The sequence below is a fragment of the Schistocerca americana genome, chromosome 4 (genome assembly GCF_021461395.2).
Source record: "Schistocerca americana isolate TAMUIC-IGC-003095 chromosome 4, iqSchAmer2.1, whole genome shotgun sequence".
In the NCBI taxonomy this organism is placed as follows: domain Eukaryota; kingdom Metazoa; phylum Arthropoda; class Insecta; order Orthoptera; family Acrididae; genus Schistocerca; species Schistocerca americana.
Genome location: NC_060122.1, coordinates 486,674,057 through 486,894,894, shown reverse-complemented (window position 1 = coordinate 486,894,894; position 220,838 = coordinate 486,674,057). Strand labels below are relative to the sequence as shown.

General features: G+C 41.4%; 1 protein-coding gene across 1 annotated transcript; it reads left to right on the top strand.

Moving 5' to 3' along the window:
• Positions 1-89,145: 89,145 nt before the first annotated feature.
• LOC124613900 (uncharacterized protein C1orf112-like) lies at positions 89,146-220,627 on the top strand. The gene is made up of 13 exons (XM_047142648.1): positions 89,146-89,411; positions 89,707-89,853; positions 91,829-91,909; positions 127,224-127,366; positions 132,732-132,889; positions 132,989-133,188; positions 147,844-147,986; positions 150,354-150,480; positions 155,371-155,548; positions 173,993-174,221; positions 195,981-196,302; positions 204,862-205,089; positions 219,810-220,627. The coding sequence occupies exons 1-13, from the start codon at positions 89,310-89,312 to the stop codon at positions 220,416-220,418; spliced, it is 2,667 nt and encodes an 888-aa protein (XP_046998604.1). The 5' UTR covers positions 89,146-89,309; the 3' UTR covers positions 220,419-220,627.
• The last annotated feature ends 211 nt before the right edge of the window (positions 220,628-220,838 follow it).

Here is a 220,838-nt window from a genome sequence, read left to right as displayed (position 1 = left end):
GGACATCATCATTTGTTGCAGGTCGTGGTTGACGTTTCACATGTGGCTGAACGCTTCCTGTTTCATTAAATAATGTAACTATCCGGCGAACGGTCCAGACACTTGGATGATGTCGTCCAGGATACCGAGAAGCATACATAGCACACGTCCGTTGTGCATTTTGATCAAAACTGCCATACATCAACACGATAGCGACCATTTCCGCAATTCGTAAACGGTCCATTTTAACACGGGTAATGTATCACGAAGCAAGTACCGTCCGCACTGGCGGAATGTTACGCGATACCACGTACTTATACGTTTGTGACTATTACAGCGCCATCTATCACAAAGCGTAAAAGTGGTCCAACTAAAACATTCATATTTCTTTACGTACTGAAAGAATAGGCAATAAAAATGGGGTTTCCTATTTAAATAAAAAAAAACGCAGTTGTAGTCCGTTTGACCTATGGCAGCGCCATATAGCGGGCCAACCATAGGGCCATCTGGTTTCCCCCTTCAAGCTAGACGAGTTTCGTTCTTTGTAGTTTTTTCGTTTGATGCTTATTCCGTGAGATATTATCCCCAGTCACTATCAATGGACCACCCTCTATAATATAAGTTTGTAACGCTGTAATTCACCAAATCCCATGTATTTATCCTTATCCGCCTGTATTTAATGTCCTACATTTAATGTAAACACTTTTCAGTTTAACACAACAGTAATTTACGCTTCCTTTCCCAAAAATGCAATATCTTTGTATCATTATATCGCAGCATCTTTGACATTCACTTTCTTTGTAAATTCTGTATTTATTTTCGAATGTTACGAAACAAAATACGTGGTGGAGATAGAAAATTCGTTTTGTGACAAAACGACAGTGTTTTACAATGCAAATCAACGTGTGTGATTGTGAAAATAAAAACACCCTTGAGAATACATTTCATTGGAAGAAAACTGCAAGAACAAATACGCCAGATCGACATTTGATGTAAGTTGAATTCTAATACAAATCTGTACCGCGCCCATTTTTGTTACACGCTTCTAATGGTGAATTATTGTTTATGCTAGGGCAACTCACAGGAAACCAATGTTTCGTTCATTTTGATGAAAGGACGAAAAACTGTCTGTTGACGAACTTTGAAAAATTCGAAGTCGGTAACGATACTTTTTGAGTAAAGTAACCTAAAATAAATTTTCGGCTGATTGTGTACACCATCAACAATTTATTTCACGTAACAGCCACGGTCTTTATTTGAGAAAATTGCATGTACGGTGAAGCCATTTCTTCAATTTCCTGAGGTTAGCACAATACACCTCTGAATTCATCGTTGCACCATGAGGGAGGACATTCCCCCTTCAGAGTCCGAGGAGAGCGTCACCATGACTTTATCAGCTGAGGGCACGGCTTTGAGCGTTCTCTTTGGAGGATTGCCGTTTTTTTCCGGTTCAAAGTGATGAACGTATGTTCCATCGCTTGTGACAATATTCGACAAAAAATTGTCACGTTTCGCGCCATGAAGCGCAAGCACTTCCGCACAGATGGTCCTTTGTTGCTCCTTATGGTCTTTTGTGACACAGCGAGTAACCCAGCGGGAACACGCCTTTGAGTACCGCAACTGGTGGACGAGTGTGTCAGCACTAACAAGAGGTTCATCCAGTTGTGGAGCGAGGTGTTTGGTTGTGAACCATCGATCATCTCCAGTGAGAGTCTCCATACGCTCCGAATTGCAGAAGTCACAGCTGTGTGAGGCTGGCCTGCGCGCGGGAGATAGGACAGGTTTGCGCGGCCTGGTTGCGATGATGACAAACGAACCGCCCAACGACTCACCGTGCCTTTGTTCAGTGCCAGGTCTCTGTAGACATTCTGCAAGCGTCTATGGATATCTCCGATGCTCCAGTTTTCCACCAAAAGAAACTAAATGGCAGCTCTCTGTTTCGAACGCACCTCTGTTACAGAAGCCATTTTGGAGGCTATGTACAGCGCCACCACCTACCAGAACTACCTGAAGCTATGGGAGCTCACATAAAACTGCACATTTTTCAATGGAAAAAAATATGTTGCATTACTTACTGAACACCCCTCATACTATCTTCCATGTTAGAATTGTTATTTCTTAGGTAATTGAGATGTAAGAAAGGTACTGCATACGCGAAACCCTTGTCCGATGTAAGACAGAGCCCGATGGCCCTGATCAGATCTGGTTAAATAAATAAATGAAGAAGAAGGCAGAAAACAAAACACAAGTATCTCCCTAGGCTTCGCTGCTTCAGAAAGACGCGGAAGAAGAGGAAGAAAATGTTATTTTTAGATAATATATTTTTAGATAATATTTGTCAGGAGATTCACACATAACTCCCAAGGCGCACATGTTCTTTCTTTTACATTTTTAATATCATAATAGCTACGTCCACTACTTTACTTGTCCCCCCACCTCTCTTCTGTTTTATGAGATTTGCTTCTAGAGTGGGTTGTCGGGCCTCTTTTGCTGCTTGATCTCTTGTTTATTCGGCTATCCCTTGTTCGCATTCTAGTGAGGAACTACTGACTTTTAACATCTATATTTGCCGAATTATTGTTCATACTAACATAACTTGTTAATACGATCGTTTAGAGACTCGATAGCTGTGCCTTAAAAATTACGTGAGGCACACTTCGCTGCACAGGCTTCAGCTGCCGAACTGCACCTTCCCTATTGCTCCTCGGTCGTTCACGACAGAGCGTTGCTCCTCCCTCTCCTAGCGTTTGCGCCATTATGGGTCAAGTTATTTTGTGCGTACTCTAACTGACCTTTTCCTGTTTTTCGGATTTCGGTCATTTGGTATATTTACGCAGTGTACCTACGGCTACCTCGGGAATGTCGAATTTCCAATAATTCAGTATCAAAATGAAGCTGAAAAAATACCGTGTAAAGTCAAACAATGTAAAAAAGTGCGTTAATTCACTTAACTTCAAAAGAATGAAATATCGTGTTACTACAGCATCGAAACGTGTGTGAGCTATTCGCAAACGATGCTGTTGTCTTATAGGTACCTAGCAGCGGCAGAAAACTGTAGCGAAATGCAGGAAGAGCTGCAGAGGGTCGAAGATTGGTACAGTGGCTGTCTGAAAACAGATCATCACTTACGTACGCTATTTTCAAGTGAGAGACGATTTATTTCCCTATGAAGAGATCGTCTTCTGAAACACTCTCCATTTCTTTCAGCTGAGGTCTTGATTCAAGAACTTTTTTCAGCACATAGAACTACATAACAAAAATAACAAAGTGCTGTAGCTGCGCCCGGTTATGCGTGTACGAGGCAGATAGACACGGCGTCAGTTACACACTATGCTGTCGTGGTGTGTACATAAGACACTTAAGAGCCAAAGAAATTGGCATACCTGCCTAATACGGTGTAGAGTCCCCGCGAGCACGGAGAAGTGCCACAACACGATGTGGCATGGACTCGACTAAAGTCTGACAGATGCCTACGTACGTGTGGAAACGTCCCCTTAGAAAAAATGATGAATTACTGTGCTGATAAACCCCTTACATTGTTTGATTTTCAAACAGCTGAGCAGAACTGAACGTACTCAGACATTTCGCTCTTTACCTATTCTGATCAACACTAAACTGACACACAATATTTTTAGCGCAACGCAATCTGACTTTGAAAAATCCCTACAAAAGAATGTCCCTGATGACAATTAGCTATACCTGTCATGAATCACTTACCTCACAAAAATCTTCGTTACTCAAACTACTGCAATACAGCGAGCGCCAATACTGCTAGCTAAATAAAAGATTCTAACTACTGAAGGCACTAACTACTGATAGGCATAGTTAGCAAATGAAAGATTTTGATAGAGAACAAACAATGTATTTACCTTAATAGTGTTCAAAAGTCATAATACGTATATATCAGTTCATAACATCCAGTCTTACAAATTTACTCTCTCTGATGGACACACGTCCAGATCATCTGCTCTCAAAACTCCGTCATCTCTCTCCCCACATCCACCACTGCTGGCGGCTCACCTCCAACTGGGCAACGCTAGGCACAGTTAACATCCAGCTGCCCAACACTACAATAGCAAACAACAATGCAAACCAGCCACAGACTGCACACAGCGCAGCCAGTGATTTTCATACAGAGCGCTACGTGGCGTTACCAGTAAAAAACAACCTAAACAGCCTACTTACAGTGTCACTTGTCAGAGTCGTATCTAGACGTATCAGTGGTCCCATATCACTCCAACTGCAGACGTCCCACAACATTACAGAGCCTCCACCAATTTAAATTGTCCCCTGCTGACATGCTGGGTCCATTGAATCATGAGATTGTCTCCATACGCGTACAAGTTCATCCACTCGACACAATTTGAAACGAGACTCGTCCGACCAGGCATCATGTTTCCAGTCATCAACAGTCCAATATCGCCGTTGACGGGCCCAGGCGAGGCGTAAAGCTTTGTGTCGTGCAGTCTTCAAGGGTACACGAGTGGGCCTTTGGTTCCGAAGGCCCATATCGATGATATTTCGTCGAATGATTCACACGCTGACACTTGTTAATTGCCCAGCATTGAAACTGCGGAAGGGTTACACGTCTGTCACGCTGAACGAGTCTCTTCAGTCATCGTTGGTCCAGTTCTTGCAGGATGTTTTTCCGGACACAGCGATGTCGGAGATCTGACATTTTACCGGATTCCAAGTATTCACGGTACCCTTGTCCCATCGTTCGTGTGTCGACTGTAACACCACGTTCAATCTCACTTAAATCTTTTATAATCTGTCACTGTAGTAGCAGTAAGCGATCTAATAACTGCGCCAGACGCTTGTCTTATACAGGCGTTGCTGACCGCAGGTCCTATCCTGCCTGTTTACATATTTCTGTAATTGATTCTTTGCCGCTTCAGGGGAAGACGGGTGGTGCAGCAATGCGGGGGGCAAAGGGCAGTGTACCACATGACACTCCAGCTAACCGCGTCGTTCTGCTGCGTCTGTCTGTAGCGTGCGCCTAAAACATTTAGCGTTTATTTTCATGTTTGATTATACAGGGCGTCCCATAAATGGTGTGCAGTCTTCGAGGGGATATAAAGAGTGTCTTCAGGAAAAAATCGGGGATTGGAACTCTTGTCCAGAAACCTCATCCATCGACACTACAGAGCGTTGAAATTACAGGCACCGGCATCTGCCACAAGGCCCTCTCTTCGTCAGCAAAGGTGACTTTGTGCGATGACGGACGATAGGTGGGACGTCTCGCAATATTACTTGTTGTTCATTGGTCGCAACTGACTGCTACGATTGCCGGTAGAGAAAATGCACCTAGCTGCTACGTAGAGAGAACCTGTCTCATTTGAATGAGATGCTCTATTACGTCGGAGAATGACAGTTTTGGACATTGGTTTCATCAACAGCTTATTTTTATCTAGTTTACTGAAAAACATTGGAGATTTGAGAAGGTTCCATAAGGAAAATAAACTGTGGTTGGAAACATGGGTCAAAAACTGTCATCCACTGATACAACAGAGCATCTCATTCACAGGAGATTGGATTGGATTGGATTGGATTGTTTGGGGGAAGAGACCAAACAGCGAGATCATCGGTCTCATCGGATTAAGGAAGGACGGGGAAGGAAGTCGGCCTAGCCCTTTCAAAGGAACCATCCCGGCATTTGCCTGGAGTGATTTAGGGAAATCACGGAAAACCTAAATCAGGATGGCCGGACGTGGGATTGCACTCATTCACAGGAGACAAAGCCTTTCTACGCAGCAGCTAGCTCCATCTTCTTCATTGGCGATAGTGGCAATCAGTCGCGATCACTGAATAACAAGTAACATTGCGAGACGTTCCACCTATGGTCCGTCAGCGTACAAAGTTACGTTTGCTGCCGAGGGGGTGGTGTAATAGCAGGCGATAGCGCCTATCACTTCGACGGTCCATAGTGCCGTTGGGTTTCGTTTTTGGGCACAGCTTCCTCAAGACACCCTCTACAACACCTCGAAGTTTATCGCAACATTTCTGGGGCAACCTGTATATGATGAAGCTACGTAGCCACTGTATTGTTCATTATGGGTGGCATAAAAGAAATAAGAACCAAGAGGAAAATATGTGAACAGAAGACCAAGAACGAAGTACAAGGACTATAAAGGATATAAGAAAAACGTACAGTATGTCTCTCCTACTACTCAAGGTGTCTATCGAGGAATCAATGATGGAAACAATGAAATGTTTCAGGAGTGGAATCAAAATTCAGGGTGAAAGTGTATCAATGATAAACATCACTGGCTACATTGCTATCCTCAGTTAAAGAGAGGAAAAATTACAGGATCTGTTGGATGGAATGAGCTGTTGAATAAGCACAGAAAATGGATTGAGAGTAAAGTAGTGAAGAACATCAGAATGAGATTGGTGATAAGCTTCACATAAAATTTGTGTAGCATTAAATAGAAGAAGTAAAGGAATTCTACTACCTTTGTAGCAAACTAACATATGACAGTTGCGACAGAAAGTACATAAAAATTAGGATAGTACACGCAAAGAGGGCATTCCTGACCAAAAGAAATTTACTCATACCAGACATTGAGCATCATCGGAGAAATATATTTCTGAGAGTAATTATTTGGAGAATAACTATGTTTGGAATTGAATAACAGACAGTGAGAAAGCCTGAAAAGAAAAGGATAGAAGCGTTTGTTGTGCTTTACTGCAGAAGAACGTTGAAAATTACATGGACAGAATCGGCGAGGAAAACACTGACTAGAGAAAGGGACGGATAGTAGGAAATGAGGTAAGAGTCAGGGAGTAATTTCTCTGGTACTAGATGGTGATGTGAAAGGTAAAAACTGAAAGGAAAGACAGAAATATCTCCAACAAATAAATGAAGACACTTGGTGTAAGTGGCTGACTGGCATAGGATGGGAAGTTGTAGTGGGTTGTATCAAATTAGTGAGAAGACTGATAAGCTCCGGCCCCTAAAAAAAAAATTGTTACTCAATGTGGCACATACCCCAGAGATGCCAGATACGATTGAGGGCAATGGCTGGAGTGTATGTCGTGGGACAAACACAGACTGCACACTGGCGACACCAAGGGAATTCTCCCTTTCAATCTGCGCATAACGCATCACACACCAGCTTTTCTACTTGCACATATACTGTTTGGATAAGGAATGTACTAAACGCCAAGTTGGCGTCGGTGTGGTCTCAGTTACGTACGTACAACACAGTTCGTCATTCCCTGTCCGTTGCAGATGTTGCACTCATTTGCTGAAAGCAACATATTTTGTATGTTATTGTCTATATGACTTGTGTGTTGTGGCACACCCGTCTTTAATACTCGAAGTAGCCAAATGTAGTATCTTCCTGAAGTGATCAACTTGATCAAAATTCTCATTACTTTGCCGACGTCTATCATCACTACAGATACGTGTGTTAGGCATAAAGCACAGGTGATGTGTCATAATTCCGAAGTTCTTATTTTCTATCAAAAATACCAACCATCCTAGCGCATACAGTATCAGAGCCAAATGACAAGTTCATCATATGTGACACGTAATGTGCCCAGACTAAATCCGAGTCAAGACTGACTTTTTAGCATGCTTCATTTCAGTATTAAAATTTTTCACAGCCTGCATGTCACCTTCGGCTGTTTTCAGCTCTGCAGCACGCCGACACATGTTTTACAAAATATTACTTTTCACGTAATTATAAACAGAATAAATACAGTAAATTTATTAGAAAATTTATGCCTTAGTCAATATCAGTGGCCATTACCTGCTATGTTTAACATTTGTTATCTAAGTATTTCGTTCCGGCACTCAAACTGCTGGCAGATTCCACCTCTAATCAATGCTCCTACGAGGACCGCCGTCCCTCAATCTACTGGCGTGACATCTGCTGCTATTGATGACGCCTTTGCTTGACTGCCTTTGAGAATGGTCACTCACTGCCTCGCAATTGCAACCCACGCAACTAAGACATTATTACGCGAGTCCATATTTAATACTATTTGCAATAAAATGGCGCCGGCCGGAGTGGCCGAGCGGTTCTAGTCTGGAACCGCGCGACCGCTACGGTCGCAAGTTAGAATCCTGCCTCGGGCATGGATGTGTGTGAAGTCCTTAGGTTAGTTAGGTTTAACTAGTTCTAAGTTCTAGGGGACTGATGACCACAGCAGTTAAGTCCCATAGTGCTCAGAGCCAAGAAAATGGCAAAAATATACAGAATTAATGGCACGTTGTGACTGGTACCGTCAGGTCGTGCTTTCTGATATTGTATAGCGCATCTTGGGAAGTGGCAGAACGTCATAGCAAACTAACCTATGCAACAGAAATAAAGGATAACTTTCTGGAAACCCCGCTATCGTCTTCCATTTGATATTTTGGCTCTCCCTCTGTAACGGTGCAAAAGCGTGGCGTCCTGTGACGTCTTCCGCGGGCTCGACGGCTCTTGAAATAGCAAGGTGTCCAAACGTGCGCAAAAAATGCCATGAGTCAGAAGTTCATGTGACGTGTCACCTGTGTTAATGACGTCACATTGGCACCAAATTTCAACACAACTCCACCATTGACGTGTCAAGCGATGGGTAGGTTGTCACAGTCCCTGTTACTCACACTTTAGCCGTTATTTTGAGGCCTCTGGAATGGAGATCAGAACCGCGACTCCCAGCGCTGAAATAACTCGGTTTTTTCATAAGTGGCCGAGGAAAAGATTTCAGACACAACACCACTCCGAATCGACATGAAAAGGTTTCAGGGAGTGGCATAAAGGACTTCAACGGAACCAGCCGTTTCTTTTGGACGTTGATTGCTGCATATTTCGTTTTCGAAAACCACAGTTTGCACCGCAATGACCAACAAGAAAACATTCTTGACAATCTTCGATACTGCTGATATCTCGCGGAAGCTTCAACCCTTCTCTGAGGGCATCATGGACTAGGAACTCCGTTGAATGTGATCTCATCCGTCCGAAGTGCAGTGCGACCGCAATTTTTCCTACAGCGTACAGGATGAAACCACTAGGAACCGTTCAAAATCATTCGACGAAATTAGAAAATGGTCCAAAGCAGCATAGGCTCTCATGCTTTTTCAGTGCTCCTGGTTCAAGCCCTCCTGTGGAGTGATTGCGGAAGGGTGGGTCATTGAAACACGCGGCAGTAAAACGGAAAATGATCCATCTCCAGTTCGGCAAAATTCTCGGTGGTACCCACCCACATTTACTGAGAATTTTAAAAATGTACCTTTACAGAAAAAACTTGTGCAGCAGTATTAGTTGACTGCAGGCAGGCAACTGGTCTCAGAGGTGTGTCAAATGGTTCTCTACCTGCAGGCACATAGGGCTGCTTCACGGGTGTCTTTTGCAAAGGTGCAGTTTTAAAGTTCTCAATAAATCTGGATGGATGCTACCGATAATTTTGCCGAACTGGGTGGTCTTAGACGGGCCCAATGACGTTTTGTATTCGTATGTGTGAATGTCACACCCTTTCGTGATCACGTCACAGGAGGGTGTGAAACAGAGGCACTGAAAAAGCACAAGGGCCCTTTGCTACTTCAGTTCACATTCAAATTTCGTCGAATGGTTTTAAAAGGTCACTAGTGGTTCCATCCTGTACATCATAGCAAAAAATGCGATCGCTCTGCAATCCCAAGAGGTCACATCACGTTCATTGGGGTTGCTAGTTCACAACCTCCTTATAAAAGGGTTGATGCGTCAATGCGTTGTCAGTAATATTAAAGACTGTCAAGAACGTCTTCCTGTAGTTCATCGCATAGCAATGTGTGGTAATCGACGTCCCAAGGAATGGGGTGGTTACAGCGACGCCCTTTATGCGACCCCAAAGGCCTTTTCGTTTCTGTTCTGAGAGGCTGTGTGTCTGAAACGTTTTCCTGGGCCAGTCATAAGAAAACCGAGTGATTTGAAAGCTGGTTCTGACCTCCATCGCAGAGGCGTCAAAGGAGGGTATAAGGTGGGTAAGAGGGTCAGTGACGACATTCACGACATTCCCATTGTGTGACACGTCCACGTTGGCGGTGGGCAGAATTGTGTTCAAATTTGGCGCCAATATGACGTCATTAACCCAGTTCACACATCACATGAACTTCTGAACATTTTTGCATGTGTCGATACCTTGTTGTCTGAAGCGTCGTCGAGTCCGAGGGTGACGTCGCAAGGCGTCACGCTTTTGCATCATTACAGACGATGGCCGTAAGCACCTTTGACCTAAATTTCAAACTTATGCGTCAGAATGGGAGACAATTACAAAAAAATCAAACACCGTCCGAACAGACGTTGGAGGCCAACAGGACCGACCGGCCACCGTGTCAACCGCAGCCCTTAGCCGTCACTGGATGCAGATATGGAGGCGCAAATGGCCAGCCAGCACACCGCTCTCCCGGCCATTGTGAATTTTCGTGACCGGTTCCTCTATTCCTCAGCCAAGTAGTGGCTTAATTGGCCTCACAAGGGCTGAGTGCACCCCGCTTCCCAACAGCACTCGGCAGACCCGCACAGTGACCCATTCAGATAATTACGAGGTTTCGAAAACCGCCCATCGGCGTGCACTGAGCCGAACAGTAATCTCACCTACATTGCCACCCACTGGTACCATGATTGCTGAAGATCCAAGCTAAGAGAGAGTGCGTCCTGTTTAATGACACCTATACACTAATGAGCGAAAACGTTGCGACAGCCAGCCCACCGCGTTAGTGAATGCGAATGCTGCCTGGTGGGGCTGCGGGAACATGGTGCAGTAAGGAAGGTATACACTGAGCAAGAGTAATGGGACACCTATTAGTCGACATCTATATGGAGTGTATACACCCTTCACCTTTATGACGGCTTCAACTCTGCTGGGGGAACTTTCAGTGGGGTGTCTTAATGTCTGTAGAGGAATTGCAGCCTATTCTTAATCACAAACCGAAACCAGAGAAGGTTGTGATGTTGGACGCTGAGATGCGGAGCCAAATAGAAGTTCTAACTTATCCCAAAGGAGTCCAGGTGGCTTCAGGTCGGGACGCTAGGCAAGGCAATCTTTTTCAGTTCCATTCTTTGCGCAAAAACTATTGTGTTCACAGATACTGCTTCATGACTGGGTGCATTATCATGCTGATACAATAATCGTCTCCGTACTGTTCCTCTACTGTATGCAGTACACAATGCTACATAATGTATTCATATCCTTCCACAATTGGCGTTTTCTTAATTGCAATATGATGACCACACCGTACATCATTATTAGCACTATACTTGATGGCAGGTAACGTTCTCCAGGCATTTGCGAAATCCAGACTCAACCTTGCCGCAGGTTATAACGTGATCCATCACTCCAAATCATTTTACTCCAGCCATCTACTGCCCAGTGGCGTCCCTCTATACGCCGCCTAAAGCGACGCTAAACATTAGCTACAGAAATGTGTGGCTTATGAGGAGCTACTCTACTACTCTATCCCACTCTTTTTAACTTCCTGCGTACAGTCATTGTGCTAGCTGGGCTGGTGGTAGCACGTTGATACACACTAGAGATTCCTTCCGCCGATTTCAATAGCCGCGCGCAGTAGCCGCGCGACTAATGACCATAGATGTAAAGTCCCATAGTGCTCCGAGCCATTCAGTAGCCGCACGGTCTAGGCCCCGCCTTGCCACGGTTCGCGCGGCTCCCCCCGTCGGAGGTTCGAGTCCTCCCTCGGGCATGGGTGTGTGTGTGTGTTGTCTCTAGCGTAAGTTAGTTAATGTTAGATTGTGTTGTGTGTAAGCCTAGGGACCAACGACTCAGCTGTTTGATCCCATAGGAACTTACAACCACCACCCGCTGATTTCATGCGACTTCTTACAACTGCCGGCCGGAGTGGCCGTACGGTTCTATGCGCTACAGTCTGGAACCGCGAGACCGCTACGGTCGCAGGTTCGAATCTTGCCTCGGGCGTGGATGTGTGTGATGTCCTTAGGTTAGTTAGCTTTAAGTAGTTCTAAGTTCTAGGGGAGTGATGACCTCAGAAGTTGAGTCCCATAGTGCTCAGAGCCATTTGAACCATTTTTTTTCTTACAACCGCCCTCCGCAAAGCTGACGATCTCTGTCCGTCAGAACACGAGTTCTGCCTGGTCTTGGTTTACAGTGTTTGTGCCTTAGCATTTCTACTGCGTACTCACTTCAGCAACAAGCGACTGCCGGCCGCTGTGGCCGTGCGGTTCTAGGCGCTACAGTCTGGAACCGCGCTGCTGCTACGGTCGCAGGTTCGAATCCTGCCTCGGGCATGGATGTGTGTGATGTCCTTGGGTTAGTTAGGTTTAAGTAGTTCTAAGTTCTAGGTGACTGATGACCTCAGAAGTTAAGTCCCATAGTGCTCAGAGCCATTTGAACCATTTGAACCATAGTGCTTAGAGCTATTTGAATCATTTGAATAATCGACTTGGGCAGCTTTAGAAGGGTTGAAATGTCCCGATTGATCTGATACCCCGGTGACATCCAGTGACTAAAATATCCACAAGCTATACAGGTAGGGTGAAAAAATCTTTTTGAGCAGTTTATATCACGAACCATGACTCACTGAGTTCATTCTCGCGTGGAAAATGATGCCTCATTTGGAAACTACAATACCTTGATTTGTTAACCTTCTACCCCGTGAGGCTACAATATTCGACTAAAATCAAAATTTATTCAGGTTTTTTTTTTTTTTTTTTTTTTTTTTTTTTTTTTTTTTTTTTTTTTTACTGCTGACAGAGTTTTTTCGTACCCAGTTTTCTGAAAGTCTGCCAGGAAGGAAGGACACTACGGCATACTGTCTTCTCGGTTACGTTAATGACTGTGTATCCCAGCACAGTGAACGCAGAAGTACGCCGAGTCGTCCGCTGAACGCATCACAAACTGCATCCACTACCACATTGTTTGGGAGAGCAAACCGATTTCAAATGGTTCAAATAGCTCTGAGCACCATGGGACTTAACATCTATGGTAATCAGTCCCCTAGAACTTACAACTACTTAAACCTAACTAACCTAAGGACATCGCACAACACCCAGTCATCACGAGGCAGAGAAAATCCCTGACCCCGCCGGGAATCGAACCCGGGAACCCGGGTGTGGGAAGTGAGAACGCTACCGCACGAGCACGAGCTGCGGACAGCAAACCGATTTCCTGTACAGATACGTAAGAAGGGCATAACATCCCGCCAAGGACAAGGTCATTACAGACGAAGAACAGGCTAGAACTGGGAAAGGAGGGAAAGGGAAGATTGCTACCTCAATTTTCTTGAACTAAAAATTGAAAGAGAAGTGTCTAAGTTTCCCGTACACATTTTTCGCAAACCTATAATTAGTGACATCATCACTGGTGATGAATCAAGTCACCCACTTGCACATAGGCGTGTCTACTTCCCTTCTATGTTTAACAGCCTGGCTACGTTAGATCTTAGTACTGAGAACACGAACAAAAAACTGGTACATTCGGGCAGGTTGGATTGGCTAACGGTTAGATTGAAAAATTTTTTCGTGATATTGGGGAGAATGCGTTTGGAAAGATAAAACTTCGGCCCGTGGTAGCGAAAGAAAAGGCCAAATATGCCTCCATTTCATTCTCCGGATCGCGTTGCGGAAAAGTCCCACATGCCTTTAAAAAGGCAAGGGTCCATGTCGCCTCCCGCACCAGTAAAAGGCTGTGGATGGGGAAGTAGACAAGTTCCATAAGTTGGGGGTATAATGTGGTTGTTGTCTGATGTTACAATAAGTAATTCCTGATCAGACAATTTTTATCCAGAAAACAGAATAAAAACCAACAATTCAAGAAATTCTTTTAGCTTTTCGTCGGATAAAACCTTTTTTCAACGAGATAAATTTTGTTACTTATTCTCCTAGACCTACAAGCAAATTTTGGCATATCACAATTCATCTCAAAGACCAACAAATAGAAAAAAATAAGATTTACAGTGCTGTTTCTATTCAGCCTTTTTTCGGGTTGAACAGTAACACCAAGTTATCATTTTTTTTATATTATTAAGTCATGAGCTACATCCCAAAACTAATAATAAGTTTAAGGTTACGCACAAGGCCCATAATCCCATGTAAATGTGGTTTTAATTTTTCCTTATAAAATTAACATTCTTTTTTAAAAAAGTTGCAAACTGTGTCTATTCACACCATTTGACGGCACTGATGTACTGATTAACCAGAGAGAATTTGTTATTCACAATAACAAAATTCTCTATATTAGAGATAATTTCACAAAATATTCCTGACAGAGTTGTAGAAAGGTTAAGTTTGTGGATGGAAACATACTTAAAACTCCTTGAGTTTATTTATTATGAGAATCATCAGGTTATATTCAAAGTCTTACAGCAACCGCAACGTTCAACGGCCTTAATAGCAAGTAGGAAGACCTGCGTCATTGGAATTCCATGGCGGTTTCCAAACTTTTTTAATTTGAGAAATGTTCGTAAGGTAATACGTCCCATGCTACAATTTTTCATACGCTCTCAAAATTTTGCGTAAATTTTCATTTACTTGTTGGTTGCTGTATTTCGTTAAGAAATTTATTCACCAACCACAGAGTAAGAGCGCCAGTATCGTGGATAAACTCCATTTAATTACTTGAAAGAAGCTTAATTTGTTCACGACAGTGAATCCACACCAAAAGCAGCTTTGAAATGATACCGTTACGCGTCTTACGTACGTTTGGCTGAAGTGTTGCAGCCAGCTATTTAACTGCTCCGACCCGATGTAAAGAGAGAATGACGTCTCTGTACCCAGTGCTGGTAATGCGTAAGTGAATTAAAATTTTTACATACAAACTATTCTGAAATGACCCCTTTTATTTATGCAGTGGAACTCTGTGAACACTCTTGTATCCAGTTATACTTTCATATGAAATAAATATACCTTTTCTTCATTTATGCAAGGCTTTCAGAGACTGTGGGAGTCCATTCAGCTGTGTCTGCACTGCCTGTTTGATGGTTCATGTCCGCACAAGCAAAAGTAAGTCAGCGAAGATTCCACAACTGAATTATAAGTAATAGGGATTGGTCGGAAAATCAGTCTCATCAGCAACATTTCCGTGTCTCTCGTTTATATCGCTTGCTTACAATCTACAACACAATAAATAACAAGAATCGCAAAACAGATCTGAAACTTTAATCGAATTAGAACTCACTTTCTTACTGCGATTAAAGTTTAAATTTAGCATATCTCGTGCCACGCTTGGCGCAGTCAGAAGCAGGCAGTATCAGTATGTCCAACTCGTAGGCAGGTACGATTAGTCTACTTCTGTCGGCAGTGATGTCTTTACTGATGAACTGCCAGTTTCATGCAGACACCGACCAGCGAAGTAGTTTGCTGAACCCTATCACGAGGAGGTAGTCGAGCATTCGGTAGGATGGTTTTGTATAATCACGAGAATCTCATTTCGGTATTGAGCCACGATTCTGCAAAGTACTAATAAGCATTTCGCTGCGGCAGCGATTTACGACCACAAACACATGTTGAGTATCCCGCTTGTGAGGGACAAATTTCTGCCACAACTTGAACCAACCAGCTGACCGATAATGAAGCCTAAAAACTGGTATCAAATTTTAAAAATACCTTTCGCTCTGTTTCAACTTTTTACAGGCAGGAAGTCAATACTGCTTTGGTATGACCCAGCCTTTCTTATTGCTGTATAAATTTAGTTTATTTAATATGAGTATCTTTTATGGTTCTTACAAGGAGACTACATGGCAATCGAATAATTCTCGAAACAACTGACTCTGAGGTTCTCCGACGACTTCAATTCCGATGGCGCCAGAGCGTTGTAACTGCTGAGTCAATGGTTCGTGTCTCACTTCGGTCATTATTTTTTTCGTTTTTTTTTTCGTTCAATTCGAATCTCTACGCCACTGAAATATAAAATTCATCAAATACTTGATAATTAACACATATTTAACTATCATTTTCGAGAAAATTTTATGTGAGCTGAGAGGAAACGTGATACCAGAGAGCACCTCTTTATGGAGAGAGTTAACACTGCTTGTTATCTGCGAGTGTTTACAAACTTTGCAGTACGCGCGCTGCTATTGGTGGACAACAGTTGCCCAAACCGAGATATCATGCCACTGGTCCGAAGCTTTCTCTGGTACAATTTAACTGTAGAGCGGGCCACAGATGCTTTCAGCGTATTCCACAACGGATGGAATTGACACATCTTTTGCGAGGGACAGCTGTGGCCTTAGTAGTATTCCAGCGTTCGTTGTCGAAGCAGCAGATATTTTTCAGCGGAGTTTTGCTCGAAAATCTTCTAATACGACAAAAAAGAGTGCAATATCGATTGTGGACAACAACAATTTAGCTGGTCCTCCGACGGAAGAAGAAAGGTGATGTTGAAGACACCACATGCAGTGAAGTATCAGGATTAAGCATGATATATGCCTTTGTATATTGCGAGCAAATCCTCACAGAAAATAATCTCCTCGAATCAACCACATCGGTAATAATTCCTGAAGATGCAAAGCTAATAGCAGATGTTCCAATATACACTACAAGCTTTACACGGAAAAAGGTTATAGGAAATGAACAAATTATAATTTTTTATAAAAGTAATAGTTTATAAAAAATATAATCAAATACGTGTTAATCAGTATATATTTGATGAATATTGCTCATTTGAATGATTTAGTTATTCAAAGGGAACAAAAAAAGAAAAATATCATTACCGTAGCGACACTCGAATCAGTGATCCAGCGATGACCAGTTTCGACTGCGGCCAATAGAGCCACGCGGCATGCCGAAAACTGCCCTGTCTTAGTGAATTAAAGTAGTTCGGATTACTTCAAAGAGGATTTTCTCGAGTATTTTTGAGACTTGTATCGAACTGCTTATAATAATTGAAATTTGAGTTCTGAACTTCATGTAAAAAATTACAAAAATCTGATTGCCATATGGTCTCCTCTTTAGCGGATAAGGAAAAATGAAACACACATTTCATTTCCAATATTATTTGATTTTCAAGAAAGAGTTCTCAGTGAATTCAGAAAGTTATTATAGTAATACTGCAGTACGTGACTGATTTTTGGAAATTCTTGTATTGCGCAAAACATTTTCAATACTGGATGGTCAGGACCAGTCTGAAAAGCCTGTAAGTGTGTTTGAGGGGAGACTGTTTTGACAAATAATTGTCAAGGAAAAAATGGGATGCGCTGCATTGTTTCCGATTTCATTAGCATTGAAGTTAGCTAAACAGGTCGTCATGATTGCAAATTCATGCAGCCTGCCACAGGGGGTGTCCCCAAACGTGTTCTTCGTTTGGTTTGCTCAGACCGAACAAACGTAGCTTTTGCTCACCTAGCTTCAGTTTATCAGTTCCGAAAACGGCACATTTTAACTACGAGTAGTAGTGAGCATTTCAGAAAATGGTAACTCATGGACCCACAAATGTCTGTCCATTACCGCTGTTTAGTGTATGTAGGTGCTTGAATTTGCAAGCGCAATGACCTGGTTGTTAAATTCAATGCTAAATAATTCGTTGATGAGCCGGCCGCTGTGGACGAGTGGTTCTGGGCGCTTCAGTCTGGAACCGCGCTGCTTCTACGGTCGCAGATTCGAATTCTGCCTCGGGCATGGATGTGTGTGATATCCTTCGTTAGGTTTAAGTAGTTCTAAGTTCTAGGGGACTGATGACCTCCGATGTTAAGTCCCATAGTGCTTAAAGCCATTTCATTTCAATTCGTAAATGGCGCAACATATAGAATTTTTTCTTAACAATTATTTGTCAGCACAACTTCTCCTGAAACATCGTTACAAGCTTTTCATACTGTTTCTGACTGCCCTGCATACTGTTGACATACATAACAAGTGTTCCAAATGTCCAGTTTCTGCATACGCCAACTGATATACACTGGAGGAGCAAACAATTACTTCACGATTAGTGCGTCACATATTTTCTACATGATGTTGACTTACATATGTACTAACTTCATATTTTCTGACCCTTGTCTTCAAAGCACATGTCCTTGCCGACTTGATAAAACCTAAGGAACTGCTAACTGCTTCATGCGCCACATGAATTTGCTCTTGTTTAAGCGCAAAACATTTATCTGACATATGGCTGAATACGTACGAACCAAAACACAATCAGCTCCTTGTTGATCACAAATATATCTGTTGTGATAATTTTTCTGCTTCAGGTAACACACTGATCGTCTCTGGACATGTCCGATGCCAAAATTTTTATCAAACACTTGTAAAGTCCGCACAAAAATGTCATAGTCCCTATAACTAGTAGTTTTCTTTCCAGTACCTGTCACACGTGCTACAGAGACAACACTGTTACATCTTTGAATTCCAACACCGCCTATTATGGATGAAGACACGCAACGCCATGGACGTTGCGAGTATAAAGATGCCATAACAGCAGCACCAGAGGATGTATTTTGTCACCAGAAGTAACTAACCGGCTAACGGTCCGGACACTTGGATGATGTCGTCCAGGATACCGAGCAGCATACATGGCACACGTCCGTTGGGCATTTTGATCACAATAGCCATACATCAACACGATATCGACCTTTTCCGCAGTTGGTAAACGGTCCATTTTAACACGGGTAATGTATCACGAAGCAAATCCGTCTTCACTGGCCGAATGTTACGTGATACCACGTAGTTATACGTTTGTGACTATTACAGCGCCATCTATCACAAAGTGAAAAAGTGGTCCAACTAAAACATTCATATTTCTTTACGTACTACACGAATATGTAATAAAAAATGGGGGTTCCTATTTTTAAAAAAAAACGCAATTGATATCCGTTTGACCTATGGCAGCGCTATCTAGCGGGCCAACCATAGCGCCATCTGGTTTTCCCAATCAAGCTAGACAAGTTTCGTTCTTTGTAGTTTTTTCGTTTGATGCTTATTTCGTGAGATATTTGGCCCGATCACTATCAATGGACCACCCCGTACAAGACAAGAGTCTGGTGCAGTTGTTAGATCGCTTACTGCTGCTACAGTGGCAGATTATCAAGATTTAAGTGAGTTTGAACGTGGTGTTGTAGTCGGCACACTAGCGATGGGGCACAGCATCTCCAAGATAGCGATGAAGTGTGGATTTTCCTGTACGACCATTTCACCAGTGTACCGTGAATATCAGGAAACCGGTAAATCATCAAATCTCCGACATCGTTCTGGCCGAAAAAGATCCTGCAAGAACGGGACCAACGATGGCTGAAGAGAATCGGTCAACATGACAGAAGTTTAACCCTTCCGCAAATGCTACAAATTTCAATTGGTGGACCATCAAAAAGTGTCAGCGTGCATGCGAACCATTCAAAGAAACAATATCGATATGGACTTTCGGAGCCGAAGGCCCACTTGTGTACCCTTGAAGACTGCACGACACAGAGCTTTACGCCTCGCCTGGGCCCGTCAACACCGACATTGGTTTGTTGATGACTCGAAAAATGTTGCCTGATCGGACGAATCTCGTTTCAAATCGTATCTAGGTGATGGACGTGTGCGGGTATGGAGACAACCTCATGAATCCACGAACCCTGCATGTCAGCAGGGCACTGTTCAAGCAGGTGGACGTTCTGTAATGGTGTGGGGCGTGTGCAGTTGGAGTCTTATACTTCTAGATACGACTCTGATAAGTGACACGTACATAAGCATCCTATCTGATCACCTGCATCCATTCATGTCCATTGTGCATTCCGTCGGACTTGCCCAATTCCAGCAGTAAAATGCGACACCCCACACATCCAGAATTGCTAGAGAGTGGCTCCAGGAACACTCTTCCGAGATTGAACACTTCCGCTGGCCGCCATACTCCCCAGACATGAACATTATTGAACATATCTGGGATGTCCACCTCCGTAGCGCAATGGTAGCGTTACCGCCAACCACGCAATGGGGCCCGGGTTCGATTCCCGGCAGGGGACTGGGTGTTGTGACATGCCCTTCATCATCATTGACATTCAAGTCGCCGAAGTGCCGTCAACTAAAAACACTTGCAATACGGCGGCCGAACCCCGAAGGGGATATCCCAGCCAATAAATGCCATACGATAATTTCCTTTCATATCTGCGATGCCTTGCAACGTGAAGAGATCTTCACCTCCTCGTACTCTTACGGATTTATGGACAGCCCGGCAGGATTCATGCTGTCAATTTTTTGCAGCACTACTTCAGACATTAGTCGAGTCCATGCCACGTCGTGTTGCGGCACTTCTACGTGTTCGCGGGGGCCCTTCACGAGACGAGATTTTTTGACTCTTCAGTGTACATATAAGAGTGCTCTCCCTCAGAAATGAGTTTGTTCATTAATATGGACTTGCCGGGAATATAGGTGAACAAACTGTAAGAATGTACTTGACAACCACATCCACATTAACTGCGAAAATTGCAGTGTTAACGTGATATGAATGTTTACATGATTTGACATAAATAGTTTCATATATTCAGTAGCAAATAGAAATAAAGTATTAGATTAGTATGACAACTTTCTTTTTTTAATCACACTTTGTGTCTTTTTCTGCCAAAGCCATTATACGTGCATCTGGGTTCTACGTAAACTGTCTCTCGAGTAAAGAAATGAAGTTATTTATCCGAAGATTGTTTTAAACACTACAGTTCTTTGCCGCGCATGGTTCTGTTGGAGGTGGTATGTCGTTATCTTCTTCCGACTTTTGAACTGACTTACCCAGCCCGTTGTAAAGGACCTACAGTTTAACGTAGATTCCGTACCACAGAGCAACTTCTTTTCATATCAAGAAACTTTGCCAGAGGTCAAATAACAGGTAAGTAACAGATAAATGTTTTTGGATGTGTCAGAGATCGACCTCGAGGCATTTTGATTGGTTATTTAGCACTAGCAGTAAGCTACCGAGCCACTTTAAGTGTAGTACTGTATTTCATTACTCAGATATTGAGGGCACGTAATATTCTGTAAATACACTGCTCGAAAAAAATAGTACACCTGGAAAGACGAAGACGATTTTGATCTGATACCGGCATATGCCACCTGGGGGATAGTAGATGTACTGAAATGGTTTCAAACGTCATCCGCCCAAAGGCAGCATAGTGACGTTGCTACCAGAGCAACGATCTGTGTCTACTATTTAATAGGGAATGCTCACAGGCAGAAGGCTCAGTGTAGTGCAAACACGTGGAGCAAGCAGGTAACCATCCACGGAGACGCTACAGCCAAGTGAGCGAGTTTGAAAGGGATCAAATTTGGGCCTTCCGAGTGGTGGGATGGTCGTTTCGGAGAATTGCCACACAAGTCGGACGTCCTGCGTCAGTTGCTCAACGATGCTGATATCAGCAGTCACGTAAACGTTCTCACATACGTAGTTGTGGCTCTGGAAGTCCACGCAGCACAGACGCCCGCCAGGATCGTCATATTGTAAGGACAGCAGTGGTGGGTCGTACAGCCATCACAGCAGAAATAAGAGTGCTTGTGAGCACAGAAGTGTCAACACAATCTGTTGTGAACCGTTAATAACACTGCGACTACGGGCAAATATCAGAATTCTGGAGCAGTTTTCGTTTACGAAAAATGATAAAACAAGCATCGCACTAGACTAATCTGAGACCGCTCTACCGAATTGGCACGTAAAATTACGTCTTAAAAGCATTGTGTTTGTAACGGGAAACAAACCAACGCTTTCCATTGACACTGTGCGTCGCGTGAAAGACGTGATGAACAGTGGTTGTTTGGGCCGACTCCAGCTACACACTGAAAAAACTAAGTTGTACATCTGCCGAAACACCAGAGAAAACGCGCCTGGCGACTCTTATGAGAGATACGTGGGTGTAGTGACATTGTCAGTCAAGCAATTTTTACTGAAACCGAGTACTGCACAAAACATAGAAGTCTTTGACACAGTGGGCATACAATGAACAGTACCCTCCGTATAGCTGCATCATCCAAGCATGAAGCTTTTACAATATTGAAATATGGCTCTGAGCACTATGCGACTTAACTTCTGAGGTCATCAGTCGCCTAGAACTTAGAACTAATTAAACCTAACTAACCTAAGGACATCACACACATCCATGCCCGAGGCAGGATTCGAACCTGCGACCGTAGCGGTCACGCGGTTCCAAACTGAAGCGCCTTTAACCGCACGGCCACACCGGCCGGCCAATATTGAAATATGTCAATAGAAAATCAAACAGGCCATGAAAAATATTTGTAAGCTAAGAAATATGTAAATAATAATTACAGCGTGTAAGAAAAATGTTTTGTAAAATGTATTCAAGTTCTTTGCATATCGATGGTGACAGTGAAGTATCCACACCAAGCTCTTTGTTGGCGGGAGAGCCTGCGCTTTCATACTCAGGGAGCGTGGCGAGAAGCGCGCAGCATTGTCGGTAGAACACTATTGAGTCAACCTTTGTGCAGTGAAGTTGTGTGTAGAGACAGAGCGGTGTGCCTGTTCGCCACCAGCTATATATTACTTGAAGAATACTTAATTATATAATGGGTAATTATTTATGAACTATTAAAAATTGACGTCACGAAGACATCAAAGGTATATAAGCGCTAACTGCATGCTGTAAGTTCGTTGTTAATTTTTTAATCTGTTTTATGTAAACGATCCTCAAACTAAAGTTTTATAAATTGAATGATTATAAAGAGTTAAAAATGTATATTTAGTCATTTTCAGAATAGATTAGTTTATCTCAGTCAATATCGTATTATTTTTCATTGAACACAGTAACCACAAGATTTAACTTTTGTTGAGTTTTCTCAATTTTTTTTAATAATTACGTCGAATTTTTCACTAGTAACTTCAATCAAAAAAGCAAATGAATAATAAGTACAGTTTTAGCTCACAATTTGCAGTCCCAGTAAATGAATGCCAATCCAAATAATTATCAACGATAGATCAGAGTTAGTATATTCAGACATGCAGTCAGATGACGTTATCCAGAGGCGTCCCAGTAAAATAAAAGGTAAGGAAAATATATATGTATGTTTTCGGGTTCACTGCATAGACAATCAGTACTAAGGGCCACGGCGTAAGCTTAGTTGTTCACGTCGAAATAATCTTCTTTTGATCAGTCGCATTAATATTGTTAAGAATAAAGGCACAAGGCGTACTCAATTGTGTACGCCAAAGACTATCAAATCAGACACGTTGTCAAAAGCAAGTTCAGGCAGGAAAGCTGCAAGGCACAAAAAGTTCAACTCTCTTTCTTTCTTTAGACAGAAAGTAAGTTAATTATTTCTTCCTTTTATTTATTCGACGGGAAGGTTTCAATATTCCTGTTTGATAGCTAAGAGCGCGCACAGTAAAATGATACTGCAGTAAAATAATACGTAAGACATGTACAATCACTCACTGTACTTAAGATCTGAATTTTCTGTGAAAATATGCAAGAAACAGTGTTTGACGCATATGTAGTTGATGAAAAGTTCTCGGGTTTCCAGATGGGTAGCAGTATTATCAAACCGCGACGTTTCGACCTGTGACATACTCATATCTTCACATATGCACATGTAGCACCTAATATTTACGTTTAAAATTGCTTCGTCTATCATAGAAACATCAGTAAAATGGCAAGAAGGAAAATCGTCTTTAATGTTCCAATAACACTCCAGTCTTTTTTTGTTTTTCTTGCTTTCTTTTACATAACTGTTTACTTAACAATTCACTAAGCGCAAGCAAACGAATGATAAAAGCGTGCAGCATAAACCGAAAAATGAAATAAATTCAGTAATCACATGAGTTAGCTCAATTATACATCTTTACTTGAGTGTTTCAACCATCTGCAGACAAGTTAAAAGCACTGACACTCACACGTCAAGAATTTACATCATTACACCGCATCTTTGATCACGAATTTGTTGAAACATATTACATGATGTACAGGTTTTCGCAGACAGTATTAAATCTTAAGATGATTTATGTTAATGCATACAAAGAGGAATCTTCTCTTCGCAAGGGATTCTGTAACGTTTTCCACCTCCTGACCTGAAAATGAATAGCCGTAAGTAAAGCACAGTTGCACTATCTTAATGTAAACTGCCGTAAGTGCAACAAATATCCTACGCTATATGACGTCAAAACGACGTGTCCTCTGATACTCTATGCGACCACCAGTTTGATACGCTTCCCAGAAAGCTTCGAGTGAATCCAGCTTCTCCTTGTGCTACAAATGTAGCACGAATGACCAATACGGCCGGAAGTATTGTCACGTGGCGCAGCCTCAACCAATCACAAACTGCAGACGGTGGCAAGTAGAGGGAAAATGGATATTCTACTTCTGCTATACACAGGTTTAGTCCCATCTGCACCTCACATACTATGCGGCCTTAGAAGAATGATATGCGCGCTACAATAAACTGTAACGAACCGTGCCACTGACCTAGAGGTACGCTTTCGACAGAAGACGAAAGTCTAATGTACAAAAGTTTATCGTGTAACTTTGAGAGACTAAATTAAAATTTATCAATAACGCGCCCACCGATCTGAATTACTAATGTTGTTTACGTTGCTCGTTACAAATTACACTTGTAACGTAGATCTCTGAATTAAAATGAGGTTCAAAATGGCTCTGAGTACTACGGGACTTAACATCCGAGGTCATCAGTCCCCTAGAACTTAGAACTACTTAAACCTAACTAACCTAAGAACATCACACACATCCATGCCCGAGGCAGGATTCGAACCTGCGACCGTAGCGGTCGCGCGGTTCCAGACTGAAGCGCCTTGAACCGCACGGCCACACCGGCCGACGAATTAAAATGAGGACGTACCTGACTGTGTGTGCTAACACAAATATTTTAAACAATACCTACACAGGCAGGGTTGATAGTTTTTACAAGTATCCTAATGGAAATCCTTTTTAACATCTATAAGAACGGCTAGCGACATCCATAGAACACCAGGAGTTTTCTTTATGCAGATTATATGGCTTTATTAACTCGCGCTAAGTGTCATGGTACAAAAATATTTTTATTACACTTTTGCACCATCGCTGCGCAAATACATGTTTAGGTCGTTCCAAAAGTCGATTTTAAGTGAGTGAGGCATGCGTAATGAAATAAAAATTAAAACTTTATTACTTGTTTATTGCTATAATAAAATTCGCCATGTACGAGCAGGACTCCCTCACTGATGGTTCCATACTAACTTAAGTATGTATACAGACAGTTCGTCCCTGCCGGGCATCGAGAATCTCGACGGTTTTTGCCTATTATCGATATCGATACTGGCAAGATATCACTCCCGGGAATTCCAAAACCGTATGAAAATCTCTACAGTAGTTCCTGAGACTAGATCGAACATATAAAGCGAGCAGTTTATATATCTAGAGAGAGAAGAGTTAATAAAACATTTTTATTTACTTACTAAAGCTGACTACAACTTACATTTAAGTCAATAATCTTCACCGACAGCTGTATACTTTAAGGTATTTTATTTTATTCTGAAAGCAACCAGTTTCGGCATTTCATTTTGCTATCTTCAGGCCCCATACGCCCCATACGGATTTTACGTAGAGTGCCGTAAATCACTGGATATCGTGAATTCCAATCATTATACAATTGCTTCACACGAAGACATCACAGCAACTGACTTGCATTGTATGTTAGCATGCAGTAATAATTTTCTGTTATGCTTTTGACGAATGATAAATACAATGGAAGTTATAATGGCAAAAAGATTTCTTTCGTCTGATGTAATTACAAATTAACGATTTTCGAATTTTTTTCCTCAACTTGTACTTTGAAAGCTTGCTTCTTGCCAAATTTCATGATTCTAGGTCATGAAATGGTTACTTGATGTGAAAAGATTTTTTAGGTGATTATTGTTCAGAACATTGGTCCGAATACATCTGTTAAAACAACTAAATGATGAATAAATGAGACTGGTTTTCACAAAAATACTTCATTTTACGTAGTTCTGAAGAACGTCCAAATATTTTCTTCATAAAAATAGAAATGATAAACTAGTAACATGTAGAGAACAGTAGTAAAAGTAATTAGAAGAATTGGACGCTCACCTCACAGACATTTTGAAGAAGATGGGTATTTATTGCCATAAGAGTCTGCTTCATCCATACCCAGCTAAATGGCAAAAGAGAGTTTTCCCTCTTAAATAAGTATAGGCACATCGCAAACGTAATGTCTCATTCTAAGGACTACAAGTGGAGCCTCCACCATCAGGCGTGACATTTCATCGCATCAAGCAGCATTATCGTAATCCAAAAATGAAAGCAGAAGCCAGAAATAATATCCTTTGGAATATAATTTTTAGTAGGTAGCGCACATAGTTACTAATTTTAAGAAGAACAAAATTATCAATGTGCTACTCCGTGGCAGAATACGCTCATCCCATTTACGACTTTGTCTACGCCAAAGAAGTAAAAATGAGACGTACAGCCATCTTACTGGATATTTGCGGCCTATGTTACTTAGCAAGGTATAACTACTGGCAGGTATAGCTTCCCCAGACATCCGCCGTGAAGATGCTACCAATATGAAAAAAATAATTGACTTGGTCGCTGAGTCTAGTCATCGATTGCATGACCGCTTTCCAACCCACAAAAGACTGCGGTGCACGAAAAGCTTCATGAAAATCTACATTTTGCAAACGACCCCAACCAACGCAAGAAATGAAATATGGAAAGTCCGAGCTCTAAAAGATTGTCATTGGCCAAACCATCCAAAACTCTCGCTGGTGCGCATCAAGAAAAGTGAAGTAACTGGAGTGCTCTGAATAGCCTTCATTCTGGAGTCTGAAGATCAAGATCTTGTCCCCAAAAACGGCTATTTACAGTCATCACTAGCAACTACGACCGCAGAAGCGCAAACAATGTACCATTTTTTCTGCTATAGACTCTCTCCTACGTCTTGCTCCGAGGAAGATCTACTTCAAGCACTACAAGTGCTCTTCAGGTTGGCCGCTTTCGATCATCCATGTTGTATTCTTCCGTGCCCTTACGTGGAACATTACTGTAACTAATTCGTTTTATGTATCACGTAATTTTTATAACAATCTTTGTATCGATGCTTCTACTACAAATTTTTATAACAATCTTTGTATCGATGCTTCTACTACAAATAAAATGCAATGGAAATATTATTGTCACGCGAGAAATGTGGTGTCACCGCCAGACACCACACTTGCTAAATCGGCCGCGGTCCGTTAGTATACGTCGGATCCGCGTGTCGCCACTGTCAGTGATTGCAGACCGAGTCCCGCCACACGGCAGGTTTAGTCTAGAGAGACTCCCTAGCACTCGCCCCAGTTGTACAGCCGACTTTGCTAGCGGTGGTTGACTGTCTACATACGCTCTCATTTGCCGAGACGACAGTTTAGCATAGCCTTCAGCTACGTCATTTGCTACGACCTAGCAAGGCGCCATATTGAGTTACTGAATGTATTCTGAACAGATAATATTGTGAATCATGTACCGTCAAGAGCGACGTTCGTCATTAATGGATTAAAGTTAAGTATCAAACTAATTACGTCCGCTTTCTGAATTCTAATTCCTTGTCATGTTCCAGACCTCACGTCAGTATAGTTCTTCCCTCCTCACGCCAGCCTGCGTGAGCTAAATCGCGTGCCTTTCGGCCTCCACTAGTAACACGGTGTTGGCTCTTCTGCCAACACAACAAGAAAAATGCCGTAGTTTTCCAACACAGAATTCCGGATTTAGCTGTATTTTCGACGAACTTCTTGAGACTTGTACATTCCATAATACATACATTTGCTGAACATATACACTGTCCAGTCACATCAAAGTTACCACCTGGAAAAGACTGAATAACCACCCTTGCAGCACGGACTATTGCAAGTCGTGCAGGAAGAGAGTCATTGAGGTTCCGGAAGATACCGACAATTATTTGGAGCCAGGCCGACTCCAGTGCCGTGGTCAACAGCGCTAGATTTCTCAATTGAGGACCCATTGCGCGAACACCCCGATCGAGGTGGTTCTACAGATTCTCATCTACATCTACATCTACATTCATACTCCGCAAGCCACCCAACGGTGTGTAGCGGAGGGCACTTTACGTGCCACTGTCATTACCTCCCTTTTCTGTTCCAGTCGCGTATGGTTCGCGGGAAGAACGACTGTCGGAAAGCCTCCGTGCGCGCTCGAATCTCTCTAATTTTACATTCGTGATCTCCTCAGGAGGTATAAGTAGGGGGAAGCAATATATTCGATACCTCATGCAGAAACGCACCCTCTTGAAACCTGGCGAGCAAGCTACGCCGCGATGCAGAGCGCCTCTCTTGCAGAGTCTGCCACTTGAGTCTGCTAAACATCTCCGTAACGCTATCACGGTTACCAGATAACCCTGTGACGAAACGCGCCGCTCTTCTTTGGATCTTCTCTATCTCCTCCGTCAACCCGATCTGGTACGGATCCCACACTGATGAGCAATACTCAAGTATAGGTCGAACGAGTGTTTTGTAAGCCGCCTCCTTTGTTGATGGACTACATTTTCTAAGGACTCTCCCAATGAATCTCAACCTGGTACCCGCCTTACCAACAATTAATTTTATATGATCATTCCACTTCAAACCGTTCCGCACGCATACTCCCAGATATTTTACAGAAATAACTGCTACCAGTGTTTGTTCCGCTATCATATAATCATACAATAAAGGGTCCTTCTTTCTATGTATTCGCAATACATTACATTTGTCTATGTTAAGGGTCAAATGCGGAGTTTTGGCGAACTCTCCCTAGTGCTCTTCGAACCATGCACTTGCACTGTCAGCTGTGTGACATGTCGCATTGTCCTGCTAGTACACGCCACCGTGACGAGGAAGAACAAATTCCACGTTGGGATGGACATTGTCCCCAAGGATAGATGCATAATTGTGTTGATCCGTTGTGACTTCCAGTATGATGAGATCATCCAACGAATGATACGAAAACATTCCCAGGCCATAACACTCCCTCTTCCAGCCTGGACACACCAAAAGCCATGTGTCCGATGAAGCATAAAAAGTGACTCATGGGAGGAGGCCACCCATTGCCACTCATTGGACGTCCAGTTACGGTATTGTCGTGCAAATTCCAGCCTTCTTCGCCGATGAACAGCAGTCAGCATGAACCAGGCGCCTGCTGCGGAGGCCCATATGCACAAACGTTCGCTGAACGGTCGTTGAGGAGACACTGTTGGTAGCCCCTTGGTTCATCTGGGTGGTCAGTTGCTCAACAGTTGCACGTCTACTCGCATGTACACATCTCCGCAGCCGTCGTTTACCCCAGTCATCTACGGCCCGCGGTGCATCACAGTTGCCTCATCGCCGGTACTGGATAGCGTCATTTTGCCACACACAGTATACTTTAACCACGGTGGCACGCGATCAGTTTATAAGCTTAGCTGTTTCGGAAATGCTTCCACCCTTGACCCAAAAGCCACTGATCATGCCCTTTTGGGAGTCAGTTAAATCGCACCGTTTCCACGTAACAACGACTGCACTACCTTCCGCGTCTCTGTCGAACACAGGCGGTGGTCACATTAATGTGGTCGCGCCGTGTAACTGAACGAAATTTGGATGAACCGCATGTCACCCTTCCGTCTGCAGAAAGTATTCCAACGAAGAGCACGCTAGGACTTCGACACGTATCAGTACTGCCTTACATTACTCTGACAATACTCGTGCATATTCAATATAAACAGGTTAAATTCCTTCGCACAAGCAAGGAATGCAGAAGGTCGTCGAAGTCTTGCCGATACCAGTCCCCGTAATTTCCGCAGATGAAACCGTTTTCTGGAGTGATCGTATCAGCAACACCCGTAGCTCCAGGTACGACTGTGGATAAGTATTTTCAACTCTATGTCATATAAATATGCAGTGCGGTGTTGTCTCTCCGAATCGTCGTCAGAGCACACGTAGAGGCACAGACAAAATTGGAGATGATCTTTCGGCTTAATGGATTCCCTGTCCACTCCATCCGTCCATCCATCTATCACAAACATTCCACGATTGTGCGTTCATTTGCCATCAAGATAGGTGGACCTAATTCGATTAGAATTTAGGCTACAGCCATGGATGAAAAAAACTAAACCCTTAGAGACAAGAGAAGCGAGAAACGAATTAAATTCGTATAAAGATCAACAGTAAAAATTTTGTCTGAAAATGGCCTATCAAGACAAGAACAGATCCTTTTGATAAATTAATACGGTAGAAGATCCTGATGGCCTCGTAAGCCAGGTTACTGTAGGGCATCCACCGTTTGTGTTTTTCATTTGAAAATCTGGAATTGTTTTACCAAACAGCGGCGGATGAATCCATTAACGTGTGTCGTTTTAAATCGTTGAAGGTCCTACCATCAACTGATGAAATATTTAAAATTCGTAACAACCAGTTATAGTTCGAAATTGTAATTTTCGGCTTCATGAAATCTGTAACGACAGACACAGCTTTGCGAACAAAAAGATGGGAAATTAGCAGCCGAATCTGTACGACCGGCTACTCGCGATTGTTTGGCTTCCTCTGAAACTTTCTTTGATTACTTCCTTCTCAAGCGGAAGCAACAAATTTCCTGCCTGCTTCAACCTGAAATCTGGAAACACGAACAGGCTAAGGTACTTGATACAGTTCGGTCAAGTAATTTACCTGGAGAAAGCGGTCTATCGTGATCATGGATACTTACTTACACGGACCTAAAACATTATGACCAACCGTTTAATAAAGCTTGGGCCCACCTTTGGAACGCAATACAGCAGCGTCTCTATGTGGTAGGGATTCTACACGTCCTTAATAGACTTCCGGAGTTATGTGGCACCAGATGTATATGCACAGGTCACGAAATTCCTGTTAATTACGAATGGTTCAAATGGCTCTGAACTCTATGGGACTTAACATCTGAGGTCATCACTCCCCTAGAACTTAGAACTACTTAAACCTGACTAACCTAAGGACATCACACACATCCATGGCCGAGGCAGGATTCGAACCTGCGACCGTAGCGGTCGCGCGGTTCCAGACTGAAGCGCCTAGAACCGCTCGGCCACCTCGGCCGACTGTTAATTACAGACCGGTCGCTTCTGGGCGCTGAGCTGGTGCCCGACAGCATGCCAAAGATGTTCCCTCGGATTCAGATTAAGCGAATTTGGTGGGCAAGACATCAACGTGAGTTCACTCTTAGGCTAGTCTGACCTTGTTGCATGAACAGTTAACCAGCTTGAAGATGCCGTCGCCATCGGGAAATGCAACAGATATGAAAGGATGCAACAGTCCCCAACAAAGTTCACGTAACCCACATTCATTGTGAATTTGATTATTAACACTGCCCCCATGGAATCCCATGTGAATGTCCTCCATGGAATAACACTGCCCATCACCAGCCTGAATCCGTGGCCAATGGCATGTTTCGAGCAGCCATTCTGTTGGATGTCGGTTTATCCGAACATGACCACCGACTTCGCGTAGCAAGAACCGTGATTCATCCGACCGAGTGCTCACTGCAGTAATGCCATTGGGTCAGCCTGGTAGCATATAGAAATTGTCTGCTAAGCTACATTGAACGTGTGCTCCCTAAAACTTGTACTTGTTCTTGCATTGTACTCCGGTGTCAGATCTGCCTCACTTTGCCACCTGTTCTACTTTGCAGAGGGAGCAAGCCTCAGGCCTACACCTTCTGTGATGAGGCGTGAGTGTCCAAAACCTTGTTGCCTATTCAAGGTTTCACCATTCATGAAATACTTTCTACTGTGTTCATGACAGTAGCACACGAACAGTCGACCAGCTTCGCCATATCCGAGTTGCTTCGTTCCCAGAGCCCGACTTTAATCATTTGCCCTTTGTCACAGCCACTTATGTCAGTGGACTTTCCTTTTGCAATCGGTATCGTTCCCCCACTTGTATACTTTACTCACAGCGTCATCTGCTCACAATCCACTAAATGGCAGCCAAATGGTTCAAATGGCTCTGAGCACTATGGGACTTAACATCTACTTAAACCTAACTAACCTAAGGACATGACACACATCCTTGCCCGAGGCAGGATTCGAACCTGTGGCCGTAGCGGTCGCGCGGTTCCAGACTGAAGCGCCTAGAACCGCTCGTCTACACCGGCCGGCCAAGTGGCAGTCAGTACTGACGTTTTGGTTCATCACTGGATTTACTGATCAGCATGTCGGGTACATTGAAAATGCAGATGATGTCGTTCTCACCAGGAGGTGGTTAAAGAGCGTTATTAGCAATGTACATAAATCCTGAGAAACGGCTTTGCGGAGGTCAGCAAGGATCGTTGATATTGGCAGAAACGATATTACAGGCCTGTCTGTGTATTAGTTACCTTCATCTACGAGAAATTCAACTGTAACAGATGGGCATTGTCGTTCATGAAGAAAAGGTTCCAACCCGCTGCACCCATGGAAAGTTGCACATAAGGTTAGAGTACCTCTTGTCTGTACGTTTTTTTCGTTCCAGTGATCCTGGGTTCGGTTCTGGGGGGTCACACTTTGTTATTGTCTCCCCTCTGCCCAGAAACCAAACAGAACTTGCTATCACGTCCGCTACCCTACTATTAAGATGGTACAGATGCCTGCAATTTTAAGAATATAACAATAAAAATATAGAATGTTTCAATATGTTCATCGTCATTGACCAGTGACCATCACTGAACAATGAGCATCATTGATATATTATCATCTACATTGACCATAGATCATCATTGTCATCAACCACTTGCCATCATTGATTAATCCAGTGGTCATCAGTCACCACTGATCATCTTCATTGATCTTCACTCTCTCCATCTACTATTATGCAGGGTAATTCTCCATAAGCCACCATTCTCCATTGAACATCTTCCTCAATTGGCCTTCATTCACCACCTAATAGTATCCAGGACAATGATGGTCAAGTACTTCCACATCTGTCTCATCTATTGTACTGCCTCATCATTAATTTTCACCACACATGTGTGCACACGACATCAAAAAATTAATACAATATTTCCACATCTGCCTCATCAACATGTCTCTGATTTGTATAGCACAGTAAATTTCTTTAATGAAGCAACAAAGTTACAATATAGGCTTATAATATAGATTACAGAGGGAATACCGTTTTTCACTGTGTAACAGTGGAAGATGACAATTCTTTTTACTGTGTTAGTGGCACGTATTCTGATCATATTTACTACGCTAAATACATTCCAATATGTATGGTGAACTGCTTTTTGTTATGCTGGCATTGTTTACTTTGCTAATTCTCAGTATATTCTAGACTGTAAGTGAGATTTTCAATAGTGCTGTCAATGAATTTAATGTCCATAAGTGATCTGCGTGTATTTCAGTTAGTTATACGGATAATTTAGGCGTGGAAATATCTAATTTGAAAGTCCATTGTGGCTCCAAAATGTGGTGGGAATATCGATCTTTCGCTTTTAGAGACGAGTTTTAGACGTGAGAGTAACATTGGTAATTCTTGCTGCATCTTAAGCTGTAAGGCCTGCAGTAATGCTCTTGTGTGTGATTTTGGACCAAAACTTGATGTATTTAGATGAATTTAATGGGAGCTACACAACTGAGCTTTACACGTCTACTAACCAATATTTTATTTAAGTAGTACCAATAAACGAGCTGTGTGTATTTAATTAAATAATACAGACAGTTCAGATGAGGAAATATTTAATATGAGGGTCCATAGAACTTGCAAAGTGTGCAAAGTCTTATGTATTTCGAGAAATTATACAACTTTATTTTGCAAAACGTTTTGTAGAGGTCTGTAATTATACTTGTATATTACGAGAGGCATACAAGATTATTGTGTGTGTGTGTGTGTGTGTGTGTGTGTGTGTGTGTGTGTGTGTGTGTGTGTGTGCGTGGTTCTGGTTTTAATAATTTTATCAAAGAGTTTACTGCCGCGCGCTATTAGCCGAGCGGTCTACGGTGCTGCAGTCATGGACTGTGCGGCTGGTCCCGGAGGAGGTTCGAGTCCTCCCTCGGGCATGGGTGTGTGTGTTTGTCCTTAGGATGATTTAGGTTAAGTAGTGTGTAGCTTAGGGACTGATAACCTTAGCAGTTAAGCCCCATAAGATTTCATACACATTTGAACATTTGAAAGAGTTTACTTTTGAGATATCGACCCTATTTTGTTGCACCATCTTCTTTGGAGATGTTTCAGCTCTGTCATCCTCTTTGCTTGTGATAAGTGCCTGAACATAAGAGAAATTCTCTTTGTGCATTACGAAAACATGTACAGTTTAAGTGCTACATCAGAATAAAATCGTCGAAACACTTCTTCCTTCTTTCCTTCTTAATAAGTTATTTGCTCAGTTTGTTTGCTTTTTGGCTATGTTGTGTATGTGCGAGAGTTTTTCATATCACGTATTTTTATTAGACTTTGGTGTTATTTAACAGCAGATTGTAGGAAATACAGTGTATAAATGTTTAGACAACCTTGGCACCATAATACCGACTGCTAAATATTGCAACCTTCGCCAAAAGTTGTCATTTTACATAATCTCTAGTAAGCCTGAATTATCTGTAATAAAAGCTGTCATTCCTAATCAATATCATCGACTATAATTTTCTAGTGTGGCGCTCCTAAATTGATACTTGATAGCAATTTATAAGTGGAAATATTTAAATTGAAATTGTATTGTGACTTACACCGAGAGTTGGTCTAATTAATTACATTCTTCCAGTAAATTAGAATGCTTGTTTACTTCTGTGTGCTTGCCTGCATTTTCTGCAGTTAAAAACGTGGTCATGTTAGTTTTACGACATAGATCTTTTGAACCCAACCTGTAATGTCAATTGTTGGTCTATCAGCTTATTTGTAACTATTTAGGCATGTAAATAGGATTGGCATACTTACCTTAGAATTCACAGCCAAGTGCCTGGCACTAATCTGGCGGATATGCGCGTATGTGGAAAATAAAATTGTGATGGTTGATATAAACATTGCACTTTTTGCGTTGCTGGCGTATTTCTGCAAACGTTCTCGACTTGGAAAGAACATTATCACACTTAACTAACATCACAGACGTTGAAAATATTTAATTTGAATCTTCGTTGTCTTAATCCAAGCGTGGTTCTCAGATCGAACAACACTTTACAAAGTTGCGTTTATTTTGTTACAAAACAGTATAAACAAATGATTGTGAAGTAGAAACAATGTAAAGAATACAGAACGTAAACATCTGCAACATTCACAACGGTAGACAAATATGTTCTTCGTTTTTTTCCATATTCACGGATTTAGACACATATTCCGACAACTACTTAACGTGCTCGGTGTATGGTGTGACCACCTCTGGCTGCAGTACAGGCCTGACAACGATGGGGCATGCTGTAAATGATGTCATCAATCTCATGTTGAGGCAATAACGCGCATTCTTCCTGCGGAGCTGCTCGCAGGTCTTGGAGAGTTATTCGTGGATGCTGACGTGATGCAACCCGTGTCCCTACTACATCCCAAGCTTGCTCTATGGGTTTCGAATTGGGAGAGCGAGCAGCCCACCCCATAGGCCAAATTCTTCCGTTTCCATGAACGTATCAGTCACCTATGCTCTATGAAGTCCAGCACTATCGTCCATCAATAGGAAGTCTGAATCCTAGGAAGTCTGGACCCACAGTACCTAGCGGCAACCCCACATGAGGTTTCAAGATATCGTCATGATACCTGACAGTAGTTAAACCTTGCCAATTCAACTGTACAAGTCCATGAAGAGGTGTTCGAGGGGTCAACATAGTGCCTGCTCACTCCATTAGGGACCCTTCTCGATATCAGTGTCTTTCCAGTGTTTGGGTCCCGAAATCGTCTTCCGCATTCTCTCCAGATGCGAATCCGTCGAGAATCACTTTCCAAACCAAATCGTGACTAATCCGTGAAAAGAACGTTACCCCGCTGTTCGACCATCCAGGTCGACTTGGAAAGAACATTGTGACACTTGACAAACATCATAGATACTGAAAATATTTAATTTGAATCTACGTTGTCTTAATCCAACCGCGGTACTCAGATCGAACAACACTGGTGTCCAAAATCAAAACAAGAAACAGAAACTTTACAAAGTTGCATTCTGGCGGTTTCACTCTAGACATTCCCTTTTCTGAAGACGCGTCAGAGGTACACATACAGCAGGTCTCTGAAAGTAAAAACCTCCCTGCACAAGTCTTTTGTACACCGTTTGGCTCGATACAAAACGTCCACTGAGTGCTGCGATGTCAGATGCCAGTTGCCGTGCAGTACTAAGGCGGTACTGTCATCCCCTTAAAGCCAAAAAACAGTCCTCTCTCTCTTTCTGATGTCATTCATGGTCAGCCCTGCTCTGGTCTTCGGGATACCGTTCCGGTCTCTGTGAACTGTCGCCACATCCGAAAAACAACAGAACGATTCACATTAAGCCATCAGGCCTCGCCAGTTTGCGACTGTCCTGCTTCCATTCTTCCTATATCCTTCCAGAGAGTCTGATAGGCGTCTTCACTGTGGCAACAGCACGTCTATGACTGTGTACACAGCGATTGTGGATCTGGACTACCCGGCAAACAGTACCTCGTTTGATAGATGCCCTGACGTCATCGTTAGCGTGGTTGTTCGTTGAACAGAACGCCATGTTCCGTGCAGAACACGATCGTATGGACATCTGTTGACAGCTTATATGATTACATCGTGGATTAGACACAGGACACGGAAACAGCGATTTGTTGCTTTAATTTTTGCCACCACTGTATAAAGGCGACCACCCGCTGGTGAATAAAATCAACAGGAGCTTAAACCAGTGGTATATTTTATTTCGCGTTTTTTAACTTTCGTGGAATAGTATTTAAAGTAAAACTCATGTTCGACAACTAATTACACTGGCTAAGTAAATACTGGTTTTTAACTATTTACAGAGAGTATATTATACAATCATGTGTGTTTGTAGGCTTTCCGGAGAATATGCTGCTTAACAGTCTCTCGGCCATGCAGCCGAATTGATTGATCGTTGTAGAACGGATTTTCGATGGCGTAACGTGCTAGTATCGTCAGGTTATTCCTGCTGACAGACATCCTGGATCAGTGGGTGCGATACACAGCGAAGTGACATAAGTCATGGGATAACGATATGCACATTTACAGGTGGCGGTAGTATCGCGTACACAGGATATAAAAGGCAGAACGTTGGCGAAGCTGTCACTTGTACTCAGGTGATTCATGGGAAAAGCTATCCGACACGATTATGGCCGCACGGCGGGAATTAACAGACTCTGAACGTGGAGCTATACGCATGGCTCATTCCATTTCGGAAATCGTTAGGGAATTTAATATTCCGCTATCCACAGCATGCCGAGAATATCAAATTTCAGGCGTTATCTCTCACCATAGGCAACGAAGTGACATACAGCACCGGCGTTTGCGTAGAGTTGTCAGTGCCAACAGACAAGTAACACAGCGTGAAATAACTGCAGAAATCAATGTGAGGCTTACGATGAAGGTACACATTAGCGCAGTGTAGCAAGCGATATTTGGTGTTAATCGGCTATGCCAGCAGACGGCCGATGCGAGTACCTTTGCTAACAGCGCGACATCGCCTGCAGCGCCTCTCCTGGGCTCGTGACCATCAGTTGGACCGTAGATGACTGGAAAACCATGACCTGGTCAGATGAGTCTTGATTTCGGTTGGTAAGGGCTTATGGTAGGGTCCTGGCGTGGCGCATATCTACAAAGCCATGGACCCGAGTTGTCAACAACTCACTGTGCAAGCTGGTAGTGGCTCCATAGCGGTGTAGGCTGTGTTTATATGGAATGGAGTGGGCCCTCTAGTCCAGCTGAACCGATCGTTGACTGGGAATGGTTATGATCGGCTACTTGGAAACCATTTGCAGCTATTCATACACTTCGTTTTTATGGATGACAATGGGCATGTCACCGGGTCACAATTTTTCGCGATTGGTTTGAAGAACATTCTGCTCAATTATTTATTCAATTATTTGACCATGAAAGGCTTAAGGAGGTCCGACACGATTTTAGAAGGTATCCCATAACTTCTGTCAACTCAGTGTATATACTTTTATTATAAATGAAACTCCTCCAGCTGTACTTAAGATTTCATATTTATTTGGCTACTAGTTTCGACGTTGTGTCAACGCCATCTTTAGGCCCGCACACTTTGATGATAACAATTTTGTGTGGCTGAGTACTAGAAGACCGCGATGAGACTAATACGTGCTCCACATGGATGGCGGGCAGTAACTAGTGACACTAGTCGAAACTAGTAGCCAAATAAATATGAAATCTTAAGTACAGCTGGAGGAGTTTCATTTTTAATAAAAATTATACCAGCTGATGTCCCACCATCATCCAATTTAAATATGGATGTAAGAAGATGTATTGGCCGCGGTGGTGGGGGTAACTCGTGCTCGGCAATTGATTGGTGGTACTCATAATCCACTCTGCCTTTGTCATGCTCGGTGTTTCATTTCTGCTGAGTTTAGTGATGCCAGAGCCCACGTTTGATTATCTGGAAACCCATTGTCCTTGTTGATGAGATACAGCTGTAGCCGGATCTAGTCAGTGTGGGAATCACTTGAAATCCACATCCAGACTGGATGGCTCTCATCATGAACCTACAGAAAAGATTTGATCCATGTCCGGCACACCTCCGAAAATCTAGGAAGTGGTGTGCTAATGGCGCGGCTATGCAGGCGGATCAGAATTTTTAATATAATAATAAATTGTTTAACAGCAATAAAACATACAACATATTTAATTTTAAGATGATAATAATTTGTTTACATCAGAACTTTATACATCACTTTAGCGTAAATTCCAAGAAACTGTAATTCGGAGAAATGCAATTTTTGGAAAGGAATTTCCCACGAATTTGAGAAGTACATGCGTCATGCAATTGATTTAAGAATTATAATAGCAACAAACTCTCAAACATTGTACAACGTCATAAATCACACTATATAAAATCGAAGCAAGCATCCACTGTTATCAGCATTTCACTTAGCACTACGATTCTAAACACAAGTCTGCAGACTATGGCTACACAACCGTGTGAATGAGAGGCATAATATTTCTTTCAGTCACTACTGCCAACGTTCAGGAAGTCAGCCGTTGCGGTTCGTTTTCTCCTTCTTAGTGAATAAATGTTCCTTTTCAGCCTTGCCTACAGTTTCCCGTTTCTACCTGTGAACTCGTGTCGGATTTGTTATTAACAAATGTTTCCCTTCACCTGGCTAAAATGTTCTCCCCAGGATGTCAGCGCGTAATCCCAGGTCAGATCCTCACGCAAACATGTTAAAAGTGTCCTGTGTTGAACACAGCCTGTAATTTCAGAGGCCCTCACCATTTTCGAGGCACTTCAGTCTCTATTCCAATTTAGTCTCCATAAGTTAATGGAGAAATTTGGAAGTTTACATACGTAAAAATGAAAACGTTTTTACTAAAGTATTTTTTGGATGTGATTGTCCCTCTACCCTGGATTCCCTGCCCGAAACAGGTAACACAGCCGGCATGTGGCGCTTGAAATAAAACTGTGATTGGTTGTCGTCTGATCCCTACCTCTTGATTCGTTGAAATATCAAAGACTTTTTTTAATGAGGCGTGGCAGCGATCTAACCGTGGCGTCTATAATCCCAAGGCAACGACTCTCTTTCAAGTGAAAAAGTCACACTTACATGCTCCAAAAACTTCTGGCCTCTTATCCCTTTGACCCATCGTTGCATACATAAAATGTGGACTGCCCTTTTCGTTTTGCTCTGTGTGTCAGGAATCTGTGTGAGCTACAATAATACTATTTTGGTTGTAACAATCTCTTTTCTTGGATCCAACACCTAGGAATAACTGCACTGTCCAGCCACATTAATGTGACCATCTGCCAAGAGGCTGAATAACCACTTTTTGCCGTGTGGACCACTGCGAGACATGTGGGAAGCGAATCAGTGAGGTTCTGGAAGGTACCGACAGGGACGTGGAGCCATGCCGACTCTAGTGCCGTGGCCCGCAGCGCCAGATTTCTCGGCCGCGGATCCATGACGCGAACAGCCCGATCGAGGTGATCCTATAGACTCTCGCATCGATTTAAGTCCAGGGAGTTTGATGGCCAGAGGAACGTGGTACACTCATCCTGGTGATCTTCGAACCACGCAAGTACACCGTGAGCTGTGTGACACATTGCGTTGCCCTGCTGGTAGATAATATCGTGCCAAGGAAAAACAAACTGCACGTAGAGGAGGAGGGGGAGGAGATTATTGTTTGAGCCCCATTCACAACGAGGTCATTAGAGACAGACCTCAAGCTCGGATTAGGGTAGGATGGAGAAGGAAAGCGACTGTACCCTTTTGGAGGTACCATCCCCCATTTGTCTTAAGTGACTTAGGGAAAAGACAGAAAACCTAAATCGGGATGACCGGACGCGGGTTTGAACCGTCGTCCTCTCGAATCTCGAATGCGTGTCCAATGTGCTAACCACTGCACTACCCTGCTCAGTTATAGGGGTGGAGGTGGGGGTGGGGACATCGTTCCCGAGGATAGATGCATATTTTTTTGATTCATTGTGCCTTCTAGAATGACGAAATCATCCAGGGAATGTCACGAAAACATTTCCCAGATCATAACGCTCCCTCCTCTGGCCTGGACCCTTCTGACAATTATTTCAGAGTTGTACATGCTGTGAGAGTACTGGTGTGTAGTATCTGTGAGTGGTTGTTCTTTGGAGGGCGACAATGCCCAGTGGCGCAGAGAGTCACAAGTAGAGGCAGTTGTTGAGAGGCTGTGGAAGGTGTAGGCTGCGTGAGCCAAAGGCGGTTGCGTAGCGAAGGATTTATCTCTATGTTTAATAGTAGTGGCACACAGTTTGAATAATAGTGTGTTTATGTTTTATATGCTTCGAGACAAGGTTAATTAACATTAGTTATATTTTGAAAGTCATTTGTTCTCAGGGTCAGATACTTATTGCAACTACTTTGACATGAAATACTAATTAGTGTAATTTTCAAATTTTGATTTTTTTATTGTATAACTTTCGCTATGACTTCTGAGTCCTCTCAAAAGGTAACCTAGCTCTAGTTTTGTTTTGGTGGGGATGTGAGGGTACTGGTGTGTAGTATCTGTAAGTGGTTGTTATTTGGAGGGTGACAATGCCCAGTGGCGCAGAGAGTCGCAAGTAGAGGCAGTTGTTGAGAGGCTGTGGAAGGTGTAGGCTGCGTGAGCCAAAGGCGGTTGCGTAGCGAAGGATTTATCTCTATGTTTAATAGTAGTGGCACACAGTTTGAATAATAGTGTGTTTATGTTTGTGCAGTGTGATAAAGGAAATAAATTTTACCAGTTCTTAATGTGTCTCCATCAGTTAGTACCACACCATTGCATTCAACAATGAACGAAGTCTCAATATACACGGCCAACTACAACAAGAGGATTGTAACATAATAATCATTAATTAACCCATATAATCTCCAAGGAGACGGGAGCTTATAATGCCAATGGCCATCCATCCGATGGAGCCCAAAAAGCGATCATCTAAAAAGAACGCCTGTCGCCACTCCTTGGTCGTCCAGTTCAGGTTTTGGCGTGCAAACTCCTTCGTCTCCGATGTACAGCAGTTAGCTTGTGTGCATGGACCAGGTGCCTGCTGCGGAGGCCTATACCCAGAAATGTTAGCTTAATGATCATTGAGGAGACACTGTGAGTAGCCCCTTGGTTCATATGCACACTGGACTCGCATTCGGGAGGACGACGGTTCAATCCCGTCTCCGGCCATCCTGATTTAGGTTTTCTGTGATTTCCCTAAATCGCTTCAGGCAAATGCCGGGATGATTCATTTGAAAGGGCACGGCCGATTTCCTTCCCCATCCTTCCCTCGCTCGAGCTTGCGCTCCGTCTCTAATGACCTCGTTGTCGACGGGACGTTAAACACTAATCTCCTCCTCCTCCTTGGTTCATATAGGTGGTCAGTTGCTGAACACTTTCACGTCTATTCGCCTGTACACATCTCTGCAGCCGTCATTCATCCACTGTCATTTGTGGCCCGTGGTGCACCACGGTTGCCTCTGTTTTGAATAGTTCCATTCTTCCATGCATGTTATACTTTAACACGGCGGCACACTGAACAGTTCACATAGTTAATCGTTTCTATAATATTTCCACCCCTGGCCCAAAAAACAATGGGCATGCCCTTTTGGACGTCAAAAAATGGTTCAAATGGCTCTGAGTACTATGGGGCTTAACATCTCGGGTCATCAGTCCCCTAGAACCTAGAGCTACTTAAACCTAACTAACCTAAGGACATCAAACACATCCATACCCGAGGCAGGATTCGAACCTGCGACCGTAGTGGTCGCGCGGTTTCCAGACTGAAGCGCCTAGAACCGCTCGCCCACCAGCGGCCGGCTTCGGACGTCAGATAAAACGTTCTGCTTCCACATTACGACAGTTTTTCCACTGTTTTCCGCATCCTGCCGACACGCTATATATGCCCTCTACTTCCGGTGTTGCCACCTGCTGTCTGTGAGTGGTTACTGAACGTTGACGTCGAACACAGGCAGTGCTCACATTAATGTGACCGGACGTGTAGACGGACAGAATGTTCTGACGGATGCATTCTCGAAACATGGTAGTGTTATTCAGAATGAAATTTCCAGTCTCCACCGGATTGTGCGCTGCTATGAAACTTCCTGACAGGTTAAAACTGTGTGTCGGACCGAGACGCGAACTCGGAAACTTTGCAGGCAAGTGTTCCACCGACTGAGCTACCCAAGCACGACTCGCGAGGCGTTCTTACAGCTTTACTTCCGCCAATATCTCGACTCCTACCTTCCAATCTTCACAGAAACTGCCCTGCGAAATCTGCAGAACTAGATTGTGGCCAAGCCATGTCTCTGCAGCATCCTTCCTGACTTATTGGAGAGTAAATGTTCGTGTCTTCACATCGAATGGAATTATTTGGCATATCATGTGGCTGCGATGTCGTCGGACGGGCACGATGTCAATGTATTTAATCACAGTCAGACAGTAAGCGTCCGACCCATAAGATACTCCATCTTCAAGGCTATAAAAGCACTGGGCTGATCTCAAGTCATGTAAAAAATCATTCGAGGAAACCTTTAACAAAATCGTACACTGATGAGCCAAAAAGCTATGACCCCTGCCCATCGCTAGACTGAATGTCACCTAGTGGCGTTGCGGCCACGGGACGTGGTAAGAAAAGTATGTAAGAGGGACAGAAGTGAATGGACAGTTCATCTTATCGCAGGTATGCCTCAAGTCTCTGTCCTGTCCCTCCTCCTTTACATCCTATAGACTGCAGAGATGCCCAAACCACCAGCCCCCATCTACATCCTGCAATATGCTGATGACACCACCTACCTACCTCCGCACTACCACGCCATTCAACTATCCCTTGCCTCCCTACAAATCCGCTTGAATTTCTTGCTCGAGTGCTGCAATACGTGGAAATTTCAAATAATGCTACAGAAAAATCAAGCAGTCATCTTTGGTCACTACACTCGGCATTTCCGTGATATAGATTTCCATATCTCCATCTGCAGATTAAAACTGAAGAAATTGCAAAAAGGTGGGAATTTAAGGAGATGGGACCTGGATAAACTGAAAGAACCAGAGGTTGTACAGAGTTTCAGGGACAGTATAAGGGAACAATTGACAGGAATGGGGGAAAGAAATACAGTAGAAGACTAATGGGTAGCTCTGAGGGATGAAGTAGTGAAGGCAGCAGAGGATCAAGTAGGTAAAAAGACGAGGGCTAGTAGAAATCCTTGGCTAACTGAAGAAATATTGAATTTAATTGATGAAAGGACAAAATATAAAAATGCAGTAAATCAAGCAGGCAAAAAGGAATACAAACGTCTCAAAAATGAGATCGACAGGAAGTGCAAAATGGCTAAGCAGGCATGGCTAGAAGACAAATGTAAGGATGTAGAGGCTTATCTCACTAAGGGTAAGATAAATACTGCCTACAGGAAAATTAAAGAGACCTTTGGAGAAAAGAGAGCCACTTGTATGAATATCAAGAGCTCAGATGGAAACCCAGTTCTAAGCAAAGAGGGGAAAGCAGAAAGGTGGAAGGAGTATATAGAGGGTCTATACAAAGGCGTTGTACTTCAGGACAATATTATGGAAATGGAACAGGATGTAGATGAAGATGAAATGGGAGATATGATACTGCGTGAAGAGTTTGACAGAGCACTGGAAGACCTGAGTCGAAAAAAGGTCCGGTGCACATGTCCAGATTTACAGTCGGTAGTGGGACAAAAAGAGAACTAGCCCACTTTTGATATCAAATTGATATCAAACTGATTATGAAAATTAATTAATTGAACAATTAATTACTCCACCCCCTGATGATGACATGGTTTTTCCTCACCTGGAACATGATTCCCTTCCCCCTTCTGCCCCCACCTCTGGAAATGGTGGGAAGTTAAAAAATGCAGAATTAAAAAATGTGGGAAATTCAAATTTATCGGTGGGAATATTAAATTTTGTGTGTTCACCTCAATGTTTAGGGACCAACTGGCCTAGATCACAACACGACCACCACCAGAGGACGCTCTTGGCCCTCCCCACCCCCATCACCACCACATCTCCTATCCTCTCCCTTCCACCATCTGGAAATTGGTGGGAAAAGGACTTAGACTGTGCTGGGCTGCCTGATAATAAGTCTTTATTATTTTTTATACAGAGAGGAATTTTTTTTATTTAAGCAATTTGAGTTGCCATTGATCGAGCACTTGCCAATAGCTCCACTCAGTTTCGACAATAACTGCTAGATGTCTAGTCCAGCGCGATCTGCTGAGTGTAACATGTAACTGATGAGCTGGCTGGCTGAGAAACTGTGACTCTAGACAGCCTTCTTAAGCCTCTACTTCCAGTTGCCCGAACACTCCCGCCACCAGCAGTGGCACTATGCGGCACCACTCGGACTGACTGCAACCCCAGCCCGGACATAACGTTCTCCAATTAAAAATTCTGAAACGGGGATGTTGTTTTGTCACTACACATAGAATTTCTCACGTGAAATGCATCTCCCGTTGGTACCAGCTATTTTCGAAGGTAGAACAAATTGGACCGTACAAGCGTCTTCACATCGCTAAAGTATCGTTACTTGTTGCGAAAATCCTGTACGACACTATGGCATATGCTATATTTCCTCTAAGTATTCTCCCATCAGGCAGAAAATTCTGTTCTTATCTCCCATGTCCTGCATTACGAGACTAGAATATTAAACTCATTTTTGGCTCATGACAGAGTGCTAACAGCATGCTCTATCTCTGTCACAGGATACCTCCTCACTTTCCCACTCTCTTCAAGTAAACAAATGTCTTACAACATACCAAGTCTCTCAGGGTAACAACACAGAGAATATTGCTGATTTTATTGCGATGACCATCTCTCCCTGTATAGGTGGGAGACTGAAATTCCGTTAAAAGATCTCACCGCAACGAAAAACAGTCTGATTACCGCTCCAACTCTTGAATGATATCCGTGGTACTCTCGCTCTCGCTTTCACTTGTCTGCTGGCACGTTATTAATATTGAATTTATAGGCTAATTAAACCCCCACCCTTAAGTAACTTGGTGTCACCCTCGACCGTCGCCTCTCCTGGACCCCCCTTATCCGGACGATCCAAGCCAAGGCACACTCCTGACTCTGTCTCCTCAAGCTCCTTTCCAGCCGTACATGGGGTCTGGACCCCTCCACCATCCTCCATACCTATAAATCCCTCAATCGTCCTATCCTATGCTGCACCCACCCTGCCTGGATTTCCGCTCCCGCTACCTTTTACAAATCCCTTCAGATCCTAGAACGCCATGCTCTTCGCCTCGCCTATCGCATCCATCTCCACTCCCCCATGCGGATCCTGTACAACCTTTTCCTCGAACGTATATGGATCCTCTACATCTCCCGTAAACTCGATCCTTCTCACCCGCTGGTCTCTCCCATCCTCTCACGCCCCCATCTGCTGCCACACCTGTATTCCATGTCCCACCTGCTCTCCGTCTCTCCACTCTCCATACCCTCTCCCAAGGTGGCTTCCGCCAGCTCCCCCTCCCTGATGATGCCCTCCTCTCCTCCATCTACCCCTCCTATCAACTTTGATCCTCCCCTCCCATTTCCTGTGTCCTTTCCTTAGGGCACCCTCTCTCCCTTCTCTCTCCTTCCCTCCATCCTGCCTTCCTCCCCCCTCCACCCCCAGGCTTCCCCACCCCCACCTACCTTCATTCCTCCCCCCCCCCAACTCCCCTGCCTTTGGAATCTCTGCTCTCCTCTCTCCCTCCTCCACCCCCTTCCTCCCCTCTTGGCATGTCCCCGGACTCGCACACGCTAAGTGGACATTCGCGTGCCGGAGATCATCGCCATCAGTTTAGTGTCTGTGCTGTCGTGACTGTGATTTAGTGTTTTTCGCCGCCACGCTCCTCGTTCACTTGTACCGTCTCGTTTGTCAGTGTTTGTGTGCAGTGCCAACAGTGTTTTTGTGTGTTTTCGTCGAGTGTCAACGGCTTCATGTTTTTTATTTATTGTATCTCCTGTTTTTTAACCTCCGATTTGTTACTTTTCTCTCTCTTTTTTTTTTCAATTAATGTATTCTTGTGGCTGAAGAGGGGAGTAGATGCAATCCACTGCCAGCCCGCCTTTGTATAAGGTGTACAAATCACAATAAAAGAAAAAAAGCTAATTAATGAAATTGATTACGAGGGTCAGTTTGCATGCTGAGTAACTTTTTTCTTCAGTCGGATTACATTCGTCATGTAACCGTAATAGACGCTTCCACGACGTCTCTGTAGGCTTCCCAAAGCCTGGTTAGTCACTTTCTCTGATACCAAAATAGGTGGTAAGCATCGTCAAATAGTTGAAGACATCTAACGCTAACTGGATTCTGTCTTTCGGTTGGCTTGTCATGCTGGTGGAAGTAAGTCACTTGGAGTTCTGGTATACTGCTCCCGAACTAATCCTGCTGAGACCTGTTAGTCTAAGGGGTAGGGGGGTGGGGGGGGAAGGGGGTGTTGAAGGATGTTTCTTTCGTGTCTCCATCTCCACGACACCTCCGCCACCAGGCTGCATGTCAACAACTGCCACTGCGTCACGAGCATCCACCACCCGTGCGTCAGGGTTGTAGTGATCCCAGATGAAGACGCACTGCTCCCTGTACTGGACAGCTGTTAATGACTCCAGACTCGTAAAAGGTGTCCTATCCTTCTCAGAAGAACTGGATGCATAATGTCGTTGGGTAAATACCACGGTGTGGAACAATAAGCTACCCCTTATCCTTCCTGCCAAACAAAACATTCTGAGATGTGTTTTCGAAAATCATGGAAAAGCTGATGACATGAACAATATCAAAATACATGTCTACTGATCGCCACATCCCAAATGCATACGAGTCTGCAGACACAGATTTTCTTCACAAACAGGACTATCGAAGCGTTCCTCTTGCCTCCCACCAAATTAGGTGGCGGATCATTTGAGAACTCAAATGGTAAGCCCGGGAGGGAAGACAATGTTCTTTTGGAGGACCACTATTGAGAACCGGAATTTGAAGCTGACCAAAGAAGGACTCTACTGCCGCCTAAGTACATTTCGCATAAACACATGAAGATGTTCAAAAATATTCAAATATGTGTGAAATCTTACGGGACTTAACTGCTAAGGTCATCAGTCCCTAAGCTTACACACTGCTTAACCTAAATTATCCTAAGGACAAACACTCACACCCATGCCCGAGGGAGGACTCGAACCTCTGCCGGGATCAGTGGCTCAGTCCATAACTGCAGCGCCTGAGACTGCTCGGCTAATCCCGCGCGGCCACATGAAGATGAGATACGAGAAATTAGTGTTCATGGGTAGGCATATGCTCTATTTTATATATGTCTCTGTCACAGACAGTCCTCCCACTGGTGGATCCACCTTCGGGCTTGGAACACATCTCCAGACGTGTGATGGAACCATCATCGAACTCTATCCCGGATGTAATGCATTATGAGTCCATCTCTAGACATGGTTTCGTATATAATGCATGGTGGGTCCGCCTTCAAACCCTATCCCGGATATAGCGTGTTGTGACTCTGTCTCCAAACATCGCTCTGGATATAACATGCAGTGGATCCATCTTCGAACCCTGTCCCGGGTATAGCGTATTGTGGATCCGTCTCTGAACATCTCTCCACATATAATTCATTACGTATGCATGCTCAAACACTAACTCGAGTCTACTCTGGGTCCTGGGAGCCATCATCGTCACAGGCATACAGAAAATAGAGCAAATGCAATGCAACGTCATAAACAGCAGGTGTTATACACCTCCAGAAAAGGTGTTGGACAGTGGTTTGTACAGAGGCAGAACGACAAGTCTCTCCATTGTTTAAAAAAAATGGCTTCCGTTGGAAAAAGTTCTCAGGACGAAAGGTATTAATGGAGCGCGGAGATATTGTAGCACGGAGATGTCGTTTCTTGCGCGAGTTGCTAGCAGTGAACCAGGAAAATGTAATATGCATTGACGAAACATGGGTCAACGTGCGTCATGCACGTTCCGTCGCATGGACAGACGGAACCATGAGTGTGCCAACTGGTAAAGGAGGGCGACTAATTATAGATCATGCTGGCTCTATAAACGGTTTTGTCCCGGTGCTATGATGATGTTCTAGAAAAAAAAAACTGTCGACTACCAGGAGGAGATGAATTCAGATACATTCAAAGACTGGTTCGTTACTCGTCTGCTACCAAACGTAAGTTCTGGTAGTGTTTTTGTAATGGATAATGCGCAGTACCATTCTGTACAATTAAATAAGGCACTAACGCCTGCTACAAGGAGAGACGAAACAGTCAGCTGGCTCGAAGATAATAAAATAGACTTTGAACAGAATATGTGGAAATCCGGAGTTCTGGAATTAGTGAAACGATACAAGCCACAGAAGACGCATTATGTGATTGATACATTAACAGAGAATCACGGCCACAAAGTTATACGTCACCTACCGTACCACTGTCATTACAACGCAATTGAACTCATCTGGACTCAAATAAAGCAGATGTTGCGGAGTGAAACAAAACCTTTACGTTGTGAGACACAGAGAGGCTGGTAAATGAGGCTGTCATACGAATAACATCAGAAAATTGGAAGAACGTCGTGAACCACGAGTAGAAAGAGATTACAAGGTCAAACATAGAAGAAGGTGTAAAAGAAGAATCCATTCATAATATTGTAATTACTTTATCAGACGATGAGGACAGCAGCAGTGAAGATACCGAAGACTATGCGGTCGTGACGAGAGATGACCAATCAAATGATGATGATGATCTTATTGGCATTTCTGTTCTTGCGCTCGAAAAATAGAGGTAATGTCCTTATTCGATATTTTACATGTAACATTTGTGGAGTTTGCTTTACCTTGTAAATGTTGAAAATCTGACTGTGTGTAATTTTTTATTTTTGCTGGAACCATAATCATGGTATTTTTTTTTTAATGATGTTACCGCCGTTTGAAGGTAATAATTTTATTTTATTGTTATACGACCCAGAGTTCGGCCATAGGCCATTTTCAAGAACGGTAACTTATTTATGTCAAAAGATATCAGACTGGTATGAAATAAAGCGATATCTGAACCACATAACAATAAAATAAAAATTGTTCCAGTCAAATGGCTGCTACATCATTAAAGAAAATATTTATGTGTGTGTTTGTGTAAGGTGAGAAACACTGGTAGCACATGTGAAAAAATATTCTATCACGGAACACGTTGGTCAGCAGAATGCTGCCCCTACAGGAATGCTGCAATGAATGACGTGGCATTGTTAGGTTCTGAAGGAGCCGAGTGTTACCGTGGGCCGAAGGGTGTGGCGCGAAGGTCTGTCACCCCGCTCCCCCCCTTCGCTGGCTTGCTGCACGTCCGTGTAAAATACTGGAAACTGTGCTGCCATCTTTCAGAGCTCTTCTCTTGACGTAAGAAGCATAGCCATTCTCTTTCCTATTTCACTTGCAAATAGAGCGAGCGAAAAAAAAATAACTACCTATATGCTTCTCCATGAATGCTAATTTCTCGTATCTTGTCTTCGTGACCGTCATGGGAAATGTACTTTGGTGCCAGTAAAATCCTTTAGCGGTCAGATTCAAATGCTGGTTCTCAATACTCAAAAATAACATTGTCTTCCCTCCAGCGATTCCCATTTGAGTTCTCGAAGCATCCGCCCACTAATTTGGTGGGGACCAATAGCAATGCTTCAATAGGACTTTAATATGAGGAAAACCTAGGTCTGCAACCTCACATGCATTTGGGGTGCGGCAGTCAGTAGAGCGTATTTTCTTATTGTTCACTGCCTCAACCTTTCTGGGATGTTTGAAAACACATCTGAGAAAATTTCAGTTTGCAGGAGGGATGAGGGAGAGCATATTGTTCAACATCCTGGTATTGACCCCAGCAAAATTTAAGTGTTCAGTCCTTCTGAGAAAGACAGATGGTCCTTGCGAGTCTGGAGTCATTAACAGCTGTCCAGCACGGCGAGCAGTGCGTCTGGGATTGGTACAGCCCTGACGTGAAGGTGAATGTTCGTGACCCAGTGGTAGCTCTTGACATGCAATGTGGAAGTAGAGGCGTTGTGGGGACGGAGACGAGAAAGAAACATCCTAGAACCCCCCATAGACCGACAGATCTCAGCAGGATTAGTTCTGCGTTCGAAGTGACTTACTTCTGCCAGCATGATAAGCCAACTGAGAGACAGAACCCAATTAGCGTTGGATGCCTTAATCTATTTGACGACGGTTACCAGCCATTTTCGTATCAGAGGAAGTCGCTACCTAATCTGTGGGGGACAAACAGAGATATCATGGAAGCAGCTGTACGGTTACGTGACGAATGTAATCCGACTGCAGGAAAAAAGTTACTCAGCATGCAAATTGACTCTCGCAATCAATTTCATTAATTAGCCTATCAATTCTATATCAGTAACGTGCCAGAGGACACGTGAAATCGAGAGCGAGAGTACCACGGATATTATTCAAGAGTTGGAGCGGTAATCAGACAGTGTTTCGTTGCGGCGAGATCTTTTAACGGAATTTCAGTCTCCCACCTATACAGGGAGAGATGGTCATCGTAATAAAATCAGCATTATTATCCGTGTTGTTACCTTGAGAGACTTCGTATGTGGTTTAAGAGAGTACGAAAGTGAGGAGGCGTCCTGTCACAGAGATAGTGCGTGCTGTTAGCATTCTGTCATGAGCCAAAAATGAGTTTAATATTCTAGTCTTGTAATGCAGGACATGGCAGATAAGAACAGTATTTTCTGCCTGATGGGAGAATACTTAGAGGAAATATAGCATATGCCATAGTGTCGGCGAGGATTTTCGCAACAAGTAACGATACTTTAGCGATGTGAAACGCATGTACGGTAAAATTTGTTCTATCTTCGAAAATAGCTGGTACAAACGGGAGATACATTTCTCGTAAGAAATTCTATGTGTAGTGACAAAACAACATCCCCGTTTCAGAATTTTTAAGTGGAGAACGTTATGTCCGGGCTGGGGTTGCCGTCAGTCCGAGTGGCGCCGTATTGTGCCGCGGCTGGCGGCGGAAGCGGTCGGGCAGCTGGAAGTAGAGGCTTAAGAAGGCTGGCGAGAGCCACAGTTTCTCAGCCAGCCAGTTCTTCAGTTACACATTACACTCAGTAGGGGGCGCTGGACTAGAATGGAGGTGACTGGAGGTGACTGGTCAGTTTTCATTTTTGTCTTGAGATACCGTCTTCAGGTAAGTTAATGAGCGCTCCCTTCATAAAAAATATTGTACGATATATATTTCCAATGTTTCTGTTGGCTAGTATGCACCGAGCGACTCGTAAGTAGGTACAAGTGTGGTTCATTCACAAATGATTTTGTTACAGGAGACCAGTATATAGGGGTAGGATGCTACAGACACACATCTCCGGCGGTAATCCGCAAGGATACCGCCCTTCGATTGGCCTTTCGGTCCTAATCGAAGTGTTAGGTATATTGCGGGTGCCAGCACCCTACAGCGGTCCAGCCAGTAGCGGTCCCTGCCAGCGGCGGTCCCAGCCAGCAGCCAGCAGCAGTTCCTGCCAGCAGCCAGCAGCCGTTCCTGCCAGCAGCCAGCAGCCAGTAGCCTGCGCGGTTCCTGCCAGCAGCCAGCAGCCTGCAGCCAGCGTCCAACGTCCAGAAGCGGTCCCAGCCAGCGTCCACCAGCCTGCAGCGGTCCAGCCAGCCAGCAGCCAGCAGCGGTCCCAGCCAGCCTCCAGCAGCAGCAGCAGCAGCAGCAGCGCCCCCACCGGCCAGCCAGCGAGGCCGCCTCCCCCGCCAGCAGCAGCAGAGTGGGGCTTTGGCCCCAGTCTCCTTCATCATTCTCCGTCCCTTTTTCTCTGTGTCTCTCGTCGCCTTGCCCATCCCTCGTTTTCTTCTTTGTCCTGTCCTGTGTCTTTCCCCTTCTCGTAATGTCGACCCCCACCACCACCACTACTGCCACCACCACTGCCATCATATACACATCCCCCTCTGCCACCGCCACCACTATCACGTGGTGTGCTGCATCACTCCCTCCTCAGTCCATCCCCCCACTCCTCACTCTCCCATCTCCCTCACTATTTGTCACCCCATCCCTGGCTCCTCCCTCCCACGCCTCCTCTGATCCCTTCCCTCCACTTCGTCCCTCTGCTCCTTCTGTTTCTGCGGCCCCCGCTAGGGTGGTCGCCCGGAGGGCTACGGCCCACGATCAACTCTCCCCTTCGCCTTCATCATCATCGTCTTCACCGGCGCCTTCGCCATCGCCCTCACCATCTCCGGCGCCGACTCCAGCACCGGGACCTGCCACTCTCCGCCACATTCCAGTTGCTCCCATCCCCCACACATCCTCCGCCGCTGTCAAGTGCCCCAGTGGCACCCCTGCCTCCTCTACTCCCAAAAATGCTCCACCTCGTCCCCCTTCCCCAGCCCATGATGCCATGGATGTCTCCCTGCCTGTCCCTGCCCCCTCCTCCTCCTCCTCCTCCTCCACCCCCTCCTCCAACCACTACCTCCTCTCCCGTCCTGATCCCTCCTTTCTTGAGGCCCAGAACCTCACCCTCTTCCTTTGCCAGAATTTTCCTGGTGCCCCATCTCCCTCCTCACTCCTCACCATGATTCGGTGCTCATCTCCTCCCCCAGCCCTACCCTCCACACAGATCTCCTTTCCCGCATCCCTGTCATCCGCTTTGGCCCTAATGCCTCCCTCACTCCTGCTTCTTCCCCACCTCCCTCCCGCCAACCCCAACACCCGCGTCGCCCGCCGACCCTCATCGCCATGATCACCCGGCTTAGTCGGCGATCACGGAGGAGGAGGTGTTGGCAGAGCTCAAGGCGCATCCCCATCTGGAGGTGGGTGCGGTTTGCTGCATCCACAACACAGCCGGCCCTACCCGCCTTATGCGGGTCTTTTCCGAACACGCCCCCTCCATAGACCGTCTCCTGAAGGAGGGTGCCCTTCTTCTTCACCAACGCCACCCTGTTGACCCTTCCTGTTCCCCTCCCCAATCCCTCCACTGCCAGAGGTGCTTGCGGTATAATGCACACACAACATCTGAGTGCCCCAAGGCCCCCACCTGCCCGACTGTAGACACGCCCATTTCTTACGGCAATGCCCCAATCTCCAGTCCCCCCTCCCCTCCTGTAATACCTGTAACCTCCCTCATCCTACTTACTCCCAGAAATGTAAGGCCCGACCCCCTCCTACCACTCCTGAACTCACCATTCCTGTCCGCCCTATGGATGCCCCCACCCCTCCTGGCAATTCCCTTCGCCCACCCCCTACCGCTGAGGACATCATCTGATTCCTCACCATCGTCCTTCAGAATGTTCATCCTTTTCACCGCCCCCACACCCTCCAACAGATATCCCTCGACGCCCATTCCGTTTTTCACCTAAAAATTTACGCCAACTACTCCAACAACCAGGCCCATTTCACCTTCTCCCATCTTGACACCCTCGTCTAAACCCCTGTCATGGCGCGACAGCACCGTATCCTTTTCAACAACATCTGCTCCCTTCCCACCAACAAGAACCTCTTCCTGCACACCCTTGCCACCCACTGCGTGGATGCCTTCCTCCTCAATGAAACCTTCCTCCAACCCCACCACACTGTCCCCACTTCACCTTACCTCCTTCACCGCTCCGATAATCCCCTCCCGATTGCGCATGGTGGAGTGGCCATTGGTCACCACCGTCAGATCCCCGTTCGGCTCCTACCTCTCCTTCCTGACCCCACCGTACACCTGATCCTTAGTCTCTTCTTCCCCAGCCTTACCGTCACCTGCGCCACCATCTATGTCCACCCTAACGCTCCTCTTCCCTTCGATTTCCTCTCCCACATTGACCGTACCTTCTCCTCCTACGTGATCGCCGCCGACCTCAACATCTATAGTCGTTCCACTGCCCAGTTATGGCGGTGGCATCAGTTCCTCTCCTCCCTTCAAGGCGACCTCATCCCCATCCCCCAGCACACCCGTCCCGAATCCAACTCCACTCCCGATGTTATCCTTTCCTCCCCCAATCTCCTTGGCCGCATAATGGTGGATGTCCTGGGGCCTATTGGTAGCGACCATCTCCCTGTCCTCCTCACCGTTTCAGATGATCATCGCCCCCACCCCAACCCTCATAATGACCCTCCCCCCAAGTACGTCCATGACTATTCCCATGCCAACTGGAATGCCTACCGGGATACCCTCTCCACCCAGGTCGACAGCCACCCCTTCACCTACCACCACCCTAACGATGTAACCCATGCTGCCTCCTTTCTCCAGCAGACCTTGTCTGAGGCCGTTGAGGCCCACGTCCCTAATGTCGCCATCCACCCCCACCATCCTACCCTACCCCCACAGGCCGTCCTCCTCCTCCGTGAATCCCGTCATCTCTACCGTGCCTTTCTTCACACGCGTGGCCCGGACACACTATGACGCCACCGGCAACTACAGTGACTACTCGGGACTAAAAAACGCCAGGACTGCCGACAGACATGCACCCGTTTAGATGCTACCCTACCTATGAACTTGTCCAAGTTCTGGTCAGCCTTCTGTCGCCTTACTGGAACTAAACCCTCCCCCTACTATCCTCTCCTCCATGATGATCACCCCTTCCCTGACACCCTTAGTAAGGCCAATCACTTTGCCTCCTACCTCTCCGATGTGTTTTCCATCCCCGATGATTCACAGTTCGATTACTCCCTCTTCCCGGATGTCTGCGATCGAACTGACACCTCTGTCCCTCCCCTCTCACCTGGTTTCCAGTACTTGTACAACATTGCACACACGGAACTCAATGCCCCTATCACTACACAGGATCTCATTGCTACACTCCGCACAAAATGCAACACCGCTCCTGGTCACGATTGTGTCACCTACCGTCACCTTCGTGAAGCTCCTGTCTCTTTCCTCTCCACCCTCGCCAGGCTCTACAATGTAGTCCTGTCCACCGGTTACTACCCCAACCTGTGGAAAACCTCCCGTATCCTGATGTTCCTTAAACTGGCAAACCGCCGTCCGCCGTCTCCTCCTACTGTCCCATCAGCCTTACCTCGGTCTTCAGCAAGGTCCTGGAATCCATCCTCACCCACTGCATCCACCAGCATCTCCGGCCAGCACCGCCTCCTACCCGTTGCCCAGTGTGGCTTTCGGCCGTCCTTCTCTTCCGACGACCTCACTCATCTCCTTTCCGACCAGCTTAATTCCCGTCGCTCCGCAATCTTCCTCTCCCTGGACCTCGAACGTGCTTATGACCGCATATGGCATTCCGGTCTCCTCTTCAAGCTCCAAACCTTCGTCCTTCCCATTAACTACGTCCGTCTGATCGGCTCCTTTCTCTCCCACCATCCTTCCTATGTCACCATCCATAACACGGATTCCTACACCTTTTTTCCCTCCACCGGTGTGCCCCAAGGCTCCGTCCTCTCCCCCCTTCTGTACCTTTTGTATACGGCGGACATGCCGCCGTCGTCACCCCCCGTCCACCTTCTCCAGTTTGCCGATGACACCGCCTTCCTTGCCCTTGCCCCCACCCTGCGACGCTCCCAACACCTTCTCCAATCCCATCTTGACTGGTTCACCACTTGGTGCACCCAGTGGTTGCTCAAGGTCAATCCCTCCAAAACCCAGGCGATCATTGTAGGCAAAACCACCCCTTCCTTCCGCCTCCTTGATTTCTATCTCACCGCCTATGGCCGTCCTATCGCCCTCACCCCCACCCTCAAGTACCTTGGCGTTACCCTCGACCGTCGCCTCTCCTGGACCCCCCATCTCTGGACAATCCAAGCCAAGGCACACTCCCGACTCCGTCTCCTCAAGCTCCTTTCCGGCCATATGTGGTGTCTGGACCCCTCCACCATCCTCCACACCTATAAATCCCTCATCCGCCCTATCCTTTGTTACACCAATCTGGCCTGGATCTCCACCCCCCCTCCCTTTTATAAATCGCTTCAAATCCTTGAACGCCATACTCTCCGCCTCACCTATCGCAACGGTCTCCCCTCCCCCACGCAGATCCTGTGTGATCTCATTCCGTTCCCCCACCTCCTCCTTTTCCTTGAATGGATACATATCCTGTACACCTCCCACAAACTCGATCCTCCTCACCCGCTTGTCTCGCCCATCCTCTCCCACCCCCGCCCACTGCCGCGCCTGTCTCCATCCCGGTCTCCATCTCTCCACCCTCCTTACCCTCTCCCAAGGTGGCTTCCGCCAGCTCCCCCACCCTGATGATGTCCTCCTTCCCTCCATCTACCCCTCCTATCAACTTTGATCCTCCCTGCCCCCACTTCCTGTGTCCTTTCCTTTAGGCACCCTCCCTCCCTTCTCTTTCCTTTTCCCCCGTCCCCTTCCTCCACCCCTCTTCCCCCGGGATTCCCCTCCCCCTTCCTCCCTTCCCCCTATCTCCCCTGCCCATGGCATTTGCTCTCCCTTCTCCCTCTCCCACTCCCCCTCCTCCTCTCTTGGCAGGTCTCTGGACTCGTACACGGTTAGTGAACATTTGCGCGCCGGAGATCAACACCTCGTGTTTCTGTGCGTGCCATCGTTTTGTACTTGAGTGGTTCTGTGTTATTCGTTTTGTGCACCTACGTTCAAGTGTGACAATTTTCGTCTATGTATGTGTCCAAGTGTCTCAACAAATTTTATCTTGGACTCTACGCCCGTGAACGGCTCCATGTATTTTAAAAAGTGTTTGTTTCTGTTTCTATGTCGACCATATTTTTTTCTCTCTAATTGTCTTCATTTATATCTTTTGTGCTTCTCTGCGGCCAAAGAGCGGCGTAGAATGTGCTGCTGGCCTGCCTGTAAACAGGATTAAAAATAACAATAAAGGAAAAAAAATACAGGCACAGTGGACCTCCATGCCTCCATTCCTCCTACCATCTCCTCTGCCATTGGCATTTTTGCTCTCCCCTCTCCCTCCTCCACCCGCCTCTTCCCCTCTTGACAGGTCCCTGGACTCGCACACGTTACGTGGACATTCGCGCGCCGGAGATCATCGCCATCGGTTTCTCGTGTGTGTGCCATCGTGTTTGTGTTTAGTGTTCTTCGCCGTCATGCTCCTCCGTTCACCTGTGCCATCGAAGACATCCGTGTTTGTGCGCCGTGCCAACAGTTTTTAGTGTGTTTTTCGTCGACTGTGAATGGCTTCGTGTTTTTTATATTCTGTGTCCACTGTTTTTTGCCCGCCAATTTGTTCAGTCTCTTATGTGTCTTCTTTATATTTTTTCATTGTCAAACCTCAGGCTGAAGAGCAGCGTAGGATGCTGCTGCCAGCCCACCTCCTGTACAGGTGTTAAAATAACAATAAAGGGGAAAAAAAGGCACAGTGGAACAGTGAACTGCTGTTCTATTATTAGCTATCCTTATGTTCCCGCTAGCCGCAGCTATTCACTTGTAGACGGGCAGGAGGCTACTCCCATGTACTTCAGTAATAACTTGGTCCTATTGTTATTACCACCCATACTTCCCATACAGGTCTATCGGCTACACTGGCTGGAGCAACTCTCCAGTGCTAGACTAATAGCGAAAATATCCACTCCACATCTGGCAGTTATTGTCGAAACTGAATGGAGCTTGCCGGCCAGGGTGGTCGAGCGGTTCTAGGCGCTTCAGTGTGGAACCGCGCGACCGCTATGGTCGCAGGTTCGAATCCTGCCTCGGGCATTGGATTTGTGTGATATCCTTATGTTAGTTAGGTTTAAGTAGTTCTAAGTTCTAGGGGACTGATGACCTCAGAAGTTAAGTCCCATAGTGCTCAGAGCCATTTTTTTTAATGGAGCTATTGTTTGGTGCTTGATCAATGGCAACTCAAATTGCTTAAATAAACAAAATACCGCTCTGTGTAAAAAATATTAAAGACTTACATTCACCCTATTAGGCAGCCCAGCACATTCGAAGTCCTTTTCCCACCAACTTCCATACGGGGAAGGGGAGAGGACAGGAGATGTGGTGCTGATTGGGGTGGGGAGGGCCAAGAGCGTCCTCTGGTGGTGGTCGTGTTGTGATCTAGGTCAGCTGGTCCCTGAACCTTGAGGTGAACACACAAAAGTTAATATTCCCGCCAATAAAGTTCAATTTCCCGCATTTTTTAATTCCGCCATTTTTTAATTTCCCGCCATTTCCAGAGGTGGGAGGGAGGCCATATATCACAAAGCGAAAAAAAGTGGTCCAACTAAAACATTCATACTTCTTTACGTTCTACACGAATATGTAATAAAAAATGGGGTTCCTATTTTTAAAAAACGCACTTGATATTCGTTTGACCTATGGCAGCGCCATCTAGTGGGCCAACCATAGCGCCATTTGGTTTCCCCCTTCAAGCTAGACAAGTTTCGTCTTTGTAGTTTTTTCGTTTGACGCTTATTTCGTGAGATATTTGGCCCGGTCACGATCAATGGACCACCCTGTAGATTGGATCGAACATGATGGATAATTGCAGGCATTTTTGTGAAAGCATACTGACATTAGCATAGCGCGATGGCACTGTATTGCATTTACACATGTAATGTTTACCTGGTTGTAGCTTTAGAACACTATGTTAAAACATCAAAAACTGATATCATGGCCATGTGACCAGCTTATAAGCTCTTAACAGATAATGCATTAAGTCGGTTCGACACATTGACTCCTTTAGGTATCTACATCTTTGCCATCAAGACACTGAGGTCTTTAGATACCCACAGCTATTCTTTCCGCGCCTCTTACTGGGTTCTGTCCTTATTCTTAACATTAGTAACCGTAAATAATAAAATATGTTGCCCAGGATAAGTGACGTTGGAAGTAGTGTCAAGCGTAACCAGGCGTAAAAAGTGGTGGAACAGACCAAAAAGCAAGTGTAAAAAACATTGCTAGAATTAGCTACTTGATACATGTCCTTTTGAGTAAATGCACGGCTGCCTTTAAAACGATTAGGGACACTGCCTCCACTAGAAAGAAATACAAACTTTTCTACACTCCAAAAATCTGATGCATTTAGAAGTAAAAAAAGGGTCAGGAGATTTACTATGACGCCGCAGTGTGTAGGTCTGTGACGTTACAGCATTTTACGCAATGTGGTGGTAATTATTAACGTAAGGTACTTTGACGTTGCAGTTGTGCGTTCAACTGTGTGTGTGTGGGGGGGGGGGGGGGGGGGGTGTTAATTCTACAATAAATGTTAGTCCTCTAGGCGAACTGTGTGCGCAACTGAAATATAATGGTATCCTATATTAACTTCATTAACGTCTTTTGTATTAAACAGCGAAGTACTGGATATTTTGTGTAAGCACTCCACAAACATCGGTATAACATATTTACATTAAATATTTGACTACTGTGAATATAGTTTAGCGATCATGTATACAGGGTGTTACAAAAAGGTACGGCCAAACTTTCAGGAAACATTCCTCAGACACAAAGAAAGAAAATATGTTATGTGGACATGCGTCCGGAAACGCTTACTTTCCATGTTAGAGCTCATTTTATTACTTCTCTTCAAATCACATTAATCATGGAATGGAAACACACACCAACAGAACGTACCAGCGTGACTTCAAACACTTTGTTACAGGAAATGTTCAAAATGTCCTCCGTTAGCGAGGATACATGCATCCACCCTCCGTCGCATGGAATCCCTGATGCGCTGATGCAGCCCTGGAGAATGGCGTATTGTATCACAGCCGTCCACAATACGAGCACGAAGAGTCTCTACATTTGGTACCGGGGTTGCGAAGACAAGAGCTTTCAAATGCCCCCATAAATGAAAGTCAAGAGGGTTGAGGTCAGGAGAGCGTGGAGGCCATGGAATTGGTCCGCCTCTACCAGTCCATCGGTCACCGAATCTGTTGTTGAGAAGCGTACGAACACTTCGACTGAAATGTGCAGCAGCTCCATCGTGCATGAACCACATGTTGTGTCGTACTTGTAAAGGCACATGTTCTAGCAGCACAGGTAGAGTATCCCGTATGAAATCTAGATAACGTGCTCCATTGAGCGTAGGTGGAAGAACATGGGGCCCAATCAAGACATCACCAACAATGCCTGCCCAAACGTTCACAGAAAATCTGGGTTGATGACGTGATTGCACAACTGCGTGTGGATTCTCGTCAGCTCACACATGTTGATTGTGAAAATTTACAATTTGATCACGTTGGAATGAAGACTCATCCGTAAAGAGAACATTTGCACTGAAATGAGGATTGACATATTGTTGGATGAACCATTCGCAGAAGTGTACCCGTGGTGGCCAATCAGCTGCTGATAGTGCCTGCACACGCTGTACATGGTCGGAAACAACTGGTTCTGCCGTAGCACTCTCCATACAGTGACGTGGTCAACGTTACCTTCTACAGAAGCAATTCTGACGCTGACATTAGGGTTATCGTCAACTGCACGAAGAATTGCCTCGTCCGTTGCAGGTGTCCTCGTCGTTCAGTCGCGAGTCATAGACTGGAATGTTCTGTGCTCCCTAAGACGCCGATCAATTGCTTCGAACGTCTTCCTTTCGGGACACCTTCGTTCTGTAAATCTGTCTCGATACAAACGTACCGCGCCACGGCTATTGCCCCGTGCTAATCCATACATCAAATGGGCATCTGCCAACTCCGCATTTGTAAACATTGCACTGACTGCAAAACCACGTTCGTGATGAACACTAACCTGTTGATGCTACGTACTGATGTGCTTGATGCTAGTACAGTAGAGCAATGAGTCGCATGTCAACACAAGCACCGAAGTCAATATTACCTTCCTTCAATTGTGCCAACTGGCGGTGAATCGAGGAAGTACAGTACATACTGACGAAACTAAAATGAGCTCTAACATGGAAATTAAGCGTTTCCGGACACATGTCCACATAACATCTTTTCTTTATTTGTGTGTGAGGAATGTTTCCTGAAAGTTTGGCTGTACCTTTTTGTAACATCCTGTATAGGATTATTTGTTCGACGTCATATATCTATTAGGCAGCTCACATTTTTTGCTATCACTATATACATGCATTTCTATTAAGTCGGAGTTTGCTAAATAGGATGTCGTGTGTAAAATAACACCATTGCCACTACGCAAGTTCTATTTTAAAGCAGCAGGAGTAACTCAGTACCGTCAAGAAATTTTATTTCGTAGGTCTTAAGCAAAAAAAGAACCATTATACCAAATACAAACTATTAGCTACCTGTCTACAGTTTTAATCATTCAATCCAGGCTCGGTAGTATTACGTCTCGCAGCACGTGATTGATCTGTTTCGTATGCTAAGCTTCCTTCGTTAAAATGCGGTAGTACAGTAACAAATATGTTAGATAAGGCCACGCGCAGAACCGCGATTTGGTGGGGTCTTGGTACTTGGTTCTTGACAGAGCTGAGAACATGGGATATAAAGGTTTTCGTTCAGCCTGGACCAACGTCCATTCATATCACAATTCGGACATCTGTCTTACTGTTGCTATGTTATGGTATATTAAGCAGGGTTTGAACAATGAGCCACAGATGGCGCCCAGGCAAACTGTGCGACTCGATTAATTCCTTTTGCAAAAGATGTTAGCTGAGATGAAATTAATGCTCAGCTAATGCTATAGTTTGTACGTGCACTGTTCCCATTTTACGTGTAAATAGTGCAAAAAACAAGCTTTTCTGGGAAGTTTTAAAAGCGTGCCCATTCCTACACCTTAAACTTGTACGAATCGGTTCAAACTTCTGCACTAAGGTAGATAAATGGATAAAGTCGAAACGAAATTTTATATCCGATAATCTTTATCCATTGTCGAGATACGATTGTTTAAAGTACAGTTGAATGCAGCACGTAAAAGTCACTTTTACGTGAACTGAATGTGCGGAAATGGTTTAATAAGTCAAATAAATAAAAGTAAATTCTTATGATGAAACTGAAACCTCTTTTTCAAACTCTAGCTTCATTTATGTGCAAAATACAAAAAAAGTTTTTTGTAATTATTTTTATGCGCGCCACTTCTATGTTTCAAACTTGTGTGAATCGCTCAACACATACATGTAATTAATGGTCGTTCTGCTGCTTTGTGAAAACTATGTTCGTTGCCACGATATAAGCCACATGGATATAAAAAAACCTGTACTACATCTGTCGTCACTTAAATTAACAAAAATCTACGCCAGTTGCCAAGATATGATGGTCTAATATCGAAATTGTTTTAGAGTATAAGCTGGGAATCATAAAGAAAAATGCTCCTGTCATAGCACAAAAAAGACGAAAACGTCCTGGGCAGAGTTAGGAATGTAAAAGAAGGGAAATAACTTTTAGACGTATCTGGCAGTGTCAAAGACATTTAAATCAAAACATCTTGACATATTCGCATTTTTTATGAGTTAATCCTACTTCCCAGCACTGTAACCTCTCTTAGCTGCAAGGTGCTGGCACTCAGTCAGCTTACAATTTATCTACATCTACATCTACATCTACATTGATACTCCGCAAGCCACCCAACGGTGTGTGGCGGAGGGCACTTTACGTGCCACTGTCATTACCTCCCTTTCCTGTTCCAGTCGCGTATGGTTCGCGGGAAGAACGACTGTCTGAAAGCCTCCGTGCGCGCTCTAATCTCTCTAATTTTACATTCGTGATCTCCTCGGGAGGTATAAGTAGGGGGAAGCAATATATTCGATACCTCATCCAGAAACGCACCCTCTCGAAACCTGGACAGCAAGCTACACCGCGATGCAGAGCGCCTCTCTTGCAGAGTCTGCCACTTGAGTTTATTAAACATCTCCGTAACGCTATCACGGTTACCAAATAACCCGGTGACGAAACGCGCAGCTCTTCTTTGGATCTTTTCTATCTCCTCCGTCAACCCAACCTGGTACGGATCCCACACTGATGAGCAATACTCAAGTATAGGTCGAACGAGTGTTTTGTAAGCCACCTCCTTTGTTGATGGACTACATTTTCTAAGCACTCTCCCAATGAATCTCAACCTGGTACCCGCCTTACCAACAATTAGTTTTATATGATCATTCCACTTCAAATCGTTCCGTACGCATACTCCCAGATATTTTACAGAAGTAACTGCTACCAGTGTTTGTTCCGCTATCATATAATCATACAATAAAGGATCCTTCTTCCTATGTATTCGCAATACATTACATTTGTCTATGTTAAGGGTCAGTTGCCACTCCCTGCACCAAGTGCCTATCCGCTGCAGATCTTCCTGCATTTCGCTACAATTTTCTAATGCTGCAACTTCTCTGTATACTACAGCATCATCCGCGAAAAGCCGCATGGAACTTCCGACACTATCTACTAAGTCATTTATATATATTGTGAAAAGCAATGGTCCCATAACACTCCCCTGTGGCACGCCAGAGGTTACTTTAACGTCTGTAGACGTCTCTCCATTGATAACAACATGCTGTGTTCTGTTAGCTAAAAACTCTTCAATCCAGCCACACAGCTGGTCTGATATTCCGTAGGCTCTTACTTTGTTTATCAGGCGACAGTGGGGAACTGTATCGAACGCCTTCCGGAAGTCAAGAAAAATAGCATCTACCTGGGAGCCTGTATCTAATATTTTCTGGGTCTCATGAACAAATAAAGCGAGTTGGGTCTCACACGATCGCTGTTTCCGGAATCCATGTTGATTCCTACATAGTAGATTCTGGGTTTCCAGAAATGACATGATACGCGAGCAAAAAACATGTTCTAAAATTCTACAAGAGATCGACGTAAGAGATATAGGTCTATAGTTTTGCGCATCTGCTCGACGACCCTTCTTGAAGACTGGGACTATCTGTGCTCTTTTCCAATCATTTGGAACCCTCCGTTCCTCTAGAGACTTGCGGTACACGGCTGTTAGAAGGGGGGCAAGTTCTTTCGCGTACTCTCTGTAGAATCGAATTGGTATCCCGTCAGGTCCAGTGGACTTTCCTCTATTGAGTGATTCCAGTTGCTTTTCTATTCCTTGGACACTTATTTCGATGTCAGCCATTTTTTCGTTTGTGCGAGGATTTAGAGAAGGAACTGCAGTGCGGTCTTCCTCTGTGAAACAGCTTTGGAAAAAGGTGTTTAGTATTTCAGCTTTACGCGAGTCATCCTCTGTTTCAATGCCATCATCATCCCGTAGTGTCTGGATATGGTGTTTCGAGCCACTTACTGATTTAACGTAAGACCAGAACTTCCTAGGATTTTCTGTCAAGTCGGTACATAGAATTTTACTTTCGAATTCAATGAACGCTTCACGCATAGCCCTCCTTACGCTAACTTTGACATCGTTTAGCTTCTGTTTGTCTGAGAGGTTTTGGCTGCGTTTAAACTTGGAGTGGAGCTCTCTTTGCTTTCGCAGTAGTTTCCTAACTTTGTTGTTGTACCACGGTGGGTTTTTCCCGTCCCTCACAGTTTTACTCGGCACGTACCTGTCTAAAATGCATTTTACGATTGCCTTGAACTTTTTCCATAAACACTCAACATTGTCAGTGTCGGAACAGAAATTTTCGTTTTGATCTGTTAGGTAGTCTGAAATCTGCCTTCTATTACTCTTGCTAAACAGATAAACCTTCCTCCCTTTTTTTATATTCCTATTAACTTCCATATTCAGGGATGCTGCAACGGCCTTATGATCACTGATTCCCTGCTCTGTACATACAGATTCGAAAAGTTCGGGTCTGTTTGTTATCAGTAGGCCCAAGTCTCTGGTCCTGTGCCCAAAATCCAGAACATTTGCCAGCCATAGTAAATAATACACACTGCAGAGCCAAAGAAACTAGTATAGACATGCGTATTCAAATACAAATATACACTCCTGGAAATTGAAATAAGAACACCGTGAACTCATTGTCCCAGGAAGGGGAAACTTTATTGACACATTCCTGGGGTCAGATACATCACATGATCACACTGACAGAACCACAGGCACATAGACACAGGCAACAGAGCATGCACAATGTCGGCACTCGTTCAGTGTATATCCACCTTTCTTAGCAATGCAGGCTGCTATTCTCCCATGGAGACGATCGTAGAGATGCTGGATGTAGTCCTGTGGAACGGCTTGCTATGCCATTTCCACCTGGCGCCTCAGTTGGACCAGCGTTCGTGCTGGACGTGCAGACCGCGTGAGACGACGCTTCATCCAGTCCCAAACATGCTCAGTGGGGAACAGATCCGGAGATCTTGCTGGCCAGGGTAGTTGACTTACACCTTCTAGAGCACGTTGGGTGGCACGGGATACATGCGGACGTGCATTGTCCTGTTGGAACAGCAAGTTCCCTTGCCGCTCTAGGAATGGTAGAACGATGGGTTCGATGACGGTTTGGATGTACCGTGCACTATTCAGTGTCCCCTCGACGATCACCAGTGGTGTACGGCCAGTGTAGGAGATCGCTCCCCACACCATGATGCCGGGTGTTGGCCCTGTGTGCCTCGGTCGTATGCAGTCCTGATTGTGGCGCTCACCTGCACGGCGCCAAACACGCATACGACCATCATTGGCACCAAGGCAGAAGCGACTCTCATCGCTGAAGACGACACGTCTCCATTCGTCCCTCCATTCACGCCTGTCGCGACACCACTGGAGGCGGGCTGCACGATGTTGGGGCGTGAGCGGAAGACGGCCTAACGGTGTGCGGGACCGTAGCCCAGCTTCATGGAGACGGTTGCGAATGGTCCTGGCCGATACCCCAGGAGCAACAGTGTCCCTAATTTGCTGGGAAGTGGCGGTGCGGTCCCCTACGGCACTGCGTAGGATCCTACGGTCTTGGCGTGCATCCGTGCGTCGCTGCGGTCCGGTCCCAGGTCGACGGGCACGTGCACCTTCCGCCGACCACTGGCGACAACATCGATGTACTGTGGAGACCTCACGCCCCACGTGTTGAGCAATTCGGCGGTACGTCCACCCGGCCTCCCGCATGCCCACTATACGCCCTCGCTCAAAGTCCGTCAACTGCACATACGGTTCACGTCCACGCTGTCGCGGCATGCTACCAGTGTTAAAGACTGCGATGGAGCTCCGTATGCCACGGCAAACTGGCTGACACTGACGGCGGCGGTGCACAAATGCTGCGCAGCTAGCGCCATTCGACGGCCAACGCCGCGGTTCCTGGTGTGTCCGCTGTGCCGTGCGTGTGATCATTGCTTGTACAGCCCTCTCGCAGTGTCCGGAGCAAGTATGGTGGGTCTGACACAGCGGTGTCAATGTGTTCTTTTTTCCATTTCCAGTAGTGTATGTAAACAGGCAGAATACGGCGCTGGGGTCGGCGACACCTGTATAAGACAACAGGTGTCTGGCACAGTTGTTAGATCGGTTACTGCTGCTGCAATGGCAGGTTATCAAGATTTAAGTGAGTTTGAACGATGGGACACAGTATCTCCGAGGTAGCGATGAAGTGGGTATTTTCCCGTACGCCCATTTCACGAGTGTACCGTTAATATCAGAAATGCAGTAAAACATCAAATCTGCGACATCGCTGCGGCCCGAAAAGATCCTGCAAGAACGGGACCAACAACGACTGAAGAGAATCGTTCAACGTGACAGAAGTCAAATTGGTGCAGATTTCAATGCTGAGCCATCAACAAGTTTAAGCCTGCGAACCATTCAACGAAACATCGCAAATTTTGGCTTTCGGAGCCGAAGGCCCACTCGTGTACCCTTGATTATTGCACAACACAAAGCTTTACGCCTCGCCTGGCCCCGTCAACACCGACATTTGTCTGCTGATGACTGAAAACATGTTGCCTGGTCAAATGAGTCTCGTTACAAATTGTATAAAGCGGATGTACGTGAACGGGTATGGAGACAACCTCATGAATCCATGGACCCTGCACGTCGGCAGGGGGCAGTTCAAGCTGGTGGAGGCTCTGCAGTGGGGTGGGTCATGTGCAGTTGGAGTGATCACCTGCATCCATTCATGTCCAGTATGCATTCTGACGGACTTAGGCAATTCCAGCAGGACAGTGCGACACCCTACACGTCCAAACAGGCCGTCAAACTCCCCAGACATGAATATTATTAAGCATATATGGGATGCCTTGCAAGTGCTGTTCAGAAGAGAACTCCACCGCCTCGTACTCTTACCGATTTATGGACAGCCCTGCAGAATTCAGGGCGTCAGTTGCCTCCAGCGCTACTTCAGACATTAGTCGAGTCTATGCCACGTCATGTTGCGGCACTTCTGCGTGCTTGGGGGGGGGGGGGGGGGGCGGCTACATGATATTAGGCAGATGTACGAGTTTCTTTGGCTCTTCAGTGTGTATGATCAAATGTCTGAAGAGCATACATGTAATAGCTGAAAAAAGTTTTATCTGAGGGGATAACATTTCTGGGGGAAAAATTTGTTACTGGGGTGAAGACATCAGATGGCTTCAGATGGCTCTAAGCACTATGGGACGTAACATCTGAGGTCATCAGTCCCCTAGACTTAGAACTACCTAAACCTAACTAACCTAAGGACATCACACACATCCATGCCCGAAGCAGGATTCGAATCTGCGACCGTAGCAGCAGCGCGGTTCCGGAATGAACTACCTAGAACCGCTCGGCCACATCGGCCGGTAGTGATGACATCATGTATCATGTTACTTTACTTGATACGATTCATAATATTAGAAGTCGCAATGTGTTAAGCGCGAATGCTGAGGGTTGACTGGGTTTCAGGCCCCTGCTCCCGCGTGCAATACTGCTTACAGTTACGAGAACGCAGCTGCGATCTCTCAATAGTGCCTGACGTGATCGTATTCCCATAATCGCGCATATGCGTCTCGGTGAGTCTTGCAAAAAAAAAAAAAAAGTACAACTGCATGATGGCTGGAAGCAACCAACCGTCACTCCAGCGGTTTTAAACTCTGCAAAAACAGTATATATATTGCTAGGTATGTACAATATGGTCCGCCACATTTAGATGCAACGTAACCATGTTCCTTCAAGCAGACCCAAACGTGACTGGAGCTTTACAAAATAGATGTTTGCAGTAAACGGTCTCGAGTCCAGTGTTTCCACCAGTACTTCTGTGTATGGCTATTTGTAGTTACTACGGTGGGCAAAAGCACCACCTTCCTAGCTGTTTTCTTTGCTAGTGATAAGAATGAAGGAGAAGTCTAGTACGAGAAATGCAAAGAAAAGCTGTATATCTCTAGAGACCTTACTGTCTCGCTGGCAGAGGTATAGACACCTGAAGGAGTCAGTGTGTCAAGCAGAATTAAGGCATTACCTGTTAAGAGTTTATAAGACAGTCGCGTGACATCATTTTTCGATGTTTTGACTTAGTGCTCCAACTTTACAAGAGTTAGCATTATCTGCGTAAATGTGTTACACCAAGCTACGCTAATTTCAGTATGCATTCGTAAAAATACCCACGATTACCCATCATGTTCGATAAAATCTATAATTATTTATCTCATGCGTAATATGTTTCAGACTTTCGTGGGGTGTTATGTCCAAAAAATACGAGATTTGTTCGTCAGCCTGGGACACTTATCAAATTGGATTGACAGACGTGGGTTATAACTATATTCTACTATTGTACTCTCTAACAGCACGCGAAGAAAAAACGAACACCTATATCTTTCTGTGCGAACTCTGATTACCCTTATTTTATTATGATAATCGCTCCTCTTTATGTAGGTAGGCGTCAATAAAATATTTTTGCATTTGGAGGAATGCTGGTGATCGAAATTTCATGACAAGGTCCCCCCGCAACGAGAAACGCCTTTGTTTTAATGATGTCCACCCAAAATTCTGTATCTCCATTTCTCTGTAATACAAAACGTGCTGCCCTTCTCTGAACTTTCTCAATGTACTCTTTTAATCCTATCTTGTAAGGATCCCACAACATGCAGCAGTACTACAAAAGAGGATGGGCAAGCACATTGTAAGCAGTCTCTTTAGCAGATCTGCTGCATCTTCTAAGCCTTCTTCCAATGAAACGGAGTCTTTGGTTCGTCTTCCCCACAAAATTTGCTATGTGTTCTTTCCAGTATTCGTAACTCTAATTCCTAGGTATTTAGTTGAATTTATGGCCTTTACATTTGACTGATTTATTATGCAATCGAAGTTTAACGGATTCCTTTTAGCATTCACGTAGATGACCTCACTCCGTTCATTATTTAGGGTCAATTACCAGTTTTGGTGCTATACAGATATCTTTTCTAAATTGTTTTTGCAACTCCCTCGGAGCCCGAAATTTGAGCGTGATTTGAAGCAGAAAGGGTACTTATGCTTTTACAGCCCTCCTGCTTTCCGCCCTCCTGTGGTGCGATAGCGCAGCAGGGCAACATTGACATATAGGTGAATAAAGCAGCATATGGTCCCTCTGCAAAATACTAACGCGAATTCTTTACACACGAATGGGTAAACTGGTAGAAGCCAACCTCGGGGAAGATCAGTTTGGATTCCGTAGAAAAGTTGGAACACGTCGGGCAATACTGACAAAATGGTTCAAATGGCTCTGAGCACTATGGGACTTAACATCTGAGGTCATCAGTCCCCTAGAACTTAGAACTACTTAAACCTAACTAACCTAAGGACATCACACACATCCATGCCCGAGGCAGGATTCGAACCTGCGACCGTAGCAGTCGCGCGGTATCGGACTGCGCGCCTTGAACCGCTAGACCACCACGGCCGGCGGCAACACTGACCCTACGACTTATCTTGGGAAATAGATTAAGGAAAGGCAAACCTACGTTTCTAGCACTTGAAGAGAAAGCTTTTGACAATGTTGACAGGAATACTCTCTTTCAAATTCTGAAGGTGACACGGGTAAAATACAGGGAGAGAAAGGCTATTTACGGTTTGTACAGAAACCAGGTGGCAGTTATAAGAGTCGAGGGGCAAGAAAGGGAAGCAGCGGTTGGGAAGGGAGTGAGACAGGGTTGTAGCCTCTCCCCGATGTTATTCAATCTGTATATTGAGCAAGCAGTAAAGGAAACCAAAGAAAAATTCGGAGTACGAATTAAAATCCATGGAGAAGAAATAAAAACATTCAGGTTCGCCGATGACATTGTAATTCTGTCAGAGACAGCAAAGGACTTGGAAGAGCAGTTGAACGGAATGGACAGTGTCTTGAAAGGAGGATATAAGATGAACATCAACAATAGCAAAACGAGGATAATGGAATGTAGTCAAATTAAGTCGGGTGATGCTGAGGGAATTAGATTAGGAAATGAGACACTTAAAGTAGTAAAGGAGTTTTGCTATTTGGGGAGCAAAATAACTGATGATGGTCGAAGTAGAGAGGATATAAAATGTAGACTGGCAATGGCAAGGAAAGCGTTTCTGAAGAAGAGAAATTTGTTAACATCGAGTATAGATTGAAGTGTCAGGAAGTCGTTTCTCAAAGTATCTGTATGGAGTGTAGCCATGTATGGAAGTGAAACATGGACAATAAATAGTTTGGACAAGAAGAGAATAGAAGCTTTCGAAATGTGGTGCTACAGAAGAATGCTGAAGATTAGATGGCTAGATCACATAACTAATGAGGAGGTATTGAATAGGATTGGGGAGAAGAGGAGTTTGTGGCACAACTTGACAAGAAGAAGGGACCGGTCGGTAGGACATGTTCTGAGGCATCAAGGGATCACAAATTTAGCATTGGAGGGCAGCGTGGAGGGTAAAAATCATAGAGGGCGACCAACAGATGAATACACTAAACAGATTCAGAAGTATGTAGGTTGCAGTAAGTACTGGGAGATGAAGAAGCTTGCACAGGATAGAGTAGCATGGAGAGCTGCATCAGACCAGTCTCAGGACTGAAGACCACAACAACAACAACAACATGGTCCCTCTAAGACCCCTGAGTTTGGCAACATCATCGGTGCCATCCACGCACGTTTTTCATTATGTTACAAATGTATCTTCAGATATTACGACACCAAATTAGCCTGGCTGCCACTCAAGCACCTGAGAGCTAGATCACCCCTCCGAAACCCTTTGGGTGCGGTTTGCCTACCTCCAGATGTTGGGGCAGCCGCCAGGCTAAATTGGTGTCAAAGTTTTTCACAGCTACATTTGTCTAATTAAATCAGGTGATGCTGAGTAAATTGGATGAGGAAATGAGACGCTTAAAGTAATGGACGACTTTCCCTATTTGAGCAGCAAAATAACTGATGATGGTCGAAGTAGAGAGGATATAAAACGTAGACTGGCGATGGCAAGGAAAGCATTTCTGAAGAAGAGAAATTTATAACATCGAATATAGTTCCAGGAAGTGCCTCTTCTGGAAGTATTTGTATGGAGTGTAGCCAGGTATGGAAGTGAAACACGGACGATAAACAGTGTACACAAGAAGAGAATAGAAGCTTTTGAAATGTGGTGCTACAGAAGAATGCTGAATACTAGATGTGTAGCTTACGTAACTAACGAGGAAGTACTGAATAGAATTGGGGAGAAGAGGATTTTGTGTCACAACTCGACTAGAAGAAGGGATCTGTTGATAGGACACGATCTGAGACATCAAGGGATCACCAATTTAGTATTGGAGGGAAGCGTGGAGTGTAAAAATCGTAGACGGAGACCATGAGATGAATACACTAAGCAGATTCAGAAGGATGTAGATTGCATTAGTTACTCGGAGATGGAGAGACTTGCACAGGATAGAGTAGCATGGAGAGGTGCATAAAACCAGTCTTTGGGCTGAAGACCACAACAACAAAAACATTAGCAATGTGCTCAACAAGATTTCATGGGTAGCACCGAGGATGTTGCCGACCTGGTGGGTCTTACACGGACCCTTCGCTGTTGTATTCATGCACATGTTAATGCTATACTCCTGCGTGAAGGGCGGAAAACAGGGGGGCTGAAAAAGCATAAGTACTCTCTGCTGCTTCAGAACTCGTTGAAATTCCCTCGAATGGTTTTGAACAGCCCCTAGTGGTTCCAACCTCTACACAAGAGCAAACTTAGCGATTGCTCTGCATTCCAAATGGGTGCGATCGCGTTCAATGGGGATGCAACCCTACAATGTGCTTAGAGAAGGGATGAAACGTACGAGGGTATCAATAGTGTTAACCCCCATTACTCGCGCGAAAATTCATGACAGGTGTCATCCACAAAGCAAGCGGTCTATTTGTATTCTTTGAACGGTCTTTATTACTGATTTTATGAATTTTATTAAATCTAAATATAATACATTTAATATTTGTACACAGTATAATATATTCGAAGAACAATATCTTTAGCTGAATTACTGGCATTACATGGTCCCTCAGGTTGCTTACCGACGTACGGTTCTAAATTCAAAGTGTAAGCTGTTTTTACATCAACCAAAGCAAACACCTTTAACTCATACTTTGTTGGTTTGCTAGGGATATATTGCTGAATGGAATGGACAGTTTCCTCTAAATGCCAAAAACTGTTCGTCAACAGCAAGATATTGACTAGGTGAAAAATATTTTTGGCAACTGTTCGTGAATAGTTCAAGTACCTCTCTGATAGGAGCCAACTTGTCAGTCTCTCTGCGAACACCTCTATGACGGATATTATCAAACCTAAGACATCTCAAGAGAAACCTGAATCGGTTTTCACTTATGCATAAATAACGTGATTCAAGTCCGTTTCCCTTTGAGTTATCCCACAATTTCGATATACTATCCCAGAACATCTCAAAGATCCACACAAATATAACAAACCAATGAAAGCTCTGATCTTATCGCATGTGTTTCTTTAGCATCCCTTTCAAATAATGGTTCAAACGGCTCTGAGCACTATGCGACTTAACTACTGAGGTCATCAGTCCCCTAGAACTTAGAACTAATTAAACCTAACTAACCTAAGGACATCACACGCATCCATGCCCGAGGCAGGATTCTAACCTGCAACTGTAGCGGTTGCTCGTTTCCAGACTGTAGCGCCTAGAACCGCACGGCCACTCCGGCCGGCAGCATCCCTTTCCCTAGAGAAGTTACCATGAACTTCACTGATGGATATATTAGTGCATGTTGCGATAATGCTTATTATGCTTTCATCCAAGAACAAATTCAGAATTTCTATTTTTGTCTTTTTTATACGAGCTTGATTTTTTGGTCCTGGCAAATGCGTAATAATATTACAAGATCTGCTTCTAAGAATGGTAGGATATTTATTTTTCCTCCGTTTATTTATTCTATCTTTCCGTAAAAGAAATGCATCCTCTTAAGTTACTTCTTCCTGTAACTCACATTCATCATTCTCTGGCACTTCTTGTTCTGTTCCTGAATTATGACCGCTTTCATGAACACAGTCCTCAATCTCTGAGTCAGCGCTATCACTGTGAGCATCTTCATCACTCAGCTCATTAAACCATTACAACCATACATTAGGATCTCTACTAAACTCTGTCTGAGGTTTTTTTTTCTTTTGACATTTCTTCCACAATCTAAAAATAAAGAGAATACTAGGTAACACGGAAGGTAGCTGCAGTCAGTTTCAATAAGCCCAAATTTACGCACATGAAAGATCGATTGAATCTAGGAAAGCGACAAAGTAATACAGACTTACTTTGTTTCAGTTTGTGGTAGCAGAGCTCGCGTGAATGACAGGTGTCCTCCAGACTATAATAATGTGTAATAAACAATGAATCTTTCGTAACTGAAAGCAAACAATGATTGGAGTTAACTGCTGGAGAGTTAACAGAAAGGTACTGAAAATGGCGCTATCTCAATCCTGCCCTATCAGACAAAACTGAGCGGGAAATTCATGTGGATGACGAGTGTCATCGGCGCGAGTGACGGAGGGTTACAGGTTGTAAAATTTGAAATATTCCCAGCGAATCAACTGAGAGGAGGGGGGGTGGGAGAGGGAGAGGGGAGAGCAGAGATGCCACCGGCAGGGGAGATAGGGGGGAGGAAGGAAGGGGGATGGGAGGCCCGGGGGAAGAGGGGTGGAGGAAGGGGTGATGGGGGGAAAAGGAGAGAGAAGGGAGGGAGGGTGCCCAAAGGAAGAGAGACAGGAAGGGGGAGGGGAGGATCAAAGTTGATAGGAGGGGTAGATGGAGGGGAGGAGGACATCGTCAGGGAGGGGAGCTGGCGTAAGCCACCTTGGGAGAGGGTAAGGAGGGTGGATAGATGGAGACCGGGTGGGACGTGGGAATAAAGGCGCAGCAGCGGGCAGGGGTGGGAGAGGATGGGTGAGACAAACGGGTGAGGAGGATCGAGTTTATGGGAGGTGACAAACACGTTCCCCGCTCCAGCTTATATAGTGCGCTGATAGTACTGTAGTACTGTCACGCATGCGTTGCAATTGCGGAGACAGAAGGGCCACACCACCCAGCGGCAGCGCCCTCGCTGGTGCAACAGCAGTACTCAGCTGCCATCGGTATTGTCGCTGGCCGCAGCTATCGAAGTCTTCTCGCATCTTCGTCTCGAGCAATTTCAGAGATGACTGGATTCTATGCATTATTCAATTGGTTACCACTGTGACGGTTCATTAGATTTCCCGCAATGCGTATTTCAACTGAGTCTTTGATAATGGAGTCCCAAAAAGTTTTTGCAGTGGCCAAAATCGAAATTTTGTCATACTCCATTCAGTGTCCGTTAGAAATACAATGTTCTGCAACTGCGGACTTACTGGGTTGCAGTAGGTGAGTGCAACGTTGATGTTCTGTACAAGGCTCTTCCACTGTACACGTTGTCTGTCCTATATAGGCCATACCACATTGACACGGTATTTTGTAGAGTCCTGCCTTCCGCAGTAACAAATCATCCTTCACCGATCCCAGCAAATATGAAATCTTAGAAGGCGGACGAAACACCACTTTCACATCAAAAGGATTAAGAATCCTTGCTATCTTGAAGGAGATATTTCCGACAAAGGGAAGAAAACCTTGGGACTTGGCTAGCGTGTCCTCGTCTTTATCCACTTCCCGGTTCCTGGCTCTAGTTGAGAAGGCCCTGTTAATTTGCCGGGTCGAGTACCCATTGTCTCTGTGGTGTGCGTACTGTAAGACCTTCGGTACACACACCATCAGATTATTTGACTTATCGCTCTAACGAAGTAGGCGAGTGTCAGCAATATGTCTCGTGGTCTTATCGTGGCGTGTTTATCTTTTGCCGTTAGGTCAGACGATATAAATGCGACTTGCATGCTTAGAGTAGCAGATTGACGGTGACCAACTTTAAACAGAACTTGATTAATTTTCACACACATTTATTAAAATAATAACAAGCATAAAAATAACTTAACTTGGTTCTGGATGCTATTTACAATTGACAATCTGAAGTCCTTTGCCCTTGGTACGTTAATCTTATTCTCACATATCTCTGATACTTGACAAAGTGTCTATACATTTATCTTCATGGCTATGTACAGGAATATGATAATCTTATTAGGCGCAGACTGAAACTTGACTACAGACTAATGCAGACTGGTGCAGACTGATGCAGACTGGTGCAGGCTGATTAATCGGAGGTCTGTACACTCATTATAATACCTCATGCATTCAGGTATTACTGCGCGAGTGTGATCCCCGAGGAGAAAAGGTTCTACGTTAGCAGCAATCTCATTGGCTGCGTGACACATTAATAAGCGGATCGGTGGAAGCAGAATTTGGTCCATCTCTATGACAGCGCCATCTCGTAGTGCGGAGATGGACGAGTCCTGCACCTGCGCTGTTGTGCTTAGCGGGGCGCGCTCTAGTGGGAAAGTTGTGTACATGCTGCCTACGCACAACCTCTGAACACCATCCTCAAATGTGCCAGTTCCTTAGGCAAATTCTCTGCATCCGACACTGTGTGTGGCCTGTGTACAAGGGTTTTAAGTACACTCAAGGTCTGCGATGGGTGATGGCAACTTGAGGAATGTAAATACAAATCAGTGTGAGTGGGCTTGCGATAGACAGAATTTCCCACAGTGCCATCACTCTTCCATTTAACCAAAACATCCAGGAATGGAAGGCAGCCATCTTTCTCTAGTTCCATAGTAAATCGAATATTCTCATGGATGGAGTTAAGATGATGAAACAACTCCATTAATTTTTCTTCTCCGTGGGGCCACACTATGAAAGTGTCATCAACGTATCTCCAAAAAACAGTTGGTTTACAGACCGCTGATTCAAGTGCTCTCTCCTCAAAATACTCCATAAAAAGGTTAGCCACCAGAGGAGACAGAGGGCTGCCCATGGCGACACCGTCAGACTGTTCAAAATATTCCTGGTTAACATAAAATAAGTTAAGGAAAGAGTATGTCGAAACAAAGCAGTAATGTCCGATTCAAACTGTTGACTAATTAGAATCAAGGAATCCGCAAGAGGTACTTTTGCGAAAAGGGAAACTGCATCAAAACTCACTAGAAAACCCCAACTACTTAAGTGGAGAGCCCCCAGTCTGTTAATAAAATCAGCAGAGCTCCGTTTATGAAGTGAACATTTGCCAACAAATGGACTCAACAAAGAAGCTGGATGTTTGGCTAAATCATATGTCGGTGTGTCAGTATTACTCACTATGGGCCGTAAAGGCTGCGGCCAGCGACAATACCGATGGCAGCTGAGTACTGCAGTTCCACCAGCGAGGGCGCTGCCGCTGGTCGTGCAGCCCCTCTGTCTCCGTGATTGCAAGGCATGCGCGGAAGTACTATCAGCGCACTATATAATCTGGAGCGGAGAACGTCTTCATCAGTCTTCGTTCAGCTCACCTGAAGATGGCTGGCAGTTGTCCAGCCGAAATATCGTGCAATGAAGTTTACGACGACCGGCTGCAAGCCCGAAATCTTTTTGAACGGTTAAGGGTTGTCCACTACACCTTCCTCTTGCTCATCGCACTGCAAACACTCATTTTCAACTGCGATATGTGTTAGGAATCAACGCCCCAGGGATAGGCGTGGCTCCACTGACGCCCTTTATGCCATCTCCTGAGGCCTTTTCATGTCGATTCTGAGCGGCGGTGTTATTACGTGTTTCCCTCGAGTACTCATAAGAAAACGGTGTGATTTCAGCGCTGACCTCCATTGCAGAGGAATGGAAAAGAATGGGTGAAATGTGGTTAAGGAGATCTTCTCAAAGTGCGACATGTCCACGTTGACGTTGGACAGAATCGTGGTGCAGTTCGGTGCCATTCTGACATCATTAGCTCACTGTGGTATGCGTACTGTAAGACCTTCAGTACACACACCATCAGATTATTTGGCTTGTCGCTCTAACGAAGTAGGCAGGTGTCAGCAATATGTCTCGTGGTCTTACCGTGGCGTGTTTATCTTCTGCCGTTAGGTCAGACGATAGAAATGCCACTTGCACGCTTAGAGTAGCAGATTGACGGTGACAAACTTTAAACAGAACTTGATTAATTTTCACACACATTTATTAAAATGATAACAACCATAAAAATTACATAACTTGGTTCTGGATGCTATTCACAATTGACATTCTGAAGTTCCTTTGGTACTGGTACATTAATCTTATTCTTACATATATCTCTGATACTTGACAAAAGTGTCTCTACATTTATCTTCATGGCTATGTACAGGAATATGGTAATCTTATTGGGCGCAGACTGAAACTTGACTATAGACTGGTACAGACAATTGAAGAACTCATACAGACTGTTGCAGACAAATGCAGACTGACTAATCGGAGGTCTGTACACTCGTTATAATACCTCGTGTGTTCATGCATCACTGCATGAGTGTGATCCGCGAGGAGAAAAGGTTCTACGTTAGTAGCAATCTCACTGGCTGCATTACATATTAATACGCGGGTTGGCGGAAGCAGAATTTGGTCCGTCTCTACGGCAGCGCCATGTCGTAGTGCGGAGACAAACGAGCACTGCACCTGCGCTGTTGTGCTTAGCGGGGCGCGCTCTAGTGAGAAAGTTGTGTACGCGCTGACTACACGGAACTATGTACACAACACTCACCTTACCATTCACATGACCTTCTGAGCTGTGGCCTTTGATCGCATGTGTTGACACCATGCTGTTCGAAGCGTCACCGAGCCCGAGGACGATGTCGAAGGGGGCCACGTGTTTGCACCGTTACAGATAAAGGTTTTAGGCACCTTTCAAATTTATGCGTCGTAATAGGATACAAATACGAGGTTTCGAATAAGTGATCCTTTAATTTAGTTGCGCAATATACTTCCTCACTGGGCTGTCAGTGCGCTCGACATCTTGCATAATTTCAAAGGAGGTAAAAATCACGGCTTACCGGACCAACACGAAATGCTCCAGTCAACTACTGTTCGGTTTCTGTGTAGTTTGGCCCATTGAATAAGTAAAGCTTTATGTGTCAATATGAGCAATGACCTTTTGCGATGTACCCAACCCGAAATGTCTATGGCATGCCCTCTGCAGTAATCAGTCGGAAACTGGCTGGAATGGAACCTCATTCACTAACAGCAGCGACTGCCATCTGGTTCATATCACTGACGTGGTATAACACTCGTATCTGGTTCCTGTAAGATAAGAACTCTTAACAACCACTGTTGTTACGCCCTGCAAATGGTTCGTCATTCCTTGTAGACATTGTTGTTGTGGTCTTCAGTCCTGAGACTGGTTTGATGCAGCTCTCAATGCTACTCTATCCTTTGCAAGCTTCTTCATCTTCCAGTACCTACTGCAACCTACATCCTTCTGAATCTGTTTAGTGTATTCATCTCTTGGTCTCCCTCTACGATTTTTACCCTCCACGCTGCCCTCCAATGCTAAATTTCTGATCCCTTGATGCCTCAGAACATTCCCTACCAACCGGTCCCTTCTTCTTGTCAAGTTGTGCCACAAACTCCTCCCCTATTCTATTCAATACCTCCTCATTAGTTACGTAATCTACCCATCTAATCTTCAGCATTCTTCTGTAGCACCACATTTCGAAAGCTTCTATTCTCTTCTTGTCCAAACTATTTATCATCCATGTTTCACTTCCATACATGGCTACACTCCATACAAATACTTTGAAAAACGCCTTCCTGACACTTCAATCTATACTCGATGTTAACAAATTCCTCTTCTTCAGAAACGATTTCCTTGCCATTGCCAGTCTACATTTTATATCCTCTCTACTTCGACCATCATCAATTATTTTGCTCCTCAAATAGCAAAACTCCTTTACTACTTTAAGTGTCTCATTTCCTAATCTAATTCTCTCAGCATCACCCAACTTAATTCGACTACATTCCATTATCCTCGTTTTGCTTTTGTTGATGTTCATCTTATATCCTCCTTTCAAGACACTGTCCATTCCGTTCAACTGGTCTTCCAAGTCCTTTGCTGTCTCTGACAGAATTACAGTGTCATCGGCGAACCTCAAAGTTTTTATTTCTTCTCCATGGATTTTAATACCTACTCCGAATTTTTCTTTGGTTTCCTTTACTGCTTGCAAAATATATAGATTAAATAACATCGGGGAGAGGCTACAACCCTGTCTCACTCCCTTCCCAACCACTGCTTCCCTTTCTTGCCCCTCGACTCTTATAACTGCCATCTGGTTTCTGTACAAACTGTAAATAGGCTTTCTCTCCCTGTATTTTATCCCTGCCACCTTTAGAATTTGAAGGAAAGTATTCCAGTCAACATTGTCAAAAGCTTTCTCTAAGTCTACAAATGCTAGAAACGTAGGTTTGCCTTTCCTTAATCTTTCTTCTAAGATAAGGCGTAAGGTCAGTATTGCCTCACGTGTTCCAACATTTCTACGGAATCCTAACTGATCTTCCCTGAGGTCGGCTTCTACCAGTTTTTCCATTCGTCTGTAATGAATTCGCGTTAGTATTTTGCAGCTGTGACTTATTAACCTGATAGTTCGGTAATTTTCACATCTGTCGACACCTGCCTTCTTTGGGATTGGAATTATCATATTCTTCTTGAAGTCTGAGTGTATTTCGCCTGTCTCATACATCTTGCTCACCAGATGGTAGAGTTTTGTTATGACTGGCTCTCCCAAGGCCGTCAGTAGTTCTAATGGAATGTTGTCTACTCCCGGGGCCTTGTTTCAACTCATGTCTTTCAGTGTTCTGTCAAACTCTTCACGCAGTATTGTATCTCCCATTTCATCTTCATCTACATCCTCTTCCATTTCCACAATATTGTCCTCGAGTTGTATAGACCCTCTATATACTCCTTCCACCTTTCTGCTTTCCCTTCTTTGCTTAGAACTGGGTTTCCATCTGAGCTCTTGATATTCATACAAGTGATTCTCTTTTCTCCAAAGGTCTCTTTAATTTTCCTGTAAGCAGTATCTATCTTACCCCTAGTGATATGCGCCTCTACATCCTTACATTTGTCCTCCAGCCATCGCTGCTTAGCCTCTTTGCACTTCCTGTCGATCTCATTTTTGAGACGTTTGTATTCCTTTTTGGCTGCTTCATTTACTGCATTTTTATATTTTCTCCTTTCATCAGTTAAATTCAGCATTTCTTCTGTTACCCAAGGATTTCTACTAGCCCTCGTCTTTTTACCTACTTGATCCTTGGCTGCCTTCACTACTTCATCCCTCAGAGCTACCCATTTTTTTTTCTACTGTATTTCTTTCCCCCATTACTGTCAATTGTTCCCTTATGCTCTCCCTCAAACTCTCTACAACCTCTGGTTTAGTCAGTTTATCAGGGTCCCATCTCCTTAATTTCCCACCTTTTTGCAGTTTTTTCAGTTTTAATCTACAGTTCATAACCAATAGATTGTGGTCAGAGTCCACATCTGACCCTGGAAATGTGTTACAATTTAAAACCTGGTTCCTAAATCTCTGTCTTACCACTATATAATCAATCTGAAACCTTTTAGTATCTTCAGGGTTCTTCCGTGTATATAACCTTCTTTCATGATTCTTGAACCAAGTGTTAGCTATGATTAATTTATGCTCTGTGCAAAATTCTACCAGACGGCTTCCTCTTGCATTTCTTACCCCCAATCCATATTCACCTACTATGTTTCCTTCTCACTCTTTTCCTACTCTCGAATTCCAGTCACCCATGACGATTAAATTTTCGTCTCCCTTCACTACCTGAATAATTTCTTTTATCTCATCATACATTTCATCAGTTTCTTCATTATCTGCAGAGCTAGTTGACATGTAAACTTGTACTACTGTAGTAAGCACGGGCTCCTTGTAGACATACTGGATAGTTTGTGTTGATACACTATGTGATCAAAAGTATCCCGACAATTGGCTGAAAATTACTTACAAGTTCGTGGCGCCCTCCATCGGTAATGCTGGAATTGAATATGGTGTTGGCCTACCCTTACCTTCATGATAGCTTTCACCCTCGCAGGCATACGTTCAATCAGATGCTGGAAGGTTTATTGGGGAATGGCAGCCCATCCTTCACGGAGTGCTGCACTGAGGAGAGGTATCGATGTCGGTCGGTGAGGGTTAGCACGAAGTCGGCATCCCAAAACATCCAAAAGGTGTTCTATATGATTCAGATCAGGACTCTGTGCAGGCCAGTCCATTAAAGGGATGTTATCGTAGTGTAACCACTCCGCCACAGGTTGTGCATTATGAACAGGTGCTCCACTGTATTGAAAGATGCAATCGCCATCCCCGAATTGCTCTTCAACAGTGGCAGGCAAGAAGGTGCTTAAAACACCACTATAGGTCTGTGCTGTGATAGTGCCACGCAAAACAGCAAGGGGCGCAAGCTCCCTCGATCAAAAACACGACCACACCATAACACCATCGCCTCTGAATTTTACTGTTGGCACTATACACGCTGGCCGATGATGTTTACTGGGCAATCGCCATACCCACTCCCTGCCATAGGATCGCCACAATGTGTACCATGATTCGTCACTCCACACAATATTTTCCCACTGTTCAGTCGTCCAGTGTTTACGCTCCTTACACCAAGCAAGGCGTCGTTTGGCATTTACCGGCGTGATGTGTGGTTTACGAACATCCGCTCGACCATGAAATCGAAGTTTTCTCACCTACTGCCTAACTGTCCTAGTACTTTCAGTGGATCCTGATGCAGTTTGGAATTCCTGTGTGATGGTCCAGGTAGATAGATGTCTGCCTATTACACATTACGACCCTCTGCAACTGTTGGCAGTCTCTGTCAGTCAACAGTCGGGGTCAGCCTGTATGCTTTTCTGCTGTACGTGTCCCTTCACGTTTCCTCTTCACTATCACATCGGAAACAGTGGATCTAGGGATGTTTAGGAATGTGGAAATATCGCGTACAGACATATGACACAAGCGACACCCAATCACCTGACAACGTTCGAAGTCCGTGAGTTCCCCGGAGTCCCCATTCTGCTCTCTGACGATGTCTAATCACTACTGAGGTCGCTGATACGGAGTAGGTGGCAGCACAATGCACCTAATATGGAAAACGTACGTTTTTTGGGGTGTCCGGATACTTTTGATCACGTAGTGTATTAGCTTGTTGCATATGCTCAGACTGTAGCGTTTTAATTTTGCATGTTGGTATTCTGGTTGCTATGGGTTTATTTATCGATAGTTATGTTTTATTTGCAGTTCGCTGTTGCTATCTGAGTTTACACTATTGGCCATTAAAATTGCTACACCACGAAGATGACGTGCTACAGACGCGAAATTTAACCGACAGGAAGAAGATGCTGTGATATGCAAATGCTTAGCTTTTCAGAGCATTCACACAAGGTTGGCGCCGCTGGCGACACCTAAAACGTGCTGACATGAGGGAAGTTTCCAGCCGACTTCTCATACGCAAGCAGCAGTTGACCAGAAATGTGTGCCATCACGTTTCCGACTATGATAAAGGTTGGATTGTAGCCTATCGCGATTGCGGTTTATCGTATCACGACATTGCTGCTCCCGTTGGTTGAGATCCAATGACTGTTAGCAGAATATGGAATCGGTGGGTTCAGGAGGGTAATACGGAACGCCGTGCTGGATCCCAACGGCCTCGTATCCCTAGCAGTCGAGATAACAGGCATCTTATCCGCATGGCTGTAATGGATCGTGCAGCCACGTCTCGATCCCTGAGTCAACAGATGGGGACGTTTGCAAGACAACAACCATCTGCACGAACAGTTCGACGACGTTTGCAACAGCATGGACTATCAGCACGGAGACCATGGCTGCGGTTATCCTTGACGCTGGATCACAGACAGGAGCGCCTGCGATGGTGTACTCAACGACGAACCTGGATGCACGAATGGCAAAACGTCATTTTTTCAGATGAATCCAGGTTCTGTTTACAGCATCATGATGGTCGCATCCGTGTTTGGCGACATCGCGGTGAACGCACATTGGAGGCGTGTACTCGTCATCGCCATACTGGCGTATCGCCCGGCGTGACGGTATGGGGTGCCATTGGTTACACGTCTCGGTCAGCTCTTGTTCGCTTTGACGGCACTTTGAACAGTGGACGTTACATTTCAGATGTGTTACGACCCGTGGCTCTACCCTTCATTCGATCCTTGTGAAAACCTACATTTCAGCAGGATAATGCACGACCGCATGTTGCAGGTCCTGTACGGAACTTTCTGGATAAAGAAAATGTTCGACTGCTGCCCTGGCCAGCACATTCTCCAGATCTCTCACCAACTGAAAACGTCTGGGCAATGGTGACCGAGCAACTGGCTCGGCACAATACGCCAGTCACTACTCTTGATGAACTGTGGTATCGTGTTGAAGCTGCATGGGCAGCCATCCAAGCTCTGTTTGACTCAACGCCCAGGCGTATTAAGGCCGTTATTGCGGCCCGAGGTGGTTGTTCTGGGTACTGATTTCTCAGTATCTATGTACCCAAACTGCGTGAAAACGTAATCACATGTCAGTTCTATTATAATGTATTTGGTCAATGAATACGCGTTTATCATCTGCATTTCTTCTTGGTGTAGCAATTTTAATGGCCAGTAGTGTATATGGTGTCATTTGGAGAGTGTCAAGTGCAGAAATCTGAACATTTCTAACATTTGCTTCTGTCTGAGTTCAATAGAGGGACGACAGCAGTGAAGGCAGCCAAAAACATTTGTGTCGTGTGTGGGGATAATGCCACTGGTCAGAGCACGGCAAGAAGATGATTTTCTCGTTTTAAGGAGGATCGTCTTGATATTAGTGACCCTTCACGCTCAGGAAGACCTTCACTGTTTGACGAAGATCGTTTAAACTCACTAACCCACTATGATCCACATCAGTGTACTCGAGAACTAGCAAATGTGATGAACTGTGATCATTCCGCAGTCATGCAACATTTGCATGCAATGGGGGAGGTCCAAAAATTGAGGGTAAGAGTACCACATGCTCTAAGGCAAAATCATAAAAATCAGCAGGTGGCTCTATCTGCATCTCTACCTGTCATCGTTAATAGGGTCATGAACAACACAGACCATTCCCATCCTCTATCGTTACTAGCAACGAGAAATTGTGTCTTCGTGCTAACGTGAGAAAAAGAAAGGAATGATTGAGTCCAAGTAAAGCAGCAACTCCTTGTACAAAGACCTGCGCACATCCACAAAAGATAATGTTATGCATCTGGTGGAACAGCGAAGATGTGGTGTACTATGAATTGCTTCCCTGAGGTGTAACCATCACTGTTCACATTTATCGTCAACAACTGAGACGTCTTGCAGATGCAGTCTAAGAACAACGACCAGGAAGACTGCATGAAGTGATTCTATTCCTCGATAACTCCCGCCCCCATTCTGCTAGAGTGACAGAAACACTATACAGGAGTTGGGTTTGGAAGTAATTCTGCACCCACCTTATTCACCTGATATTGCACCTTAGATTTTCAGCTTTTCCGTTCTCTTTCGAACAACCTTCAAGGAACTTCATTTTAGGATGAAAATGAGTTCCAAACGTGATTCGACGGGGTCTTCGCCTCAGAACCATGTGATTTCTACAGTCGTGGAATCGAAAAGTTACCTCAGCGTTGGCAGACTATTGTAAATTGGGAAGGAGAACAAATTATTGATGATTAAAGTCTCTGTTATGTGTATATGCTGTGTTTATTAAACTTATGGAAAATCGCTACGAACTTATGCACCAACCCAATATATAAGCAAATCGAGCATATTCAGTCAGTATGTAGTTGTGGGCACGTCCAAACGTGATAACTCTTGTGTGCCATTCTGTCACGTCTCCATGTCGATCCATATTATTGTGCAGGATCAACATTACCAACTGTTACATCCACACCACTTCATTGCCAAGACTTACGACAGTGGAGGAAGGCCACAAGACCACCTGTTGTGAGTCCCATAACCTCTACAGTACTCCAAAGTGGCGGGAGCGTTCTTTGAAGGGGGAGACTAATATTTTGTCGAACGACCGTACATGGTCCATAGCGTAACAGATCACTCACCAGTTCAGTGCCAGTCAACAGCTAGAGGAGGAGTAGGACGAGGAGATTAGTGTTTAATATCCGGTCTACAATGAGGTCATTAGAGACAGAGCACAACATCGGATTAAGAAGGATGGAGAAGGAAATCGGCCGCTCCCTTTCAAAGGAACAATCCCGTCAATTGCATGAACCGATTTAGGGAACACACGGGAAACCTAAATCAAAGTAGCTGGACGCGGTTTTGAACAGTTGTCCTCTAGAATGGAAGTCCAGTATTCTAACCAGTGCACCATCCTGCTGGATGATAACAACTGGAGAACAGCCATACCCTCCTTAACGCTCCCTTTCTATGGGATACAGAAACTACCGCCCTACAAGAGAGACCTTGCTCACTGAACGTCACGAGGACTCTCGAGCGATGGAACAGAGTTGCCAGATAAATGAGCTGTAGTAAGTAGAGGTACACCTTGCGCTACGACTTTCAACACTTATCAAAATCTCTCTATACCAGATTATGGAGGACACTTGAAATATACGCTCTGCTGATCTCCTGAATAGGATGAAGTTTGACAGTAATGGATTATTCAGCATTGACAAAGCCAGTTTTGACGAATGTATTCGAAACCAGTGTGAAGTCCATTTCGGACTGTAAAAGAAATATTTCTGATATTATATGAAGATGGTATCTGTTCTTTTGGACATGTCCGAACAGATACCATCGGTGACCATGCAGCTCCCTTAGAATGAAATGATAATGAAATCAGGACCCTAAGCTGTCGACAGGCGTTGATATACATCAACTGGGACAGTTGAAAATGTGTGCTCCGACTGGGACTCGAACCCAGGATCTCCTGCTTACATGGCAGACGCTCTATCCAGCTGAGCCTTGAGGGCACAGAGGATAGTGCGACTGCAGGTATTATCCCTTTCATGCTCCCTGTGAGACCCACATTCCCAACTTAATGTCCACACACTACATTCGTTGTGCCCCTGCCCATTACACTCATTACTCGCGGCAGACAATCTTACCGAGTCCCATAAGAGTTTGGGCAATGTGTGTGCATTTGCACAGAAGAAGGTCAATGGCCGGTTAGCCTTAACAATATGAAGATGGTATCTGTTCTTTTTAACATGTCCGACAGAGCACAACCTCGGATTAGGAAGGATGGGGAAGGAAATCGCCTGCCCCCTTTCAAAGGAACCATCCCCTCATTTGAATGAAACGATTTAGGGAATCTGCTATGTACCATGAACAAAACTGAATGGTAGGCTAGGTTCAACTTTTACAGTCTTCTACAGTGGCACAATGGTTCACGTTAAGGTCAGTCCCATGGCTCGTTATAAACATACATTTGTGTCAAAGACTTCTACAAAGATGACTAGTTGCCTGTTGACTTCTCTCTCGGGTTCTTCTGCCGACGTTTGATGACTTTTATGACGTTTCGCCAGCACTAATGGCCCGAACTGTCAAATGTTCACCCTCCATTGCTGGTGGTGGACAGCCCACCAGCAGCAATGGAGTGTGAAATTTTGACAGTCCCAGCCATTCGTACTGGCGAAACGTCAGAAAAATCACCAAATGCCAGCCAAAGAGTCCGAGAGAAAAGCCAACAGGCGTTTTTTCAGCAAGTGACCACGATAGTCTCAACAGTTTTGTGCTATGAAGATGTTCAATAAAAAACATCACGTTTGTTGAATCATAAATTTTTAACTCAATCAATACTAGTGCATAATAATTGTAAAATGCAAGGAAGATCTAATTGACGATGAAGTTATTAAAAATGGAACACAAGCTCAGATTGCAGGAGAATGGGGAAGAAAACATATGTGCCCTATCTTAGGAACTATCCTGGTGACATCGTGGAGGTCATAGATCAGTATGGCTGACCTGGGACTTAAAAGTGCTGTCGTCGCAAACAGGAGTCCAGTATCTTATCACTGCCCCAATTTGCTCGATGTACATCTTATCTGCGTCAAGCAGTAATGTCCCACTGCAGAGATGGATGAAAATGCAGTATGATCTCCATCAACGAAGCCTAAATGGAGCTAGGGTTTCACGATGTAAGGTGAACGTATTCCATATTCTCCTCAGGCAGAATAACCAACCAAATAAAGGTGCAGATAAATGCTGTTAGAGCCCCATTATGTATGATAAAGCTTTAGAAAGGATACTGAAAAAACTTAATTACAACACAGTGCTAAAAAATCGTCGATACATTTTAACAAACTTTCTGCTCAGTGAAGTAAAGCAATATTCATTGCAGGAATCGAAAATCTGAAATCAGACGTCCGATAGCAAGTCTGGCTAAAAAGCGAGAATCTAGTAATGAAATTTCGAAAAGAGCCTTTCCGTTTGTATGTAAAACTCTTAACGCTCAGCTTTTTGTAGATTTACTTAGAATTCCTGAATTTTTGTTAAAAAAGAAAAGTAAAGAGATTAAAAGAAACGATTGTTATGTAAGACTGTTTTATTTCCACCAGATTATTTCTCATTGTTATAGAAAATGGGATCTCTGTCATCTATGTGTCATATAAGGCAGTAAAAATGAACAATGACTTACATTCACACACTTGATTAGCTGCCATCAGGAAGTTAAAAATAAATGTTTTGGTAATCAGACTCTTAACGTAAAAAGTTCAAACATTTAATACTACACCAAAAGGTGTTCACATCAAAATATTATCTGCAATATCTTCCCTCCATTGATGTGTTTCAAAAATATGTACAAACATTTTAAGTGGAGCAAATTAAACTATAGGAAACACCACCACAAACTTTCAGAGTTCGTTTAGTGATTAACAGCCTCTTAAGCAATTACTTTACTTGTCAGCAAACTGATAACTCAGTACTACAACAAAAGGTCAGTATGATTTGTAAGTAAAATTATCCGCAATAGAAGATCCATGTGATTCGATTACAAAACGTGGTGCAAGTCAGCTGAAAAAAAAAAACTATGAATATGCTATCTAATTGCATAATCACTCACCTTTCAGTCACAAAGCTGTCAAAATATTTATGTTCCTAAGTTATTCCCGTCGTTTAATTGCTTTATGAGTTAATCTCTGGTAGGTCGGGCTGGAGAAATGGACCTGGATTGTCTTCATGTCTGAAAACAAACGTCCGTGACAACAATATCAGTGAAAGACGGCACAAGCTGTGCGGGTACACGCAGCTCGTGCGAGCTGTTTCACCGCTCGCTGAGTACTGGGCAAATTTCGTGAGTTTAACCATAGCCCCCGTTTTATTGATTAAAATCGTGCCACCCCTTTTCCTGACAGCCAGCTGTAAAGCGATTTCCATGACAACATGATCAACGCATCTTACAACGACAATGTTTCTTCTGCAGACCACTACGAATCCGTAATACGGTGGCTTATTTACACTGCGATAAGTGATATTTTTTCGATTATATGTTTATTATATGTAGCCAAAACAATGTAATATGCCTCACTTAAATCATGAAATCATTCTGCCTGGGGTAAATATAATTCATTAACATCGCAACATGTCCATTAGTATTGTATTTATTAAAAGAAATAAAGTAGCCACATAAATATGTTGTGTTATATCGTTCCTAATTTCTAAAGACGAAAAATCCGTGGTTTCTTTTTTATTAGAACAAAGGCAAATTTATTAGTTTCTGTTTTTGTACGTTATGTAATATCTTTGAAAATGCTAGAACGGATCTTTGCATACTATTTAGCGGGAAGTTTGGTTATCTTGTGTTCGATGTAATCAGTGTATATCTTCTCGCATAATGTACTGTTATGATTAAATGTACCAAAGAAGATTATTGTTCTTTACTTATCTGTTTCAAATTAATGCTATGTTGACCTACTTTGGTGATACGGGAAGTAATTAAGTACAGGATAATGAATTCGGAAGAGTCAGTGACTGACTTATTAGCCAAAATAAAAGAATGGACAGTTGACGAAGTTAAAGAGAAAATAGATGAAGTTGTTCCGGTGTTAGTTATATCCTTTCAGTAACCACAATTTCGTTTGCACCATTATTTCGCACTTATGTACTAATTTCTTTCAAGACAGCTGACTACCCTAGCGTTCAGACTTTGTCAAAACCTAAAAATATAAAGTGTGTAAAATTCTAAATTATAAGATTAATTCCAAAACATTATTATATTCTGTACGATGGTTTTATGATTGCTGTGAAGAGTGTGAAGCACAGATTAAGGACCATTCATGTTTGTTCATATCAACTAGAGTAGTTTGCCTGAGATAACTTTGCATTTATTTCCTTAACAATAAATACAGTACACTGGAATGCAGTGAGAAGAGTGTTACATTACAAGCTGTTCAAGTGCTTCTGGGAAGCTGTCTTCAGTGTTTGTCTGTAAACAATGCTGAAAACGTTTTGCTGCAATATGCATTGCCAACAGTTAGGCATATCTTTGCGGAGGTGAGAGTCTGAATATACATCTTCACTCTTCTTGTAACACTATGATTCTTGAATAGACTATGTCAAAGTAGGCTCTCCAGCGTACACTGTTGGTGAAAAGCTCCTGGGTTTCCAGCTAGATGGCAATGTTAAATAGATAGTAATTAGTAAACGTATATTTAAAAAAAATCAGCAACTGACAGAAGCTGTATTTAACCTGTTCCATTATGCCCTGCAGTTATATTTTAGGATAAATTAATTTGAAAGACAGGATGGCAGCTTGCTGTTTAAGCTGAAACAACTACTAGCAAAATAAAAACAGCAGCTTGGGCAAATTTATCAGTATTAAAGAATATCCATTCAGTGCCTTTCTTCGTCTAACACCAGAAACTTTTGCTAAAATTATTAAAAACTTCTCATATTTATACAAGAAAAACAAAGATACATGGAATTTAAGCAGATTTGTTGTGATATAGTGCATATGGGAATCATTGAAATTTAACTGCTTAATCGTGTTGGATACAGTCTAATATAATAATACTGTAGTGTTGATAAGAAAAAAGGGGGGGTGGCCATATAGACAAAAAGTGGAATTAAGTTCCAGGCCCTTCAGGTTAATGAATTTTATCTTGTACTGCTCTTTGATGCTGTGCCACAGTAGTGAATTGGGGAACAAACCTTTGTAGTACTGTTACAGGCTACCAGCAGGAAGTATGTTAAGCTTTATAAAGCCATTAGAGACAGTTATAATTGGGTTATGCAGACTTCACTGGAGAAATGTTTCTATCTTCGAGATGTGCACTTATGGATTAGACTAGATTAGATTACTTTTCATTCCAAAAGATCCATAGTGAGCAGATCCTCCAGACATAGAACACATCAGAGAACAAGAACACAGAATAAACATTTAGAAAAAGAAACACGCATCCTTCTGTACCTTCCATAGATGACGAGGGAAATGATCTGTATGGATGTAGAATAAGTAAAATTCTTAAACATTTTTTCATTCAGAAGTTAATGAGAAACTTCTCACAAAATATAGCTATAAATATTCAACAAACTGATACCCATGTGATAATTCTTAGGCTGTTACATTGTAGCATAATTATTTTACAGCACTTGTTTACTGTGATCGAATTACTATACTGAATTTATACATAAGTCAGGTAGTAACAAATTTGTGACAAAACGTAAGTGTCCAATGCACTGGGGTCCATATATTGATTCAGAGATACAGAACTCCATAGAGAGGTAGCACCATGACCAGAGTGAAGCAAATTGAACAACTATGGTTTGGGATATCAAAAGAAAGGGGCATGGTACATGATAGTGCATAAGGAAACTGCGAAACCTTGGGCAAAATAATAGATTCATTTAAAATTTTGTACAAAAACCATTAACAATATTTTTAAGTGATACTTGAAATAAGATGTCTTGTAGTTTAATTGCTTTTGTGCATGCAGTTATACAGTATGCAAGTGTTAGGCATTAGTTTGAAAATAAATTCAGCATCTGTAGCTTGTCTTACAAATTTGCACATGTACTATTTCATTTTCAAAACAACCACACAATGACTTCCAAAAATATGGCATATAATAGTAACCTACAGTGTGTCACAGCAAGAAATGCTAAATAATGTGCCACAGCCTCTCTATGCATACTCTTTCTCTTTGGTTAATTCTTAGGGTATTACAGCCATCAAGACAGCAGCATGGGGCTATGGTTGCCAAGCATTTCAGTAGGGGGAAAATCTGTTTGCAGTGAAATTTAATTCTAGTGATAATGTAATTGTGTGAAAGAAATAGTGGAATGGAATCTTCAGTCTGCTTGTTTCAATGCTTCTCCTGTTAGTATTTAGAAATTCCAACATTATTATATATTTACTGTTACAGAATATGCTTTGTTCCACAAACACAGACAAAGTTGTACATTTTTAAAGAAGTTATTAGTTGAGTTTACATTAAATAAATTTCTTTCTTACTGTTGTACTCTTCAGGCTTTGGAAGGAGTTCAGCTTATTCTGGCAAGTTCAGAAGATGGGGATCAACTTGTGGACAGTCTCGTGAGCTTGTTGCAAGTGAGTTGAATAGTGTTCTTTAAGATAAAATGATAATGTAGCACCACTGTGAGTCAATCTAAGTATAAAATTACATATGTGTTACAATGTACTCAGAGTGCTGTTATTGCAGACAATGCATATATTTGCGTACCATTCAGAATATAGGTTGCACAGAATTAACTGCCTAATTCAAGCATTTGTATTACTGCTTTATAGTGAAAAATAGACTTTCTGTGGATCATTGATGTGCAGTAGTGGCCTATAAGTCTTTGACTGCAGATCCAAAGGCCCTTGATTCAATTATCTGCCAATCCTAGGCTTTTTTCTATCACATATTGCTTCTTTCACCTCTGACAGTGGTTTGTGCAAGTGAAGAATGCAGTGTCATTATCTGAGTCAGAGTTCATATTAAAGTGTAGGTCTCCTAACTGGCTGGGTTATTTAGTTCAAAGACTGAAGGAAAGTATGCCAGTCTCACCACTGATAGGAAAATACTAAGTAAAGCTCTAAATTGTCCTAACTTGCCTTTGGTTAAAAGGCAACTTTACCTTTATTGAGATAAGAAATCAAAGTAGATAATCTTTATTTTAGGTTAATTGTAGCTGCACGGGTGGCAGTCTGGATGATTGACCGATCTTTCCTTATGAAATTAGGTAACATGATAGTGATGTGTAGATTCTGCATCATGTCTGAAAACACATGGAAAGTACTGTCGTTACGTATCCCTAAGACATACATGGTTTTGGTGATGACAGCAATGTCTTTGGTAAAATATCCCCAAGGTAAATTATTCCTTCATTTGGATCTCCAACCAAGAATGTAAGACTCCTCAATTCTGTTGGCAGTTTATTAAATTTTAATAGAGAAGTGGATAGGTTGTAGTTAAATATAGTTGAAATTTATGAAGTGTTTTGGCAGGAGGGTCCAGGTTTCTTATCAAGTGAATACTGGGTTGTCCACATAAAAGCTGATAGAGGTAATACAGAAGTGGGTATCAACAATGAAAAGTGGGGATGCTGTAGTGATCAGCATTATGAATGTATTGTAATCATATGATGACTACTGGAAACATTACATTCGTATGTGTGAGGTAGCAATGGAGTGGTGGTGCTGGGGTTTACAGGCATATGTAATGACATTCCAACTAACAAAGTTTATACTTTTATTGTACAGAAATATTTAAACAAAAAACTCAAGAGGTGAACCCCCAGTTAGCCTTACAGGAGAACCGATACGCCAGTTTTATGACGCAATGTTTGTTTTTGTATAGACAACTTTTAAGATAAATGATGAGGGAAAATTTGAATTTAAACTTTCATTTCCCTTTTACCTTTAAGAAACAACTAATATTCATACATCAGCTAATGAACCAGCATGACATACACATACTTGGAATTAACCAAAACAGCTTTCAAATTATGTACTGGATTCACCTTCTTGCATTTAGAATAAACAATTTTAAAAGTGCCCACAGATAATCTTTACATAAAAACAAATCTGATCAGCTGACATGGCAGACAGAAATCGCACAGATCTCACTAGCAATTAATGAGAAACCAGCAAGAAATAAGTGTATTTGAAACCAACCAAAACAACTTTCAAATTATGCACTGGGTTTACTTTCCTGCATTTAGAATAAACAATTTTCTAGTGCCCACAGGTAGTCTTTACATAAAGAACAAATCCCATTAACTAACATGGCAGACAGAAATTGCACAGATCTCACTAGCAGTTAACAAGAAAGATTTGAATTTAAGCACTGAGTCCAGTGTCATGCATTTCAGAATAAATAATATTAAAATGGCCATAGGTAATCCTTACACAATAGACAGGTCCATTACTACACTGAATTGATAGCTCACACATTAACATTATCCATATACAGCCCTCCTTCCAAAATGTGAATGACACCTTTTTAAACAATAATCAAATGAATAACAGGATACACAGTACTCAACATAATGTAATAAATGTTGTTCTTTTGAGGACAGGCACGCACATCCAAAACTACGTGGACTAGATACACTAACCACTGTGGCACCAATAACATACTTCATTACAACCAAGTAATACAGTTGTCTGTGCAGTGAATGCACCATTACAATCTGTAATGGCCACACAAATCCACATAGGCTAACAGTTGCAAACTGCCAACTTGACAAACATCGCCTTTGTTTTTATGTAGCTGCTTAATGTCGCTTACAGTCCACAATGGTGGTTTGCAGCAGTTCCAGCCAGTCCCTTCATAAAACTTTTCATGCCTACTTGATCCAACAATGGCTTGGGACCTCCAGTTGACCGACCACATGCTCCGACCAGTCCAGCGGATCACCAGGGCAAAGACTGCAGCCGCTCTTCCTCAGCCATCTCTGTTGCAGCGACAAGTTTTTGTTGTTTTCCTCTGGAAGGTTCTGCCCGCACTCTGCCAGCAGCACGAATGTGACAGATCCCGATGTGCCCTCTCAGTCATTGTGGCCGCCGGAGGCACCACTTGGCAGGAATTCAAAATGGTGGCCACTGGTGCTGGAGTCGAACTGTCACACTCTCCCCCCCCCCCCCCCCCCCTCCGGCTCTGCCCCCTTCCCCTCAGATCACATGACCAGGGGGTTCAGAATGCTGACACTCATACACTGGCATTATTCACATTGCCACAGCTCTGCAGCACCATATTACCATCAAGGCACTTCTAAGTCATTTCACAACCGAGGATATAAAATGAAACAATTTATTAAGAAACTTTGCAGTGAGTGTGACATTAAACACACTAGTCATTACGGTGGGCATCTCCCTCTTGAAAAGATTTAGTTTGAGAAATATGGACCCTAAAAAATTTGCTTGGTCTGTGGGTTTTTAACAACCAAGGTGACCAGTGTTACAAAGCAAAGGATCTGGACAGGGCCCTCAAATCTGGGTAATAGTTTTCCCATTGCCCTATCTGGCCTCCAGCTCACTGCGGCAAAATTTTTTTTCCGAACCTCGTCACCCAGCCTTAATGAGATTGGCCATCTCCCAGAATTACAGTGGAGCTCTAACCAATCATGTGCTAGCTTAAGATTTATGTTGGCATGTTTCCAGTTTACCCATATTTTCGCAGTGTTAACTTCATGTGGCAGTAGGTTATCCAACTCCCACAAACTAGATAAGGGAGAATTGGGCTTGAATGTGAACATCAGGGCCATCGGAGTTTGCTTGTGAGTCTCATGTACAACTGTATTAAAAGCATACTCTAGAAGGCAGTGAGCTGTCCCACTGGCTATGGTCTGCATGATGGAAGCAGTGAGGGCTACCTACAAATTTCGGTTTACTTTCTCAGCATATGAGGGATTAGAGTATTACGCCTTTGTAGTAGTGTGACTACTTCCAGCCTCAAGGAAGGCTACTGAAGTAAAGTTACGAGCACTATCCATAACTAATATGCTACATGGCCCAAAGGTCCCAAATATGACTGAAGGCATCTGATAGTAATCTGGGATGTTGTATCATGTGTCGGAATTAACCAAAAATATGTGAAAATGTGCCTGCGCATACAAGTGTGTAGCATTTCCCATCTGGCAGTTGTGGGAATGGCCCCACATGGTCTATGTACATCCTCTCCATAGGCTGATTCACTACATCAGGTGCCATGAACCCTTGGTGGATATCAATGCTGGTTTGCTAATGGCACACGTCTTACATCTTGTCAGCCGGGCCCTTACCTCTTCATCCATAGACTTCCAAATAAAATGCTCCCTAATCATCATTCTCGTCTTGAAACCACCCAGATGACTGCCCACCAGGCTTTCATGAAAGTACTTGGAAACTAGAGGTACCAAATCTTTGAGCAAGGCTTTTTTATGTCCGCTCCCTCGTACCGTGTGACACTTAGTGTCCCCTTTCAGACAATATGGCTTAACTGATTCGCCTTTCCTAATTCTCTCTTTCAATGCTACAACTCGAGCTCAGTGTCCTGCTGTCTGCCAATGTCTTTAAAGAGAAGCCGAGAGCCATTTAAGATCAGACAAATTACATGATCTAAGCCATCCAATTCATCTGATCCACCTACTTCCTCAACCGGAAGCTGATCTTGCTCCTCTCTGAACATTCTGCTCAGACTGTCCGCAATGATACACTCCATGCCTCTTATGTGTCTTACTTTGAACTGGAACACTGAAACTCTCACTGCCTATCTAGTGATGCGCCTGGAATGCCTCAGTGTGGCCAGTAACCAGCCAGTAACCCCCCCCCCTCTCCTCCTCCTGCAAAAGGACAACTGTGGCACCTGACATCGAGGCATCAGTCTGCACTATGACCTCCTTGTTAAAGTAAGGCATTGCCAACACCAGAGCGCTCACTAGAGTGGCTTTCAATGCCCCAAATGCAGCTTCTTGGGATGGCCCCCACTCGAATTTTCTTCCTAAGATTATTTAAGGGAGCCGCTAACTGGGCAAAGTTAGGTATGGATTTCCTAAAAAAAATTAGCATCCCAATATAATGTGCCACCCCTTTCATATTCTTTGGAGGGTGAAACAAGTAGATGGCCACTGTATGGCTGTGATTTATCTTAACTCCCTGGCTGGAAACTAGGTGTTCTAAAAAGGAAATTTCAGGTTGGGCAAATTTCAATTTGGACAGCTTAACAATGAACCCAGCCATCCTAAGACACTCCAAAACCTCTCTAATATCTCAAGGTGGTGTTCAAAATTCTCACTAAAGATCAATAGACTATCAAGGTAATGATAAATAGATCTAAATTTTAACCTGGAAAAAACATTATCTAAAATTCTGAACAGGGTTGCGGCACTTGTGGAAAGCCCGAATGGCACTTGTAGTACTCATAAAGATTCCAGTAAGCAATGAAAGCTGTCATAGGTTTTGATTCTTTGGCTAAGGGAACCTGATAGTAGGCGTGATTAAAGTAAAGGGCTGGAAAAATCTTGGCATTCTTAAACCAACCAAAACACATCTGCAGATCATGTAATGCTACTGATTGTAGAACTACCTTTGTATTCAAGGCTCTATAGTCCACTGCTCGGCACATCCTGTCCTGTCCATTGGGTACCGGAACCACAAATATGGAAGATGCATACGCCTGATCTAGACATCCTAATAACCCTCTCTTTCTACATTTTGTGTAAGCACAGCTTGAGCTGCTTAATATGAGGTGAAGAGATGATATGGTGGGTGCTGTACCAGCATGTTATCAATAAGCTCAATCTTGTATTCCTCTCCTTTCACTACACCCAAGCGATCAGTCAATACATCGCCAAACTCAGTACACAACTGGCGTAACCCCGTTGCCTGTTTAGGGGATAGATGAATAAAATCTTAACCATCCTTAACTCTTCCATCGTAACCACTCCGTACTGATTCTTGATACCCTTTCCTGACTGGTACAAACAAAACTCATAATGATGCAACCTATCAAGACAAAAGAGAACTTGCCTCTCCTCTAATTAGGAACCAGACCAACATGTCGGATAAAATTTGAGTCCAAAAAGCAGAAACTGACAAATTCTGAACTAGCTTCACCTTAATCCTCCACATGAAATTTTCAGTCTGAATGTTAACCGAAACTTCACCCAACAACAGCACCTCCTCAGGATTAGCTATTCTCCACCTGTCTGCTGCTCCAGCAAGCTGGAGAAACTTACATAAGGCAGTGTGTGCCAAATACCAAAGTTTGTTAACCAAACTCAAAGAACTGCCCAATTCCAGAAACACAAAACTGGTTCATCATTAAAACTCCCACACACAAACATTTTTCTTCGCTCGTAACTTGAGCACTATCAACATGGTGCACAGCATCCACCTCTGAGATTAACCTATCGAGTTGCTGGGAGCTGTGTGGTCGTTTACTAAAAGTGACTCTAGACCAATCACTAGACTGCATCCCTTCCAAGATTTAGCAACTATTCCGTGTTCCTGAAAATCCAAACACAAAGCTTCTGGCAGCATCCGAGACCCTTTTCACATACCTTTCCAAAATTCGTCAAGGCCCTGTACCCCAAGGTAATTTTTCTCTATCAACTGGTTACAGGCACTTGCAGACAAATAGTCTAACAGATTTTTCATCTAAACTCTGAGAATGGCAAGGCATCACACATTGTGTCCCGCAAGGTTTGCTCCAAATGGCCCTTAAGCACAAGACATAGTATCTGATGTAGTTGCATGTCACTTAAACCAAACATCTCCCCACAGTTCAAACAAAAAGTGCAGGCACTGCTTAACATCCTCACTACATACTTCTGACAATACTACCTCAATACTACAATAAAATATGGGAATGCTTGAGAAAACCTAATGTTCCTGATTCATTAATTAAAAAAGTCCAGATGCTGTACGATGATTGTAAGAGCAGTGTACAAGTAGGAGGTGGAAGATCAAAGTGGTTTAAGACGACGAGAGTTGTTCAGCAAGGCAGTTTGCCCTCCCCTTTACTCTACATTACACTTATGGACACAATCATGAAAGACATCAAAGAAGAAGAAAATGAAGACCTCAGCGCTTTTCTCTTTGCTGATGACATCACCATTTGGGGAGAGATGGAAATGGAGGTTCAGACTAGATAACTGGAACACAAAATTTAAAAAATTCATGTTAACTGTGAGTAGGAACAAGACAGTGGTAATGAAGATGAGCAGGACACCCACAACTTGTCACACCCACAACTTGTCACTTGGAGGGGGAGAAGTTTGAATGTGTGAAAAGCTTCAATTATCTGGGTAGCATCATATCACGCTATGGAACTGCCAAACTAGAAATCTTAAATAGAATAACAAAAGGATCTAGCTTCTTCCGCTAAGTATGAAATCTAATCTGGGACAAGGAAGTCCCTCAAAGAGCCAAACAGACCATGTATAAAACTTATCTCCTGCCAATCATGATGTAGGGTCTAGAGGCCTGTGTCATAAATAAGAGAGAAGAGAGTCAAATATAAGCATGTGAAATGAAGTTCCTTAGGTTAGGTCTACAAAAAATCTAGGAGAGACAGAGTCAGGAATGATTATGTAAGGAGAGACCTGCAGGTGACATTGCCTACAGAGGAGAGAATGAGCGCTTTGAGATTGAAGTGGTTCAGTCATGTGAAGCGAATGCGCCCTATTCGAACTCCTCGCCAGTATTTGGAGATGGAGGTACCAGGAAGAAGACGAATTGGGCGGGCTGGAAGAGATGGTCAGACCAGGTTAAGGAAGATCTCAAGAGGAGAGTAGTAACATGGGATGTAGTGGAGAAGGAAAACCTATAGCAGGACAGAAACCAATGGAGGCATATCGTTCACAAAGTTCCTACCTGGTTCGCTGGAAGGAAATCCTGATGATGAGGAATACTACCCCTTGCTGCAATATTCTCTTTAGTGGGTTGGGTAGTTTAGTGAATAACTCAGGAAAGGGAGCGCGAGATTCCTTGCTAATAGTCACTACCCACACACTCTGCTGGCACAGCTACCCTAGCTGTCTCAGCATCGCTATTGCAGTTACTTAGCCCCTGCATTCTCACAACTATTTCCTTAACCGAGTCCTGCAACTGATTACAGCGCACATCTGCGGACCTGAGACTGTGTAAATCCTGAACTCTGTTAGCATAGTGCTCCACACATGCTCTAGTTCTACTGATCTGTGAGTGTCAAGGCTCCCCAGTTTCATAAAAGGGACACTAACAACAAAGCTCCACCAATGCACACTGAATGAATGCTGGCGCCGGCGTCGCTTACCTGGGCCGGCTGCAAGACTGGTGGTGTGACTAGCGGATCAGCTACCTCCCTCAGCTGCGATGCTAACTCAACTGTGCTCCTGTCACCGTCCGTAATAGACAACTCGTTGGCAAGCTCCTCTTTCCACAATTCAGTGTCACTGGGCATGCTGAAACACAATAGCAACAGTAGGAGCCAAGAGAATTGCACCAGCAAAATTTAACAATATGACTTTTTTTGTCATACGGAATGCATTTATGCAAGCCACTCATAATCCAGCACAGCCAAATATGTGATGTAGCAATGAAGTGGTTGTGCTGAGGTTAGCAGGCATATGTAATGACATTTCCAACTAACAAAGTTTCATGCTTTTATCACACACAAACATATAAACAGAAAACTCAAGAGGTGAACTCCAGATAGGCTTACAAGAGAGTTAATAAAATCATTTTACCACACAATGTTTTTTAATAGAACCTTTAAGATCAATGAGCAGGGAAAATATGAATTTAAACTTTCATTCCCCTTTTGTCTTTAACAAACAGCTAATATTAAGACAACAGCTAATGAATCAGCATGACATAAACATACTTGGAATCAACCAAAACAACTTTCAAATTATGTACTGGATTCACCTTCCTTCATTTATAATAAACAGTTTTAAAATACCCACAGATAGTCTTTACATAAAAAACAAATCTCATTAACTAATGTGGCAGGCAGAAATTGCACAGATCTCACTAGCAATTAACAAGAAAGATTTGTATTTAAGCACTGAGTTTGCCATCCTGAATTTCAGAATAAATAATATTAAAATGACCACAGGTAATCCTTGCACAATAGACAGGTCCATTACTACAGTGAATTGATAGCTCATGTGCATTAACATTATCCATTTGCAGCCCCCATTCCAAAATGTGAATGACACCTTTTTAAACAATAATCAAATGAATAACAAGATACACAGTAATCAACATAATGTGATAAATATGGTTCTTGTCAGGACAAGCACGCGCATCCAAAACGACATGGACTTGATACAATAACCACAATGGCACCAATAACATACTTCACTACAACCAAGTCATTCAATTATCTGAGCAGTGAATGCACCTTTACAAGCTGTAATGGCCACATGAATCCATGTAGGTAACAGTTGCAAACTGCCATCTTGACCAAAATCGCCTTTTTTGTGTGTGTGTGGCTGTTTAACGTCGCTCACTGTCCACAATGGTGGTATGCAGCAGTTCCAGCTGGTCTCTTCATAAAACTTTTCCTGTCTACTTGATCCAGCAATGGCTTGGAACCTCCGGTTGACAGACCACATGCCCCGACCAGTACAATGGATCATCAGGACGAAGACTACAGCCACTCTTTCTCAGCCGTCTCTGTTCCAGCGAGAAGGTTTTGTTGTTCCTCTCTGGAAGATTCTGCCTGCATGCTGCCAACAGCATGGATGCAACCAGTGCCAGAGTACCCTCACAGTCATTGCGGCTACCAGATGCACCACTCGGCGGGAATTCAAACTGGCGGCCACTGGTGCCAGAATTGAACTGTCACAGTATGTAAAAATACTGAAAGACGCCAATGTTTGTACATAAACATACTATATACACACTGTAGCTTGGTACGTGACACAGGAGCTGCTGGTAAAGGATGTAAGGCATTCTGCCTGTTTCTGTGCTCCCATCATCTTCTGAGTGAAGTGTCATCTTACAATATGCACTGAGTAGAAACTTCAATATTAATACAATGTATTTTGAGAAACAAGAAAAGAAATTAGAATTGTTTTAATGCTTGATGACAAAAATCTGAATCTGTTATTTTTTATTCTCATGTCAGAAACATGCATACTGTAGGTACACAGTTGACCTATCATATAGTCCTTGACCAAAATTTGGTCACTTCCAGTCCACTTTCTGTCGTTTGATGGAGGTCTTCTGCAGTACAGGAGGCTGGACAGAGTTGACACTGAAGCATATGCTGGACTGTCTGGACTTCTCCACAGTTATACTTTATATTGTTTTCTGTACTTTAACCCCATCTTGCCAGATAAAACTTTGATCTGCCCACTCCTGATCCTGCCAACTCCGGATCTCAGCCTATTCAAAGATTTCCAAGTCTTTCATTCCTTGTCATGTCCTGGAGGCAGAGTTTCAGAAACTCTTTTCCAACCAGAGGAAATGGAAGTCTTATCCCTCCACCCTGCACCCTGGCATTTTGGCAGTGTTAGTAAATGCCTTTGATGTTCTAAGGAAACTCTTCCTTGACTTCAATCACTGCGAATGCAATTTATGCCCATACAGGGCATGGGTTTGTTGTTGTTCCGCTTCCTTTTGTTCCTAATTTGCCACAATTTATCTTTGAATGGAACGTGGTGTTATTCCTGCAAGACTGTAAATCCATTCAACAGGAATAGACTTCAAGTAACCTGTTATAATTATGCATGTGTCATTGAGAGCTCATCTACCTGTTTGGAATGTGATGAACTATGCCAAACAGGACAAGCGTACTCTGCTGCAGAATAGGCTAATGCAACTGCGGAAGTTCATCTAGTTTCAGGTTGACTGCCCCACTGTGATCCGGCCAATTTTCTTAACAGATTGTTCCTGGTGGAAACTTTCTACTTGTAATTTATGCAGTGTCTCTTGAAAGTAAAGAGATCTGTCCAGCATCATTCCTAGGTGTTTTGGAGTGTAGCAATGTTGATCATACACTAATCAAGTTAGGAGTAGCTTCCCTATTTCTAAAATGAAAAGCATGCACTTGAGTCTTTATGGGCAGGGGGAGGGGGAGTGTTCGGTTGAAGCTGATTTGTGCTATAGTATCTTGATAGGTTTTCAAGGGCATCTACATCTACATTTATACTCTGCAAGCCACCCAACGGTGTGTGGCGGAGGGCACTTTACATGCCACTGTCATTACCTCCCTTTCATGTTCCAGTCACGTATGGTTCGCGGGAAGAACGCCTAAAGCCTCTGTGTGCGCTCGAATCTCTAATTTTACATTCATGATCTCCTTGGGAGGTATAAATAGGGGGAAGCTATATATTCGATACCTCATCCAGAAACACACCCTCTCGAAACCTGAACAGCAAGCTACACCACGATGCAGAGCGCCTCTCTTTCAGAGTCTGCCACTTGAATTTGCTAAACATCTCCGTAATGCTATCATGCTTACCAAATAACCCTGTGACGAAACGCGCTGCTCTTCTTTGGATCTTCTCTATCTCCTCTGTCAACCCGACCTGTTACAGATCCCACACTGATGAGCAATACTCAAGTATAGGTTGAACGAGTGTTTTGTAAGCCATCTCCTTTGTTGATGGACTACATTTTCTAAGGACTCTCCCAATGAATTTCAACCTGGCACCCGCCTCACCAACAATTAATTTTATGTGATCATTCCACTTCAAATCGTTCCATACGAATACTCCCAGATATTTTACAGAAGTAACTGCTACCAGCGTTTGTTCCGCTATCACATAATCATACAGTAAAGGATCCTTCTTTCTATGTATTCGCAATACATTACATTTGTCTGCGTTGAGGGTCAGTTGCCACCCCCTGCACCAAGTGCCTATCCGCTGCAGATCTTCCTGCATTTTGCTGCAATTTTCTAATGCTGCAACTTCTCTGTACACTACAGCATCATCCGCGAAAAGCCGCATGGAACTTCCAACACTATCTACTAGGTCATTTATATATATTGTGAAAAGCAATGGTCCCATAACACTCCCCTGCAGCACGCCAGAGGTTCCTTTAACACCTATAGACGTCTCTCCATTGAGAACAACATGCTGTATTCTGTTTGCTAAAAACTCTTCAATCCAGCCACACAGCTGGTCTGATATTCCGTAGGCTCTTACTTTGTTTATCAGGCGACAGTGCAGTACTGTATCGAACGCCTTCCGGAAGTCAAGGAAAATGGCATCTACCTGGGAGCCTCTATCTACTATTTTCTGGGTCTCATGAACAAATAAAGCGAGTTGGGTCTCACACGATTGCTGTTTCCGGAATCCATGTTGATTCCTACAGTGTAGATTCTGGGTTTCCAGAAATGACATAATATGCGAGCAAAAAACATGTTCTAAAATTCTACAACAGATCGATGTCAGAGATATAGGCCTATAGTTTTGCGCATCTGCTCGATGAGCCTTCTTGAAAACTGGAACTACCTGTGCTCCTTTCCAATCATTTGGAACCTTCCATTCCTCTAGAGACTTGCATTACACTGCTGTCTGAAGGGGGGGCAAGTTCTTTCGCGTACTCTGTGTAGTATCGAATTGGTATCCTGTCAGGTCCAGTGGACTTTCCTCTGTTGAGTGATTCCAGTTGCTTTTCTATTCCTTGGACACTTATTTCGATGTCAGCCATTTTTTCGTACGTGTGAGGATTTAGAGAAGGAACTGCAGTGCAGTCTTCCTCTGTGAAACAGATTTGGAAAAAGGTGTTTAGTATTTCAGCTTTACGCGTGTCATCCTCTGTTTCAATGCCATTATCGTCCCAGAGTGTCTGGATATGTTGTTTCAATCCACTTACTGATTTAATGTGAAACCAGAACTTCCTAGGATTTTCTGTCAAGTCGGTACATGGAATTTTACTTTCGAATTCACTGAATGCTTGAGGCATAGCCCTCCTTACACTAACTTTGACATTGTTTATCTTCTGTTTGTCTGAGAGGTTTTGGCTGCGTTGAAATTTGCAGTGAAGCTCTCTTTGCTTTTGCAGTAGTTTCCTAACTTTGTTGTTGAACCACGGTGGGTTTTTCCCGTCCCTCACAGTTTTACTTGGCACATACCCGTCTAAAATGCATTTTACGATTGCCTAGAACTTTTTGCATAAACACTCAACATTGTCAGTGTCGGAACAGAAATTTTCATTTTGATCTATTAGGTAGTCTGAAATCTGCCTCCTATTACTCTTGCTAAACAGATAAACCTTCCTTTTTTATATTCCTATTTACTTCCATATTCAGGGATGCTGCAATGGCCTTATGATCACTGATTCCTTGTTCTGCGTTTACAGAGTCAAAAAGTTCAGGTCTCTTTGTTATCAGTAGGTCCAAGATGTTATTTCCACGAGTCGGTTCTCTGTTTAATTGCTCGAGGAATTCGAATAGTGCACTCAGTATAATGTCACTCAATGCTCTGTCCCTACCACCCGTTCTAAACATCTGAATGTCCCAGTCTATATCTGGCAAATTGAAATCTCCACCTAAGACTATAACATGCTGAGAAAATTTATGTGAAATGTATTCCAGATTTTCTCTCAGTTGTTCTGCCACTAATGCTGCTGAGTCAGGAGGTCGGTAAAAGGAGCCAATTATTAACCTAGCTCAGTTGTTGAGTATAACCTCCACCCATAATAATTCACAGGAACTATCCACTTCTATTTCACTACAGGATAAACCACTACTAACAGCGACAAACACGCCACCACCGGTTGCATGCAATCTATCCTTTCTAAACACCGTCTGTGCCTTTGTAAAAATTTCAGCAGAATTTATCTCTGGCTTCAGCCAGCTTTCTGTACCTATAATGATTTCCATCTGTGATGGTATTCTCCACTGATTCAAAGTCTGAGCTCTGAGTGGCAAGAACATTGTCGTCAGCATACAAGAAACTTCTGCTGTTGGGGTCGCTTGCATACATGTTGAATAAGATTGCAGCCAACACACTTCCTTGGGAAGACCATTTTTCTGTAGTCTCCACTGACTGTGCTGCCCTTCAAAGTCAATGAAGAACCTGCAGTTTTGCAGAATTGCTGTGATGATCCTAGTTAGACTAAAATCCTTGGTCATATTATATACCTTGAGTAGTAGTAGCTGATAGTTGAAAGTGTCATAGGTCGCAGATAAGTCGACTAATACCTCCCCTGTCACCTGACGAGTTCAAATTCATCTTGTATGAACTGCTTAATATTCAGCAGTTGTCCAGTGCAGCTTTTACCTGGGCAAAGTACAGATTTATGAGGTAATAGTGGGTGGTCAACTACAGGTAGGAGGCAATTCAAGATCATACTTTCCAGTAGTTTGTTTGGTCTAAAATTAATTCGATTGTTCCTTTCTTTACCAGATCTCAGCAAAGCAATCACTCGGCTCTTCTGCCATATCTTTGGGATTTGACATCTGCTCCCACAATTAGCAAAGAGTTGCAGAATCCATTTCTTTGTTGTTATGCTAAAGTACTTGATTTTCTCCGTTCGTATATCATCTAAGCCAGCTGATTTTCCATTCTTACTTTAATAGCCTTATCGGATTCTTCCATGCTGAATGATGTAAGCGGATTATTCTCCTCTTGCTCTTCTCTTTGCAGTTTTGCCTTTTTGGGTTTATGGGTTGCCTTCTGGCTCAGCAGTAACTGATGTGCTATTTTATTGGCTGTAATGTTATGGTGTACAGCACTCATAGATGGATCATTACTTAGATGTTTCAGGAGTCTCCAAGCCTTATGATTGCCTCTTTTTAGACCCAAGTTTTCTATGGTTTTAATCCATTGATCCCTTTTTATCTTTCTTAACAGAAGTAATAAGTTGCTCCCTGCTTCCACAGTTGCTTCACTGAAAGGATCTTCTTCAAATAAGTTCCTGTATTCTTTGAATGGGGAGGCTTGGTCTGATGTAAGTCCAGGAACGTAAGATGTTTGCCAACCATGAGGAATTGATATTTTGGAGCAGCTCTTTACAGCAGTGGTGCAGGTATCATAATGTTCTGGTGCTGGTTCTATAGTAGTCACTTCTGTAATTCTGCAAATCTCGATCAGTCTGCTTTTCTAAAATTAAGCCTTCTTCGAAAAGGTACTTTGCTAGATTTAACAGCAGAAAAGATTTCACAGATCATTGGTCTATGCTGTGAGTTGGGTATTGGGAGACCGACTGATTTTATGCATTGTTTACTGGTGCTACTAAATATGAGGTGAGGATTTTAGTCTGATTTCCACCTGCCACTGTTGAATGATGCTGGTAATTTTTGCATCATCGATTAAATGCAACTGATGTAGTTCGGTCTATTCTTGTACTGCTGCCCCATTCTCGTCTTCACGATCAAAGCCCCAAACATTACTATGGCTGTTGAAGTCACCAGTCACAGTCAGCACTCATTTATTATGATAACAGGATGGTTTATTAACCATACATTCAGCACTGGGTGGTTTGTAAAGGGATGAAGTGGTACAATTGGCTGTTTCTTAGTGTGAGAATTTCAATATCATGTTCATCAGTAAATGCTGTGGACAGGATCTGAAAATCTGGATGAACAAAAATAGCACCTACATATTTATTATGCAGTCTTTCAATGACAAAGTGCATTCCGTTTATTTTTGGTCTTGACATGTCACAACTTCTGTGTGTCTCATGTACACACATGACTGCATAGATCTTGGAGCAGCTCTTCTGTGGCTGCTGTTATGCCTCCTGTGTTAACAGATATGAAGGTTAACCATGGTCCTGAAAAGGGCTCAGATTTGGATGTTTCTGGTGAGAAAGGATCAGCCATCAGATTTTTTTCATTTTCTGACATTGCCCGGGGTAAGCCCAATTACTTTTCTGTATACCTTCCTTGGCCTGATCATATGTCATCGCAATCTTCGAAGAGGTTCCTAAATCTGCTGGTATATTACAACTTGCGTTAGCAAATTGTTGTTTCATAATCAGTTGACAGAACTATTATAAGTTTATACTTCTTTCATAATACAGCAGTCAAATACAGTAGGGCTACAGAAAAAACTCCCAGAAACTAATGTCATTATCAAAGAACTCTTTAACACTGCAAAACAGATTGCCTGGGCTAAGTCTAGATCAGGGCCAGTGGAGGACATGGCATTGCTTATCTACAGCTAATAGGTTGACAACATGTCAGTTTCGCATAGCCAGTGGGATGATTCTTCGAAATAACCAGTGAGAGGCGAGAAGGGAGGCAATGTATTTCTAGTGCCGCAATTGAAACTCTTGTCGTGTGTGTGTGTGTGTGTGTGTGTGTTTGTTTGTTTGTTTTGAGAGAAATATTTTGTGATTGTGGCAGTGAGTGCTATGAAGTGGTCTAACGACGTGAGACAATAAGAAGCGGTGTGAAGTTGGATTGCAAAATTCACACCTCTCTCACACAGTTGACTTACTTGATCTGCACAGCCAATCTTCTTCTTCTCTTGATTTCCGGCTACGTCAATCTCCAAAAACTTCTTCTCCAAAGAATACTGCTGGTTAAGGGAATTTAAAAGACTCTCTCTCCCTACTTTTGAAATAATTTAGTACTCAAAGAATACTTCTGGTTCAGTCATGATATATTTCAACTTCCACAAGTAACATATTCACCATTTCCCACATTAATATTTAAATGTTTACAAGTCAACTGATTCGTCTAGTGTTAGACTCGATTAAATATGTCTGCTATATATTTACTAATCACATAATATATGAACCCATCTTGCCTTTAGCGAGTCCAATACCTGAAGTACTTAAAATTCTATAATCAATTGTTCATTTTTCTGTAACAATAATCACAGTCACTAAAACAGCAAAGAATACTACATAATTACTTCTTGTTCTTCCAATACGGCTTCTGTGGCGCTAGCGGCAAACACTTGTTAGCGTCGTCTGACCGCCATGCTTACAGTCTTCTGATAACAAACTTCCAACCTGCACAGAGAAACAGGTGGCACAGTAGATACGTTTCCACTCTCCCACATATATTTAAAATATCGTGTGTACAAGTTGGTAGAAGGACGAGTGGTTCTAGAATTTATGCGGAAATTCTCAAAGCACTATCATGGACTGTGTTAGATGATTAGTTCTGCAGATCTGTGGGAGCATATTAAGTATGTGGATCACTGATTTTTAATTAAATTGTGGGAGAAGATAGATGGATCAATTTTTACACATAAAAGAGTCGCACACTCAATGTATTAACTCTTTCATGGCTACAGGGGCTGAGAGTCCTGGCTGGCTGGCTAATGGGAGGAAAACGCAGTGTGCACGTGGTCGGCGGTTGGCGGACTCAGCCCTGTGGTCACCATAGGCTACGAACACTGCAGGCATCCCGCACATTCCAGCGTACAGAGAATCACTGTTCAATAATGTTCTTCTTGAAAGCAGTATGCCCTGTATGGTCACAGTGGTTAATATTGTTTCTATAACCATGAAAGAGAGCTTCGAAACTAACCAACACTTTCAGTTATATGTTTATTATGGGTTGAAAAACAGTTGGTTTAGAAAATTGATGACAACTTTTTTAATAGTAATTTCTGTAACTTGAGACTTACACCATTGATGTCTATATCAACAACATATTAAAGTTTCATTAACATCAAATGAATGTGTTTCAAGATATATAGCTTTAAAGTGAGTAGTGCATAGCAAAAACACCCTAATCTTGGACAATTCTTGCTACTATTGTAAATAAAAAAAATTACAGAAATTTAAAACTAAATTGTGTCGTGTATCTGGACTCAGAGTTAAACAAAGAATATATCTGGATAACTCATTTAGCGATAGATCCATGGCGTCGTTTGTACTTAAAGCCTAAAATCAATTCTCAACAGTAAGAAATCAGATACTAAACATCTACCTTCTTCTTGCTCGCTGTTTTCTTTTACAGCTCGTCACGTTCAGTACGGTTTGCTTTAGTAGTTTCCCATTCTCATTTTTGATGCAAGCTTAGGATTGCCGCTCGTTGAGTTAAAAACCATTTTCTGTACTTTCATTTACATTTTCATTTTTACTTTCTTTTACGTGAAATGTACACACTTACTAAAACATCCTAATATTTCTTTAGTGTGTGATATTTTTACAAACATGGCACCATGCAGTGAACCACGTCACACTTTTTGCGTCTTATGCGTGTCATTTTTCATTGTGAATGAGCAGTACATACTGCACAGCATCTCTGGGGAATCTCCTTTTTCTCCGTTGCTATGAGGAACCCAGGACAATGTCCCTCTTAATTCTGCAGTCGGAAAGGGCTTTGTTCTTTGGTTGTCCATGGGATCACACTTTTACACATTTGACTATGAAATTCATCAAGCAACTGACAGATTATTTCCAAGTGGTATTTCACTAGTGGTACAGAAGCTCCTAAGCCATGTCTCCACAATATCCTTTCTTTCAGGAGTGCTAGTTCTGCAAGGTTCGCAGGAGAGCTTCTGTGAAGTTTGGAGGGTAGGAGACGAGGTACTGGCAGAAAGTAAAGCTGTGAGGACAGGGCATGAGTCATGCTTGGGTAGCTCAGTTGGCAGAGCACTTGCCCGCGAAAGGCAAAGGTCCCGAGTTCGAGTCTCGGTCCGGCATCCAGTTTTAATCTGACAGGAAGTTTCAGGTTTCAATTTGTTTTGGCCTGCTCTGTGTTCTTTTTTCTCTGTCTCCACAAACTCCATTCCATTTATGGTGGAAAGCATCCAGACTTCTTTTCTTGTCCATCCATTTTAATGCCATTAATGTTCAACACGACTTGAACTGTATTTCCCCATTTTTCAGCGTATCTGGCAAGAGTGGTAGATGTTTCCTGTTTTTGTGTACTGTTCCGACAGCATTTGTATATCTGTCATGGAGCCACAGGAATAATTCAGGGCTTGAATACCAATTGTCTAAATAAATGGTATGACCTTTGTTGAGGTATGTTAATAACAAACTCTCACCAACATCGCCTGATTTTCCCCAATCAGCATTTCCATAGTCTGTTCCTGTAGCGGCACCAGTGTAGACAATATAATCCAAAGTGCAATTGGTTTGTACGTCACAAAAGTTGAAAATTTTAATGCCAAAACAGCTATGTTTATTTGGTATGTAGTGCTTAAATTGGAGCTTTCCTTTGAAAAGTACCAGACTTTCGTCAATCACTAGGTTTTCAAAGGGTACTACTGCCTCAAGGAATTTATTTTTTTATGTGATCTACACTGAGACCTATTTTTACAAGAATATTTTGAGATGTGGTGGAATTGTCACTGAAGTGCAATAAATGCAGGATCAACTTGTACTGGTCCCTTGCCATTGTGTTAGAAAGTATTGGTGTTTGAAGGAAAGAATCTGTCGATCTATATTCATTCACTTCTACCTTTTTACTTCTAGGCATAAGCAGAGACCACGCTAGGAAGCAATAAAATTCTGCTGGTTCTATATGCTTCCAAATGCTAATCTCCTGGGTACTGTCGTCATTTTTCAGTAATAAATTTATAATAATTAATTATCTGTGTACAGATGGCACAAATGAATTCGACGGACATTAAGTACAAAAAAAGATCTAAATGACTTGTTGACTCTTTGAAGTCTGCTTTTAACCCGCTAAATGTGTTCACAAAATGGTCTCGTTTCATCACTGGGTGATCAACCCGTCATACTCTCTTTTTCCTGATGAAGTTTCACTTACTTCATCTTCTTTTCATATTCAGAGGAAGAATCTTCTGCTCATGATGTTGAGGATTCAGCAATATGTCCAGACACATCCAACTCTTCGACGGAAAAAAGCTCCGAAGTATCACTACAATCTTCGTCACTACTATTCATAAGAATATCCATGATTATGATTTCCTTGTCTGATAAATTGTGTCACAACATGGCAAAGGCTACACATGCAAATGCTGTTGTCTCACCAGAAGCGAAAAGAGGACTGGCCAAATGTTAAACTTGTAAACAGAAAGCGCCCAGGAGAGGTGACAACGAAAGCACCTTCCTACATTACAAAGAAGGCCAGATAAAGACACTGTTGTCAGAAATGCGGACAACAGTGAGCAGCCATTCTATTGTGTACTTTTACCTGCCCCCGAGCTCGGGCATATATGAGTGCCATAAGCCATCTGGACTTTCCGCCTCCCAAGCATACATGAATGCCCGCATCCGTCTGGACTTCCTGACACTGGGCATACATCTACGCCCATAGCCATCTGGCCGCTCTACCTACCGGGCATACATGTATGCCCGTAGCTGCGAAAGGGTTAATGAACATTGATCCACTTACCTCTTCCCATTATTTAGATGAAACACGTTGGTCCACCTACCTTCTCCCATGATTTAATTTAAAAAAAACAGTGATCCACTTAGTGTGCTTGCATTGTACAGTCACACAGAGCAGAGAAATATTTCACTGCTTTTTCAATTATACCAAGGGTTGTGAGACTGTCCTTGGTTTGTAGATACTAGCACAGTTTATATAGCTGTGACTCAAACAAGAAGTTATTGAATTTATCATCCTCAATTACAGCAGTATTTCACCCTTTCTTCCAAATGTATTACTTCGAAACACAACATCTGCCTGCTGCTCTCTCATTGGCTGCATAACACAAACAACTGACACACCTTCTTTTGTTCCCATCATACCTCACCACAAGCGCTGACAGCATTTGGCCACAAAACACATAAGTACCCCAATGGCCTTGTTCTAGACCTTTACTATTGTCTGATAGCTAGTTGTATAACTTTCAGGCTTAAGTGTTTATTGGCATACTCTGCCCCAGAGTGATACTTCATTGAAGAGAGTCAGTGGGTTCGTACTCTGTGGATTTTCAGTTCTTCGTAAACTATGAAGAGAAATGGTACAGTGATTGACGCACTGGATTCACATTCAAGGTGAGTGCAGTCCAAATTCCTGGCCAGCTATGGATTTTTCATAGTTTCCTAAATTTCTTAAAATGAATAGAAGCTACTTTTGAAATGTGTATGGCTAATTTTCTTCCGTGTTCTTAACATTACCAACTTGTGTTCCATCTCTAATAAACTTTTTGATGAGCATTCAACCCTTATATTCCTTCCCTCCTTCTCTTCTTTACCCATACTTTGATAAATTCAGATTTGCATCCCCTTTTGTGTTGTGTTGATAAAGTTCCTCTGTTGCAAGAAGTTTCGAAATGTGCTTTTAACATATATTAATGAAAGATAGATATAAACTATGTGATCAAAAGTATCTGGGTACGCCCAAAAACATAAGTTTTTCATATTAGGTGTATTGTACTGCCACCTACTACCAGGTACTGCATATCAGCAGCCTCAGTAGTCATTAGACATCGTGGGAGAGGAGAATGGGGCACTCCGCGGAACTCTAGTACTTCAAACGTGGTCAGGTGAGTGGGTGTCACTTATGTCATACGTCTCTACGCAAGATTTCCACTTTCCTAAACATCCCTAGGTCCACTGTTTCCAATGTGATACAGAATTGGAAATGGGAAGGGACACATACAGCACAAAAAAATACAGGCCGACCACATCTGTTGACTGACAGAGACCGCCAACAGCTGAAGAGGGTGATAATGTGTAATCGGCAGAAATCTACCCAGACCATCACACAGGAATTCCAAACTGCATCAGTATCCACTGCAAGTACTAGGACAGATAGGCAGCAGGTGAGAAAACTTGGATTTCATGGTCGAGCAGCTGCTCATAAGCCACACATCACGGCGGCAAATGCCAAACAACGCCTCACTTGGTGTAAGGAGCATAAACATTGGACAGTTGAACAGTGGGAAAACGTTGTGTGGAGTGACGAATCATGGTACACAATGTGGTGATCCGATGGCAGGGTGTGGGTATGGCGATTGCTTAGTAAACATCATCGGCCAACAGTAAAATTCGGAGGCGGTGGTGTTATGATGCGGTCGTGTTTTTGAATGAGGGAGCTTGCGCCCCTTGTTGTTTTGCATGGCACTATCACAGCACAGACCTACAGTGATGTTTTAAGCACCTTCTTGCTTCCCACTGTTGAAGAGCAATTCAGGGATGGCGATTGCATCTTTCAACACAGTCGAGCACCTGTTTATAATGCATGGCCTGTGGCGGAGTGGTTACACTACGATAACATCCCTTTAATGGACTGGCCTGCACTGCGTCCTGACCTGAATAATATAGAACACCTTTTAGATGTTTTGGGATGCCGAATTTGTGCTAGGCCTCGCTGACTGACATGGATACCCCTCGTCAGTGTAGCATTCTGTGTAGAATGGGCTGCCATTCCCCAAGAAACCTTTTAGCACTTGATCGAACGTATGCCTGTGAGAGTGGAAGCTGTAATTTAGGCTAAGGGTTGGCCAACACCATATTGAATTCCAGCATTACCGATGGAGGGCACCACAAACTTGTAAGTCATTTTCAGCCACGTGTCCATATACTTTTGATCACATAGTGCACAAATTGTCAGTCACGGAGCTGATAGAGTATTTCTTTATTGTTAAAAGAAATTGAAAAAAATTTTTGATGCCAGGATTTTTTAAATGTGCCAAGATACTATTTGTGAAGGTGTTAACTCTTTTTCTAATACGCAAGGAACATAAGTGGATGATAAGCTCTCCATGGCTCTTATCTCAGTTAACAACTGTCACAATTAAAGGAGAACACTCACTGAATAGCAGAGCCATTGAATTGTTGATGGCCTCACACAAAAGAAAATAAAAACTTTGCTAGCTTTCAGAAGAAATCCTTTGATAAACTGGAGTAAAAATACACAGACACAAAAAAGACAGAAGCACACCCATACACATTTGTGTACCTGCACTGTGATGGCTGAACACAAAATGCTGAGATTGCAGTTCAGCTTGTAGACAGGCATGGGGTTGTGTTGGGTGGGGTGGGTAGAGAGGCAGAGAGCTGGGAAGCAGGAAGAGGGGTTGGGAGACAAGTAGCAGCACCTCAGAGGGAGGCAGCAGGTGTACAGGCTAGGAATGTGGGAGGTAGCAGTAGCAGGTGCGTGAGCTAGGTAAGTGGCAAACAGGTACTGGAGCCAATGAGGTGCGACACATGATGAAGATGCCATAGAGGTGTGGATTGGGAGGGGGTAACAGGATAGAGGAAGGGGAGACTGTTGGATATAGGGCTTGGGGTCAATAGGTAGCAGAAACTGATGCCAGGAGGATTATGGGTGAATCTCTCCCCTGAGCTCATCTCCTGCCTCATGCCAACAACCCCTTACATATCTTGCAACATTCCAGGCTTATGGTTACCACCCCTGCATTATGTATTACTAGATCAATACTCTTATATCTCCAGTTATAATTAAATTCAATTACTTTTTGATAATAGGAAAAAGGCTTTTAGAAGAATAATAGGAATACCTAACAATAGAAGTTACAATACTCTTTGTACCATAAACAAAGATTCAGGAAATTAATATATGGAAAATGTTTAGATAAAAGAATAATATATTTCGTTCTCATCATCTGTAAATGGCAGGAATTAAATCTCGAGCGTAATTAACAAAATACAGATAATTGATCGTTTAGCATTGTTAGAATGCCGATTTCTGCAATTTCAATATTAATGTGATTTTTATGTGTTTAGAGAATGTCTTAAACTTATTCTAGCAAAGTAGGGAAAATTATAGTGTGTTTGATAATGTTGTTAAACTATATCATATATTTTGCATTATTATAACCAGTAGTATACTCGGCCTCGAGTATTGTTAGTGTTGAACCCACTAGAGGGCCGATCTGTGCATATGGTTGAGATAAGTTCTTGGTGCATGATTCAGGTTTGGTTTTACAATAGAACAACTCCTGTGTCGGACATTGTCTAAAACAGCATATTAGAACAGTGCAGTGACAGATTATTTCGGAGTGTTAAACAGTTTGATTTAATATTGCAAAAGGCAGAATAATATGTGACTTTATACTCATACTCTGTTGAGTATTAGTGTTGAACAATGCAATGGACCACATGCATTTCTATCAAATTACTGCATCTGGACTATTTAATATCACCAGTGTAGTATGTGCTACCATTGGTTAGCTGTAGTAGTAACAACAAGGCTTATTATACTGAAGGTTGATCCTGAGCTCATAAGATACAGGTTTTGAAGTGAATAAATTTACGTACTTACGTTACTTCAGTTGTGGCGTACATCATTGTAGTGAAATCCATTATGGTATCCTGTATTTATTGAACAAGCATATTTTAGCTCGTGTATGCAGTCGTCGAGAGACACTGAAGGCAAGATATTCTCAGCTATTTAAACTATTTTTAACTACTCACTAACCATTTGGAAGTTACAGTCTGTCTTCTACATGTTTCCCAAAATCCAACAATCTTGGGAAATCCACTGTAGCTGGTTATTGTGCCCCCAGTGAAAGAATTTCCACTGTTGTTGACCAGCGCTTTCAACTAATTTCCCAAAGCCTAGCCTCTTAACGTCAGAGATATAATAATTTCCTTCACTGACTCTCAAACATCCCCACCCCATTATCATGTGGATCCCTACTCATCACTGTTGATGCCAGTCACCTCCCTGTGCACCAACATCCCTCATACCCATGGTCTTGTTGCTATTGAATACTACCTCTCCCAGTGTCCTTCTGACTCCAGACCCACCCCCGTATTCCCCATACACCTTGCCCACCATATGCCCACACACATCTACTTCTCCTTGGAGGGGAAGGTATATAAAGAAATCCATGGTACAGTCACAGGCACCCTCATAGCACTCTTAATATGCCAACCTATTTATGGGCCTCTAGAGGAAACCTTAGCTTTCCAAAACCCCAAACCCCTTATCTAGTCTCAGGGCCTGTACCCCCATCCTCATTCCTCCACAAACTTAACATGTTCTCCCCCATCTGCTTCACCTGACCCTTCTCAGCCCAGTGTGCCATTTTCCTTGTTTTTTGGCCTCCACCTCTCGACGGATCCATGCACCCCTCTATCCATATTAAATTCTTTAACCTTCAACAGTATGTGCATTTCAACAGTTTCCACACCATACCCACAAAGCATGGTCACCTGTGCATGGCATGCCTGAGTGACAAGAACTCCCTTGCCCAATATGCTGAAGGTCAGGTCTGGGAATCAGATGCACAGGAGTAACCCCCTCATTACCCTGGACAGGAGCAAATTAACCTCATCCTTCGCCAAGGCTTTGACTATCTGTCATCATGCCCAGAAATGAATGACATCCTATCCAAGATCCTTTTCACCTCTCCTGAAGTGGTATTTCATAACCCACCCAATCTACACATAATCCTGGTTCATCCCTCTGCCACTCCCAAGCCCTTGCCGTGAGGGTCGTATCCCTATGGAAGCCACAGATACAAGACCTCCCGATTCATCTACCCAGCATATCCTATTCCAACCATGTCACAGACTAGCATTTCTCATCACCGGCAGAGTCACCAATGAAAGCAGCCATGTTGTATACCAGACCCACTGCAGTCGTGGCACAAAATTTTATGTTGATAAGACCATCAAACAGCTGTCCACCAAAATGAATGGCCACCATCAAACTGTGGCCAAGAACAAAGTTGACCACCTGATGGCACAGCCCTCTGTTGAACACAACATGCTCAAGTTCAATGTCTGCTTCACAATGCCATCTGGGTCCTCCCTCCCCACCACCAGCTTCTCTAAACTGTGTAGATGGAAGTTATCCTTGCAGCACATCCTTTGCTTTCATAATCCTGGCCTCAATCACCACTTATCTGCTGAACCTACATCCTCAACCCAACAGTTTCTCCTTCTTCTATCCTGTCACCCTCTTGCATACCTACAGCTCCATGTTATCTTTAACATGCAGCAAACCTCACTGACTCCAGTACCCATGTGATACATATGTAACCTGTCACCTGCCACCCCTCTCTTTTGCATTTGTAGCCTGCACATCTCTTGCCTTCCTTGAGCCACGTTAGCTACCTATCCCCCCAGCCCCTCATTGCTTCCTCATCTGTCTCACTCTACCCACCTCAACCACATAAAACCCCCATCCCAATCCACTAGCTGAAATGCAATCTTGGCACTGTGTGTCCAGTTAGCACAATGTGTGTGTGTGTGTAAAGATTATTTTCTTTTATGTATGCCTATTGACAATGTCTCTCCTGCTCAGTGAGTGGTCTCTCCTTTAATCCTAAATTATTTTCATTTAACCAGAACTTCCCCTGCTGTTTAACTAATTATTCACCATTCTGTAACTCCTAATCTACCAAAGGTTGTGAAGACTACACACAAACCAGACAGGAGGTCAGTGGTACACCACACAAAGGAAACACCTACTTGGATAACAGAGTACTTGTGGAGTGCACATGCAGGTTCCTTAGACTAGACAGTAGTTTTGAGGTACTCTGGTGAATTCTCACCAGTTGATACTCAGCAAGGAGAGTCAGGCAGCAATCAGAATAAAGATGCTTTGACCATCAAAATTTTATCAGTAAACTGTTGAAGTATTCGTAATAAAGTTGCCAAATTTACTGCCCTCCAGGAAAGTTGTCAAACTCAAATTATTCTTGAGACCAAGGGCTGGCTGAAATCTGAGGTGGAAAGCTCTGAGATATTTAGCGAGTCATGCAATGTATATCGGAAAAACTAGTTTAGAGGCCATAGGAGAGGGAGTGTTCATTGAGGTTGACAAATATATTGTCTCTGTTGAGGTCGAAGTTGAGTGTGACAATGAAGCTACCTGGTCATGAATAACAGGTGTAGATTGAAACCAAGTTAATTGTTTAATGTTTTTACTGGCCTTCCGTTTCCGCTGTGACAGTTCTAGAATCATTCATAGAAAGTCTACAGTCAGTAGCGTGTAAATATCCAGATCTTGTAATACTAGGTGGAGGCTGCTTCAACCTACTGAGTATAGATTGGGTTATCTATGGATTAGTTGTGGGGGCTACAGACAGATAGTAATGTGAAATACTTTTGAATATGTTTTCTGAAAATTGTCTTGAGCAGCCAGATTGGAAGCCCACATGCAGTGGAAATGTCTCGGACCATTTAGCTACAAATAGGCTGGACCTTATCAACAATGTCAATATAGTAATGGGTACGAAAGTTAATAAATCAGTCAAGAAGGAGAGTGTTTCTGCAGATAAGCAGCCATTAGCATCTCACTTAGACAGTGAACTAACATCACTAAGTTCCAGTTAGATGCATGTAGAGGAATTATGCGCAGAGTTTAAGCAGATTTTAAATCGAGGTCTGGAGAGTTGTGCGCTTAGTAAGTGGATAAAGGATGGAAAAGATCCACCATGGTTTAATAATGAAATTCAGAAGATGCTGAGGAAGCAAAGGCTGTTGTACTCTCAGTTCAAAAGAGAATGCACAAATGACAACAAGCAAAGGATAGTAAAGATTCATGCGTCTGTGAAAAGATCTGTGGGTGAAGCATATAACAGCTATCACCGTCGCACCATAGCAAAGGATCTGGCAGAGAACCCAAGAAAACTCTGGTCCTATGTAAAATTGCTAAATGGGTCTAAGGCTCCCATTCAGTCCCTGGTGTAGCAGTTGAAGATACCAAAACAAAAGCCAAAGTTTTAAATTTCACATTCAAGAAGTCATTCGCACAGGAGAATCGTGCAAACATACCTTCATTTGACCATCGGGCAGAGTGCCGTATGAATGACATAGTAATAAGCATCCCTGATGTGGAGAAACTACTGAAAGATTTGAAAGCAAATAAATCACCAGGTTCTGACAGAATTCTAGTTGGTTTTACAAAGAGTATTCTATTGCATGAACCCCTTACCTAGCCTGCAAATATTGTGAATCTCTCGCCGAGCACAAGAGTCCCAATTGGATGGAAAAAGGTGCAGGTGACTCCAGTATATAAGAAGGGTAAAAGAACGGATCCATAAAATTACAGATCAATATCCCTACCTTTGGTTTGCTACAGGATCCTTGAATGTGTTCTCAGTTCGAATATATTCAACTTTCCTGAAACTGAGAAGCTTATGTCCATGAATCAGCATGGTTTAGAAAGCATCACTCATGCAAAACACAGCTTGCCCTTTTCTCACATGATATACTGCAAATTATGGATGAAGGGCAACAGGCAGAGTCCATATTTCTAGATTTCCAGAAAGTAATTGACACGGTGCCCCGTTGGAGGCTGCTAACAAAGATACAAGCATATGGAATAAGTTCACAGATATGCTAGTGGCTCGAAGACTTCGTAAGTAATAGAACCCAGTATGAAACTTCCTGGCAGATTAAAACTGTGTGCCCGACCGAGACTCGAACTCGGGCACACAGTTTTAATCTGCCAGGAAGTTTCATATCAGCGCACACTCTGCTGCAAATTGAAAATCTCATTCTAGAACCCAGTATGTTGTCCTTGACGGGGAGCGTTCTTCAGAGACAGGGGTATTGTCAGGAGTGCCCGAGGGAAGTGTGATAGGGCCACTGTTGTCCTCTATATACATAAATGATTTGGTGGACAGGGTGGGCAGCAATCTGTGGTTGTTTGCTGATGATGCTATAGCGTACGATAAGGTGTCGAATTTGAGTGATTATAGGAAGACACAAGATGACTTGGACAAAATTTCTAATTGATGTGATGAATGGCAGCTAGCTCTAAATGTGGAAAAATGTAAGTTAGTGGAGATGAGTAGGAAGAACAAACCTGTGTACGGATACAATATTACTTGTGTCATGCTAGACGCAGTCAAGTCATTTAAATATCTGAGCGTAATGTTGCAAAGCGATGTGAAATGGAATGAGCATGTGAGATCTGTGGTAGGGAAAGTGAATGGTCGACTTCAGTATATTGGGAGAATTTTAGGAAAGAGTTGTTCACCTGTAAAGGAGACTGCATACAGGACACTGGTGTGTCCTATTGTTGAGTACTGCTTGAGTGTTTGGGATCAGTACCAGGTCGGATTGAAGAAAAACATTGAAGCAATTCAGAGATGAGCTGCTAGATTTGTTACTGGCGCATTTGAACAACACATGTTACAGAGATATTTTGGGAACTCAGATGGGAATTCCTGAAGGGAAGGCAATGTTCTTTTCAAGAAACAATATTGAGAAAATTTAGAGAGCTTGCATTTGAAGCTGAATGACACATGATTCTAGTGCCACCAACATAAATTGCACATAAGGACCATGAACATAAAATACAAGAAATTAGGGCTCATATGGAGGCATATAGATAGTCACTTTTCCCTCGCTCCATTTGCGAGTGGAACAGGGAAGGAAATGACTAGTAGTGGTACAGGGTACCCTCCACCCACACACCATATGGTGGCTTGCAGAGTATCTGTGTAGATGTAAGTATATGTAAATACACATAATATGAATAATTTGTCCTTGTTTTAAGGACATTAGCTCTTCATGACAGAAAAAGTGTTGTTGGAGCTAATACCAATCAAGCAGGCACTACATTCACTTAATCCTACTATAGATTTGCATATATTAATATTTACTTGCTTACAAAGAAGTTTGTATTGATACATTCCGAAACATTAGTCTCAATTTGAGGCCATCTTCCCTGTTGCCTTTCCACCAGAAGAATTTTCATGTCAGAAATTCACATGGCGAAAGAAGCTTTGTAGTGTCTACAGTCTTGTGGCACCCAGTCAGCTATGGTAGTAGTTCAGTAAAAATGATGACATATCTTAGTAGAGGAGTAATCAGCTAACGCACACTTATGGTGTTGGTGGCTCTCGCATTGCATGCCAAAGTTGGCTATTTGTTGATATTGGACATAGCCAATCAGGTGATAATATGTGGTAGCCAATGAGAATTACTGAATCTAATGATTTGTTTTGGCAGATTACATTTGTTTTCAATATAGAGTGTGCCAGAATAACTTCTACTGATTGGAGTGTTATGAGTTATAAGGTTCATTGCTGCTTTTCCTATTCATTTGGTGAATTTAAACAACTAGATTTACTAACAGACTGATTTATAGTGTAGCCTAGGTTAGGTTAGAATGTGACTGTTTGGTTTGTGGGTTAGCAAAGCCCATGAATGAATGTGAATGGAGTAAACCTAGGTTTGCTGAAAGACATCTGTACCATAGCCCAAGGCCTAGGTTAGATTGGAATGTGACAATTTGCTTGTCAGTTGGTGAAGCCATTGAATCTCAACACAAAAATATGATTGATGTAATAGAGTGATTTGTAGTGTAGTCCGAGATATATATTCATCATTGCACTAACATACTTGTATGTCTTGTCTTCAGATTTTTCTGAAAATTATGACAATCTGATTAAATTCTAACATAATAGAACAAAATACCTGGTACCAACTCATTAGTTACAGCTGACTATTCATCAGACTATTGGGCAGAGAAAGGGGATTTTTCTCCACTGAGGAGTCTGTGTGCGTTCTTTTTAACCATTCTCACTCTGCTTTAAACTTCCCTATGTTGCTAATGGGGGACATTGTTCTTACTTTTAAAGAGATGGTGAGGTTTCTGGGCCTCACATTTGACTCCTAATTTACTTGGTTACCACACCTTAGGGATCTGAAAAGACCATCCCTGTGAAAGCACATATTATTTTAAAATGTATTAGCCACAATTCATGGGCAGCAGACGAAATCGGTCTGCGCCACTTTTACAGGACGTTTGTGTTATGTCGCCTTGACTGTCGGTACCCAGTGAAGAGGTCTGAACAATTCTGTTATTTAAAAATGTTGGATATGATGCACAATCAAGGAATACAGCTTGCCACAGGGGCCTTTCAAAGCAGCCCCATACCAAGCCTTTGTGAGGTTAGTGAGGTGCCATTTCACATCACTCAACAATTTCTCATGGTGCAATCAACGTATGAAACACTGTCCACACCTGCTCGCCGCCATACTGTTGTTTGGCCACCAATGGAAAGGCTTTTCCATTATTGACAATGAGCAATAAGGCCTGGATTCAAGTGAAAGATTGCCTTTCAAAAATGGATGTGCCTGTTTTTAAAATTTTATGCCAAGGTTGAAGCTGATTGCCTCCTTGGCTTTTATAGAGGCCCAGAATTGTTTTAGAATTGCCATATTATAAGAATGATTGCACTCCAAATTTGATGTTTCAGTCTCTGGCATCACAGTTTTATAGTTGTGCACACTGATGGCTCCAAATCAGTGGACTCCATAGGCTGTTTGGTAGTGTTCCCTAACCATTTCTTCAGGATTTGCCTTCCCTGTGAATTTACTGCATTTAAAACAGAGCTTCATGTGATCCCAAAGGCACTGAAGTAAATGAGGCAGGGTACACAGTTTCTCATTTGCTCAAATTCTCTTAGTGGCGTACAATCATTGCAGCACTTGTGCCAACTAGAGAAACTGTAACTAATCAAGCTAATATGACAGCACGAGAAGCAGGTCTTGTTTTTTAAGAGATCGACTCTGTCAAAAGCTTTTGAGAGATCTAAAAATAATCCTGTTGCTTGGTAACTCTCATTTATTTTTTTGTATCATGCAGTGAATAACTGCACTGTCATAGATAGGGTACTCTGGCCATTTCTGAAGGTGTTGCAAGCCATCTATGTTACTGAACCTTCTTGGCAGATTAAAACTGTTTGCCGACCAGGACTTAGCCCTAAGATCTTCACCTTTTATGGGCAAGTGCTCTGCAAACTGAGCCACCCAAGCATGACTCACAACCCGTCCTCACAATTTTATTTCCACCAGTACTTTATTTTCTACCTTCTGAAATATGAGGAAGGGTTGTGACTCTAGCTCGTGTAGCTCAGTTGGTGGAGCACTTAATTGTCAGAAGGAAAACGACCCGTGTTCAATCCTGATTCATCACACAGTTTTAATCTGCCAGTAAGTTTGCACACTCCACTGCGGACTGAAAATTCATTTGGGAGGCATCTATGGCATAATTTGTATTATGACACAATCCCGCTTAGGCAAGCTAAGGATGGGGCAGGGGGGGGGGGCATTTGTTATAACAGTTTTTTCAGTTAAGCCATGAACATCTAATATGTACTAAAGTATTTTGTATTGTAATTACAGTGTGTATTTGTGAAAAGTTTTGAAGTTCAAACATATTCAAAAATATCTTTGTAGGATACACTTATATTCTGTATTAAAGTTTAGCTAATTTTTTTGTTTACAGTACCATCAGCATAAGGTATACTGTAGCTAATGGTCTGTAGCATATGAATTACTCTTTCAAAAAGCTCAGTAATTTTTGCTTGTTTCTTGTGTCATATCAAATATTTTTTAGTAGTAGTGTCCTGCTGTGTTCTCTTTAGTATGTCAACCAGTATTGACTTACTGCTTTGTGCAACAAATTGTAGGGCAACCTAAAATGAAAATGTTACATGTACTGTAATTTCTGCATTATACTATACAAGCAGGTTTTTGAAAGGTAACAAATTTTTAATTTAGGGTTTTAGTGCTAAAACCCATCATCATCTATCATTCTGTCGTCCATGTCCTCTACCTCGGGCTCTTCGATCACATAAGCGTTTGATTGCAGCACTGTTCTACAATTTCTTGGTCCCTGGTTTCTTGTGAATCAGCCACAACAATGCATTCTTCCACCTCACTCATATCCTTGTCATTGCAGTCAGGACTTGTTTCTACCATATCTATCAAGTTTCCAAAATTTTCTGAGTTGTCTCCTTCAAGCCCATCATACAGTCTTCTCCAGCACCTTTCAAGAATCTACTTTCACATTAGCTAGGGCTTGCATACACCAATAAATTGTGTGATTCATATTTTCTGTCCCCAGAACTTCATTCATGTTTTATTTTGCATGTCACTGTCTTGCAGGATGGTTCTCAAAAATAGCCTAGGATAGTGCCATTTAAATGTTGTTATTACAGCCTGACTCAATGGCTGGATTAGAATGGTAACATTTGCGGGGAAGGAAATGCATGACTATATACCACTTTTTTACTTGCAAGGATTTATAGGCCCATATTCAATTAATAATATCTTTTTTAAGGCATACCTCTTTCAGTTAAAAACTTTTCAACTTTCATTACAAACCATTCTTGCAAATAGTTTACAGGAAATTCAAGAATCTTACTGAGCTGAATAATAAACTTGTAGTGCATTTTGGACAACATCTACATCTATACTCTGTGAAACACTGTGAAGTGCATGGCAGAGAGTACATCCCATTGTACCACTTTTTGGGTGTTTTCTTATTCCATTCATATATGGAGCATGGGAAGAAAGATTGTTTAAATGCCTTTGTGCATGCTGTAATTAATCCAGTGATGTCATGATCATTACTATGGGAGCAATTGTAGGAGCTTATAGTATATTCCTAGAGTAATCATTTAAAACCAGTTCTTGACACTTTGTTAGTAGACTCTCTCAGGATAGTTTCCGATTGCCTTCAAGAGTCTGCCAGTTCATTTCTTTGATCATCTTTGTGGCACTGTCCTGTAGGTCAAACAAAACCATGGCCTATATATTCCTTTCATTCCATAATGGCAGATGCAGCGAAGTAGATAAATGAGTCAAATGACTGAACAGTCTCTATTGCAGTTATGCAATTGTTTCATTAATTCCAGTTACCTGTTACATGGAGTTAGTATTTCATCAGACTGGGACAATAACGAAATAATTGCGGCACAGATACGTGAACTTAGTGAGCAGCAGTTCAAAACAGAAGAGGACTGTGTTGAATATTTGGGAAACATTATATATAAATATGAAAGAGGAAGGGGGGGAATAAAAGAGGAAATGGTGTGACATGAGTAAGATAGTGGGTGATGTTGTTGTAAAGAAAAGAGAACTCGTAATGCTCTCAGAAGAAAATTTTGACCAGGGAAGAATGGAAAGAGTAGTGGGTAGGGGGGGGGGGGGGGTGATTGGTTATTAATGAGGAAATAGAATAAGGGGAGGAAAGTGGGATGGGTGATGGTAGGAGAGAGGGATTTCATTTTGGAAAGAAGATGGTTAATGTTTTATCGTAAAAAGTGTAATCAGCTGTTCATTGAGACTCTTTAGCAGACCATCTCATGAACTTGGAAATTTCTACTTTTTCCAAAGGTGAAAGCTTTCTTCCTTTGGTGGCATAGTTCTTGAAATGTGGTTGTAAGGGCTGGTCTGCTTTGACCAATGTACGTTGAGGGGCCCTTCAAATACACGATTTTGTACACCTCAGAGCAAGAATATGAGTCTTTCGACAATTGTTCATTGTGGTAATACTAATGTTGGACGTTATTATTAATTGTGACCACTATCTTCACATGGTCACCTTTAAGGAAGTTGGGGAAGCCTGTAAGAGAGGTCTCCTAGAAAAGGTAGGAAGACGTGGATGGGCTCAGAAATACAACCTTGGGGCTGAAGGAGGTGCTATTTTTAGAGATTTTTTAAAATTTTATATTTGGCCTACCAGACGAGTATGGGATCCATTAATTCTAGCAGTGTGTCTCAAGTTTGGAAGCTCTTTTTGAACAGTTTCTGAATCTAAGTGGAGGTCACATACATAGCTGACCATAGAAGGAAGAAACCTTTTGTAACTGAAAGGATGGCATGATGTCAAGTGGATGACGGCGTCACTGGTTGTGGACTTTCTAAAATCCAAAACATGATATAATTATTGGAGAAAGTGTTTGGTCCAATCAGTTTATAGAGCACTCACAAGGGAAACTCCCCATCACACTCCCCTCAGATTTAGTGGCAAGATGGCCCAGACTGAACTGTCTGCAAAAGGCACCTTCACACCGAAAACCAACTCCAACAAACAAAAACATAGAACTGTTGTAAGTTTGGCAAACTTGCAAATGTTGTGAGTTTGGCAAACTTACAACTGTTGACAACTTTTCAAAAATTTTGACAGCTGTTTCAAACTATTGTAAACACACATTCTGCATTTTTAAGAAGTGGCTATTTCATTTAAAGTAATACGCTTATTTTATTTTCCTTTGCCAGCTCTTCCAATGCAGCAGTGTTTTTGTTTGTCATTGCATGGGTGTGGAGCATCTCCCACAAAAGTTACAGCTCTTTTAAACTTTTCACACCACTCATACACTTGCTACAGGGACGAACATGAATCATTGTACTGTGCTTACATCCTGTGATGAGTGTCCATATTGCTTTTCCAACACAGTGCTTGAGAATGTGGCAACCATCTGTGCATGACACAGATTCCCTCTCTGTGATGCACCAATAGATCGACAATTATTAGTCATTTGTTGAAGCACAACTATAACTGCTGCCTACTGCCAGATCAGTTGAACATGTTTTAAGAATTTTGTAACACTTTTAAGGTTCTGGTTTCAATCACCCTTGTATATATTTATGTATTTATTTGGCCACAATTGAACTAATAAGTTTATGGAAACACGGCTGTGCGTAATTGTGGCATGAGCTTTCAAGTAAACATCGTAGAGTTAGGAGTACTTTTCTTTGAATAATTTATTTTCATAAATGAAAATGTTCAAAATAAATTGATTTTGAAAAAGGAGGGAAGTGATGTGAATCAAAATATACTTACTAGTTGGCGAATCACTGCCAGACACTCTCCTGTTGGCAAGTACCACTGAGTGGTCACAGAGAGGGACACTAGGGAATTCAGTTCCACCAATGACGAAACGTACAGTTGTCCCTTCTATTCTGTGTTGTCTGTGGCTTGTGACATTGTTTAGTCATAAGAATATTGAATCCCTAATTTTCGCTAAAATTAAACTTCTGCTTGCTGTCACATCGTATGTGAATAAGGCACAGCTCAGTTTCAGTAACTTGCAAAATATACTTATTACATCCATATGTGATCGAAGATTTACAGGACGAATATGTAATTTAAATTCTTCTCTCAGCATCTCCACTATATTGTCACGTCCCATCCGGGATTTTCCATTGTTTAAATTCTTCTTGGGCATTTAGTTGGGTATAGTCTTTGATATAGTGTTAATCTTTTCCTACAAGACTTGCTGTCATCTTCAGTTTTGTGCAATATCAACAACTACATCTGGCCAAATATTTGAGAAAAATTTAAATATACTACATCCAATTCTTTATGGTAATTGTTTGTGTTTTGCTTTACTGCTCCAATTTTGTATGTAATTGGGTACGAATTTTTATTTTCCAGGTCTGCATAGAAATGCTGAAGTGTTTGGAAATTACCCTGCAGTATATTATTATCCAAGGAAATGTTGATGCATTTGTTGTACCAAGTGTTCCAAGAATGGTCATTGCTGTTTTACAAGAATCATTCAAGCACTGTCAGAAGAGGTTCCTATACTGTTTTTCTACACTCTTATTTTATTGATCCAATTCAAATTCAAAATTCTGTCTTGCTGTTTGTGAGACATATTCATCTCAAGGGATGTGGTAAAAGGTAGATGCTCTGCCTGAGAAATTACATTGTACAAGGTGGGATAAGTGGTCTCCCTAGTTTCAAACAATCACTGAAGAACATGCAGGTGCAGTAGCAGAGTGAGAGTAGTGGCATTTGGTGGGGGAAACAACACAATTTTCAGTAGTCACCATGCAGTGGTCTGGTAAGCATCGAGGCTTTGTCATAGAAACGTTCTTTAAAAACAATAATAGTGTGGTGGCAACACAGAGGGCTTTTGAATCATCACAATAGGGTTCCTAATGCTAAAACCATTAGATTATCATTGGATTACTAATGTTGGGCGACAGGATGTGCACTTCCTAGAAAACCAGTTGACCAACCTAAAAGTGAGAGGGAATATTATCCCAAGTGGTAAGGCAAATTTTACACTCTGACCTTCACTTAAACCCCTACTAGTTGATGGTTGGTCAAGAACTTAGTCCAGAAGACTGGGTGAAATTTATAGGTGCTTGCAATGCAATCTTAGCCTCTGTGCAACCCAACACTATTCTGTAGTCTAATGATGAAGCACCATTTCACCTACCCAGCTCAGTAAATAGGCAAAATTTTCATTACTGGGCGACAAAACCCCTTGTGAACTTTGCCAAAGACCTCTGCACAGCGACCGAGCGAGGTGGCGCAGTGGTTAGACACTGGACTCGCATTCAGGAGGACGACGGTTCAATCCCGCATCCGGCCATCCTGATTTAGGTTTTCCGTGATTTCCCTAAATCACTCCAGGCAAATGCCAGGATGGTTCCTCTGAAAGGGCACGGCCGACTTCCTTCTCCATCCTTCCCTAATCCGATGAGACCGATGACCTCACTGTCTGGTCTCCTTCCCCAAAACAACCCAACCCCACCTCTGCACAGCCCCAAAGTGATAGTTGGGTTTGCTGTGTCCTCCTTAGCATTACTGGACCTTACTTTTTTGAATCTTGAGGTGCAACTGTTACTGTGAACTCTGTGTACTATTCTGAGATGCTGAAGAAATTTTTACTCCATAGAAGGGAAGAACATGGTGAGGAATATGACACAGAAGCCTTTTGGTTTCAACAGGATGGTGCCATGGCTCATACTGCTTATCATTCACACAAAATTCTGCAAGAACGGTTTTCCAGCCACCTGATCTTACGAGGAGATGTTCCATAGCCCCCTCGCTATCCAGATTTTAGCCCCTGTTATTTTTTTATTTGGGGATACCTCCAAGCAGAGGTTTACAAAGTTTGACCAAGGACCTAAGAATTTCTTAAGAGGGCAATTACAGATGTCATCGCTGAAATAATGCAAGATGTGCTGAGAAGGGTTTTTGAAAACTTTTTTAAGCGACTCAGTATGTGCATTGCTTGCCAAGGTCGTCAACACACGCACACCGCGCGCGCGCCCACACACACACACACACACACACACACACACACAAAATTCTCACGTCAAATCAGGTAGACCACTCTGCCCCACCTTGTACTTTTCAACACCAGAGTGCCCCAGTTAAGTGTTTGGTTTAGAACAAAGATATTTATTAATGAATTTAATGGTTATGTTGGCAGTTATTTATTATGAGATGTATTTGTATCACATTTCTTACTCAGAATAACCTGGAAGTAATGTGTTTTGTTGAATGCATTTATTATTTAATTTTTTAAAAATTTGTAAATTTGTGAGTAATGATAAGACAAATACAAGGTGTCCCAGCTATCTTGTCCACCCAAAATATCTCTGCAACAATAACAGCTATTGGAAAACGACTTTCACCAGTATCAATGTAGGGCTGGGGCTCTTGAATGTACATATTTGGAAACATTCTAAAACGGAAGCATATGTGTTTTTTAACACAAACTTATGTTTTTTTTTAAATGGACCTCCTATATTTTTTCTTGAGCAATCCATAGCATGACAAAGCACATACACAATGGCGTTGATTGCATCGCAATATTCCCATTACATCTCGAGATACTAAGACGCGAAGTTGACGCTTGAAACACCCGACATGCGCTGCTAGCGCACGTCCTGAGGCTCAGGTGTGAACCCCATGCTGCCCGTCATCGCGATGTGATTGACATGCGTAATCACACTTCCATACTTATCAAGAGGTCCGAAACGAATAATACGGTCTGCTGCCATCGTGCATTAACGTCGCACATTCCAGCAGGTATTTATCCCATAGGCTAGGGGTGATGGGGTTCTGCAACATATCTGTGTACCGCGACGTTAGTCACAAAGTTAACTTCGCTTATCTTTAATTCGTTACTAAAAAGGTAATGCCGTTCAACATTAAAACTTGACTTTACTGTAGATCTAGTTCAAGTGACAGTTAATCATTCACTCGTAATAGTAAAATTCATGTTGATGGTTTTAGTGAAACGAGCAAGTGAACTAAAAGTTTTACCGTTGTTTCGGACCTCTTGATAAGTATGGAGGTGTGATTACACATAATCACATCACAATTACGGGCAGCATGGGGTTCACGCCTGAGCCTCAGGACGTGCGCTAGCAGCGCATGTCGGGTGTTTCAAGCGTCAACTTCGCGTCTCAATATCTCGGGATGTAATGGGAATATTGTGATGCAATCAACGCCATTGTGTATGTGCTTTGTCATGCTATGTATTGCTGAAGAAAACATATGGGAGGTCCATTTAAAAAAACATAAATTTGTGTTAAAAAAACACATATGCTTTCGTTTTAGAATGTTCCCAAATATGTACATTCATGGGCACCAGCCCTACATTGATACCAGTGAAAGTCGTTTTCCAATAGCTGTTATTGTTCCAGAGATATTTTGGGTGGACAAGATAGCTGGGACAGCCTGTATATTGTTTGCCTGTTTGATTATATGAATGATGATGGGAATAATTGGTGAAATAAGTAAACTACCCTTTGTCTTCTGTTTGTCTTTGGAATCCAAACACTGTACCAAGAGTGTTAAGGAGAGGTGCAAAAGGGAAGTCACATTGAGAAATTATTACTTAAAATAAATTCCAGAATTCAAGGAACACGGAGATATAGTAATAGAAGACATTGGATATAAGTTTTTATAGCTAAATGTTACATGCTTACCTAGTACTTGAATACTTATGTCTGAGTACCATGTTTAATCATCAAACAAGGTCTATGGTGGTTACATCATTTGTTTTCTCATATTAGTTCAGGTGAATGTTATACTAATTCCTCTGAATTTCATTTCATTCCTACATCTCAGTTTTGGAACTTGATTCTTGGTGCAATATTAAAATTACAGACTATTCCTGTTGGAGACTTCATTTGTTATCTAATGATTATTGGTGCAGTGGTTTTTTAAATGTGTATAAAGAGGACCTAAGATACTGTTTGACTGCAAAAGGCCATAACAAGAAGCTACAGTAGATTGTACCAGGGTCGAAAGGTAATCTGTGCTGATTACTAAAACCAAACATAGTTCATAAGAGAGAGAGGATAGAGTGCATCACAATGGTTATCAGCCCTTCAGGAAAAAGAAGGAAACAGATAACAATCCAAAGGTGCTCACTTCCTTGTCATCACCTCTTTGTCAGCATCATTTCTATCTAACAATGAGATTTTTTTTATGTTAGTATGTGTTGTAAAGTAATGGAGTTTCTTTCGGCAGCAGTTAACTAGTATCTTCAACTCTTCCCCTGTTTTCTTTTTATAAATATTTAACAGATTTCATTACTGAATCCAAAGTCAAGGTTTACATACAGAGAAAAGACAGAGAGCAGCTTAGACCAAGCATTTCAGAGAATATCTTACAACATACATTAATTTAATGCCACATGTGCCAGATTATACATCAACAGGATGACTCATGTGATAGTCATTGTGAAGCATTACAATCAAGTATATAGTTAACAGCTCCTGTTTTGGCATTTAAAATATAGGGTAAGCTCTGTTGTAGGGATAGTGTTGATGATGTCTCATCCGTTTGATGCAAGCGTTAAGCCCAATGGTCTCTTTGGTACCATTGAAGAGTGTCGTGTACACTCAACAAATACACTTAAGACACAATTCTCACTTCCCATGAGGAAAAGGCTGTTATGTGTGGGGGGGGGGGGGGGGGGGGGAGAAAAAATCATTTGATTAGGTGTCCGAACATACCTCTGGTGTTCTCCCAACCAACATTGCTGTAAGCCTCTTTCTCTTATAACAAAAGGTGTTGTAAACAATGGAATAGGTAGTGTGTGAGGTGGAGCAAGACTATTCAAGAGGCATTTGTTTGCTGTCCATACTGTGATTATCAAACTTCAGTGCCACTGTGCAGTCCTGTTGTTCAGCTACCCTGAGTTCAAGGCCAGATATCACGAGAAGCTTCTGCAGTACAAACATCATAATAGTAATCTCATTTATCGCTATGATTTTAATGACCATCCTGAAAAATGAGACTAAATTTGAAGTTTAATGATAGTTTTGGTTTGCAGATGTAGATACGATGGCCTCAGCTGTGTTAATAGTTTACATAGGGCTTGTGACCTTTGATGTTAACAGCCTCATTAAGTAATTAAAAATCACAATTACTATTTTGCACTTTGAGATCTTCAGGTATTGAGATTTATTAATGCATCATGAACATTCTTTTTTTACTCACGGTACAGCATTTTACAATAGCTGTCTTGAAAACTTCCATTGCAGAATCCTGCAATGCCTTACTCCCTCTCTCTCTCTCTCTCCCGTGAAATTCTTCCATGGGCCAGACTGAAACCAATTGCAGGCCACATCCAGCGTACAGGGTGCCAGTTGCCCATCCTCAAAAGAAAGTTATACACCTGTGACCCCTCATAGGTAATGTGGAGGATAGTGACTGTGACAGGAGAACTAGTGATATATTTATGGAGATGGACAAGGAAACTGTGGAGAGGTAAGGAACAGGAGGGAAAAGGGACACAGGCGACTCTGAGTAGCAGAAGCAAAATGAAAATTGAATCGGGTAACAGTCATGTAAACCAAGCGAGAAAGAGAAAGCTTTAGTGATAAGGAATGTATAAGATCTGTGCAGGGGAGGAATAAAGGAAGAAGTTAGGGCAGGAGAGGGAAAGGTAAGGATTAGAAAGTGAAAAGAGAAAAGACCTCTAGACCTTGGAAGTTGTGAGAGACTGGAGGATATGTTATATGATGACCTTTTTTAAATTGAAAATCCAGTTTGGTTGGACATAATCTTGATTCAGGATTTTGCAGTTATGTGGACATTATTATTGAGAGTAATACCTCAAACTTTATAGTTAATAAGATTTAACATTTGTTTAATTTTTTTCTTTTTCAAACTGTGTTTAAGTGAGTCTACGTATGGCAGTGTTTTGCACTTAATCAGTGAAGTTTTGATGGAACTGTTCAACAAATCCCATGAGGTTCTCCTGAATTTTTTAGCAGTGCTATCAGAAAATTTACAGTTCAATTGTATTTTTGAGGATGAAGTTACACTTTTAACAGAAGGTATGCTGTTAGTTTGATTGTACTGTTGCCTACAGTGTGTATGGGCTTAACACACCCAGAAATATTTTAATTCATAAAAAATTAATTTACCCATTTCAGTGTTGGAGTCCTTCGGTTATCTGTGTGAGCACATGAAAGGACTGGGTGTGAAAGTGTTAGCAGATTCTTGGAAAGGCTACATATTGCTTGTTGAGAAGTACTCAAAAGATCTGAAACCCTACCTCAATGTTACAGCACCAATCAAGTTCCTAGTACAAGAAGTAGCAGAATTCAGTGACTCTGTAATGAATGTTCAAAATGTAAGTGATTTTATCTGGTTAATGACATATACTTTTATTCTGTTATAGACACATTCACAATAACTTTTCACAATGCTTCTTCTTCTATTTATCCTCCTCCTCCTCCTCCTCCTCTTCCTCCTGAAACGTTATTGTTTATGCAGATAGTTCTGCCTGACACAAAGCATTTATTTCAAATTAAAAACAAGTGAGTACTTATACACTTAATTTGTGCATGAAAGATAATCCACCAAACAAAATACATGATTGCTTTATCTCAAAATTAACTGATTTGCTGTTGAATCCAGTACAGTTAACATCATGGGACATTAAGCTTGTTGATTTTGTTAACTCATTAACTTTAGAGGGAAAGTTTCAACAAGAAGAGAGAGGAGCAACAAGAGAAACAATGCTGTGGTGTGGGAGAAAAGGAGAGGTGCTTTATTTTTCTTGGTGTGACAATTATAATATTGGTGTTGTCTGGATAATCTGTTCAATGGGTAATTGTACTGAACCATTGTGTAAGTCAAAGTTCATGCAGTTTGAACGATAAAGGCTGTAAGCAAGGTGGAAAAAAAAAAGAGAAGGGGGCAGAGAAATACTGCTAATGACTTTTAATGTCATGAGGTAGAAACTAGCCTACAGTATATCTGACAGTGCTGTCATGTTTAGTTACTGATTTTTAAATTTGCTATGAGAATAAACACGTTAGCATGAGGTACTTTAGCTTGAAACATTTGTAATCAAAAATCTTGATATATGTCTGACTGAATTGGGATTATACAAAACTTGGAAAGTGAAAGTGCTGAATTTGGAACAGCTCCTCCTTAAATGTGTTCTTTAGATTTGTGATTATTGTAAATAAGTTAAATGAAAAATACAAACTAAACTTTTTAGACCAAAAAAATTTAAATTAGATTGTGAAATTTAGCTTCACTTCAAATAATCAGCGATTTCAGAAAGTGTGATTTTAATTGCAGGCTGTTTGTGTCGACTTTGGAGTTGCTTGTTATTACTTTTTGCAGACTTCAAACACACTTTAAATCAATTGAAATAACTTCATTTCTCATACAGTTAAATATCTCTCTTCACGCAAAATGCAGTAGTCCTACATGGAAGCACTATAAGCTATCAATTGTGGCTTATCTTGACTGACTACAAATTGTGTTCATCATACTGCTTCAGAATATTAAGAGACAATTGAGTTGACCATGTTTTGCCTGTAGGGCTGGTACAAATTAATAAATGAGTGGATGAAGTGATGACATAAAGGTTATTCTTTTCTTTTACCTTATATTTTTCTCGTTGTCAACTTGAAGAGTCTCATTATTTTTTATTTTACAAAATAACTTTCTCAACAGGAAGAGACCATGACAACATTTATTTATTTGATCTACCACTGGCTCCACCAAACAAAAATATCCAAATATACTGCCTTTTAAGGTATTCATCCCTCCCCCCTCTGTCATTCTTAAATAATGCAATGGTGAGAAGTTTCTGGTTCAGTTATTCTGAAAATTCAGATCTGGAATGTCAGTTGGAAGTTTGTTTTACCCACCTCATTAGTCCCTGAGAGCAGCTAACTTACAAACACTGCCCACTTTATGGGAATTGTGAGTATCGGTTCCCACTCAACTATGAAACACCAGTGTAAAAGAGAAAAATAAATAAAATCCAAAGTAAAAATAGAACCCTTAACCTTACAAGAAGTTTCATGAATTCATTTACCTACAAAATAGCGATTTAAGACTAGTGTGATAATATAAGGTTTTTATTGGTTTAAACACTAATTTTGATAGCCTGAAATTGGAATTTAAATTCTTTGTGATCTCCCTCCCCCCCCCCCTCCCCCCCCCCTCCCCCCCCCCCCCCCTACCCCACTGCCCCACAATCCCCATCCCAGAAGGATAATAGCCAATGACGCTCCTAATTGGAAGATGGCCATTGAAGTTTACATATTGTTAGAAATGTCATACAGTTAAAACAGACCGAGTGAAATGTTTAAATATACCTAATAAAATCTCAAAATTTCACACTATGTAAAAATTATATCTCATCTCTTAAATCGATGTGTGTTCCTTTGTTTGCATTTTATATTCGCCCTTTTCTGTCAACTGATTCTCAGTTAATACCTTCATTGAAATCTTGCTTTGATCATTTTGGTTTATGTATTCCTGCATTATATTACCATTTTTGGCATTACCATTGCCTGATTCTGTACTTTCTTAGATTCTGTCTTCATTTACTCCTACCTGTTGAGCATCTCGCAATTTAACAATGATCCCCTGCATGAACAGTTGACCCACTTGTGCTGTCAAAGTACACTCTCAGGTATCATTTGTTGCTTATCTTCCTTTTATCGAAACCTATAGACTTCTCATATGCTACAAATGTAATTTGTTTACTTCCTTCATCACTACATATTATAACAAACCATTGATCTGAGTAGTATCCACTTTAAATTTACCTAATTTCTGAGTGTGAAGTCATATTTATACTGTGACTAAGTGCTACAAAAATTCAGATACCATTATGATGTTACTTATGCTAGACTCACCATATGTCCAGTATTTAATAATTTTGTTTAACATGTAAATACCTCCCACTAAACACTTTACTTGATACAAACTTCTGCCTCATTTTGGTTTGCCTTCAAGTGTGTATAGAATACTTTGGACTACATGTCTGTCGCACTATAGGTGCCTAACAGCTGACGACTTCAAACATGCCGTTGGCAGATGCGACACAACCATTTTAACATTGCTCGAATTAGTTGATGCATTTGATACTATTGATTCCAGTACACTACTTATGAAAATGAAACTCCTGAATATCAAACAGCACGACACTTAGTGGTTCAACAGCTTCTTTAAAACAGATGTCAACAAATCATCTCAGTGTCAAAGAATTCATCATGAAAAAATGCCCTCAGAGGTCCTGTGTGCTCAAATCCTTGGTCCATTGGTTGTCTTGCCAGTATCTTGTCATTTCATTCATACAATTAAGCAATTTCCTCAACAGAGTCTGTTCGTGCATTCACATAATTCAACCTTGCTTGCTCACAATACAACAGAGGGGTAGGAGTGTGGGGAGACCATATGAAACAGTTATAAGTTTGCAAAGATTTAGTCTTGAGAAATTTTATGGACCTTTTTTTTTTTTAAAAAAAAAATAATAGTCTGTTATGATCAAAGGTGCTGATAAGATCTGTGATAGGATTTATTATGAAGCCACCGTTGATGTTTTATTTTTTTTCCCCGTGTGGCTTCTTGATGGTTCACTTGAGCATATTATATAGTATCTGATGAGTATTGATCACAATTTAAAGCGTAGTTTACACAAATTGAAACATTGCTTACACTCCTAATTGCTGTTCCACGCTTTCTTACAATACTGCATCATTTAATGTAACAGTTGTGAAAATGGGTCCCTTCTGCAAATGATGCCCCTGTATTAAAACGTAATGATTTCTGTCTGTCTGTGTTTTATATGAGATCTCGTGCAAGATTTGCAGCGGCTCTCATCCAGAACAAAACTTGCACTTTCCATTCATTCAGCAGAGTATATGCTGAAATGAGCCTTCCTGGATTTAAAACCGTGCTAGACCAACACTTGGGCACAACTCGATCTTTTGTAATCAGTACTCTACCACATGCAGAATGATGTAAGAAAGGGATGTCTGGTATCTTGTGAATTTTGCAGCCATTAAAGGTGGAAATTAAGCTTAATTAGGCAAGGTGTATGGGAGGAATTTAGTTATGGCTGTGCATGACAAATCTCCTGTGTATTCGGAGCAAATGATCTAGGTAAAACCTCAAAAAACCTTAACCATGATGTCCCGATCCATCAGAGTCCTCCTCAAGGACTCATTCAACATGCCAGACTGCTGTCAGAATTCTTGTGTTTTTCTTAGTGCTGTGGAAGCTGTCACGCATGCCTTGCGGACAGAGATGACTGAGAGAATGGATGCAGTAACAAATAGTTTTGTCAAACCTTAGGTGTTTGTTCCAGAAAGCTGCACTTATGTGACCAAAAGTATCCGGACACCCCCAAAAACATATGTTTTTCATATTAGGTGCATTGTGCTGCCACCTACTGCCACATACTCCATATCAGCAACCTCAGTAGTCATTAGACATCATGAGAGAGCAGAATGGGGTGCTCTGCAGAACTCAAAGACTTCGAACATGGTCAGGTGACTGGGTGTCGCTGGTGTCATAAATCTGTTCGCGAGATTTCCACACCCCTACATAACTAGGTCCACTGTTTCCGATGTGATAATGAAGTGCAAATCACGACAGCAGAAAAGTGTGCAGCCCAACCTCATCTGTTGACTGACAGAGACCACCGACAGTTGAAGGGGGTCATAATGTGTAATAGGTATACATCTATCCAGACCATCACACCGGAATTCCAAACTGCAATAGGATCCACTGCAAGTGCTATGTCAGTTAGGCGGGAGGTGAGAAGACTTGGATTTCATGGTCAAGCGGCTGCTCATAAGGCACACATCATGCCGGTAAATGCCAAACGATGCCTCGCTTGGTCTAAGGAGCGTAAACATTGGATTATTGAACAGTGGTAAAATGTTGTGTGGAGTGACGAATCACGGTACACAATGTGGCGATCCGATGGCAGGCTGTGGGTATGGTGAATGCCCAGTGAACATCATCTACCAGCATGTGTTAGTGCCAACAGTAAAATTCAGAGGCATTGGGTTTATGTTGTGGTCATGTTTTCATGGAGGGGGCTTGCATCCCTTGTTGTTTTGAGTGGTACTATCACAGCACAGGCCTGCATTGATGTTTTAAGCACCTTCTTGCTTCCCACTGTTGAAGAGCAATTTGGGGATGGCGATTGCATCTTTCAACACAAGTGAGCACCTGTTCATAATGCACAGCCTGTGGCGGAGTGGTTACACAACAACAACATTCCTGTAATGGACTGGCCTGCACAGAATCCTGACCTGAATCCTGTAGAACACCTCTGGGATGTTTTGGAATGCTGGCTTCATGCCAGGCCTCACCAACCTACATTGATACCTCTCGTCAATGCAGCACTCCATGAAGAATGGGCTGCCATTCCCCATGAAACCTTCCAGCACCTGATCGAACATATGCTTGTGAGAGTGGAAGCTGTCATCAAGGCTAAGGGTGGGCCAACACCATACTGAATTCCAGCATTACCGATGGAGGGCACCACAAACTTGTAAGTCATTTTCTTTTGATCAAATAGTGTATGAACAGTATTTTTTGAATAAGGTCCTTTTGTGAGTGAGAGTCAGAATGACATTTGATCACTGCAGTGTGTATGCGCATCTGCTCCAAAATGTTCTGCATGCATTTAGAGGACATTTGCTGCCGTATCGCCTCCCCATGTGCTGAACTGTAGAAATTTCTAACTTAGAGATACAATCTATAATTTGGTTTTTGAGTGCAAGAAACCTCAGTGTGCCATAAAAAACAAGAGGCATGGTGTACTGTCTTCTGGTGTGATGTGCTGTATAATAATGCAAGGTCACCTGCTCCTGCACATATGCAGGGTATAACTATGCCTTTTGCATAGGAACAGCTGGTTCACCCACTTTACAGTCCCGACTCTGCTCTTGGTGATTTTCATTTGTTTCAGCACTTAGAGATCCTTGATGGTCAGTGCTTCAACAGTGACGAAGAAGTGAAAACTGCATTTATGGATTGTTTTTAAAAAAGAGAGAGAGAGAGAGAGAGAACTTGTTGAGTAGTATGACAGATGTTGGAACAACAATGGAAATTACGTAGAAAAATAGATAAAAGTTTGGAATGTACAACATGGAGAAAATTATTTTTTAAAGATATTTACAATATTTTTCTTCTTATTAAGAATAGACCTTATATTAAAAAATACCCCTGCCTTCAGCAGATAGCATTCAGGGCAGGGAAGAAAGCCAATGTGCACTCAGTTTGTCTACTGGGAGGCCTCATCCAAGATGTGGAGGCAGTCTTACCTGCGGCTATTGAGTGAGCAGAGTGCAGTCATCAGCAAGTTCTGGTTAACGTCAGCACAGATGACGCCTGTTGCATGGAATCTGAGCCCATCCATAGTTCATACAGGCAGCTGGTGGAATTGGTGAAGGCTGCTGGCCTCATGAGTGGAGTGCAAACAGAACTTGCAATATGCACCATTTTCCCCAGAACTGATCGGGATCCTTTGATTTGGATCCAAGGGGAAGGCCTCAACCAAGGATTCATTGTCTCTGTGATGGTCTCGACTACATATTTCTAGAAATGCTTTATGGATTGGGGATTTCTAGGACTCACCTTGATAGGTCAGGTGTGTACTATACAAAGCAAGTAGCTACTCAGCTAGCACAATACTTGTGGAGTACACTTGAGGACTTTTTAGGCTAGGAAGTAGTTAGAGGTACTCCAATGAACACTCACTAGCTGATAAGCAGCAAAGGAAGTCAGACCGCATTCAGAGTAAAGACGGTTCAACTGTCAAAATTTTATCTGTAAATTGTTGAAATATTTGTAACAGAGTTCTTGAATTTACTACCCTCTAGGAAAGTTCTCATGCTCAAATTACTCTCGAGGCTGAGAGCTGGCTGAAACCTGAAGTGGAAAGTTCTGAGGTATTTAGCGAGTCATGGAATGTATATCCGAAAGACAGATTAGAGCCCGAAGGAGAGGGAGCGTTCATTGCAGTTTACAAAAATATTGTCTCTATTGGGGTCAAAAGTTGAACGCGGTAGTGAGGTTACCAGGCCATGTATAAAAGATCTAGGTGAAACCAAGCTATTTGTTCAATGTTTTTACTGACCACCCTATTTTGCTGTGTCAGTTCTAGAGTTATTCAAAGAATGTGTATGGTTAGTAGCATGTAAATATCCAGATCATGTGTTTCTAGTTAGAGGTGACTTTAACCTGCGGAGTATAGACTGGGATGTCTGTCAGGGCATATACGGCTCAGGAAATCCAGGTAAAACCTGAGAATTTTACCGTCTGGGAGAAAACCAGGAAAAATTTGGGAACTTTTTAGTATTCCAGGAATTTTTCATTTTTGTAGTTTATTTTTGTAATTTTGACAAAGAATTTTATTGTAGGCCACTGCTGCAGAATGATACTGCACCAATAAAACATAAATGAGAGAAAAGGACCAGCTTTAAACTTAAGTTGTAAAGAAAATGCACCATTTACAACAACAAAACACAGTGCACACATAAGCATCCGCCAGAAGAAAAATTGGCGAAATGCTTTAGGATGAAGACTGTGCAATACTCCATAACAAAAAGTGGTTTCAGTGAGCGTAGCATCACGCCTGCTTAAATTAGGTTTGTTTGAGCAGTTGCCAGCAGGCTTATGCGTATGCGCAGAATTGAAGTTGTGTATAAGTAGCACTTACTCCTGCTTTTCACTGTTTGAGGTATGGCTGTTAGATATGTAAGCAGTAGCTGCAAGTAGCCACATGCTACCCAGAGAAATTTTTCTGCTGCGCCGAAGCTGCCAGATTCGCACATGCGTAGAGCAGTCAGAATTTTAGTGAGTAGTAGTCTCTACGTGACCCACGTTTAGGTTTCGTGATTTTGCTGTTCTCTCTTTCTGTTTACAGCTCTCACATCAAATGAAAACAAAACTCATTTTTGTGGCTGGGAGCTATCAGATGAATTAAAATGTGTTCACATAATTATGGAGGACTAAAATATGTTGTTAATTTCAGTTTTCTGACTTTATTTCCGCATTATTGGCAATCCAGTATTAATTGCTTTACAGGACAATGAAGTTATTTTTGTCGGTTTGCTAAAGAAGTTTGTCTTTTATTTATCTTTTCTGTACAGACAGTCAATTTAATTGAAACAAAGTGTTTCATTCCATACTACTAGCTAGTTTCAGCTGTTCGCTGAATTTCAGGTGCACTTTTTCATCTTCTAGCATGTATGGCCTTATGCCATGATAAAGAACTGAACTTGAGATAATACAGTAATGTTTCTCTAAGAAAATTAGCATCCCGAGAAACCACACTGAAAAGCATTAGCAGTATTTTACATATCTGTCTTCTGCAAAACACAATCTTTTTTGATCACAACACATGTTTCAATACTTGTCTGGTACCTCCTCTTATTTCTTAATTTGTGTTGCTTACTTGTTAAATTTAATGAAAACCATTCTTCAGTAAATTATAGACTGACATTATGCCATATTTTTGTCATTCTAACTCCCCACAAGGCTTTGTATTTAACCCTGGAATATAATATAAACTGCCAATTATACAGTTTCTTGGTTTCACAAGTAACCTTGTTAATTTTTATCCAGTTAATGGTCATGAAAAGCTTATTGTGCATAGTTCTGGTGTATACATTCTACCCCCTCCCCCTCCCCCCCCCCCCCCAAGGAAATTTGTGGCTTTTTGCAATGCCATGTGGATGGAAACTTGATTGCAAATACTACACGACAGTTTTGCAAGTACAAATAAAAAAATAAAAAAAAACTGTCTTAAAAGTTACCACATGGCAAAATATTAGGATACTTTGAATTCTAGTGTCTAGTTTTGAAATGAATACTGTGCTAAGGACTGTTTTCTGATTTTGCATTCCTTATGTGGATAGGACACAATAAAACTGCGCCAAGTACAGCAACTCTATATGCCCCTCCGAACAACTGCTGCACATCATATGTGATGTCCAAATACACAAAATTTCAAAAGAAGTGCGATGAACAGTGTATGGGCAGAGCAGACACCAAGCACAAGTTTCCTATGTCATCATAGCTTCGTATGCACAATATTGCCTGTCTGGTAACTGCTCAAATGAACTTATTTCTAACAGATTGTGGGAAAATTTGCAAATGGTGCTTTGAGAAGTCTTACTTTCAAAGTAGATTTCCTTTTATGCAAGATGAATTATGTTAAGTGGGAGAGTGTGTGACGAATTTCTTAAATCGCAGAGTGTTTGACACTCTTTCAAAACACCAAAACACCTTGAGGACAAGCCACACAGAGAAATTTTGTGTCCAGAAGACGGGACATTTTGCCATCATTTAAAATTTTACTGGCGCATTTGTATTTGATATAACTTAAAGAGAAAGACCAATATTATATGTGAAAGGTTAGCTTTAAACTTTCCCTATTTGACACATTGTAACACAGAGACTAAATTACCATACAAAGGCCAAGGAAGAGAAATAATTCAGAATCAGTTCAACTGAAACACTTTTAATGTGCTGCTAGGAACATCATACTGTTACATACCGGTACCATTACTGCTACAAAAGGCTCTCAATATGGCGTCCATCAGTGTCCAGAAGAGTCTAAAAGCACAGGGCTACATTATGCACAGCAGAACAAAGCACGTCCATAGGTGTGCTGGCTACCTCTTTTGATACGCTGCGCTTCAGATCAGCATGTGTGTGAATGCTGCCCTGGTAAACCCTGTTCTTCAGGTTGGCCTGCAACCAGAAATCACTGGGGGTGAGATTACGTGATCATGCCAACCAAGCATTTGGAAACAATTGGCTGATAATTCGATCATTTGCAGATGTGTTTCTAAGAATCAGATGAACATCACGAGCGATGTGCAGTGGAGCACCATCTAGCATGAAAACTATTGAGTTCAATGTGTATCTCTTTTGTAGGGCGGGGTATGAGATGCTGCTGCAGCATATCACAGTAATGCAGGCCAGTCACACTGCACATCTTTAGTCCTTGAGCACCAACCTGTCCAAAAGAGAATGGGCCAATGATGAATGTAGTCGTGAAGCCACACCATACGGTGACATGTTCACCATATAGAGGATCTTCATGCCCAGTAACTGGAGGTGAAAATCCCCACACTTGGCAAATCTGTGTGTTCACCTCACCCATCAGAGAAGAATGACCTTCGTCTGTCCATAGGATGGTCCAGGGTCAGCCCTTGTCAACTGCAATCCTTGCGAGAAAGTGGAGAGCGAAATCAACTTATCATGCATCCTGTGTTGCAAGCTGCTGTAAGATATGGATCTTGTACAGATACCATTTGAGAATGGTTCAAAGCGCCTTCCGTACAGTAGACCATGTGATGATCATCTGTCGTGTCACAGCAAGCACACTGCCCGACAATCGGGAATTGCATGCAGTGTTATCTGCTATAGCAACAGAGATTTCATCAACCACCTGTGATGCAACTGGTCATCAGCCTCAGATCGATGTCCAGTTCTCCAGTTGATTCAAACTACTTCAGCACGCTCCACACAGCAGGTGGAGAAAGCAGCCCCTTCTTTAATCCTTTCAGCCAGTGATCTTCTCGAAGTGCAGCTGCAGCATTACTGTTGTTATGGTAACAGAGGTTCACCAGTAATGCTCTGTTCCTTTTTTCCAAACTTGTGCTGAAACATCTAAAAGTGCACTGCAACTGGTCAGGTGTGTTAGAGTATGAATCACAATGACTGATCACAGCATCAGGTGGCCGTAGTTGGAACTGGATGGTGGTGCTGTGACTCACGGAAATCATGCACCCCATACTCTGGACATTAATGTTACCACGTTTGGTACTCGTATGGTAAATGGTTTCTCTGTCATAATGTGTTAAATAGGAAAAGTTTAACCACACGGTATATAAATCTAAACCATTAATTTTTCCTATTTGTGTGATTCACAACTTAACAGTGATGTTGATATTGGCTGACTACATCAAGTGTCCTACGCTCTGAATATTTGCTATCATTTGCTGATGAGATGATGTGACATGAGCTATGACTGGCTGATGAAAGCGCACCGCAGTCTCAATTTCAGTGCTTCGGAAACTAATGTACTGTGTTTAGTGGAATTCATTTTATACGTTCATAATATGAAAATATGCAGTGTATAGTTGTTACACATCAAAGAGCTTTCCAAATGTATTATTCTTTTGCTGGGTTTCGTTTCGTAAACTGCCAGGAAGTTCTATGCTGATGTATAAAAACTTCACTGTTTATAGGAGTGACAAGTTTTACAATTCTAGGGAAAGCATACTATCACTTAACAAGGAGAAAGTGTATTTTAATCCGGGAAAATGTGTATTTTCGCCCAGGAAAATATGTATTTTTACCAGGAAAAAGTGTGTTTTCACCAGGGAAAAAGTGTATTTTTAACTGGGAAATCTTGAAATTTTTTTTCCTTGTCAATGTATTCATCCTATCTATGGATTCATTGCAGGGGTACAGCCAGACAGCCATATGAAGTACTTTGGAACATGTTTTCTGAAAACTGTCTTGATCACATTGCTTGGCAGCCCACAGGCAATGAAAATATCTTAGACCTGGTAGCTACAAATAGGCTGGACTTTATCGACAACATCAATGTAGAAATGGGGATCAGCGATCATGATGTCATTATAGCAATTGACCAAGCACAATGTAGGGAGACAGGTGTGTGTGTGTGTGTGTGTGTGTGTGTGTGTATTTCATTCTGAAAGATAGCAAAGCAAAACTCTGTAACTTCTGTTTGTGTATCTGTCGATGACACAGTGCCTCTGCCTTTTGGTAAGTTGTTTCCTTTACCCCTAAATAATTCGTTATTGTCAACCAAAAAGTTTTAAATTTCACATGGTGTAAATCATTCATGCAGGAGAATCATGCAAACATACCTTCATTTGACCATCGGACAGACTCCCATATGGAAGACATAGTAATAAGCACCCTGGTTGTAAGAAATAACTGAAGGAATTGAAAACAAATAAGTCACCAGGTCCAGATGGAATCCTAGTTCGGTTTTTCAAAGAGTACTCTATGGCATTGGCCCCTTACTTAGCTTGCATTTATCGTGAATCTCTAGTCCCAGCGACTGGTAAAAAGCACAGAAGGGCAAATGAACAGATCTGCAAAATTACTGACCAATATCCCTAACATCAGATCTGCAGAATCCTTAACATATTCTCAGCTTGAATACAATAAATTTTCTTGAGTCTGAGAAACTTACTTCTGCGAATCAGCATGGTTTTAGAAAGCATCGTTCATACAAAAAACAGCTTGCCCTTTTCTCATATGATATACTGCATACTATGGATGAAGGGCAACAGGCAATTCTATATTTCTAGATTTCCAGAAAGCATTTGACTTAGTGCCCCATTGCAAGCTGTTAAAGAAGGTATGAGCATATAGAAGTGGCTTTAAGACTTCTTAAATTATAGTACCCAGTATGTTGTCCTCTACAGCGAATGTTCACCTGAGACAAGGGGATTGTCGGGACTGCACCAGGGAAATGTGATAAGGCCGCTATTATTCTACATTTGGCAGAAAGGGGGGGCAGCAATCTGTGGTTGTTTGCTGATGATTCTGTAGTGTACGGTAAGGTGTCGAAGTTGAGTGACTAAGGATGATAGAAAATAATTAGACAAAATTTCTAGTCGGTGTTATGAATGGCAGCTAGCCCTAAATGTAGAAAAAATGTAAGTTTATATAGATGAGGAGGAAAAACAAACACGTATTGTGTGGTTACAGCATTAATGGTGTCCTACTCTGACACAGTGACGCCATTTAAACGGAACGATACGATATGGAACGAGCATGTAAGGATTGTAACAGGAAAGCCAAATGGTCTACTTCAGTTTGTTGGGAGAGTTGTAGGAAAGTGTGTTTCATCTGTGAAGGAGACTGCATAGAGGACACTAGTGCAATGTATTCTTGAGTACTGCTCAAATGTTTGGGATCCGTACCAGGTTGGATGAAAGGGAGGCATAAAAGCCATTCAAAGGCAAGCTGCTATATTTATTACTGGTACATTCAAACAGCATGCAAAAGTTACAGAGATGCTTCGGTAATTCAAATTGGAATCCCTAGAGAGAAGGCAATGTTCTTTTGAAGGAACACTAGTGAGAAAATTTAGAGAACTGGCATTTGAAGCTGACTGCAGAACAATCCTGCCTCCAATATACATTGCGCTTAAGGACCATGAAGATAAGATACGAGAAATTGGGGCTCATATGGAGGCATATAGATATTCATTTTTCCTTCATTCTATTTATGAGTGGAACTGGAAAGGAAATGTCTAGTAGTGGTATGGGGTACCCTCCATCACACACTGTGAAGTGGACTGCATAGTACCGAAGTAGATGTAGACATAGATATGGATTCGATTCCATAAATTCTGTATTGGAGAGCCTTCAGGGATGTGAAATGAAACAAGTTCTACATTAACAGGCAGAAACAACTAGTCTTGGATACTTTTGTAAAGCATACTAACAAAAAATAAAGACAAGGACTAAATACTCAAACTGTAATTGTAGTAATTACTTCATAAATGTATGTTAGGAGAAAAACACCTACTTTGAAAATAGCCATTGTTACTCATTGTCTTCATCTAATACTTCAAAGCATTTATGTAACTTCATGAGGCGACTATCAGCTGTCTATAGACTGGAAACGTAAGTATCTATCTAATACAAATATTAATGCTATCAAAAGGATATAAATTGTTGCTCACCTCATAGAGGAGTCGTTGAGTCACAGACAGGCATAGTGAGAAAGAATGCTAGGTATATTCAACTATCAGACCGAATCTTTCATCAAATGCAGAAAATTCGGGCACATTCACACAAACACAACTTGCACACATGTGGCTACCATATTATCCTGTAGCTAAGGTCTGACTGCATCTGCGGTGAGAAGCAGTTTGTGCTGGAATAAGCAGTGGGGCAGGGAGGGCGAGGAATAGCAGGGTATCGGTGGGGAAAGATACTAGTGCTGCTTGGGGTGCCGTGCAGGGACATGGTGGGGAAAGGAGGGGACTGCTACGTGCAGCACTGGGACGTTGTGCTGGTAGAAGGGGGCAGAAAAGGAGAAAGGACTATGTACGTGCACTGGTGGGATAGAAGGCAGTGTCGTAGGCCCTCCAAAGATAAGAATGCATCTATTAGGTGATGCTTCTATGGCCACTTCCAGCAGGGTCAGGTTATCAGTGAGCTCGCATTGAAGTGACTAAGGAACTACCCATATTCTGAGATTCAGAGAAGGAAACAGTAAGAACTTTGTCTGTAATGGGTAAAAATTCAGTGTAGAACCCCAGTCCAACACAAGTATTCAATGTGTAAGGACTGACAGGTGGCGCAGTATTTAGCACACTGAGATGCATTCAGGATGACGACGGTTCAAACCCACATTCGGCAATCTCAATTTAGGTTTTCCATGATTTTCCCAAATCGCTTCGGCCAAATGCTGGGAAGGTTTCTGTGATAGATCATGGTCGATTTCCTTCCCCCATCCTTCTGATGGGACCGATGACCTCGCTGTTTGGTCGCCTCTCCCAAACCAACCAACCAATGTGTCAGAAGAGCAGAGAGTATGCACATTTTACTAGTGCAAGTGCTATCATTTCTAATGTTTAAAGTGAAAGCTTCTGTGACACTGTACTGCTGTGTTAATGTGCATTCTTACGTTACATCACTCTTGAGCCGTTCTCAAGTAAACATGAGGATGTGGCTCGTATCTGCCCATTTCTCATACATTAAGTGTATGACACAGCAGTGTACAATAACTTATCTGTTCATATTCTTCATGCATTACTATCACTAATGCTATGAGAAGGTAATTAATCAGTTTTGTTAAATATTTTTATTTAAATTTGTTTGCATGTTTGTGCAGCAAAATTTGTGACTTGTAGCCATTACGTATAGTGATGTATATGTTTTGATTTCAATTTTGTTTATAGCTTTCAGTGTGTGTGTACTAATTTAAGCACATCTGCTTTTTTCAGGAATATGACAAACCAGATATCATAAAAAACCTGAAGGTGACGTCATTTGAGCTGAAACTTATTTTGAAATTGTGTGAAAGCTATTCCGGTTACTTAAGTGACAGTTACACAGACTTGTTTCACCTTCTGATCACACTTCATAGGTCAGTTATTCCGTAAGTCCCTCTTACTGAAGAAAATCACAATAAAAGATTAACGCAGTTTCATTGTGGTTGTTGAATAGGTATATGTAGGGAGATGATGGAAATTGAGTAATAACTGCTTGAATAATTGGAAAAATTGATTGGAAAGAATAGTTGAAGGAAATTTGAAGGTAATTTATGAATCTGTACACAATCCTGGGTGAACATGGACTGATACCAATATCAACAGACCTTCAATATCAATACATTCAGGGTCAATATTCATAATTTGCATTATATACTGCTTCATGTTAATTCAGTTGTGTTTAGTTGTGATTGTGACAATGTCGATGCAGGATCACTCCTCAGAATATCGCGTAAATTCTCCTTGTCTGCTTCTAACCTTTTGATGCAAGATCTAGGCAGTGAGTGAAGTGATGAATAGATAGTAGTTGGCATCTTAAGTATGCAAATAAATTTTGCTTTTGTTGTAACTTTATACAACACCCTTGATGTATGGTTGAAATACACATTTTTTAACAACGCTGGTACAATGGATCCAAGCATACATCTGTATGCTACCACTTATTAAAACAAAAGGGTGAAGATTCAGGGATTTATAAGTTGAAGACCGTATTTGTGATTTTGTTTCATACAAATATTTAACAATGTGTCAAAACATTATCCTTGCCACAAAACAACTTGTTAATTAATATTCATAAGTTTTTATTGCCTGCTGTATTCTTAAGGCTATGTTCTTACTTCATTACTGATATAACTTGAGATTAGGAAATTGATTGCAAAAATGACACCAAGTCCTTCAGTGTATTTCATTTCATTCATACGTAAAGGTACACCTGACAATGCATCAGGGACTTGTTCCTGAGAACCCTTTATGTAATTACTTTATATTTGGAGTTCTTGTAAAAACAAGGCCCACCTATTAGAAGGTTGTGTAATAACCTACTCTCCAGCAAGAATGCTAAAGCTTGATGATCGGTGTAAATAATTTCGTCCGCCCATGACTTGACCGTCCAGACAGTGGTTTTATCCATTCTTTAGTGGCATAATGTCATTAATTTTACGCTCATGATAGCCATCATGTTGAATTCTATGCAGACCAACGACCGTAATGGTAATATAGCTTTTACTTTATAAATTTCTGTAACATTCCGTTACTAATATCGCATTCTAGATGTAACATTAATTTTGACGAGATGTCTTTTAATTAAAATTTTAATGGTAACAGTAACTTATGCACATACCACTTACCCTTATCATGTACTGATCGACCTTTGTTGGGTCTCCCTAGTAACCTTAAAGCGACCAGGATGCTTTCCCCATAGATAGCCTCTTTGGCCCTAGTAAGACGAGTAGGTAGCCGTCGTTACTAGAGTGGTGTCTTTGTTATCATCTTTGCTTTGGTCGATAACGTACATGATAGAGGGCCACACTATTTAGGTCGCAGTAATTACCTTTTTGCACTATATTTTTATAAGCTATAAGATTTTAACTTATAAAACACGTTCTGTAGATGGCAATAATGACTTAATAGTAACTAACACGTTACTTTCTTAAGCGGCAGAAATGCAACTTATGTGATTGGCTATCCATGACGTTATGCCGGAGACTGTGGGCGGGGCTTCACGTATTTAATTAGCAGCTGGCGTCCTTCACATTGCAGTACACCACCAGCCACAAGCAAGAGGGTTGCCATGCGCCACCGCCTCCGGCAGACATCTATGATATATCAGTGTTCTTTACTGTTTTATCAATATACGATTTCATCCTTTATAGGTTTATAAGGATTATCGTTCATTTTAGGTCTGAAGATCTTACAATAAGATCAAAACTGCTCGCCACATTTAAAAATTTATGCGATCAAGACTGCTTCCATTTTAATTATTTTTTGGAATGTAATTTGAAAAAAAAAAAAAAAAAAAAATCGTTAAGTTAAGGTGTTAATAATGGTTTGAGTCAGATTTTGGCATATTTCCTTCCATAGGTACAGCTCTTTCGATACATCTTTGCACTCCACATTACGTGTATCATACAAAGATGTGTTTTTATGCACCAAATTGATTAGCTTCTCATGAGTCAAAACACAACCTGCCAACCATAGTCAAACACAGGTTCCTACACTAACAGAGTGCCACACAGTTCTTGTGAGAAGCAGTGATCTTTGTTCATGCAGGCTGCCTCCTCCCTGTTTGAAGACACAAAACATGAGCCAATTGATTGATAATTAAGGAGCAGAGAAACATTCTATAAGTTCACTTATACTATGGAAATTTTAATTCTGGAGATAACTTGGCTTTATTGATGGTCGTTCATATTTTTTCTTCTTTTCACAGTCTGCTGCCTTATGTATTGTTTTTGTTTTAACAGGCTCTCACCACATTTCCTGTTGTGGAAGAAAGTTCCCACTGGGATCACAGAAGAAATTGAGAGGTATCTTTCAATTGGTGCAGATCCCTTACTTAGCCATCTCCTTGAGGACCGTTGTTTTGTGCAGGTAAAGATGGCCGTTATATCTTTATTTGGTCACGTTGCAAGAGTGGCAGTGTTTATAGCCTACAGTAATACCAATGGAATTACTTTTGTTGTTTAGAGGTAAATTGTTCATTTTGTACAGACATCCCAGAATTTGGTACATTCCCTTTGGGCACCACTAGTCAAGTCATAGTTTGAATTTCTTTTATTTCACGTCATGGTCACAAACTTGTAGGTTCTCAGGCTACCGGTTTCAGTCAGCAATGACTATCTTCAGATCTGTTTTATAAAAACATGTGCTAATATACTGGAGCCAAAGTGGCATAGTCAAAAGCTAAACATAAAATCAGTGCTAGCATCATCACACATACATAAATAATAGTATACACAAAAGTCATCTTGTCAACAGCTCTACTGTTAAAAAAAGTTTGTGTTTAGCTTTTTATGATGCCTCTATGGCTCCAGTATATTAGGACATGTTTTATTAAACAGATCTGAAGATGGTCATTGCTGACCAAAACCGGTAGTTTGAGGACTTACAAATTTGTGACCATAGACATGAAATAAAGAAATTTATTCTACATTTTTGGGCCCCTGATCCATTTGCGACCATGTTGCAGCTTGTGAAACCAAGTCTTAGTTGTATGATCGGGCAGCTTAGACTTGCCTGTTGATACTGCTAAGTTGCACTATGATGCGGAGTCCACATTCAACTTAGTAAGACAGTTCTAATGTCATAATGAGGTGAGAGCATACTGCAGGCAATAGGACTTTGCCTAGTAAACCACAATGATATTTGACCAACTTCCATTATGTGGATAGCTTTATTTTTTATTGTAAAATGAAGATCAGATACGTTACAGTTGTTTTAAAATTCTGAAAAGCAAAACTGCCCTGCCGCATATTTCAATCTTGCCAATTACGTATCCAACCAGAACAATTCAGAGCATCCAAGTGAAATGGCCTGAAAGCTTTGACTTCAGAAAACTTGCTCTGTGACCAGTACCAGTCAACATCATATTGTGTGATGCTATAATTTGCAACACCATATATTTTATGACTAATAAAGTCTGTAGATAATGACACTTATTTTGTTCATGGAGTTCTGTTGGAACAGTCACACATCATTTCTAAAATAATTTAGCATCAAGGATTGCTGTAGAATGTCCATATCTCAACAACTAGATTATTTCAACTATGAACTATTTACAGTAAAGCCTTGATCAATCAGTCAGTTTATTTGACATCACTTCGTACATTTCAGTGGATTCACCATCATATGCAATAGATTTCAAAGTGGCACAAAGATTGAAACTTATTTTAAACGTACACAGACACAAAATTATGCTATTCGCAAGACGATAAAACATAGTATTCTGACTACAGTATCAGAGATTCACAATGATAATTGATCAACTCATACAAATCCCTGAGTTTAACAATTTGTAGGAACATGAAATGAAATTATATCTCATAGGTTCAGTCATAGGAAAAAACAGGCTGTGAACTTTGGTTCATTGGTAGGAGCTGAGGTACTGCAGTCAGTCTACAGAACAGATTGCTTCCAAATCACTTGTGCATCCTGTTTCAGAATATTGCTCAAGTGTGTGGGACCCATACTATACAGGAATGTAAAACATGTACAAAGAAGGGTGCCATGAATAACCTTACGGTGTTTTTTTTTTTTATTAATTTTTTTTTTTCCTTTTGCGCTCCTAGGGAAGCATCATGGAAGTGTTTGAAAAACTGAATTGACAGATTCTTGAAGATAGAAGCATATTATGCTGTGAAAGTCTACTTACAAAATTTGAAGAACCAGTATCACGTGAAGAATCTAGAGATGGCACTTAGCCTCCTATGCATCACTTCCACAGCAACCCCAAAGACAGACTACTTGTGTCATGCACTTAAAGGCATTTAAGCAGTCGTTCTTCCCATGCTCCATGTGTAATTTGAATGGGAAGAAACCCTAACATGTGATAACATGCTCATTATCCTCTGCCACGCATTTCACTGTGGTTTGAAGACACTATTGTTGATGTAGATATACTTGTTTTATAGATTAAGAACAGTGTCCTATGTGGTCATTAAGTAGTGTATGTTAAGACTCATTTGCAATATTCTTGTGTGCCAGTACTTTTTGTTCAAAGCTGTATTTGTTGAAATTCATTCATTTCTGGCATAGTTTTCTTGGTCTGCTTTATTCACAATGACATTTCTTGGAAGTCTGTGTGTACCTCTTGTCAAGTGTCAAATGTTACTGCCATGTGACGAACATTGAACTTTGCTCCTGGGTATAGCATTGCCCGAAGCCAGTTTACAGTTAGAAATGAACACACTTCATATGCTGTGAGCACGTTTTTGTTGTTCCAAGATGGCCGGTATGGTGCTGCCATTATATTATCTCATGTAACTTCTTATAAAATTGCTGTATTACATTACATGAATTCATAGCGTTTTATAAAAAGTTCCATTAAGATTAGATAATTGCATCATAAGACTTTTGAAGCTGCTGTCGTGGAACAATAAAAGTGTGTTTGCTGTGTATAAAGTGTGTTCATTTCCAAACATACTGATCACCCCACAGAACAGCATGTGTAACTTACATTTAACCTTTGTTTTCCCTATTGGTTGGATATTACAGTGAAATATATTCTTTTATGTAATGTCTCATGGAAGTTGGACTTTTTAATGTCTTGTTTTTCTTTAAGTTGGTGTTTAGATCCTGTGGAATTTTGTTAACTTACTGATGTGTTATTCATGGTTACCTATTTTTTTGTGATATTTTGTTATTTCAATGCACCATAAATTCTCTGATGGGGAAACGAAATAAAGACTTTTTTTATAATTGTTTGAGTGCCAAACACAATGATCAGTGATCTCCACTAAGATCTCATGTCTCATGTAATCTTATTAACATACAGTGTTAGCTTTGTGTCCTAAATTAACTTAATATTTTATACAACCATAAACAAACAATTACCAACTACATTACCTTAATACAGAGAAATATAGTGTAACCAAAAGATAAGCTATTAATGATTATCATGTAATTTGGTGAAAATTCTTGTTGGCCCCCCTCCCCCCTTTCCTCTTTTGAATGGATCTACAAGAGTGGTGCCCATTTATAAACATGAATTTGTGGCTTCAATGAACAGTGGAAATAATACATCAGTGTTTGCAGAATTGATGCCATTTTTAACTGACTACAAGATGAGATTTTTCTCAAATTCATTATTACAAAAATAAAGGGTCATCCCACATTAGCAGATAAAGCTTTATTGTTGAAGTTAACATTTTTATGTTATGTAGTAGCATAATACAGGGGGGTTGTCACATTTGCAGATGAAGCTTTGATAGTTGAAGTTACTCACAATTTAATTTGAGGATTTGAGAAGGATGGGATGGGATGGGATGCAGTGGCACCAGCATAGCCAGTTGTGGGAAGGGTAGTGGCAAGTGGGCAGCAAATTTTGTCATGCTGCCAAGCATGGGAATCCAAGCTTGTCTATGTTACTTTTCATGAACATCTGCAATGTTTTAACTGCAGTTCGCCTGCATCTTAATGTAGTCAAATCCGAATTGGCCTGAAAAATGGATGAATACTTAGCCATGGTTTACAGTACTACAGGAGAGAAAGTAATTGTAATAAACATGTTCACACAGAACACCTGATACATGGCGTAATAAATGAAACACAAGGTTCAACAATGGTACTAGAGCAGCTACTGCTTGATAGCATTGTGATTTTCAAGGTTGGCAACAATTTCTGCTAATTGTGCTCTAACTAGCTGAGAGGATAACATTTTGTTATTATTCATTTTGCTTAGTGCAGAACAGTAAATTGTAGCAATTGATAATGAATGTAGATCACAGCCTTGAAACTGCTGATAAAATTATATCTAAGAGTTTTCAGTTCATAGTTGGTTCACGGATACAAGAAACTAATTTTTAAGTGCAGATGGTACAAACTACCATGCAACAGGAAGAAAACTTGATCTCACAAAAGTGAATGTTAATAGGTGATGTCAGATAAAGAATAAATTATAAATCACTGGTTCTACATGCAAGCTTTCTTGAGACCACATCGGGGAAGACTTCGTAATGTGGAGCACCAGATTGTTCAGTATATCCGAGAGAAATTGAATTAAGGCTTCCTGATTACTCAAAAATGCGGAAGTCAAAAGCAAGTACAGGCTGGTGCATAACAATGATGAAGAGGACGGGTCTTATTTTACAATGCAGAACACTGCTAGATAAAAGACTTCCTGTGGGATTTGACAAAAAAACTACTTGCATATCAACATCATCTAAGGTATCTAAGACAACACCAGTCCTGGAAACACCAGGACTGTTTACAATAAATGGTGTTAACTTTTTTAGGCAGATCTTAAGCTACTTTATCTCAGAAAATCAGTTTGCACATTAATTAAAAATTAATTTTTGTCAGAATACCTTAACAATAAAAATTTCTCAAGGAACCTCTTCAAAAAAAATGTCTCTTGTTATATTCAGGGTAATTCTATTGTCAGGGAAACACTTTAAATAGCTATTGATGTTACCATTTTCTCCATTTTCCATCCAACCGAGTATGCCAGTGCCCACAATTTTAATGCAAATTAATGGACTTGAATTTCATGACCATTGCAGCTCCTCATGTAGATCATCTACACCAATGATGTTCACCAGGGCTATTGTATTCAGTCTACAAGATAGATATTTGAACTTTCTGTGTAGATGTGTATCTAAAGCAAACTACAATAAATGATTTATTTCCATATACTGCTATTTTATCCAGGGATCTGTTTATAGTTAACAACTGAAATTTATTTTACTCCTTGAATATATTACGCTCAATATAGATAGGTATTACTCTTTTAAAAGAGACCAAAGAGGTTTGTTTCTTTTACAGGAATTCTTTGTGCAAATTGAGACAGTAAGTGAAGATGCAGATTTACCTGGCTTTATTGGCTTGTCAGTCGGAATAATGAAGAAGCTCACTCATTGTGAACATAGTACAAGGACATTATGGCTAAGTGAGGATAGTGGTAACAATCTACTCTGTGTCATTTTTAGCAAATTGGACACATGTAAGTATTCTGCGTGAAACAAGCTACAAACAATGTATTCTACATATTACTAAGTTACCCGTATTTGCTCAAAGAGCTTCATGTCAGACTTGAAAATTAACACTTTCTATGTAAATGTTTTTACTTGTGTGCTAGAGCTTTAAGTAAACTTAATTTTTCATGGAATATTTAATAAATAGTGTTCAAACACAAAATATGGATATTGTTAGAGTTCTCCACACAAAACAAAGCAAGGACAAGGGTGCATGCAAATTGACACATTTCTGGTAATATAATGGGTGTTCAAAAAGAAACGAGCCAGAGGCATAATCACAGAAACCAGTACCTGTATGTTGGAAGTATTGACTCTGGTTGTTGAGACACTTGTCCCATTGTGACATAAGGCAGTGAATGGCTGTCTCATAAAATTCCTGGGGCTGCAATGTTAACCAGTTCCGCAGGTACTGCTGGACTTCGTCATCCTAGGTGAATCATTTGCCCCTCAGAGCCTTTTTAAGGGGACCAAAAATGATGTAATGACAGGGGTTCAAAATGGCTCTGAGCACTATGCGACTTAACTTCTGAGGTCATCAGTCGCCTAGAACTTAGAACTAATTAAACCTAACTAACCTAAGGACATCACACACATCCATGCCCGAGGCAGGATTGGAACCTGCGGCCGTAGCAGTTGCTCGGCTCCAGACTGTAGCACCTAGAACCGCACGGCCACTCCGGCCGGCTAATGACAGGGGAGAGAGGTCGGGACTGTGTGGAGGGTGGCCAAGAACCTCCCATTTGAATTTCTGCAGGAGTGCCATGACTGTGTTGGCCATATGAGACTTTGCTTTGTTGTGGAGCAGAATGACCCCATCGGTGAAATTGCGTGGTCGTTTTGATTTGATTGCTTGGTGAAGGTTGGTCAAGGTTTGCGAGTAACACTGGGCATTCACGGTTGTCCCTTACTGCAGGAAGTGAATCAGAAAGGGGCCATCTTGGTAAAAGAAGAATGTCAAAACTGGCAGTGTTGAACGATTGATGCATGCTGCTGTTAGCTCTGTATAGTCACATGACGTGCACGCGTGCCCTCTAGCGACGAGCTGTGAACTTCCACACTCTGGTTAGAACCACACCTCATTACACAAGCCACGATATTACTCTCCTCTGTTGCCAGTTTACGCATTCCAGACTCTGGCTTGTTTCTTTTTGAATGCCCCTTATACGAAACTAGTTGTGAACAAATAAAATTAATACAGCGAAATGGAAAAGTGTCACCTGTTAATATATTTAGCAGTGAAAGCATTCAGGCCGTGAGTGCTTCACAATAGTCCAAGCAGTTACCTATCACTGACTTAATGTACTACATAGCTCTAAATATCAGCTCCTATCAATACTGATGCAAGAAGCTGTCAGAGTGGACCATACGGTCATAAGATGATAATTCAGCAAATCTCTGTGGTGGAATAGGCCAATGACAGCAGAAATATGATGTACAGGAACCATTGCACAGCTTCACCATTTAGACATCTATATGAGGCCGATCAGATGTATATAGCATCTTATGGTCAAATATGAGGGTTGCCCAGCAAATAATGCACAACTTTTTTTCTCGGCCACAAACAATGCTACAAATGTGAAACATTACATATGTATTATTTGAAGTCTCCTGAGTAAGTGTGCCAAGTTTGCATCGCTTCCGTCAGATAGTGTAGCTGCAGAATAGTTTCAAAATGGCATCTGTAGGTGTGTTCATTACAAGCAATGTGCCATCATTGAATTTCTCATTGCAGAGATAGAGATTGTGGGGAATACTCACACTTGTTCAATGTCTATGGAGCTGCTGTCGACGGAAGTACTGTTAGTTGCTGGGCACAAAGGTGAGGTCATCAGAAGGCAGTCCGGCAGAGCTATATGATTTGTAACAGTTGGGGAGACCATCCATGGCTGTCACACCAACATGTTGCAGTGAGCTGCTGATGTCATTCATGAGGACAGACACATTATGACTCTGCAGTTGGCACTGCATCTGTCTATCAGCAAAGGAAGTTCACATAGTGAAGCACTGGCTCCACCACCAGGACAAAGATTGGTACCGACAGGGCACACATGCCCTTCTTTCACACTTGAGGTAGGCTGTAGAACAGGATGGAGATTACGTGGAAAAATAGGGGTGTAGAGAGAATGCCATCCTTGCGTATGTGTAATTCTCATTATGGTCAATGAAGAATTGTCGAAGAAAAAAAAAGTGTTACATTACTTTCTGGGCAACCCTAGTATTACAGTCTAGGCTGAGCAGGAGTAGATTGCTCTTTGTTAATTAACTCTCTATTTGCTCATAAATAACTGATGCATTTTTGCTCCTGTAAGCCTAATGATCTGTGATATACAATATTACTATCAATAGTTTAACAATTTTATTATATTTGTTCATTGAGTGTAGTATTTCAAAATTATTGAAGCTTTACTTATTAAGGTATCAGCCATTTCAAAATTGAAAATGGTTACAAAACCACTTCACGGGAATTGTTAGATTATATGAGGTGTACTTTGCATTCCATAGCTTAATAGTGAGGATATCTTCAAGTATGTAAAACATCTCAAAAAAGAAGAATACATAATACATATTTACAAGAAAAGGCTACATATATTTCCACAGATCCAAAGTAAAATGGTTCTCATGGATTTGGAATACATAACAAAAATCATAAACATATTTTAAGTTAAAAGGTAATAACAAAATTGTCACAAAATATGTATATGTACAATATGTTGAGGCCCATATGATAATTCTTAGGCTGTTGTAACCACTCAATGTCAAGCAGAAAAACAGTTTACAACACTTATTTACAATGATCATGGTATAAAGCATAACATAAAAACACACCAACACTGATAGAGCAATTGTATTTTCCAGTCACAAATGCAAGGTTCAACAAGTACAATGTTCAGGGTGCCATATGACAAGACAGTTACAAACAGTTCAATAATTAAGTGAATTGCACGTGGAGCCAAAGCTGAATGAGAGGGAGTATTGCATGGTGAATGCTTATATAGATGTGTGTGGCAATTGGCACTGAATTCACCTGCACAGTTGTCCTGCACTGATACTCAGCCACCATTTCTTCTCCTAGTGGCCACTGACAGAGACGTTGACTGGTGCCCAATGCTGAGGTAGTAGTTTGGTGGGATACCACACTCCTTTGTCCATGGAGGAGTGATGAGCTGTCTCTCGACGTATTGACCCCTGCCCAGCCAGAAAACCCTTTAGTGCATCGAAGCAGGCCGACGTCATTGGGGGTGTCGAGCAGCCTGTCCAGCTTCACCAGCTCCAGGTTGTTTGCAGACAGCAGTGTACAGCTAAAAGATCACCTCGTGGCAGCACAGTCAGCAATGCTGTGTCTCTGACACAGATAAATGTGGCCACACCATGTCTACGTTAGCTCCTGGCACAGAAGGAAATGGTAGTGGCAGGAGTGGCACCGGTGGGGCTGGTACTGCAACAAGCTCATCTTCTGACATCTGGTCCATCTCATGCGGCCTACAAACGAGGAAAATGAGAGCAGACCACGGGCGTCACACAGGGCGGAGAGCCTGAAGACAGGAAGAGTTTGAGAGCAGGAGGAGAGAGGGCAGAGGGTGCAATGGAGAAGAAATAAGGGTCAGCAATGACGTCACAGTGGCTAACTGCTACCGGGTCAGCTGGTGAGTCACCTACTCCGGTCACAGCTGGTTTTGGTGATGCATCACTGTCCTGTCCCCAGTGGCCAGGATGTGCACACAGTGGCCCCACTGCTGCCTTACGACTGCTGAAATCCATCTGTCCTGGCGTCTGAACACCTGCATCCACATGTGGGCACCCGGGAAAAGTGAGGTGGCGCCATCCATAATGCCAACTCGAGTGATGGCAGCATGAGGTGGAACAATGTGCAGGGCTGATGATTATAGAGGAGCTCTGCCGGTCTTTTCTCCCCTATTGGTGGTGACCTTTATGAACTCGAGAAAAACAATATAAGAGCCTCACCACTTTACTGGGGTTGGGAAGGCGGTAACATCAAGTGGTGAACACTTTCGTAGCGGCATAACTCATTGAAAACTTGGGAACAGAATTGCAGTCCACTATCTTACACCAGCATTAGAAGAAGACATACAATAGTGAAGAATCTACCAATTGCTCCTGCACTCCTGGACTGACAGTTGACCATGTACAGAAAGTTTGTGTATACATCAATGACAGTCAGCCATGTCATATCCAAGACGAGTCCTACGAAGTCGTCGTGAACCCACTCCTACTGGTGGGAGGGCATCGACCAAAAAGAAAACATCTGGCAGGATGCCGCCTGCTGTTTGCATTGAGAAAAGCTGCAAACAAGATGCTCGACCTGTCGGTATATACCCGGCCAGTATATATGGCGCTGAGCAAGCAGTTTAATGCGAGAGACTCCCCAGTGACCTTTGTGCAGAAGACATAGTATTGTCGGGGCAAAGGTTTCATTGGGACCATCCAGGGAGGCCCTGCTCAGCAGCGAGGTGGATAACACCATTCACCATGATGTGCTGGTGGCAAAGCTGAAAATAGTTGCGCATTAAGTCCCAACCGGGAATACCATCTGGCCAGCCCTGTTGAATGTACTGTTGCACCTGTTGTAAGATGTAATCTTTCACCACTGCCGTAGCCACATGGGTCACCATAATAATTGCATCCTGTATTATCAGGCTAAGGCATATGATTCCTTATGTACAGGAGCCACAAACCGCCATTTCGTACTGAGTTCCTGCATTTCAACCTCCCATGGTATGATTGGTTAGGTTGTTTATGACACTGATAAAACTCCACATTGGCAGCAATGGTGTGGCACTGGCATTGTAAATAATTGGTTAACAAAGCACAAATTTCATCATAGCTCAGGTATAGCGATTCCATGAGACTGACCAGTTTGCACAAAAGCTGGTATGTACTGAGTGAGATCCATGACAGGAGAAGTGATTTGACCACATCTGAATCCATTACGTGGAATGTGCCAAAATGCTGCCAGAGGTGCTTCTTATATGCCGCCAACTCTTCCATTGTCTTTTCGAAAGGCGGGAACGGTAGCCGAGTCACAGCTGACTGCCAGGAGAACAATGCAGACAACCAGCCTTTCTGACAGTTCTGTCACTCTTAACTCCAAGGCTTCTAGATGTTTCTGTTGTTCTAACTGCTATTTCAAAAACTGTTGGAGCACGACCACCATCAACACACCTGATAAAGCAGCCTGGAGCAGAGGGTCCATGGTTGCAAATATAAAATGCCCAAGATTGTTGACAGATATGTTGTAACGCATAACATAAAAATGCACTATCACTGCAGGAACAAGTGTACACAGGTCTGTATTTTCTGATCACAAAGACAAGGTTTAACAACAAGTATAATGTTCAGGGTGCCACATGGCAAAACAATTACAAACAGTCCCATAACAAAGTGAATTGCATGTGGAGCCAGAGATGAATGAGAGCAATGCTGGGTAGTGATTGCCTACATAGACGCATGTGGCAGGTGGCACTGAATGCGCTTGTGCAATCATCGTGCTCTGTCGCTTGACCATTATGTCTCCTCCTAGTGGCTACTGCCACAGACCTTGCTCAGTGCTTAGGTGGTACTCTTGTGGATTACACACATTATTCCATTGAAGATGTACAGAAGTCAGATTTTATATAAGATGTATATTTTTGGTGTTGTTAATAATGTATACATCTATTAGTGGTACTAAGAAATTCCACAATGAAGTAGAAGCAACAAGCTGCCACAGATGCGCATCTGTAAAAAAAAGCTCAGAATATATTCCTTTCTTGTAGTGCAAGCCTGGCCAAGCACCACCTGTGAGCATTCCAGCCATGCTCTTGTCTAGTGCTCTGAGCACAGAAGTAAGTGGGGCTGAAGGGAGAGGAGGGAAAGGAAAATGAAGGCTGCAGGCCAACTCTGCTAAAGCATAATAGTCACCTTGTCACATGCCAAGCATTTTGCTAGTGGTAGTACTTGTGCTAACTTAGGTTCATGTTCTGCATTAGGAATACTATGGCTTCTGTGCGTTTATCTGCAAAAAGAAAAAGTTGAGAAACCACATTATTCAGTGCATAATGGGAATCGCTTTACTTTCCTGTAGTTTGGAGGCGATGCAAAGTGCTTAATATGCCATCATACTATTATGAGCTGCAAAAGCAGTCCTTGAAATGTCATTACAACACTAGCCACAAAGACAATATGAATGCTAGCTGAACTGAAATCAGCTATTAGGAAAAAAATTGAGTTCAGTAAGTGTCTTAATGCAAGGGGATTATCATTTGGTAACAGATGCTATCGAAGAAAAATTAATCTTATGAAAAAATCAGCTTCTAGTGTATGACATGGAACATTTTCCGGAACTCAGAGCAGTCATTTGTGGACATGACTGACAACATTTCAGTAATTGAAACATTTCTTGGACTTTGCACAGCTGAACACTGATTTCAATGTGTTCGTAAGAGTGTTCTCTGTTTGTGCAGTCGAGCAATCTACAAATTTTTGTAAAATGTTACTACAAGAGCAGTATCCTCGACTGAGTAGACAAGCTGCTAAAGTTGTTTCAGTGTTTGGTTCAGCACACGCATCCGAACCACCTCCCTCCCCCACTCCTGTGAATTGACTAAATTGTTCCAACAATTGTGTTTAACAGACTTTAATCTGTATAACTCCACAAGTCTGACTGTGTCACCAACTATAGATCCATTTATAATACATATTCTAAATTGAAGTGTTTCTAAATTTATAAACAACAAAGTTTAACTGGAATGAGATTTTCACTCTGCAGCGGAGTGTGCGCTGATATGAAACTTCCTGGCAAATTAAAACTGTGTGCCCGACAGAGACTCGAACTCGGGACCTTTGCCTTTCGCAGGCAAGTGCTCTACCATCTGAGCTACCGAAGCACGACTCACGCCCGGTACTCACAGCTTTACTTCTGCCAGTACCTCGTCTCCTACCTTCCAAACTTTACAGAAGCTCTCCTGCGAAAATTGCAGAACTAGCACTCCTGAAAGAAAGGATATTGCGGAGACATGGCTTAGCCGCAGCCTGGGGGATGTTTCCAGAATGCGATTTTCACTCTGCAGCGGAGTGTGCGCTGATATGAAACTTCCTGGCAGATTAAAACTGTGTGCCCGACCGAGACTCGAACTCGGGACCTCTGCCATTCGCGGGCAAGTGCTCTACCATCCGAGCTACCGAAGCACGACTCACGCACGGTACTCACAGCTTTACTTCTGCCAGTACCTCGTCTCCTACCTTCCAAACTTTACAGAAGCTCTCTTGCGAAAATTGCAGAACTAGCACTCCTGAAAGAAAGGATATTGCGGAGACATGGCTTAGCCGCAGCCTGGGGGATGTTTCCAGAATGCGATTTTCACTCTGCAGCGGAGTGTGCACTGATATGAAACTTCCTGGCAGATTAAAACTGTGTGCCCGACCGAGACTCGAACTCGGGACCTCTGCCATTCGCGGGCAAGTGCTCTACCATCCGAGCTACCAAAGCACGACTCACGCACGGTACTCACAGCTTTACTTCTGCCAGTACCTCGTCTCCTACCTTCCAAACTTTACAGAAGCTCTCTTGCGAAAATTGCAGAACTAGCACTCCTGAAAGAAAGGATATTGCGGAGACATGGCTTAGCCACAGCCTGGGGGGTGTTTCCAGAATGAGATTTTCACTCTGCAGCGGAGTGTGCGCTGATATGAAACTTCCTGGCAGATTAAAACTGTGTGCCCGACCGAGACTCGAACTCGGGACCTTTGCCTTTCACGGGCAAGTGCTCTTCCATCTGAGCTACCGAAGCACGACTCATGCCCGGTACTCACAGCTTTACTTCTGCCAGTACCTCGTCTCCTACCTTCCAAACTTTACAGAAGCTCTCCTGCGAACCTTGCAGAACTAGCACTCCTGAAAGAAAGGATATTGCGGAGACATGGCTTAGCCACAGCCTGGGGGGTGTTTCCAGAATGAGATTTTCACTCTGCAGCGGAGTGTGCGCTGATATGAAACTTCCTGGCAGATTAAAACTGTGTGCCCGACCGAGACTCGAACTCGGGACCTCTGCCATTCGCGGGCAAGTGCTCTACCATCCGAGCTACCGAAGCACGACTCACGCACGGTACTCACAGCTTTACTTCTGCCAGTACCTCGTCTCCTACCTTCCAAACTTTACAGAAGCTCTCTTGCGAAAATTGCAGAACTAGCACTCCTGAAAGAAAGGATATTGCGGAGACATGGCTTAGCCACAGCCTGGGGGGGTGTTTCCAGAATGAGATTTTCACTCTGCAGCGGAGTGTGCGCTGATATGAAACTTCCTGGCAGATTAAAACTGTGTGCCCGACCGAGACTCGAACTCGGGACCTTTGCCTTTCACGGGCAAGTGCTCTTCCATCTGAGCTACCGAAGCACGACTCATGCCCGGTACTCACAGCTTTACTTCTGCCAGTACCTCGTCTCCTACCTTCCAAACTTTACAGAAGCTCTCCTGCGAACCTTGCAGAACTAGCACTCCTGAAAGAAAGGATATTGCGGAGACATGGCTTAGCCACAGCCTGGGGGATGTTTCCAGAATGAGATTTTCACTCTGCAGCGGAGTGTGCGCTGATATGAAACTTCCTGGCACACAGTTTTAATCTGCCAGGAAGTTTCATATCAGCGCACACTCCGCTGCAGAGTGAAAATCTCATTCTGGAAACATCCCCCAGGCTGTGGCTAAGCCATGTCACCGCAATATCCTTTCTTTCAGGAGTGCTAGTTCTGCAAGGTTCGCAGGAGAGCTTCTGTAAAGTTTGGAAGGTAGGAGACGAGGTACTGGCAGAAGTAAAGCTGTGAGTACCGGGCGTGAGTCGTGCTTCGGTAGCTCAGATGGTAGAGCACTTGCCCGTGAAAGGCAAAGGTCCCGAGTTCGAGTCTCGGTCGGGCACACAGTTTTAATCTGCCAGTAAGTTTCAACAAAGTTTAACTGCCTGTATGTACAGCTTTGTAATTCCGCTCACCGTGTTAGTACTATTAGTACTTAATTAATTAACTAATAAAGTTATTGTCTTGGAAGAAAAAAGTTGAAAATAAACACTGGTGATAAAACCCTCCTTATAAAAGTACACGGTAATATTCACCTCCTAGAAGTAGTCGCACTGTGTTACAAACATGTCTTCCTAAGTTTCTTATGTGTGTTGCCTTTAGCATATAGCTTTCCCAGTCACACACCTGTTTGGGAAACCTCAGTGGTGGGAGGAAGCCGGAGGGATTGGCAGACTTGGCTGTGATTGCAGAGCACGAGCAGGCTCCAGGAGCGCAGATGTTGGCACGGCCCGTTGTGGTGAATTTAATAGTCATACAAGAAGATCAGTTTATTAAGGGACTTCCTGAACTTTCCTGGAATATACTGAACAATTTCTGTGGCTCAAAAACTATTTACAAGAGCAGATTCCCCGTGCGTTTTGCAGCACTGTATAGAACTCAGTTCACATAGCAGCAATGTTCATTTCAGCATATTGTTTGTTCCACAGAACTTACGTTTTCACTCTTGGTGAATCTTGACTTTTCTACTTTCATGATTGGCAATGATGCACAATTGAGTTTCAGGTATTAAAACGAGTACTAAAGACCAATTCCACACTAAGTTTACATTATGATGTCTGTGAAAAAAAAATTATTGGGAATCACATTCAGAAATCTATATTTAATATATTTCTCTCTCTCTCTCTCTCTCTCTCTCTCTCTCTCTCTCTCTCTCTCTCTGGATTAACACATCACTAATCTGAAACCAAAACATGAAACTTTTTCTTGGCTGTGGATGTTCCCCAAATTAGACAGTTTTTGTGTCATAATGCTCGACACAACCCATAATGTGGCCACTAAGAACAAAAGTTTATTTACCCACATGCAGCTAAATGACAAACATAGAAACAGTATAGTAAGCAGTAGAACACAATTTGAGAAGTGGCGTGGCTGTGCTGTCTCTTTATAGAGAAAGGCTCCAGTAAGCAGTGCAGTGGATGTCGTGCCGTGCGCACTGGTCTTGTGACATACTGCAGGCGGCCTTTGGTGGTGGCCACCTGTTTACAGCTGTCATTGGTAGGCTATTTGAAGTGTAGTGAACTGGCAGGCTGGTGCTGCAGCATGTATCGAGGTGTTGAGTACAGAATTGTAGCACTGCTACCATCTTGGGGAAATGGCACTCCTCTAATGCAGGTGTGACTGATGACGCATCCATGACCTCTGTGGCAGATGCCACAGATGATGACAGTGACAGCAGAAAGAGATTCCATCCTGGAATTGGAGAGTAGCAGCAGAGGTCGCACATCCAAGGACACATCTGCCTCCTCAACATTGTAGCATTACACTGAAGGTGAAGGCACTGGCCACTCAGTCGAGAGCTGGGGATGCCGGTGTTGAAGAACCTGACGCTGGCGGCCCAGATGGTGATGTAAGCGCAGTTGGTGGTGAAGCATCGCAGGAAGGGCCCGCAATGTGCACTGGGGTGCCGGACTCCAGAGGAGAGGCAGGAGGGAAATGCCAGCAACACACTTTGGGGCACCAGATACCAGAGGAGAGGCAGAAGGTGGCAACATCTGCAAGGAAGGTGAGTCTGCCCACACAGCAGGAACACCCCGTAAGGCCAAGACAGGTGCTGAGGGGGGATTTGAACGCAGCAGCTGTGGACTCGCGGCCCACACCATAGTATGAGGACCCAGCTGAGAATGGTGGCAAGCCACCGGCCTCTCACTGGTGTGCATCATACAGAGGAGGTGGCCCAGCAGCTGTGGACCATAGCCGGAATCCACTTGCAGCTGCAGCTGAACCCTCAATCCCAGACCATGGAGCCATTTGTGAACAGCGATGAGGCCCGTGCTGACTGACATTGGTGGGGCAGTATTAGCAGTTGCATGAGGGTACATGGCTGGCAACCGTGGAGTATCTTGTCCCGACTCTGCTTCCGGTGTAAATCTGTAGAAACTCAAGAAGCATGTTAAGGCATTGTCCAGGGAATAGTCTACAAAGTACTTTTTTCTTTTTAACCATGAACATGCAGATGAGCCATTGGATTGGGAGGTAGAAAGTAGGAGCAGTCTTGTGGCAAATTCCTTGAAGAGTGTAGAAATCACAGACAGGTTGAGACACAAACTGTGAACTGTTATCTGTCACAAGCATATAAGGCAATCCTACAACAGAAAGTTTTTTTAAGAGGAACTGTAGCCATGGCTGATGTGGCAGGACAGTGGATAACATATGGAAATTTAGGGAAAGCATCAATAACCAACAACTGGTAAGAATTTAGAAAGAGTCCTGTAAAATCAACATGGACACATCCACACAGGCACTGCAGTGAGGGCCATGGAGAGAGCATTGCCTGTAGAACCGCCTTTTGTATAGCACCCTGTAAGCAGACCGTGACAAGATGCATGGTTTCAAGCTTTGCGGTGGGGTAGTCAGGATCACAAGCTAGGGCGAAAACTCATTCATAGCTAAGAGAACAACTGCATCAAACTCTGAAAGGAGGTGACAAAGGGCGAAATAGTTACGTAGAGGATCAGAAGCCCAGACCAAATGCCTATCTGGCCAACCATACTGAATGAGGTGAACATCTTGGTGCAAAACCAGATCGGCAGTAATAGCAGCTGTGATCCAGGAGCCTTTACTGCGAAACCCTTCCATTGCATGTTATGCCTCAACGTCTAAGTGAAAACAAATGAGCTCGTCCTGATCAAAATTAAGATCTGGCTCCATTGGAAGCTGGGACAGCGTATTCATGTTGGCCTGCTGCACAGTAGGCCAAAAATGTATTTCATGTTCAAATAAAATTTGGGCTTGCAGCCAGTTGATGTTGAATTCATTGCACAATATTTCGACTGGGTGCCTGTCAGTCATCTCCAGATGAGCCATCGAAGGCCCAACTTCTCAAGTTATTGATGCACTACTAATGTAGTGTCCCTTGTCCATTATCCTCATTACTCGTGGCATTTCACCAATTCCTGTAAGAGTTTGACCCTGGTCTGCACTGAAGAGGTCATTGGCCATCGCTTAATTTTTTTTAATTCTGCAGCTATTAGGAATTAAGACACAAAAAAATTACAGACATTGGCTGTGAGCAGGCATTGATTGAAATCAATGGGAAGGTGTGCTAGATTAGCCCGTGCAGTTGCAGTGATCACTGTGTCCGGATGGCTCAATAGTCAGAGCACCTATCTAGTAAGCAGGAGACACGGGTTCAAATCCTAGTCTGGCACAAATTTTTCAACTTTCCTCATTGATCGCAATCAATGCCCACTTGCAGCCACTGTCTGTAATTCCTCTGTGTCTTAATTCATAATTGCTGCTGGATCAAAATGGTGTCCGTTCTTTCGGATACGTCTGAAAGAAAAGATACTGGCAGAAGTAAAGCTGTGAGGATGGGGCGTGAGTCGTGCTTGGGTAACTCAGATGATAGAGCACTTGCTTGCGAAAGGCAAAGGTTCTGAGTTCGAATCTCTGTCCAGCACACAGTTTTAATCTGCCAGGAAGTTTCATATCATAGGTACAGTTACGACTTATGCTTTTTTACATAGTTATACCTTTTTCTGTAAGAGCTATCTTGGATTCCTAGGAAAAATTGTAAATTGATATAAGTAAATGGGAACAAGTTATGTAAGGTGGCACAACTGCCAATGTAGCATGACTAGTAATATTGCACTTGTTTTACATGGCTGTAATTCTGGATGGTGTTTTAGCTGAAATGATGTTTGGGGGTCAAGGAGTTTTAATTAGATAAGACAATCCGGGATGGTTACCATATACTACTGATAACAGTGATATATGGTGTTCCAGTGATATATGTTGTTCACAAATTGTTTGAAATTCCTGTATGGCTCTTATGCATTTGCTCCCATTATGGAAATGGCAATGCACGAGCACCTCCTGTTCTTCAAAAATAAGTGGTAGATGCCTCAACTGATATTTTTGCATTTTGTAAATTATCACACACTGAAGCACAAGAGAAACTGGTATAGGCATCCATATTCAAATACAGAGATATGTAAACAGGCAGATTACGGTGTTGCGGTCAGCAACAGGTATATAAGACAACAAGTGTCTGGCGCAGTTGTTAGATCAGTTACTGCTGCTACAATGGTTATCAAGATTTAAGTGAGTTTGAACGTGGTGTGATAGTCAGCGCACGAGCGATGGGACACAGCATCTCCAAGGTAGCGATGAAGTGGGGATTTTCCTGTACAACCATTTCACGTGTGCCCGTGAATATCAGGAATCCGTTAAAACATCAAATCTCCAACATTGCTATGACTGGGAAAATATTCTGGAAGGACGGGACCAGCGACGACTGAAGAGAATCGTTCAGCGTGACAGGAGTGCAATCCTTCCACAAATTGCTGCAGATTTCAGTGCTGCGCCATCAACAAGTGTCAGCATGCGAACCATTCAGCGAAACGTCATCAGTATGGGCTTTATGCCTTGCCTGGTCCTGTCAACACCGATATTGGACTGTTGATGACTGGAAACTTGTTGCCTGGTCAGACAAGCCTCATTTCAAATTGCATCGAGCAGATGGAGGTGTACAGGTATGGAGACAACCTCATGAATCTATACACCATGCATGTCAGCAGGGGACTGTTCAAGCTGGTGGAGGATCTGTAATTGTGTGAGGCGTGTGCAGTTGGAGTGATATGTAACCCTGATACATCTAGATACGGCTCTGACAGGTGACATGTACATAGGCATCCTGTCTGCTTATCTGCATCCAATCATGTCCATTGTGCATTCCGACGCACTTGAGCAATTCTAGCAGAACAATGCAACACCCCACACATCCAGAATTGCTACAGAATGGCTCCAGGCACTTCTGAATTTAAACACTTCTGCTGGCCACCAAACTTCCCAGACATGAACATTATTAAACATATCTGGGATGCCTTGCAATGTTCTGTTCAGAAGAGATCTGCACCCCCTCGTACTCTTATGCATCTGTGCACAGCCCTGCGGGATTCATGGTGTCTGTTCCCTTCAGTACTAATTCAGACATTAGTCAAGTCCAGGCCACGTTGTGTTGTGGCACTTCTGCGTGCTCATGAGGGCCCTACATGATATTAGGCAGGTGTACCAGTTTCTTTGACTCTTCAGTGTACAAAGGCACTTATGAACTTGTATTGAGGCTATTAATTTATATGTTGTAAGTTGTCAAAAAAATTATTTTTGTTAACAAACAATTTGCCTTAAGTACCCTAGTGCTGCCCAGCGGCATCTACCACTGTATTACTTTCAGTCGTTCAAAAAAACTGTTATGCATTGTTTTGTAAAAAAAAATACCTTTTGTGAAACAATTTAAAGTGGTTTCCATGAACTGTCGACTAATGACATTTGTATACGATGTAATGATGGAAAAGAAAAAGCAGCTGTGCACATATCCAGCGCCGCCTAGTGGTTTAGTCCACCTGGTTTCTAATTTGTTCCTTGGCAGCAGTTTGCACTTGTCTCGTGGTTAAGAATGTTGGTGAGGTACAGTGTCCCTACTGAACAATTTTTTTATGATTGATACAGCATTGGTAAGCTAAAAAAAAAACATATTCTACTCACTGTATCTCTAGTCAATGGTGAAACTTAACATATTTTCGTATCTTTTGATACCAGTTTCATATTTTATTTTGAAGCCTTTGAAAATGATGGATTGTTGAAAGGTGATTTTGGAACTAACAAAAAATTCTTAAATTCATTCATAAACTTTACTGTGTTACCTGTAGAACATTTAATTCATTTAGGAAGGTAACTGAATTCTTGTCCACCCATGTATTTGATTCCTTCTGATCTCATGTTTAGCTGTTGAAATATTTCTGATATGGTCTTAGTATTGTAATCCTACTTTGCACTGCTTCTTGTGGAAAGGAAAATTTAAATACTGTTAAATATACGAATGTAAATGCAGATATCAGCAGCCAGTCACTATTGAAATATTTGTTTATTTCAATCAACTAGTTTTCAATCCTTTTCAGGCTCTTCTCCATCTGGGGCATGCAGAAGTTACATATTTGTTTTTGTAGCATGATGCTGGGTACTGGCTCTATGATAAAAAAAATAGGAAACACTTTAATATACCATCGTGAGTGATGGTTATATGGTAAGTTGTGGTGAAACATTTAATTCTTCGGTTGCTGCACATTCTTGTTAATATCCACCTTGCAGCTTTAATTTTTGTTGCCTGTTGCCCACAAAACTAATCACTGTTCACTATAAATCAGCCAGGCCCCAGCATGTACTGTACAATTAGTGCATACTGCTGTGATCTTCCTCAAAGATAACTTTTGCTTGGAAATAGTTCTTTGGTTTTTGTCTACATTGTTTGGACAAATGCATTGTTCTAGATTTGTATTAGCATGTAGGTTGCAATGTAACATCACAGTAAATTTTTGTGTTCAGAAAATTGCCGCCTTTTTCCAAACAACATTTCTCTGTATATTAAAATGATCTTGAATTATTGGCTTGTGGTTAACACAGTTTATTACAGTCATTATGAACATGGGCATGAGTATTAGAGTGCCCAGGAATCTAGGTTGGGGTAATAATGTAGGTAGTATGCTCTGTAACAAATTACTCCTGTCAATTCATGAAAACAGTAATGTTCTTGGAACAAAATAAATGAATAAAAAAACTTAAAAACTATTACATATACTGGACAGAATTAAAGTAATGAACTTTAATATTGTTTCGATTTTTCCCATTAAGAGCGTAGCTGTCTTTATATGTCAGTGTTTTTTTAATTATTGATGTCATACATAGTTCCTTAACTACAGAGCAAAAGAATTATTCTTTGCTAGGTTATTGGCTGATAATATAGATACAAGTGAAGTTTAAGAAAAGGGCGGGGTGGGGGGGGGGGGGAGGGGAGGGAGAGAAGGTGTTAGATGATTAACTGTTCTGAATTTTCACAGGAAAAGTGGTGACAAAAATGGCAAATAATTCTGTGGTCAGTGGACAATGAAAATAGAAGCTGTGGTCAATGGACAATGAAAATGGAAGCTGTAGATACTAACAATAATACTGCACACGCTGGTGCAATAACTAAAGAATTTCATTTTTTGATAAAATTAGCCATATGACTGTCCATCACTCATATCGATCAATCAAAGTGTCTTCTATCTCCTTATCACAGAGTCAATACCCAGCAAAATGTTACAAAAATAAATATGTATTTTTCTGCATCTCACACCTGAAAAAAATGTGCCCGAAAAAGATCGAAAACTAATTTATGGAAAAAAACAGGTATTTCAAAAATAACTGGTCACAGTTATCTGTATTTATATTTGATTAACATATTGTCACATGTTCTACAGTATCCAGTGGTGGATGAGATTAACATATTAAAGAACATTAAGCACTGCATGTATAGTGAAAAACTCAGAACAACTGATGTCTGCCAAATGCTTTAAGACTAATACCAGATAATGTCCATTGTGTTCCGAAAATTGTATCGCTGTAAGTAAATTATTTTAAAAATCTCTAGCTCATTAATGAGTTGCGATTTGCAAAATAAAGTAATTTCTTCAGTTTTAAATCACTGACAGTAGAATGTGTGTGTGTGTGTGTGTGTGTGTGTGTGTGTGTGTGTGTGTGTGTGTGTGTGATGTAACTTACCAAACGAAAGTGTTGGTATGTTGATAGAGACACTAACAAACACACACACAAAATTCAAGCCTTCGCAACTCACTGTTGTTTCATCAGGAAAGAGGGAAGGAGAGGGAAAAACGAAAGGATGTGGGTTTTAAGGGAGAATGTATACCTGTCCCTTTTTCCCCCTAAGGTAAGTCTTTCCACTCCCGGGATTGGAATGACTCCTTACCCTCTCCCTTTAAACCCACATCCTTTCGTCTTTCCCTCTCCTTCCCTCTTTTCTGATGAAGCAACCGTGGGTTGCGAAAGCTTGAATTTTGTGTGTGTGTTTGTGTTTGTTAGTGTCTCTCTCTTGGCATAAGAAACTTCGTTAATTCAAGAGCATTGGCTCGAGAAAGACCAATTTGGATTGCAGAGAAATGTAGGAACATAAAAAGCAATACTGACCCTACGGCTTGTCTTAGAAGATAAGCTAAGGAAAGACAAACTTACATTTATAGCATTTGTAGACTTAGAGAAAACATTCTAAAATGTTGACTGGAATACTCTCTTTCAAATTCTGAAGGTAGCCTGTGTAAAATACAGTGGGTGAAAGGTTATTTGCAATTTGAACAGAAACCAGACGGGAGCTATAAGAGTTGAGTGGCATGAAAGGTAATCAGTGGTTGAGAAGGGAGTGAGATGTTGTTGTAGCCTATCCCCGATATTATTCAATGTGTACCTTGAACAAACTATAAAGGAAATCAAATAAAGCTTTGGAGAAGGAATTAAAGTTCAGTGAGAAGAAATAAAAACCTTGAGGTATGCTGATTATGAGGTAATTCTGTCAGAGATAGCAAAGGACACAGAAGAGCAGTTGAACAGATTGGACAGTGTCTTGAAAGGAATATGTAAATGAACATCAACAAAATCAAAACAAGGCTAACAGAATGTAATCGAATTAAATCAGGTGATGCTAAAGGAATTAAATTAGCAATCAAGACACTTAAAGTAGTAGATGAGTTTTGCTTTTTGGGCAGCAAAATAACTGACAGTGGCCAAAGTAGAGAGGATGTAAAATGTGGACTGGCAATGGCAAGAAAAGTGTTTCTGAAAAAAGAGACGTTTGCTAACATCAATTATAGATTTAAGTGTTAGGAAGTCTCTTTCTGAAAGTATTTTGTATGGAAGTGAAACATGGGTGACAAACAGTTTAGACAAAAAGAGAATAGAAGCTTTCAAACTGAGGTGCTTCTGGATAATGTCGAAGATTAGATGAGTCAATAACATAACTAATATGGAGGTACTGAACAGAAGTGGGGAACAAGAAATTTGTAGCACAACTTGACCGAAAGAAGGAATCTGTTGACAGGGTACATTCTGAGACAGTAAAGAATTACCAAATTAATACTGGAGGGAAGTGTGGTGAGTAGAAATCTTAGAGGGAGACCAAGAGATGAATACAGTAAGCAGACTGAGAAGGACGTAGGTTGCAGTAGTTATTTGGGGACGAACAGGCTTGCACAGGAAAGAGTAGCATGGAGAGCTGCTACAAAACTGAAGACAACAACAACAGTATGTTTGTAGTTCCAAAAACTCAACAATGTCTACTGCTTATGGTTCAATGTTTCAGTAGATTATAGTTATAGGTCCTAGTAGTCTGTGATCAATGCTGAATAATGGACTCTAGAAAGTGTATTTAAATTGAAAAGTAGTTGTTTATAATGCTACATTTTGATGCTTTATCATTTTTATATCTGATAAAAAAATTTGTTATATGTGTTTTAGAACAGCACTTTTGATTATAATGATGTTGTCTTTGTAAGAACATACAATCTACTTTGTGAAACAGGTCACTCAGTGCTGTCCTCTGCTATCCGGATACCTGCCACTGTACCAAATGGAGAGTTACCAAAGTTGTTGGATGTTTATGAAACAATCCTCATACACATTGCAGCTGTAATTGTTACAACACCAGTGAGTGAATTTGCTTCTGTGGAGACATTACTCTTTGAAAACATCTTTAAGCATGACTTCTGGAGGGCTCTCCTAGCTGGAGATGTCTGGTGTATTGTGGCCAGGTAAGTGCAGTTTTGTAGCACATACTAGAAGGTTGTTGTTGATCTGAGACAGTGGTATTAAAATTAGTCTTATTACTACTACTCCCCTGGCCCCACAAACCGCATTTGGTTTTTGACCTCGTCAAGTAGTATCAGTGCCCATTGGAAGAAGGGGGGAGGGTGCATCAGCTGACCCTAGTGAGAATTCATTCAATATATGAATATGGAAAAGGACCTGTAACTGCAGGGCCCAGATTTTTATGACATAAAATACATGGAAATTTATGCTTAAATGACTTGAAAATATTGATAAAATTTCTTAGACTGGTATAAAACATTTGTAAAGTGAGTTATAAAATGAGCTGCATTAATGAAAAACTTCATAGGAGGTTGGAACTGAAATTGTAGAAGGGGTAACTTAAAACCACATTATGTTTCTTTATGAAATCTTGTACTTTGAAAATGTTGTATAATTATCTTAGAGCCATTGCAGTGTATGACAGTCAATATGCAGGTTCCTGAAGGTGAGAGAGTATCTGTTGTCAGACAGCATGTCCTTGTAATTAAAAAATGGTTCTACATCTGCTCAGATAACTGGCGCATGCTGTTCAATATTTTCCTTCAGTTTCAAAAACAAATCTAAAAAATGAACACATGAATATCAATATTTCACAGATTGACATTACGTTTGGTACAATATTGATACTTTTGTTTCAATATCCATACCTGTTACAAGCTAACAACAAAGACATATCAATGACAATAAGCTGACTAACCATAAATATATTTTCAGTGTGTACAAATACATTCTTGACCAACAATGTTGCATTTTTCTGAGAGGCAAGTGCATTGTTCGTTCTTGCCAATATTAAAAGATTGAACTGTTGTCATAAATGGATATTAATCACAAACATCTAAAAATAATAAAGTAAAAAAAAAAAAAAAAAAAAAAAAAAAAAAAAAAAAAAAAAAAACATTATTCTTGAAAAATTAAATATAGTACAATACCTACATGATAAAAAATGTGAAAATTACATTTACATTTCTACAGCCAGAATATTTGGGATTTTAGTAATTGTAAACAATACATAGCGAATAAGAAAAGAAAAATTACGTGTCAACAAACCCTGGGCATTACTAATATACTATAAAAATATGAAACAAAGCTGTCGTTCAGCTGATTGATGAAACTGCCACATGTGTACATGGTCCTATTAAGAAAGGAATCCATGGTAGAGTTCCATCTCTAAAATGTTGTTTTCTTGGGGAACGAAAAAGTCACCCTTTCCATTCCCACTTCACTAGGTGCACACATCTTCATATGTCTCAAATGGCTATTGCTGTAACAAAACAGTTGCACAACAAAACATACTCAACAAGAGCTTACTCCTTCAAAATTCAATTCATGGCTAACAACTGTCAGCTGCCAATTTAAAGTAGCATATTATGTTATATTTCTTTTTACTTGCTGAAGGGGTGGTCATTTCTATTGTGTGGCTGCTGATCACTTCTTGGTGGTAGAAGCATGAAGTTGTCATTACTCAATTATTACCAGTATAAAATTGTTATCACTGGAACTATGGGCAACCTATGCAATCTAACAATGATTAATAGTCACTGAGTAATTATTGCTCAACAGCCTTCATGTAATTAATTTCATAATCACTAGTGCATATAGGCAACACATTTGAGATCATCATCTCTGTAAAACTGTTTTTGATTATTTATTGCAATTTAGAGTACAGTCAGGTGACTAAATGTTTTAAAATTGCCCCTAAAAATGCTACCTACATTTAAATTCTGAAACAAACAGTAAGGTTTTGTGTCGTGTATTGTCCTACATGATGTATTTTCCATGTAAATCAGTTTGAAAATAGATGTTCAAACTTGTGGCAGTGTTTCAGAAGCGAAAAGTATGGAAAATGTTATCCATATCAACTTTTTAATGGCAGGAATATAATTGAGGGAACAGGGACTATGAATGGACCAAAAGAAAATAATGTAAATGGTGAAAAAAGTAAAATCTGAGCATGTAAAAACAGTTCTTATTATAATTATTATACTTTTAGCTTGTTTAACTTTATAACACTGGCCACATACTAGAAGTGCACTGTAGAAACCAATATGAGAAAATGATGAGCAGATCACTTCATCAGAATTTCTGTATGTTTTGCCCCCCACTGACATGAAAACCTGCAGATGCCCCCTGCTCCACAGTCTTCTGTCCTTGGCATCTTATTCCCTTGCTCCACGTGTCTGGAAATCCTTGGCCACCTGCTCTCTCCATCCTATTCAGTATGCCTAAAGTTCTTCATTGTTTGGATTTCTTCTCTGCCGCTTACCTCAATTTTGACCCTTACTCTGTTTTTATATAGAAGTGATCAGCCCATCTCAGTCTGCTGGTCACAACAACATCTGATTCATTACATATCTTCCTGAGCTCCCTGATCTTTCCTCTTTGCCGTGCACCTCCTTCACAAATTGGCCCAAACATCTTCTGTGGGATTTTATTTCTCAATATATACTTATCTGTTCGCCATAATTTTGTGTCATATAGTAACACTGGTCTGATTTTATTCAGTTGGGACACAAATTTATAATGTTTTTCCAAAGGTTTAGTAAACACAACAGATACACATAACAGATGTTAGACATCAATAATATATTCTCCTTAACTTTTTGGAATAGTCTGCGTACGCTGAGGTAACTTTTTGATTCCACAACTGGAGAAATCACATGGTTTTGAGCCAAAAAAATTGTTGAGCCGTGTTTGGATCGCATTTTCATCCGGAAAGGAAGCTGTGTGAAGGCTGCTCGATAGAGAGCAGAAAAGGTGGAAATCTGAGGGCACGAGGTCAGGTGAATAAGGTGGGTGTGGAATGACTTCTCAAACCCACTCCTGTATCGTGTTTTTTGTCAAACTAGGCAAATATGGGCAGGCATTCCTGGTTGTCATTTTTGGATAGCGTCTTTAAGATGTCACAGTTGTTGACAATAAGTGTCAGCAGTGATGGTTACACCTGGGGAGCAGGTCATAGTATACCACACCATCGCTGTTCCACCATACATCACACTATCTTTTGTGGACGCACGTGGGTCTTTTTACAGCAAAAGGCTGTAATTCTTATGATATATCCCTAAGATCCCTATCTCAAACAATAGTGAAAATTTTCTTTATATATTTATCCATTTCCAAGATACAGAGATTCAAAATTACTCCATTTGTACACACAAATTATGCATGTGAAATCCAGTGTGAGAATAAAAAGTAGTTTATAAAGTATTTTAGCATTTAGAGATATGGTTTAAAGCGTCCGCGTTATCATCAAGAGGGTTCTTGGAACCCCATGTTGTAATACTGAAGCACATCGAAACTTTTTGTGTACATAAAATCTGATCTGAGGTGTAAAATTAGTTTTGCGATGTTTTCACATAAGTAAACTATCAAAATTTTACTGATCCATGAAGTTCTTTTCATGTGAGTGGCATGCCTTACAGCAGCAGGGAAACGAAGGGAACCAGTGGAGAAATCCTCCTACAGAGCACAAAAAAGGTGAATGTATTCCTCTTTAAAAGACTCTGACTGAAAATTGGTGTACCAGCTGCTTCATTCTACCTTCCTTCGCACCTTTAAAAATTTTCACAAAAATTTTGGCTTGCAAACGTATTCATGTATTTTTACTCTGAGTGAGGAGATGGTTGCAGTGGGAAAGAGACGGAAAAGTAATAAATACTGGAAGATAGTAAACAGTGTTTATAGTATAGAAAGAGTGAAGGAGAAAATGGCATTGTGATAGAAAGTGAGAGACACAGTGGCAGTGGAATAAAACTGACAGTGACAATGCTATGAAAAGAGTCTAGGAGCTGATTTTTCCACAGGTAGTTATTATTATTATTATTATTATTATTATTGGTTTTACAAACTATTTACGTTTTCCTCTAACCCAAGTTTATACATCAAATTTAATTTTAATTCACTGTTTGTGACTATCTGCCCATAAATGTTGTTCAGTACTACTTCTTCTAATAAATATATGAATTCCTTGTATCCATGTGGCCAGTGGTCTCCCTCTTTTATTCCTTCAGGTGGTTCTCTTTCCTCAGCAGTCTCCCTCTGACATCCTTTTCGTATGTCCATGCCCCTCGCCTCTCCTCTTCTCTCTCTCCCTCGCTCTGCCTCTCCCTCTCTCCCTTGCTCTGCCTCTCCCTCTCCCCCCACTCCCCTCCCCCATTCCCCCTCTCCCTCCACCTCCCCCCCCCTCCCCCCCCCCCACACACACACACACAGAATCAATAATCGAACTTGTGACATCCATTTTCTTCCTGTTGATTTCACTTGTGACTCTTTCCCATCTAATATCCCAGCATACCATCTCAGTTCCCAAAAATCTTTCCATTAATTAGGACTTACGTGGCCATAATTCTGAGCCAGATGTATTAATGCTTCTAATAATTGTTTTGAAGATTTTTCTTTTGTTTCTTTTCTAATCTGTTGATCACACAAACTAGACTACCATTGGCTACCATTTAATGGTGAATAATGAATTTTACAGTATTTGTTCTTGTATTAATTTCCTTACCTTCTTTACCATCATGTGATTTTTACTCCCAGATACTTATAGAGTACGTGTAATGTTTCCATACAATTTTCCAGTATCAAATCCTTATTCGTTCCTCGTATTACAGTGTATTTTGTTTTATTTGTGTTGTCATGAAGGCCCCCTTTTTATACCTCTCTATTAGCATATTTACCCAAGCACTGATGACTTTAAATGTAAGACAACAAACCCCCCCCCCCTCCTTTTTTTAAGAGGCTGTTTGAGAAAAATTTATACTGTTTTATTGACATAAAAGTAACTGCCAAAAGGTTAACATTATACCTATTCTAAACTTTTGTCATTTATTTATTGATTGATTGACTACATTTTGATAGTACTAGGAGAAATAAAAAAATGAAAAGAAATTATTCACACTAATTTTCAGACTTTTTTTTCCTACCTTTTTTGCTTACTGACCGTTTAGTCTGTGGTGTTGCTACTTTCTGTCATCATCATGATCATCGTCATTATCCTAATAGCACAGCTGTGAAATTTATATCATTGTTGTCACAAATAGTTGGCTGTATCCTTCTAATATGGTGTTATTTCTGAGGTTGCTGTTACAGAGACTTCTGAGAACATAGCTGTTTTTTTCCTAATACATTTTAGATTTTGCTTCTGTGCTGCCATGAGAATGTTACAATGTCTCTTGCTTCCAAACATATTGCCCACCCGCTGCTCTCTTATTGGCTATATAGAACCAGTTGACACATTCCCTTTCATACCCATCATATGTCATGGATAACATTGACAACATTGCAGCAAGAGAACGTATATACACCACTTGCCTGTATCTCGACTTTTACCAACTCCTGCAGAAATGAATATTAAAGTTGAGTATTTGACCAATATTAAAATAATTTCGATTCCGATTACAAATGGATTCAAGCAAACTGCTGTTTAAACTTTGTACATGTTCATGAAAAGCCAAAGTACATGGTACAAATTACCATGGTTGACAACGCAACGAAATTTATTGCTTGCTTATCACTTCCATCCACGTAATCATCCTAGCTGTCAGCCAAGCTGGTGTCACTGCTCCCTCTGCAAACCTTCCATACTGCTGTGCTTAAGCAATAGTGAAACACAGACAAAAATATCTTCTAAGCCACAGGTCATATGTAACATCACCAACTAATACATAAATAAGATTGAAATTACAATTCAGTCCCAGTCTTGAACTTTCACTCGTCCCACGCTTTAGTGATGTCCGTTCATACTATCTCCGTGACAAATCTTGCCACTGTAATTTGTTCTTGCAGTAACAATTGCTATCAATTTAATTTTGTTTCCCTTGTTAACCTTTTCATTCTGGATTAATTTTCCTTCTTGTTTCAACTGAATGTCATCATGATGTTCTAAAGCTGGTAACGTTTTTACCTTGTATTTCAAACTGTGAAAAAAGACAAAATTTCTCGTGTGCAATCCAATTGGCAAATCATTATAGTGTCTCATTATAAAATAAGAGGTAGATCCGGATTCTGAATCAACTAGTGTTTTGTGAAGAACAGAATGTCTGTTTTTGAATGTTATCTTTACTTATAAAGAGCATTAATGTTTTATATGGTATCCATACATGTATAAGAACGTTTATTGCAAACCTGTTCAAATACAAAAAAAGTTTGTAAGATGGTAGAATTTAATACTGTTTCCTCCTGCATTTCACAAAATTGTCAAATTTTAATCGGAGCAATAGACTGTTGTAGTGTGCAGTTCTTACTTTCTCACATAATATCTTACATTAGTGCCATGTGAATTAAAGTCACATGATTGGTTGAGCATGTCAATACTGTATCAAGTGCTTCATCATATTGGGAAATCTCAAGCCTTTTGGTACACGAATAACATTTGCCAAGCCCTGAGCTTTGGAATTCATCAAAATAAATTGCTTGTGCCCTCAATAGCCAAAGCTTCATGTTTAAATATCAGATGACCCATATAAATGTAAACCTACCCCTATATACTCTACTAAACAACTTAAAAAAGTTTAACTTAGTGGCAATGGTTTAATCTGCGAATGTAACACAACCCTGTACTTTTCGAATGATGAATTTGGGAAAAAAACTCATCTTATAATCAGATAAATGTAATTTCTGGTGATATATTCAATGCCTTCTTAGGCTTGTATCAAAATTAGCTGTTCATAGCCAAATTGTAGTGAATATTAGTTCTATCATTTATTGGGATTCCCATTTTTTTCTTCTAGTTTTCCAACATTTTCTCAGTATATATTTTACAAATTGTCGGTGATAGGCTGCATTCCTGATGTAATCTGTTTGTAACTTTAAATCCAGGTGCGAGAGGCAGTTTTGTATATTTATTCTTCTGTAGCAACAATACTGAAAGGAACTCCACATAGGTGTTGAGTTGCAGACAGGCAAAGTGCTGCTAGAAATATTCGACTTTCAGATTAAGTCCTTTATCAAAGAAAACTCGCACACATCCACATAGGCACAACTCACTCACATGACCACTGTCATCTCCAAGCAGTGAAGTGTGACTGCAACCACGTCTGAAGTAAGCATCAGTCTGGCTATAGTGTAGTGGGGATATGGAAGAGGCATGGGATGGGAAAAGGAAGGTGTTGTGTATGACTTCGTACATAACGGTAAGGAGAGGTAGACTACAGAGTGGTGTGTCAACTGTCGCCGTATGGAAGCTGAACAGGAGCAGAAATCATTAGCAAAGAAGTTAGCTCATTAAACAGAGGATTTACTTAACTTTTATTTCTCCAAATGTACAAAGACTCATTACAAATAATACAGCAAGAAATAGAGTCCAGTTCTCAAGATCAACAAGGAAGAGGCTATCTGAACTAAAGCATGAATGATGGCAGTGGAACCACAATTAGGCAGTGTCTGCATAGTGTCAGATAGTGTAGGTGCTTGAAGGGCAAGTGGACTATCCAACAGCCACAATCGGTCCTATATTGTGGTGCCAGACGGGCTTGTGGTACGGAGCCACTGGAGGTGTTGCTGAACGAGCATGCTCCATTGAGTTCACTGGATCCCGCACTGCTGTTGTTGCCATCTGACGGAAATGCCATTTCATTGCCAACTTTGTTGCCCTTGGAGTGGTATCAATATGTGATACCAAAAGACGGATAGCATTGGTAGAGTGAGAAAGATAGTAGTTTTGCCTGAGGGAGCATAGAGCATTGTGGTGGAGATAGGACAGGGCTGCTTTCACAGGTGGCTCTGCCTTTTATGGGCTAAAAGATGCCTGTGACAGAACTTGAGTAGGCGGTGGTGGGAGGAGGTACGGGAAAGGTCTTGCAGCCAAGTCTACTGGAGGGATATGCAGCATGAGGTAAGCAATGGGGGGGCAGTGGTGCATTAGAGGTTGGCAAGAATATTGCATTAGTTATATGTGCAGTGGAATATCTCTGTGTATGGGTTGGGGAGTATATTTCTTATTTCATGTCACAGTAAGAGATAGTCAACTGTGACAGGAATGTAATTCATGTGCCCCAGTCCAGGGTTGTACTGAGTGACAAGAGTGGTGGGGGAAGTTCTCCTTAAGCTGCCATTTCACAACCTGACTGGTCAGCCTACTGGTCAGATTTTCTCTGGTGTTTTGGCAGATACTTACAATTTCATTTTTGCAGTGTGTAGATGGATACAACCCAAACAAATCTTGTTATCATGCCTTTCATATGATGTCCAGCATTGACAGAAAGTGTCAGTCTGTTTCCTGTGAGAAACAAAATCACTTTTAAATCAGAATTTTATGTACCCATTCAGTAGAGCAGTCCAAAATTAGTCTAGAGTGATATTCATTTTCCGACATGTGTTAATGGGAACAGTAAAACATGAAGAATAATCAGTACTCCAGCAGTGACTGAGCAGTGCTTCTGCAAGGCAGTAGCAATCAGCACGAGCTAAGGTATTGCTTCTGGAGCACTGGTTATTCTTTGTGTTTTACTGTTCCTGTTAATGCACGTCATTAAAACAAATACCACACTAGATTAAATAGGGACAGCTGTGTGTAATGGGGATGTAAAATTGCACTTTGAAAATCATTGTGTTTGGAACAGGAAACAAACTGGTGCTTTCCATTGATGCTGGGGGGTCACATGAAAGATGTGATGAGCGGGATTTGTCTGGGCTCACTCCAGCCACACACTGCAAAAACAAAACTGCAGTTATCTACCGAAACACCAGAGAAAATGCACCTGAAAACTCTTAGGACAGAGACACTGTATAGATGACCTAGCAGACAAGGCTTTTGTGGTTGATGCTGTCACATACAGAGAAGTCACAATGGTAGAAAATTGTAGCAAAATTCAGGAAGACCTGCAGAGGATCGATGGTAGGTGCAGGAAATGACTGTTGGTCCTCAGCATAAATAAATATAGTGTATTGCTAATACATAGATAGGAAGACCCTTTATTGTATGATTATACACAGCGGCAGAACAATCAGTGTAAGCAGGGACTTTCATGAAATACTTGGGAGGATGCATACAGAGAACGTTTCATTATAAGTTCATTTAATAAGCACAAAAGTGTCACAGAGATGATCAACCAACTACAGTGGCAGATGCTGCAAGAGAGGCATTGTGCATCATGGTGTGATTTGTTGTTAAATTTCTAAGAACATATGTTCCTAGAAGAGTCAACAAATATATTGCTTCCTTCTACATATATCTCCAAAAAGAAGCTGAAGCCCACGTAGAGGCTTACTGGTAATCATTCTACCCATGAGCTATTTGTGCTGGAACAGGAAAGTGGAGTAGTGACATTGGTACACAAAGTACCCTCTGCCACACACTGCAGCATGGCTTGCAGAGTATAGATGTAAATGTAGAAGTAGAAGGGGCTTCTTGGTATGGAATGGGAGGCAGATGTCAAAGTGGAAGTATCGTTGATGGCTAATAGGTCTTATGTGGCTGGAGGTATTGATGTAGCCATCCTTGAGGTGAAGATCTTATTAAGGAATTTGGCTCTTTTTAACATTTTTCTTAATTGTTCGGGATAATAAGTTGCCGTCTCTTCATCTAAGAATAGATGATGAATGCAGCTAGCCGCTAACTTTGTGTAATGTCTTGTCTGTATAGACGTGTATCTGTTGCCTTTAAGATCCCTTCACCTTCACACATAAATCTATACAGTAAAGTAAGGGCCTCCCATTTCTTGGCTGATCTGTGATAAGACAGGCGAAAAGTTAGACTAATGGAGGATTATTAGTATTATCTCTATTTTCATTCGCTCTCTCTCTCTCTCTGTCTCTCTCCTTTATCTGTGTACAGTTTTTAATATAATATTTCATTACGTGAAATCAGCCAAATAGAATCTTTGGTATAGTCCTTCGTCTTGGTAATCAGCGGCTGGCTTGCTGTAAGAGATCTTTACATTTATTATTACTGTTAAACACTGCATTCAGTCGGGAGAATCAATCCTGTGGACAATTTGTTCCTTTTACGAAAGATTGCGAATTCCAGATGTGTACGAAGCCTTTTTGAGCGATTTAACACAGACTCAGTGATTGCAGGCTCTCTTCGACACAGCTGAAACTTCCCCACTAATTAGAGGGCCAACGTGATCATCAAATGATTCAGAAAAAAACTCATTCGTTCATTCACTCCAGAACAAAAAAGTCGCAAACCTTATTTATGAAGGAAATTGTGTATTAAATCCATCTCCAATACATGTCCAGATCTCCGGTGATTCCACGTCTTAATTATTTTCCGTTTACAGTCTCTTTCTCTTCAAACAAACCGCTAGCGGCACAAATGTTAATTGGCTCGCTTTAGCGAGAAGAAAAGCAGAATATGAATCTCTCAGAAACACGTCAATCCCTCAACAGATACTCCAGAAGCTGTCCTAGTTACCCCTCTAACAACCATGGAGAATGCATATATGTATCTCTGTTATTTCAAAGAATAGACGCACTAGAAAATACTTTGACGTTGTCGAGCTGTTGCCACATATGTTACGAGAAAATCAGATCAGATACTTTTCCGAAGTGAATGAATGTGGATGGTTTGATTGACAATGATTAATTGGTGCGTGGTAGAGGGTATTTTCTGTGGGGACATTACAATGCCCCTCGCAGCGAGCAAAGTTTTTGAGCCTAATTTTGATTTACCGAACACACTTCGCGAGCTATCTGTTAGTGTGGGTAACCCGGGAGTGATGAGTGTCAGTCCTCCGACTGAAAAAAATAATTATGTTAAGACAGACGAAGAAAAGAAACATTGAAAACAGAAGAAATGAAGAGACAGGTACCACGGCTGTATTGCTTTTACATGCATCAAGGTGTTATGTTTGCTTTGCACAACCAAGGAAGATGACCTTTCATGAAACTGTTATCAGGGTCTACCCATTCTGGAACTTTCTTAAGCAGGGAAACCTTGGAAAACCTCTTAAGCCTAGACCTCCAGCCTATGGTACATAGGAGATAGGAAAGCTTACAGAAGAGAAAAAATAATTTTGAAATTGATCTCTAAAGGAAAGATAGGGATCGATTTATATAACGATTTGGAGAAGAGTGATTTGTGCCTCTAGCTAAAAGATTTTACAATAAATAACTCGAGTGTTTTTTTTTTTTTTTTTTTTTTTCAATCTTGTTCCCAGGACAATATCTTGCAGTGCTGAAACTCCCCCAGATCTTGCATGTCCCCGACGTCCACATTTGTAGTCAGTCTTCTCCGTGGCCCACAATGGGAAGAGTAGAAGGGACAGGGATACCAGATTTCACATGCAACATTCATTCCAAAAGAATTAGCAATGACCAAAAGGGAAACTCTTCCTGTAAAAGAACTGGTTAGGTTGCACTGTCCAAGATTCTCCTTTTTGAAAACAAAATCCCTATGGCTTCATGCATCCTTTTTCTTACGATGTACTGCAAGGAATTTAGCCATTGACTTAAAGTTTCCATTTATCCATTGACTAATGCTGTTGCCGAAAACATCATAATATGTACTCTAGTTTGAATTTTCTTTTGGACTTCGCATCACCACTTGTGCTTGTAAGTCCAAAAATTCTGACACATTTTCTGTCAATGATTTATTCTTCGTAATTTAAAGGATTCATGCAACTTGCAGTAGATTTTGGATTCAAATCATCGAATAATGGAAAGTGTGGTTCATTTTATACAAAGACATAATCCATAATTTCCTTGAAAAGTCATATCATTTATCTATACTCATAAAATTTTTATCGTAAATACATATATTTCTCCGCTTGGTTGCTGTAATGTGAAAGTTATTAGTAGTGAGGAATGTGGATTCACTTCTTTCGTTTATTCTCTGACTCATCCGGCACTCATACATGCACATATATGGAAATGCATTTTCAAACAAAATTCCAAAGTGAACAAGATCCATTAAATAACTACTAATTCTATAAATCTTACTTTCTTTTGACATTCAACAATAAATCAAGAACTCTTAACGTCTAATTATGACACTTTTTTGAAGTTCAACATCAATCAGTTTCCCCTCGCATTTGATGCTAGTCTCTTACAAAGCATATCTGTGTCGTCTATATCGATTCTAACTCTCGCGCCGACATCAATTGTTTTGCACGGGAAATTATCTTTGCGGCGTTAACCGTCACTCATGATTCACTGCCTAAACGCATCACTTCACACGTTTACACATCTAAGCGTGCACTAGAAATTATATATGAACATTCACTGGGAACCTCTTTTGGTTATGCAGCGTCATTTTCGGGAAACATTTCTTTCTTCTTGAAGGTCATTCAGATCCTTTATAAATCTTGATGACATTAGCAGTGCTAAAGTTCCATGTTTACCCAAACACAGGTGAAGCCTATCTCCACTACCTTCTTTGCAGCACTCGATAGTAATAGTTAGTCCCTATTTCTACAATCTGTGTCACTGATTAATTATTTCAGTTTAAAGTTTTCTAACACTAAACACACACAGTTTATTGTTATGTTTTTACGAGCGTACATCTCTGTCACTCGCAACACCATTCCTCCCTATCTTCTAATCTTCATTAAATTTTTTCAAGTCGTTATGGGGAAAATAACCCTTTAATTTTGTTAGATCCCGGGTATGCTAACATATAAGCTCCAGGGTTCGGAATTTGTAGAATGATGTATGGGCCAGTATATAATAACTCCCATTTCTTTATACTCTTCTTTATTAAGGATGATTTGGTATGTCTTTTGACTAGTACCTTCTCTCCGACGTGGTACACCTGTACCCTCTTGATTAATTTGTCATATTGTTGTTTTCTCTGATCAGCCTTTTGTGTCATATTTATGATGGCTTGTCTTATTTTTTCTTCCCAAGGCATCTCAGTTTCCTGAGTTTTGGGCATATGTTCAGTCCAGAAGTTTTCTTCTTTTGCCTTGAACATCAATTCATGAGGTGTATATCCAGTGGAGGAGTGGGGCATGTTGTTGTATATCTGTTCAAATTCTTCCACATCATTTGCCCACGCAGTCTGCTTATTATGGCAATAGATCCTCATAAATCGATTGAACTCTCTAAAAATTCTCTCAACCAAATTGCCTTGTGGGTGGTAAAATGATGTTAGTATGTGTTTCACACCGACTTGAGACACAGCCTGTTTCCATCGGAGTCCCGTGAATATCTTAGCATTGTCTGTTATTATCGCCTTAGGTATACACAACATGTGGAAGGTAATCCCTTGTCAATCTTAATACAATTACTTTGGCTGTAGCCGCCTTTATCGGGTATAGCTTTACGTATTTCGTACACACATCGAGAAATGCTAACACATATCTAACACCACCTCTTGAAGTAGGTAACGGTCCACACAGATCGCACGAAATTAATTCTTTTGGTTCTCGGACTAATACATAACATAATGGGTGCTTACTCCCTTTTGAATCCGGCTTTGCTTTTTGACAGATTATGCATTTCTTCAAGACCTCATGCACTCTGCGCTTTATGCTGGGAAAATAACAGTACACACTTATCTTGTCTGCACATTTTGTCGCACCAAAATGTCCCCAGGTTAAATGGGTGAACCATACGAGTTTCTCTATTTGCGCCTCAGGTATGCAAACGCACCAACGGACTTTGTTTGGCCTTCCACAGCGGAAAAATAATACGCCATTTACCAACTTGTAATAATCTGCCATCTGATCCGAAGATTGGAGGTTCGAGTCTTGTCACGGTCGCCATTTTAACATTTTTCTTAGTTGTTCGGGATAATAAGTTGCCGTCTCTTCATCTAAGAATAGATGATGAATGCAACTAGCCGCTAACTTTGTGTAATGTCTTGTCTGTATAGACGTGTGTCTGTTGCCTTTAAGATCCCTTCACCTTCACACATAAATCTATACAGTAAAGTAAGGGCCTCCCATTTCTTGGCTGATCTGTGATAAGACAGGCGAAAAGTTAGACTAATGGAGGATTATTAGTATTATCTCTATTTTCATTCGCTCTCTCTCTCTCTCTCTCTCTCTCTCTCTCCTTTATCTGTGTACAGTTTTTAATATAATATTTCATTACGTGAAATCAGCCAAATAGAATCTTTGGTGTAGTCCTTCGTCTTGGTAATCAGCGGCTGGCTTGCTGTAAGAGATCTTTACGTTTATTATTACTGTTAAACACTGCATTCAGTCGGGAGAATCAATCATGTGGACAATTTGTTCCTTTTACGAAAGATTGCGAATTCCAGATGTGTACGAAGCCTTTTTGGACGATTTAACACGGACTCAATGATTGCAGGCTCTCTTCGACACAGCTGAAACTTCCCCACTAATTACAGGGCCAACGTGATCATCAAATGATCCAGAAAAAAACTCATTCGTTCATTCACTCCAGAACAAAAAAGTCACAAACCTTATTTATGAAGGAAATTGTGTATTAAATCCATCTTCAATACATGTCCAGATCGCCGGTGATTCCACGTCTTAATTATTTTCCGTTTACAGTCTCTTTCTCTTCAAACAAACGGCTAGCGGCACAAATGTTAGTTGACTTGCTTTAGCGAGAAGAAAAGCAGAATATGAATCTCTCAGAAACACGTCAATCCCTCAACAGATACTCCAGAAGCTGTCCTAGTTACCCCTCTAACAACCATGGAGAATGCATATATGCATCTCTGTTATTTCAAAGAATAGACGCACTAGAAAATACTTTGACGTTGTCGAGCTGTCGCCGCATATGTTACGAGAAAATCAGATCAGATACTTTTCCAAAGTGAATGAATGTGGATGGTTTGATTGACAATGATTAATTGGTGCGTGGCAGAGGGTATTTTCTATGTCGACATTACATCTTGGGGCTGAGGACCATGTAAATTGAATGGGAGAAGGCATTGAGTTCTGGAGGAATGCGGATAGGCTGTCCTCATCCTCAGTCTAAATCATGAAAAGATGTCAGTGAATATGAACCAGGTGAGGGACTTGGGATAGTGAGTGGTTACAAAGGATCCTCTAGATGGCCCATGAATAGGTTAGCACAGCGTAGTGTCACGCAGATACCTATTGCTGTACTTTACCATGGGTTTGTTTGTAGGTGATGTTTTCAAAGAATAAGTAATTATGTGTGAGGATATGCTTGATCATGGTGCCCAAGATAGAGGTTTATAGAGTGCATATCTATTTAGCAGGCAAAAAAATTGTCCAGTGGCATGCCGCAAAAACGTAAAATAATTTATTTGAAAGTTGTTCCAAAATGTAATCTCAGAAATAAATTACAAATAAGCAGGTTTGTTTCTTTACTGTGATTAATGTGAGCATTTATTGTCTCTAGCAATTGCTGTTCCTTGGCATTTAAATCCTTTCTTTGGCATGAAATAATTGAAGGAGTGAAGAAATGTAATGAGACTGAAGTAAGCACATATAATTTGAATACATTTACACTTTTATTGATGAATAAATACATGTACCTTTGATATCAGTCAGTCAAGGAAGGCAGCAAGAACAGAAATGGGAATTTAAAATGACTGTAATTAGTTTTATAATAGTTTTCAGCAACCAGCAAGCCATATCAGAAGACCACAGAGATGCACATTTAGCGCTTCAAGCTCCTATACAAGGCTACACCATCTGTGAGAGATTAAATATAACTCAGATTAATGACATTTCTCTACAATATATTATTTTACCTCTAATGCCAGAACTCTTTATTTCTGAAAAAAACAAGGCTGTTCCTTTCCGATGCTACTCACGGGGCTATTAAATCACTGCTATTTATTTAATTTTCTTTAATATCACCAATTTAGTTTTTTTCTTTTATTTGATTGGGAACTTTGATTGTTGTTGGCTGACAAAGAGATACGTTTTTTGGTTTCCTTTTGTGGATACTGTTTTGATTACATTGGTTTGTGTACATGTCATCATTTGGTTATTTTCACAATTTTTTTTCTCTTTTCTGTAGTGGTGTGATTTCCCATTATTGGTCATATTGCATTGCATTGTCTATGTCAACAAATTTTTCAGGCCATAAAGTCGGATTTCTCATACATTCCATATCAATTTTAACTCTGCCTCGCCATTTGATCTAGTGTCATGGACAACTGGTGAAACCATGAAAGCAAGCTTCGACACTGTGATACTCACAGTCTCTGGCCACCGAGGTTTCTGGCCTCAGCAGCCAGAGACTGTGGTCATGTGTGAATGAGTTGCACGTCGTGTATGCGTGTGTGTGTGTGTGTTGTGTTCTGTTGTGTTGTGTTGTGTTGTACTAAGTTGTCTAATTCTGATGAAGGCTATTTTTTGCCAAAAGCTTACTCGTTTGACAGTCTTTTTTCTGTGCACATTTGTGACTCAGCATCTCAACTATATGATGAGTAGAAACTGTCCTTTTCATAAATTTGTTATTATTCCATCCTGGATATTCCATTACAAGGTTTTATGAGTGGTATAAATGTTTAAAAGAGGGTTGAGAATACGTTGAAGATGACAACTACCCTGGACGCCCCAGTGCATCAGTTACTGACAACATTGTGGAAGAAGTAAAGAAAATGGTCTGGAAAATTTTTAAGAAATTTGAAATTGACATTTTCGGCAAATATATTTTTAAAAAGAAGAAGAAGACAGCTTCAGCCTATTACCCATAATCTACCCTTCTGTACAAAAGACACAGACCATTTCCTCTGCCAACTTTCTGCAGTTGGTGTTTCTTTGCCAACCAGTGTCCACTTGTCATCTCTGATGTCACCTCCCTGTAACTAACATCCCCAGTGTCTATGGCCTTGCCACTATTGAACACTACCTTTACCAGTGCCTGAATGACACCAAACCTACAACCTCCTTCCTGGTCAACTACAATCACTTCTTCATTGAAGGCATCACACTGCTTCACAAAGCATGGACTACATCTAAATCAGTTTGGCAAAAATATCTAGCAGCAGACATTGGAAAAGCTTTTCATGAAATAATAGGCCTAAACAATAATGATCATGAAAGCAGACCAGTCATAGCCCTAACTAACGAGGGAAACTAGTGAGCCGGGCCAACTCTAGCAGGATTTGGCCCAGTAACAAAAATCTGCAACAAGTAATTAATACACAAATGAAAGTTCACTCAAACAGCAATACAATTAAAGACAAACAAAAGTTAACAGTGTTTCATCAGAACATAAGAGGCCTATACTGCAAGCTGAATCAGTTCACACCAAATATAGAAGAGACAGAAGGTGTAAACAGTGCCCACATTCTGTGTCTAACAGAACACCACATCACTGCTGGTATTGAAGTGGTCCCTATTCCCAACTATGTTTTGGCAACTTCTTATTGGAGGAACTATATGGACAAAGGAGGAGTAGCTGTATACGTAAAAAACAATGTCTTGTTCACGGCAATAGATGTACAAAGATTCTGCTTTGAGATACATTTTGAAGTATGTGCTATAGAGGTGCCAGACACTGTCTCCAGATTAACAGTTGTGGCAGTTTACAGGGCACCATCTGGTAATTTTAAAGTGTTTGTTAAACAATTAGATACTCTTTTGTTGTACTTAAGTAGAAAAAATAGGGGCATGGTAGTTGTTGGGGATTTTAACATAGATTTATTGGTTAATTCTCCCTGCAAGGTGGAGTTTGAAAATCTCATGGGCACATACGACCTTGTTCCCGTGGTTAGCTCGCCCACCAGAACCACAACCTCTTCCAGTACTCTCATTGATAACGTTTTTGTTGATCAGAGTAAAGTCAACCATATTAATATTGAAATGGTTATAAATGGTCTGTCTGACCATGACGGACAATGAGTTACTTTCAACAGCTTGGGAATTCCTCTGAGTGACACCTCACTTAGATGGAAAACAGTAAGGAAAATAAGTGAGGAAGCTATTCAAACGTTCAGATCATGTCTTCAGCATACTGACTGGACACCTGTTTATCTAGCAGAAACTGCTAATTCAAAATACAATTTATTCACAAATGAGATAATAGGTACCTTTGAAAGTGTATTTCCAAAAAAGTCATACAGAGTCCAACCTGCTAGGTCTGCAAAAAAACCATGGCTCACTAAGGGCATCATAGCTTCCTGTCAGAGAAAAAGACAACTCTACATAGCATCAAAGACTTCTAACAACCCTGCTCAGCTAAAACATTATAAACTCTACTGTAAAATTCTTGCCAAAGTAATTAAAAACTCTAAAAGTGTGTGTATAGCATCTGAAATTACTAATTCTGAAAATAAAATTAAAACAATCTGGACTGTGATAAAGAGAGAAACAGGGACTGTGAACTACACCAAAGACAAAAATATTGTTTTAACTGTTGACAACTCAGAGATAACTAATAGTGAAGAAATTGCTGAAATCTTTAACCAACATTTTTTAACTGTCCCAACACAGATAGGTTGCCATGGTTCTGTAGGTAAAGCTGCCTGTATAATGAAAAATAATTTTCCAGAACCTTTCAGTCAAATAAGTGTGCTTCCCATTACTGCCAATGAAATCAAAAAAATCATACAGTCTTTGAAAAATAAACATTCTGATGGTATCGACGATATTTCAAGCAAGCTGTTGAAGGCTCGTTGTAGTGAAGTGGCCGAAGTTTTGTCTCACATCTGCAACACATCCATGCAACAAGGAGTGTTTCCAGACAGAATGAAATACTCTGTTGTCAGGCCCCTGTACAAAGCAGGGGATGCTACAAATGTGTCAAACTATCGTCCTATCTCTCTATTAACAACATTTTCAAAAGTCCTAGGAAAAGCTCTGTACAACAGGATTGTGGCACACCTTGGTGACCTGAACATCATTAACAGTCAGCAGTTTGGTTTTCAAAAGGGAGTTTCAATAGATAACGCAATTTTCTCATTCACAAATGATGTTCTAGAGTCTATAAACAGCAAGAGGCTGCCAATTGGTGTCTTATGCGACCTATCAAAGGCGTTCGACTGTGTAGATCACCAGATACTCTTCAAGAAGGCCTGTCATTATGGAATTACAGGACCTGTAGGGAACTGGTTAAAATCGTACCTCGAAAATAGGAAACAGAAGATTATTCTAGATGTTTCAGATAGTGTATCACAATATATTGTGGACTCTGAGTGGGGAATTGTGCAGCATGGAGTGCCACAGGGATCAGTGCTTGGGCCCTTGCTGTTCCTCATATATGTTAATGACCTGCCTTTATCCATCAATAAGCAGTGTAAATTTACAATGTTCACTGATGATACGAGCATTGTGGTGGATAATGTGTCAACTACTGACTTAGAATCCGAGGTCAATGATATCCTTAAGGAAGTTCTGGGTTGGTTTAGTATTAACTCCCTTTCAATAAACCTGAAAAAAACCAATTTTATCCAGTTCCAGACAACCCACAAAAACCCAAAAGAAATAGTTATCACACAGAATGATCAGATGATAAAGCAAGTGTACTTATCAAAATTCCTAGGCGTATACGTGGACAGTAGGCTGAACTGGGAACATCACGTTCTACAAACACTAAAACGGCTGACGTCGGCAACATTTGCTTTACGAATTTTGTCACGCTTCAATGACATTACCATCTCAAAGTCAGCTTACTTTAGCTATTTTTATTCAGTCATGTGTTATGGCATCATCTTCTGGGGCAATACACCTGCCGCAAAGAAAATCCTCACAGCACAAAAAAGAGCAATAAGAATCATTTGTGGTGTACCCCCACGAACCTCATGTCGAAATCTTTTTAAACGACTTGAAATACTGACAGCAACATCTCAGTACATATATTCACTGATGTGCTTCATAATAAATAACCCCACTCTGTATGAAACGAATTGCCTACATCATGAACACCAGAAGAAAAGAGGATTTCCACTGTGAGTTAAAGAACTTGACACTTATTCAGAAAGGGGTAAAGTACGCTGTAACGAAAATTTTCAATTCCCTACCCAACAGCATCAAAAGTATAAGGAGTAGTACATCAGTATTTAAATGTAGCTTGAAAAATTATTTACTTGAGACCTCACTTTATTCACTAGAGGAATTCTTTCAGAGAAATAAGTAAAACCCAGATTGGAAAGATGTTTTTAAATTTTTTGACACTGTTTACTGTTAAACTAATGTAATAATGCCCTAATGTAAAAATTCCTGTTTTTCTCATTTCCATATTTGGGTCACTTTTAAACCCAAAGTGGGAAGTTTTGATTACTGTTCAAGGTTAAAATAAATGCAATAATGCCCTAAATATGAAACGGCTATCTTCACATTTATGTTGACTGGTTTTTAAGCTAATAAGTATGACTTTTGTGCACTGTTATTAATACTATAACAATGTCTTTATTCTATGTATTTTATTATGTGTTTGTTGGTAATGAGGATCACCCTGTGGCTAAACATGCCTTGGTGCACGGCCAGCACATCTTGGCACAGTGTTACACCGTCCGGGTTATCTGGATACTTCCCACTAACACCAACCTATCCGAACTCTGGAGATGGGAACTTGCTCTTCAATGTATCCTCTCTTCCCGTTATCCACCAGGCCTCAATCTCCGCTAATTTCAAGTTGCCGCCACTCATACCTCACCTGTCATTCAACATCATCTTTGCCTCAGCACTTCCGCCTCGACTGACATCTCTGCCCAAACTCTTTGTCTTTAAATATGTCTGCTTGCGTCTGTATATGTGTGGATGGATATGTGTGTGTGTGCGAGGGTATACCCGTCCTTTTTTCCCCCTAAGGTAAGTCTTTCCGCTCCTGGGATTGGAATGACTCCTTACCCTCTCCCTTAAAACCCACATCCTTTCGTCTTTCCCTCTCCTTCCCTCTTTCCTGATGAGGCAACAGTTTGTTGCGAAAGCTTGAATTTTGTGTGTATGTTTGTGTTTGTTTGTGTGTCTATCGACGTGCCAGCTCTTTCGTTTGGTAAGTCACATCATCTTTGTTTGTAGATATATTTTTCCCACGTGGAATGTTTCCCTATTAATTTATTATGTATATTGACACGTTCCACATCTGAGTGACTTGCTCACATGTACAGATCTATGGAACAAGCATATAAATAAATAAATAAATCACCTACAAACAAATCTGCAGTACAGCAGTGGGCACTCACATAGCACCATTCTTTAAAAACAACATTGTTACAAGCTCTCAAATGAAAGCAACAGCACCATAGTAAACTTGTGACAACATTCGGTGGCATGCAGCATTATATTCAAATGCTAGATGCTACAGAATGTTGTTGAAAATGTACTGTTGTGGTGTGCCTTTTATTTCACAACTGATGATTATGTTCTTTTTAAAGAGTTGTTACTTTTCAAGACTTGTGAGTAACCAGATCTGAAGATGATTACCAAATTGTTAGAAACTAATGATGAAGTGTAGCTAATTGAAACAGAGACTGGTACAATAAATATTTTAGAACATATGTTAGAAAATAGTTCTCCTACTCTTTTGCAACTACTGTTTCCTTATTCATGGAGGAGAGAGGATTGTTCGCAAAAGGCTGAAATAGAGGCGAGTCACTCTGAGACTGGGTGAGAGGGACCATTCTCTACTTCAAGTGTATGTTTTGATAGTGCTAGGAATTGCACCTTGTGGAGGTAAATGTTGAACAGCAGTACTGTCCTCATTTTAATTTTGATTTTAGATATGTGTCTCTTGATTTGCCCCATCAGTGTGTGCACATATTACATACTATCACTTATTTAGAGAGTAAATTGTGAATTCCCTCAAGTTGGTGTACTCCGTAGTCATTTTTGTATTGTTCTTAACACATTTGGGGATACAAGATTATTATAATTGTCCTTCCGAATGATATCACTAAATATCTGTGAATGTTAATATTTCAGGTATGGCAGTCCAGACTTGTGTCTACATCATTTAATGTTATTAGTGGACATGTTAAAATTACTGGATTGGAGTTCTGGATACAGGCCAGAGGTGGTGCAAATAATGTCACTAATCAAGCGATTGTACCCACTTTTACCAGAAAAACATAAAGCACAAATGATACAAAGTTATCCCCTTCCAGAGAACATTGTGTTGTGGTGTGTTCTGCAACCTTCATCAGCTGTTACTGATGCTTCTACTATGGATGTTGCTAAAGAGACAATGCAGCTGATTGAAGAGTTCAAGCAAGGATCATTGTCTTCTGATAAATACAAAAAAATGGTATGTATTTGTATATTAATATTTTAAGTAGATGTAGGCAGAATCAGACACTGGAAAATCTGGGATGGAATGACAACAATATGAAAAGGATAGATTGCTACTCAGACAATGGAAACTCCCTGTTGGAATACCAACAATATTAGGAAAGGAATAGATTGCTTCTAACAGGAAAGATGATCCATTGTGTTTCAAACAGGCACAACAAAAAGGCTGTTACAGATGATGGCTTTTGGCCAAAGCCTTCTTCAGCAAAGAAAACAAAAAACACACACATTCACACAAGCGAGCACACCACATGAGCTCTACCATCGGTACTCCGACCGGATCGAAATGCGACCGTCATTTGAATAGTAGTCTGGAGTAGGGAGAGGAAACTGGGGGGGGGGGGGGGGGGGGGTTATGGGTGCGGAGAGAGAAGAGCACTGTGGGATATGCAGGGTCCAGATGGTGGCCTGACAAGACTGCCAGGCACAGTGTCAGGAGGGGGAATGGGGAGTAGAAATGGAGAAGAGCAAAGGAAGGGAAAGTAGGGGGCATTCACAGAGGGCGACACATAATGAGGGTGAGGGGATGTGAAGAGGGAGAACGTGACAGGACAGAGGGGGCAGAAACTGTTGGGTGGAGGGTGTGAGGGCAGTAGGTTACCACAGGTTGAGGCTGGGATAATGTGCTGTAAGTTAACTCCCATCTGTGCAGTTCAGAAAGGCTGGTGGTAGAGAGGAGGATCCAAAAAGCTGGTGGTAGAGAGGAGGATCCAGATGACCCAGGGTGTGAAGCAACCATTGAAATCAAGCATGTTACATTCAGCTGCATGTCATGCCACAGGGTGTCTACTTTGCTCTTGGTCACAGTTTGGCAGTGACCACTAATCCTAGTGGACAGATGGTTCGTAGTCATACCAATATAAAAAGTTTTGCAATGATTGCAGCAGAGCTAGCATACAACATGACTGCTTTCACTGGTGGCCTTTGATGGAATAAGATAAGCCTGCAATGGATCTTAAATAGGAAGTGCTGGGTGGGAAGATTGGGCAAGTCTTGTATCTGGATCTTCCACAGGGAAATGATCCCTGTGGCAAGAGGTTGGGATTGGGAGTGGGATAGGGATGGACTAGGATGTTGTGGAGGTTGGGTGAGCAACAGAACACCAGTTTAGGAGGGATGAGTAGGATATCCCTCATTTCAGGGCATGATGATTGATGATCAAAGTCATAATGATGGATGTGGTTGAGTTGTTACAAGCCAGGGTGGTACTGGGTGACTAATGTGGCACTCCTTTGTAGTTGGCCTTGGTGGAACTTTCAGCAGGTTTCCATGGCTGTGCTGTGAATTTATTTGTATACCTTCCCTTCAAAGAAAAACTAGTGCTGTGTTAGGATAAAGTTAGTTAGGTATATGAGCAATAAGGTAGCGGGTGTGGAGTCCATAGGACATTGAGGAATGCAGTGTGCAGTTGCGACAAGACCATGGGCATGAGGGATTTTGGTGTATAGGCAACTGGCAGCGATAGTGATTAGTAGGGAACCAGGAGGTAAAGGGGAGGGGGTGGTGGAGAGTCATTGAAGAAAGTGGCTGGTATCTTTGACATGGGGGGCTAGATTACCAGCAATTGGGTGGAGGTGTCGTTCAGTGATTGCCAAAATCTTTTCAGTGGGGGCACAATAACAAGCTACAGTGGGGTGTCCAGGATTGTTGGGTTTGTGAATTTTGGGAAGCATGTAGAAGGTGGGCATATGAGATGTCACAGGGGTGAGGAAGGAAATGGATTCCGGGAAGAGGTTCTGGGAAGAGCCTAAGACTTTAAGTGGGGATTGGAGATTGTTGGAGTTCTGGGATGGAATCACTCTGGCAGAGTTTATAGGTGGATGAGTCAGACAATTGACAGACACCTTCTGCAAGATATTCACTATGACTCATCATGGCAGTGGTGGAGCCTATGTTAGCAGGGAGGTTGATTAGATCTTTCTTCTACTGAATACTTGGTGTTCTTAGGAAGGAACCTGGGAAAGGGTGGTGAGCCCAAGTTGGAGGTAAGGAATGCTTGGAAGGTGACTAGGGAGCAGTTGGGTGGAAGAATCATGGTTGGATGGTGGTATGAACTGGCAGAGGCAGGATTCAGTGTTGGAATTAGGTTGGCTTTGATTGGAGGGATTGGTGGCAGAGAAGTGTTTCAATTGCAGGGATCAGGGTAGGGAGAGTAGGTCTTTGACGACTCCAATATGGTTAAATTTGGATGTAGGTCTAACGGTGAGGCCTTTGGATAGGTCTGAAACTTCTTCGGGACTGAGAATTTTGGTGGAAAGTTTAATAACAGTGTTCCAGGATTGTTTAGACCCTGGATTTGGAGTGTTGATAGGAATGAGGCAAGTTGAAAAGATCTTCTAGGCAGGGTCTGAGTGCTATGAAGGTTGACGAGGAGCAACACAGTGGGTAGGATAGGAATTGGATAGTGGTGCTCTTCACCACTTAGAAGAGATATTGAGTGACAGACAGGCACATTAGAAAAAGACTGCTACATATTATTAGCCAAACACACACACACACACACACACACACACACAGAGCCATGGTGGACATGTTATTACTGAATTGGTGTTCTGGTCATCATCACGTGGTAAGGCCTGACTCTGACTGTGTATTAGGTGAGCAGTGATCTTTGCCGGAGTGGGTAGTGTGCTTGCAGAAGAGGTGTAGAGCATGGAAGGAAAATTTAGCAGGGGAATGCTCTGTTCAAGAATTACAAGAGGAGGAGGTGTACATGGAAAAGGCTGGGGGATAAGGGAAGATTTCTGTTAAATTACATCATGGTCAGTCAGAGATTCTGAAATCAGAAGTTCAATTGTAAGGCATACTCAGTAGTAGATATAGACTCAGATCACAATTCAGTAATGAACAGTAGGCTGAAATTCAAGAGACTAACCAGGGAGAATCAGTGCAATAAAAATTGGAATACAGAAATCCTAAGGAATGAAGATATGTGCTTGAAGTTCTCTGAAGCTTTATAGATACGGTGACAGTGAATAGCTCAGTTGGAAGGAATGGACATATCTAAAAAGGTCAGTCACAGAAGTTGGAGAGAGAAACATAAGAACAAGGAAGGTAATTGTGAAGAACCGTGGGTAATACAAGAAATACTTCAGCTGATCGTTGAAAGAAGGAAGTACAAAAACGTTCAGGGAAATTGAGGAATAGAGAAATACAATTCACTAAGGAATGAAATGAACAGGAATTGTAAGGAAGTTAAGGCAAAATGGCCGCATAAAAAATGTAAAAAGCTTGAAAAGAAGTGACTGTCGGAAGGACTGGCTACACCTTTACCCTCAGTGAAATTAAAAGCAAAGATAGTAAGATTAAGAGTGCAATGGGAATTCCGCTGTTAAATGCAGAGGAGAGAGCAGATAGGTGGAACGTGTACAGTGAAGGCCTCTGTGAAGTGGAAGTCTTGTCTGATGACGTAGTAGAAGAAACAGGTGGTGATACAGAAGAGCTAGGGGAACCAGTATTAGAATCAGAATTTAAATGAACTTGGAAGACAAATAAGGCAGAAGGGATAGATAACATTGTGATTGGAATTTCTAAAATCATTGGGGAAAGTACAAGAAAATTACTTTTCATGTTGGTGTGTAGAATGTATGAAATTGGCAATATACCATCAGAATTTAGGAAAAACATCATCCACACAATTCAAAAGATTGAAAGAGCAGACAACTGCAAGAATTATCGCACAATCAGCTAAGCAGTTCATGCTTCCTAATTGCTAACAAGAATAATATGAAGTAGTATGGGAAAGAAACTGGAAAATCTGTTAGGTGATGGTAGGTTTGACTTTAGGAAGGATAAAGGCAACAGGGGGGCAGTTCTGACATTGCAGCTGATAATGGAAGCAAGACTGAAGAAAAAATCAAAACACATTCATAGGATTTGTTGACCTAGAAAAAGCATTCGTCAGTGTAAAATGGTGCAAGATATTGGAAATACTGAGAAAAATAGGGTTAAGCTGTAGGTGAAGAAAGGTAGTATACAATATGTACAAGAACCAAGAGGAAACAGTAGGACAGGAAGGCCAAGAATGAAGTGCTCGAATTAAAAAGATAGTAAGGCAGCCCTCTCCTGCCCCATCGAACCCTGGGTCACCTGAGAGACAGGTGTGTGATCTACCAACTTTGCTGCAACCACTGAGCCTCACTCTATGTGGACATATCCACTAACAAGCTGTCTGTTCATATGAATGGCCACTGTCAGACTGTGGCCAAGAGACAGCAAGACGACCCGCCTGCTGAGCATGGCACCCAACACAATGTGCTTGAATGACTGCTGCACAGCCTATGCCATCTGGATTCTTCCCATAAATACCAGCTTTTCTGAATTGTGCAGACGGGAACTTTTCCTGCAACATATCCTTCATTTCTGTAACTTCCCTGGCCTCAACTTTCACTAGTCTATGTCCTCCAACTTCCTAGACCCGTTCCTGCTTCCTACGTATACCTTCTATACCACCAATGCACATGCATAGTCCCTTCAACCTTCGCTATTTCCTCACCTCTCCTCTCCCCGTTGTCGTCATCCCCCCCCCCCCCCCCCTTTCTACACAGCTTCCCAATGCTGCGTCAAACAGCCCATTATCGTGTCCCCACCACATTCCTTCACACACCCAGAAACAGCACTAGCTTCTTCCCCTACCCATTTCCTGCTATTCCACCCCTATCCCACAACTTTTCTGTACCCCCCACTATCAACCCCAACAAAGATTGTTAATCACATCAAGCACTGACGCAGTTGGAACTTTAGGGCCCAGAGACAATAATCAGCATCAGTTCATGAGCTACGCTTGTGTGAATGTATGTGTGTGTGTGTGTGTGTGTGTGTGTGTGTGTGTGTGTGTGTGTGTGTGTTTGTGTGTGTGTGTCATCACTGACAGCTGATAGCTTGTGGTCTGTGTCTGCCTGTCACCCAACACCTTCTGTATGTACTGAGTAGCAATCTATCCTTTTCAAATTGCTGTTAAGTAGATTTAGTTAATTTTAAAGCTAATACAATATTGTCTCTTACAGAAAGGATACTGAACAGTACCAGCATAAGCTTTAGGAACAACCCAAGATTAAAGTAAAAACAAATTATATCTTGAAAACCAAAAAAATTAATTACTTTCTATGTTATTGGAAAGTCATCTTTCTATTTGCTTTCGGAATCTGTGAGCAAAGAAAGCTTATGCAATACTAATCTCATATGTTTTTATATGAATATTGTGGATAGAACTCCATGTTGAACGTGTTAGGAAGCAATTTCTCTAGTAGTCTGAAGTAGATAACATTTCATAATTGTGCCCACAAGAAAGATGTACCTTTTCAATATAATTTCATATTAATGATTGTGATTCTGCGTGGTTGAATGATTACCTGGAGAGCTGACTTTCACAGTTGTGGAGTCTTTTACTAAAAAGACAATAAGTCTTCAGTTTTTTGAAGTTTGTATTTTTGTGGTTGCAAATCAAGCTTGTTGCCATGTATGACTTATTGAAACACTTTGGTCAAAATCTAGTACTTTCTGATGTTATAAGGTTTTGAAAATTTTGAGTTTTTACAGAACTTGGTATTTGCTCTCAGCCAGTTAAAGCAAAAGTTGATAAATGCAAACTGTGCTTTGCTTGTGAGAAACCTGAAGGGGGGATAAAAATGTAGGGCATCATTGTTGATGATGATGTGAGAGAGTTTTGTGTAGAAACCTGTTGAAACAGATCGGCCACCAGGCATACCAGTGAACCCGAAAGCCTTAGGAAGAAAATAATGCAGAGCAGCTGATCTCAGTTATGATGATATGACAGTTTTTATTGTCATGTAAATAACTTAAACAAAACTGACCAGGATAAATTATTACTAAATTCTGTGGTAATCACATCACCAAAACAAAGGAACACCAAGAAAGAAGCAAAAAGCAAGAATACTGTTTCGATAAAGTATAGCAAAAGGGAAAAAAATATGACCAGGCAGTACCATGTGTGTCGCAACATTTCAGGCAACATCAGAGATGTCCAAAGACAGACTCTCAAATTTGACTTGTAAATTTCATGTAACGGGAAGCTACTGAGGGAGGGACTGCAGCACTATTAAAAATATGGAAGTTACATGAGCTGTAAAGAATGATATCAAAACATATAGCTGTAGAGATAACCACTATTCAAGGAAAAAGGCCAAAAGAGGAAGTTTACCATCCGAGTTGAATAGAGTCAAAATGTGGAAACATTTCTGTTCAAAAAGGGAAGCATCAGGTCTTTATCAAAGTACAGTTTTGCCATTTAAAACTCCCTTAAATATACATGCCCAACATGCAAGATTGGTATACTGAAATTTAAAAAAAAGAACAAGATCTGGGAACAAAGGATCAATTACTAATAAACCACAGGTTTCACAAACTCTGTGCAAAAACATTCTGTGCATTAATGTGGTTAAAGTAGTTTTAATATACCACAGAACCAGCCAGTAACCGAGTTCTCTGTAGGGGAAGTATTCTGTTAAAGACAGGTTTGGCTATACAGTTTGTGCATTAAGATTCATTCCCCAGCACAGAGAAAGATTGCATTTTATACTTGGCTTGAAACAGAAGGATTGAAAGGATGCAGCCAAGCAGCCTCTGCTCTGTTGGATCTTCTTAGCAACCTTGAGGCATCCCAGCCAGATAAGGGCCGAAATGAAGTTCATTTATTTTCTGAACACTGTACCAGTCAAAATAAAAATGCACTAATGATGTGCAAGCTAGTGGCCTTCACGGAAGAAAGCAGAAAAATTCATTAATTGGTACATTACTGCCCTATTTGTAGCCACAGTTATATGCTTCCTGACAATGTGTTTGGTAGAGTGGAAAATGACTACCAGATATTCTTGCACCAACTGAATACTATGAAGTGCTGGAACAACATGGCATCACTAAGATACTCAATAAAGATTGGGAAACAAAGGATCTCAAGTCAGTGTACTAAAAGGCCTCTGACCTAAGATGTTGTTCAGAATAACTGTTCAGTGAGTGATGGCTTATGAAAAGTCTAAGAAGAAGGTATTGTCAGTATTGGTCTCTTAACAATGGAAGTATTGTAGAGGTTGAGGTATGGAAATCCAGAAACCGCAACTAGAACTTGAGGAAAGCAGCAGTCTTGGAAAAGGAGGACATGGTCAGCATGGAAACCAAAAAGGATAACTTAAAACTTATGAGGCATTTTAATGTATCAGAAGAGTTTTATAATGCCATTGTTGAAAGTGATCAATAGATTTCCAGTTTAGTATTCTTGCAGCCAGTATTTTTGTTGTCTTTCAGTAAAGTTTGTTTCTCTTTTGCACTTCTGCTTATAAACCATTTATGGAAAAGTGTGACACAAAAATTTTACATTGTAGTGCATTATTTCTATGCAAAATGAACCATTAAGTATCTTTCTGTATAACGAATGTCAAAGGTAAAAAAGATACAAGAACAAATCACTTCAAATGTTGATATTAACAAAACTTTTAACTTCCATCTTTGCATTAATTCCTTTTGAAAAAAACCTGGAAACTTTGACCCTCTACTCTCATATAAACAATGAAAATTTTAGAAAAGTCAAACAAACAGTTGGAATCAGGCCTACAAATTCAGTATAAATGTTAAATGATATTATTTGTATAATTAGTATTTCAGTATGTTTAGAAAATGCATTTCTTCAAAAATTTACATTTTTGCATTTATCTACTTATGAACAAATGCTCTTCAGTTTCTAATGAATGACAGAGAGTTGCAGTCAAAGCAAATGCAGAGCTAATGGCACTTGGTGTGGATGAAATATCATTCCTTCTCAGGGGTTGGACTTGTCACTGAATCTGGCTGATATAAGTGATCAGTATCATTTGAAAATTAACAGAGTATAAGAGAGACACTGATTTGCTAAAGAGGGGGGGAAAATGTGACTATTCTATGGCTTGCCTTAATCTGTCTTCAAGATGCACTTACCAAGTGAATTCACTGTGTATGATGTGCAGAGGTACAGTGCTGTGCCTGTTATGTATAACTGATAATAAATGACATTTTAGTTGGATGTACTTTATTTGCTGATAATGTGGATAATGCTGTGTGAATGAGTGCAGCACAGATGTTAAAATGCTTTGAGGCAACAAGACTGTTCTCTAAATTAGTAGATATAGATTTTAACTGATATCAGAGTGATATAGATATCTGGTGTCATTCAGCCACGTCCTGTGACAATTAATGTTGTTTTAGCATATAGATAAGAAAGAATTTATTAGTTTTAAGCTTGCTTCTTCTTCCCATGAACCATGAATCTTTCATAGATGGATGGCTTGTGTCTCACTGTTGCAGGTAACTGTATTATAGGTGCAGCCACATTGGCGGAGTATCAGTGGAGATGCCAGACATGATCATTAGATGCACCACTTATTGAATATGTACTGGTTTATGTTATGTACACCAAATTCCAGTTAGTAATAGGATGTTAAATGTTAGCCTTCCTACCTTCCTTTGAGCTAATGTAAAAAAAAATCAAATCCATTTTCTTTGAAACTGTATGCTTCTGCTTTTTCAGCTGTATTTGCTGTCAGCTGCTCCGCATCTTCTTGATGACCGGATAAGCAAAAGTTCTAATATTCCACTCATCATAAAAATGACTGAATTATGGAAGTGTACAACATCGTTAGATGATGATGATAAAATGAATAATACTAAATCATTCTCAGTAATGAAACTGCTTAAAGCTTTGGTCATTGCAACAAGTAAATTAATAGTTAATGCGAACAATGCACACGTCTTACTGGTATGTTATTTCCTCCTTGTGTATATGTAGCAGAGAAGTAGCCTTAGCAAAATGATAATGGACATAAATGAGCAACATGTCTTGCATACATAAAAAAATATTTTCATGTAATTAATGACAGCAAAGGTCTGTCGCTATAAGTGCTATTATCCAGGTGTACAGTTTTTTTGTTTCCTCTTCTTTGGTTGTAATTACAAATAATTTAATACAGTAGAAGTAATAGTATTTCAGAGTCAACAGGTTCACTATTATTTTTAGTTATTTGTCTGTTGATGGCCAAAAGAAGTACCTGCTTGACACGATATTCTGAATCCATTTAAAAATATTTCATTTTGTTTTTAGTTTGTAGATAAAAGATTTCATTTGAGGGTAAAAGCAAAAAGTTTTGAGTACTATCCAAGCATATAACAAAGTATATTAAAATTGTTTATTTAAAAAAAGGAATGCAAGATTTATTGTCAGTTTGCACTTAAGAAACCAGACTGATAGTATTATATAAATAATGAGTTCCTGTACGATTGCTGCTCTTCTGAAGTGTAGTAAAATAAATAACTGTGCTGCAGAATGCCTAAAATTTGTTATTAAATTGTGATGTGTGTTGTGTTATATTCAGTAAACTATAAAATTAATAATGAAACAAGTTAAATATTTATAAATCTTCATGTTGTTCAATTCACTATTATTACCTTAAAAGAATGCTGCTATGTTTTATAAGCTTTGCTCTTTCACACTTAATAGTGTCAGGGTATTTAAATGATTTTCCCTTAGTTAGAATGTTTTGCCTCAAATATATTCAAACCGCTTGCCGGAAATGTGATTTGACTGCAAGGAAATAGAACATCGTAATCATTTCTGTGAGGCTGCTACTGTCACTGATCTAGATTAGAAAACATTAATTCTTTACAAGAGAGGAAGGCTTTAGAGTTAAATGTCATGAAGTTCAGGCTAGCAGCAAATGTATAAAAGTCTTCAAAGACATACGACCTCCAACTTTGACAGCAGTATATGACCCCTGAAGCGAGTTCCCCTTCATGAGAAAGATAAAAACATAAAATGAGTACCAAACTGGCTCCTGATGACAATTTCAACTAACACTGAGGAAATGTCTTTAGTTGAGGAAGTTTTACTACATTAGATGTCCAAAGAACACAAATATGGCCTCTTTCTTGTACAAGAGTTACACAAGGGCCACAACTTGGCAGGACTTACTATACATGCCATGAAACTGATCATGGAGGAGCCACATGGCTGATACAACAGTGTTGCAGATGTAGAAATATTTGCTTTGGGTACTTCCCTTGAAATATTCTTGTTTTTCTGTTTGAATGCAAAGGTTAATAGGACATGATATTTGTTGGCAGGAAGTGTTGTTCAAGTAGATATTTGAAATTGGATGAATGACTAGTGAGTGGAAATATCTATTGAACAAGAAATTCAAAAAATGTGATTAGATGTTGCAAGTGTTCTTCTGAACTAGATACCATCAAAATGTCATGTATGTAAATGAAAAAAATGGAAATGCCGTGTGGCTAGGGCCTCCTGTCGGGTAGACCGCTCGCCTGGTGCAAGTCTTTCGAGTTGACGCCACTTCGGCGACTTGCGTGTCGATGGGGATGAAATGATGATGAGAGACACACAACACCCAGTCATCACGAGGCAGAGAAAATCCCTGGCCCCTCCGGGAATTGAACCCGGGACCCCGTGCGCGGGAAGCGAGAACGCTACCGCAAGACCACGAGCTGCGGACTATGTAAATGAAACAGGTAGCCTTGCAGCACTTCGATAATAAATCCTTAAAAAAGTAATAAGTACATTCCTGAATCCAAGTGGTATGAAATTCTTAGGGGCCAATGTAGTCAGTATTGCCATTTTATGCTTATCTTCTTCCACAAGCAGGATTTTATAGTATGCTTTTAACAGACATATTCTCAAAAATATAGAAAGTATAGAAAAATAAAATAATTTAAAAAAGAGCAGGTACAATATATTAAATGGAGTACAAAACCCATAGCTTCCATACTTACACTATAGCAATGCAAAATATCCTTTAACATGTGAGGCATAGATTTTAAATTCCCATGTTAACATTATCACGGAACTGGTTAGCAGTCTTAGAGGGTGCAGCATGTAGAAGGCAGTAATTTGTTCAGACACAATTGACATCTCGTTTTATAATCATAAGTTGAGGATTAGCCCATTGCTATTTAGATGGCTGAATAATGTTGTGGTTTAACGTGCACTGGAATTCTTGCTACGCAATTTGCAGTTTGTGTAGGTCTAGTCTATGAGGCACACAGTAGACTGGAGAGACGTTAGATGCTTTCCTTCTTTTAACATTTTATTGGAGTTTTATTAACTACGGAAATTTCAGAAAATTTGCGGTAGGTGCGATAGAAATTAACTGTTTCAGTTGCATCAGTACATGCTAAGTCCCCTTTAAATTTCAACCAAGAGTTGTTATAAATTGGTCTTTTGTTCTTGAGGTCAAACAGAAGTCAAGGATGACAAAGAAATTTGGCACCTAATGTGCCTTTTGTAATATATGTGGCATTTTAATCCTTCTTCAACATTCTATAAGAATGTTGTCATATTCCCGTTTTCTCTGAGCTGGCTTTCTAGTTTGTCAGTTTGTGCACATAATTTATGTGACCAGAATGTACGATTTACATACAGTGTCAATTTCTGTGTTGGAGCTGACTAAAATTCATTATGTGGACATTTCCATCGTTTCATCTGTCATGAGACTTACTTCAGAAATAGTCAAACTATTTGCAGTCTGGCGAGGAAGTTTATCTAACGTGACATTGAGAAATAGTCAAACTTTTTAGAGTGAGGCCAGGGAGTTTATCTAACATGAAGTTTGAAGGAACACTTTACTCGTGGTTTTTCCCTGCATAACCTTTCATTTTGAACAAATGACTGTTTTAGATCAACTGACTCCTGCTCATGAACTAATCTTTTTATTTGATGCTCTTAACTCTCTTTGAACAATGTTAACAGTCTTACTTTAGCTAATGAATATTTATTATTCTTCAAACTGACAAACAAATCTGAGCTGTTTTTGACAAATAATGTCTCCAGTTGCATTAATAAATGGTTAAATTTTGTTGTTTCAAGTGCTGTGCCAGGGCTATGAAATTATTTCATTTTTATGCCCAAAATCACAATAATTTAACATTTCTGTGTCTACTTCAGCTTTACGTGAATTGAAAGCTTTTTTGTTGACAGCATTTGTTGTCTTTCATTTTTCTGTTTCCCTTCATTACCACATCATCAGTCTCTCCATGGGGGGATTTTATTGTTCACCTTTCACTAGCTATGAGTTTAATAAATGAAACACAGTTTTCTTTGAAGCACTTTTTTATTTCTCACTAACATGATTTCTGTGAAAACAAAACATAGTTTACATGACATGCATTTTGCAAAGATATTTATGAAAACAGAAACACATTCTGTTGTGAGTTGCTTGAAAGAAATAATTTATCTTTTAGGCGCTGTTTTCAGTTTTGTATCCTGACACTTCAACATCACATCAATTCACTAACCACTATATGCTGATTTCATTTTCTTAGTACCTTCAAATTTTAAATACTAATTACTAGAATATTAAAAAATACAATAATACACATTTGTACTTCGGTTTATTGAATCATTTCAATACAGATGAAGCCAACTTACAAGCATACTTCCATCGCTGCAAAGATCTCTGTCAGGGCATTCAAACCTTCAGTGTCAACTAGACATTATCTGTTTCAAATTTAAGAAAAAAAGTGAGGATTCTATTTCTCTGTTTCATCCAAATGTAAAACATGGATGTTAAGTCAGGGGAATATGAAAAAAAATGAATTACTTCTTTTCGTGGGCCTTTGTCCTGCATCTGCACAGGGTTAGCAAGGATATTAATGCATTTCGTATGTTTAACTTAAGGGGTGGCTGGATGCCCTTCCTGTCGCTACTCCGATACCTCCTGGGACAGACTGTGTGTATCCCAACTTGTCTGCTTATTGGGTCACTCATGTGGAAGTGAGCAAAAGTTTTCTAAGCGCTTGTGAATTGTGTAATTGAGGGGGAACATTGGTACCAACCCATTATTCACCAAGTGCCAATGTGTGCAAGTTGGGGGCCACATGGTTTTTATACAACACTCCAAGACAGTCATAATTTTTATGTAAAAATTTATACCTTTTCTGAATTCCAAAGTTAACTAACGCATGCAATCGTTTTAAAAGATGTGGTTCTCCGCTAACTTCTGCTTTCATAAAGTGGCCCTCGAGCCAAAACAATTGCCCATGCCTGGCCTAGTGGAATGTGGGAAACCACCTAAAAACCACAACCAGGCTCTCCAGCTTACCAACCTCAGACATTAAACCAGCGAGCAGATTTGACCCAGGTGGTACAGTAGTTAGCGCACTGGACTCACATTCAGGAGGATGTTTGTTCTAATCCACCTCTGGCCTTCTAGATTTAGGTTTTCCACGATTTCTCTAAATCGCTGCAGGCAAATGCCAGGATGGTTCCTTTGAAAGGGCCTGGCCAATTTCCTTTTTGATCGTTAACAAAACAATCTGAGCTTGTGCACCATCTCTAATGACCTCATTGTTGATGGGACGTTAAATCCTAATCTTCCTTCCCTTCATACAAGGTCAGCACTCCTCCCCATCCTGGAAGCAGCACTTTACTGCGCACAGCTGTCTGGGCAGGTAATATGGAAAAATGAACATTCTCTGGAAATCTGTGCTGCATATGGCAATAGTGACTTCAGGAACTTGATGCGTGGTCATGACATCAGTATGCTGGAGGATAAATCGATATGTATGGAATACAGTACTGTGGAAATCCACTTTGTTGGTGGAATCATTTCAACAACAAAAATCACTAGTTTCTCAGGCTGGCATAGAAATGGAATATGGTGAAAACAGAATTGAGAAAGAGGTTTATGGTAAAAGAAGTATGAACAATGCAAGTTATGAGGGTGGTAAAGAACACTTTGATCAGTAATTTGAGTGTTCAAGTTGACTTTGCAAAGTTTGTGTTTCTCGTATCAGAGTATCTTTCCCAAATCTGTTTTGATCACAAGAAATCACTAAGTACAACCACGTGCAGTGGAGGCAAAAGTAAACTTGTATTGTCAGGGTAGTTTAGTAGCATGCACTTTTTTCTAGTTGTGAACAGTACAGTGCAGCTTGTATACACCTTTCAGTCAGTCCAGATGCTTCAAATGATCATTTCAAGCTAATATCGTGCATGTTTTGTCACTTTCTGCTGAGAATGATTGTTGAAATGGGAAGTTGTCTGCCGAATTGGTGTACGCCATATCTGTGTCACTGGGACATATATTTATTATCATAAGATACAAAACATTGAAGATCTGTTTCTCAGTGCTCACCCATGGTCGACAATCCCGGCAGATGAGTGCTACTTCAAATTACAGGTCAGACATACACTAAGGAGAATGCAACAGAATTGCATGCTGCCTTTGTGGAGGAAATGTGAGGGCAGGGTCAATCCAGGTAGCATGCAACTATGTTTTCATGATTAATTTTGCCTCTAGCTGATCGTTATGACCAGCGGCTACCCCCACCCCCCAGCAATGTGGCATACTAAAAGATGGGCAGGGCAACTACTGGCATGGAACCTGCATCACTGGCATTAGGTTCTCTTCACTGGTGAGTCAAGGATTTGTCTGATGACATGACGGATGACTGTCAGAACAGTGTGGCGGTGACAAGACACATCTCAGGAGCTGTGTAGTGAGATGTTGCACACCTCTACATCACTATCAATGACTGGATTGTTAACCTATTATCCTGCCCTACTGTCAACATTTCAGCAACAGGTTAGTGTCTCAAGATGACAGTACAAAACTACAGCAGACCCATCTTGTAAACACCATCTTCCACAAATCAACAGAACAGAATAGCCTGCAGTATCTGCTGACATGAGCCCAACTGAGCATGCTTGAGACCATTTGAAACTTTCAGTGTATCATCATAGGAACACTTCTTACACACTGGATAAAGCCAGGAGGATTACTGTTTAAGCATGTGACAGACAACCCTGAGCAGGGACATCTCTACTGCCTTGTATACAGCATGCCAAGGAGTATCTAGTCAAACTGATTGGCTTTACTGATCTGGTGTTGTGGATGAGCCTAGAATTCATTATTTTATGCCAGAAAAGAATCAGGAGTCAGTGCAATTTGTTGAGGCCAGTGTTCCTGTATCAAAGATATATTAAACTTGATTTCCTCTGCCAAAAGGGACACAAAAGGTCAATGCAATAATTGCTGAATGTTTTGTCAGTTGTAAGATTACTGACCTGTTTTTACAGCACTCAGCTGCTGCTCTTGTTGCTTTCATTCTTCCTGTAATTATTTGGTTTAGTAATCTGATAGTTAAATATTGAACATAATACTGTAGAGGTTAACTTTAAATCTTTTCACATTTATTGATACCCAAAACAAGATAATGCTGATCAACTTTATGTGTGGATGTAAATGAGGTCTATTCAAAAAATTCTGAAACATTCGAAGTGCACACGACTGTGTTTAATGTGTAACTGTCAGAAGTTTCATTGTTGTGTGTCTGTTAGTTATTGTTCAGTGCTGTTTTGAGTTGAACATTGTTTTGCACAGTTTGTGAATTTTGAGATGGCAGAGTTAGAGGAATAACACTTCTGCATTAAATTTTGCTTGAAACTCAAGAAAACCTTTACAGAGACACACCAAATTATGCAGGAAGCCTACAGTCGTGAGTGCTTAAGCTGCACTCGGTCTTACAAATGGTTCACACTGTTTAAAAATGGCTGGACAGAAGTCACAGACGACACTCGTTCAGGACACCCTTTCTACTGACGATGCTCATGTCGGGAATGTCAATGAAACTGTGTGTGCCAATCAAAGAATGACTGCCCAGAGGTTGCAGAAGAATGTAAGATTTCAATTAGGTCATGTCATGAAATCCTGATACAGCATCTTGGAATCTATCTTGTTGCTGCCAAGTTAGTCCTGCGGTTCATGAGTAGAGACCAGAATCTGTGTAGAGCTTCTGGATCTCACAAATGAGAACAAGATGTTTCTTAAGAGAATCACAGCTGGTGATGAGATATGGGTCTATGTTTATGATGTTGGTCACAAAGTTCAGTGGGTCGGGAAAAGTTCTACAAAACCAAAAAAAGCTCACCACATCAGGTCAAATGTCAAAGCCATGCTGATACTTTTCTTTGACTTTGGAGGATTAGTTTATCATGAATTTGTGCCACAGGGACAAACTGTTAATCGATGTTACAATTAGGATTTATTGCAACGCTTGAGAGAAAATGTGGGAAGGAAACGGCCTGAAGTGTGGCGATACAATTCATGGCTCCTGCATCACAATAACACACCCACACATTCATCCCTGTTGGAGCGTGACTGTTGCACAAACACCTCATCATCCATACTCTCCAGACCTGGCCCTTTTGGACTTTACTTTATTTCCAAAATGAAAAACCCTGTTGAAAGGACGAAGATTTGCAACAATAGATGAGATAAAAGTAAATTTTCAGATGGTGCTTTGCACAATGCAGCAAGAGGTGTATCAAGACTGCTTCTGGAAGTGGAAATGCTCTTGGGAGCAGTGTATCAGTTGTGGGGGAGATTATTTGGAAGGATACCATGCACAATAAGTAAAAGGTAACCACAGAAACATTTTATGGAGAAAGTTCCAGAATTTTTTGAACAGTTCCCTTATAATTCTCGTATCATAGGCCAGTATGATATGTGGAAGATCAGTTTGGATTCCTTAGAAATGTTGGAACATGTGAGGCAATACTGACCCTACAACTTATCTTAGAAGGTAGATTAAGGAAAGACTTAGAGAAAGCTTTTGACAATGTTGAGTGGAATACTCTTTCAAATTCTAAAGATGGCAGGGATCAAATACAGGGAGCGAAAGACTATTTACAATTTGTACAGAAACCAGATGGCAGTTACTAGGCGAGGGACACAAAAGGGAAACTTTGGTTGAGAAGGGAGTGAGACAACGTTGTAGCCTTTCTCTGATGTTATTCAATCTGTATATTGAGCAAGTAGTACAGTAAACAAAAGAGACATTTGTAGTAGGAAATAAAATCCATGGAGAAGAAATAAAATCTTTGATGTTTGCTGATGACATCGTAATTCTGTCAGAGACTGCAAAGGACCTGGAAGAGCAGTTGAATGGAATGGACAGTGTCTTGAAAGGAGGATATAAGATGAACATCAACAAAAGCAAAACGAAGATAATGGAATGTAGTCGAATTAAATCAGGTGATGCTGAGTGAATTAGTAGTAGATGGGGAGCAAAATAACTGATGATGGTCAAAGTGGAGAGGATATAAAATGTAATGGCAATGGCAAGGAAAGTGTTTCTGAAGAAGAGACGTTTTTTAACATCGAGTATACATTTAAGTGTCAGGAAGTCTTTCTGAAAGTATTTGTATGGGGTGTGGCCATGTATGGAAGTGAAGCACATACGATAAATAGTTTAGACAAGAAGCAAACAAATGCTTTCAAAAAGTGGTGCTACAGAAGAATGCTGAAGATTAGAATGGTAGATCATGCAACTAATGACTAAGTACTGAAAGGAATTGGGGAGAAGAGGAATTTGTGGCACAACTAGCAAGAAGAAGGGATCAGTTGATAGGACACTATCTGAGGCATCAAAGGATCATCAGTTTAGTATTGGGGGGAAGTGTGGAGCGTAAAACTTGTAGAGGAGACCAAGGCATGAATGCACTAAACAGATTCAGAAGGATGTAGGTTGCAATAGTTACTCAGAGATGAAGCAGCTTGCACAGCATAGAGTAACATGGAGAGTTGCATCAAACCAGTCTCTGGACTGAAGACAACAACAACAACAACAACTACTACTACTGCCAGTATCTACACTTTATGCCTTAACAATGGCAATGTTTGCTGAACAATTTTGTCTTTAAATCTGATAACATAGCCGCTCAATATAATGCACATTCACACAAATAATTTATATGATGATTGCTAATTTATAATTAACCACAGAGTGAATTGCAGCATAATTGCGCACTTTGGCTGTAATCGTATGACTGGCTGTAATAACATCACAGAGATGTTAGTGAAATGAATGACAAACCATGGACTGATTGACATAGTGGCTACATGCTGTTATCCTTGTGAAGATGAACTAAGGACTGAGTGCCACCAGCTAGCAACTGCTAGGTGCTCATAATTGAGCTATTAGGCACCGACTGACTGAGATACTGTGCTCCATGTGTGTGCAGGAACAAGAATTTAAATTTGTTATTACATTTTGATTTATAGTAGAAAAGTAAGCAAAATTAGTGGGCATGAAATTATTATGAGTAAAGGGGTAAACCTTTTTATGTGTTGGTTGGATAGTTGGGAAATTGACAGTATTTTACAGACTATAAGATGCTATGGACTATAAGATGAACCTTAAATTTTAAGGAATTTTTTTTTTAAATATCATTTTTATTATTAGATTTCAAGGCCAGACAAAAAAAATTGTTAGTTTATAAAATTGTACTGACCTTTAAAATCCCTAAAATTCGTCTTATGGACTTCCTTCTCCTTCTTCCTCTTCATAATCATTGTTGTATTCTTCATATATAAGATGGTCTTCAGTGCATGAGAGCATTGCTTAGGTCACACTTCTTAAAAGATTTAACAATTATGTCTTCTCTCGCTCTAGACCATGACTGTTTTATCCACTGACACATTTGTTTGACTGTAGGTCATTTTGAATTGCACTTCAGCATGAATTCATGTTAGGTTTCATCTATCCATTTGTTCCATTCCTCTCTTATATGCACTTTAAATGGTTTATTTATCGAGACTTCGAGAGGCTGCAATTGTGAAGTAAGTCCTCCAATAACAGCAAGCTCTGTATTTCCCTGTCTCAATTTCACTTTCACAAAATTGTTCAAATGACTGCTAAACTGATCTAGCACAAGAACTCAACTCTTCTTCACTAAAGTACCTTTCCTTTTCCCCAACACTCTGTTAATCCGTAATTTCATACCAATCTCATCCATCCACACCTGGTCACGTATGTGAACAGCACCACCTGGCAGTATTTCAGAAGATTTAGCCATTGTTTTGTGCTTGAAAGTGATCATTGGGTTAAATTTAGTATCGTCAGATAAACATGAAAAGATAACAGTGTAGTGCATTTTTTTCACGTCCCCTTTTTTACAGTGACAGTTTTTTTTAGCACCTTCATGGCAACAGTTCTGTTACTCTGCACATAAAATGTTAGAGGAGTTTTGTCCATATTCACTTTTTGGCTTAGTTTCATACTAGTTTTCTTTCTATGTTGAATAATAAAACGATGAAAAGATAATATTTTCTGAAATATTTTGGTTTTAGTTCTCATGCTAAGTCCATGATGCTCCATAAACCTATAGCATCAATCAAATCCACCCTTAAAGTCTGTTACGTTCCACTGTAGCGCTAGCTTACAAGCGTATAATGGAATCATTTTTGTATTAATTCTAATACCATTTTGACTGTGTCCTTGAATCCATTTCATTATGCCATCTTCTAGTTTTGGCCATTTTGCATTCAGTTCTCTATTTGCCCATTTACTTTTCCATATTTTTTTCAGTTTTTTTTTACCATCCCACGAATTGTGAATGTTTTTTTCTGTTGTTGGAGGGCCAAAATGCCATTCATCTGCTCTTGTTTCCATGTTCTTCTGCATGTACTACTACTTTCAGTTTATAGCCCACATCTTATAAATACCTTTTATTTTTTTCCATTACAAAACTATCTACTAACAAAAATATTGTTCTGTTACTGCTAACACAAATCACTTTCATTTCCAGTTCACTGACACTGTAGATGCATGATGCATGAGTCGCATCAAATGCTTGTCGAGGCATATGGTGGTCATGCTCTATCAGAAGCAACATGCAACAGATGGTTTCAACGGTTCAGAAATAATGATTTTGATGTAAGAAATGAAGAACGTGCAAGACCACCAAAAAAGTTCGAAGACGCCGAATTGCAAGCAATATTGGATGTAGATGATACTTTGAGTCAGAAGCAAATGGCAGCAATGCTAAATGTTGCACAACAAACAATTTCTGGCCATTTGAAAGCTATGGGAAAGATCCAAAAGTGTGGAAAATGGGTGCCACATGAATTGAATGAAAGACAGATGGAAAACCGAAAAACCATTTCTCAAATTTTGCTTCAAAGACATGAAAGAAAATCAATTTTGCATCGAATTGTTTCTGGCAATGAAAAATGGATTTATTTTAAGAATCCTAAACGGGAAAAATCATGGGTTAATCTAGGACAACCATCAACATTGACTGCAAAACCAGATCGATTCAGCAAGAAGAATTTGAACTATGAATTGATAAAAAGAGACCCGAATGGACCAGAAGACATGGCAAAGTAATTTTTTTACACAACAATGCACCTGCACACAAAGCAAAACTGATTCAGGATACAATCAAAACACTTGGCTGGGAGCTGCTACCCCACCCACCGTATTCACCAGACTTGTCCCCTTCCGACTACCATTTGTTTTCATCAATGGGACACGCATTGGCTGAGGAACACTTCGATTCCTACGAAGAAGTCAAAAATTGGGTGTCTGATTGGTTTGCTTCAAAAGATGAACATTTCTATTGGTGTGATGTCCACAAATTGCCAGATAGGTGGTCAAAATGTATAGAAAGCAATGGTCAGTACTTTGAATAAAATGTTTTTACTTTTTAATTCAAAATTAGTGTTTCATCTTCACAAAAAAGGGAAAAAAAAAAAAAAAAAAAAAAAAAGAAACGCTCATTTCATACTGGTACACCTGGTAGTTGTTATCACAGCCCTATGATCACAGACACCTTACTCTATGTTAACTGATTCGATAAGTTCATGTCTGTTTGTTAGTAGGAGATCCAAGATATTACTTTCTAATTATTCGAATTAATTTTCAGACAAGACATTCAGAATAATGTCACAGGAATCCCCGTCTCTGATACCACTTTCGAAAGAGTAACTCTCCCAATCTATACTTGGCAAGTTGAAGTAGCCCCTTATTACAGTGGAACAATCAGTAAAATTACTAAGAATATAATGCAAGTTCTCTCTGAAGCTCTCTACCACTACAGCTCCTGACTCAGACGGTCTATAAAAGCATTGTATTACCATTTTTGACAGACCTTTGATGCTCGACTTCACCCAGATTAATTCACATTTGGAATGTGTGATAATCTCACTAGATATTATTGATATCTTTACTAAAATAAATACATGGGCACTACTGGCAATTATGATAAATATTTCAATATTAATTTAGAATTTGGTTGCTATCCACCTGCTCGCAGACCTAAAATTTTTGAAGATTGTTTTCCTCAGTATAGAGGTTCTGTCAGCTGCTGGTGGTTGTTTTGAATAATTTGTAGAACCACTTTGCAGGACTGAATCTACTCACTGGAGAAACATCAGAGACTTGCAGTTTTCCACGAAAATTCATTCTTCCTTCATATGTTTTGTTATTGAAAATGTCCCTAGTAAAGTTATTGTTGGATCCTAATACATATCTTTCGAATGTACTGAATTTACACACTTTTAATGCTGTGCCTTGACTACCAGAAAATTTAATGAGGTAGGCAAGTGACAACAATATGCTGAATGTATGGCTCTTTCAGTCAGATTGCTTTTATTTACCAAATAAGTATAAGCAATACAGACATAAACTGACTATTGGTATGCTAATTATTATTGTTATTATTTTGGTGTGGTTCACACACTGGTGCAGTCTTTCAAGTTAACCGTGGTGGCTTGCATAATTGGTGATGGCTTATGATGGAAAAGGGTAAGGGTGAAAAATAATGACTGTATGTCGGTTGCCCTCACCCCCCCCCCCCCCCCCCCCTCTCTCTCTCTCTCTGTCTCTCTCTCTCTCTCTCTCTCTCTCTCTCTCTCTCTCTCTCTCTCTCTCTCTCTCTCTAGCACTGAGAGTGGAGCAGTGTACAGCTCCCCAACTGACAGGTCACAGGTCACAATTTACAGTGTCACATGTCGTAGAATGAAACACTTGAAGGGTTTCCAATTTATCTTCAAAAATTAGTATATACCCAGGTGATGACGAATTGTACACCACTGTCTTCCCTCTTGACATCGAAAGACTGGAGACATAAATTTTGGATTCAAGGGTAACTGTAAAAACATGTAGGTGACTTCAGCAGAAGAACTGTTTGAAGGTTTATGTAGACATTACTGACCCTTAGTAGTTGTTCCCCCTTTGTGTGTGTTCTTTCCTTCCTACAGATTGAAAGCCAGTTCATCCACGCAGTTAAAAGTGGGATGCACAGTTTAACATATAGTCTCAATCATAAAGTACTTTTCATATTTCACATAAACAACTGATTTTTGGAGATTAAACCTTTGGATGTATATTGTGGGATCTTTAGAGGCAAGAGGCATGGTTTGCAAACTGCCAAACGCAGATTAATCTCTCTATGGCAACAAGTTATTTTTGATAAATTATTTCTTGCTGCAGCTGCTGTTGTGTTTAGTCTTTCCATGCGGTCTAACCTGTGGAAGTCTGTTTATCTCTGTATAACTGCTGCAACCTACATGCATTTGAACATGCATACTGTATTCGATTACTCCTCTCCCACTACATCTTGTACCTCTCACGCTTGCCTCTATTATGGTTGTGATGGTCTAACGGGTAGAGCAGACTGCAGCCCTGGAGATTCTAGGTAAAAATAAAGATTTGTCCTTGTTCCAGTCCGTCCAGGGCAGCCCCAGATCCACTCAGCCTTCTATAAAATTGAATACTGGGGATCTTTCCTGGTGTAAAAGTTGGCAAGGCAGTGAACTAGCACCCTCCTCCTCCTCCTCCTAGTGCCACAGTAAGTGAAGGGCTGCACTATCTGCGGTCAGGCAAGAAGGCTATTCACATGTTTGGTGCCACAGACTTGACTTGTTCACACTTACCTCTATTACTAAATTGAAAATTCTCTGGTGCTTCAAGAAGTGTCCAAACAATTGATTCTTTCTTTTAATCAAGTTGTGCCACAAATTTCTTTTTTCCCGATTTCAGTTCAGTATCTCTCCATTAGATATACAATCTACCCATCAAAATTTCAACATTCTTCTGTAGCACATTTCAAAAACTTCTATTCCCTTCTTGTCTGAACTGCCATTCACATTTCACTCCTTACAAGGCTACGCTCACAACAAATACCTTAAAAAGGACTTCCCAACACAAATTTATATTAACAGTTTTAGGAATGAAGGAGACCACCACCAAATAACAAAAGGATCGAGTCCTCGTCAGGAACAGCAAAAGAGGGAGGAAACTTGCTAGCTTTCTGAATCAGTCCATCCCGGAATTAGAGGATGACACACACTATTAAATTTCTTTAATATTTTTGTTATTCAATTAATATCTATTTGCTTTGTAAATAAATGGAATTTTCTTAAGACACTTTGGTTCCATTAGCAAGACAGTTAGTTTTTATTTTGTAGCATAACCCAGTTGAAGTACCACTGTTTTCATGTGGTTCCATCTGAGATTCTTGATCTTCATATGTTCTCCTTTTTTATGATGAATGATAAACCAAAAACTTTTTGTAAAAAAATATATCCTGTACTTTGTAAAATGAGACATTTTGTAAATAATGCCATGTAAAAACTTCAGCAGCACTAATTGTATTCATGATCTTCAATTATTTTTTTACAGATTCTCAATGGTTTGAAGGAAGTAGCTGAGAAAGGTTCATCAGCTATGAAATTGCAAATATTACCTGTACTCCGAGCATTGGCATCAAAAACTCTTGACTGTGATGTTAATCAACCGAAGGTCTGCTTCGATATTGGAGTTTTATTTGGCACTTTGATGCAAGATGAAAGCTCAATAGTTCGTCAGGCATCACTAGATGTTTTTGCTTACTTTGCATATGTTACAAAGCATGAACAAATAGTGATAAATTCTGTAAGCCGAAGTAATGTACTACAGAGTCATGTAGCAATGTTCCTTAAAAAACAATTTGCGAAATTCAATAAATTAAATGCAAAAGATATAAATGAGTATCTAAATAGCCAGAAAAATGTGCAATTCTGCCACAAGTGCAAAAAAACTGAACTTTTTGAGGATGTAGCAGAGGAAAAAACTGAGCAAAAAGCCAAGAAACAAAAAATTGATCAGTGTTCCCAGAATGTCTCTGAAGTTCTTGACAGGATTGAGGCAGATACAGCTTTAATAGTTAATATGCTTGATGAAGATAGCTTGCCAGAAATTGCCAGGACAAAGGTAGTATCCATTATGGCACAATTGGAGGGACTCCTGTGACGCATTACATTATGAAAATTTTATTAGTAAAATAAGCCCATGTGTTATAAATTTTCCCAAACCAGTTCACATAAGTCTCATTTATACTTTCTTACACCCACCTATAAGCCCAAGCCCAAACTCCGCCCTACCCACTCTCTCTCTCTCTCTCTCTCTCTCTCTCTCTCACACACACACACACACACATCACTGCTGCAAAGTCTCAACCTATTTCATATTTAATTAAATCTCTATTATTATTATTACTACTACTACTACTACTACTACTACTACTAGTATAACAACGTTTCAATATACTGGATTATCATTGTACTTCAGTTACTGTAAAATCAGTAAATGGAAATAAGACTGATGTAGACTAGTGTTGTAGGAATTCATTATGTTTCAAAATGTAAGTAATTCATTACATTTGTGAGTAAT

Bases quoted from the DNA above. Each gene is read 5' to 3' on its own strand.
- LOC124613900 (XM_047142648.1), top strand. From the start codon at position 89,310: ATGAATTCGGAAGAGTCAGTGACTGACTTATTAGCCAAAATAAAAGAA. The intron at 147,987-150,353 runs GTCAGTTATTCC...TTGTTTTAACAG, and splicing joins CTTCTGATCACACTTCATAG to GCTCTCACCACATTTCCTGT. The intron at 150,481-155,370 runs GTAAAGATGGCC...TTTCTTTTACAG, and splicing joins AGGACCGTTGTTTTGTGCAG to GAATTCTTTGTGCAAATTGA.